Here is a 269,520-nt window from a genome sequence, read left to right on the forward strand (position 1 = left end):
AGAGAGAGAGAGAGAGAGAGAGAGAGAGAGAGAGAGAGAGAGAGAGAGAGAGAGAGAGAGAGAGGTGATACAGTAGGAAAAAAGAGAGAGATACAGACAGCGAGCCAGAGAAGCACAACAACTGGAGGAGCGAAAGTGGAACCAGAAAGTCCTTTAAACCAACCTACCCCAAGCCCCCACCCCTCCCCCCTCACGCTCTGCCTCCTTCCCCCTTCTCCGCTTGATTAAACAGTGTTTCCCCTCTTCTTCTTATCTCTCCTGCATGAACGACCTGCAGCCTTGACACACCGCTGACTGCTGGCTCCGATACCATTCCACTTTACCTAGGTAAATAGAAACTTAACTGAACTGAAACAATTTAAACAGTCTAAAAGCGTGGAGATGAAAACTGGCCAAACAGAGGCTGAGCATACGGACTCATCATTTGAAGAGAGCCTGGTGTGAAATATGTGCATGTACACACCATCGCACACACGCACGCAAACACACACACCCACAAACGGACCAACTCTTGAAGAGACTAGATGCCCCTAGCTATTTTTTGAAACCCACATGCCCTATGATCCACATTTCCACGGTCACCCCTGACACACACACACAACGGGCCTACATTCGAAAATGCACACACACATGTACTCACACAGAAAAAAAGAAACGCACACAAAGGGTGATACAGGGCAGAATGGACCTCCAGTCAGGTTTCCGCTAGACTGCCCATCTCCAGCCAGCTCTGCCCAGAGGCCTTCCCAGACTGGCCACTCGAGTCAGCGAGCCACCCTGACTCTAACGCTCTGTGGCAGGGGGACACACAGACAGATGTTCCCTGCCACTGGCATGGCGCTGGAGAGGAGATATCGCAGCATGTGTGGGAAAGAGCGTGTGTGCGTGCGTGTGTGTGCGTGACTTTGTGCTTGAATGGCCTGGTGGGGGGAGGGAGGATGGGAGGAAAGAGGGGATGGTGCTGGTGGTAAAAGAAGGAGAAATAAATCAAGTCAAAGCAATTTGTAGCGGCTGCTGCAGTGTCATTAGGAGTCCTGTCACGAAGGCCAGCCAGTCAGCACGCTGCTTACGCAGGTTGACAGTGGGCCAAAGAGGAATTTAAATTTCCCCTCTTCCTCCTTCCTCCTCCTCCTCCTCCAACTCTCCTGCTCCTCCTCCTCCTGCCGTCCCTGTAAAGAGCTGCTAGGCTTGATGGATGGGGCTAGAGAGACAGGAGGGAGGTACAGATACATATCCGTATACACAGCACTGAGTTATGGCTGTGTTTAAGACTATACAGTCAACTTGCATCAGAGCTATACAAACACTTCTAACTACACCCACACACACATGAACAGATCCAGAAGAAACCAGAGGATGATTGACTGGGAACAACTCTGGACTAGTGTGTCTGTCCAGCGTTGGTGGGAGAGGAGAGACTGGTAATGACCCTGGTGGAGCAGGCAGAACACTGCTGCATATTTCTCCTCCCAGCTGCCATTTTAACGAGCAGATAAAATGGCCGTCTTTGAATAATTAATACTGCAGCCCATTAACAAGGCATTAGAATGCATTTTACCTACTATCGATTTTCTCCTGGCCTTCTTTTAGGGAAAATAACTTTGACTCTGTCCACAGCGCACTCAGTGTCTGCTGATGCTGGCCAGAGTGAAATATGGCTGCTGCTGTTTAAATGTCAGCTGTGTAATTACATGTGGAGAGCAGTGTGGTGATCCGTTGGCCCTCACACACTGATTTATGATCCTGATGACGACACACACACACACAAGACACACAACACACACACAAGACACACATGTACACACCAGACCCATACACAACACACACACACAAGACACACAACACACACACACACAAGACACACATGTACACACCAGACCCATACACAACACACACACGTACACACACAAACACACACATAATCCAACACGCTCGCATGTACCCATCGACACACACAGTTATCTCCCATGAAACTGTCCAGGCTTTAGCTCAGGGGTTAGAACAGTCTGAGTGTGTTCAATACTGACAGGCCGCACTGGGCCTATCAGTCAGCCTGCACAGAGCTGCAGAGAAAGTCAATCCATAACTGGATGGATGGGGGATGAGGGGCAAGGCCAGATCAATGTACAGATCTTGATACAGGCAGCCGAAAGCAAGGAAACGCCTCGAAGCTACTGCCCCTCAACTCATTCTCCCTCACCGAATTGATAGACTCTCAATAAACTGCTGAGTACAGTGAATAGGTAGTGGAGAGAGAGTGTGTGTGTGTGTGTTTGAGAGTGTGTGTGTGTGTGTTTGAGAGTGTGTTTGAGTGAAAGTAGATGAGTAGATGAGATCAACATTACCAACACAGAGTGGAATATCAGAGGAGAATGTCAATAATGAATTGGCGACCTCCCATCTCTCTGCTCTGTTTGTGCGCGAGACAGCAAGAGAGATTCAGCAGAGCTGCTGTTGACTCCTTTGTCTTGTAGTCGACAGTTACTGGCTCTGGTCATCAGACTACAATGAAGGTGCCATAGTGGACCTCAGCCCAGGTAACGATCTCACCCCACACTTGGGCACTTTAATAAGGGACTCTGCATCTTAGCCAGGCAGCTCCAGGCTGTCCATAATTTGTGTGTCTGTCCTCGTAGGGAGGGAAGGCCCCAGCCAGCCCAGTCCGTTCTGCTCAGGGTGTTTCATAGTGGGATCATTCGTCAGAACGATCGATCGCTTTTCCACAAGTTTTATTAATGATTCTGTCAGCCAGCGTCTTCCAGGTCCAGCCATGTTTCCAGGGTGATAGATCAGTAGCAACTCGGCCGGCTATTTATTCCACCGTGACCTTGTCTCTCACCATTGTGGAAGGGGACGAGTTATGACTGTTGGAACGCTATCATTCAATGTTGATGATTTTTTTTTTCTCTTTTGCTCAAAAAAAGTTTTCTGTTACAGTAGGTTGAGTTGACTGTCATAGATCAAAATTGCTAAAGAGGTAAGAGATTGTAGTGTAGAACACATACGTATGCGCACACACACACACACGTAAAGACAGCAGATGAGCGTGGTCCAGAGTCAGTAGTAGTTTAATGAAAACCAAGCCTTGGGCTCACCCAGAGGTAGACAGTCTCAGAATAAACATGAGCATCATGTCAACAACAATCACACACACACACATGCACACACCACTCTCCAATATAAACACAGGCCACTGAGGCCAGAATGACGTACCCTGTGTGGTGTGTGTGTGTCCATCATACCTCTGGGCTGGATAGCCAGCCTTTCAAACTCCCTTCATGCTTCACTGTGGCATGTCCCTTAACCATGTCATGCTAATCAGCCACCATGCAGCCTGCAGCTCTGGCACTGAACATGTTCGTTTTAACACCACTTTTTGGGATTGTCAAAAGTGTGTTCGTGTGAACGCTTGACTGTATATGTTTGCAGGCTGCCTTCATGTTGCCCCAACCCCTCCTCCAGCACTCTGCTGGCTCTCTGTGCCATACATACGGTTTATAAGCCTTTAATACATTCCATTTCCTGACTTTCAGTCTTTGTTGTTTTCCCTGTATCGCGCAATTACTTCAAACACTGGAAACCTGTTTGGTGTTCAGCGTAGCGTTCAAAGACGATCCAGAGTGAACTGCTCTGCCTGAATCATTTATAATGGACGCCTTTCATGTGCTGACGGACTGACTGACGGACTGAGAACCGACTCAATAAAAGAGAGGAGTTTAAAAGAGAAACACCTTGAGCTCAACTGTGCATGGTGGAAATACAAAACCTCAGACACTCCATTTATGGACTTATCAATAGACAGCAGAAGTCCCTCTTTGAAAACTCATTCTGCTTCAAATATATCAAAGACACCTCGCCCCCCCACCCATGCATACCTTTCTCCCCCATTTCATTTGAATATACTGATAGATTGCAAAGGAATTTAGCTCTCTTTCTCTCTGTTCTCCTTCCATCTTCTCTCTGCTAAGTGTCTGTGACCCTCACTCCCCTCTCCCTGTCTCCTCCCTGCAGGTGAGAGGCGGCTATCAGTCGTTCCACCAGTGTGAGGGGACGAGGCCAGTCAAACAAGGCGGGTGGTGCTCGCCCTTCTCTCTGCCTGACCGCTCCTCCCCCCCCCCCCCCCCCCCCCCGCCCAGGACCCAGGGGGCCAATAAGCAGCCATCTGCAGACAACCTCTTCCACCATGCTTCGACAAACACACAGCCAGGCAGGGTGGGAGGACAGTCAGTGGTGTGCGTATGCTTGTGTGTGTGCTTGCACAGGAGTGTAGAAAGTGGTTCAAGGGCATCGGCACTCCATCATAACACTCCTGGGACTTGACCCCCCCCCCCTCCCCCCCGCACCTCTCTCCCTCTTTCCTCACCTGAGTGGAGCCCACCCTGACCGCCTACCTAACCGAGCCCCAGCCCACAGCCCTGCTGCCCTCCACCCACATCTCCTGCCCTTGTCCCCAGCCCCCAGACCGGGTGAGGTGTGTGGAGGGAGGGAGCCGAGCCTGTCCTCTGGTGCTTCTCTCCAGCCCTGCCTGCTCATCCATCCTGACCTGCCAGGCTGCAGATCGATAAGCCTACTCTCTTAATCAGGTCTCCAGTGGCTGAGAGTGGAGGGAGGAGGGGAAAGAGTGCTCACTCGTATCTGCCTCCTTTTTGAAACCTCTCTTTTTCTTTTCTCTGGCCCCGCTTCATCACATCTTGTCCCTTGTGTGTCTCTCTCTCTTTCTCTCGTGTTGTCAGTTTACTCCTTTCTCGTTTTACCCGTCTCTCTCAGTGCCATCCCTTCCTTATCTTTGCCCTCCCTTTGCCTTTCCACCCTTGTTCTCCTTCATTAGTTCGAACCAGAGAGAGAGACAGAGAGAGAGAAAGAGAGAGAAGAATGGATGCCGATGATGGCACATCCAGCTGTTGTAGAGAATATCTGGAGAGACTCTCTGCCTCCAGGCTCTCATCACACCTGTGTAACCACAGCTGCTTGTGCACGCAAGCTACCTCCGTCTCCCACATATGTACAGTCACATTAAGGCACTCACAGTACAGGTCCTTAAATCAGACTACAACAACTCAAGAATACTTCATCTATATATTACACGTTAAAATAAACGTAAAGCAGTTGACACTCAGACTATTACAGCCTTGTACATCCTCTTCCAGTGTACATAAACTCAATGTGTGTTTTACAGCTTTGATCACACTGTTTCTTAATGTCTATTTGTGTCAGTATTATCATTCATCTCCTGGTGTGCCTACAGCATGTTGATGATTGGCGCTGTCAGTTTATACACGGCAGTGTTGTGAAAATCATCATCACCTTATCACAACAGCACCACTCATCATCCATTTAACCATCCTGTTGTGGGTCACTCTTAGGAGCATACATGAGTGTTTGTTTCTCCGCGAGACAGTTAGAGAGGATGGGCATTGGAAAAAGACAGCTAAAATGACTGGGGTCTGTCCTGGTTTGAGGGGAGGGGATGGCGAAAGGAAGTGCTGTTCTCCACAGGGAGTGATGTCATCCTCCTAGCTGGGGGAGACGGTCCGGAGCAGGTCCTTCTTGTTGACTTTGCCCATCTGGTTCCTTGGCATCTCCTCCACCACAAGGATCCCTGTCGGGATGGTGTAGGGGGCCATGTGCTCCCTGACACACACACACACAAACACACACAGACACACACACACACACATACACAGACAGACTTGTAGCGCATGTAGAGAAAAACAAATGTGCTGCAACAAAACAAAAAGCGAGCCCTTAGGCCAGGAGATAAGGAGACACATCCTTCATCCCTGGTGAAGGGAGAGTCTCCCGGCCCAGAGGCAACGCACGTCACTCTCTCCACAACCAGCAGGAAATACAAATGGAATAAAACATAGAGCAACAGAAGGTTGAGGTAATTAAATGGTTTCCATTTGAGTCCTGGAGCCTGAAGGTGTTTCCTGGTATCATGGTATATGTTTTATAGTGGAGAGATGGCTTTCTGGTTTGTTTGTGTGTGTGTCTGTCTGAATAATACATATGCTTTGTTTCTTTCTGTGCCTTGAAGCTTATGTGTTCAAAAGCCCTTCTCTCTCTCTTTCGTTCTACCCCTATACACATGACATATTAGTGTATTTGTGTCTGTGTGAATGTGTGTGTCTATGTCAGTGTGTACGTGGGTGCGTGCGTTTGTCTTTTCGGACCCATTTTCTCTCTCTAATGGGTCTTGTACATGTCCTAACACACCCATTTCTCCAAGGCTTTGTGTCTGTGTGTGTGCTGAGGAGCTAGTGACACAGATACAGGCTGACAGTTGAAGTCAGGGTACTGAGGAGTGAGCATCCATGCACTTGTTTGTGTCTCCCTCCATCTCTCCTTCCCTCCATCTCTCTTGCAGTCCCACCCTCTATCCCTCGGCCCTCTGTCTCTCTCCATCCCACCCTCAGCTCCCCCCTGTTATCCTCCTCTCCTTCCCCCCAGCACTGCCCATCCTCAGGCCTTACCCCAGTGCTGCTCGGCCACCACCCACAGAGAGAGAGAGAGAGAGAGAGAGAGAGAGAGAGAGAGAGAGAGAGAGAGAGAGAGAGAGAGAGAGAGAGAGAGAGAGAGAGAGAGAGAGAGAGAGAGAGAGAGAGAGAGAGAGAGAGAGAGAGAGAGAGAGAGAGAGAGAGAGAGAGAGAGAGAGAGAGAGAGAGAGAGAGAGAGAGAGAGAGAGAGAGAGAGAGAGGAGAGAGAGAGAGAGAGAGAGAGGGAGAGGGAGAGGGAGAGGGAGAGGGAGAGGGAGAGGGAGAGGGAGAGGGAGAGGGAGAGGGAGAGGAGAGAGAGAGAGAGACAGGCACAGAGAGTGGAGACAGACAGACAGAGGCAGAAAGAGATACAGAGAGATGAACAGGCAGATATATATAGAGAGACATACAGACGAAGAGACAGACAGACAGTGACATTTAGAGAAGGAGCAGGAGAGCAAACAGAGACCACCGCAGCCCCCCCCCCCAGCCTCCCTCTCATCTCTCCACCTCATTAGTCAACATCTGCCCTTGGTAGCTGGAGTGAAACAAATGGACTTCTTCTCTCCCTCTCTAGTCCAGCAGTTAGGTAGCTATTGATTGTGGTCTTAATGAGCAGTTCCTATTAATAGCAGAGTCCTGGGGGGAGGGGGTAGAGTCAGGGTGTCCTCTGTCTTACAGCAGACACTGGCAATTATACTGTACTGTATCAATACTGTTTGTCTAATACAAAGCTACATAATTTAAATGAATAATTCTACAATATACTGGGTAAGGTGTCTGTAGTTGCTGGGTGTGGTGTTTGTACGTGTGTGGCTACCTGGCCCAGGCCTTCAGTTCTGCCAAGGTAAGGCTCCGCCCCCTCTTCAGCTGCACCACGGCGGTGACCTTCTGACCCCAGGTGGGATCCCGAACACCAATAACAGCCACGTCTGCAAGGGATAAAGGTCGTCGATCAAACCAAGGGTACGCAATGACTCATGGCAGTTCACCTAGTTTCCCCTCGACGAACCACACCGCAAATTGTCCATCTGAAGAGTGTGTGAGTTGGGCACTAGTCCTCTGGTGACAGACTGGAGCGGTGACCGGTTACCTAGGATGTCCGGATGAGCCAGTAGGTGGCGCTCCACATCCAGAGCGCTGATCTTGTAGCCTCCGCTCTTGATGATGTCGACAGAGGTGCGGCCCATGATCCAGTAGACCCCGTCCTTGAACACTGCGGTGTCCCCTGCCGGAGGAAGGAGGAAGAGAGGGTGGGAGAGAGAGAGAGGGTGGGAGAGAGAGAGGAGGGTGGGGGAGAGAGAGAGGGTGGGAGAGAGACAGGAGGGTGGGGGAGAGAGGGGGGGGGGAGGGTGGGAGAGAGAGAGAGAGAGAGGGGGGGAGGGTGGGAGAGAGAGGGGAGGGTGGGAGATAGAGAGAGGAGGAGAGGGGGGAGAGAGAGAGAGGAGGAGAGGGGGGGAGGGTGGGAGAGAGAGGGGAGGGTGGGGGAGAGAGGTGGGGAGGGTGGGAGAGAGAGGGAAGGGTGGGAGAGAGGAAGGAGAGTCGTCATGGGGAGTTGTCGCACAGCTCAGCTGTGGAACCCAGGACTCATGTCTGGTCTACTGGCTAGCTGTCTGGGCCCCCTCCCACTCTCCACTCTAACACAGCCTGCACGCAGTGGAGGGCCTCACTACTCCCCCCTCTCATCCCCCTCCACACACAGGCATGTATTTGTCTCCCTCATACACATACTGCACAGGTGTGCCTCTGTAATGCCACACAAGCAGAAGCACACACACACACACACCAAACGCACAAACACACACCTCACATGTGCGCGCACATATACGCAGATACACACACTTGACTAGTGCCCTTCGTCTTTCTGCCATGTAGGCCAGCTGACTCCCCATCATAAAGTAACAACATGCCACCTATCGGGCGCATCCCATTAATGGCCACACGCACACACACAGACACACACACACACACACACACAAAGAGGGGCTGTCATCTCACTGCCACACTGGACTCGACTGAGACTACAGGAAGTGTGATTGTGTGTGTATGTGTGCGGTTGGGGTAATTCACATTCGGACAGATGTGTTGGGGGAGGTCAGGCAGGCAGGCTAGGTGAGGGGCTGGGGGGCTGGCTGGGGGGGCCGAGGCATGAGACAGCCAGGTGTGAGGACTGGGGCTGGGGGTGTGAGGGGCTCAGCTGGGGTGCGATGACGACGGGAAGTGGGTCACTCCAGATGAGTGTAGAGAGAGGGGCAAGAGAGATCTCATCGATCATTACAAAGTGTGCATCCCCAGCTGATGTTTGAGGTGTGTGTGGTGTGTGTGTGTGTGAGTAAGAGAGAGAGAGAGGTTAAGCTGGTGCTGGGGAGTGTATTGGCCTGAAGGTGAAGGGTGGTGACAGGCAGAGGATCTGCAAGGTCACTTTCTCTCGCACGCAAAAACGTGCACATTAAAGAACTCTTATCATTTTTCATTTTTGTTAATTGTGCCTTTTTGTTTTTTTTAATTGTGCCTTTTTGTTACAGTAGTGATTATGTGGTATTGACGGTGCCATGCAAAATAAAATAATTTCTCTCCTGAATTCCACCATCATGCCTTTTTACGACACCATTCTTTTCTCTGACCTGCATCCCCTCATCTCTCAGTCTTTCCTCTCACTTCTTTCGAACTCAACATATTTCCCCTTTTTCTTCCCATCCTCTCCCTCTGGTTCTTCCTCCTGTGACCGGGGTTGCCTCTCCCTCTCTATCCAGCACCTCTCTCCACCTCTCACTCCCTCTCTATCTCTCTCTCCACCTCTCTCTCTCCACCTCTCTCTCTCCACCTCTCTCTCTCTCCACCTCTCTCTCTCTCCACCTCTCTCTCTCCACCTCTGTCTCTCTCTCTCTCTCTCTGAGCCTCCAGAGCATCAATAGTGGGCCCATCTGTTCCCATACATCACGCACTTCATTTCAGTTTATTAGCCGGGATAAATCATAAATATTTCATTATACATCACGCCGGCTGTCGGGCCCACCACACCATCTATCACCGCCACCCCTCCTTTCCTGTCTGCACGCTGCTCGCCGACTCTAAGCTTTCCAGTCTATTAAACAAGATTGATACAGTGTGTAAATTTAGATATTGGGAATTTCTTCACAGACCACTGCTCAGCCCTGATAGGCCTGGGCGATGAGGGAGAAGGGATGGTAGGGGGGGGGGGGGGAGGAAGAGGGGAGACGGGGGAGACGGGGGAGGAGGAAGGTGGGAGAGTGGAGGGGGTTGGGGGTGGTCAAACTGGCAGGGTGTTAACATCAGTACTGGGGTATCTGCAGTTGCCTTCCTCAACCCCTTCTATCCTTTTTGTCAGGGGGGAGGGGGGGTTCAAGAACCGGGCAGGGTTCTTGGGGGACGACTGGGTAGGCCTGTTCTCCATGTAAATAGAGAGTAGAATGAGAGCATGCGCTGACTCCTAATAATAAGACTATTTTGTGTGTTTGTGCCATACCTGAGCAGGGGGAGAGGTAGACCAGTGAGCACTTCTACACACTTTCGAGCCTAACGACAGCTGAGGGTTTGCGAGGTTTGACGATGTTTCACTATTGTCCAAATGAACGACACAACAAATCCGCACAACAAAGCCGGTTCAGATGACTTTGAGTGCTGCGGATGTGACCTTGTGTCTGTAAGGCAGAAGAAAATAAGAGAGGGAGGGAGCATGTTTGGAGCGAGGGAACAGAGGGAATTAGGCTCGTGATTGGAGAACGGACTGATAAAAGAAGAGAGGAAGAGAGGAGGGAGGGGTTGTTGGGAAGTGTGTTACTAGTGTTACACACACACACACTCTTTAGGCATCAGTCTTGGCACTGTTATGGCATTGAAGGCAGATATGGACGAGTGGCTTTCTTAATTAAAACGATAAGAGGCCTAATTGCGCTGGGCTTTCATCTCGTTCTGAGGCATTAAAGAAACGAAGGCTCCGCCGAAATATGAAAAGACAAGTGGCGAGCAGAGACGACGGAGGGCAGACAACGTCACAGATTATTTGTCCATGGACAGACAAGACCAACATCTGAGCTTAATTCACGTTTAATCGCTATACGATCGCTAAACGTCATAGACTTACAATATAGGAGGCAACTGTTGATGGTGGCTTTTTGCTGTCACCGCACAGCTACCACTTCCCACAGCCTGACTAATGTCAGTCCTCATAGACGCACACAGAGACACACCGCATAAGACACCCCACCCCCCCCCCCCCCCCCCCCCCACCAGGGCAGCTGTGGGCTCACACAGTGTGAGGTGTTGGAGGAGGACTGTGGCTCTGGAAAGGGCAGAGTGTGACAGATGACAAAGGCCAAGCTCACATCAAGCACACTCCAGTCAGCTTGCACCACAGCCACCCACACAGTCACCTAGTACCACACATATCCCCGCCTCCCCCTCCCCCCCCCCCGCCCTGGTTAACCACCCAGGCCAACCCAGTCTACAAACAAGGACAGCGCGTCCTCTTTCAGCAATTTACTTCACAGTGGAAGCTAAGCTGTCATTACCAAAACAGACAATACAGTATCCTCTATCATACACAAAATATCCACTCGAACACAAAACATTTTACATCCCTGATCACACACACAACATATCACACACACCCACACACACACACACAACATCCCTATCACCCATGTAAACATGAGGTACCCAGTGAGAGGTTATCTGTGGCAGGGTGAAACAGAGCCCACAGTAAACAGCGTTTGCTGGCCTACATGAATATTAATGACAACATTAAAGCCAGGCTGCCTAGATGGAGTAGCTAATGAGGATGAATTCCAGACAGGCTTTGACGACAATCTCAGCTCACACACTCTTTATCATCCTTAACTTTTGTCATTGCTCCTTTTTTAGTAATTAATATCCTACCAGAAAGACGTTCCACACTCGGATGAGTGATCTAATTTGTTTAATACAATGCAATTAAAGGGGGTAGAATAGCTTTATGGTAATGTTACTGATGGTGCTGCCTGTGGATGCTTCTCCTCGCCAGATAACGAGCGAGCTTCCACGATTGATAACCTCTCCCCGATCGGGCATGCTGAAACACAAGCTACTTGACTACAGTTTGCATGCTGCTGTTCTCCTCATGGTCCCCACCAACCTTACACACGCGGGCGCACACACACACACACTCACACAGTACCTGACTGTCACAACTGGTGTACCCAGGCCATCGTCTAGATGGCTCAATAGCTCTAGGAAGATGTGTGGCTGGATGAGCTACTGTAACTATGACAACTGTAACTATGACCTATTGTAACTATGACCACTGTGACTATGACCCCTTTGACTATGTCCTTTTGTAACTATGCCCACAGTAACTATGCGCTGAGCTGGAGGCTTGGGCAATGGATGAGAGAAGGGAAGACAGAGCAGTGTGGCTCACAGACACGCACATGTACACACAATTGACGACACGCACAGTGGGCAGATCAATAGGAGTAAAAGTGTGGGGAGATGGGTGGAGGGAGGGTGAGCTTATCCAAGCAGAGGATGGAAGCACTGCACAGCCTGTCTGCCACTGTTTAACCAGCAGCAGGCTAGCTGGAGACATACACACCCAAACGCTCACTCAGTGGTTGTTTGACCCCTTAAGTACCTCACGTTTCTCTTTCTTTCCTTCTGTCTTTCTTTCATTCAGGGTTAAATCAGAGAGTAGGAAAGGGGGGGCCGGGACTCGACACGGTGAGAGACAGGAACTCAGGTGATGGTGAAGAAAGAGGGGGAAAGGTGTTAGAACCAGAGAATACAGAGAGAGAGAGAGAGAGAGAGAGAGAGAGAGGGGGGGGGGTGTTAGAAAGAGAGGACGCCCAGAGAGGAGTGAGGGAGAGGGAAGGAGGAGAGGGGTTGTGTGGAGGGGAGCAGGTGCTAGGGTGTGAGGGGGGGAACTCAGAAGTGACAGGGAGGGTAAAGTCAGAGTGGTAGTCTCACTGACTCCAACACCTTGCACCAGCACACCTGTAGGCACGCACACACACACGCACCACACACACCTATATTCACACCAACGGGCACTGCTTCACACACACAACCACAAAAAGCTGTGCTGGACTGGGAACAGTTGTTAAGTGTGTGGTGTGTGTGGACGAGAGTGTGTGTGTGCGTGTTTGTCAAGAAAGGTGACTGGCTGTAGCTGGGGGACTGGTCTGTAGGGAGCTGATTCCGCTGGCTCTCATTATGTGGCCGCTGGCAGTAATGGAGTGTGACAGCAGCGTGGCGCTCTCTGGAACTCTGTCCTGCCAGCCCTTAAAGCCAATTAATCCCCTCTCCACCCTGCTGGGCTCCCACTGCCTCTCCCTGCTTCTCCCCATCCCTCCGTCTCCCTCTCCCCCAACTCTCCCAGATCCCCCACAAGCTCACCCTGCCCGTGCTGTTCATGACTCCCTCTGTCCCCATCTCTACCTCCAAGCTTCCATCGTTCTTCTCCCCTACTGGCTTTCTCGCTCTCCCCCTCTCCGGCGCTCTCCCTTCGAGCCTCTCGTCTTCCCTCGACTCCACCCCTCCACCCTTCCCCTCTCCCTCCCTCTCCCTCTCCCTGTGGTGTCCTGTGGTACAATGAGGCTCCTGGGGGGGGCTACACACTTGGCCCCGGAGAAATCTTCTCTCCTTATGACAGCTCCTCTCCTCTCCCTTCTCTCCCTCTCTGCTCTTCTACTCTCCCTCTCTTCTCCCTCGACCCAGAGGAGTCACAACCACTTAGAAAGGAAAAATGCCTTGCAGCACCAAAAACACACGAGCACCGCATTTATCAAAACCTCTTAGTCTCATCTCTCTCTCCCTCTCTCTCTCTCTCTCTCTCTCTCTCTCTCTCTCTCTCTCTCTCTCTCTCTCTCTCTCTCCCTCTCTCTCTCTCACTCTCTCACTCTCTCTCTCTCACAAACACACACTCTCACACACACACACACACACACACAAACAAACACACACCTTGCACACTCCATTTATCCTATCCCAGGACTGCAGGGAGACTTGTTTCTTAAATGTTTAAACAGCACAGGGCCTTTTTCGTAAGACTCCAAATATACAACAGAGAACATGACAGAATCATTTGTGACATTATATTTAATGTGTGCCCTTTTATGACACCATTCTGTATCTACATTTAGACTAGGAGAACTTGGGTATGTTAGAGCATCCCTAGGAAGCAGCCTATGGGAGAGTTTATGTTAGTGTTCCCTAGGTAAGCAGCTTATGAGGAGAGGGTATGCTACCTGTCTTGAACCAGCCGTCAGTAGTGAAGCTTTCCTTGGTCTCCTGGGGTTTGTTCCAGTACTTCTGAAAGACCGAAGCTCCCCTCACCCTCAACTCCCCCTCCTTCCCCTCCAGACCAGGGCGTACCTGCGCTCACACACACACACATACACACAATATTAGCAAATGGACACAATGACAGCATTCACAATCACTTGCCAGTCCATTGATCTATCAGCCGGGGCTAGCCCTGGTCACCCTGGTTCCTGCGCTGTTGCCCTCAGCGATGGTGGTGCTGGTAGCGTTCGTCATGACAATGCACACCTCCACTCCTGGAAGAGGGACACCGACTGCACCTGTACATGCAAGCACACACACATGCATGTACAGTGTCCCATTCTGTCACAATCTCACAATGTCTCTTACAATGTCCTGAGGAAGTTGTCTTGGTTTGGTGTGTGCATCATGGGCGTGTGCTGTGTGTGTGTGTCCCTTTTGTGTGAGGGCTGCTGGTGTTTTCCCTCTGAGAGGGCGACGCAGAGATGGCAGGGTAATCGTCTCTCTGCCCCCTTCACAACCAACAAGCTGCCAACCGAGGGCAGATCAAAACACTCTCCTCTCCATCACACACTCATCCAAATCCATTTAGACTCGAGCACAGGCAATCTCTCGTTCGCTCTCTCCCTCTCCCTCTCCCCTCACCCTGTCAAGGGCTTCACAGATTTTGGAGGCACAGAACATTCCAGTCACTGTACCTGACAGAGGACTGAGATGGAGAGCTGTTTCACAGGGGACAGACAGCATTGAGACTGGAGATGAATTCTAAAGAGGAGTTGAGGGGGTGTTTGGAATACAGTGGCTTGTGATGCCACTGCCTTCATTGGACAAGGCTGGAGCTTCTACAGTCGAGGACTAAGAGGTTCACGAGACAGAGATGTGTCCTGCTGGGATATGACAGCGTGCGTTTGTACTACGGGACCGTGGTGTAAGTTGAGAGTGCCTGCGTGTGTGCGCGCGCATAGCCTCCTGTTTCTGTGTGTGTGTGTGTCGTGTGTGTGTAGGGGAATGCCAGGGGCCCTGTGGCGACAACCCCGTCAGAAACACAATGGCTCCCCTGACTGCACAGAAGCCCATTAACATGGCTCCATCAGCATGCCCATCTGAACCCCCTCATTATAGCCTGCTGCAGTAACCACACTGGAGGAAGGGGGGCACGGCGGCGTGTGCGTGAGGGGGGGGGGGGGGGGGGGGGCTCTACTGTTCCATGCAGCTCCAGGCCTCCACTCCTTATGCATAATTCATCAGGCATCACGCTGTGCTCTCCACCGATTGGCCCTGGGGAGCTGACACCGCCCCCTGGAGCCAGACGGACGCTTTGACATAGGCTGGGGGGGCTGGGGGGGTGGGGGGGGGGCAGAGTGACAGAGGAAAGGAAAGGATGAAGTGTTATCGCCTGACAGGGTTACAGGAGAAAGAGTGCGTGAGTGAAACAGATAGTGAGAGTGAATGAGAGAGTGAGTGAGAGAGTGAGTGAGAGAGTGAGTGAGAGAGTGAGTGAGTGAGTGAGAGAGTAAAAGAGACAGAGAGAGAGACACAGTGAGAGAGAGAGATCGGGGGGACATGTGTCTCCTGCCAAGACTGAAGTCAGACTGGAAAACCAAAGTGGGAATAAGGATGAAAGGAAAAACCAAACAATGAGATGGAGCATAAAAGATATCTGGGAAAGAAAATAAGATATATATAATGAGAGGAAGACAAGAGACAGATCAAGAGAGAGGAAAAGCCGTGAGGAGCAGAGAGATGGGAAGGAGGGAAAGGAGGAGAGAGATGAGAAGGAGGAACAGTACAGTACTCAGAGCTGTTTGTGTCTGTCGTATTGATTGGTTTTAACCTACTTTCGACGAGACAGCCTCGATCTCACAGCACTGCTGCAGTAATATCAATACCTCCTCAACCACTGTGAGCTGCTCCACATAATCACCTCCGAGGGTTTCACCTACCCCCCCCCAACTCTCTCCTGGCTCCATTTCAAACCCATGCTCTATTTCAGACTCTCCCTGTCTAATATGGAGAGTGGGTTACCACCTACCAGGCTCTTTTGACAGGTGAATTAGCCTCACAGGCTTGTCATGACACTGGTTTGAAGACCCAGGTCTCTAACGACCCAGATGACAAGAAAAGCAAAGAGAGAAGAACAGAGTTCCATGGCAGCACCGTGGCTAAACCCCCACGTCACCTATACATCCTAAAATAACAACAACCGACAACACTGACAGGCTTGTACGACGCTGATATCAAAGCAGGCCCCAGGCAGGCAGGGAGGTAACAAACCAAGGTTGTTGGATCTATGTGTGACAGTACTGAACCCACGCCATCTTGCATGTGTGTGTGTGTGTTTGTTTGTGCGTGTGTTTGTGCGTGTGTTTGTGCGTGCGCATACCTGGGATGCGGGGTCCGTTGAGGGGGTTGGAGAGAGCCATGCCCACCTCGGTCATACCGTAGCGCTCCAGGAGTGTGTGTCCGGTGATCTGCTCCCAGCGCTGTAGGGTGGGCAGGGGGAGGGCAGCCGAGCCCGATACCATCAGCCTGGGAACGGGCCAGAGGAGCTGGTGTTACACTCAGGAGAGGATGGGGCTTCGTCTGGGCATCGTCTCTGAGCATGACAGGACAATTAAGGCAGCAGTAACAGGGTCTTCCTTAAGGGGTTAATCAGCCCTGCCCTCTACAGTCTGGGCCTTGTTTCTCCTCCTCCGTGTCGTGCAATTTGCTCTCCGCTCCGGCTCTCGCTCACTTGCAATTCGAAACACAAACACTGGTCTATCAGTCTGTCTCCCTCTAATCCACGGCTCTCTGATGGGTGACAACCGAGGGGGGACCGAACACGTGAGGAACGCTCGTTCCCCCCGTCCCTGAAATAAGGAACAGCAGAGCGAACCTGATCCTCTCTTTGCAGACCGCCCTGATGAAGTCCTGGACGTGGGGCCTGGTGAAGTTCTGCTCGTAGTGTTGGATGAGCTTGGAGTAGATGGTGGGCACGGCCATGAAGACGTTGACCACGGGAGGCCTACTACTGAGGAGAAGGTCCCATACCTGACCAGGGGCAGGCCAGGGGAAACGGAGGGGAAATGTAGAGGTGGTGAGGTGAGACAGCCTTGAATGGTAGATACTGTACATTTAAGTTGATATATAACACCCAAAATACTACAAAACAACATAATAGCACCTCATTATACTACAACACAACATAATACCACCCCGTTATATTACAAAACAACCTAATACCACCCCATATTACCACGGCTGTATGCTAACAAGATGGATGACTCCATCAGGTCCAGAGAGCTGTTGTTCTATGAAGTGTGTGTGCGCATGCGTGTAAATGTCAGTCTGTTGCCCACAAAGCCCGGTACTGGACCGTCAGAAGGAAGAATTACAGAAAGATGATGATGTTGAGGTCAGTCAAAACTGAGCTGTCCTGGCCCCAATTGACTGAGTTACTGACAGGACCCTTGCTCCTGTCTGTCACTCTATTTCTTTCTTTCTCTCTCTCACACACATACACACAAACCCATAAAGACTTGACACAGAGACAAAAACAAATAAACGAACACAAAAGTCTGAGACATGGTGTATATTCATGGAAGGACAAAGCTACTATAATACAAACAAACCCACGCATACATAAACAGAGAAAACAAAGGTGTCCCCTGTGCACCTATACGCAGTCAGAGAGACACACACCCACACACAGACACATACTGACAACACACACACATATACACTGACAGAGACACACACCCACACACAGACACATACTGACAACACACACACATATACACTGACAGAGACACACACTGACAGACAGACAGACAGACACACAGACAGACACACAAGTAGCTGCATGCCTGGTTGCATTCGTGCACACTGCGGGAGAACAGCGTGAATTAATTGAAGGTGAACGGCAGATTCTCCTTGACTACCTCCCTCCTCCTCCTCCCCTCTCTCCCTCCTTCTCCCGGGAGGCAAATACCTCCCCCTCCCCTTCCTCCTCTCTCATTCTTTCTTTCTGTCTCTCCCTGCCTCCCTCACTCTCTCCATTTCATAATTTCCTGCTTGACTGGGTCTGCTCTTATCAGTCTCCCTCTGTCTCTCTCTTCCTCTCTTTACCTATTTCTCTCCCTTTCCCTTCCCTCTCCCTCCATCCATCACCCCTACACAGTCTCTGTCCTCATCTACCGCCAATTCTTCAACTTCACCTCCTCTCTGTCTCCCCTTTAATCATCCTCCTCTTAGTTCCTTCCTCCTACACTTCTGCTGTTTAACTCTGTCACTGCTGCCTCTTTTCTCCTTTCCTCTCCTTTCTATTCTCCCCTTCTTTCTACCCTCCCCTCTCCTTCCCTCCCTTCCTCTCTCCTCCCCTCCTTTCTCCCATCCTCTCCTTTCTACCCTCCCATCCCTCTTCAACCTCTTCTCCTCTCATCTTTCCCCTCGCCTTTCCTACTCTGTCCCAACTCCCCTCCCCTCTTATCACCGTACCCCAACACCTCCTCTCCCCTGACCATATCTTCATCAGGCTTCAAACATGGGCGTATCTGGAAGGCCTGTATAGATAGGGGGAAACCGATTAGAATACTTTAATTAACTTGAAGGGCTGCGCATACAAATTCACCCTTTCTAGAATAAACAAACTTATGGAACAGACACACGCAAACACACATACACAAACACACACAGTGTAGGGGGTTGAGAGGAGAATATTGTTTAGTGTGTCTCTTCAGACCTCTCAGTGCCGGGGTTTTTCTGTCAAAACTCAGTAGAGCGGCTCCACACAGCCTTCACTGGAGAGGGGTCAAGAGGGAGGGGCAGGGGGCCAGGGGGGGAGGAATGCAATCTATGTCCGTCAAAGAGCTGCCCTCCACCTGGGGAGCAGAGGTGGACACAGGGCCTGCATCCAAAACAGCCACACACACCATACACTGTCTGCCCACACCCATATACACACACACACACACACACACATCATTTGCATTCATGCTAACAGAAATCCTTTGTAACGATCCCCAACTGGGGCTTTCCATTCACTATGACCCTGTTCTCAGTCTCCCAGTCCACCCTCCCTGGAGCGATGGGAGAAGATGAGTGTTCTTGATTTGGTTCTTACTGGACTACCAGAGAACGAGATGACGAGCGCCTCATCCTCGCTGCTGGATGAGAGCAGGTGTGGAGGTCAGCTCTGAAGCCAGTCCGAGAGATAGTGTTTACAGCTTCCCCATTCCTGTCCTCTCCAGCCCCCCAGCTGTCAATCAACACCACGGCTCCCATTAGGATCTCCTAGACCTTAAAACACCCCTGACATCACCCGCCGTATACACACACACACACACACACACACACAAACACACTGCTGCGTGCACACATCCATGCACACTGCCCATAACCCCTGCTGTACAAGCAGTATCATTCTTCAATGTCAGCTCATCGATTGATCTGGTCCTTAAGCCCTTGCCGTGAGTTGGCATTGGTCAGATACAAAGCCACACAGGGCAATCCATCACCCAGCCCCAAACACTTAGGCTGACAGTCTGGGGGTTGGAGGGGTACGGAAAGAGAGAGAGAGAGAGGGGGGTGGGGGTCAACAGTGCGAAAGAGAGGGGAAGGGGGGTGAGAGATGGAAAGAGGGAGGGGATACAGAGAGAAAGAAAGACCGAAAGGGAGGGAGATGGAGATAAAGAGCAAGGGAGAAATAAGTGACACGGACATGGAGAGACTTCTGGAAAGCAAGGAGGAGAGGGCAGGGGGGTGAAGCAAGAGGTGTCAAAGTCAAATTGTCTCTTATAAACCCCCCCACCCGACCACCCTCTCCCTCCCATACCTCCCTCCGTCTTCCTTCAGACTAACGCTGAGTGTGTGTGTGTGTGTGTGTGAGGGTTCAAAATGTGATCAGCCCCCCCCCCCCTCCCCCGAGGTACAGGCAACACCTCTACACTGACACAATTAGCGCTGACAGCTGACAACTAGCCGATAAAGGTTGAACTGAGGCAGGCGCGTGCACATGTACACACAAAAAAACATCCTCTTTTCTTAGCCAGTCAATTTTCAGAGTGAACAGGGCAAGCAGACAGGCTGACCGACACACACAGACTGTCAAACAGGCAGGCAGACTAGTTACACAGGCAGACAGAGTGACAAACAGAGGCTGTAGAGGCTGCAAAGCCTGCAGACACCCAGCATGCGAAGCCATGCGGCCAGCAGAGCTGTAACCCCTGCACCCCACCTTCTGGGGATGGAAGTCAGGCAGCATGACACAGGTGGCGCCCACCCAGAGAGGACACAGCAGCTTGTTGACGATCCCGTGCACGTGGTGCAGGGGCAGGGTGTGCAGGATGACGTCCTCCCTGGACCACGCCCACTCTGACACGAGACCCTTTACCTGGTGGGAGGAGAGGGGGAAGATGGAGAGAGAGAGGGAGAGGGGGAGAGATAGTGATGATGTGAAGATTGTTTCTGAATCCAGGTCAACGTGGTACAGAAAAGGCCTACATGACCGTGGTCAAACCGAGAACACAAATGGACAGTGCAGCACCAATACGGGAGTGAATTTCTCTTCTTTCTTTCCCATCTCCCTGCTTCTCGTCCCCCCCCCCCTCTCTCTCTCTCTAGGCTTGTTACAGACAAATGAAGCTCCTGTTTGATTGAGGGAGCTTTAATTTTCCACTCTACTGGACATGCAGGTCAGTCTGAGGGGAGCTTCACTGAGACTGACCTGAAGAGAAGGTGGCCTTGGTGTGTCATTTGGCTGATTACTCAGACAACTCGAGTGGAACAAAAATAGAGTGACAAGGCAATGTCTATGGCAGGAATGATACAGACCCCCCACTCGAAATAACAACATACGCACATACTAATGTCCACACAGACAGATGAGAGAGAGAGAGACAGAGAGTAAGAGAAAGAGAAAGAGAGGGCTACAGGGCAGGGGTTAGTGTACGACCATCAAGCCACACTAGGCTCGGTGTCTAGACTACATTTCCTGGGATATCAAATTCATCATGCGACTTTCAATACAACTGTTTCCTGTTTCCCTTCAGGAAGATTGGTAGGAAACAGTTCCCAAATACAATGAGCAACATGCACATCCAGTAGGCGTGCTTATTACAAAACCATACTAATCACTCAAAAACTCATAGACTCCATATTTACCATGGCCAAGATGCTGTTGTGTGTGTGAAGCACTCCCTTAGGCCTTCCCGTGGTCCCACTGGTGTAGATAATCATGGCAGGCCGCTGTGCCCAGTCCCTGACGCCCGCGCCAGCCTCAACCAGATCCGCTTCCTCCAGGGTGTCCAGGTTGGAGGAGGGGGGCAGCAGCAGACATGGCAGCCCCATCCCCTGTGCCAGCAGCTTCAGGGTATCCCCATATGGGTCCCCCGCCACCAGCAGGGACGTCTGGGAATCTGAAACAATGTACTCCAGCTCCGATGGCGGATGCTTCCGGTAGAGTGGCACGGCCGTCCCGCCACACATCCATACAGCCCACTGGGCGACTGTGTAGGAAGCATCGTTGGCACACAGGAAGGAGACGCGTTTCCCTTCCAGGTCACCTGACAGGCAGCCCAGGGCAGAGGTGATTTTCCTGGCCAGGCTGGTACTGCTGTCGTACAGCTGTTTGTAGCTGTGACTACCGCTGCTGTCCACTATGGCTAGTTTATCTCCATAGGCAGGGGCACGGGTGAACACTGGCTTACTGCTCCCTCCTGTAGCTACAGCTGTCCTGTAGACACCAGAGGAGCTGTAGGCTCTCTTCTGAGGTAGAACTACATTTCCCCAAATCCACCTGGTCACCACACAGTGTGAGCATCCAACCACAGCAGAGAGCCAGAGGGGGCCAGTCAGGACTTGAGTGGAGGCAGATAGGTGAGCTGCTGTTGCTACTGATGCTGCTCGTCCTGACAGAATCATGGTAACAGACAGGCTCTCTACTCTGCTCTCCCAATACACACTCCGCCCTGGTTCAGATCAGCTGTAGCAACCTTTTTGAATATGAATAAAAAATGATTGATTATTCTAAGCTCACAAAACAAAATATATATTGTTGCATGTTAAAAACTGCTAATTACACAGTCGTGATGTGACATCACGTGGAACCATTTGGTACTCAAGCTCGAATGCAGTGCTCATAGGCAGTTGAAATACTATTTATACAAGTTCTGCCAGTTGTATACCAACTTCAGTACCTTTAAACCAACTCCCTTTACTCATTACAATTTCTACCCCTGGTCCAGTTAGTCTTCTGGTAAGCCATTAATGTATTTTCATTATATACGATAACATCGACTTGAATGGAAATCCACTGTTGTTGGCAATGAGATTCTTTGACATTGGGACTAAGGGCAAAGATCATTTTACTTCTCAGACAATGTAGACAATACATGCAGTCACAATGAGTACTGTAGGCATGGATATGATCAGTGATAAAGCATTTAAATTGTATTCAATATTGTACTGTTAAGCTTAAAACAAAATAAAGAAAACAGTACAAGCTGGATATGTAAATAGCCAGCGAATAATTAGTTGGTAGCTAGTAGCAAGCTAGCTGACATAGCTTAGGAAAGAGGGGAGGGAGGATGACAGAGCATGCAAATAATCCCGCAAATGTATCGTTTTTTTGTGTGTGTGTTTTACTGTTCCTAACGAGTAGTATTTTGTTTTAAAAACCCAACTAAAGCTACACGTCCTGTTGCAAAAATGAATCTTACCCAAACACCGGTCATTTGACTCGACGCACGGCGTGTCGATAGTTTTCTTCCGGAGGGAAACAATCTGTTAATGTATCGTTCCACACTATTGAGAGAGATAACAAAGCACCACAAAATTGCAACCATTTTGGTTAGAAGTTTGGGGGTATAACGGATGTATTTTCACTAACTCACTTATTTTCATTTTTACTGACTCACTTACCACAGACTTCAACATAGCTTAAATGCAAAGTATGTTTCTTATAGTTGAACTCAGAATGAAGACAGAATACATTATCAAGCATAGCAAACATTTTCTAAAGGGTCCAACTTCAGTTCACTAAAAGGTGAACTGTTATGGTAAGGTTCAATATCAGTATGTCCATACAAGGTTAAGGGCATGCTCATCCCCTTCCCGCTCAACCAGGTGGCATCTGTTGTTGGGAGTCACACAAGACCCTTTGTGTAAATGTGTCAGTTAAAGCTGAGATTTCACCCACAAGGCACAGAAGGGAAGACACTAGACTGTGTGGGGTATGCACCCACCACAGAGTTGTTTTGGCATCAGATCCCTCTTGCCAGATCTCCAGCAAGACCGTGCCAACTAACGCTTGGCATCGTCTCACAGAATAAGCAGGCACATTCAGCCAGCAGCTGGCAGTCGCGGGCCTCAGATAAGAACGGTTCAGACGTGGCACTTATTCAAAAAGTTTTCTCTTCCCCAAACCCCTCCATTTCAAACAAGGATGGCATGTTCCTAACGAACTAGAGGCTTTGTCTCAGAAACTCCCCTCCTTTTGCAGGAGTAGTATCGTCAGAGAGAGCGCGTTCCATTCGCAGGGAGTACACCAGTGGAGAAGATGCTATGAGAGCTAGCAGTTACTGCATAGAATCTCCACAGAGGATGCTCCTAACCAGGATACTGGCTCAGAATTCAACAATACAGATGGCTTTGGTGCACTGCGACTTAAATCAGCTAATGTGGATACAAATTGTGCCTGGAATGTGTGGATTTGAGTCTCAAATGTCCCGTTTTAATTGGATTAAGGGGTTTGTTTTTGGGTCACTATGGTGCGGATGCGCATATGGCAGCTGTGCGGTTTCAGTCTTTCAGTGGTACGGAACTGAGCTGGAGAGCGACACATGCAGGGGTGGACAGTAAAGAGTTGAGGACGGCAAGTGGGCATGGCGACCTAGCGGGCACAAGCTTGGCATTCAGCTCCATGTCTGCCTGCCCGCCTTCCAGCCAAACAGACTTATTCAAACTCCTCAGCGGAACTATCAGGAATGAAGTGGGCAGACAGGCAAGATGGCCGCCAGCGGGCGCCAACACCTATCTTGGCTGGCACAGGATCACTACACAAGACAACGGATGGAAGTAGGGACGGAAAGAGGCAACGAGAGAGAGATTGAGAGAAAGGGGTGGGAGAGTAACATTGACGGGTGCACAAGGAAGGGAGGGAGAGAGAGAGAGAGAGAGAGAGAGAGAGAGAGAGAGAGAGAGAGAGAGAGAGAGAGAGAGAGAGAGAGAGAGAGAGAGAGAGAGAGAGAGAGAGAGAGAGAGAGAGAAAGAGGGAGAGCGAGAGAGAGAGAGAAAGAGAGAGAGACAGAGAGAGAGAGAGAGAGAGAGAGAGAGAGAGAGAGAGAGACAGAGAGAGACAGAGAGAGACAGAGAGAGAGAGAGGCAAAGCTTCCCATCATATCTGAGAGGAGTGTGGAGGGCGAGCTGGGAGTTGGGAGCTGAAACCACGGGGAGTGCCAGAACATGTGTCAGGTTGGCACCAGTGTGAGAATGTCTTCTCTCTCCCCCTCCTCCTCCCCCATTCCTCCCCCTTTTCCTCACTCTTGCCCTGCTTGGAACACATGGTACGTCAGCAGCGGCATCTGGCCGCGCTGACTCTCAGCAGCTGCGTTTCATCTTCACCAGTTGGGACGCTTGGCACTGCCACTTCATCAACTACCTGTGGCTCCTTGTGGGCAAGAAGGGGGCTATGAATAATTTCAGAGCTGCAGCTGCAAACTTGACTCCTGTCCAAGAGATGCGGCAGCACTGTAAACATGCGACCGCCTCACTACACAATCTCGCCACCCGTATACTAACTAACACGGCTGGCGGGCCTGCACACAGATGCACAGCGACTGGAAAGGCTGCCTGTGGAGATAGTTTATCCACGGAAGAAATGGTTTATCTAGGTGAGAGACTGGACTAGCGAGAGGACTTTCTAACTGGAATAAAATAGTGGATAAACAGATGGATGGACTCATGGATGGATGGATGGATGGATGGATGGATAGATGAATGGATGGATAGATGGATGGATGGATAGATGAATGGATGGATAGATGGATGGATGGATAGATGAATGGATGGATAGATGGATGGATGCATGGACGGATGGATGGATGGATTGATTCTGAAATGTCTGGAATCCTGAATGAAGATGGAATATAATAAACAAATAAGCCAAAGCACATCTAATGGGGGGTAACGTTAAACTCCTGTCATGCCCATTACAAAAACTCATCTTGTCCTGAAATCTCCCTTTTTATGAAGGTAATCCTGTTGAAATGTTGGTGTGCCCAGCTCAAATCTGAGTGCCCTGATTCACTCTGTGGCTTGACACGTCTGCTCTGTTTACTTTCATGGACCTGCCCTGAACCCCGATGATGCGTAATGCTCCCCATCTGCCCAAAAACATGTTTGGTTATGCTGCTCCGTTAATTAAAATGTCTTCTATGAAAGGCCCCACATGGCACCTTTCTGGGCCAATTTCCCAAGCTGAGACACCATGGATCTCCTTCTCGTCAGCACTTCTCCTGAAGTGATTAAAAATTGTTTCCAGTTGTAAAGTATATACAGCCTCATTTCTGACAAAGACTGGCATATTAACAGAACCATGAAAGCAGACCTCGAGTGTCTCTCATATTGAACAAAACTACTCAGGTTTAAGCACCAGTAGAAGCCTTGTACCAGGGGGCTGACTGACAGAAACTCATCACTTTTTTTTTAATCACCACCGCTTTTCTATGTAAGTGAAGCAGACATCCACTTTTGGAGCCTGGGGTTTGCCCTTAGCAAGCTATGCTACGTGACTTTAATTCAACATTCAAACCTTTTGTTTTGTTTTATTTATTTGGTGTGTGTCTCAGTGTGTGTGTCAGCCTGTACAACAGTACCGGCAATGGTGCAACGAGACTTTGAAGGCAAAACAGATCATTTCTGTCAAGACTGAGCGGATTGTACACATGTGACAGTGTTGACCCAGTGGGACTTTGGCTCCATCTGTGTGGGTCTGACCCAGTTTAGCCCTCAGCCATGTCCAACTGTTCCGCTTCCCAAACATATGTGCTGTGTTGGGGGATAAGCGATCATGGCCACGCGGGACGAAGGAAACACACACACCAGATATGAGACTGTGACACTGGACCCTGCTTCCTGTCTAAGCCTGCCTCACACAGCATATGTCATCATCAAAGCCCACCCATTCTGTTTCACTATCACACTCAAAGGAAATCCTTCTTCTTACCCCCTCCTCCATTTCTCCCCATTCCCCCCTGCTCCTTCACCTCCTTCTCCTGTACTTTCGACTCTGATCCCTTCTGCTCCTTTCTCATCCACTTTACTTCTACATCCCCCTCCTCCAACCCCTCCCTCCCTCCCTCAGTCCTAAAATTCGGTTATCACATGGTCTGAATGAATTTGGTGTGTGCTGGGGCGTAGGTTCATAAGCACCTATGTGTCTTTGTTTGTATGCATTTATCTTTAAATATCTGACAATTTATGTGTGTGTATTTGAAGTCTATTGCAGTCCTATTATATCACTGCCATCATGCCAGTATGACCTGTGACTCCTTAATATCCCCTCAGCATTGCGTTGGCCAATCAACCACCAACCCTGAGAGTTGGCAGGACTGTCGGTGCCACACAGCTGAGCGAAGCACCAGCCTGGGCAGCAGCAGAAGCGGCACTGGGGGCTTCCCGGGTTCCCCATGTTGGCAGACAAGCATGCAGACGAGGCAGTATCGCTGCACAGAGCAAGGTCCCACAGGGGAGAGTGGTGTGTGAGGACATATGGGCCACCAGGCGAGTGATGAGCTGCTTCTGTGAGCCTCTCATGGCCTGGGAGGGAGGGCTGCTTCTGGGGGATTTAGGGGCTCCATGCCCCTGTTTGGGTTGGCACTCAAGCTGCTTAACCATTATAGGGTAGTCGCACCACATATGGTATGTCTGGAAACTTGTAGTGAATTTCAGGGACTGAAGACAAAGTTATACTGGATATATGGGCCACCTGGAATGTTATGTATTTATATTTTATATCTTATATCTATATATCTTTGACCTTTTTTATACAGTACATAGTAATGTAAAATGTAACATAATGGTAACTCCTTCCATTTATTCCCCACTACAATACCTCACAACATCCAAAGATGCATTGACTTGTCATTTATGGTTGTTGCACTGCTATAGCTGCCTTGTGATCAAGCTAGAGGCGTTGATTGGCTTCTTCCACTCATTATAACATACCTAATTCCTATAATGACTTATTGATTTCCCATAGATTCCCTTCCAACTCACCTTCAAAGAGATAGACATTGAGACTATTGTGCCAGACAGGCAGGAGGTTCTTCAGTTGAAACTCAGTAGACAAGCTACAGGGAACAAAAGGCAGAGTCCTTTCTGTACTACTCAACTCTGAGTGACTCTTAGAGCGGACAAGGATTAGCCTAACCGTCATTGAAGATATATGCTTTTGTTCTGTATGGGTCTGGAATTGTTGTGGTCTTCAATTTCTTAAAGCATGTTGCTGATATAACAACCAGATGTCAGCCGGGATTCTTTAATCTAAGCCTTACTTCCACTTACATGACATGTTTCTGATTCAATTTGGATGAAACGTCCAAATTCCTTCCCCTTCAGTTCCAGTGAAGTGATCATGTTTGTTATGTCTGCTAAAGCATAGCATGTGTTTGTAATAAACCATGCCTTGGCAGTTAACATGGAAAGGCAGAGCATCCTGACTACATTTGGTATTGTTTTGATTTTTCAAAAAAGCCTCCATCCCCTTTCTCCCCCCCCCCCCACCCTGTTCACGGCATCAGTATTTTAGTCTCTTCCCCCTCCTTCCCCCACACAACCTCCCTATGTGAGACTGTCATGCAGCCTAGGTGCTGTGTGTGTGTGTGTGTGTGTGTGTGTTGTTCACAGGGAGACAGGACCATATGTTGTCTAGTCTCCCAGGGACCAGAAAATGGAGTCTTTACCAGCACCACTGCAGCTCTGGGCTGCAGGGCAGAGGAAGGTGGAGGGTGGTGAGGGGAGGGGCACTGCCTGTACAAGAGAGGGCACTGCCTGCCTGGGCTTAAAGATGTCCACTCTGTTTATGGTCTTCCCATTACATATTGGAAGTGTTGTGTCTCAACTGGAATTTGTTTCAGGTCAATACAATTGTGATTTGGGAGATAATAAAGCCAAATATATTATGGCTGACAAATATTTCTTCTCAAGCCTGGGCTTAAATTAATATATGGTGTGGTGTGCATGAGTGTTCTTAAAAAAATATCTCCAAACACACACAAATACACGCATACAAGCATTTATCATTGTGAGTTCTCTAAGCTAGGACATCCTCCAACACTCTTTCAGGGGGGGGTCATATAACTCTCATGCCCATGAAGAACATTTTTTCCTCCTGTTGTTGATAAACCCACAACTGACTGGATTGATTCTGGAAGTGGTCGACCTTGGGGCAAGTGCACCAGTCGATGCTCTGCTACACATTGTTGCAGATGAGACTTCTTCAAAAATGTAATACAGACAAGCTTTTGTTCAGAGGGATGACTTCTCAAGCACTAGAGTCTCTACTATTTTGTTTTTCTCCTTGTGTTCTTGGAGTAAAGTGATGGGGAGACCTTTGAGTGGATACTTGGAGTACTCGGTGTGTGTGTGTGTAAGGCAAGAGAGTGAGGACTTGGAGTGGTGTGTTGGTGAGGTGAGCAAGTGTGTATTTCGAGGTTTATGGGTGAGCTTGTGTGTTGAGGCATGAGTGTGTGTGTGTGTGTTGGGGCGATGAACGCGTGTGCAGAATTCATCTTGTCTGTGTAGTCATTAGTTATATGCATTTCAAGCAGAGGGCTCCAGCCCTTCACTAAATCGCAGGAAGGATTGTTAGGCACGCGTGTTATTAATTTTTTCAGAGTCCCCCTGGCGTCTGTATGAATCTTAATGCTGCTGACTGGGCGGCTGTGCTATCGACTTTCTTTAAAATATGAAGAAGCTTTGCTGGAAGCGCCCAGGGTCATTAGCTGAAGAGTGGGCGCAAATCCCTTCCCGAGTCTGCCCGGCCCTACCGTGTTAAATGTGCTCTTAAAATATTCATAATCATACTCCTGCACTGATACACACACACACACACTCCATCACATGCACATGCACATGTACATCAGCACACACACACACACAATTGTGGACACACACACACACACAGAGAATACACAAGGGAGACAAGGGTGCTGTGGAAATCAATATTAAAATGTATTCCTGTTTTGGCGTGTGGTTAATTAGCTGTGGTTCTTAAGCTTGTGAAGTTTGTGGACAGATTAAGAGTATCTATCTTCCTCAACGCTAAAATAACAAACACACACTTCCACACTCACATCAGTACATACACATACACTGTTAAATCACATGGAGATTGTTTGTGTGAAGACTGATGATACAATTTCATGCTATATTATGATGTTGCTTTTCATTTCAAATATTTAACTTGCAATAAATTAATCTGTAGAAATGTTTACAGCCATTTACAGACACAGCCATAGCAGGGTGCAGTACATAATGTACTATTATCTTGTTGTTAACAAAGAATTGACATCCCCTGTATAGCTGTTCGGTCTACTTCATGCCATTTCTATAGCATTTAGTATCGACGCATGACAAGTCCTGCCAGAACCTGTATGTCCTAACTAGCTAGTGTGCTGAATTCTTACTTGCCTCTTTATGGCCTCCTACCCCAATAGGAGGCCGTGTTCAAAATTGTTACATGTTAGTGTGCTATATGGCTGTCATTTCTCTTAACCCTCCTGTTATATTTGTTTAATGTTCATAAATTTTGTGTCCCTGGTCCAAAAGGACTCTCCCATTATAGCTGTTCATGAATTCATAATAATACACACAATCTAATGTTAGGTCTTTTTATCAACTTTAGTTGATAAAGTTTTGAATTTCTATTTACCGTAATTTCGGAAAATAAGGCGCGGCTTGTAATCCGATTTGACAGTTTTCTTGTGCTTGTGCGGTTTATATTTCGAAGCGGCTAATAGTCCAGTTTTAGAACAAAAAAGTGTCTTTGTCGCAAGATCTCTGCATACAGTGCAGCTAATTTAATGCTCAACACTAGAACGGGGGCTTATTACTTGAAAGAGGCATTATTTACTGTGTCGTCTCAGTTACATGATCAGGGCTTGGAAATACAGTGACTTGCAAAAGTAGGCAAATGGCTAGTAGTACATAACATTTCATAATAATTTCAGTTAATCAAACAGCTGCTATACCCAGTGAAATGTTATAGGCTAGCTAGCAAATATGCTACGCTGGCATCGCTAACAACATTACTAATTCAACTTTGGCAGTGTAACCGAGCTCTTTGCAAGTTCGTTTTAGATATAATTGTATATGATCGTGTGGACAATAAGACACGGACGCGGTCTCTTTTCATAACTTGTATTTTACCACTCCTCTTCTTGATATCTCCATTCGAACAGCCCTCACGGATTTGATTTACGTAATGCTAGGGAATAGGTGTGTTCGACTTCATGACAATCAGATTCAATTAACTACTTTTTACTGAGGGAAAACTTGTAAATTGTTCAAATTTGATCGGAACACAACAGGAGGGTTATCTATTTTTAAACTGTGTGTGTAAGTGTGCAGGTGTGTGTGTGCTTCCATGTGCGTGCTTGTGTGTGTGTGAGTGCATGTTTCTCTGTCCTGCTGTGTTTGTGGAGGAGGGACATCCACATGTTTGTGATTTAATCTGATCAAACACAGGCTTTTGACTGGACCCTGTTATACCTTCACAGTCTGTCTGTCCTGTGACAGAGCTTCCCACTTCCTAGTTCACGGTTCCTAGTTCAGCCTCAGATTGACTCAGAGGCTTTCAGACAGCTTCAGCCTCCTGCTGCCATACTTCTGCAACCCTCAAATGGAACTAACATTTTGGAACCACAGATGCATCAGGGTTTAGTCTAACACATAGCTCTGGGCAAAATAAAAAGATTTTGCTATCTTGCTCATGCAATTTATCTGCAAGAAGGTAAACATGTCACTGGAATAATTTAATAATTTAATAATTTGTTTGGTCCCTATATCCAGTCAGGATATAGTTTTTTATGTTTATAAATATTTTGGACATATGGTTTTCTGGTAATAATGTCCATGGGCTTCTACCTACCAATTAACAACATTAAGGTCGGATCTTGCAATTGGTTGGTGGATGGCAGTCTGTGCATGTACTGTGTGTGTGCGTGTGTATTGGTGAAAGCCTGTGTATGTACCATATGCATGCACTGTTATTTATGTTTTAACAGCAGAATCTGAATATGTCCAAGACAATACTGTATACATTATTATTGTGCTCCCTCCCCAATCTGAATTATTTTTCAAACACCCAAATATTCTTTCTATTTCCACTCGGGACATGGACAGTATTGATTGTATGCGTATTGGCTCAGAGAGGTGGGGATTCTATGGCGTGATGAACCAGGTATTTTATGGATAATCACTGTCTCCTATCCAGAACAAAGACTTTGCGGAAATCTAGGCAAACATACCTGAGGTGGTATGAAAAATGCCTTGCGTGTTGGCCATTAAACCGATCAACAAAACAGCTCATCTTTCTCACCTCAAATGAGATCAGTCAGTTCACTTTTATATACTTTTCACACTTATTTATACGTCTGATATGTCAGCTTCCTTTATTATCAAACAACCATTGTGTTTTAAAAATCATGTGAGTCCTCATTTTATTGCCAGTCTAATAAACAGTTTATCTCTCTCCCTGTAGTAATGGGTTCAAGTCTCCCCTGGAACCTGACCTCTGTGGCGCGTGTGCATGTGCTATTATTAGCCCAGGGTAATGTGAGAGGAGGTTAGGTTACGGCTGCATCAAAGGGCCGGGCTGTGTGTGAGACAGGTGCTGCGATGGAGACCAGCCCTAAACAGGCAGGTTGCTACACTGAGCGGCGGGGGCAGTAATTGCGTCGGTTGTGCAGCGTGTTACAGAACAATGGACCCTGGCTGGCGGAGACAGCGGGGGGAGACGGTGGGGCGAGGCATACAACGTTTTAGGAGCGTACCCATAATGACCTGGAACAATACAGGCACTGAGACAGAATGGGGCGGGGGGGGGGGGGGGGGGAGAGAAAGGATATGACAGGCAGATCTGTCCACTCCCTGCTACTTTCCATTGCTCTTCCATCAGTGTGTCCCCCCCCCCCAACACACTCCTCCAGGGTGTGTATTGATCCATATGCAGTGTATTTCAAACAACTGTCTTTTCGGCGGTTAGACCAAGCCAGTAAGAGGCTTCTGACTCTAGGGCAAAACCGAAACTCCCAAATCCATTAGGTGTGAATCGTAGCTGCGGTCATAGGCTACCCCAAATTTAATTATTTTATGCACAATGCGCTGATGGGAGCATGTAAAGAGCCATATATGGATCAATGTCTTCTGCAGGTCATAATCTATTATGTTCATATTTCAATACAGAAAGTGGATCCATGACATTTGACTACAGAAGGCCAATTAGAGGGCCTTCAAGATAATTGTGTGTGTAAAAGTATGTGTGTGGGGTGAGAGAGTTGGCCTGTTTGGCTTGGCCTCTGTCATCAGTTCCAGGGAGCTGTGAAATCAGAAATTAAACGGTCCTCCATTGTGAAGCAACTCAGCCTGAAATGTCCTCCTCTCTTGTAATTGTTTGTTTATTGGAGCCAGTTCAAAAGCAGAACTACAAGGTCTTTGGAGGCTATGTAAGGGCTGGAGGAGGTAGTGGGGAGGCTTGGGATCTGTGATGTTGTTTACTGTAATTTAGGATGAAGGAGGAGTAGAGGAGATTGTGAGAGAAAGAAGAGAAGAGAGAGAGAAGAGAGAGACATCAGAGAGAGAGAGAGCAGGAAGAGAGAAAGACTGAGAGAGAGGAGGAGAAGAGGAATAGAGAGAGAGTGAGAGAGAGAGAGAGAGAGAGAGAGAGAGAGAGAGAGAGAGAGGGGGGGGGGGGACTAAAAGCTGACCATGCCAGAAGGTGGTGGCCACTTACAGGAGGCACATGCTAAGTGACAGTTAAGGTTGTGACCTTATTGACCCCGCGACCTCTCTTTCATTCATGTTTCTGTTACTTGTATAAAAATGATGACTTCTTCCTCTTGTTTGTGTTCTGAGCTTGGCACAATAGGACACAGAAACACATGCAGGGCCATAACAGCACAGGAGGGAGCAAAACCAGTTTGCAGTTTCTAACTTTTACAGCTGAAGAGGGTAGTCATACTTAATGGGGGCTGTTAGGGCAGAGGGCAATGAGGGCTGCAGAGTGTGGTCCTGAGAACATGAAAGAGAGAAAAACAGTGAGTCAGTAAGACTAAATGGGTCTGTTTACACAACAGGGGGCAGTAGTAATAGTCACAGCGTGGCTCCTCCCATTCTCGAGGTAGTGGTCTAGTTAAACCCAGCCGGCCGGCCTGCCATCCATCCATCCAGCCAACCATCCAGTCAGGCAGTCAATCAGCCAGTCAGCTAGCCAGGGGTAGGGTCTATTTAAAACCACCCCTGTCTTCCTCTGCCCTGACCGAGCACACTCCATATGCCATCTGTCAATGCCACCCCCACCACATCCCACCCCATGAAGTCTCTGAAGCCCAGTAATGAGGGATTAACCGATTGTGTGCCAGAGGACGACCAGCGTTGCCATCTAGCTGACTACCTGTACAGTCTAGCTGTCCATCTGTCTCGCTAACTGACTTCTAAGTTGAGCCATGTAGATAGACAGAGACAGGGATGTAGAGACAGGGGTACTGTGTGTCGGTGGGGCAAAGAGCGAGAAAGAGAGAGACGTAGACAGACAATAGACAAACTGAAACAATCAGACAGAGACAGACAGACAGACTGATAGTAATCGTGCACAAATCAAGGCATTGTGGATGATACTGCGCAGAACAAATGCACATGATAATCATCAACAACAGCAGGTTTGGTCTGATGCTACAAAGTGAGAATGAGCTCTTTGCATTGACAAGTAACCATGTGTGCTAACAACAAATCTATTCTCCCAGACAGTTTTAACACTGCAGAGCATCATTTACACACCCTATCTGTTGTCACTTCCATTGTCAGCCATAACACACTGCCAGTCTGTGGTGATTGGAGAGATGCAATGTAGAGTGATGAAGGCAGAGGACTTTCAGAAACCAGAAAGCAATTTTCTATGAATACAGCTTCAAGGCAACAGACTGAAAGAAAGCAATCTCCCTCCAACTATTTTAGGTTACCAATCAATGTTGAAAGTAATTGCCAATAAGTTGTCAAATTCACAGTAATGGGGCTAGAAACTCACTTCCCTCAGTGATTGGGCCTTCATCATTGGAGCGTGTCTCTTGGATAGCTCACTTGAATAAGTAATTAACCAGTCCAGTAGTGAGCCCAGGCCCAGTCTGCACATAGATCAGTGAGAGCCAACACATAGGGAGACAATGCCCCCTGATTGTACCCCATGAAGAAAACAAGAACATTCATTTCCATCCACGTCTATTCACACTGTCTTATCAATGTACAAAGACTGAGCTGTAAATGCATACTGGCCTTGGCTCCATGAAAGAGACCTGGAGAGAGATTGTGTGTGTGTGTCTGTAGGGCTGTCTGTCAGTAGGTCAGGCTGTGGGCAGCAGATGTCAGACCTCTTAACCCCTCCCCCTTCCCTGAGAGCACCTGTTGGGCAGGGGCCATCTGGAGGCTAAGGCCACAGTCAGTGTGCCTGTGTGTGTGTGTTTACTGATACTTACTGCTGATTGCTTCAGAGATGCATGTTTGTCTTATCATGTCTCTCGGCCAGTCAGTTGGTCAGCCTGTCATTATTGTGCTCTCTCTCTCTCTCTCTCTCTCTCTCTCTCTCTCTCTCTCTCTCTCTCTCTCTCTCTCTCTCTCTCTCTCTCTCTCTCTCTCTCTCTCTCTCTCTCTCTCTCTCTCTCTCTCTCTCTCTCTCTCTCTCTCTCTCTCTCTCTCTCTCTCTCTCTCTCTCTCTCTCTCTCTCTCTCTCTCTCTCTCTCTCTCTCTCTCTCTCTCTCTCTCTCTCTCTCTCTCTCTCTCTCTCTCTCTCTTTCTCTCTCACTGCTTCCACGTCCATCTATCCTCGTAGTTTCTCCCTCCACCCTGTCCAGCCAGACACAGTTCTACCATAGGTGTGTGCTGAAAACTGACACCCAGTTGGTGGGGTGGAGAGGGTAATGGAGGGGAGAGGAAAAGGAGTGAGGGAGGGAGGCAAGGCTAGAAATAGCAGCGGCGGAGGTATCAGGTGGAGCTGCAGCTCATCCACACCTTGCACTGTGAGACAGAGTTCCAGATCGCTCTGTATCCCAATGAGTTCTGTCAGGTTACAAATCTTTTGTTTGTGTATGTGACTTTATTTGTGTGTCTGTCTGTAGGAAATAAACACCCGCACATGCACGGAAGCACACACACACTCACAAGCATGAAGCGTATGACAAAGCTGGACCTGGTCGCCAACCGGAAACCAGTCTCCATGACGGGCAACAGCGAGTTTCCCGGTCCCTTCCTACATCTACCAAGTTGAACATGGATTTTGGTGTTTCAAAACCCATTAACACTTCCCTGCTGTATGACTATGTTAAGCCTGTGTTCTGCTCCCCTCTTTCACCAAACGTCTCTGGAGGAGGGGATCCCTCTCTGAATTGCTCCTCCCAAGGTTTCTTCAATTTTTTTTCCTGTAGTGAGTTTTTCTGGGAGTTTTTCCTTGTCTTCCCTGAGGGTTTAGGTTGGTTGAGGGGCAGTTCTATGGGCGTATGTGAAGCCATCTGTGACATGCTTAAGTGTAAAAAGGGCTATACAAATACATTTTGATTTGATACAAAGCGCATGATTTTCTCTCTCCTTCACTCTCATTTTCTGTGCTCCACACACAGCAGGTCTCATGCACACACAAATTGAGTAATAGTGGTTAACTTCCTGGCTGCGACAACAATAATACAGCAAATAATCCCCATTCAGTGTGTGTGTGCGTGTGTGAATGTAGGAGTGAGTGTGTGTGTGTGAGTGTGTTTATGTGTGTGTGTCTACTGTTGGACAACGAGTGTGTGCACCCCTCCATTCGGTAAGGATGTGACCTGAAAGTGTGTCAAAAGCCCTTCCTCTTCTCACTTTTTCCAATCTACCCTTTCACCTCTCTACATCCCTCTTTTCGCTCCATCTCTTTTCCAACCCGCACCCCCTCCTTCTCCTCAGTCCTCGGAATGAGGTCCTCATTAGCATATCTGTTAATTACCACACTCACATTGCCTGCTTCTCTCAGGAAAGAGCCCTTCTGGTCACCAGTGCTAAAATAATAAGGGTAGATCTAACTGAAGCGTCGTTATTAGCTGTCTGCTGGTTCCCCCCCCCCCCCTCTCTCTCCCTCTCTCAGTTTCGAGGTGCAGTGTAGCAGAGTGCATTATCACCATCTGTGGAGGAGAGGAGAAGAACAACAATACCCACCCATATGGTCAAGGCACCAGGGCTCTACTCTTCTCTGCTCGTCTCCTGTCAACATAAACAGACACACACACCTACACACATACACAGACACACACACACACACTAATCACATACCAGTCCAAATTCAGCTGTCATTGTTTCTCCCCCTGCAAGTACAAATACACAAACACACACGTAAAGCAGTAAGACAACCAAATTCAAACTGATGCATATATTGTGTACTTTAGTGGAAATGAACAGCATTCATTAACCCTGTGTGGTATTAGCCTGTGATTGGAGTGTGTATAACCAGATATAAGGTTTTCATTGTGTGTTTAGGGTTTCTATTGAGCCTGTGTCGCATGAAGGGTGCATTTGGGCGTGTGTGTAGATGTTAATGAGAACAGCAATGTCTGTGTCAGATCATCAGTTTTCTTTTCTGCCATCGCAATAATTTGCCACCTCAAATCCCCCCCCATCCCCTCAAATCAATGTTGGGTGTTGGGAGCTGGGGGGCTTTTTAGACAAACCCATCTGCTGTCTCGCACCTTCTAATCCCCCCCCCCCCCCCCACACACACACACACACACACACATTTACACACACATATACACACTCCACACCCTCACCCCCAAAACAACACCCACCCCTCATAACACCCGGGCTACACTGTACCCCCCCCCCCCCCACACACACACACACACACACTCACACACACCCCTCCTACACCATGCTCGTGTTAACTGCATCATTGTACCCATGTACAATGTACACACTGCTGAGTTCTGAGACCATTTTAAACATCTGAATTTGGATCGTGGAACAGTGTACACTGTGTGTGTGTCCAGAAAAGTGCCCTGATCCATGTAATCCTATGGAGTGAGAGGCAGGGGGGTGGAGCTGTTCACCTAGATAAGAGCGATGACGCGAGCCATGACAGTGAGAAGAAGGAGAAGAAAAGAAGAAGAAGAGGAGAGGACAAAAGGAGGGCTAAGATGGAGGGACGTGTGGCATAGGGAGCTAGGATGGATGTTATGTTGGACAGGAACACAAGAAGAGAGAGAGAATTGTGTGGAGGACTGAACCTTCTTCATATTCCCAAACATCTCTAGTGCAGCCTCTCATTCTTTACATTTCACTCCATCTCCGCAACTTATCTTTCTATCGGTGCCATGTAAACCATTGAATCACCCCAGCGAGGACATGGTTTAATTGTCATTCCGAATCTATAATCATCCTGCTGCCTGAATGTGCAGACACCTTTTCAGTAATTGCTTATTGCTTTTGTCTTTCTGCATATTACCCCCTCCCCCTTGTGTAAGAAGAAATTAAAGTGTTGCAATTTCACTCTTCAACCCCCTTCTTCCTCCCCCTCTCTCTCGCTCCACACATTAACATCCGTGCTCAGGCCTAGTGGATCAGCTGCTTATCTACCACACTCCAATCAGGTTTATTGGTGTGGCAGGTTTAAACTTCAGTCTTTCCCATGTCATTCTTCCTTCTCTCACTTCTCTCATGGTCTTCAGGCTTGTTGTTTCTCCTGCAATGTCTGTTTTACCTCCTCCCTTTCCCCCCTTCCTTCATCCCTCTGTCGACCAAAATATACTATCTTGTGTGGAAGAAATACGATTTCCTGTGTACTTATGTTATTCACTAATCAATAGAACTAGTCATTGGATCACCTTACACAAAATAATGATTAATCCAAAATGTTTAGTTTTTAGTAGTAGTAGTAGCTTATTTGTCGTTCAACCATATAAAGTTAATACAATGCACAGCAACGAGACAACGTTCCTCCGGGACCATGGTGCTACCTAAAAGCAACATAGGACAAACACATTCTAACTAAGACTTACACATTCCTACATTTCTATATTAAGTGCAAGTGTATTATACAGAAGACAGGACAATATTGAGGTAGCAGTCGGGTATAGAGTGACCAAGAATTGAGTGCAATTGGTCAAACTCGGACGTTGGAGGGTGCACAGGTCTGTGTGTATCAGATCAGTCCCTGAGTGTTGAGTAGTCTGATGGCTTGGGGGGAGAAACTGTTACACAGTCTGGCCGTGAGGGCCCAACGTCACTTACTACTAAATAGAAACATTTGTGTGGTGACTTACTCATTTTAATCAGCCTGACATTGTCATACTTATAATTCTAGTCAGAATATGAGTCTGATAACTCTCCGTTGGGCTGTGAGTATAAAACAAATGCCTCTTCGCTCAATGGGATATACCTACAACCAATCAGAGCAACGTAATATGTTGTTTGTTGAAAATGAATTTAACCCCAGCACTCTTAGGTGACATGGTTGATTACGTTACTGTTGATCATCTGTCCATCATCGTATAAAGCCCGCCCTGACAATTTCATTGGTCCGAACAGCTCCTGTTCGGACATAGTTTTTCCCCAACCGAGCTTCCCCAAAACCAACTTCCGGCCAACATTTTTGTTGTGGGCGGGGCTAAGTTGAGCTGGCAGCCAGGCTACATTTTAATGGTAAACTAAAACACTGACCTCTAAACACTAATAATGACAATACATAGATTGAGTTAATTTTGAGTATATTATTCAAAATTTAGAATTGGTTTGTAAATTAACAGTACTTATCTTTTGCTCTCAATGTCCTCCACGACCCCCATCTCCCAGCCCCAGCCCCAACCTCCTAGCCCCCCAACTCCCCAGCCCCGCTGCCCCAGCCCCAGCCCCAGCCCCAGTCCCAGTCCCAGTCCCAGTCCCAGCCCCAGCCTCTCGGCCCCCCAGCCCCAGACTTTCTCCCCCTAGCAAGGTGTCTAGTCTTCCAAAACCAGACCCCCCCAGTCATCCAGCCCCCAGGCCTACAGCACAGCAGAGTGTGTTCAAGGCTGACAGACGCCCCTGGGATGATGGGGGATGGAGGTTGGGGTAGGTGGGAGGTGGTCATCTCTTGCTCCCTGCCCCAGCCCAGGCCTGGAGGGACAGCTGGACTGGTTCTCATCTCCTGGTAAAGGCCCAGCCTCCTTGAACACTGCAAACTGGGATAACCTCTAACTACTCAGACCAGGGTCCGGATCTGGTACTACATACCACACCTAGCTTAAATACAGTACATCATTTGTTTACAAGCATTGACACGTTTTATTGGGTGATCTAAAAGCATATCCCATACATGCCTTATATGAAATCATGCTAGAACAAGCTTTAAAGAAAATCACAAACAAAGAAGGTACATCTTTATTTAATTGTAGCCTACCAATGATTAGAGGACATTAGAGAACCAGCAGGCTATACACACTCTGATGAACTCATTGCAAACTTTTTAAGTGTCTGGATGTGAGTGTGATAGGGGCTCATCATGTCTCCCCATCATAATTTTCTTCTTTCTCTCCAGTCCGTCTGAAAGGTGTAATTATTTGGCCCTCCAAAAGTATCCCTTGCGTGTTCCTGCGGGTGTGTGAGGTGCTTGGCACGTATAATTTAATTTGAATTCATTACTCCTCCAGTCAGTTAATATATTCATGGCTTCCAATTCCCTGTGTGCTGTTGTACCACCTGGAGTGTCCTCCCTCATCTGTGTCATAACCCCTCCCTCCCTCCCTCCCTCCCTCCATCTCTCTTGTCCTCCCTATACTCCACTCCCCTTTCCCTCCCCCCATCCATTTCTCCCTCCCTCCCTCCCTCCCTCCCTCCCTCCCTCCCTCCCTCCCTCCCTCCCTCCCTCCCTCCCTCCCTCCCTCCCTCCCTCCCTCCCTCCCTCCCTCCCTCCCTCCCTCCCTCCCTCCTTCCATGTCCTCTCCAGTATGTCATGCCTCCCCCCTCCTCTCCTCTCCCATCCCATCCCTCTCTCCTCCATCCCTGCCCCCACCCTGGTCTCCTGGTCTGGTCCCAGGAGGCCCATGAAGGGGTGTTAGGGCCAGGGTCGGAGGGGCTCTGAGAGCCTGGGACCCCACCCTCATTAGGCTGCGGTGGAATGTGTTAGCAAGACCAGCTGGGACCAGGCTGTCTCCCCCTGGGGGAGCTGGGAGGGGGGCGCCAGCACTGGAGCCTGACGGCCTGACAGGGGTTGGGGAGCGGCCGTGGGGTGGGGCTGGATGTGTGGAGGAACAAGGGAGGAGGGGTGTAGTTGGGGATGAGGAGCAGGGAGAGAGGATGGAGATGCAGTAGGTTTTGGTGGGGACAGTGCTTCTGGCAGGGAGCCCACAGCTTGCTCAGTCCTGATAGTGCACATGTCAGATGGAGACAAAAAGAAAAGACAAGGGATCCAAATGGATCCTCTCCAAGCAGTGAGTGTTACTGGACCCCTATATGAACTAATCGAATAGATTATTAACGTATTATTGTGAACATTCTCAGTCAAACAAAGAGCAAGACGTGAGGCGTGTTCCTCCTCTTCTTTTTTCCTCTCTTTCTCTTTTATCTCCCACCTCTCTGCACCCAAGGCCTGACCGACAGAGAGGAGAAGAAGTCCCCTCTGACTCTTTAATATTTCATAGGAGAAGCAGCCGTGAGTTTGATCGTAGCGGGGTGCCAGTGTAGCAGTTCAAAGAAGACAGAGGGTCCCCTGACAACTAGCTGGAGCAAAGGCGGAGGGGGGAGTGTGTGTGTGGTGGTGTGTGTGGTGGTGTGTGTGGTGGTGTGTGTGTCTGTGGGGGGGGGGGGGGAGTCTGTGCTGTATAGGTTAGAGGAGAAGAAGGTGTGACATATCAGCTATCAAACAGCAGGTGTTCAAGACAGAGGCTGGCCCAAGCGACGTAAACACACCTGAACTAAGGCACCGTGAACTCCTGTTGGAGCTGTTGTTCAAGCCATCTGACTGGCTATTGGAGATCCAGCGATGTCCGTAGACAGTATCTACACCCTCTAACAGGATCAAACATTGGAATTCCGCATTTTGTTGCATTTTGTTGCATTTTCAGCATCTCCTGTACTCTGTACAGTGTGTTTGTGTGTGTTGGTGATGGACAAGATGGGGCTTTATTATCAATCAGAGCCCAGCCCAGTGTGAGTGCTGTTCGCTCTCTAGGACTTAATGACAGAAAATGAGCCATAATTAGGGGTTGTCAGTCCAGCCAGAGGCCCCCCCTCTTCTGCCCCCTGCTCCTCTCCTCTGCCCCCCTGCCAGCCAGACACAGGCATTTAACTTGAACTCGACAATATTCAGCTCTACTTTCATTGGATAGCGGATCTATGGATTCTTTGATGTATTGGAGTAAAGAGAGAAAAACATTTGTCACATAAATAGTGCTGGACATTTCACCTCAGATTTCATCTGTACTCAGCATCTGGATGTTCCTCTGGCTGAAAATTATGATCTATTTTTCCAGTACCTCCATATTTCTCTTTTCTCCTCTCTTCATCTTTCTCCTTTCTCTTTCTCTTTATCCTTCTGTGTACATCCCTCCCACCTCCCTGCTACCCTCCCTTCCTCCATCCCTCCATCCCTCCCAGTGCACTTAAGCTCATCGCTATGCAGCGTGTGGTTTGTCAGTGCTGATGATGAATCTGTTTATGAGTGGAGAGGCTTGATTTCCCCCGAGTGATTTCTCTCTTTCTCCCCCCTCCCCACCCATCTCTCCCCTCTCTGCTTCTCGCTGCCTCAGTCCACTCTCCCGCCTCTCCTTCCTCCTCCTCTCCCTCCTCCCCTTTAGCCTTGGAGCCCAAGAGGGGGGTTCGCCCAATCAAAAGACCATGCCAACATAACCAACAATTACAGCCAATCATGGGTCGGCGAGGTCATCTGCCAACATGCTGTGTCATACACCTCGGGCAGAGAGAGAAAAAGAAGTACACACTTCAACATTGCTACACACTTGCACACAGCTACACACAGGACCACACAGTTACATACTATCCCAGCTCTCTGTTGGGATTCCATTCAGAGATGGGGGAAAACACAACCTAACTAACACATCCAGAGTAGCTACACACACCCCACACAATGTGGCTTTGATTGCCTCTCAATGCCCCACAGCCAGTCACCTGCACACTCTGGCAGTGACCAACTTTCAAAACACACAAAACACATCCACTGCATTATGTGCAGCTTGAGAATAGTTATGTCTTTATCACACCTGCACTCCCTCTCATGATGACTGACAATTTGTTAGACAAGCAATGCCCCATGGGCACATAAATACACAGACACAGATTCAGATAAATACGGACACACGTTTACAAACTCACATGTCCACATGCATACACACACACACGTACTTCCATGTTAAGCTCCTCGGCTGGTACCACTACCAAGATGGGGGAGTAAAAACAAAAAAAAGTGTGAGATACTACAGTAATAACATGTGAGGTCCCTGATCTGTCTATACACTCCCCCCCCCCCCACCTGCTCACTTCCCCCCCTCCCACCCCACACCCCTCTGAGCTGCGAGCTGCGTTCTAGAACTCTGCCAGCACACGCATCCCTGCTGGAGGTGGGGAGGGAGGCAGCTATTATCAATTCATCTCCGTGGTGTTTTTTCCTCTGGTGTAGACTGGTACCATATGGCTCCCTGTCAGCTCCTGCTCTTCATTTACGGACTGTGTCTGCTGTGGAAGCAGACCAACGCTTTATCTAGATAGCTGATTTAATCAGAGGAGTGAGGAGCAGCCCTCTAACAAACACATCGTGCACACACACACACACACACACACACTAGTGAACATGCATGAAGCCCATTACAGCAGAGTGAGAGCAAGCACACATTATGTCCAGTACTAATGCATGGATAAACACACACATTCACACAGGCATGTGAGAAATTCCTGTTTTGGGTTTCACAATGACCCAAATGTGACCTTCACAAGACAATTCAATTGGTGCTGTCAAAGGATCTTTTGGATGAATGACATTTCCCAGAGTATCTTCTGTTGTAGTTTATCTGACAAAATCCACCTACAGTGGCTACAAGACAATGACACAAGGTTACCAGTCGGTAAGGTGTGTGTGTTTTTGTGGGAGTGGGGTAGGTTGTATGTAAGCTACTCATCTACAGCTAGCACAGCCATTAAGGCAGTTCAAATCTACTATTCAAATCTAGGATCTGTGTGAGTGGTGTTTTAGTTGTGTCTCAGTATAATGTAACCAGCCCAGCTGTCTGGGTGGTGGTGAAGGGGCATGGGTTATAGAGGTCATTTACTCTGGGGGGAGTGGGGGGTCAAGGACGGAGTGGAGGGTGTGTGTGAGTGTGTATGCATGTGTGTGTGTGTGGTGTATGTGTGTGTGTGTGTGTGTGTGTGTGTGCATGTGTGTGTAGTGGGTGGGGAGCTGGGAAGATCCCAGGTGGAGAGAATAAAAAGGGGGGTTAGAAAGAAGGGTAGAGTCAGGGGTAACCCTTCCTTTTACAGTCCCTTAAGTACTAGTATTATTTACGAAGAAAATAAAGGGTATGTTTTGTATATTATTGGGTATTACTGATTGGTACGAAGGTGGTAAACACAGAGATAATTCAAAGTATTTACCCATTAACTAAATACTAACGTGCTAGTTATTACTGGGTAATTTTCACTGGAAATAATTAAGTAAAGACAGAAAACAAAACTATTTACCTGGAAACTTTAAAATATTACTATTTAAATACTGCTGGTGGTAAGTTGGTAACTACAGGAGATATGATCAATTACAACGTGATAATGGATAAATACCACTGCTACTAAGTAAATAAAGACGGCCAAGCTCCAGCAGAATTATTAAGAAAAAACTATACCATTACCCTGCAGTTACCTAAGGTTTATGTTGGTAACAGTCCACGTCTAATTAGAATATAAGATAGTACTTTCCAATAAAATACCTTTTCAGATACAATTATTGATGATGGCCATACTCATTTACTTGACTCGTAACAATTTGATTGTCAACGATTTGATAATCGATTAATCTAACGATTATTAGGTTGATTAGTTGACTAATCATATATATTTTTTCATTTAATTGATTAATCAGAAAGCTTTGAACGATAATTCAGCTTTTGCAATTTGTTAAAACATTGAGTTATAGTTATTCTAACTAATAAATAAAACCAAGAAATCACTTCAGCTTTTGAAAAAAATATATGTATTGCACTTTGAGCCAACTGAACAGGCTATTACATTTCTTTTTGTCCAATTGTCTCCAACCTAAATCAAAAATGCTCTCTAAACATTGGTTTAAAGTTGCTTGACAAACAAAGGATGTAATTAGGCTGCATTATTATTTTGTGACTTACCTAGTAATGCAAGACTGCTGCTGGAGTTAACTCATGCATCGTTAGACGGAACCAACCAACTCGAAACCATAATAAAACACTCACTGATGACAGAAACTTTTCAGAATAAAACCCGGAACTTCCATATATTAGTTGGCAGGTGATTGGATGAACCATCGGTCTATTACCTTCCATTAGCTGCCAGCAGAATGATGATTGATCCAGAACATAGTTTGAGGCCAAAGGGATTTACTGTAATCTCACGGTGCGTGATATCTGCGTCCAAAGTTTTGCTCGTGCACACAAAGTTCCTAAGTGCTATTACAACTTAATCTAATTTAACATCTGTTTTAGTAGTATGACATTCTCACAAATATTACTTCGGAAGACGGATCAAGGTGGTAAAAGCTTAATAAGATGGCACCAGAGGGAGAGGCTGCTGGCAAGGAAAAACCTGCTGGGTGTGCAACCACTTCTAAAAAACCAACACGACAACAGCATCCTTGGTTACCACACAGGATACATTCAGATGAATGTGCTTATCGATTATTCTGTATTCTAACATATTACTTCAAATAGGTAGAATCTTAGATATTTGTAGACTATGTTTTATGTTACAGGAACTGTAGAAAGACAAACCACAGGGGCCAAACTCATACTGACGTGTTCTATCATAGGTACGAAGGTATTTGAATTTTGATATTTTATATGTATAGATATAACCTTTGTATTTGTTCATGTTATGCCATGGAAACAGTGATTTAATTTAAAATAATGTTACAAGTGAAGTGTCATGTTTTTCTTAGTAACATTGCAAAAAACATAATCTAAGTTTGTGTTTATTGCATGGAAATGGGCTTCCTTTTACAGTACAGTTTCAGCTTACTTACTGAGTAAAAGCCATGTTTTACCTGGTATCACTGTGGAACTTATATTATAAATTCATAATAAGGGTAACATTGACAAAGTTATATTTGGTTACAAAGGATACGGTAAGAGCCTGGTAACACCATGGAAACAAACACAGCTTCCTTTTACAGTACAATTTCAGCTTACTTACTGAGTAAATTGTCCAAACATGCGCAATAACTTACCCAGTATCCAAGAAGATTTACCATGATAGTAATAATAAGTAATAATAAGACTTTATTTATACAGCACATTTCATACAAGAATTGCAGCTCAATGTGCTTTACATAAATTCAATAAAAACAATTGACAATAATAATAAAAACTGTGCTCGGTCTTAAGAAAAGCCCAAAACAAAACTTTATACAGTATAATTCAAACCAAAATCAAAGTCCCAATAAGATCTCTGTTCAAAAGAGAAAAACCCCAAACAAAACTTAATACAGTTACAATTCAAACCAAAATAAAAGTCCCAGTAAGGGAAGTCTCATGTTTTTCTTAGTAATAATTGCAAAAAAACATAATCCAAGTTTGTGTTTATTGCATGGAAATGGGAATGAACAGTTCAAAAGGATATGGTAAGAGCCTGGTAACACCACAGAAACAAATACAGCTTCCCTTTACAGGACAGTTTTAGCTTACTTACTGAGTAAATTGCCCAAACATGCCCAAGAACTTACTCAGTATCCAAGAAGATTTACCATGACAGTGGAGGAAAACTCTTCCCGCGGAGGTTGTTACGATTCAAGTAAATGAGTATGGCCATCATCGATAAATGCATTTGAAAAGGTTTTTCATATAAAGTACTATTTATATTTTAATTAGACGTGGACTTTTACCAACATAAACCTTAGGTAACTGCAGGGTAATAGTATAGTGTTTTCTTAGTAATTCTGCTGGATCTTGGCCGTCTTTGTTTACTCAGTAACAGTGGTATTTATCCATTAACACATTGTAATTTATCATATCTCCTGTAGTTTTCCAATTTACCACCAGCAGTATTTAAATAGTAATATTTTAAAGTTTCCAGGTAAATAGTTTTGTTTTCTGTCATTACTTAATTATTTCCAGCAAAAATTACCCAGTAATAACCAGCACGTTAGTATTTAGTTAATGGGTAAATACTTTGAATTATATCTGTATTTACCACCTTGGTACCAATAATACACAAAACATTTATTTTCAACGCAAATACCTAGTACTTAAGGGACTGTAAAAGGAAGGATCACCGAGTCATGTGTGTGTGTGTGTGTGTGTGTGTGTGTGTGTGTGTGTGTGTGTGCGTCAGGAGGTGATGGATGGGGTGTACTCATGTGGTCTCTCACCACACATGCTGTGGTCTCACACACAATCCATCAGTGGTGTGTATCAGAGCAGCAGATTCCTACGCTCTAATCAATAGTCTACATGGCACATCTACACTCTACTAATGCACACTTATACATATGCTCTTTCGCAAGTATCTTCCATGGCCTGGGTTGCTGTGGAAAACATTAACCCTGAAAACACAACAGAACTCAAAGAATACAATGTACACTGAACCAGCGGACCAAAATGAGTTCAAAAACACACAAACAGAAAGGAAAATGTATCCCTTCTCAGCACAATACCACACACACACAGAAAATATGCAGGTGAGGTGTTGGTGTAAGATAAGAAGAACCATAGAAACATGCCCAGGTGTGTTCTCCTTATAGCCGCCGCACGGCAATGAATTCATCCCGAGGCCCCAGAAAGCTGACAATATTGTGACAGAGGGGGAGACACCCACACATTACACATCTTATAGCACAGCTGTGCCTGCCGAACATGGCTTTAGACACACACACACTCACCCACTCACACAACAACAACACCCCCATTGGATCCGTTAACCATAAGCAGAACATGCTAATGTATTCAGTGATTGTCAGTCAGCAGGGAAAAGTGTTTGACTTGGAGGGAGGATCTAACATTCGAGAGACCGATAGCAGGGAGCAGTGTGTATAACGTATGTATTACATACCCTGTGTCAGTATGTATGTTGACATGTGTGGTGTATTACTAGTGTGGTGTGTTGGTATTGTAGTGTGTATGAGGTGTAACTTCAGAACAGTCACAACTCTGAAGACATAGTGCTGTTTCTCCATAGCAACGATAGGTGCATGTGTGTGTGTACTGTGTATTTCCTCCAGTGCAGTTACGTTTGTGTGTGTGTGTGTACTGTATGTGTATGTGGGTGCATGTTTAGGATGGTTGGGCAGCAGCTGGATGCTTGAGAGGAGTGGTGCTCAGGTGGTCGGTACTGCAGGCTGATCATTGCACCGTTGGGCTTGCCTAATGAGGGGACCTCCTTCAGCCCATACCCAGGTCAGGCTCTTCTGACCCCCATCCCAGGAGTACTACCACCCCCAGGCTGCAGCAGCCACTAGGCCCTGCTGGTGGAGGAAAAGTTGGACTTTTAGAAGAGAGGGTCTGGTTCATGTCTGTACAACTGTTTATTTGTCTGTCTGCCTGCATTTGTGCAGATCTGTATTTACAAACAAATAAGTAGAGCACTTAATCTTCACATAACTTGTTTCTGGGAGTCCTACTGTTGATTGTAGAGTAGTGTTGTTGTAGTGATGGCTGGCTCTTTTTTGTTCTTTGTTCTACTGAGATTCATTAAATACAGAAAAATGTGTAGTTCCCGTCTGACATGAAAAACCAGGTCTGACCAAATTTATGCTACCAATTATAGGCCTACTTTAGATACAAATTATTATCATATTTACGTCCAGTAAATAAGCAGCATTTTGTTGATCTTTATCAGCTTCCTTGAATTACCAAGTACAGCACTCAACCCTTTTTCATATTTTAAGAATATTTCACTTATTTCAACAAGTAATTGACCAATGATATACCTCCCTCAGAGGTGGGAATCATTTCAGTTCTCTGTCAGGGCACCGGTTTCAAAGCAAGCATGTTCACAACACAGCTGTTTAACCAATCCCAAGACCATGGAGTTTAACTGTAGTCTGCACAATACAAAACGTATACAAAACCGACCACAAAAAGTTAAAGTAGAGCTACATGCCTGGAGGGTGAAAAGCGTTATTTTGAAATTATGACTGTGTAGTGACCCTTTTGAAAATATGACTGAAATAGTATACATTTACTGTAATGTACATATAATAAAATAACCAAATTAACAAAAAGCCAGTCAATACAAAACATGTCTTCAATGTAGCAAATTAGTAAGGAAGTTGTGGTGAAGCAAAACTACAGGCACATGGTGCAGTTTCAAGAGTAAGTTGGTAACTCTGCATGCCCAGTACAATTTTCAACTTACAGCAGCCCTGTCTTGTTCACAGAAGCCACATATCTTACTAAATTGGGGATACTACAATGACAGAATAAAAAAGATCTTCCACAAGGAGGAAGTCAGAAACCATACAAATTCTGATCAGATTATTAACTTCTTTAACTCAGCTCTGATAGATGATCAAATGAGATGATGTTACATGCTACAGCATACAGCATAATATTAAAAGAAGGCAGAAGAAACTGAATGATACCAAACATGGTGTCAAAAACAGTTTGCTTTCATTGTAATTATATAGTCATCAGAGAGTGCAGGTCAGACAATGTGATGAGGACTGAAGGGTTCAATTGTTCCAACAGGGAAGTATTCCCTCTTGTCAGGTCATGGAAGCGGATATAAAGTCTGGTTAATTGTAGGTAAACCTGATTCAGCCCTACTAGAGAAAATCATTAGAAAGATGAAAGATAAAACAACAGTTCAAACAAATGTGAAAACGGCTGACAGAACAAACCCACAAACACTATTACCACAACACATCGTTTGATTTATTGAGATGCAGTGCTCTGGCTCCCACATACTCCAGCCATAGAACGTCTCCATACACAGCAGACAAGACCAGGGACTGACAGGAAAATGTCTTCATTTCAAACAATCCAATATCTGCAGCTCTCCAATATCTGTGAAGTGCCAATTCATCATTTTATTTGTGCACTGGAAGTCATTTTTCTTCAGGTTTTTTAACTATTCTTCTGTTCAAGTTGGGGCAGCAGAGTGTTTTGATAGGGTGGAGATGTGGAGGGAGGGATGTGTTCCTGTCGGTACTTGGTCGGGGGGTTTTGTCTTCTGCAGAGCAGCTCAGTGGTGTTACGCATCTAACTAACACAACCTCCTATTGATCAGCGCTAATGGTGATCAATAAGCTCCGAGGCTTCCTCTGTGGTCTCTCTTACTCTTGGTCTCTGGCTGCCTCGGCCCAGGCCTGGACTGATACATCACCACACTTGGATCCCTGGTCAAACATACTTTAGCAGATAGTCTTTTCTCTATCTCTATCTCTCTCTCTCTCTTTTACTGTCTTTTCTCTCTCACTCAGCCTCTCTTTCTTCACCAAGACTTATACTGCACAATGTAAACGACCTATGTGACCTATGTGACATGTCAAGGAAATGTGTTCAGGTTCAGTGAATCATAACTGTAAATGAATATGAGAGTATGTGCTTGCAGACTTTCAGAGGTCAGAGGCAGAGGAGCACACAAACCCAGTCCAATGCTGCCCTGCTATTCTCTGGTCCCTGTATTATGATGACTGATGACTGCTCCATTTTCACACATCTCTGCTTTTGTCTCTCTCGTTCTCTTCTTTCTCTCATATTCTCATTCTATCCTATTCCGCCTGTTCTGTAGGGACAGCCTTCCTCACACCTGAGTCAGGGCTATTGAGCAGGCTGATCACAACTGTCCACGGTCGAGGCAGAGAAGGCGGACAAAGAACTATTCAACCCTGTACTCCCAGAAACACACCCACCCACGCATGCACACACGCACGGACACACACACACACACATGCATACACACGCATGTGCACGCACACACGCACATGCATACTCACGTGTGCATAATTTCACTGACACGCATAAGCACACACACACGCACACAAATACACACGTACATTCATTAAGACCTTTCAATGTGGTCCACAGAAAGAAACTCAATTTCAACACACCAGCACAAAGCTCAGGTCTCCATATGCTTAGGCGTCAATTTATCAGCATGCAAAGATTCAACAAACACACACACACATACATACACACATACAATTACAATATGTCTCTATTTAATATAGAAGTAAAGCCCTGTTCCTGGGAACTATCAACATTGACTGCATACATTGTAGAGTTGATATAAAGCAGCCCTGCCAGCTTTCGTTAGGTTGTATCAGCTTGTGGGGCTACTGGTGTTAAAATCAAATTAGCAAAACAAATCAGCCATATGATGCTCAGGCCTTACAGCTTTTTTCTTCTTTATTGGCAGTTTTTTCCTCCCTCCTACTGCCTCCTCTCCTCCTCTCTTCCTCCTCTCCCAAAGTTGCAGCTTTCTCGCCACAAGGGTCCCTGTGGACCGTGCCAGCTGTTCCAGACCCCCCTCCTCCTCCACCCCCTCTCCTCACAGCCTACTGGAATATTCATGGACAACCAGGCACCAAGGAGGCGAGTGCCGTTCTTTATTTATTTCATCATCCTGCACAACAACAGGCCGTGCACAAAGCGACTTCTCCTCCCTTTCTTTCCCTGACTGTGCCCTCCCTCTTGCTGTCTACCCATCTCCCGCTCTCTGTCTCCCTCTCTCCCTCCACCTCCATCTCTCTCTGCCCCCTGCTATTGTTTTAGCGATCCTCTCAGAATTGTTATTTCATATCTGGAGCCATTTGTCCCTCTGAACCTCTACCACCCCCCCCCCCCACCCCCCAACCCCCTCCACCAAACATTTCCCCTGTCCTCTCTCCAACTCTCGCAGTGTTTTATGAAGCAGCTGGGTAGGGAGGAGGAGGGTTTGGAGGATAGACTAACTGATGTTTGTCTCTCTAGAGACTAATGGTGCTGCTTAAATACACTGGCATCATTTACAACCTCCCCTAATGCATCCCAACACTTAAAACTCTTTGTTTGGTCAGGATAATAGTGTTGTAATGCCATTCTCCTAAATGTCCTGTTTGTCTGCTGGGATTGATAGATCTGCTGCCTGTTGAAACCCTTCTACATCCAAACAAACTCTCATCACAGGGCAGGGTGTATATGAGGAGAGCAGAGGAGAGAAGGAAGGAAGTAGGGAAGAGAGGAGAGGAGGAAAGAAGATGGGAGGAGAGGAGAGGAGGAATGGAGATGGAGGAGAGGAAAGGGGAAAAGAGGGGAGAAGGCAAGAGGGGTAGGGGGAGCAAGTGAACAGAGCTGGAGGAGAGGGTTAGAAAAGAGAGAAGAAGAAAGAAAGGCCAAGGAGAGTTTACACCGGAGAGAGCAGAAACAAACAGAGAGAGAGAGAGAGAGAGAGACAGAGGGAGAGGGAGCCAAGGAGGCTGAGAGCCAGGCTGCTCTCCTGCTCTACTTGAATGCTGTCCAAGTCGACAGCTGACTGGAGCCCAAGCTCACATCAGGGACGAGCAGATGTGGAGGCAGCTTTCCAAGTGCAACACCACTTCATCTCTCCCCTCCACACTCTCCTCCCCTTCCTCTCTTTTCCTCTCCTCTATCTGAACCCTCGATCCAGATTTCTCTGTTTCAATGTCTGCATCCCAACCACACACAAACAGACACACATGCACAAGCAAACACATACTCCCAGTGTGCACCTGTGCTTCAACCAATCCAGCTGATAATGATTCAGTTCATCTCCCAGTCTAATCTTTACTAATCACGGTCAGTTCAGAATTCCTGTTAATTACTAACTAATAACCAATTACTCCTTCAACCAAGAGGGAATATACGGGGAAATACGAGGCACTGGTATGACTCTTGGATGTGGAAACTGTGTATATCTAAAACCTTACATGGGCATTGTCTATGTCAAAGAGTCTGTCAATTTACTGGGCTACAGAGAGACAGGTAAACTGACAGGTAAGCAGGCAGACAGACAGACAGACAGACAGACAGACAGACAGGCAGGCAGGCAGGCAGGCAGGCAGGCAGGCAGGCAGGCAGGCAGGCAGGCAGGCAGGCAGGCAGGCAGGCAGGCAGGATACTCAGTGAGATGTGTTTATCGAGTGTGTGGGTCAACTGGACCAGTTAATAAGGCTGTTATCATCGAGAGATAGAGGGTAGGGGGTGAGGTGGGGTGTGGGAGATGAAAAATGGTGGGGCGTGGGTTGTAGGGGGAGACAGAGGGGGATGTGTGAAAAGTCAGCCGTGCCAGAGAGGAAACCTGCAGGGGAGAGCCAGGTGGCACTGGTGGATTGTGTGGGTGTCTGTGTGCATGTGTGTGTGTGTGTGTGTGTGTGTGTGTGTGTGTGCATGTGTGTGTGTGTGCATGTGTGTCCCTGTGTTTGTGTGTGAGAGATCTGCAGATCAGCCTGGAGTAGACTGTGCCTGTCAAGGTCTAACATCTGCAATATTCCATACAGCCACAAGTCATAATAGCAAAACAACCAGACACTGTGCATATGTTCACTTTTTTCTTCCCCTTCACATCTCCCTCCTCTACACTTATATCCAGTATTGTTTTGTTCCAAATATAGTTTGTTTCCAGTAACATTTTAAATGAATATAAATTGCTGTTATTTGTGATTTGATACTGTCTGCAATACAGCAGAAATGCAGCTGTTTACAATCCAACTAATTTTGATAATCCAGTTTGGATGGTTGAAACTAAGCTCTAATTAACTGTCATATATATTACTAATAATTCAATTGATAGGAATAAATACATGTCTATCTTTTATAGTCCTAACCTAGTGTAAAGTAGAGGGAAATAGATACACTCATGTCCTTTTCTTTTCCTCCTGGTTCTCCTTCCATTCTCACGTTTAGACAAACCCCCCCATCATCAGATATGCGTGTAGTGTTGAGGAGAAGACATGCTCCGCAGAACAAATGGTGTTAATTTGCTGCGCGTCTCTGAAGCTGAACATTAGAGGAGCCTTCAGGGAAGGAGGAATGGAAGGAGGGTGGGAGGGATGGATGAATGGAGGTGGGGGGAGGAGGGAGGGAAGGGTGGTGGGGAGAGAGTGGAGGCAGCAGCTGTGCTGGAATTAATGTCTGCATGCCAAATTAGAAACACCATGCATCTCCGTCAAAACCTCACAGGGAAAAGAAGGAGAGAGGGGAGAGGAGAAGAGAGGAAGGGGGTAAGAGATATGCTGCAGACAGAGACAGAAAGATGCATTGATGGGTAGATAGACAGACAGACAGACAGACAGACAGGCGGGCATGCAGGCAGGCAGGCAGGCGGGCAGGCAGAGACAGATAGATAGATAGATAGATAGATAGATGGATAGATAGATAGCATATAGATAGATCATATGGATGATTGAAGTGAATGCATGATTGCAGAGCCACACATGCACTTCCCCACACACACACGCACAGAGGTAGCAGGCAGGGGATCAATAATGAGAGTACAGGTCCTCTCTAATGATAGCTGCAGGCCAGGGGCCAGAGGCCTGAGGGCACAGAGCTGGGACGACAGCACTCATGAATACAGCATAAGATGGTGTGTGTGTGTGTGTGTGTGTTAGTATGTTTATGAAAACATTTGCATTTGTATCTATGTGTGTTGTGCGTGTTTGGGGGGGGGGGGGTGTGTGCATGCGTGTGTCCGTGTGTCTCGTTGTGTGTGGCGTAGGACAGAGTGGCTGTGTATGAGGATGTCAGATGAAGGACACACAGAGCAGATGGCTGTTTGGGGTCGTGTGTGTGTGTGTGTGTGTGTGTGTACCTCTGTGTGTCGGTGAGTGAGTGTGTGTGTATGTATGTATGTGTGTGTGACCTGTCTTCTGGCAATCTGTCTCTGTAAAATGGTATCTGGCTGCATCAAACTCCCTGGACTCTAAAATACCAGCATCAACTCCATCACCAGAACCTACTGATACCAGCTGTGTAGGAACCCAGATGTAGGAACACAGAACCACAGAAACGCTGCACACAAGAGAACTGGAATACTTTAATTTGCTGATTGAGTGAATCAGCAAACTCCCTCCTCACACACACACACACACACGCACAACTACACGACTTGCATACACACATACATAAAGTACACAAACACACTCATGCATATAGTACACCATCACACACATACATACAGTACACAGCCACACACTTATTTCCAGGGTATTGCAGGTCACTGAGCAGAGGAGGCATTTCAAACTATAACAACAACAACGTTCTGCTCATTAATTCAAGTTTGCCTCTCCCTCTCTCTCTCCCCCTCTGCAGAGCTCAATTAACGGTACCTTGCTTTGTGTCCTCTGTCGAGACAAAGCCTTGTCACCCCCCCCCCCCCACTCGTGTACAACTCCCTTCTCCTGTCCTCTATCCTCCTCCCCCTCTCACTTCTTCTTCATCCCTCTATCCCCAATCCTGTCATTGTGAAGTGTGCATCTCTTGTCCGAAAACACCCCCACCTCACCCCCTCCCTCCTCCAAAAACACCCTCCACTTTTGGCTGCTGCCCCCCTCCCCCCGCCACCCCTCCCCTGCTCCCCTCCTCCCTCGCATCAGCCCCCAGGAGGTGACATCTGCCGGGACACGCTCCACTGGTTCCAGATGCAGGGCTGACTCTCCTCCTCCTCCTCTTCCTCCTCTTCTTCCTCCTCCTCTCTCCTTTCCTCTAGTCTCCTCTAACCTCCCATCCTCGTGTCCTCATCGCCCTGCCCCCTTCCTCTCCCCACCACCTTCCTCCTCTTCCTCTCCACGCCATCGCCTGCCCCCCCACTCCCCATCATTTCTCCCCCTCCACCCATCCACCCGGGCGCTCATTTCAATTCCATCACCCTCTCCCAATCATCTCCCCTCTCCCCAGTGCAACATTAACGAGCCTTTTTCATTTGAATACATAATTAGCCGCCCGAGCACTCCGCTTCACTAATTTTGAGACAAAGGGATCGAAGAGAAGTGGGGGGTTTAGAGGGAGGAGGAAAAGGGGGAGAGGAGTAACGGGGGGAGTTAGGCAAATAAAAAAAAACAGCATTTGCATTCTAATTTGGAGGAGAGGGGATGGGGTGTTTTCCGAGAAAGGTTTATAAATCACTATTCTTTGTCTATTCTCTTTGTCTTCTGTTCATTCCAAGCCCTTGTGTCTGCATCTTCATGTCTTTCTTCTTTCCTTTCTGTCTGTTTCTCTCTGGATTGTGCTTTTTCTTTAAAAATGTTTAACTGTGCCACAGAGTAGATGCTAGGTTGTGATTCTACCAGTTCAGGTCAACCTCTGTTTGTTTGTGTGCGTGTGCGTGTGGTTGTGTGTGTTTATTGCATCCCCAGCCTTGAGGGCATCAGTGCTCCCTAGCCAAAATAAACCCCACTTACTCCAGAACAATAAATCACTCTTCTCAATGAGCTGCAGCCAGCTGAGACTCTGCACTCTATCCTCTCTCTTTCGCCCCCCTCCCCTCCCCTGCTCTCTTTCCTTCTTCCTGTCCATCTTCCTCTTTCTCACTTTACACACACATGCTCAGACAAAAACATGTACACATGGTCAGCTGACAATAGAGTACGACTACAACACTGCAGTGCTGTGTCTCTCTGTCATATCTCTATTTACAGTTGGCTGATGATGCAGTCTCAACCACCACAACACAGGCCCAGCCAAGCTAAGAGCTACTACAAGCACTGACAAACCCCAACCTATCTAGCAAAGGCAAAGACTAGTTTAAAAACATAATACTATGAAAGGTTAGGTTGGTTGATGTGCACCACAAGATTTTGAAAATCTTCTAATTGTTTGCATTATCTGGGGGTGTTGCAGATGAATGTTTATATTTCAGATTAACATTGGCCATAATACTAGCAGACTGTTTAGTAAATTGCATCTTGTAAAAATAATATGTCATAATAATTCTAAATGCTTGTGACTAACAGGTTGACTATATCTCGGACTCCTGGGCAGTTGGAAACGACAGCACACATTCATTTGTGCACATTGTGCATTGAACATCATACTTCCTTGTCACTTCCAAATATACGTTTATTTATCAAATGCATCGTAGCCTACTGAATACCGGATGAATACTTTCCAATCATCCTGTACTATGAATTTGATCAATAATCTTTGATTTAGAAGAAACCAGGAATGACAAAATCCATGTTCCTGTTCCCGTGTTTTGAAGTAAGAATTTAACAGTGTGTCCAGATGATCGTGAAGCTACTGCGATGCTACCAAAGAAGAGCAGCTAGCAACCCTCCAGAGGAGTCATGGCCAAAGACAAGTTTAGCTATCTGTGTCACTCAAGCCTCCACTCCCAGATCCTCAGCTTGAAACAAAGGCCCCGATGGATCTTGATGGTATTGCATTTCCGTTTTCGTACCCGGACGATTTTATTCTATTACATTACGACAATAGGGATTTGATTTTCATTGCGTTGTTAGGCATCATCTAATGAGGACTTACTTACTGGACAAGACTTCAATTGGCAATTCACAAATACGTTTTTTGGGTATACTTTCACCCAGCATATTTTCGTATCATTTTTACAATGCCTGCATGGCCAGGTGAGCAGTGCTGATTGCAGACCTACTGGAATCATAATATATATAGTATCTATAATTCCAGGAATCTCTGTATGTGCCTGTGAGCCACTGAATCAACTAATCAACATCTTTATCATCGGCTGCATCATGGTCCCTACACTAGTAGCCTAGATAAAACATTTGCAACTATGTTAAAAAACACATTTGATAGGTCTATGTTATTTGAATTAGAGAGAGGGCCATGTGCATTGTTTAGCTAACTAGTAAATCTATCCATGTTTCCACTATAGGCATAGGCCTAAGTTAAGTGGGTAAAAAACACACACTTAAAATACTATTACAAAACAATTTAAAGAAAAATGAATAAACAAACTGTCATAAACCATTACCAACAGTAAAAATGATGCCATCTATATTTTTTATTATTTTAACATTTATTCATTTAACACAAATATTTATGCAGCTGGACTAGGACTGGACTGTAACACGTCAACATTTTCTTACAAAATCATTAGCTCGCTTGAAATAGCTACTTTGTGTAGGTGTAGGCTCCACGTTACCACATCTGCTTTGGATCCTACATTTATCTGTATGTTTCCAGTTGTGGAACACATAACATATGCCAATCTTTGTGGTTCAAAGTTTGTTACAATCCAGTATGATAGAAAACAACTGTTAATGTAATCAGCGCTGACGGTTATCAGAACTCCTGTAAAACAAACTGATACATAGTTATAAATCCCAGTGCTTTTGAAATCTATGGGTGTGTGTCCATACATCTTTCATCTGGCAGAAAAGAGCTGGCGGGGCGATGGTGTGCTTCATTCACACCAGCTTAAACAATATTTTGGATATCCTCTGCTTATTCAAACTATTAGGTAATCATTAACTGACTTTTTCAGCTCTCTGATTGTTGATTGGCAATGTTCCGGCTAGCTGGAAAGGAATGACAAAGTGATTTTCTAAAAAGTCCAGAGATTTTCAACTAATCTAATTTGCAATTAAATTGAAAATAATTGGTAAGAACGCTATATGGACCCGCCCTAATCAGCACTCATGGAATGCCTCTTGTGACTTCTTGTGGATCTGTCCAGGCTAACAAGATACAATACAGTCTTATTTTTAGATGTTCAGGATATTTGTGTGCTTGTGTAAGTAATGTGAGCGTGTCTCTCGTCCTTCCTGGTATCCTGCCAGGTCTGCACCTCTGTCAGTCCACCCTCAGCCAAACAGCTCCTTTGATCCTATTAGGAAAACCGCCAAACACACACTTTGCTCATTAAAGAGCAGCATGAGCCCGCTAAACACACATACAGCGACACACCCTACACCAACACAAACCCTGGCCCAACACACACTGACCCAACACACACCCATGCCCACACACACCCTGACCCAACACACACCCTGGCCCAACACACACTGACCCAACACACACCCATACACACCCAGACCCAACACACCCATGCCCACACATACCCAGACCCAACACACATCCTGACCCAACACACCCTGGCCCACACACCCCGACCACAAACAGATGTCTGCGCTCCAGGTGACTGTGAAAGTATTGACATATTATTGGTTATTGATTTGACATGGAGGCAGGATCAGCAAGTCAAGGGAGGTCAGAGGTCAGTTCCAGCCTGTTGTGTACCTTACCATGGGGATCAGTCACCACGGAGACCAAGAAGATAAAACTCAGCAACATCTTATTTACTGCAGTAAAGACGAGCCCTGACCTTTGACCCTTACCTTGGGAAAATAGATATGTTCTGCTCACCACACACAAACTACTGAACTGTGGACACTGGGCTTTAGGTGCTATTGGCTACGTGTTCTGCAGCAGGTCAACACTTGCATCAACACACACCTGACCTCCACCCACGAACACACACCTGACCTCCACCCACACACACACATATCCCTGTATTGGTTCTCCTCTCCGGGAAGCAGGATGATAGAACTGGAGCTAGTGTCAGACCTATCCATGTCTATAATAATACAAATGTGTTAATATACAATAATAGTTATTATATTTGAGGTTCCACAAAACAGACTTTGTTCATTTGAAAAGAAACAGTTTATTAAAAAGGGTATATTTTATTCTTTTTTTTTATACAAAAATATGTAAATGTTCTGAATGTCAAGAATTCATCCTCCACACAAAGCAAACAGACTGCATTGTAGAAGAACAGACGAATCCTCAGGCACACTCCAGAAAATGTGTTTGATAGCCTTGCTGTGTTTCAAAGATGACAGGTTGGGAAGAGAGGAGGTTTCTCTCATGAGGCAGACTTGCTATGATGAAGTCACAGAGGAGAAAATGAGCTCAGTGCTTCTTGTGTGACACACGCTTACACAGACACACACACACACCCAATCTGAAACACAAAAACAGCTACTTACTGATTTTTTGTTTGTTTTGTATAAATGTCTTCTAGACAGACGGGAAGATTAATGGACAGATGGATGGAGGAATGGATGAATGGACGGATTGACAGACGTGGTTATTTACAAAGTCTGTGTCCCTCGTCTGGTAGGGAAAGGGTTAAGTCTGATTGCACAGTGTTGTCTCCGCATCGATGTACATTATGTACTCCTCATTTGCATACTGCAGCGCGAGCTCAATTAAAATGAACTTTTAATTTCTTACAAGTAAATTAGTTTTGCATGTGATGCGTGCAAATGTCGGGATAATGGGGGCTTTTTAATGAGCTCCGAAGCTGAGCGCATCCGATAAACTCCTGGGGAGACAGGGGAAGGAGGTGGTGAGACCAGGGACACAGCACCCACCCACACACACACACACCTACACACACACATATCCAAAAACACACAAAGAGACACAGCCTGTCTCACCTACTCTCCAGCTCTCCAAGCCCTTAGTCACAAACCCAAACATCTACTTCTCAATGTTAACCCCCGCCCCCACACACACCACCAACACCACCCCCACCCCCCCCCAGGGCAGAGGTGGTCTTTGTGCAGTGTGTGCCACTGATGACAGGGACAGAGAACAGGTGTGTGGACAGACAGAGCCCTGTTGTTGTCAGACAGCGGCTGGGTAAACAACACCGGTGGTCCCTGCCTCCCTGTCACCCCACAGAAAAACGCAGCTTCCAACACACACAAACTCTCTTACACACACACACACACACACACATCTCTGTTGTCTGAGAAATGCCAGGGCAGAACACAGAGAGAGAGAGAGGGAGAGGTGGTAGTAGGGCGCATGGCAAGCTGGGCATCTATGATGACAGACACAAACACACATGCACTCACACACACACACCATTGGAGCAGAAATCCCACAGTGTGGAGCTGGCTGTGCTGCAGGTGTTCCCAGCATGAATTGCAATGGGCCAGGGAGCCAGTGAAGGATTATCTGAGTGAGAGCTATTGCCCATGCCACACACACCCACACACTTCAATTATGTTGCCCACTGTACGTGCCTTTGTTTTATTCAACATGATTTTGTATCTATCTATTCTAGACGTCATTATATTCATGAAGTACCATATGCTAGGGTGCATACTATAAATGTGTTTGTGCATCTGCTATGCGTGTGTGAGTGTGTCTGATGTGGTTGAATTGTTACTGACTTTTACAGCTGTGTAATTTTTTTTTGCCCCACCTACAGTTTTTTTTTTTGTATTATTTGTCTTTTCATACCCATGTCCTTCTTTTAATATGTATTTCTCTCTCTCTCACTCTAACTCTTACACACTCTACATATACTATAATCATATTTATACATATATAACTTTCTATCCCCCTGTTCCTCTCACTCGCCTTTTTTTCTTTCTCTCCATCCCTCCCACTTTCTCTCCCCCTTGTGCTCTGTCTCTTTCTATCCCTTTCTCCCACACACATCTCCCTCTCTCCCTCCTTCTCTCTGTGTCTCTCTTTCAGCCCAGCTGTGTATGGGCAGATTAGTACAGAGCTACCTGGGAGGCGGAGGCGAGGCAGGCTGCATGCTAAAACCCAATCAGCTAATGCTGATAAAGGAGGCGGGCTGTGGACATCTGTTCACACAAAACACCAAACTCATTTGAATCACAAGATGAAATGACTCACATCTGGTGAATTGGAAAGTATCTTTTTGCCCTCCTCATTTTAATTTGGCTTGAGGCGGGAAGACTCCAGATGCTTGTGTGTGCGTTGAGTGGCAGGCCTTGGAGTCACTGTGTGTGTGTGTGTGTGTGTACAGTATATGTGCATGTGCAAGAGAGAAAGAGAAAAAGAAAAGGTTGACAACTAATAGGAGAGGAAGAGAAATGGGCAGAGAGAGGACGAGAGGTCAAACGCTTGTTCTCACATTTTGTCAAAACTCTTTTCTCACACACATGAAAATACACAGCAAAGGGAGGAAGAAGGTGGGGAAAACGAATGTGTGTGTGTCCAGGTTGTGCACATGACCTACCTATGACCTGCATGTGTGAGATTACAATAGCATGTTTGCTGAACCAGAGTTGGTGGTGGTAGGAGTGAACAGGGACAGGTGTGTGTTAGGGTGGTGGTGAACAGGTGTATGTTAGGACTATTCTTAGGGTGTTCCATGGCACTGCCTGAATCTTTACATCCTGTGTGTGTGTGTGTATCTGTGGGAGTCAGGTGACTGAGCAGTTAGGGAATCGGGCTAGTAATCTGAAGGTCGCCAGTTCGATTCCCGGCCACACAAAATTATGTTGTGTCCTTGGGCAAGGCACTTCACCCTACTTGCCTTGGGGAAATGTCCCTGTACTTACTGTAAGTCGCTCTGGATAAGAGCGTCTGCTAAATGACTAAATGTAAATGTAATGTAATGTGTGTGTGTGTGTGCGCGCTGCACACATATGTACGTATGAATTATGAATGGACCAGGCAACTGTTTTAAGTGTAGACCAGCCCCCTTCTGCTCAGACTGTCCATTCAGAGTAATTGTACCCAGGACAGCTGGTGTGTGTGTGTGTCAGAGAGAGAGAGAAAGAGAAAGAGAGGTAGAGAGATAGAGGAAGAGAGAGAGACAGAGAGTGTCCATCTGTGACAATTGGAGGTGTGTGTGCTGTGTGGGCTGTAAAAGACACATACACACATGCAAGAAAATAATGCAGGCATGCATATTCAAATACATTGTATAATTGAGAAATAAATTATACAATGTATTTAAATTTGCATTGGATCCATATTTAGTCCTCAGGGTTAGGTAAGATTGTCCTGTCGCTGGACACGGTTTAACATTATAGATTTGGTTTTACGGTAGTGCAATATATATATCTAGACCATGCTGTGGTCTTCTGACCAATTATATAGTATATACTGCAGCTGACAAAGCCAATGAACAAAGTCACTAGACCAAAAATACATCCTTGTGGTCTGATGAAAAACTGGGGTTACAAGCCTTAGAAGGACTACAGAAAGGGGTTCCTACGCCCGTCATAAGAGAAATATATTTTTGTTGTATTGACACCAAAACTTACTGTAGGTGTTTACATGTGTGTCTGTGTATGTGCATGTATGTATGTCTGTGTGCACGTGTGTGTGTCTGTGTGTGGGTATGTCTGTGTGTGCGCATGTGTGTGTGTTTCTGTGTGTGGGTGTGTATGTGTCTTTGTGTGGCTGCTTAGGGCGTGCATATTTTCTTTGTACATGAATGGTGATTAGCACGGCTCTGCCAGTCACTGAAATTTACATTAAACCTGAAATTAATTTCATACTTTTTTCTCTCTTTAATTATACCAACATCTGTTGCAAAGCCGAGCTGCACACATGAATTTTAATAACCTTTTTTTCAGAATCCCTCTGAACTTAGGAGAGAGAGAGCAAGAGAGGGAGAGAGAGGGGGGAGAGAGACAGAGAAAAAGAGGGAGTAAAGACAAAGAGGAGAAAGAGAGAGAGAAAAAGAGAGAGAGAGAGAGAGAGAGAGAGAGAGAGAGAGCAGGATTTTGACAATGTTTGGTTCTCAACCACAAACACAATAGAAAATGCAGTTTATTATGACTCTTTTGGCTTCATTCTGACAAAGACACTCCATGCTTGTCAGAATAAACTACTGATGATCAAACATGATTTAAAATATATCACTTCCTTTCCCTGGCCTCGTAAAGTCCAACAATTTATTTGGACCCTATTTTATACAAAATAACCTACCAAAATATCGATGATAACATAATCTAGTATAAAAACAGGTTGTAATCAATGGCTGTGTCTTTTAATCCTACAGAAAGACAGGCGGCAGTCTGTCACGTTCTTCTCCTTAATATCCATGTCAGTCATTAACCAGTGTAAGAAAGGAGCCACCTGCCAGTCCTCTGGTTTAACCAGCCCTGGCCCTCCATGGGTCCTCCACCCCTCTGGGCCCTCAGACCAGCCCGTCAGAGTGGAAGGCTGGGGTTAGAGAGGAGGGCTGCGGGGGGGCAATGGGGGTTGGGGGAAAGAGAAGGAGATTTGAGGGAGATGGAGGAGGGGGCAGGTAATCACACAGCTATTCAGACGGTGGAGCCAGAGCAGAGGGTCCACACCTGCCTCTCCATCACCCAGCCACTTCAGGAAGCCAGGCAGCTCCAGCCCTGCCCTGTCTCCCATCCCCTCAGTCCTCCAGCCCGACCCAGCCCCTCGCTGTCCTCAACCTGCATCCCAGCCAGCCTCCAGCCTCAAGGCCACGTCTACACAAGTTTCTGTGTGCTCAGATGGCCTGGAGACGACGAGAGGTAGCAGCCATTTGGACGTGTGAGAGTAGGAAAGGGGGGCTGTGTGTTTTGTGTGTGTGTGTGTGTGGGGGGGGGGGGGCAGCATTGGGCGTGGGTGGGGGGGGGTAGGGCTGTCAGTGGGGTGTCTGTAAATAAGTTTCAGTTCACGGTAGGAGGTCTCCGGATACACCGCAACCCCCACTGCACACACACACTCACTCCCCCTCCCACCCCACTTCCACCCTGCTGCCCACCACTATAATTAATCCCTCAGAAAACAGAGGAGAGAACAGGGTGCAGTGAAAGAATAGCAGCCCTATAGCTGGCACACTGAGACACAATCTGGCCTGGCCTCAACGCTCACACACACACATGTACACGCGCGCACACAATGCAACCATATAAATACACCTTGTGGTCATCAGTTTGTATGTATTGGTGTGTAGTTTTGTATGTGTGTGTGTGTGTGGGGGGGGGGGGGCAGCAGGTTGCAGTGGGTGCCATGGGAGTCGGATGCTGAATTCGGGAGGTTTCCATGGCGACCTGCAGCGAGTGACAACTCAATCCCATCCACTCACCGGATGTGTGTCTGCCTGAGCTGTTGGAACCCCCTCATGTGTGACCACACCCAGGTGACCTGTAGTCTATTCACACTTGACCAGACCAGTCGACCCACCCCACCCCCCTGTCTTTACACACACACAAACATACAAAAGACACAGCAAATCACATATACACAGACACCAATTTCTTTAAACATTTTAAGTATTTCCAGTGGAAATCATTGGCTGCTGTCTGGCATTTTCACATTCACCTGTCTTTATCATGGTGCCTCCTTCCTTCCATCCATCCATCCATTCCTCCATCTCCCCCTCCTTAACTGTGCCTGTCTCTCCCTCTTCCCCTCGCCCCCTCACCCCCTCACCCCCCTCACCCCCCTCACCCCCCTCACCCCCCTCACCCCCCTAGCAGGTGCTCAGCAGGCCACCTGATCCTAAAGGTGTCAGCATTCCGCCACAGACAATTAAACCCATCTCAACCCTCCACATGGCGCCCTTGACACACACACGCACGCACACACGCACATCAAGTACACACACACACACCAGAGAAGACAGGGGTCAGACGTCAGGCCAGTCGGTAACCACAGGAGGGAGGTTCAAATAGCACTCAACCTCACAAAGGAGACAAACGACCTTTACTGGCACAGCACGGTCTTGCCTGTCCTTCTCTCCCCTCCCTACATCCTTCTCTCTGTCACTCCAATTCATCCCCACCCCCCCATTATCCGCTCCCACCCCTCCCCTCTTCAGGCATCTTCCCATGGCTCCCCTCATCCCTCCCTCCAAACTTGTTCCAGTCAGTCAAATGTGTTCACACACGTTTGAAAACACACCACACCATGATCTTGGTCTGAAGACAAGCTTTGTCTGCTCTCATGAGTGGAGCCTTGCATCCCTCCCTGCCCTCTCTTCTTCCCTCCCTCCCTCCCTCCCTCCACTCCCCTTATTCTTCCCATCCATCCATTAATAGCTCCCTCCTTCCATCCCTCTCTCTCTGTCCATCCCTGCCTCCTTGCCCTATCTCACTCTCTCCCTCCCCCCTCCCCACTCCTCACATCCCAGCTAGCAGGTGATGATTTATTCATAAAGATGACACAATGGAATCTGTTTCCCCGAGCCCCGCCACGCAGGCCTTTGAGCAGCGGTGAGCTGAAGTCGAGCGGGTGTTGCTCAGTGTGAGCCCCATTCAGACAATGGCCCTGCCCTGCTGATGCTCCCCACCCCCACCCCCCACACACACACACACCATTTATCAGCTGGAGGAGGGCAGGGTCTGAGGAGAGGAGAGGAGGAGGGCAAGGGGTGGGGGGTGAGGGTGCAGGCGGTGGGGGGTGGGGGGTGGGGGGCAGGAGCGGGGGGGGAGAATGGAGGAGGCAGATCAAGTGAAGCTGCAGGTGAGGAGAGGGGACAGGGGCCAGGTAAGAGCACTGAGGCAGGGAGATACTTTCACATGAACTCTACCAGCAAGAAGGAGGAGATAGGAAAAAAAGAGGGGAAAGAAGTGTGGAGAAAGAAAGAGAGAGAGAGAGAAAGAGAGAGAGAGAGAGAGAGAGAGAGAGAGAGTAAAGAGAGGATAATAAACCAGAGAGTAGTCGCACTGCCTTCTGTTCCTGACAGGAGCAGTGTCTGTGCCCTGTGTGTGTGTGTATGTGTGTGATGAATAATGCATGAGTGTTCATTAAGCAGAGAGAGAGTGTGTGCGTGTATGTGTGTGTGTACCCCTCCCTGCGCTGTGCTGCGTCGCCTGCCTTGTGGCTGCCATCTGGATTCACGCCATCGGCTGGCAGCCTTCAGAGTCCCAGCTTCCATAAACATGGGAGTAAAGGGGGAGGAGGGAAGAAAGGGGGAGGAGGGAAGAGAGGGAGGAGAGGTAGAGGTGCGAGACGGGAAGTAAGAAGGGGAGGAAGAGGTAGGAAGAGAAGGTAGAGGAAGGAAGGAGGAAAGGGAGAGGAGGAGGAGAGGGGGAGCTAGGAGAAGGGGGGAGGAGGTAGTAGAGGAGGAGGAAGAAGATGTGGAGCTTGGTGGAAGTACTAGGAGGAGGGAAAGAAGGAGGAAGGGAGGAGGGAGGGAGGAGAAGGGGAGGAAGGTCGAGAAGGGGAGGTGGGAGGTGGCAGGAGGGGAGAAGTGGGGACATCAATGATGAGGGGGCAAAATCAGAATCAAGGTTTTGTCAATACCTGCAATATACAGTAGAACTTACAAAATATATATCCTTTGCATGTCATTCCATGGTTCAAGTAAATGTGGGACAAATTTGGTGCAAACACATGCACCAAAATTCCCAGGGAAGATTATGTGTTTATACTGTGTGTGTGTGTGTGTGTGTGTGTATTCATGTCTACTTAAAGACATTCATTTGGTTTAGTGACTGTTATAAAGGCCTTCAATGCTGTAAATAGATGACCACCTCAAACAGAGCTAAATAAAAGTGCACATGGAATGACTGTTGGATGTTTATGGAGTTCTTTAATGTGTGTTTCTCAAACTCTTGTGTTCCATAGTGTCATAAATTCCATAGATTCAGCCGATGCCCTTAACTCCACTGCTAATACAGAACTATGTATGACCTCTGTCTTTCTTACTAGTAGCTGCAGTTGGAACAGTGACACATCACCAACACACACACTCACAAAGTCACACAATATCACACAATTATACATCACACACAAACAAATGGACACACACTCGACAAGGCTGGAGTCGTCTATGATCTGCGACACAGGCGCACATCAGCAGGAGTGTCGCCAAAGTCAGTGACGAAACCTTCGAACCTTTAGAGAGCAAACACTTGAGAGGAGAAAGACATTCAAACCACCTCTGCTACCCTGGCTCTGAGATGCACTCTGTCGTACTCACAGTCCTCAGACTGGCGACCGCGCAAGACCGCAGCCTGTCAGGAGACACTCCGTCACCCCGCTCGTACGGGCCTAACGACGCTGGGACAGGAAGAGGAGGGTGTAAATATATAGACCGTGCAGGACTGTGGGGAGCCAGTGGAGCCATAGCAGTGTCTACCCTCTCCTGGCTCGTGTTGTCATTGTGGCGGGGGGGAGGGGGGGGAGCGTTCACCCACAGTCACTCTGCTGGTCCCTTTGTCAGCACTAAGAGCTTACTGAGCTCAGCAGGAAGAGAGACAAGCAGAGGGAGAGAGGGAGAGGAGACCATGTAAGGGTGCTACCCTATGGATGCCATGTGTGTGTGGGGAGTCTGCAGACAGCTGGACTAGCTATGCTGGATGTGTAGTCATGTCCTGTCCCATCGGCAGGACTATGGCCGGCACCCTAGACACACGTCCGCTCTTTGCTTCTCCTCAAACACACACACACACACACAAACCCATGAATGTGTACATGTTCACAGAAAACATAAACACACCGTATATACACAATTTAGAATGTGTCCAATATAACTTATCCAGATCTTCTTTAAAATAGATCGCTGTATCTGTAATGTGTGCGTGCGTGTGCGTGCGTGTGTGTGTGTGTGTGCATGTGCCCATCTGGCTGGGTCCTGGAGGTCATAGTAATCTGTGGCCTGCTCCAGCTATAATCATCTCAGTGGATAGCAGGTGGGCGGGCTGGTCCAGAGGCAACACAGGCCATGCAGACAGACTCTCTAGTAAGACACAACTGCTCTCCATACATCTGCTCTTCTATCTATACTATACAGAACACTTACTTTCCCCAAAGGCACTCTCAGTGCACATGCTGTATAAATGAATGCATGGTGTTCAAGCTCACTCCAGCCACCTGCGCCAGATGAAGACTTATTTGACATCACACCACTGAGTACCTCTCCTCTCCTCTCCTCACCTTCCCTTCCTCACCTCACCTCTCTTCTCTCTTTTCTCCTCCTCTACAGGGAAGTAGTAGAGTCAGCGCTCTACAACATGGTTATTTTACGTAAGATATCTAACTCTCTATTATCTTTCAACCCAGGAATAATTAACTTATATATGTGTGTGTGTGGGTGAGCGTGAGTGTGTGTGTGTGTGTGTGTGTGTACGTGTGTGTGTGAGCGTGTGTGTGTGGTTCCATAGTGATGAAGTACACTTGGTTATCTCTACCAAGCACCCTTATCACATCAGCACATGTGACTGTGTTGAATGCCCCCACCCCCCTTTCCTTCTCCTCTTCATCGTCATATTGTGAGAGGGAGAGAAAGAGGAGCGGGCAGCAAAGAGAGACAGAATTAAATAGTTGTAGAGTGAAGAGAGAAAGAGAGTGAGGTGGACAAAGGAAAAGAGACCCAGAGATAGAGAGGGTGCATTGGGCAGTAGAGAGGCAGGCAGAGTGGTGAGGGAGACAGATAGACAGACAGGCAGGGTCTGAATTATGAGGGAGGTCAGACAGGCAGAATGGAAAGACAGGCAGACAGGCGGGTTGCTATGTCAAAAGGAAAGGACAGGCAGGTTGGCAGGGCACGCAAACAGGCAGACCAGCAGGGTGGTGAGGCAAGCAGGCAAACAGGCAGACCAGGAGGGTAGTGAGGCAAGCAGGCAAACAGGCAGACCCGCAGGGTGGTGGGGCAAGCAGGCAAACAGGCAGACCAGCAGGGTGGTGGGGCAAGCAGGCAAACAGGCAGACCAGCAGGGTAGTGAGGCAAGCAGGCAAACAGGCAGACCAGTAGGGTGGTGAGGCAAGCAGGCAAACAGGCAGACCAGCAGGGTAGTGAGGCAAGCAGGCAAACAGGCAGACCAGCAGGGTAGTGAGGCAAGCAGGCAAACAGGCAGACCAGCAGGGTGGTGAGGCAAGCAGGCAAACAGGCAGGCTGTGTGTCCTGGCCCAGAGCCATGGGGGATAGTAGGTGTCCCTGTGCCAGCTGGCAGCCTGTCTCTCCCATCTGTGGAGGAGAGGAGACTGTGCAGTAATCTCCAGGAGAGGGGGCTCAGCCACAGCCAGATTTAAACAGATACGGCCAGCTGGCTGGACAGGTCTGGGCCAGGGGGAGAGAGAGAAGGAGAGAGAGAGAGAGAGAGAGAGAGAGAGACAGAGAGAGAGACAGAGAGAGAGACAGAGAGAGAGAGAGAGACAGAGAGAGAGAGAGAGAGAGAGAGAGAGAGAGAGAGAGAGAGAGAGAGAGAGAGAGAGAGAGAGAGAGAGAGAGATGTATAGGATGGATCGTCTTGTACTGTAGGAGAGTGGATGGTAGAAGGAAAGAGAAGGATGTGGATGAGGAAAGGATGCCAGGGTATAAAAGGATTGTAGAGGGTGTGATAGGATAGAAAGGGAGAAGGTTCTGGAAAGAGCAGGGATAATAAGGCAGTGAGGGGAGGGATGAAGGTGTTCCACTAGGTCAAAACTACGTATTCCATGGAAGTTCATGAATTCTTATTCCAGCTGGTGTCGGCTGTCCACTGTGGTCCAGTCTGTTAGCCATCTGTTTTGGCAGGCTTGGACCTGAACCTAGACCTGGAACTAAATTAGACCTGGATATTGACCAAAACCTGGACAAGACATGACGCCAGACCTAGACCTGATCTTACTGTAACCAAGACCTGGACCTGAAGCAGACAGGTGGCCTGCTCAATCTGGAAGGCCCTGGAAGCTCAGTGAGAGAACCAAGAAAAAGACAGAGAGAGAGAGAGACAGAGAGAGGGAGAGAGAGAGAGAGAGAGAGAGAGAGAGAGAGAGAGAGAGAGAGAGAGAGACAGAGAGAGAGAGAGAGAGAGAGAGTGAGAGAGAGAAAGACAGAGAGAGAGAGAGAGAGAGAGAGAGAGAGAGAGAGACAGAGAGAAAGACAGAGAGAGAAAGACAGAGAGAGAGAGAGAGAGAGAGACAGAGAGACAGAGAGACAGAGAGAGAGAGAGAGAGAGAGAGAGAGAGAGAGAGAGAGAGAGAGAGAGAGAGAGAGAGAGAGAGAGAGAGACAGAGAGAGAGAGAGAGAGAGAGAGAGAGACAGAGAGACAGAGAGACAGAGAGACAGAGAGAGAGAGGGACAGGGCTCAGGTGAACATCTGTGGTCTGCCTTTGGCACATTCACACTCAGGGAGTCTGGCCAGCTGACAAATCCACACAAGCTTACAGTACATCATGCATCATACATATACAGTACAGATGCCCATGTACACACACAAAGGCACACACTAAGACACACAGCCACACACTTCTTGCACAATGCATCAGGAGACTCAGATGTTGGGATGTGAAAGACAAAAGTGTGTGTGTGGGAGTGGGGGTGGGGATTGGGGAGGCTGGCTGAGGGTGTCTGCAGGAGTAGGAGTCTTGGTGATGGGATGACAGGGGGGTGCAGGTCGGCTGGGGCACGGTGGAGGAGGAGGGGGGGTGTTTACGTATGTTTAAAAGGCAGCGTGGAGGTGCTGAGGAGATGAATAAATAGGAGGTAATAGCAGAGGGGGACTTTCTCTATATTTATATTTTATCTTAAACGCTGCTTGTTTGTCAAGGCGGATGAATATTGACTGTGAAATTGGGATCAGGGGCGACACATGCCAGCGCTGCTCTTATCAGCGGGCTGCAGGCGGGCGGAGCGGCGTTATCAGCCCTCCACAGGCGCGAGCCGACACTCCAGAGCTCTCACAGCCGCCACATTCTCTTTGTAGCCGGCTGGAGGAGCCTGTTTACCTCGCGCTGCCTTGATATTCCCATTAGAGATGACGCTAGTTGCTTGTTTCCTCCACTCTGCCCCGTGCCGTCTCTCATCTCTACCTCTTTCTCTCTCTCTCTCTCCCTCCATCCTTTGCTCTCTGCCACTGTTAGTCTCCCTTCATTCTTTCTCCTCTCACTCCCTCTCTCCGTTTCTGTGACTCTTATTTTCCTGACCTTCGTCTCATAACGATGTGGTTTATGTGTTTTTTAATCTCTCGGGGGACTTTCTCTCTCTCTCTCTCTCTCTCTCTCTCTCTCTCTCTCTCTCTCTCTCTATCTCTATCTATCTCTCTCTCTCTCTCTCTCTCTCTCTCTCTCTCTGTCTTTCTTTCTCTCCACTTCTCTCTCCACTTCTCTCTCTCTTTCACTCTTTGATGAATGACAGATAAAACACAAGTTGTGACTTTTATAACTCCTTGTACTCTCCTCTACCTTTATCTCCTCTCCTCTCCCACCCAATATCAAAGATTTAAGCCAATTAGTTTCGTAGTAAACAGCACCATCCACTCAGTGCCCTGTGTTGTCAGCTCTATGTCACCTTTGTTTGACCCATGGACCGGCCCAGCCCATTGCAGGCAGGAATGACACTCTGGAGAGAGGGTAAATGATGCCTGCTCTTCTGTTCACCACTGATGTGCAGATTCACAGCCTTATCAAAGGCTCTCATCTCCACAGAGAGACCAATGCCTGTAACCAGTGGCCTCTGTAGAAAAGGAGAGGGAGAAAGAGAGGAGTGACTCTTTCATGGCTCGACCCCCATGCCTCTTCTCGCCTCCAGGGAGAGACCACAGAGCAAGGACCAACACAACAGGAGGTCTTTGAGCCTTCCACTCTCACCTCTCCTGAGCTCCTGCCTCTCCCCGTGCTCTCTCTCCCATTTTCTCTCTGCTCCCTCTCTCTGCCTCGCTAACCTCTGTTCTCACCTGCTCTATCACAGCATTCCTCTGCCCTTTGAAGCAGAGCAGAACGGGACGGAACGGGCCGAGGAAGGGGGAGAGGGATAGAAACAGAGATGGGGGACTACAGAGGAAAAGCATCCCCCACCCCCCTCCCCCACAATCAATCCTGTCCCCTCAGGGAAGGACACTCAGAATCCTGTGGCGAGCCTCTCTTCTCCCACCTTCTCTCCTCCCCTCATCCTCTTCTCTCTTCTCCTCCAGAGGCCGGCCCTGTTGTTTTTATCTGCCTCCTTCACACGGGGCTCTGCCCGGGGCTTGGGGCGCACGCCGCGCCAGGATAAGAGAAAACAAACACGCAGGCGCTTAGCAACCCAGATCCGCACGGCTGGCCGCGTCCTGATAAGCAGACTGGCAGGATGGAGGACGCCATGAGGGTTGACTCCTGGCACGACCTGGAGTTGACACTGGAGGTCTGTCTGACACAGAGGGGCATGACTGATCCTGCATCCCAAATTAGACTGTGGTCTTGGACCCTAAACCCTAGAACCTAGCTGGAAGCAGGCCTGGCTCCCTACTCCCTGGGCTTGAAGAACAAATCAGAGATGACCACTGGACCCCAGTCTCCAGCTGAAACAACCCCACCCCTCCTGGTCCCTCCCTCTGTAGACCAGACCCTGAACAGTCTCCCCAGCTGAGAGGGCAGTAGGTTATTAGGGCCTGCCTGCCTGCCTGCCTGCATGCCTGCCTAGGATGGACTTCCAGTTCATATTACAACTCCTGGTCAGAAAGATGAAGAGCATTTCTCTCTTTCCTGGTAATCAATACAATAAGATGGCCTTTAGCTTCATTTTTCATTTCCACATCGATTGCTCTCATGCCTCCGTGTGCACGGTCAGGCCAATTAAGCAGAGCTAATTGATTTCTTCTCACACTGGGATAGGTGGGATCGGTTTATGCAAAGCAGATCAAATAAAAGTACTCCCCAGTCTCTCTTCTATGTCTAAAACACTGTGATAATGAGATGGGTTGTGTGTGTGTATATGTGTGTGTATATGTTTTGGGGTCAGCATAGAGGAGAAAAGCTGCTTAATACTGGCTGTGGTCCATGACACTTGGGTCAAATTCAAAGACAAAATTGACTGTTGTTTATTCGAATATATGAATGGTAATTAAATGTGTAGGTATATAAATATTACTATTTTTGCATTATGTGAAAACGAGTGACTGTGGAGAGCTATATCATTGGCTAATCAGCATCCATTTCCCCCAGGGCCCTATGACAAAGAGATAGGGCGTCTTTTTGAAACGGTTTATGACAGAGAAATGTATTGATTGAGTCAATGATTGATGTTGCCTTAGATGATTCTTACTAAGTGCAGTTGATTTATGCCGATTTTACAAAGTTTTGGCCTATCTCTGTGTTAAATTTTCACTTGGGTCATGTCAGTTCCTGTCGAGCCTTTCTGCATGTTTTTGCATGTTTTCCATTTGCTCAAATTCCTGGGGCAAAAATAAACCCAATATAAAAACATGCAAAACCGATTGTTCTCCTGCCCAGGTGCCTGGTCAGAACACGGGTGAGCACTTTGCCCCCGAGCGCTGCTGATATGGCTTGGACAGCATGAAGGGATGGAGGCAGAGCTGATATTCTGGAGTGTGTGTGCCACCGCCTTGTGCACGTGTGTGTTCATATTTGCGGGATTCATAAAGGTCTCTTCTTAAAATGTCCCATGAGCATGAAGGAGTTCAAATCTGCAGGAGAGGATAGTTCATGTGTTGGTGTCTGCAGAATAAAGACAGGTGTCTCACTGTGTGGAAATTCTACAATGACCTTTTATAGGCAGACTCCTCTTATGAAACATTCATAGGCCCAGTACACAAGATGTCAGCCAGGGGAGATGACTATTTGTTTGCAGTTAAATTCTGGGGGCGTCTTTATCGCCTCTTCTCCCACCCATTCTCTCTTTATCTTTCATTCATTCTCTCTCTCTCTCTCTCTCTCTCTCTCTCTCTCTCTCTCTCTCTCTCTCTTTCTCTCTATCTCTCTCTCTCTATCTCTCTCTTCCAGTCCCTGGTCTCATTGTCAATCACCCCGCTGGAAGCTGTGGCTCTGAAAGCCATGGCAGTGAGGACTAGAGTGGGTTTATACCCTTTAGACATATACACTTTTTCTCTCTCCCTAACTCTTTATCTCTCACCCTCTGTATTTTGCTCTCAATCACCAGGAAAGGTCAAAATCTTGAAAGAAGTGTTTTATTTAATACTCAGGTCTCCTCCATGATAAGCACTGTCTGCTCTCCCAAATGCCTGAGCATTTGAAATAGACCATGTTTCTTTGGATGTGTGCATGCGTATTCATCCACACCTTAATGAATGTTTGGTGTGTTGCTATGGTGGTGTTGTGGAACAGTAATACATTCCATACACCAAGCCACCACTCAGGGATTCCTGTAGAGCGTATAGAGGTTGCAGTGTCTGTGTGTGTATACCACTGTGTGTGTGTATGTGTGTATGCATGTGTATGCATGTGTGTGCGCACAACTGTGTGTGAGTGTAATGGCACTCCAAGCGGCCTGTGTCTTAGTGTGTGTGTGTGTGTGTGTGTGTGGGCACCTTGCTGAGCTGTCATCGCTCCCTGGCACAGGGAACACAGCCCAGCTGCAGGGGAACCACTCAGCAGGGAACCTTCGTTTCCATCTGTCTCCTATTCAGAGTGGCACCTATTTAGAACAGCTCAGCGGCTGTGCATGCCACGAGCCATATGAGGTGGGAGGAGGGGGGGGTGGGGGGTAAGAAAGGGACAGAAGAACAGGAAAGACAGGAAGAGGAATGTTATGATTATTTGAGAGTATATCAGAGGCTACAGCAGCAGCAACTCTAGAGGCCAAGGTTGTGGAAGTGAAAGGAAGATGATACTTATAGCTCAGTTGACTATAATTAAAAATAACACTATTCTAGATTGGAAATTGACAAAGATATAGCTATGTTAGCTGACTGTAACTGTTCCCTAATGTATTTGATAGCTAGCTGTGCAAAATGCCGACATTGGAACTAGCTAGCTATCAAATACATTAGGGAACAGTTACAGTCAGCTAACATAGCTATATCTTTGTCAATTTCCAATCTAGAATAGTTAAATGTGTTCCTTTTCCCTGATGCTATACACCTTTGGTGCCCACTATTGCTCTGCCCTCACCTACTGGAGTTAAAGATATGTCAGGATCCATAGAAGCAGTCATGTGCCTCCAACAATAGTCATCATGGGTCACCAACTACTCAATAACACAAAAACTGCACTGCACTGTAAAACTTCTTCAGATAACACTTTACAGTTTTTCCACAATTGCTAAAACACATTCTTGAAACAGTCACATATTTTCTCAAAACTGTAAACACAAAACCTCATCTTCAAGCACTATTTACAAAACCACGAATTCTCTTGCAAAATGAAACTTTCGCCTCAAAACAGTTTTACCTGTCCTCAAAATCAAACTTTCACCTCAAAACAGTTTTACCTGTCCTCAAAATCAAACTTTCACCTCAGAACAGATTTACCTGTGCTCAAAATCAAACACTGCTCTCAAATCATAAACAAAGTGATCAAAATGATATACACTATCAAGCAGTCAGTAAACAATACACCAAAACATTTAAAACACATTGTTCAAAACATATAGTTCTCAAGGAGAAGTACATTTTTACGTAATCTCAAAACGAATTTCATATGTATCCGTCATTGTTTTTTGATGAATGAAAACATGTTCTATCATAGTAGCTCAACATTTAACAGAAATTACTACTCTGCTTTGCTCTTTGCAATTGTTCTTGTTCTTTCTCCTCCTTGTACCCCTATACAGTACTATACTGGCCTTGCATAGTTTGTCACCAAAGGGCACTCTACAACGTCCCTGCTGGCAACACGAGTGGGGCAGAATGTTAGGGAAATCTGTTTGTTTTGTTATTTGTTTCTGGATTTTTTATTTCATTACAGTAATTTTCTATATCGGCCGATATATCAGAGTACTACATGTATACCCTGCATCTCACTACCCACAACTCACTCTTGTTCTTTGTTGATATAAACCTGCAACCAGTCTAAATCTATTGAGCATTCAGTACTGTTACTGTAACAAATGGAAAGTGCAATGTTCAGGGCCATACCATTTGTTACGTACGTAATTGTACAGTATAGAGCTTACAATGCACTGTACTACAGTATACAATATTATACAGTAAAAGGGACAAAAATCTAAGGAGTGAACATGTGATCAATGTGCTTCTTCTTGTCTTTGGGCTGGGTCAGGGTCATTGACATCACAAGGAATATTTTCCCACCTTCAACAACCTGTTTGCTCTCTGAACTGGCTTATATTGGTTGTGTCACATCATTTAAAAACAAGTGAAATCAATTTTGAGTGGTTGTGTTTAGTCAATGACATGTTTTTTGGCTTATACTGTAATACAGTATAACTACTCACTGAAACACAGATTTGTTTTAATAATGCAAATCATGCTTCATAAAAGTGAATTATAAAGCATAAAGATACTAACTGTTAGTTACGGTAAGTCTTTTGAGTGATCTGGTCTATTGTGAGAATTATCTATGCCTTATACTGTAATACATCATAAATTATCTGTGTCTGCCTACAAGCTGGCTACACCCCAAAGAACATCTTCAAAGAAAACAGACATAACAGTTATACAAACCTTCTGAAGTTGTTTATGAACAACTTTAGAACTATTATATACCTGCACTCCAGTAGTCGTGGTTTGCAATGACAATGCAAAGGGGATTTTTAACACTTTCTTTTAGAAACAGGCTTCACACAATAGGACACTAAACTCATTCAGAGTTCTCAATAAACACATGGTCACCCCTACTGTACATGCCGTAAGTACAATGAAGTTAGAAAATGTCAGTGTTGTTGTTGTTACGTAATGTTCTGACTCAAGACACAATGGCCAATCATTTAACTAATTTCAATGGGTTAGCATTTCATATTGACTGGTCAGCTGCAGCAAAAGTAGTTTGTTATGCTCTGTAAACAGACACATCTGTTTAGCTAGCTACAGTATTCATTTCACTGTAAACGTATAGATCGGTTTACGTCGCACAAGCCTGTTCGTGTGTGCCTGCATATGTGTTGGTGGCGGGGGGGTTGGAGGCAGCTTCAACCCTGTTGTCTTTTTGCACATATATTTGTGTGTGAGAATGCGCTTAATTTAGCAGGTGTGCTTTGACAGTTCTTGACTGTGAGCCAAGTCTGCTGTGAACAAACGGGAGAGCTCCCCATGCATCTGTGTGGAGTTTTCTGGTGACAGATGGGGACGGTTTAACTTATAGAGTTCGGTTAAGATGTGGAGGTTTGGAGGGACTGCCTGTGCCAAACAGGTGCACATAAACACACTACAGAGGACGAAACACAGTCAGCTGCCATGTTTGGGGTGTGTGTGTTTGTGTTTGCGTATGTGTGTTTGTATGTGTGTGCTTTGGGGAATTGTGTTCCTAATATGCCTGTGTGGCTTTAAACCATACTGCTGTCTCCCTGTGTTTGTCTTCTAAAAAACTGGTTTTATGTTTCCTGGTAAAACCAGACCAGACCAGTCCGGAGCAGACCCAAACCAGACCAGACCAAACCACACAAATCCAGACCTTGGACCAGACCAAACCAAAGACCAGACCGTGGCTCAGAGTGTAGGGATCCGGCAGCAGAGGCCAGACTGCTGGCCCACTGTGCGTTAAAGGCTTGGTGTGTTCCAGAAGTGAAGTTCATTCAGCTAGCAGCAGCCAGGCGTTTGAGAGGAGGCAGGAGACAGAAGGTAGGACAGTCCACCATATGGCTCCATCCTTGACTGCCCAGGTCTCCAATCCCTAGCTTGACTGATTACTGTACTGTACCAGCCCTGCCTCAGCACTGCCCTGCCCCTGCCTCTGCCTCTGCCCTGCCTCAGCCCTGCCCTAGCCTTGTCCTAGACCTGCCCCAGCTGTCCCCAGCACTGTAGCCCTCAACCTGGCAGGCTCTCTAATCCTTCACTATAAGTGGAATATTTGGCTCCTGTCTCTTCAATTTCTCATTGATGGTACTAAAAGAAAGAAATACAGTGCAAAACCACATTTCAAAATCTGGGTTTTGCTTTGTCTATAAAAACTATGTTCAATAGAATTGGCTTTATGAGAAGGGACGAGCTTTCTTCTCTGAATAAAAGAAAAAGAAAATAAATCCCACAAATATCAGGAGATCAGTAATCAGAAGGGCAGTGTTTCTCTCCGCTGCATGTTGACTCATGGTGGGGGCGATGATTGCCGTCCTGGTTTTATTGGGTGAGGGGAGTCTGCCGGCTGGGTGTCGCTGATAGAGGGATTGCTCTGACATGGCTTGGTCTCAAGTCTGCTGCAGCTAGGAGCTGGGACGAGCAGCCGCGGGGAGCTAGCTGCTTGCCTAACGCTCAACACCCCCCCCCCCACCCCCCCCCCACCCCCTTCTCTCCATCTCTCTCTCTATCTCTACCCCTTTCTCCCTCCATTTCTCTTTCCTTCCCTTCCTCTGTTTTCTTTACACCCTACCTCTCCTGATGTCCTCTATCCTGCTCTTTTCAGACATCCATACTTTCCCCTATATGTTTCCCAACCCCCACCCATCCTCTCAGAAAGTGCCCCCTCTCTGACCTCTCTGACCCGCTGTCACTGTGGTCCAGTCATTGTCTCACTGCCCCCCAAAAGATAATTTTATATAAACGAATATCTGAGAGACAAAAGGGGCAGAGGGCAGGGGGCTGGCTGGGTTTGTTGTGTGTGTGAAACAGCAAACAGCAGGAGCACACACACACACACTGGAGAATGTGCACAAAAAGATGGTAAAAGAGATTGCCAAATGGATACATGTAAGTACACAAACAAGCACACACAATAATCCTCATTATAATCATAATAATGAGATCCTAGTGGGCTGTTCTACATTCTGATTTGAGAACAAGTTACTGCTCTGTGATCCTCTGTGATCCACATGCATAACCTTCTGTCCCAGACCCACGCAACCCTACTGATGTCTGACATGATGAACGCAAAGAAGGAACATGCTAGAAAGTAATTCTGTGCTGCAGTCATCACCATAGGAAATGTACACCGAAGACATTGACCCCAGAGACTCAAGAACATGCTCCTAACCCAGATTCACTCCACAGTACAAACCTACAGATTGACTACAGATTAAGCTGATTCAGGTCTGAGTGGTTCAGTGATGATGTAGATGAGAAATTGTAAAAAAAAAAAAAAAACATATCCCACATAATCTGGAGCTCAGAAATGGTTCTGTATTTTTACCAATGACAAACTTTCCATAAAAGTTAAGATATACATTTTTCTCAACAATGTCATTGATGCCCTACAAATAACCTGATTAAATCATTTTCAGGACTGGACAGTCAAACTGGATGGTTGTTAAATTCATTTGAAAGGTTCTGATGTTGAGGATGTCGTTTCTGAAAAACAGAATTCCCCTTGTCTTAGACAAGTCTCAATTCACTGTCATCACATTGTCTCTGGGTCACGAGAGTTGGCCCCTCCACACACACACACACGCACGCACATACACACTCTCGCACACACACAAACACACAGACGTTACTCTCACATCCACTCTGCTTGTCACCATCTGTGTGTTGGTTTCGGTCTGACTGCCTCACAGCTGTATTCTCACATCCTCTCTCACTTGTATTATGAGGAGAACACATGCAACAAACTATATGTGTTTGAGCGCAAGGATGTTGCCATAGTAATGTGGTCCAGTCAGTCAGGGTCAGAAGGGGTCAGATGGGTGGCAGCTGTATGGTTGGGTGTTTCACATGTAACTCCACTGGCTGCCGCTTTGCCCCCCCACCCCATGACCCCCCCCCCCCCCCCTCCTTCCCTGTTCAATTTCAAAAAAGATGTTTGTTTACATTAAAGGAATCCATGATTTCACCGATTCTCTTTTTCTTTTTTTACCCCAAAACCGCCTTTGGGGTTTAGGCTATACAGCCATCCTTCAGTGGCCAAGTTAGAAAGGGTTGAAAGAGTGTGTATGTGCATGTGTCCCTGTGCGTGTGTGCGCGTCTTTGTCTGTGTGTGTGTGTGTGTGTGTGTGAGTGTGTGTGTGTGTGTAAGTGTGTGTGTGTGAGTGTCGGAGGAAGCAGAGGGAACAGGCGCAGCCCTGTTGTGTGTGTGGAGGGAAGGAGAAGCCAGGCCTGGCCAGCCACAGATACAGCGGCTGGTTCCTGACAGAGGAAGCACAGACACAGTCCCAGACCTGCTGTCTGCTGCTATCACCACCCTGCAGTCCTGTTCACCTTCCCCCGGGAGAACACAGGGACAGGACACACACACACCAAACAAATTCTCTCAAAATCCGAAATTACAGCACGCACAAATGACACATAAACAGTAATAGACCCTTATTAACACAGTTGAAACACACCCACAGTTGCACATACTCTGAGACTCGCTGGGAGGCGCTTGAATGTCTGCCACTGTGACAGGAGAGGAGTTCAAACCAGAGCACTGTCCCTCTACAGGAGCCATTAGGCTGAGTGACCTCCCCCTGCTACACACACACCCGCCGTTGCCTCACACACTCCTCTGAGAGAGCAAAGGAGCAAGGCTGTTTATGAGTAGACTGGGGCGAAAGTACTAGAGAGGAGAAGAGGGAGAGCGAGAGGGAAAAGAGAGAAAGAAAGAGACAGAGAGACAGAGGTAGTGAGATAGAGAGAGGGGAGCGGGAAGGAGAGAAAAGGGAACTGGCAGAAGGAGGTCACCGCTAATTACATGTGTCAATCCAGAGTCACAGAGTCATGGACGACAAGAGAGAGCGATATAGTGTGGAGACTGGTGTGAAGATTCTTGAAGGACTACAACTGTGTTGAAGTGACCCCTTCACGGAACATCTGAGAGGAAATTAAAATAGGGAAAAGAAGAAGAAGAAAAGAAGAAGAAGAATTAGCGGGGGCGCCTATTTTCCGTTTCTCTGAATATCAGCAGCCATGTGCTCCTGCTGTAGCCGCGGGCTAAAGCTGCTGCTAACTCTCTTATCGTGAGAGCCGTGTGTCTGTGGCTCACACACTGATCTGTCAATCCCAGCTTGCCAAGAGCGAGAACGAGAGCGAGAGAGAGAGAGAGAGAGAGAGAGAGAGAGAGAGAGAGAGAGAGAGAGAGAGAGAGAGAGAGAGAGAGAGAGAGAGAGAGAGAGAGAGAGAGGGGGAAAGAGAGAGGAGAGAGCAGAGACCGAGGGAGAGGATTCCAGCTGTCAAAGAGGAGCAGGTCACCTGACCATCTGGGAAATCCTTTAAACAGACACTGGTGCTGTCAGGGCTGGTGGACTGGAGGTACACACAGCAGAGAGGATTGGACTGGACTGCTGTTTGCTCGGTCACAGTAAGAACACTGTCTGTACAGGTTTTCTTCGGACAATACCATCAGCTCGCAGGACTCGTAGTCTAACAGTAGTCACGGGGGAGCAGTAGACTGTGTCCAGGCTGTAACCGTGAAGGTGCTGGTGGAGGGACTGGAAGAGGGACCATGTCCACCAGAGTTCACCTGGAGCACCTGAGGAGGGACAACCCTGGAAAGGTCAGGACCCCCACCCCACGACTTCCTGCCCGAGTCCCAACTGTTACTCTGACCAATCACAGGCTGCTGATGGACAAAAGGAACCTTCACAGTCACCGACCAGGCGACACAGAGGCCAACCTGGCAACCCACAGTCATCGAAGAGGCCGTGAAGGTAGGAGGTTCTTCCTTTCCAGCTAGACCGATTGCAAATGAACCACTATGAGCAACGAGAACAATTTCAATATTGTATTTCTATTCCAATCCATTTATATTAGCACTCTAGTAGTTTATGTATCTTCCTTACCCCGACTGCTTTACAAGTTCATACATCTTGTTCCCACTGTGGAGTGGTGGCAGGACACCCACCTCTGCAGAGAGGCTCCTGTAGGTTGTGTGCAACCGTGATGAGTGACAGCCACCCCTCCTGCTGTCAGGCCTCCTCATTAAGTCTGAGTGATTGACAGGTAATCAGATTGTGTTGAGTTAGCGCCGCATGCTACAGAACAAGGGCATGGAAGTTAGCTACACAGTGAGCGTTGGCACAGCAACTCAGGTGAAAGTTCCTGTGTTTTTGAGTGGAGTTTTCAAGGACAGAGTCATTGACACAACCACTTGTTCGTTCGATGAAAGTGAAGGAGTGAAACCGTGATATGTGACAGACTGCTTCAGCTTGAGCAGAGATGTGTTTGTACATGTGTGGCACACAATCTCACACATGTCTTGATTTAGGAGGAGAAATTTGGTTTGTTTTTCAGAGTGGGGAGACCGGGGACTTCCATAGGGTTTCCCCTGCCAGCTGGAGGCTGAAGGAAAGGTCCTCCCTCTGGGGTTGAGGGTTCCTTTGTGGGGGCCTGGTCCTGGGTCTCTCGGGAGCCTCAGTACACACACACACAAATATACAGAAAGTGACTCAGGACGATCAATTATACCAATAACACCTAAAGCATGGCATACCCCTAGTTGGAGACATGGAGCATTGGCATTAATCTAATCTAAGTACATTAGATCTCCTAATTTCTTGCTTTCTTCTTTGTTATTATGGCTCACTTTCTCCATCCATCTCTCCATCCAACCTTCTCTTTCTTCATTTGTCTCTTTCTTCATTTGCCTATTTTTTCTGTCCCCCGAGTGCACAGGATTGCAAGTCTGTTCTCAAGGACTTCAACTTAAAGAGAATCTGTAATTGATTCTTTGAATCACATAAATACTGGTGCCTTCAGGTTACAACAAAAATCACAAATCAGTGAGGAGGCCAGTTAAGCAGACAGTTATGCATTAAAAGCCACCAGACATTCCAGCTGCGTCACAGACAGTGTGGATATGTAAAGAGTGTGAGCCTTACAGAGAGAGCAGCTAATACCCAACACAGAGCATTACCTGCGGCAGCTCCCGTTTCTTGGCAGTAATGAGCTTTGTGAACATTTCAACGATAAGGGCTCTATAATTAGGCTTAGTCAGAAGCGCACCCCTGTAATTCTGTGATAAAAACCCAGCAGAACTCAGGAGTAAACGCTCATTCAGTCCCTCAGCCCAAGCCTGTCTCAACCCAAGTCGCCCAGGCTGTTCCTCCTTCCCATCCCCAGCCTCCAGCCTCCATCTCTGTCTGAGCCTCTCTACCAGTCCCCCAGCTTCCATCTCCATCCCAGCCTCTGTATCAGTGTACCAGACTCCATCTCTGCCTGAGCCTCTGAACCAGTCCCCCAGCCTCCATCCCAGCCTCTGAACCAGTCCTCCAGCCTCCATCTCCGTCCCAGCCTCAGTCCAGGCCATACACTCTTTGTCTCAGGCAGGGTTAGGGTTAGGGTTAGGGTTAGGGTTAGGGTTAACCCCCCCCTCCACATTCAGAAATGTGGAGGGGGGGGGGGGGATGTCTAAAGCTGGCAGTTTAGTAGTCATCCCTAAGTGTGGACTTGATATTTTAGATGTAGTGTGTGTGTTTGTACGTGAGATGTTTGTACGCAAGAAAGAGAGAGTAGGAGGAGTATATGAGTGTGTTTATGAATGAATATTTATGTGTTTGTTGGGGGGGGGTTTTAGTAGACTAAAATCTGCTGGTTTAGTAGTCATCACAGCAATCGTTCTGATATTTTATATGTAGATGAAATGTGTGTGTGCGGGGTGTGTGTATGTGTACCTGTGTGTGTGCTTGTGTGTGTGTGTGTGTACGTGTGTGTGATGCATTGCGCAGGCTTCCTGTGAGGGAGCAGATGTCGCGGGGCTCAGGCACAGCTGCGGCAGGCGATAACCACGGTGGCAGGGAGATGTCGGCACGCTGGCTTCTCTCCCTGGGTCTTATCACAGCACACACACACGCGCGCACACACACACACATTTCGCACAGCTATACAATGAGGAACTGCCACCCTCCAACACCAGTACACTCTCACAGCACGCCAAGAATAAGGAGGAGGGAGGGAGCAGTGAGAAAGGGGATGGGGGGAAGAGTGAGAAAGGGAGAGGGGAACAGAAAGAAGGAGGGGCTGGGGTGAATCTCAACTTTGAAGGAAGAGGTAGAAAGCAATCATGCCAAATTCCTGCAGTATTATTGACTTCATAAAAGCTGCTGTCCTGATCCAATTTAACTGTAGGGAAACTGAATTTCTGCCTGTTATCTCTGGTGTTCCCAGTTGAAGGTCGGCTCCAGAAGTTGGGGATGTGTGTAGTGCGGGGGGGGGGGGTTCCTGTGGTGCCTCTGCTCAGTCGTGGCATGTTAACGCCACCAGCATCACAGCTGCCCCCCGCCAGCAACCAGGAGGATGAGAAGCAGATGAGTCCGTTCTGGATGGAGACACGAGAAGGGGACAGGGCAGGATAAAGATGGAGGCTGAAAGAAGGACCCTTTGAGAGTGAGGGGGGCTCAAAGGAGAGAGAAAGAGTGGCAGACAGAAAGAGAGATAAAAAGGGAACAGAGGAAAATAGAGAATGAGTAAGAGGAAGGAAGGATGGGAGGATATAGAGAGGTGGGGCAACAGCGAGAGAGCTAGTGGAGAGGATAGACTGAGAAGGAGGGGAGGGAGAGGATATATACAGCAGTTATCCTCTCTATTTCCTTAGCGCCAGCTTTGCGGTTTCTGTGAGGAACAGATGTTCACAACTTGATACAGTACCTCATCCCCCTCTCCTCGCTATCTTCAGCCCCAGTACCACCAACTGTCTGCACATGCACATACACACACAGATACACCCACACCCACACACACATACACTTACACACACATATAGTACATACTCAAACATGTTTTCTCTTGTCAACATGCACACAATAATGTCTTCTTATAAATATACGCATAGAAGTCTACACCTTATATAGAGCATCAGGACTAGTGTGCTAAGATATGATGTAAATACAAAAAATATGTTAAATGTACCTGATCCGCTACAGTAAAGATGATAAGCGTTAAATGCAACAAACTCAACAGGTACAAGGGCAAATCGAGAGATTAAAATCAATTCAATTTTTATTTGGAGGATATCAACAACCCTGTCTGACCGTTACTCAACCATGTCTGACCGTTATTCCACCATAACCTCTCCAACTACAAAACTGTGTCATTCAGGAGAAAGAATCCTAAAAATGTCTGCTATATAATATAATATAGATGACATCTGGATTGAATACAGCAGTACATATATTTTTATTTAGGTCATGAATACCAAATGGTTCAGAGGTTCAAAACAGTTTGAATGTAGATCACAATTTAATAAATTAAAATAAGATTTAAACACAGCTATTGCACAAAAGGTTTAATTAAAAGAGGTTACTTTCAACACCACACCACAAACAAAGAGGCTGCCTCAGATGAAACACCTCCATGTCTGTCTTCTTTCTCTGTGTCTTTCACTGCTCATCCCTACATAGCTTGAATGTACATGGCAAGCTGCAATGGTAAGTGAATGGCAATGTGGGCTTGTGAATGTGGATCTGAAAGAGAGGAGAGCACAATGGAGTCACCAGCAGCTCCAGAGGAGCTCTCAGGCGGCTCAGGCCTTATCTGTTCCCGGCACGCCACCCTGAGACCCACACTATAGGGCAGGATTTATGTGTGAGAGTAGGAAACCAAGCAGACCTTCACTGAATTCACATGCACATACACACACACACTTAAAAAATATATCACATTCACACACAGAGTGGATCTTGTACACACACTCAAACATACATGCACACGCACACACACATACTCAGCCTCTCACTCCACAGCCTCAGACCGATGTTCCTTGCTCTGACACACACACCATAATTTCCATAACAACACAATGACCAAGAGCCTAATCAATCCAACTGATCTCAGCACAGTCCTCAAGCTTCATCAGATACAGTCAATATACAGCCAGGAGAGAGGAGGGGAGAGCATGTGGAGTGGGGGGGGGGGCGTGAGGAGGAGACAATAGTGAACAATAGGCTGTTTGCTTCATTAATGTCATGAAAGGGAGAGTTCATGGTCTGAGGACACAAGCTAGAAACGGGGGAGTCCAAATCGGGGAGAGAGATACAGTCCACCTTGTGTCTCTGTTGTATGGAAAGGTTTATCAGACATACCACATGGAGGGCCTTGGCACACCAGCCTGATCACTCAACAAAAGGCCAAATTAAGAAACGGGAGAGAAGCTCGTTCACTTTTAGAGCGAATGACAAGCCGTCTACTGGTATTCCCAAGGAGAATAGTTCTCCGTCAATCATTGAGTTGTCACGGTGACAGGAATCCGTTTTTTTGGCCGCACCCCCTGTCCCTCTCCCTGTCACTCATGCCTGAACTCCCCACCTACACACACACCTACGGTACCTACACCTCTCACCTATGTCAAATAAATAGGGCCTTGGTCTTTCACACACATCCAACACACCCACACACACACATACAGGTTAACACGCAGTGTTAGTGTGGAGACTGAGAGTGGTTGTGAACAGTCCATCACTTCTTCAGACTCTCTATCCATCTCCCTGACAGCTACATTCCCAGCACACAGTCCCCTATGGAACCTCCAACAGGCCTGATCGGTTCGACACAAACTAGCGTGTGCTTGAGTGCATACGCATGGAAGTAGAACTTGTGAGTGCCTGCATGTGAGTGTGTATATGTCGGTTAAACTCTCCCTTGTACCCCTATGTCAAATCAGAGGCCAAAGGTAGGCAGCACACCACTTTATCCTTCTGGATCTTTCTCCAGCGTTTACTGAATAACCCAGGTGTGCGTTTCCCTGGTTGCTTTAACGTCAACATTATCATCGCTGGCTGCTCTGTCCTGAACGCACCCCTGCTCGCCCAGCCAGGCTGGTGAGACAGGAGCTGGTGGAGAGCAGCTGTCTCTGTGTACTTTACTACCTGGTTATGTTTGTTCTGGGGAGGTCAAAGGAGCGTTAGCTTTGTCTCGGTTCTCCCTCCATCTCAGCCTGGAGAGGAGGACACAGGTGTGGGCAGGTGTAGAGTTCTCAGCCAGTGAAGAGTCAGGCACACCTGCTCTTCCCAATGACAAATGAATAGCGTACTTCACTAGCCTATCCAGTGATAATTGGAAATTGCCTATTCCTGGCCAATTATACTGGGTTTCAAACCATTTGAAATATTGTTTATCGAGGAGCAATTGAGGGTGAAGTGCGACGTGTGTTAATCATCTGTTTGTAGAGTCTGAAAGGTTGGTAGCTTTGTTTTCGTGTTATACAGTGTAATGTAGCAGGGCACTGCTTCGTGGTTAGATTGCCTAGCGACGGGTCATGTGTGGTTAACTGTAGCCTGCTTCTATTGTTTGCCGATACGAGGAAACAGCGCCCCTCACGGGTAGACATCGGTACATAAGTGGCAGAACGGCTCATTCTAGCCAAAAGCCCTCTGGTCAAGACTAGCCGTTTGGGCTGTATTTGACCCAAGGACAATGGTGTGGCATTTACCTTTTGCCCAACTGGGCTGGACTGTAGAAGTACAATGGTCTGGTTAGAATGTTGCATTGTCAATCATCAAATCAATCATTTTTCCCAGTCAATTATCAAAAAAATATAGAAAACCGAAAGGTGTTTAAATGTGTGAAATGTTTGAGCTCGCAATACTGTTTATATGTTCATGCATATTAACAATGGACTGTACCTTTATATTGATTGAAAATGGAACAAGTACAATTTTACGCGCGAAGTCAATGCTATTGCATGAACCGTGCAGCAAGGGAGACAGAGAGGGAGACAGAGAGACAGAGAGAGAGGGAGAGAGAGAGAGAGAGAGAGAGAGAGAGAGAGAGAGAGAGAGAGGGAGAGAGAGAAAGAGAGAGAGAGACCCGTACGCATCCTACTCCAGATGGTGTTTTAAACGCACACAGAAGGCTACGGAGAGGATAGATGAGAGAGAGAACACCCAGAGACTGCGCACAAGACCCGCGTCGGCTCAGAATTATCGAAAACAAAAGAGACTGACCAATAGGGCCTATACGAAATGAACAAAAACAACGCAATGCAAGGGGACTCGAGAAATGATTAATGCTTTGGAGTGACAGGAGTTGACTACACCACCTCAAGCCTATTTGTTGGCGGGGAATGAGCGGTCCTTGGTACGGGAACAGTTGGCAAATCTGCTGTCAGTGATGGTCAAAGAAGCGTGGTATCTGCCGAGCAAGATATATATATGGCATTTTTCGCTATTAAAGTAAACAATGCGAATTTAACGGATGTACTAAAAACTTGTTAGTGGAAAATTATTCAGACTGCTGTGTGCCAAACAAAGGTTTGAAAGTTGTTGATACGGGAGTAGCGCTCGGAACAAGAGGATCCATGCCAAAATTAATTTCATATTTTTACATGGGAGATATCGCTCGTACTGTCCAAGGATTTGTGAACTCGATTCTCTGATAATTTCAAGATAATTCAACGATAGTTTTTTTTATATTGTTGGGGAAGGTGAGCACAGATGTTATTACAATAGCTGAAAACGACACAAGTGGGTTTTTTCACATTTTTTGATCATAAAATGAGATATAAACTAAAAGCTTGTATTTAGATATTTGGTATGTTGTGATCTTTCTTCAAGATAAGCTGTTGGTTTTTGTATCATCGGAACGGACAGTAGGCTAAACCAAAGACTTCATTTACTTTAGGCAACCAGAGCTCCGGCTACGCGAAATAGGCTGTTTTCGCTTTATAACTGAGAATTGAATTACCTCATAATTTATTGAACCGAAAAGTTGACACTGCTTCGAATCCAAAGGAACACATTTTTTTGTCTGACTACATGTGTCGCCCTGATATATTTCTCTCTGTTTCAATAACAAAGAAAAGGAGTAACAACACCGTTTATAGTATCCAACAATAGCCCACTGCGGTTTTATTTTCTTCTTTTTCTTCCAAATATTGAGGATTGGGGCGTTATAACCGTCTTTCGTTAATTTGCTGTGGATTATCTTCGCTGCAATTACTTCAGTTTGACCTCGACCTTCAGAAAGTAAGTAAAATGATCACTGATTAGAATAGAAACGACTTTGACTTGATTTTATGTGAATGGGCTTTGACAAATTAGTTTTTGTTTACGTGTTTGTAAGTATTATGGGATGTAGTAACCATGAATTGCATTTAGGCATGGTGCCACAGACTTGAAGTTGGTCGACTTTATTGTGGGTATCCATTCGACTTTATAGGCCTATACCCTGCTAATATAAAGTGTGGGTAGAACATCATGAAGCAGTCCACGTTCCATGACACATATCCCTGATACAGGCCACAAGCTTACCAATTCTAACCTCCGCATTTTGCAGCTAAACTAGTAGTTTTTAATCGATAGGCTACAAGTCCTCCCTTCTGTATACTGCAAAGTATCCAGAATTGTCAGTGTTTTCTGTAACATTCAGTATAGACACTCAAGTAGTTCATTATTTAGAGAGGGACTGGCAAGCACAAGGTTCCTTATCACATTTGTAATTCCCTATATCTATTTATGATATTGTGTGTCAGCGTATACGGTAAACTGACACATGTATGTTTTTGAAGTCACAATATTTTCTATAATCGAAAGCCACAGTGTAAATAACCCTACACAACCATTATGTAATATATAGGGGCTGCTTTAATTGAATTGAAATTAATGGAATTTCTCTTCAAATCTCTTTTAGTCTTTTAGGGGGGCAAACTCTTTATCATGGCCTTTAAAGGACACATGTATTTAAACACTACAGTGTTTTGTTCTACACAAAGTTTTGGAAATCTGAAAATGACTGTTAAAAGTTAGGGCTGCAGGGAAGGTTATTGCTCCACATGTTCACCAATGTTTCATGACGGCTTTTGAGTCATTCAATTTTTCATTAACGTTATAAAATAGGGAGAATACTTTATTGTGTGTTTTCCGTGTTGTGGCCTATTGTACGTTACACTAAGTGTTAATGCTACCCTTAGGAAAAAGCAACCACATTAGCACCTCTGGGTGGACCATACGTCAGTAAGCCCCTCAATGTTCCAGAAGCGATGTCCCTCAACCGACTCCTACTTTCGCAGTCCACAGGTGAGAGACAGCTGCCTGAAAGCCCTCTCAGCCGCCCCACCCCGTCTCTTCCCCCTAGCTGTGGTGATCAGGATTGCAGCCACTCTCAAAACAGCGCTTCTCCATTTCAAGGCCAAAAATGTAAACATGGAGCTCTTATTGTCCCAGCCCGGTCATTGATGCAGCAGTTGCAGGGCAGCGTTGTAGGAAAGAGTAACTTCAATTTAAAGAAGTCTAATACTGCTCCATAATTTTCTCCATGGCTCCATCAGAGGCCATTTTCCGTTCGGGACAAGAAGTTAGTATTTAATTGGCCCTGGTAAAACACAGGATAAATAATTAAACAGCTGATAATAGTCTCTCCACAATGGATGGGAGGTCCATAGGTGAAACCACACAACCGCTTCCAGCATTAAACACACACACACCTACCATTCTGCCTGCCCACCACAGACCTTATGAAGGCAGATGTTCCCACTTCATCACTAAGTAGCCTCTCTTAAAGCCCAGCCATTCATTACCCCTCTGCAGTGTTTATCTATTCTGCACTAGCCCACAGCCGTATGGACCACATCTCTTAATGTGCACATGGAAAAATACCACAGGAGTGGTATTAAGATGAAGACATTCCTATAAAGAGATAGGTTGAAGCTGTGGTGCCAAAGCCACAGGTCAATATTGAGATGTTACATTAGAGCTTCACAAAAGTCCCAAGGCTTTTACACTGCAGGCTCTGTCTCTTTGAATTGAAGGAACAGACGGATACAGAAATGGAGAGACAGGCCATACAGCAGAAATGATCAGTTTCAAGGCTTGAGAAGAACATCCCTCTCTTAGACCTTGCTGTAGATGATTGCATGACACTGGGTCAGTGAAAGTTGTGTTGTGGTTTCGGTGTACAGCAGCAAGTGATAGCTACTGTAGCTGTGGACCTTGCTGTACCAGATGACAGTGTCAGAGACATGGGACTGCAGGGTGTGTGTTTGTGTGTATGTTGTGTGCGTGTCGTGTGTGTGTGTGTGTGTGTGTGTGTGAGAGGTAATTATTGTAATCGGAGTGCGGGCGATGCAGGTGAAGCTGGCCTTCTCCTAATTAATGAGAGAAGCAGATGGCCATGGGTGGGCGGGAGCTGGGAGCATGCAGGCGGACGTCAGAGACAGACTGAGTTGAATGTGTGTGTGTGTGTTTTGTATGTGTGTATGTGATGTGTGTGTGTAAGAGGGAGGGATAGAGTGTGAGTGTGTGTTTTTGTATGCATGTGTGTGTGCTGTGTGTCAGAAGAAGGGATAAAGAGTGTGTGTGTGTGTGTGTGTGTGTGTGTGAAAGGCATGTGCATGCACCTGTGTGTGTGGTCAGAAGAGGTCAAAGAGGGAAGTGAGGGTCAGCTGGTCAGCAGAACACACACAGGAGACACCTGGGCAGGCAGGCAGGCCAAATGGCTGACGAGGGTCACACACACTGCCTGGATGTGTGTGTGTGTGTGTGCTTCAACATACTTACAACCAGCAGCCCACTGTCCTAGAGACTTCACCTGTAAGCAGCAGTCAGCTTACCCACTCAACCTAATTCCTAATGCACTAATACCACTGAACAATTACACAAACAGGACACACACACAGAGAAGCACAGCCCAGCACACACCGTGCATGTGCCTGTGTATCTCCGTGGGTGGACCAGAGACTTCCCAATCATTGAATGTATTTATTTGTCTCCCTGCGACAGGGGCCCTTTCTCTCAGATTAGCTCAACATTAGCAGCCAGAGAGCCTATTGGAGCAACAGCCTTGTTCTCAGAGAGGGGCCACTCATCTCACACTGAGATGCCTGCTCCAGAGCTGCTAAATAAGAAGTCTTTTTTCATCTTATTCTCTGGCAGCCTGAAAAGTACCAGAAAATAAATGAAAAGTGCAGCAGCAGAAAAATCCATATCTTAGGTAACAGGAGTGTTCTTAATGTGTGTATGTGCGTTTGTGTGTGTGTGTGCACACGTGTACGCGAGCGTATAAAGGAGAAATAAATGGATACAGAGACAGCCAGGCTAGGATGGTGTTTTAACTGGAAACCTTGTTAGTCCAGTACTATGGGTTTGAGCTGAGTATGTTATGGTAAAAACATTCAGCCACTATGTTCTTATTGCAGATTGAGAAGTCTTGGACCAGTTGTACCAACTGCATAACTGTGGCAGAACTGTGGTTCCGGTAGTGTGGGCTGTGGACAGATGCAGCCCTGTCATGGGCCTTAAGTGGGGACAGCTTGGCAGGCTTGGCTGCAGTCTTGCCAGCTCAGCTAGCCCACAGTGGCTGACCAGGGTTCAGTCACCAGCTGCTGGTCCATTGCTATGGTTTCATAGCTGTTTATTCATCTAAACAGCGGGTGACGCTGTGGGGGTGACGGTAGGGTTAGGGCTCTCTATGGCTAGTCCTAGGGCTAACTCTGAGGTTGATGCTTGAGCTAGCTGGAGGTGGGAGGAAGCTGGAGTGGGTACCAGCGTCCAGGCTCTGTGAGAGAGCTGTGAGAGCTGGATGCTGAAGTCTGCTCCACATGTGTTTGACATTACTGTGACATGGCGGCAGGGGCTCTCTGGGGAGAAGGAGAATGTCAGAGAGCGCAGAGAAGACATCCAGCTCCCAAACATCTGGCCTAATGAGAAACACATCATCTGACTGGCTGGCTGACTGGCTGGCCGGCTATCTCGCTGGATGGCTGTCTGACTGGCTGTTTGTCTGTATGACTGGCTGGCTGACTGGCTATCTCACTGGTTGTCTGGCTGGCTGTCTGGCTGGTTAGTTGACTGGCTGACAGAAGGAGCTGGACAGGGGAGCTGAAGGAGCTGGGACAGGGAACATGCAGACCAAACTAAGCCACATGAACATACACACATACAGCTGACAGTGATAAATGGGTACACACACAGGCACAATCACACACTACACACAGAGGAAGACCAAATACCCCCCATCTTCCCCTAATTTGGCGCTGTAGGATGTGTGTGTGGACCAGAGACAGACACAGGACACAGCTGCTCTAATCTGCTCTGCACCGACCACTTTCTAATCACGCTACAGACGTACGGGCAGGCTAGGGAAGTTTATATCACAGTTCCTCTCTCTCTCTCATTCAATGAGTCCTTCCTTCCCCTTCCCACCTCGCCCTTTGCTTGCCCCATTTTCGCCAGCACAGAGAGAGGACTCAAGGCTTGAGATGGAGTTAAAGTCATTAAACGGTACACAAACTGTCATCCAAAAACACCCTTGGTTCTGTGTGTGCCTGAATGTATGTTACATGGTTTACACACCCAGGATGACTGTGGCAGATTGAGAGTATCAGAGTCTCCTCGACTAATGTTAGAGAATGGTGGCGTAAGATACAGATACAGTCACTGGCTGGCTGGCTGTAATTTAAATGAATGTGTGAGTGGTGACAGTCCCTAGTTATTTACAGCAAACGTTTAAGACTGAATTAGATCCAGGCAGCCAGATAAATGACGGATTTCTTGTTTTTTTTCTATCAGAAATGCAAGTGACATGTCAGTATCACTCAATCTTGTCTACACAGTTCAAGAGAGATACAGAAAAACAGTTGTTTTCATATGTTGTATTCATCATAAACTGTGGACTGCATAGATACACAGTCAAACAGACACACATACAATTGTCACATAGGCCTATATGGTAGCTGGTGGGCCTGGTTTGGTCAGGATATTGGTGTGGGTAATGTGTGTGCAGGGGGCTCCTTTGTACTCCATAAATCAGCAGCAGCAATGACGCAAGACACTGAGAGCAAACACATCAGCTCTGGACTCCAGCTGGCTAGAGAGAGTGAGGGAAAAAGAGAACGAGAGAGCGAGAGAAGAGCAGCTGTCAGGCCCCTATCGTACACCTGTCAAGCAGGAAGTCAGCTCCCGCCACTGTTTCCTGGATACGCCTCCTAAGCCCAATTCTCCACTGCCTCCTGAGATAGATAGGACAGAGAGAGAGAGAGAGAGAGGGTTGGAAATAGAGAGAGAAAAAGACAGAGAGAGGATCAGTGAAATATGAGAAATGGGAACTAATGGGGTGAGTCAAAGAGAGAAAGAGGAAGGTGAAGAAGGCTCACATCGCTTTATTATATGGCAGCCAAACAAAGTAAATAAGGCTCAGGGAAAATAAATAGAGATTTTCTCATGCAGTCCTTTCTCATATCCACCACCATGTATATAAACAGTGTGTGTGTGTGTGTGTGTGTGTGTGTGTGTGTGTGTGTGTGTGTGTGTAAAAGATATGAGGATGTTTGTGTCAGTGCTCTGTGAAAGGCAGGTCACTGTGTGTGTCTGTCTGTGTGTGCGTGTGCATGCATGTGCGCGTGCGTCTGTGTCGACTGCAACTCTCCCACAGAGACAATAGTCTAGCATGTCCACAAGAGAGGAATATTCCCACGCTCACCCCTCCTCATCCACACCCGCATGACCAATCTGAATTTAGCCAGATGTACTGTAGAACACACACCAGTACTGTTACTCTCACCACATGAATCTATTTTCTCTATGTCTGTTTGCTATCTGTCTTTCTCTCTTGGCTACGGAAGACAGGAAATGCTACATTCCTCCACAGGAAGTGATCTCAGACAGAGCTCATTGTCCTCATCAGATCTCTGTCAACCTATGTTCACCCCACCTCATAACCACTGCCATGGTGATCCTACTTGTTGTTGGCAAACCTCTTCTTTGTTTGTCATTATCGTCAAGACAGGTCCTCAAGGGGGGGTCCTCATCCTATTCCCAGGCTGCCCTTCACGCTGCCTGTATGCAATTAACAGAGTAATTAAAAGGTTGATGAGGTAATTGGCATTGTGTGAGACTGCAGGTGTTTTGATCCAGTGCTTGTTTGTGTAAGTGCACAGCGTGTAAACAAAGCCCCCGTACGGCGTGGATTTTTGGCACTGTTCCCCTTTTTATTGAGCTAATGATAATAGAAGAGTTTAGAGGAAAACAGAGACTGTAGTGGCTGTTGAAGGATGCCGAAAATGGTCAACAGCCATAATTAGCCAATCTCTAGTTTGGGTGACTTTCCAATAAGAAATGAATATGCTTTAAATTGCAAGTAAGAGTGAGTGTGAAACAGTGGAGACTCTGGGCTGGGGTGTGGTTTAATGTTCCAGCAGGATGTTGTTGCAGCATGAGGGTGAGGAGGAGGAGGAAGAAGAGGGGAGGAGGAGGAGGGGGAGAGGAGGACAGGTATCCTGGTGATCTTCTTTTTCTTGCATTTGTGTTTGTCTGCCTCTCTACAGTCTTAAGAGAGGATGAAACCATGCTTCTTTCTCTCTTTCTCTTCCCTTCCCTCCTCTGTTACACTTCTTTCCCTCTTCTCTTTGTTTGTCTCTCTCTCCAGCCTCCATTTTTTTGTCCCTCTGTTCTCTGCTACATTATGCATCCGCCTTCTCCCTCTCTTCTTCTCTTCTCTTTCCCTCCCCTGTCTCCAACTCTCTATGCTGTCGTTGACAGATGTACTGGTAATAATACTGAGTTCTGTGTACTGGCTGACTAGCTGGCAGGAAGGGTGGATATACTGGCTGGCAGAGATGTTCGATGTGCTGGTTGCCTGGCTGTCTGGGAGGGTAAATGTGCTGGTTGCCTGGCTGGCTGGGTGGGTAGATGTGCTGGCTGACTGGCTGTTGGTCCCCAGGTGTCTGAGATGACAGTTATTGATGTTCTGGTGTTCCGCTTCGTTCTAGGAACCCACATTCTTGTGCATGCAAACTTTGGCTGACTGACTGACTGGCTGGCTGGCTGGCTAGCGGGTGGGCGAGCGGTTTGGCTGGCTGGTTGGCTGGCTGGCAAGCCTGTGGGCAGGTTGGTAGGCTGGCTGGCCAACTGGATTTTGCAGCTGTACAGTCAAGGACTAGGAAAGGAGACTGTGTACCAGAGTGTGGGAGAGGACAGTTTAGAGGAAGTATTTTCCTGTGTAAATTGTGATATTGACAAATGTACACAACAAGCCAGAGGTATTCTATTTGTGTGCGTGTGAGTTTGTGTGTTTCTCCTTAGAGTGACCACATACTCGTCTCAGTGTCTGCGTTAGCCGGTATGGATATGAGTACCCAGTACCGTCCTAACAGGGTCCAGATGGGACCAGCTGCTGTGTTGATTTTGGCACAGCCCGGCCCAGCTGAATGTCACAAATACTTTCCTTTATTTAGGAATGGCTCAGCGTTAGCGGCAAGGGAGGGAGGATGGTAGGGAGGAGAGGAAGATAGGGAAAAATAAAGGGGGGTGGAGAAAAGGAAGACAGGATGAGGAAGGGATGGAGGAAGTAAGAAGAGAAGAGAGCCAGTAAGGCGAAGCTGCAACAACCTTAGTCAGACATCTGGATTTTATTAGCAGCCATTGGGAAAATGTAAAAAAGGACGTTTTTTTGCTGTCTGGGAGCAGTGATATGCTCCACGTAACTGCTAAGACTTCCCTCCCTGAAGACAACAGATGGCTGTTAGGCTTCAATACTATTACATCAATAACAGCCATCACAACCACCAGTCTCACATGACAGCCCTAGAGAGGAAAGGAGAGGATATGAGAGGAGAGGAAAGAAGAGGAGGAGACAGAGTATGACTCCCAGTCCAATCTACAGGGTGTTCTCATCACCTTGTTCACTGTTTTCTGGTCCTTATGTCTGATACATAACTGGAGATCTCCTCTCCTGTTTGTGTGTCTGCTTGTGTGTTTGTGTGTGTACAGTCTGTTTCTATGAGTGTGTGTTCACAGCAGGCTTGTTTCCCAGCCTGTCATTAGTGAACATTTAAACCCTCTAAACTCTAAATCAGCTCAAGATGATCTGGAGTCTGCTTTCCTGATTCACTGATCCAGTCTGTTGTCCAGGTCAGGGAGGGAGGGAAAGACGGAGAGAAGGAGGAATAAAATGTTGACATGGTCAGCTCAGACTGATCTTATCAGCTCCTCCTCTATTCCATTCTACTCTGTTCTTTACCATTTCTGTTCTTCAGCTACCCCTGTTCAAAACCAAGTATAATCTGCATAGACACTCCACCCACTCCCACGCTAACAGGACAACACAGGCTGACTGTGTGTGTGCATGTATGTGTATGTGTGTGTGAGTGTGTGTGTGTGTGTTTCTCAGAAGGAGACTAAGAGTCCCTGAGACAGGGTCCTGAGGTCTGGGTAGCAGGACTATAATCCTATGTTGGTGCTGTTAGGTCTTTGTGTGTGTGTGTGTGTGTGTGTGTGTATGAGCATGGCGGCCTGATGGAGAGCAGATGTGGGGAGGCAGGCGGGCGGGCACACAGCCAGAGCAGCTGGGAGAAATTAAAAACAACAGCATTCCTGGAGACTGGGGGAATTACAGAGAGAAAGAGAGAGAGAGAGAGAGAGAGAGAGAGAGAGAGAGAGAGAGAGAGAGAGAGAGAGAGAGAGAGAGAGAGAGAGAGAGAGAGAGAGAGAGATAGAGAGAGAGAGGAAGGGGGAAGGGAGGGAGATGGTGGGAAAGTGAAAAGAGAGAGGAGGAAAGAGAGGAGGAGGGGGAATGGAAAGAGAGAGAGAATGTGTAAAGTATCAGTGAGAAAGAAAGAGGGTAAGAGACAGAAGTAGAGATGAAGGGGTTGGTGGTCACATATGGAGCATGAGAGAGAGAGCGCAGGGGGCTCGACTTTTCCCAAATCTTCTTTTTGCCAGAGGAACTTTCTAAATCTGTGTTCTCTGGGGCACACATAACATGAACATACATGATAACACACACATAACCTACGTGGTCACGTATACATTTGCATTCATGGTCACACACATTCTCACACATCCATTTGAGATACAAACCCAAACATACAACATTGGTGTGCGACCAGGCTTTTGTGGCTTGTCATTATGGGATGGTTTCATGTGTATTGGGGGGTTCAGTGAAAACACAGGCCTTAAATCTGTAAAGGGAACAGGAATAGCTCGAGAATGACAAAGTGGAGAGTGAGGCCATTTGCTTGCGGTGGATTTTTTTTCATCTTGATCCGTATCTCACAGAAGAAGTAGCTGTTTTTAGAGCTCAGATTGCAGCTTGCAGGCTGGTTCTGTGAGGTTCTGTGCAAGGCTGTTTGGGGGGGCTCTTTATGTGAGAGGTACAGCTGTAGAAAGCCACTGGAGCACTGGAAGAAATGAATGAATGAATGAACATTAAGCTCTGAGGTTAACACCTTACCCTGTCCTCTTTCTCGGTCTCTCACTCCTGCCTTGGTGCATCATCCTGTCCTTCATCACAATTGGAGCACAGATGGCCTCACACGGGGCATCAGACGGAGAACACTTTCTAATGTATTAAAGTGAAATCCAGTGAGTTAGTGTGTGGTGGTGTGGTTAATGTGTGTGTGCGTGTGTGTGTGAGAGAGAGAGTCCTTTAGCTGGTCAGATTAAACAGCTGTCTGTAATCCCACAGTGGGTGCTGACAGACTGTCAGGGCACAACTCCACCCCCGCCCCCCTTGCAAACTCGTCCTATCTCCTCCCCTCCCTTCCACCAGTCTTTCCTTCCTTTCTTCCTTCCTCCTGCCTCTCCCTCCGTCCCTCACCAGTGCCCCCCCCCTCTGTCAAGCTGTGTCCAGTCCCAAGGGAGTGTCCACAGCAGTTGCCATGTGGAGGGTCTCTTCCCTAACAGCCAATGAGGAGGCTCGATCAAGGCGTGCTCCTTGATGACCCACTGTGTCACTCAAACAGAACACACATTGACAACAAAGGGATGGAGAGAGATACAAAGACAACCTAATAGATTAGATTAGACCACTAGCTCTTGTGTGTTCTTGGTTTGACTCATGAAGGGATGATTCAATTATCTGCAGATGCAGCCTGTGATTGGATCGTCAGATTCACTTGAGCTACCAATTTATTATTTCACACGCACTGCAAACATTCACAAACAAATGTGAGTGTTACACTGCCTTTCATGCAACTATAAAAGATGGACTGGATCTACAGTCATTCTCCCCCGTTCCATTTGAGTCTGACAGTGTTGGATAAAGAAAGAGACAAAAAGAGAGATGGAGAGATACAGAGAGAGGGAGAGAGAGAGAGGGAGCGAGCGAGAGAGAGAGAGAGAGAGAGAGGCTGGACAGGCAGCTTGGGTAGCCCAAGCAGTCTCCTGTGTACATGAATTCTGTAGGGTGACAGATGGACAAGCTGTGCTCTGCCTCCTCATCTCTGCAGTCACACATGGACAAGACAAGGGCGTGCGTGTGTGTGAATTCACATGTGCATGTATGATTGCGTGTGTGTGTTTTTGTATATTGGACCATGGTGACTGTTGAGGGCAATACCCTCAGAAACAACACAGCTCTGAGTTAAACAGGGGGAGTTGAGATAGGGCTACAGGGGTACTGCTATTTTTACCCCCAGCAGGAGTGGACCTTCCTTCCACCTCTGACTTGTTTGTGCTTGTGTGTCTAGAGATGAGTTGAAAGTGCAAGGAGTCAAGGAGCATCTCAAGCACTTTCAAACACGCTCTCACATTCACATACAGTTACACACACTCAAACACACAGATGGCTACAGTTTGGCAGGAGTGCTGTGGAGAGAGGAGAGCCACTTGTACAGTTCTGTTTGGGGTTCTTGGCTGGAGAGGCACAAGAGCGTGGAAGTGTGGGGGGTGGATGGGTGGGTGTGATGTTGTACCTCTGGTGCTTGGGCATTCCTGTGGTGGACGACATGATTAGCTCGGGCATGTCCATCCTCTGGATGAGCTCATACAGCTTCCCTCCTCTACAGCTCTCCATCCCTCCATCCCTCCATCCCTCCATCCCTGTAACCCTCCATCCCTCCATCCCTCCATCCCTCCATCCCTGTAACCCTCCATCCCTCCATCCCTCCATCCCTCCATCCCTCCAGCCCCATCCCTCCATCCCTCCATCCCTCCATCCCTCCATCCCTCCATCCCTCCATCCCTCCATCCCTCCAGCCCCATCCCTCCATCCCTCCATCCCTCCATCCCTCCAGCCCCATCCCTCCATCCCTCCATCCCTCCATCCCTCCATCCCTCCAGCCCCATCCCTCCAGCCCCATCCCTCCATCCCTCCATCCCTCCATCCCTCCAGCCCCATCCCTCCAGCCCCATCCCTCCATCCCTCCAGCCCCATCCCTCCATCCCTCCATCCCCCCATCCCTCTAACCCTCTATCCCTGCTGCTCTGACCACCTTGGATATGTTTGACACTGGACAGTGGAGACGGCTGCAGGCCTGCACGATGGAGGGTGGACAGGAGGAGGAGGTTCCAAACATGGCCAAGGAGAGTGTGGTACATGCCACTGTGGCTGGAGGCCAGCAGCAGGTGTGTCTTTCTGTGTTGGTGTGTGTCCTGGTTCCCAGTGTCCTCCAGCACCCTTGTCCCGTCCCAGCTGACAGGGGCCTGAGTGGAGGGACAGCTGATGGGATGGCTGAGTGACAGCACCTACAGCGGACGCCTGGCTTAAAGCCTCCTTCACAGAGCACGTCTGTGGCCTGACCTGTTGGAGATTATAGGGGCTCTCTCTCTTTCTGTGGCAAACGAACCCACAATGGCACATTTTGGATCCATACATAAACATACAAACTGTTGGCTGGTCATAAGGCTGGTTGTAAAACACGCACACACAAGGAATACTGCTAATGTATCTTCTTCATACTTCATAGTCCGTAGCTCATGTGTTTGTAGCAGAAGGCCCCATTTTCCAGCCACAAGTCCCCGACAGGCCCACACAGCTCCCCTTTTACTCCTTGACTGGCTGGATGCAACTAGGAGATCCTAGCAGTGAGGACATCCCAGGTCTAGCTACTGAACCTCTCTGGCCCGGGTTGGCCTGCAGGCTGGGTCTAGAGGCCAGGGCCAGGGCCTGGGCCTGGGCCTTGGGACTGGAATGTGGAAGCTGGACACTGGAGGTCTGGGGCCGGGGCTGGTTGTGGTGCCCCTGCAGTCCCTGCCTTGCCTTGTTTGGTGCTGGTGGGATGTGTAGAGGAGCGGGGCAGGGCAGGGTGGCAGGCGGAGGAGGCCCAGTGTGATGGACAGGGGCAGATCCAGCTGCACTTGTCACTGACTGTCAAACGGCTGTCTGGAGAGGGGACAGGAAGGGACAGGCGGGGTGGGGGTCGCTGATGGGGATGTCAGGGCTGCAGGGTTGGGGGGTGGACGGGGGTGGTGGTGGGGGGTGTCCCGTCACTAGCAGCTGAGCAGAAGAGCAGGTGGTGTTGCACTTCTCCCAGAACTTGAATGTGGTTCTTTGGCATCCACTTCCAGACCTCATCGTGTCCCACTCTGCTTCTCTATGTGTGTGTCTCTGGTGCTGTATGACAGCTCTCCCAGCTCCGAAGTGAGACTCATACTTCCTCTAGGGTGACATTGCGGGGGCCTTTGATCACTTTGATCACATTTTACTGTTTCTGGTTTAGCAGAGTTGTTACTGAGAGTCAAACTGTGTGAGCGCATTCACTTTGGGTAAATAATTGTGGATCTGTACCTGCGTTTGTTTGTGCATAATTGTGTGTGGGTATGTGTGTATATGTGTGTATGTGTTGTGTGTGTCTGAGTCTAACCAGCTGCCTCTTGCCTTCTGTAGGTGGCTCAGACCAGACGGTTGGAACGATGCCAGATTCACCTGCTGATGTCAAAACCCAGCCTAGGACGACTCCGCCCACAATGCCACCTCCACCCCCGGCCGTCAGCCAGGCAGCCAATCGAAACGCTTCATTCACGCCCACCAACAGTAAGTCAAGTAAGGACCCAGCATTTTTTTCTTTCATAGCTCTTTCAGAACTTTGGATGTTTTACTGCAACATCAGTATCACTCAGCACAATGCACACAACATTAGGCTTTAACAAAATACAACAACCGTACAGATTTCAACACAATCCTATTGGATCCCATGCTGGTTGTTAGTCAGGTGTATTTCTCTTTCCATTGCTTCAGGTGGGGGTTAGTTGTCCTGTGTGTTCGGTCCCTTCACTGTATGTCTGAGACAAGGTAGAACTGCATCGTGAGCTACCTGGCTGGCTCCTATCTCATCTCGTCTTTCTGCAGCTCTGTGATGGAGCACTTAGACTCCAGCCAGAAGGGTTATCAACACCAAGGAGGTTGTAGCTATGCTAACACAATAGAGCAGTGTGTTGTCTGTCAGGCTCCCATCTTGCAGAGGAATGGGTTGTATGAGATGAGACATGGGTTTTTGGATCTCATGAGCTCATTTGGTTCAAAGTTCTCAGCTTTGTGTGTGTATGTGTGTGTGTGTGTGTGAGGTTGTGGAACTATAGGTGTTTTAGTCACTTGTATGTCTGGGTCTGTAGCATGCCCTTGCTGCTGGGACAAGTGTCTCTGAGCATGTTTGAGGGTGGCTGTGGCATTGTGTGTGTGTGTGTGTGTGTGTGTGTGTCTGTGTGTGCCTGCATGAGTGTATGTGCCTGCACGTGTGTGTTGTTTACCAGCTGTAGTGCTACAGCAGTGGAGGGGACATGGGTTTGGCGGTATCCAGACCACTTTCTTCCCTATATAGCAATGACAGGCTGTGTTGTTTCACCTGTTGTGGCGGTCGCCACTGTAGCTCGCGCCCCTCGCTAAAACCAGATCACAAGTGTTTGCCTGACCGTCGGGTCACATGACCAGTCCATATGCATCCACACTCCTAGCAGGAGATTAGAGTGCAGGGAAACAACAAGATGGAACTCCAGCATCAGACAAAACACACCTACACACACACTCGCTCACACGTACACACACTCGCTCACATGCACACACACATTTCAGATAGGTATTTACATTTAGACTAGCTGAGAAAGACATGAGAGCTGCAGGTTGATATAGGGTCTGAACATTTCCAGGCACACATTGACAGAAATACGTACTCAATAAACATGCATACAAACATATACAGACACTCAAGAGTAATCATGTACACATATACAGATCCATAGGCATGTTGAACATATAAACAATGTCTGAATACAAACGCACAAAGACACACACTATAACTCTACACGAGACAACAGTTGTACATCAGACTTGTTTTACTGCCCATGGGGGTCCACCATCTGCACAGGCATGATGTTCGAATTACATAGATCTATAAATATATTATATGATTATACAATGACACCGCATCTTGAGGCTAGTGATGGGATTACAAATATATCAGGTAAAGAATTGTAGTCGTCAGTGTAGAAGATATTGGGTGAAAGAGGGCAAAGGTAATGAAGAGGGAGGGTTGGAGTTCGAGTGTTGTGTGTGAGGAATGAGGAGATGTGTGTGTGTGAGTGCGTGTGTGTGTGTGTACGCTACAATGATCCTTAAAGCTGCAAATCTACTTTCAGCTGGTGGACATGTGCAAGGCCAGATTTAGCAGCACACCTGCTATTGGAATAAAAGTAACACAGACCACCAGCCTATTTTAGGCCCCTCTTTAACATGTCCCTCATATAGCTGTGTCCTAGAGAAGGGACGGGAGGGGGAGCAATCGACTGGCGTGTGTGTGTGTGTGGGGGGGAGGGGGCAAATGAGACAGCTGAGGTTGTACGACATACTTCAACACACACAAACACACACACACATAGTCCTTGACACACTCTGCCTTGAGTCAAAGCGATCAGAGCGGCAGCAGGGTAGGGTGCAGCGGACGGACGGTCTTTCTAAGCAGCAGCCTGTAGCCTGGACCCTGGATCTCTCCGCACACGGCGCCTCCACTAGGATGCATGTGCCCTCTCCGCCCCCCTCCGCCCCTCCCCGCCACACTTTGGAGGACTGGACGGACACGGGCCGAGGGCAGAGAGGGAGTGAAGATAACGACCGACGGTCCAGCAAAGTCATGCCTCTATCCCTCTCCCTCCCTCTCCCCTCCTCCGCAGTGCTGAACGGCAGCAGCCACTCCCCCACCTCGCTCAACGGCGCCCCGTCGACACCCAACGGCTTCAGCAACGGGCCCGCCATGTCATCGACGGCCTCACTGTCCAATCAGCAGCTGCCGCCGGCCTGCGGCGCCCGGCAGCTCTGCAAGCTGAAGCGTTTTCTCACCACGCTGCAGCAGTTTGGAAACGACATCTCGCCGGAGATCGGAGAGAGGGTCCGCAGCCTGGTGCTAGGGCTGGTGGTGAGTCTACAGGAACATGACACTCACTGAACTCCAGTGATAGATTCTTTACTTTCTGAAGGTACATAGTACACAGCTGTTTGCTGGGTAAGGGGACGTCACATAAAAACCACAATAAATCCGTTATTCATGTGATGTATAATAAAATAGTGGTGTTAGTGAGTGGTGATGTGCTGTGTGTCACTTATGCTTTCTCTCTTTTCCTCCTCTTCTGTTTATCTGTCTCTCTGTCTTTATCTCTCTCCCTTGCTCTCTCGGTGTTGACAGAACTCCACTCTGACCATCGAGGAGTTCCACTCTAAACTCCAGGAGGCCACCAACTTTCCTCTACGTCCCTTTGTCATTCCATTCCTCAAGGTAAGGGACTCCCACCCCATCACCCTATCAATTTGTGTGTCTACCGTGTGTGTGTGCACACGTCTGTTTCTATTTCTGAGTCAGCCTCTGAGAGTCCCCCAGCTCAGATTGACCATATGGTGATGATGAGAGAGTTAGCAGTCCAGGCTGACACACTAACTAACAAAGACATGGCCGCCAGAACACAGTCTGACCTGAATACTCTGTCTGAGCAGTGTGGTTCCTTGAAGTGTGTGTGTGTGTGTGTGTGTGTGTGTGTGTGTGTGTGTGTGTGTGTGTGTGTGTGTGTGTGTGTGTGTGTGTGACTGAAGCCACCCAGACCCTGATGTCCATCCACCCCAGTCTGCTACTGCTGATCTCCAGCACCATATGGCCAGCGTTTGTGATTCATTAAATCTGGAGCACCAGTGTCTACCCTGGGCTGCAGTGTGTGTGTGTATGTGTGTGTGTGTATGTGTGTAGAGCCCCTGACAGATGTTGGTGGGGGATGCTGATGTGTTGATGCCTTGTGATCTGGTCCTCTGCCTACTCAGGGGTCTGTTAGGTTGTCCATCCCACCCTCTCTCTTCATACTGCTGTCGTGACAACACAACACTGACTACAGCTGTAATTCTACAAATCTAAAGACACAACGCCACAGAAGTGTGTGCATGTGTGTCTCGCAGTACTGAGTGCTGGGTTTGCTGCCTAGCAGTGACCAGGCCACACATTCCTGTCCCACGCACTCTGTCCCCTGATTGTTTCCAGCAGAGACCGGCGGGGGGTGGGGGAGGGGGGGTTAGGGTTGGGGGGTGGGGGGGTCAAGCTTGCAGGGTCGGAGCCTGGCCTTTCTCTGAGGCTCCAGACATGTTGTTGTGTGCTGTTGTGGATGGAATGTATGCAACACACAGACACACATCTATTCACTCACACAAACACGCTATGTCACAGACTGTACTGTGTTGCTTTCTGTGCCTATTAACTGTAACACACTTTGCACTTTGCACTTTGGATAGAGTTTTAGATCATTTTTTATGGTATTTGCCCCGTGTTTTTGTGTGTGAGTGTGTGATTTTCAGGCCAGTGCCAAATGAGATCCAGGACTGTCTTGTTGGAGGAGGTGATAATGAGTGTGTGTGTGTGTGTGTGTGTGTGTTTATGTGTGTGGCCATGTTGTCAGATAGCTCTCCTACACTGTCACATTGACAGAGAGCAGCTCTGCCATGTCCCAGATGTATGGTCTCACCACACACCAGGCAGACTGACACACACACACACACACACACACACACTCACCCTGGAGGAGATATACACTGGGGAGGAATGTGTTGAGGGATCTGTCTTATCTCATTCTGTCTCTGTCTCTCTCTCTCTGTCTCTCTCTCTCTCTCTCTCTCTCTCTCTCTCTCTCTCTCTCTCTCTCTCTCTCTCTCTCTGTCTCTCTCTCTCTCTCTCTCTCTCTCTCTCTCTCTCTCTCTCTCTCTCTCTCTCTCTCTCTCTCTCTCTCTCTCTCTCTCTCTCTCTCTCTCTCTCTCTCTCTCTCTCTCTCTCTCTGTCTCTCTCTGTCTCTCTCTCTCTCTCCTCCTGCTCTCTGTCTCTTTCCTCGTGCCTTCTCAATCTTGCTACTATTTCATCCTCATCCCTCCTTCCTTCCTTCCCTCCTTCCCTCCTTCCCTCCCTCCATCCTCCACCACTCCTCTCTCTGCCCCCTTGTCGCCTCTCATACACAGGCTAGCGAATCGTCATCCTCTTCACAAGGTCATTGATGTGTGCAGAATACTGTATGATGTGTCACATCTGAGGGACAGCAAATAGAGATCACCCTCTCCTTTCCAGTTCCTCCTTCAGGAGCCTCAAACACTGTACAGATCAATGCCTTCACCGAGTCAACTTATCTGTCTTGTTTGTGTGTGTGTCTCCCAGGCTAACTTGCCCCTGCTTCAGAGAGAGCTGCTCCACTGTGCCCGGATGGCCAAGCAGACCCCGGCCCAGTACCTAGCCCAGCACGAGCAACTGCTGCTGGACGCCAATGCCAGCTCCCCCTGGACTCCTCTGAGATCATGCTAGAGGTCAATGAGCACGGGAAGAGGAGGACACCAGACAGGTACGTCACTGAACTGACCAGCATGCACACATGGACTCACATCCACAAACACACACACACAAAATACACTTACACAGACTCTCACAAATCCAGACACAATGCATACCTAGCCGTAAAACAACTCAGGGAGAGAAGGAGGGAGAGCAGCCCTCTCCCTTCTGTCACCTTTCCAGGGAGGGAGGGACAGTGGGGTGAAGGCAGAAAGGCATGGATAGAGAGGAGAGAGAACGAGAGAGAGAGAGAGAGAGAGAGAGAGAGAGAGACAGAGAGAGAGAGAGAGAGAGAGAGAGAGAGAGAGAGAGAGAGAGAGAGAGAGAGAGAAAGAGGAGTAAGAAAGAGAGATAGAAAGAGAGATACCATGAAATAGCAGCAGAGGCACAGTAAAAGTAACAGTAAGAGTGTACTCTACAGCTCTATGCTAGTGTGAGGGGATCCCTTCACGGTGCCTGGTCTGTCCCTCCCTATCTAGTCTGCTCAGGCATAGACAGAGGCCTTTTGCAGCCTTCCACAACCCTTTTGCTCAGAAACATTGGACTGGAAAGGGGAATAGAGAGGGGAAGTTGAGAGGCAGAGGAAGAGAGGAGGAGTATTATTTCTTTCCTCTTCTCCCCTTCTCCCCTTCTCCCCTTCTCCCATTCTCTCCTCCCTCCCTCCCCCCCTCCCCTCTCCTCTCCTCTCCTCCCATCTCCTCCCTTCCCCTCTCCTCCCCTCCCCTCTCCTCCCTTCCCCTCTTCTCCCTTCCCCTCTCCTCTCCTCTCCATATGTCAGGGCTGTGTCCAGATGGTGATCTGCACAACCCCTGCTTCAGCTCATCCTGCGGGGGAAGGAAGGGGGGCAATTCTGCTGTAATTTGCACACTTCTACACTGCCCCTCCCTCCCTCTATCCCTCCTGCCCTCTCCCAGTCCCTGGTTTACAGTGTCAGATCATGCCGGACTGCTGGACGGACACAGGGCCACAGCCAGCTGTTGTTGTGGATTGTGGTGAAAGATGTACATACACACACAATCACACGCATGCACGTTTTTTCTTGTATAGTCATCCGAGATTGGGGTCTAAAATGTAAGCGAATGCCCTAGTCTTTCACACACACACACACACACACACACACACACACACACACACACACACACACACACACACACACAGAGGTCTACATAAAAATACACACATCAGATGAACTAATCAACATAAACACACACACATTCATTTGACCACATGACTCCCTGATCTCAGGAATGATGGAGGGGTTTACCTCTGGATGCCCAACTGTCCCACCCTGATAAACAGATTAATATCAACACTCGCCGCCGCGTGGGCCAGATGGTGGACAAAAACACACATGAACATCTGCCAAACACACACACACACGTGCTTGGTGTGTCTGTGTGTGATGGGGTTGGGGCGCTATGTTAATCTGAGGGATGTTGAGGCAGATTGAGATTAAGAGGTTGAGTTGTGCCCTGAGACACTGCCTGCAGTGGGAGGCTGTGGTGTTGCATTTGGAGCACATCTGTGTTCAGCCAGATCTCCTCTCTCTGCAGGGATGGTGGGGGGCTGGGGGCTGGGGGCCAAAGTGGATATGAGGAATGCAGACACACAACTCCACACATCCCACAATCACAAACCACAAACACGTGCACACCCTAACCGGTAAAGCCATAGTCATGAATTGTTGTCATTTATACGTAACCATGCCTACCTTCTTTCCCTCCTCTGCCCCATATCCTTCCCCCTACCTTCCTCTCTCCCCTCCCCCAGGACCAAAGACAGTTCAGAGAGAGAGGGCCTGCACCCTGAACACCTAGCCAAGAGACCTTGCACCATCAGCCCCAGCCAGCGATTCAGCCCCAGCACAGGCCTGCCCGCCCATCCGCCCCCCAACGGCCTTCCCCACCCCCCCAACGGCCTCCCCCACCCCCCCAATCCCCCGGCCCCACAGCACTACCGGCTGGAGGATATGGCGTTGGCCCACCACTACCGGGACGCCTACCGGCACAACGAACACCGCGACGGCCGGGAACGACACCGGCCCACCGGTAGGGTTGTGGGAAGGAGGGGGAGGGAGAGAGGAGGAAGGAGTGAGGGGGGTGGGGGGAAGTAAAGACAGACTGGGAGAACGAGAGGAAAATGTGATTCTTTATTCTCTACATTCTGTATAGTTCATCGTGACCCTTTGTTATTTGTTTAGTTTTGACCCACTGATTTGATAAAGTCTCGGATGGTGGCTCTGGTCATGTAAGATGAGAGGAGAGAGCTATGCCCTCCCATGTACAATATGTATCTACAGAACAAAGGCAGGTTGTGAGTTGATTCTGATAATCCCTATGGCAGTGGATCTATTAAAAGCCCACCAGCTAGCGACACATGCTTGGAAATGTCCTCCCAGGCAGCCATATATGTCTTCTCTCTGCCAGAGCCAGAATGGCAACCATAAGCAAGCTACAGAACCGTAATCTGGAGCCAAAATGGCTGCCATGGCTATATGTGACAATGTACACATAGCATCATCATCCTTACCCTGAAGACTAACTGCTGCACTGGGCCTCTTTGTGTTGCAGCCGTTCACGGGGCGCGCCAGGAGGAAGTAATCGATCACCGACTGACAGATCGAGAATGGGCCGAGGAGTGGAAGCATCTAGATAATGTACGTATCGCTGGGGTAGGGACTCCTGTTTCCTTTATACACACACACTTTACACACACTTTCACCACTCATGCAACATACTGTCCCTCAGTGGCAGTGGAGGTGGGGTACGTAGAGAGACCAAGGGGGTGTTGTTGACAGATTTAAGTCTTAAATCTGTCTGAGCTGCATTGTGATGGCCAGCTAAACCTAAAGAGGTTGTCTCAGTTCTACTAGCTGAAAGGACAAAACAGAAACTCCTACACACACACACACACACACCAGGGAACTCACCTTCACCCAGACTGAGACACCACTCTCCCCCTCCCCAAACATGCTGCATTCGCTCACACACATACACATGCACACAGACTCAGACAGGGTGAGCAGGGCCTCAGATGGAGCGAGGGAGCCAGCAGAGAGCATCCCCAGCTGGGCAGAGCAGCTGAGACAAGGGCTGCAGTCATGGAGGAACCGGCCAGGCCTGGACCCCTGCCAAACCAGAACCACTCCTCAGATAGAGCTAACACAGAGGGAGGGAGGGAGGGAGGGAGGGAGGGAGGGAGGGAGGGAGGGAGGGAGGGAGGGAGGGAGGGAGGGAGGGAGGGAGGGAGGGAGGGAGGGAGGGAGGGAGGGAGGGAGGGAGGGAGGGAGGGAGGGAGGGAGGGAGGGAGGGAGGGAGGGAGGGAGGGAGGGAGGGAGGGAGGGAGGGAGGGAGGGAGGGAGGGAGGGAACGAGACCGAATGAATGGAGGGGATGTCAAATCCATTTTGCAGACTGGGGGTGGAGGCTCAGGGGCAAAACAGGGTGAGGGTTGAAAGAGAGACAAAAAGAGAGAGACAAAGAGAAAGAAATAAGGAAATGTTTTAGCAGACATCTGAGCAGAAGGGTGGAATGAATTGGTTCAGCCTTTTTCTATCAGTAGCACAGCTGTTACAGTGCCATGGCTGCTGTACTGTTCTGTATAACCACTCAACCTGACACACACACACACGCACACACACGCACACACGCACACACACACTCACCACTGTTGGGTCTCGCTAAAAGGGGCACAGACGCACTCCAAAAAACAGGCTTTGAAAAATCTGACTACTAAATGGATTCCAGAGACTCCAGAGTTGCTCCAAAATGACGCAAACCCTTGATATCGTTCTACCCCCATGAGTAGAATGCACTTCAGATGAATTGATGATTGTGTTTTCCTCTGCCTTACCGCACAATTCTGGAAACAGTGTGAATGAACAGCTATTTAACCTCATGTGAAGCTGGTCTGTTAGGGGCTGCTCTGATCCTCCTGCTCTGGTGAAGAGCTGCTACGACTGTGTCTGTTGGGAGAAGCCTTCTAGCCATCTCTCCATATTCCTCCCATCTAAACCACACTTCTCTCCCCCCCAGCTGTTGAACTGCATCATGGACATGGTGGAGAAGACGCGCCGGTCGCTGACGGTGCTGCGCCGTTGCCAGGAGGCCGACCGCGAGGAGATGAACCACTGGATCCGTCGCTACAGCGATGTGGAGGATATGAAAAAAGGTGGGAGCAACGGACAGCACCGCCCTCCTCCTCCTCCTCCTCACCACCACAACTCCTCCAACACAGCTAACAGCAGCGAGTCTCAGCCCATAGGTACTTCCAATGCGACCGGGCACATTCACAGAGCCCAAGTGTTCAGGAGTGTTCAGAATGAGAAGTGTTGCAAAGGGCAACCGTTTTTGTGTTGAATGGAATAGTCAGATGTGTCAGGCCGGCACATTTAGTAATGTGTCGGCAATGGTCTTGAACATGTCATCCGGTTGGACTTACCTCAGTGCCACTAGCACGCTCCCAGGAGTCAGAGGTCAGATGTTTGGGATTAAGGGTCATTCTCACATAAACACTTGCAATATAGACCCATATTGTCGGCTTTAGTGTAAATCATGCTTAGAGCAATGCATTGGGAGACAAAGAGAGCAAGGATTATTAGGGTTGCGCCTGTGTGTGTTTGTGTGTGTGTGTGTGTGTGTGTGTGTGTGTGTGTGTGTGTGTGTGTGGAGTGGATACTGAAGGTGCGTGTGTGTGTCTTTTTCAGAGATCCATAGAGACTTCCTCCACAGGCCTGCATCTGGATACCTTCCAGAGGAGATCTGGAGGAAAGCTGGTAAGAAACACACTCTCGCCTTCACACACAAACCCCCAAAGACACACACACACACGTATTCTATGAAACAAAACACTTACAGGAAAAACACATAAACAGCTGAAATACACAAACGGAAGACACACACACGGAGCAGTGGTCCTCGTTCTATATTCAGCAGTAGGCCTGGTAGGCTCTTACGTAAGATGGAGAGCCTTGTCTGACTGTCATCAAGGCAAGAAGGAGTGCTCTCTTTCTGTCACCACTATGAAAGGTGACTGCAGTTCAACCTGCAGTTAAAATTCAGTCAGCTTGCCGGACCAAAGAAGGCCAGACCCAGGCCAAAGCAGTGCAGCACAGATGAGACCACAGCCTACCTGGGTCCTACCACAAAAGCAGCCTCATAGTTCTCAATAGGACCATTCTGAACATAAACCTTTCAGAGTAATATGGCTTTGTACTGGCTGGGACATAATACTGAAGATCGCTGCTATGTTTCTATCATTTACAGGGCGGTGTGTTTGTGGCTGTATGTGCAGTACAGCCCTTCCCAGGAGTAAGCTGTGCTACAGCCTCTGCTCCTCTCCAGTCCCAGAACAATTAAACTGTAGTCAAATTCTAGTACAATCGTATTCTAGTACAGCCATAATCAGTCATATTTTAGTACAGAACTGTCAAGGGACTAGATGCTGCTGCTGTCTGCGAACTACTGTGCTGCGTTTTCACCAGCAAAGAGAAGTCAGTTGTAAATGCAGTTGTTCTTCGTACAGGTACCCCAGGTATCCAGCTTTCCCCAGCTCTAAAGCAGCTCCAAAACAAGCAGGGTGAGTAACAACCGCCCATCTCATCCTCATGTGTGTGTGCCTGTGCGTGCGTGTTGGCTTCCCAACACGATTCTACCTCGTTCCTAGAAGCCAGGCTAACTTCAGTCCTTCTTTAATTAAAGGCAGACACATCCTCCATGGAGTAGTTCAGGTTGAGAGACTACAGTGCCTTTGAAAAACAAGATCTGAAATGTAAAAAAGAAATAAGAAAAAAAATACGATATCCCAGAAACCTGCCAAATCCCCCTGGAATTAAAACGTTAATATTGCTGCTCCCGTGTTTTCCATTAAGTGCTAATTGCTCTAGCATCTGCTCTGCAGTCTCCTTGATAAGAAATAATTAAATTTGCAAACTAATCTTAGTGGTGCATGCATTAGGCTTGATTATTGAGCGACAGAGGATAGTGCAGATAGTGAGAGGAAGAAGCACGCACCGATGGAGAGAAAAAAAGGGTGGAGAAATGAAATGAAGGATGAAGGTAGAGAGGGATGAAGAAAGCAGTGAGACGTGTGTGGGAGGTGTGGAGGATACTGACGGAATACTAACTACTTCTCCAGTTAGAGAGTAGGGGAGTCAGGCTCATCAGGGATACACACATGCTTGCACACACGCACACACACCCACATCATTACAGCACCTTCACCGTGTGGAGTGAGCAGGCCCCCCATCTCCACCTGTCTACCTGCATAGCCTCCTGAGACAGCTGGAGAGAAGCAGGGGGAATAGGACAGTTACATATGAGGCTTCTCCATTACACAAACTGACTTGGGAGAGTGTGTGTGTGTGTGTGTGCGCGTGCGTGCGTGCATGTGTACATGTGTACTTATGTGTGTGTGTGCGCGTGTGGGTATGTTTACATGTGTGCGTGTGCACGCATGGTAGGTGAGGGAATGACCAAAGGCTTATATTTGGCTTCTTTGCTCTACCAGATGGGATTTTTAATGTTATAAGATTTGTAACATTGATGTTTCAATTTGCTTATGAACATGGTGATGAATTATATTATTGTAAAATAGGCTACCATCTTCTCCAGAGAGAGAGAGAGAAAGAGAGAGAGAGAGAGAGAGAGAGAGAGAGAGAGAGAGAGATGGGGGGGGTTAAAGAAAAAAAGCTAGAAATACAGCAGAAAGAAAAAAATTGCCTTCAGCTTGGCTATTTCTGTCCAGTTTAGGTCCACCCTGTACCACGGCAGATAAATAAAGGGACAGAAATGGTGATTCCTACCTTTAATGAGCTGCAGCAGAATCTTTTCTGGAAGCTTCTATTTTGATCCTGCATCTGTAGAAGGAGTGCACACCTGATTGTTCTAAAAACACAGCCTATATTCACTCATAATGTTGACAGTTACAGCACAGAGGACCCTTGTCAGTACAGCCATGTATCACTAGGGAGGTAGACCCTGTCTGGACGGATACCTGACAAATACATCATGCCCTGGGGTTATCTCTGATCTAACCTAACTGGATGGGTGACAGCAGGTAATCCTCACAGCTGTTTGTGGTCCAGTCATGTCAGAAAAGTGATTTCTCCCAGGAAAAAAACTGAAAGTACACAGTGAATAGACACCATCATACAACTGCAGCCCACAAAGTACTGGGTTAGTATTCCAGTTGATGATCAAAGTTCGGTGACATCTGCCGTTCTCACTTCAAACTGATTGTTACCAGACGCGCTGAGATGAATTATTTAAAGGGAGCTTTTTTTTGTGCGAACGTGTTAAATCTTGAATGATGTACATCTGTTTGCTGAAATAAAACAAGCACAGAGCTTAAAGAGCCTCAATAAAGGATGACAGAGAAGAGCAAACTGGGAGAAGAGGAATGGGCATGGGAACTGATGCCTTTATCTATCTTTGTCTCTCTCTCGCTCTTCTGTCACTCCCTCATGTCTATGTCAGAGGAGGCAGTGAACGAGGTGAAGAGACAGGCCATGTCGGAGCTCCAGAAGGCTGTGTCGGATGCAGAGAGGAAAGCCCATGAGATGATCTCTGCCGAGCGCTCTAAGATGGAGAGAGCCCTGGCCGAGGCCAAGCGACAGGCCTCGGAGGACGCACTGACTGTCATCAACCAGCAGGAGGACTCCAGCGAAGTGAGCATCACAGACTCCTTGTCTTAAACCCTCATGGCCATACATTCACATCCTGTTCACAGCCTCTCACTCTGTCTCTCTGTCACTGCGGTTCCTCACACGACACACTGTCACACATGGAACTGGCCTCCTGTGCAAACACTCAGATGCACTTCACGGCATCCTTAAAATAGGACACACTATCCCACACCTCAACTGTAACTCATACTGTCCTCTCTCAGACAAACTTAACTAGCTTGTATTCATCTATCCCTTACCTTTTTGGTTCCTCATTCTCTCACTCACTTTCTCCCTGCATCTTCCTGAGCCACAAGACAAGTCATATAAAGTGCTCACCTATTCCCCCTAGTGTTGCCATAGTGTCATAGTGATGCCAATGTATATCTCTATTACTGAGGCCTACAATCAGTCTCTAGACATACTCAAATGTATAGAGAAGAAGAATCTCCACAATACATTTTAACTGGATGTTTCTGACATTACAATTAACTAAGTAAGTTCCAGATATTTCAATTTTACAAGTTCAACGATCCAAATTTGTATATGGGACTCCGGTGTGACCCAGCTGTCTGAGTAGACCCTGGCTCATCCATGCTGGCAGGAGGTTAGTGGGGCCTGGGGCCGTAGTCCAGAGGCCTGCCAGGGCAACAGCAGCCCCAGATGGCTGGAGCAGTGAGCCAGGGCCAGGGCCACCACATGCCGCACCAACAACAACTGCTGGAACTCATTAGGCTCATTTGTGATGGCTATGAGATTTTTTTGTCTGTCATGTGTCATTCCAGCTATGCAACGTAATCATTAATGCTCAGTAATTTGAGTATTTAACAGGACTTTTGTTCCCAGGAAAAGTTGACATAGACATTTTACTGAACTCCCTTGGAGTTAATGGTGTAATTCTTTCTTTTTCGGTGATCAATAGAGCTTAAACAAGGACCCACAGAACACAGAATAATAACACTGAATAACGGTTTTAAATAAAGAGGCATACGGATGGTTTAATGCCCAGAGATTTATTTTATCAACCTTCTTTCTTCTCCCCCACTGCCTCTCCAGAGCTGCTGGAACTGTGGACGGAAGGCCAGCGAGACCTGCAGTGGCTGCAACACAGCGCGCTACTGTGGCTCCTTTTGCCAGCACAAGGATTGGGAGAAGCACCATCACGTCTGTGGCCAGGGGCTTCAGGGCCTGCCCGGGAACAGCTCTGTCCCCCTGGGCACCCCTTCTTCCGCCTCAGCCTCCTCCACTGCACCACCTACCCACTCGGAGAACGGGCCCCCAGGCCCGCTGTCTCTGACTGGACAGAGCACTGTGGGCGGAGGGGCTGGGAGCATGTCCTCGAGTCCCAAAGAGGCTAGTTCCAGCTCCAGCAGTGCCTCTCGGTCAACCACCCCTGCCACTCCCGCTCTGCTGGACGCCACCTCCCGCTGACCATGCATCTGTCACCCCCCCCGCCACATCCACTGAAGCTACAGCACCCTGCACTCAAACCAAACTGAGGAATCTCTGTCCATCTGCACTCCGTTCAATCACTCCTTCTGAACTACAGCTGTAGAAAAAAGCTACACGGCGTCCCCCTCTTACTGACTACTTTTAGCTACCTGACGTTGACCTCATTCTTTCAACTCCCCAGCCTCGAAAAATGATATTTTTTCGTCTGCAGGATACATAGGATTTCTCTAGTTCAAATGCGCAGGCTTAAAAGAAGTTGCTCGGGGTCCACTGTATTTGTTTAGCATGGCTAGAATGGGGCCCTCCTTCACTGAAGCTCTAAGACAGACACCAAAACAGAGAGAAAATCTCCTCTCTCCTTGCCCCGCTATAGGAATGCATAGAGTTGATAGGTGAGCTCTGATCATGTTGAGTAATATAAGCTTTGAGATCCATGTTAGACCAACCCATAGCCTCAGAGATATAAACTCAGCGAGATGATGTATGTGTCATGGACATGCATGGACCCTATAACAAGACTGATGAAGGTAAAGCAGAAGTAATTAGGAGATACCTAGATTGATAAGCACTTGGAGCGGATTATGCTTTAATCAAGCTTCAGCAATGCTCCAACCCCAGCATGTGCACTACCAGTCTGGACTAATCAGAGATGTGGCCACTCATTCTGTCAATTTGGACAGTTCCTGTATGGTATCACCATGGTATGGAGACAGACAAGGGTCTTAATACATTGGTTAAACCGGAGAAGAAAAGGATAAATACTTGGTGCAATTTGATTCCTCAGAAACTCTTCCTTTCACAACACGGCTAATTATTTATCTAATGTTAATTTTTTGGCTTTAAGGGAAAAAAAGTCCAAATATTCTGAATGATTAATAATAATGATGCTAATAATAATAATAATGTCAGAAATAAAATTAAAAACCTGTTAACTACCTTGCTAGCGAGCCAAGAAAATCTACACCGGACTCACCTCTCTGTACCGATGTAAACCCAAATGAATTCAAAGAAGAAGAAAAAACACAATCCAAACCTTTTTATTACACTGCCAAAGTTATTGGGAGACAAGGAGAAGCACTCATCTTGTAACCAAACGCAAGCAACATCACCTCCTCAGTAGCAGATTGAGCCCTGAAGGACACTGGCTGTAGCAGAGCAGCAGGACTACCAGACTGGATACAGTCTGCCAGACAAGCAGGCCCACAGACCAACTAGGATTCTGTTTTTTGAGGAAGTATGTAGCTGGTCTGTGGCTGACCTGTCCTGTCCTACATTGACTCTTCCTCAGTGGCAGCTCAGACTAGAGAACACCCTAACGGAATGTTGTACTCAAGTACACCTGCCACAAAGACTTTAGAGAGGGAAGGACAAGAGACTGAGCAAGATAGTACTCTAAATGGCAAAGACAAGAGAAGGAAATGGTATAGAAAAAAAGACAAAACAGATACTTGCCCTCTCATGGAATACGAATGGCATAGGAACTGTCAAAAACCTCAAAAGAACTGAAAAAACCCTGTCCAAGCAAGCATTGTACAGTACGGCTACGACCTTCCTTCCTATTCGTTTTTTCTAAGATCTCTATGAAGAGGAAACATTTGAATGAATTGTTGTACCTTTTCACCCTCCTCCATTCTTTTCCAAAGCATGAGAAACAGACTAAAGAGCCTCATTGAGGGGTGTAGATTTGTTTGTTTTTTCTCTTCTATCTCTCTACCTCCCCCCAAAATCTCTCCTGTATGTTCCTCACCCCTCCAGCTTCTCTCAATCCCCAGTCACACCTGACCTTCCCCCTAACCCGACACCACTTCGGACAGAACCTTAGAACAGTTCTGTGGGATAGGGATGATCCTGCTTGTAGATAGACTAATTTATGTTTCTCAATAACGTCTCTGTCTCTGATGCTGTCTACCTGAGCTATCCTTTGTATGTACCCAGAAACACAAATATTGTTTTTGTCTTTTATTCTCTCTCGTTCATTTGGGCTGAACATTGAAGTCAGAGCAAATACACTCTGTGGGAGAGAGAAAGCCCCATATTGTACTTATTGTTGAATTTTGAATTGAAGAAACTCCTGTTGTAGAATATTTTATATTGCTCGCATTGTAAGACAGTGAGAGGACAGAGGTGCAATATGAAGAGAATTCAGCTACTGAAAGGGACCTCAGCAACTGCCCCTTAGGGTGTCATATAATAGAGATACATATAAATATATTTAAAGCAACATCAGTAACTTAATGTGAATGTACATAGTATTTAAAGAGGTCCAAAAATGTGTTTGCCAAATAACAGAAACCTTTAAAGTATAATGTCCACAATATGATTTCTTTTTCTTTCCAATTATTTTGTTGTTTTTCAATCATAATTAATAACTTCATTTCTAGCAGACTAACAAAGTCAGTCAAAAGTGGTTGTGCAAACTGGACACAATCATCTCCTTAAAGCCCTCCAGTAGGGTTTGCGGTTGATTGACATGTCAGACTATACAACTAACTCCCAACTGGAGGGGAACCATCTGAAACTGTGAGAAACATTGCCATCCTTTGGTCTGACATGCCACTGCAGTGGTCCAGCCTCCATCCACAGCAACCCACAACCCCATGAAGCAGCCTAGAGTAAGGAGGTAATTGAATCCCTGAATGAAAATTCCCAACTAACCTGATTTTGATCTTGTCACTGACAACTGTGTTCCCATCCTGTCCATGCAGATGCAGCGTGTACACATACAATATGTTCTGGAACAGAGTGTAGACCTGTCACTTTTTAGAAAGGTACGTTTTTACATATAGGTAGAGTTGTCACAGTCGTCACAGTTCCAGACTTACAAGCTCTCAGACAACTTATTCCCATGAGACACAGAGATGCTCTTGAATTAAGATTTGAGGGGGAATTACAAACCCAAAAGGCCCAGCTTATTATTATAACTAAATTATTTTGGTACATAGGACTTGATTTGGCTGTGTAACCTCTGAAATGGACCAAACTTTGCAAATATTTCTGTTACGCCTTTTGTTTGGAATGTTCCAGTGATAGCAGGGGTCTCTAACATCTTTAAAGTGGCATTAAGGAATCAAACGTTTAGATTGAACCATTTGCTATATTTACCACATTATGTACATGGTCTAGTTTACTACATGCCCTTATCAAACATAAAATATAAACCTCTCAAATGTGATGAACTGTGAGGTACCCTTACATCTGTATTTAGCCTTTGTGTGTGTCCTGTACAGTATGTTACCAATAATGCATCGACTTCAGCCCATTTGTGTTGGTGAACCTCTTCAGCACGATCTTAACCTGCGCCTCAAACCATACCCCCCCCCCCCCCCCCCCCCCCACCTCTCCCCCAATGCCCCCACCTCAATACCTACCTCCTGGAACCGTACAGCTAAGGACTGGGCCACGATCCCGGGTTTTCAAAGCAGGGTGGTTGGCGGGCGAACAAACACACTGAGATGTTCTGAAATGGTAAGGGTTGTCAGAGGATTTGTCATCATCAATTACTCCACATGTTTTTGAAGGCATGTCCAGCCTCACTCAATCAGCCTGTAGTCAACCATCTCTTTACTACACTGGACACACACCATGTCCACTGTGTCCAACATACACTCTACTGTTCTCTCATTACCAAATGAAACTCAAACTTGTTACATGCCATTTCTTGTCCTAAACCAATAAGAAGCACAGACCAAAGTTATCCTATGTGGCTGTAGGTTTTGACATGGAGTGTAGAGTAGGACATGACCAGAGGAAGATGGAGCTCCACTGTATCAATTAACCAAAGTGTCTGAAATATACACATGCCCTGAGCACATAGGAAAAAAAACAACACAAAAACAAATGCAACGCCAAGGGAGGAGATTGGGTAAATTATTGATACAAGACAAGCAATCAAAGCGCTTGTTTCTGTAAAACATATCTAATGCCTTGGTTTGGAGGAAAGGATAGATTACATTTAGATTTCATGTTAGATGCTTTGAGTGTTCTTACAAAGCCTTGCTTGTGGATAGAATAAATGCATGTCTGTATGTATGTATGTATGTATGTATGTATGTATGTATGTATGTATGTATGTATGTATGTATGTATGTATGTATGTATGTATGTATGTATGTATGTGTTTACATGGGTGTGTGTGTGTGTGGGGGGGGGGAGGTGTGTGTGTGTGTGTGTGGGTTTGCTTTTTATCCTTACTTCTTAATTTCTCTGTACAAACATACTTGAAACTTTCTGAGCTTTAATGAAACACATTGGGCAGATGAATGGCAGAGAAAAAGATGTAACGGCATTGGTAGCATTCTTTCTCCCTTTACATTTAATGGACACACCATGTCTACTACATAGGGCTGTGATGATGACAATTCCACTGCAAATACCCATTATGCTCCACTCAGTGTGTTTGCATTCTTTTTTGGTCTGCCAACCAACCCTGAAACACAAATATAACACAAAGAACTGTCACAACAGTGACTCCATTACTGATGAAAATTCAACCAAAAATTATATTTCCATATCTTTTTTACTTCCCCTCTAGCCTCCGAGCCATCCTGTTGGGCTAGAGCAGTGTCTGTTGAGGTGTACAGAGGAAGCAGATTAGTCTACCTGTCACTGTCATCAAAACTTCAGTGTTGGCTATTGTTATTCTGCTTGAAATCCACAGTCCTTGGGTGTACTGAATAGATACCCTTCCATTCCTTTTGATCTACATACAATTCTTTCTCACAGATTCAGTTATCTGTTATGGCGATCATCATCATATATGAAGAAGACTAATTACAAATACTAACAGCTTGGCACCTGATCCTTCCCTAACCAGTTTACACCTATATATACCAATGGAGTTTTGTAGTTTGTCTGATGGTTAGCCCTGTAAGGTCCACACTAAACCAAGTTGAGTTGGTGAAGGTGTACTTGGTTTGCCAAAATGCCATGGTGGGGATAGTGGTGTTTTCTATTATAGCTTGGAGACAACAAAAGCTTGTTTTTTTATGTGTAGGCATTATTATACTGTATTGTGCAATACATTATTACAGAAAATACTATGTTTCTGTAGGAGAGGTTCGCGCTTTGAAGAAAAAAAAAATTGATTTTATTTTCTTCCTCTTCAAGAGTCCTCCTGTTACCATTCTTTAGATGAAGTGAACTGTGCCAGAAGAATTAAATTCAGACGTTTATTTATTTCTTGCATGCTTTACTCCCTGTTGCTCTTTCTCCTCTTTATCTGTGCGCTCTGTTGGATGTGTGAAGCTGTACATGATTCTAATTCAGGTTATTGTCTGTGTTGAACTATGTAACTGTGTCATTAAAAATGAAATTAAACATTAAACTTAGGTCTCCTGATTTTCTTCAATGTATTCCATAAGTGTTATATTTTCTTGGAATAACTTTATTCAGTCCAAAAATGACTATTTGGTGAGATATACATAGCCAATCTACCAATCTAACATGCCTTGATCTTCCATATTATATCAGGTACCTTTAACATTTGGAATGGTTTACACATAGCCTACTGTAAGAGTAATTACATCTTAACATGAAGGGTTGAAAGATATACTTCACGGAATGGCAGTTAATTAAGAGGAAACGGACGAGTCAAAAACACAGGTGACATTAATCAGCGTCATTTTGACAGACTGGTGTCAGACTTTCCCGTTGCGACGGACGAATGGTTTGGTTATTGCCAAGTCTGGTATTAATGGTCGTATTCTTTTGGAAACTCGAGGGGGTGGACAACAATCTGTTGTTTGACTGAATTGGTAAAGAGGTAAGATATAACCTGTGTTGCACTTAGACTGGGCTTGCTGAGTCGTGTGGCACGTCGAGGGAAGAGCGGTATCCCACTTAGTCGAGCATGTTTGGAGTCTAAAAACAGAATATGGCGGAGCAAACACAGGACATGGACTATCCGGTAGGCGAGCCCATCGGCAACGGGGATCATTATGCTGAGGACCCGGTGCGTAGAAGACCTTTTGTGTTTGCATTGTGTTTTCTGCTAGGGCGGGTTAACATGAGCTGTCCCGATTTTTCGCTTGTAGGCTACGGATAATCATCAATTGAATCAGGACTAACCGAAGGTTCTCAACCATCATGGGTTTTATTTGTCAATTCCTTATTGCCATGCCCATCATTACCAATAACACATGTACATGTAATCTTAAATCCTCAATCATCATTTCTTTACTGGCACGGGCACTGCATGGGTGCAGTAGGCGCGCCTGCGCCATAAAAGTCTATATTGCGCAACAATCATGAGTAGTCCACAGCATTACAAGTGTCATCAAAACCCTGAACAACTAGTTAACTCTGAGGACGTGCCATGCAGGCATAATAACAATATATCCGAATCCAAATATAGTGCTATGTTGTTCATGGCATTGTTCAAACATGTCCTGTTTGTATGTGTGATCTGCTCACCCCCCACTCAAAGCAGAAGGGGTATAATCTATATCTTCAGTGACATAGCTAGTGTAGTTAAAACATAACCTTCCGTCCTGTTATTTAGAGGAATCAGTCATGTAATGGCAAGAGGGTGAAAGAAAGTTGCATTTCTAGGCTTTAAGTGGAACAATGCATTTTATTGGGTATTCAAACAGGGCTGTAATCTGACCTTACCTTCCAGGAGTTGGCAGCCATCAAGGCACGTGTGATGGAAATGGAGGAGGAGGCTGAGAGGCTGAGGGAGCAGCAGCACTGTGAGGCTGCAGAGAGACAGCTTCTCTGTAACAACACCACCCAGGCAGGTAAGACCCAAACAGCCAGCCAGCCAGTCCACCAGGCAGGTGAGATGCTAGGCAGCAAGTCAGTCAGCTGTTGTCCAGCAATAAGCCCCCTCCCCCCAAAATAAATAAATAAACCCAAACACACACCACTCACACACAGCCAGCTGGCGCACACCTGCGCCCAGAGTCCTTCTGCCTGGTTACACTATTTCCACGGCAACACTCATGTGCCTCATCAGTGGCCATTGACAAGGGCAGTGAACCGTCGAGTTCCAGAAGGGTCACGCTCTCTGCCCAGGAAAGAAGTCAACCAACCATCTTGTCTCCTATACTGGATAAGTGTATCAAGATCTAACCATATCATATGTTTACTTTTAACTCAAACTGGATGGTTTTCTGTTGTAGCAGGCAAGGCGTCCCTGGGGCCTGTTCCATAAAGCGAGTTTACCAAATGAGCCACGCTTATGTCAGTTACTTTCCCAGACATAAGCCTGTCTTTATCTGTAAACTTGCTGTATGGAACAGGCACCTGGTGTGTGCTTAATGCAGACTATCCTGTTGTTTCACCCTGCAGGCCTGTTCTACACCATGACCCATGAGGAGAGGATGGATGCGGACAATCGCTCAGTCTATGTGGGCAATGTAAGCCATTCACTCATCCTCCCATTCATTCATGAATTCACGTGTAACCCATCTTTGATTTAGTAATGGTCAGTTAAGAAAAACCTGTCTGACCATGGTCTATGGTTTATTTTACTACTTCAAGTTTGGAAAAGCAAGTTTGGGCAGTCAGGCTGGTCTGTTGTAATTCTAGGTGGACTATGGAGCTACTGCAGATGAGTTGGAGATCCACTTCAATGGCTGTGGTCCAGTCAACAGGGTGACTATCCTTTGTGACAGGTTTTCTGGTCATCCTAAGGGGTGAGTTGAACCTTATGCAGCGTCCAGTTTCACTAGTGTAATGATATATTTACAGTGTGCAGTACCTCGTTTCCGATCAACTTGCAATTGCCTGAAGTGGTCTCACTATCTCTCCCAGGTTTGCCTACATTGAATTCTCAGATAGAGACTCAGTACAGACTGCCATTGGCTTGGATGAGACCATGTTTAGAGGCAGAGTGATCAAGGTAAGATTTGGGATGAAGAACTGGACTGCTCTTCCTGTATTCTTCCCATAGGCGGAAATCCTGGGGAGACCCCCCCCCCATCCTGGGAAAACTAAGATTGGTCACCCCCAATAAATCACTGTAAACATAAATAAATGTTAATAATATATACATTTAACATATTACAATATAGGCTATGTGTTACAGCAGTAATGTTGGTGTTCCCCTCAGGAATTGCTCTTGAGAAAAAGTCATATAATTATCCCCCCCAAATTGAGATTTTCGCCACTAATTCTTACCAGTGTCTGACTGTGACTTTTGACCTTGCAGGTGCTTCCTAAGAGGACCAACATGCCAGGCATCAGCTCTACAGACAGAGGGGGTCAGCGAGGCAACCGACCCAGGGGCAGAGGATTCCGACCCCCCAGGTACAACGGAGGCTTCCAAGGCCGGTTCAGGTACCCGCCAACCAGACCGGTGATTCCCCACCCTTACTATGGCCCCCCAGGAGCAAAGAGACACTGGGGACCCCCTGAATACCGGGAACAGGCCCCCAAACGCCACCCGTGCCTTCTTCTAATCACCCCACCCACGGAAGCTCCAGGGCCCAGTGGACACCTTTATCCACAGCAGCGCTGACAAACACCCAGCTTTCTTTGCCACAAAGAGACTGTCTTGAGGGACAATATCCAGAGATCCCCTCTGTTCAGTGTTTTCTATGCATGTTAAAAGGGAGAGGAAAGCACAGCACCAGTGTTTCAGCTTTCTCACTCATGGATTCTAAGAAGGTGGTTGTTTACTAGGCATAAAGGTAAATTGTGGTGGTTACCCTCCCCTGTACTGGGAGTATGATGCCTCCAGTTCAGTTCTTCTTGTCATACTTTGTGCCTATGGTGTGCTTTTCATTTCAAGCTTTGAGCATGTACATTGTCCTAATTTCTTTTGCTTTATTTCCTAGTTATTTTATATCTAGATAAACCTGCTTTAACTGAAGTGAACATTGCGTGATTGTGTGATCTGAGTGACAGTCCACGGATTGAGTAGTAATGTTGATATTACTGTGTATAATTTCTTGTCTTTGCTTTCAAAATAAAATATTTCCCTCTGTATTAAGTATCTATAGTAGAAGCAACATCAAGAGACAGTGATTTGTTTTTTTTCACTGATATTTATTTCACTGATATTAGACAAGGCTAAATTTAGACAAACAAGGGAATATGTTATGTAAGATGTTTCAGGGTGGTATGTACAGTTTGGATGAACACTGGGGAACATTAACAAGCTGGCACCATCATTGCAGATACCATACCATCAAAAGCCCTGTGAAATTTAAACAAATGAAAAAGGTCAGGGCAAGAATAAATGATTTGTCAGTGTTCATTCTGAAGAATATTTAGAAAAGCACGAAAAATAATGTTGAAAAGTAACTCACTTGGACTGAATAGGGTCCCCAGGATTATAGAATGGATTGCACATCACATCAGTGAAGGAGTTGTGTAATTTTCTAAACATCTGAAACAATTTCCAAACAATTTCCTGAAATGAAAACATCACTAAAACAAAATTATTTATTAATAATTTTGTATCGTGATTAAAGTGGACTTACACTTCTTATCTCATTGTCCCGTAATGATGTGTTAGATGAGTCCACCACAATTACAAACTTCACCTTGGAGTTGGTAACATACCCATATCTGATGTGTCAGTCAAGGTGCATCAAAAGTGCCACAATGTAAAAACAGTGGTGGAAACAGAACAGTACACACGTATACTTCAGTGGGCATAAGTTATAGACTTAGTACACACATTCATTACATCATCTCTACTACATCATTGGAAACAGATACACTACTGACAATCCTATGGGCCACTGAGCTGGTACAGAACGAACACTCTCTCCGGGTATTTTTTTTTCCATTAGGGATACACTTTATAGTCCTCTGTGGGGTAGAGCAGGCCAAGGTAAAGCTCCCTTTGGTCTGCCATTGCTTTCCCAACAGCGGATATCTTCTCCTCGACCACGTCCAATGATGTGTGCACCGTGTAGTGGAACTTCAACTCATTTTGAGTAGGAACACTCTTGATGTACAAGGGGTAATTCTGTGTATGAAAAGAAATACTTCTAATGTGGTTTATATACAGACCAGAAGTTTGTCTAATTGTTACACAACATATCTAAAACATGTACTTCACTTCAAACAATACGAAGACCTCCGAAAACGTTGCCGACTAATTGTCTCTTGTGGATGCGGAACGACAATAGACGGGTTTAGCCTGAGACATTATTGTCTCAGACAATAATATAATCAGTCTGAAAGGGATTCAGTGCAGCATAATTTCTTTTCGAAGGGCACAATCTGAAATACTGCTAACCATCCACATTACGTCAAAATAGCCTCCATTGAATTAAATATCTTATTAGCCTAACAACAACAACACAGCAGAGCTAACGCTAGCTACTAAGAACTAACTAGCGCTAACACACTGTCTTGGTATCGGTCAGTAGCTATTTTATGTTCAAATAATATAGATATATGGATTAATAGTTGCTATCGGAAAAATATTTCATTTGAATTGTACATGTATTTGAAAATATGGGCTCGCTGTATAGCATTTATAACAAAATATTGTTACCTCTTTGGCGATGACAGCAATACACACCGCCATGTTGGATTCTAGTCACGTGATCACATGTCCAACATGTTTTTAAACGTTATTGTTTTTTAATTATCACTTTGAAGTAATACTTTTAATTGAATGTTAGCCTATCAAATTCATTTACATGTCCACTTAGTCTAGTATTCTATCTTGTTGGCAACCTCAATCTGCGCAAACTTTTGCACTCAAGACACTAATGAAAGCATACTAAAGACCGACGAATCGTTATGTACTTCCTTATTCACTATCACATGACTCATACTTCAGCTCGAGTGCAGTGGTGCTTTTTGCAATGATTTCTTGCTTTGTTCAAATCAGCATTGTCTTTTGTTGTTTAATATGTCCTTGTCCGGCAAATAATCGACTATATGGAACTCCAAACATTATCATCATGCTTATGGATGACGTAAGAATTTTTGTTTGTTGTCTCTTTCGGTTGAGTTAACTTATTTGCACAATGAGTGTACTGAACTTTATGTTCACTTCCTCAAAAGTGTCACTCAGCCTTCTACACTACATCACAATCTTTTACACCACAGAGTTGCATAGATGAGACCATCACTAGGTGATCCCACATATGGTTGTTCCTTCTCATCCTCAGATGGGATGGGGGGACCTGGGGGTGTTTGGCCAGCCCTCCAAAGAGACCCCTAATCTGGATGCCATGGCTGCCCAGGGCATAGTGCTCACGGACTTCTATACGGCCAACCCCCTCTGCTCCCCTTGTGAGTGTTGCAACCCTAGAAACAGTGGGGTCTTGTCTTTCATATATGCCAGTAGACACAAATATTAGATTTTATGTAGCTATTAAACAGACATAGTAGAGAGCACCTGGAGGAAAATTGGTAGTTGTGCTACACTTATCTAACTGGGATGGAGAAGGAGATTTGAGAGGGGCAGAAATGCTTTTGGATTCAATGTGATGCCTAAATCAGAACAGTCAGTGTGTGCCAGCACTGCCAGGGCGATAGACGAAGACAAGTTATTATGCTAATAGGGATAATACACTATGATAATTATACCTAATTTAGGAATTTGAATAAACTTGTTATGCAAAAGTGAACTACCATTTTATGTTCTTCTAATTAATATTTAAGCATATAAGACTTAACCAATTACTTATCTTCTGAGTGTGTGATGTGGGAGCCTGGAGGAAGCCTGGTGTGGCATACCTGGCTCTTTTGCCTTTTGTATTTAAAACACAGAGAGGGTATTAGGGAATCCAGCCTCTGCATATTAATTATAAATTAAATTCAAATCCTAAGGTGGTAAACCTTAATAACCACCTAACTGAAATAGCTCTCACATTTAATTGATTCATTGTGGTCTTTTCAGGTTCTGGGTTGCAAGATAAGACTTGAATGGAGGGCACAAAATGCATCCACATTCAAAAAACAACATTATAATGTCTTGTCTAAGATGTTTGAGTTTATTTCATGTAGGTTCTCATGTCTATATGCTAATATATTTCCCTTTAGCCAGAGCTGCACTTCTGACTGGGAGACTGCCAATTAGGAATGGATTCTACACTACCAATGCCCATGCCAGAAATGGTACTCTCTCTCTCTGCCTGGTCTTCTTTTGTTTGATAGAGCAAATCAATCTCACCTGGTTTTGCCTGGCAGAGATTTGCATCAAATCCTGTCATGTCTGTATCACCTGACTATTTCAGCCTACACTCCCCAAGAGATAGTGGGAGGGATCTCTAAGGAGGAGATTCTGTTGCCTCGAATGCTGAAGAAGAAGGGCTATGTCAGCAAGATAGTTGGCAAGTGGTGAGTAGGGTTTCATCTTCTTGATTTAGACATCGAAAAGGTGGCCCACTGTGATTTATGATGTCAGCATGAAGCTCCTTCACAGATTAAACCCTTGGACACACCCTTTGAATGAAAAGGGATGACTTTCTATACTTTTGAGATAAGGCCTCACTTTGTGTGCCCATTTCCTGCTCACTCCTTTACCCCAGGCATCTTGGGCACCGACCTCAGTACCTCCCGCTGGAACACGGTTTTGACGAGTGGTTTGGGGCCCCAAACTGCCACTTTGGTCCCTACAACAGCAGCTCCAGGCCCAACATACCAGTCTACAACAACTCTGAGATGGTGGGAAGGTACGTTAACCACATATTCACGCACAGTTAACTCCTTTCTCTACCTGTCTTGCTATTCTATTTGACTGGCTGCTTCTCCGGATGTGAGGAGTGAGCATTTGTGTTTTCCTATCTCTGTACCAGCTGCGCTTGTGTATTCCATTTTCCGCCCATTTGTTTTTCCCATAGCAGCCATATGTGTAGTCAGGGTCATTGGCGCTAGCAGGCGGACGCTTTTGCGCTTAGCCGTGGGTTTAATCAGTGCAGTATACCTGAGCCTGGACACACACGCACACACAGAGGTACACACACATATACACATGCCCCCAGGAGACGGCACGTTGTATTGGCGGCGTGTGAGGACACCTGGAACAGGTGGAGCGGGAGAGAGACGCCCATCACTGCTTTCTCTCTGTGCCACGCTTCAGCAGCACCTCATAACACACCCTCCCCACACACACACACACACACTGTGGTAAATACGCACCCCCCTCTTTTTCTAGTTCTACAGCGACATCTAAACTTATCTCAGTCTGGGAGGTGAAATGTCCTTTACTGCTGGGTTTCTGGGGGTCTGTGAAGGGATGTATACTGTTGTGAAGTCACTGATATATAATTATTATAAATATGAATTATGAATTATCACTAGAACAATATAATCATTAATCACTACACTCTACTGTAAGACTAATGTGATAATATGAACAATGGGTCAAATATACCAGGATAACTAGACCATCATCTACTGTACTATAAATGTATTTCATTGGAGCAATACGGTATATTGGGGCATCAATAAAAGTAAATGTGCTAATATGAGCTCAAGACACAGCTATGAGATAGCAACTACAGCACTTAGTGCATATTTCTAAATGCAATCATACATTCATATAAACAGAAATGCCAAGCTACGGTTTAAAACTAAGGAAGATAGGCAGATGTAATGAATGTTGGTTCATGTTGAGGAAAGACCAGGTCTTGGTCACCAGGAGTTCTGTTGAGGCCATGAGGTGAGGCCAGCAGATCTCATTCAGGATCTTAGTCAGATAATACCGTCACAAATAATCGCGTTGTAAGACAATCATCATTTCAAGACCAAGAATGGCGTAAATATAGGCTAATTAACCTACCTTATTATTAGAGAGAATCTTGATTAATTACATAAATATAGACATTCTACAAACAACATGCAAATACTTAAATATTAAAACTAGGATTATCACACAATATGTCTTTACATTGTATCTGTGACCGTTTCAACCATTGCTGAATGTTTATTTTTGGGGGATTAAGTACTTAGGTCATCCTTTTCTATGTGAGATGCGTTCTGCCATCTGCGCAGCTGGATCACTTGGATTTTTCCAGAATTTTAAGCGTTAACCTGGCCACTCTAGTTTAGAAGCAGAACAAAGCAATAAAGAACCTTATCAATTTGCGTAGATCTTTCATTTACAAAATCTGTCTGTCACATTAGTGATTGCAAAGGCCTTTTTGTACTATCCAGACCAGGGCTGGCCCAAGCCTTTATGGGGCCTTAAGCTGAATTTATTTGGGGAGCCCTCAGCGTCGCCAACTACTACCTAAGCTACTGTACAGCCTGTAAACTAGTTTAGCTTGGTAACGCAAGAGCAGCTGCTTCTCCAGTTCTTTCAATAAATAATATAGACAAGCATTAGCAATAGGCTAGACTGCTATTCGTTTTCTGGCTATTTTCCGTAAGCTTACCTTTTAATGCAGCCTAATAGCTAGCCTCTAGCCAGCTAGAGTAATTTGCTAAGTAAGGTATGTTGATGTGATATTAAAAACGTATTTAGCCAACAGTGCAAGAAAAGAGAATGTTCATTAATGACATGCTGCTACTAAGCTAGGTATTTCAGGACATGCTACTCCTACTGTATTTTTGGGGCGGCGTTTATTAAACAATGTTTATTTTTGGTGCGGCGTTTAATTGAGAGCATCGTTTAATTGCTGAAACACGGTATATTAAACTTAATTTCATGTATATTGGGGGCCCTCTAGCAGCTACGGGGGCCCTAAGCAGCCGCTTAGTTTGCTTATGCCTCTCGGGCCGGCCCTGATCCAGACCCTGTCCTGTTGATGTCTTGCTGTGACATTTAGATGTGTTAATTCCTAGTCATGTAGCATCCTTCCTGCGGTGGTGTTGTCCCATTTCTTTACTCTGGTCTGGCACATCAGGTATCAAAGAGCGTGATGATTCTTGCTGTTTGATACGTTACAACACCATCTGAAAATCTGGTTGATAGATTCATTGACTGGTCAGTGATTATTTGTTTGATTAGTTGATTGATTTTTCAGGTACTATGAGGAGTTTGTGATCAATAAGAAGACTGGAGAATCCAACCTCACTCAGCTTTATCTAAAGGTGAGGGGCAGAGATACAAGGGCACATCTTTACTAAGTGACCTTTACTAGCCTATACTGTAAATACACAATTACAACAACTCTCTTGGTTTGCCATGCAACTGACTCATCTTTACCAAGTGGGACTTGGAAATGCAGTTGAAGTAATCTAATAATCATGATCTAGGAGGGTCTGGACTTTATCCACCGCCAAGCCCTGGCCCAACAACCGTTTCTCCTCTACTGGGCACCAGACGCCACGCACTCCCCTGTCTACGCCTCTAAGCGTTTCCTGGGGAAGAGCCAGAGAGGACGGTAGGAGTGACAGAGGAAGAGACGGATAGATGGGACTGACGGATGGATGAATGGATGAATGGCTAGGTCAACGGGTGGGTGGATGATCATTAGTTGCACAAACACAGCATGGTTCCAGTGAGAGAGTGCGATGTGCAAGGATGACTTAGCATGTCCTCCTCAGTTAAGTTTCTACCCTCGGCTAGCAGCATGTTGACAGAGACATGAGGGAGACCTGGACAGAATGAGCCAGTTGCAGCCGGGGATGAGAACACACACACACCCTACCTGTAGGCTTTAACAAGAGCCTATTCCCATGTAGCTAAATAGCTGATTAAGGGCTGTATTAGTGTTGCCACCGTGACAACCGTCTGTCGGACTGTATATGTGTGTGTCAGTGATCAGTAGGGTTAATATGTGGTGTTCACCGCAGGTATGGTGATGCGGTGATGGAGCTAGATGATGCCGTTGGTCAGATCCTGGCCTGGCTTCGTACTCTGGGCCTCGACAACAACACCTTTGTGTTCTTCACTTCTGACAATGGGGCTGCTGTGATGTCAGGTCCAGAGGAGAGTAAGTCAACCACACACACATACACACATCTTTCTCAACTCCACCATCCTGGATGGATTAAGCATTCATCAAACTGAAGGAAACCTGGAGGCAAGGCTATGGTGTGACTCATTCCACTCATAACCAACGACTTGTGCCATTCTTTGTTTCTTTCATCATACTTTTACTGCAAACATGCAAGAATGGATGTCATGTACTTCCTCAAGCTGTCTGTTGTTCAAGGGTTTTCTTTGTTTTGCTGTATCAAAGGCCCACCCAGCATCTCAAAAGCGACAGTTATAGTAAATGGTTTATAACGGTGCTCAGTGTGTGTGTGTGTGTGTATGTGTGTTCTAAGGTGGCAGCAATGGACCTTTTCTGTGTGGGAAGGAGACCACGTTTGAGGGGGGCATGAGGGAGCCTGCCATAGCCTGGTGGCCTGGACACATCCCAGCAGGATCAGTGAGTACCACACGTTCTTAGAACATGATTGCTCTCTTTTTTTCCTTTTGTTCTCTATTTCTATACAACCCCCCCTCCATTACCCACACTCTCTCTGTTATTTTTCTGGTGTTTAATCAGAGCACGCCCTGAAGTAAGGCACTTTTGAAGCGCAGAAACGGTACAATCAGTGAATCACAGGCTAATTACAGTAAGAGCGTGACCATGCAGCCGCTCTCGTGTAAAGTAGCTGTCAAACGCTATGGGCATATGTTACTTTCATGGCACCTTCGGTGGGTTTGCATATATTCAGCAAAGTTTCAGCCACGGAGTAGGCATCATGAGTGATGGTGTGTCTGGCGGTTTCGGGGGAAAGAGCAGAGCATCATAGCAGTCCTCCTCTGTCCAAGTACCCTCTGTGTCATCAATTTGTTACACAGCATGATTCATGTCTAAAATCACCATTAGAATAGAGGCCATCAATCAGTCAATCAAGCACGGTACTTTTTATTACAAAATTCGTAACTTTGTAACTTCCTAACTTCCAGTACAAAGATCGGGACGTGTCACTGATAGGAGACAGTGAATATCCATTAAAGACCTGGTTCGTCACACCATACAGTATAGTCCCCACCTATCTGACACAATATGCATTCAAATAAAAGTTCAAAATCTTAAAGGTCCCATGACATGAAAATGTCACTTTAGGAGGTTATTTAACATTAATCTGAGTTCCCCTAGGCTGCTTTTGGCTTGAAATATTGATAGGTGTAAACCAAGCCCTGGGTATTCTTCTCCGCCTTTGAAAAAATAAAAGCTCAAACGCTCCGATTTGAAAATGTTCCTCTTATGTCGTCATAAGAGGAAAGGTTACCTCCCCTTACTCTGCTTGCCCGCCCAGAGAATTTGGCCCGCCAATGAGAAAATTAGCTACGACCTGCGAACGTGATATTGTTTTTTCCTCAGAGACAACATTGCTTGCAAACTACCAAAGCATGGCAGTTAGCCCCGCCTTTCTCCTCCTCATAGCATTTAAAGCTACAGACACAGAAATGGAACGTCCTAAGGAAAGCTCATTGTGGGACTGCTCGTGTGGCTGTAATTCTGCACCAAGGCTGAATTTCGGGAAAGAGACTTCAGATACAGTATTAGGGGACCACTAAGGCCTATATAAAAGCATGCTGAGATGCTAAGAGGGTGAGAGGGTGACCCTGATTACATTTAAGGGGTACAAATGTTTAAATAGACATAACTTCAAATATTTCCAATGTACGATAAATCATTTGAAAACTTACAGTCTGCACTTCATAATCAGTAAAAAAACATTTGAAATACCATGACGTACATGCAAACTAAAATACCAGCATCTTCGCACATCGATAGGAGTGTGAACCATCAGTATCAGCAGTGTTATTGTAAACATCTGTATCAGCCAAGAATTTCACACTTGGTGCATCACTAGTAGAGAGATAATAGTTCCTACATGAAACTGCTGTCTGTGACAACAAAGTCAACAAGCAACAAAGTCTGTAAATTATCTTGAGTAACCAGATTTTTCTAATGTATTTTTGGGGTGCTTTGAGCACCACAACCCGAGTGCCATCTAGCTCTATTATATATAGAACATCTTTATATGACATCTCTAAACTGTCAAATATATGTATATATATATATATATTATATATATATTCAGTTTTTCCCCACTAATATTTGACACATTTTACCCAAATTTCAAAATGACAAGGAAATCATATTAAAATTATAAAAATAAACTGTTTATTTAAATGTCATGCAATTTAACAAAAAAGATTTTGCATAACTTAACCACTACTTTACATAAATAAACACAGGTATTAACCATTCCCCTCCCTTCCCACAATGCACCAGGAAAACGATTTGCTCAAATCGCTACACAGTTGTGGACGCACAACTATTATAGTGTCTGAGGGCATACTGAATCATGGGATTGTTCCTTCAATCTCCAAGAGGAGGAATTAAATTCCTAATAAAAAATGTTAGCCCTCCCCTTATACAATTTTATTGATTTGGGGCCCTATTACATGGTCCAGTGTCAGTGTGTGACTCTATTCTAACAATAAAAATATGTTAAAAGTAAAAGAAGTCATGGAATGATAGGAAGATTTCTGGTCAAAAAATACAGTAATATAAATTAATTATTGGAAAGTGAATGAGTTTTTTAAAATTGTATCTATGTTTTTAATCTGACAATCTTTCTTTAGCACCTGTTTTTTTAACAGTGTATGACCAAAAACTGGCAACTCACACAACTCAAAGCAATTTAAATGGATAAATAGCACTACAGATAGGAAAAACATGCCAACATGCGTTGGTATTGACTAACAAGCGTTAGACAATACCATCAGACTACACCAGTGAATTGATGGTACCCCAGAGCAGACCCTACCCCACCAAGTTCTTGCCTTCAGTGTATTCCCGTGTCTGATTCTCTCCTGTATCACTGTCCATAACATATCCAGGGATTATCCGTCTTGAGAGACAGAGAGAAGAGACAGAAAGAAATATACAAAAAGCACAGAAGTTTCTCAACTCAAAGGCCAAAGACACCTAAAAAAGGCTGTGTTTGCATGCATGCATGCCTGCACTCCTCCTGCCAAACACTTACAATATGGCTCCCTCCCAACCTCACACACACCATCCCAACACCTCCCTCCTGTAACACCCCATCCCCAACACTGTCCCCCTCCCCCAACCCTGATCCTCTAAGCCTGCGCGTTCTGCAAATGACTTTTAATTGTATTAGGGGCAGCTGTGACACGGGGCTGTGGTGCTGGGGGATTTTTGGAGGAGCAAGCGGAGGCAGCAGGCTGCGGGCTGCAGTAAGCCCTGCCCCCGGCTCATCTGGCAGGGGTGTGCTGGGCCCTGATAGCGAGGCAGAGTGGCGAGCGAGAGGAGGTTGGGGAGCGTCTTAGAGAGCTAATCTGTTTGTGTGTTTGCTGAGGTTGGATTGAGCTGTAATGAGGACTTCTGTATCTGAATATGCCAGGCGTTCAGGATAAAGGACGGAGGGGGGGGCTGGTTGTGCCAGGGAGGATTTATGTGTGGGTCTTCGATGTGCTGGTATGGTTGTGTGTGTGTGTGTGCACACAGAGAAAGAACCACCTGCTGTTTTGCTCTCCAGGAAGAGAACGTTAGAATGTCATGTGAAACACCTGCACTGTCTGGAAGCAGCACACACACACACACACTGAGGAACCTCTGCTATGTGTGTGGTGATTTGGCCTGGAAGTGGGCAGGTTGACATAAAGAGAAACCCCTAAGTAAGTCTGTGATCAAGCTCCTTTGTTGTGTTGTGTGTGTGTGTTTATCTGTGAACAGGCAGGGAGAAGGACCAGGAACCTGATCCAACCCTTTGTTGCTCAGTGCACAGTTGAAATCTTTCTCTTGATCTCTTTCCACATACAGCACTTTCTATATGCTTAAGCTCTGAGCACAAACACTACCCTAGAGGAATACCAACCCACAGAATAGAGTTGCAGTGTTTAGATGTGTGCAGTGTCACAGGCTCAGACACAAACATGGTTTGTTCTTCTAACACCGCCTTTGACTTCAACAAAATCTTGCTCTGATTGCTGACATATTTACCCAACTTGAGTATTTTTTTCTCTAGTGGTACAGACTAAGGGCTTGGTTTTGATTGGTGAGGTGATGAATATCCAGACCTCAGTTAGGTTGGTAAATGTACATATCTTCAGAGAACCTGTAGATCTGAAGTGGACAGAATAGAATGTTGCACCCCCCAGGGTTGTGATGATGTGTCATCACTGGGTTGGGGGAGAGAGAGAGGATGGAAAGAGGGACAGAGAGAGAGGAGAAAGGCAAGAGACCAGCATTGCTTCAGCATTCCCCTGGTGATTGACTGGGTGAGAGAGAGGGAGGGACGGAGAGGGGCATAAAGGGAGGGAGGAATGGGGAGATGCTCTGGCCCCCAACACTGCCGTCACAATCCCTTTTGTTGTGTTTATCAGTGGAGAGACAGAGAGGCTGAGAGGCTGGGACAGGGATAGCAGGTCTGCTCTCTCTGATAACCAGCTGCACAGCCGAGCCAGGACACACAGACAAAAGCGGACGGGGAGAAAGAAATGAAGAGAGAGACAGAGAATACAAGTGGAAATGAGAGTAAATGAGAGATAACAAAATAGTCTCGGCTTCCCTAAGGCAGTTTTAATGGGGTGTGTATGTGTGTTTGGTGGAGGGATATGAGGCTTGTCTGTGTGGGTAGTTAACTGTTAATTGGGTGCTTTAATTTGTGTTTTTGTTTTGTTGTGTGTTTGTGGGACTACCTGTTTACCCGTGTTTCTCTATCAAGTATGTTCTGTCTGTCTCTCGATCTCTGTCTTTTTATTTGTCTATCTGTGTGTGTGTGTGTGTGTGTGTGAGAGAGAGAGAGAGCTTGTTTCTCTCTGCCTCTATGTGTGTATAGGCCTGAGCATACAGATAATGGAATGTGTTGCGGGGTCTTTTCTGGCGGCTGCTGTGGCTGCGGGAGAAAAAAAAGAATTAATTTGTACGCCGTGGAGCCGGTGTGTGTGTGCAGAGTGGTGATAGCGCCGCGTTGGCACATGGCATCCCAGCTGCTCTGGGCTGATAGCGCTATCTGATGGCGAGCGTGCCGTCTCGCTCAAAGACCCTGCTCAGGAGAGAAAGGAATGGAAGATCAAGGATGACAGTGAAAAAATGGCATTTTATCTGAAAATAGTTCAAAGTTTATAAATAAAATAAAGCTTTTCATAGCGACTGGGGAACAGAGATAAAACAGCTACTGCCGGGCCCTCATCTTCTCTCCCTCTCTTTCTCTCTCTCTCTCTCTCTCTCTGTCTGTAGCTCTTGCTCTCTCCTTCCTCACTCCTCCTCTTTTTTCCTAATTTGGAGGGTTTATAATAAACCTGTGAGCGCAGATTAGAGTGAAGAAATGCATCATCAGGATTTTAAAACACACACACTCGCGTCTTAAAAGGAGTTCTTTCATAACGTTGTGTGTGTGTGCTCTGGGCCATTGTGCTGTCTTGTTGGGTTTCATGCATGGAGATAGATGTGTGTGTGTGTGTGTGTGAGAGAGAGAGACAGAGAGAGACAGAGAGAGAGAGACAGAGAGAGAGACAGAGAGAGAGTCACCAGGCTTTCTGCTGTTTTCTCTCGTCCTCTGATCAGTGCTCTTCCCAAGGTTGAAGCAGGGGAATTTGAGATCAGACAAGCCTTGTCTTAGTAATTGATCAAGGCTAGTTCCAGCTCTGCCCTGCACTGTGAAACCACACTGTATACCCTTCAATTCAGGATTAAATCTGAAATCCCAAGACCGTGATTACAGTAAAATCTCCTCTCCTGTCCCAAACCCCCCCCCCCCATTGCCACTATCCCAGGTGAGCCACCAGCTGGCCAGTGTGGTGGATGTGTTCACCACTAGTCTGCGACTGGCTGGCCTCAGCCCCCCCGACGACAGGACCCTCGACAGCTTGGACCTCACATCTGTCTTGCTCAACAACAGCCTCATCAACAGGTTAGACCTCACAGGAAGACACTGTTTTTGGGGGCAAGATGTATGTGAGAGGGTGAGAGCTGAGAGGGTGAGGGTGAGCTGGGGAAAGCCTGTAGTCCCAGAGGGGGGTGGATAGGGCCTTACAGATGAATGCTTTCTCAATATTAGTTGGGCTCCTCACAAGAGAGAGTGTGTGCGTGTGCGTGCGCGCGTGCGAGAGAGACTGAAGGGCTCCTGCAGGGTGTCCCAAGAGAGAGGAGCCCGGAGGAGAGTGTGACTCAATCAGGCTGTGATCACCGCCAGATCCCTCCATCTCCTACTGTGCAATGGCAATAGGAAAATAGTGAGCTGGGGAAAACAGCACGGGAGGTGTGTGTGTGTGAGAGAGAGAGCACAGAGAGGGCTGCAAAGTGGCATCCTTAGTCCTGCCAGTGGGGGATCCTGAAGCAAAGGCTATGTTATCACAGTCCTCCAGTTGTCACCCACCAATCCCATTTAACACCCTACAGGCCCATCTTCTATTACCGTGGCAACGAGATGATGGCCGTCCGGGTGGGGCCCTACAAAGCACACTACTGGACGTGGAGTAACTCCTGGGAGGAGTTTAACAAAGTGAGTATCTGACATCTAGTAGACTTTCTGTCTGTCTGTCTGTTTGTGTATCTGTTTATGTATCTGTCTGTCTGTCACTCACTTACTCTGTTAATTCTCTCTCTGAATTTCTCTTTCTCACCACATACATGTCAACTTGACAAAACATCCACATAGCTGGACAAATCAATTTCCTCATTACTGTAACAACATCCATTGTGTATGTTTCAAATGTCATGAATATGAATGAGCACTTCTCTTCACCATGCTAACTCAGTTTTATCGGAGTCACCTTTTTTTTCCTCCCTCTCGCTGAGTATACAGGAGGAAAGAGACAAGGGAGGGAGAGAGAAAGACTGTTCACTTTCATCGTCCTTACCTTCAGAAACACATCGTTCCCCTGTCCATCCGGCTTTGGTGCTCTGGTACCAACGTGGCCGTTTGTTTTATGCCTCATCGGTCGCTTAAATTGCTCTCTCGGAGAGGGGTAGTGAATCAATAGCCAGCTCCTCTATCAGCTCATGTGAACTGGAGTGGAACTTCACAAATAATGCTGTCTGATTGCCTGTAAGCTGCCTATTGATTGCTGCACAAGTGTGTTTGTGTGCATATGTTGTGTGTGTGTATGTGTGTGTGTGCAAAGGACAGTATGAAGAGCAGGCTCAAGGGCTCCCAATCTGGCTGTAAGATTTAAAATGTCAGGAAACCTCATTCATTAACCTCACCATGTCCACTGACCCCTCCCATCTTACCACAGAACCAATCACCATCTCATATAGAAACTATGCTGTGTTTCTATTGGTTACTTCTTCACTTGCTTCACTTGTTTAGAACAACAGAATATCTGTTTGTGGTAAAATAATAGTATATATTAGATAAACAAGAAGTGAAGCAAGACATTATTCGACAATATCGGTAGACACATCTGTCGTTCCTTGGTTTTCTGTAGTGTGAAATACCATACCGTACATTTTGGGTCATCTCAAGGTATTGTAAGAATGCATTTAAATTCTTCTTTTCTTCTAAAGGTTTTTATTCATTCATTCTGCTTTTCATTTCATCAGTGTTTCAGTAATCATTTTTATCCACTTCACAGGGGATTGGCCTATGAGCTTCGCCAGTACCCTATTAGCCAGCATTACTCGTTTCCACCTCTCACGACAAGGACATTAGGGTTGGACTTTGAGAGGCTTTTCATTTGTTTTTCTTTAATTTGTGTCCTTTAATGGTAACTCCTGCACTCCATCCATCAGTCAGGATTTATGTAGCCATCTTTGCTCTATTATTAATGCCTGGGGAGATATGTGGTTCTCTGTGGTGCATCTCTTCCTCAGATCCAGACACCGGGTCTCTCCAGAAGCCTTCTGGGAGTATGAGTCTTTTACATTTCCAAGACCATGGTGTAGAGAAGACTGCTTCAAAGAAGAGGTTGGGCAAGTCTGGATCATACGGGACATAGCAGTACACTGAAGTGGGTGTGCATGTGTGTGCACACGCATACAGCTATTTGTGCCCGTGCTCTATAGAGCGTGAGCAGCCTGTAGTCCCAGAGGGGGGTGGATAGGGCCTTACAGATGAATGCTTTCTCAATATTAGTTGGGCTCCTCACAAGAGAGAGTGTGTGCGTGTGCGTGCGCGCGTGCGAGAGAGACTGAAGGGCTCCTGCAGGGTGTCCCAAGAGAGAGGAGCCCGGAGGAGAGTGTGACTCAATCAGGCTGTGATCACCGCCAGATCCCTCCATCTCCTACTGTGCAATGGCAATAGGAAAAGGCGGGGAGCAGCCTCTACAGTGAACATCTTCTGATGTACAACCATAAAGGCTCCACCAGCAGTGAAAATAGGCCCTTGGTAGAAGCACTTCTAACATAAATTAGAAATTCAAGTTGTCGAGTTTGTATGGGAGTCCAGTGATCTATATTGTGCCCTGATCCAACACTCAGCCTAGATGGGGTAGGGTGAGGAGGGTTTCCATGTGTATCTGAGCACATCAGCTGCAGCCTTGAACATCCCAGCAGCCATCTCATCTGTTAATTGAATTCTCTTTTCATGGGCTCTTTCTGAGGGACAGTCCCACTGTGTTATCTTTGGCACAGTTTCCAGCATCCTCTGCTCTGTGGAGTAGTGTCTGTTAGAAGCTAAAGATCTGTGTGTGTTTGTGTGTGTGTGTGTTTCAGGGGATTAACTTCTGTCCCGGCCAAGAGGTGGCAGGTGTAACCACCCACATCCAGAAAGAACACTCCATGCAACCAATCATCTTCCACCTAGGGCGGGACCCTGGGGAGAAATACCCAATAAGGTGAGTCTAGTCAAATCAATAAAACAATAGAGATGGTCCAATGTTTTCCTATGTTTCTATGTCCCTTATCTCAATGCAGACCACAAAGAGGCCCCTGTTCTTCACAGTCTGATGACAGTGGGATTGGATATCATGCTGGTTTGTGTTCAATTGGGGAAATGTGTTTGATCTGGTGCTTAATGCCTATCCAGCAGTGTTGTAGTACCTCGAAACCGGTGTTGGTCTAGAGACCAGTCTAGAAACCACCTTTTGAAGGTCTCGTCTTGGAATCAACCGCATTTTTACTTGGTCTTGTCTTGGTCTCAATACACTCTGGTCTTGGTCATGACTTGGTCTCGGTTTAGGTTGCTTGATTCCAACACTGCTATCCAGATCTCTGGGCTCTGGTGTGCTAGAATGGGGGGGGGGGGGGGGGCTTGTCTGTGGTACTCTGACCTCTGGTTAAATAAGAGAAGACAGGAGAGGGGGGAGAGGGTAGTGGTGTGGGGCAGCAAGGGGGTGGATGTATGGGATCGATACTGATCCAGAGCTGGTTGGCTGGCTGGAGATTGATTTGGCCAGGCACAGAGAAGCTGATTAAAATCTCCTCTTTGTGATTGCAAACAGCTCTCCTCCGATCATTGTCTGGCCTACAGCTATCACAGTTGGAAGTTAAAATTGTAAGACAAATACTCCTGGTCTAAATTGAGACTCTGCAAGTGCTGTTTAATGGACCTGTGTGCGCTTCTGAAAAGGTGTGCCTGAGGAGAGAGGTGGGGCTGGCTGGGACACTAGTGTAATGATACCAGGTATTATTCTAAGCCCAGGTCTGAAATGGGCACATATTAAACTGAGATTAGCACAAAGAAGACCCTTCATTTGAGAACATCTGTTGGCATCCTTTCCATCCCCAAATTCCTTGGGGGTAGACTGAATTGTTGTCTGTGCATCTTCTTTTGCTGTAACATGGAAAACAGCTTCACTTCACTGTTCTGTTGTGATTTGATGAGGGAACTGAGTTTTGTATTATATGGCTTAGTCTCTGATCCCTCATCATTCTTTTAATGTTGTCTTCAGGCAGATTAGCTCCTAGGCTACTACTACACACACATACACACACACACACCCTCAGGCTAGCTCTAGCTCTCTCTCTCTCTTTTATTTTGCCTCTCTCCTTTCCCTTCCTTGACTTCCTCATTCTGCTCTTGAAGTGAGATAGAATAATTAAACATTAATGTGGTTTTGATCTGCCTGTACTCTTAGCCTCTCTTGTATGCAGCTCTCAGAGTTAAAAAGGCCAGATCAATATTCAGTGCTGTGTTGTGTTGAATACTGGAGAGAGTGTTTCACCAGAGCCCCAAACTGATGGAGTAGAGACACACACACACATACACACACTCTCCTGTTCTCACCAACTCTCTCTGCTCTCTTTCTTTGTCACATATCTTGCTTTACTCCTCTCCTCCCCTGTGTGTGTGTGTGTGTGTGTGTGTGTGTGTGTGTGTGTGTGTGTGTGTGTGTGTGTGTGTGTGTGTGTGTGTGCGTGCGTGCGCGCGTGCGTGTGTGTGCGTGTGTAGGGCTACAGCCAGTCGTGTGTGTTCCTTGGGCCCCCAGCTGGACCTGCTGTCTGCCTTCTTGTCATTAATCTCTGTCTGCACCTAAAGAGCCACTTAAGATGATATAGGGTCTGTCTGCACACATACCTTCACTACTGTGGCAGACTGGTATAGCCAGCAGCACATACTACTCAGTCCAGTACAGTCCAACTTAGCTAGCCCTGAGATTGTACTTGAACCCACATCCCAGCCTTGCATGTCTGCCTGTCTTGTCCAGATTACCAAACTATGAGCCTGACTGTTGGTTACCTGCTTGCTTGCCTACTTGCCTGTCTGCTGGCCAGACAAGCACTTCGACTGCCCCCAATCAATAGTCTTGACTGAACTGCTCAATTTCCTCTGGGGTTGGGGAGGAGGGGCAGAGTTATATGATTGTCTCTTCAATTCCCCAGTGTTTCGCTCCTGCTGCCGCTGTTGTGTGTGCGCATTTCCCCCCCCCCCTCCACTAGTGGGGTTATGAATCCGTAATCAGAGTGGTGACACACCTGAGCAATGCCCCCTCCCCCCAGGGTGTCATGCATTATAAATCAAAGAGCCTCATTTGCATCCACTCTTGTTATTATTCTAAAAATCTGTGTTTGCTCCAGCGAGCGAAGGGTTAGGTTGAGGATAATGAGCTCTGCTGACTCCAGCTTTCTCATTGTTGGTTGGGGGGCGGGTGTAAATAAATATGGTATTGTTTGTTTTGATTTAGGGTTATCCACAGATTATTATGCATGCTGTGTATAAAGCGCTTGCTCTGCTCTTTGCTTCCCTCAAAATTTGAACACTTGCATGTTTGTGATGCATCGCAAAGAGATAATGCCGTTGAAGCAGGTATCTACAAATGAAGCCCGGTGATCAATATCTCCAGCTCTGATAGGATGGTACCAAATGCTTCGTCATTATGATCTGATGCGGTCTCGCTATCTCTGGCTGAAGCTGTGCTACCCAGTAACTGGTGCTGTTCAGTCGGAAATGTAACACTGACATCCCAGAGAGCTTCACTAATTTCAGATAGGAACACAACCTTAGGGAAGCTGAGATAGGGGTATGCAGTTTGGCATCAGACACGCAGTATGATAAATCTCTACAGATGTACAGTTTAGCCATGGCTCTTTGAAGGCCTTAAAGTTGGATTAGAGGGATAGGCAAGTGATTCTGTTGGAGCAGGGATGTGACTGTGTACAGTATAACACACACAACGATGTGTATAGCCCTGTGAGAGAAACAGACAGACAGATACAGAAACAGTGAGAGAGCGGGAAGGGGATGTTCACACTGGCTACAGAATAGGGGGACAGGGTAAAGGAATAAGGTGTATAATTAACTAGGGTAGAAAGTAAGGATGGGACTAACATAGGTTTGACAGAAAGTGAGATACTGGCCAGTGGACAAATGATGAGTCTGGAACAGAGGTGTGAATATTGCAGTAGTCTGTGCCCCAGAAAGAGAGTGACAGATAGTGGGGGAGGGGGTGGGGGGGCAGGTGCAGTCGTGAAGCAGAAGCCCCACAGCCCTGTGGGAGATTGGGGAAGGGAGGCTGGAGGAGGTGTGATTTGGACAGGGCCTGGGGTTATTACTCTAATTGACACTTCACCCCACACACGCTCACATGCTCCCCGGGGGCCAATCAGATAGCTGGGATCAGAGAAGAGGCGGGGAAGGGGAGTGGGCTGGCACAGGTGTTGCTACTGAGTGTTTCACGGGTGTAATTGTACTGGCGATATTTGTCTATATGCGTGTCATGCCACCAACCACAGGTACACACACACACACACACTCACTCACAAACAGCCCATTAACCCTACAGGTCGTACAGAGAGCAGCGTTCCTCTGAAAGCCTTCGGGGCCTCTGTGTTTTACACACTGAATATAATGATGCTCAGAGGTGCTTGCCTGGTGTCCAACTAGAGTAATTGAGAAACGAGGGGGGGGGGGGGGGGGCAGATTTGATCTACTGAGGGGGGGTTCCCCGAAAACCTCTGTGTGTTCCTATTATTTCTGTCTGTGTATGGTGGGGAGGTGTGTGTGTGTATATCCGATTGATTGTTGAAAGCTTTGTCATTAGATATAGGCCTATATGATGACTTGAGTTTGTTTAGTGCAGCTGTATCTTGATGATATCTGTGGATTTACACAGACTCACAAACAGAGCACTGGCCTGTTCACCATCTATATACTGTGAATGACATCTGTTAAATTGTATAACCTGGTTCATAGTGGGTATGGATGTGTGCGTGCGTGCGTGGGAGGAAGCGAAAAGTGAATTATCCTTGACATGTCATTGTGTGTTTCTTTTGTGTGTGTGTGTAGTGTTGTTACAAAAGAGTACAGGGATGCACAAAGCAGGATCTCTCCAGTGGTGGAGCTCCATAAGAACACTCTGGTCCCAGGTCTCCCCCAGCTCAACATGTGTGACATGGCCGTCATGGTAGGAGCCTTTCAGACATATTATATTTGTAAAGTTATTTCATGCCATGTGTATACATGCAGATTAAATGGTAATAACATAAGCCTGGAATATAGAGTTGACTGCATACATACAGTACATTTCATGTGATAAAGGGGGTGGTAGAATGTCTTTTCAAACCTTATACACTACTTTGGAATCTACATACAGGATGGATGTATTCCAAATAGGACTCTTACTATTGAATATGAAAAAATACACATTGTGCCTTTCTCGTGACTGATAAAATCATGTTTTATATCAGTCATACAATCATCGAGTCTTATTCGGAAGCTTTTGTTTCCAGTGTTCACATCACTGACTAAGGTATGCTCATTGTCTCTCAGACAGAATGAAAAGGAGAAAAAAATGATTAAGAGCTCCTTGTTTAGAGGTCTCTCTCATTTCTTCTCCCATCGTTTCAAAATGTACGCTTCTTCTCTGAGCTTGTATTGTTCCTGTAAGGCAATTTTTTTCCTTTCTATTCTAGATTTGTTTACTAGTTATTTGTCTCACTCTTTGTCAGTCGAGTATTTTATTGTGTTGGAGATGTTTAAATCATACCTTTTGTGCTGACTGTTGGGCTTGTAGTTCTCAAAGTTCTTTTGTATTATTTTACCACTTTGGGGGGGATTAAGAGAGTATAGTTAGCTTTACCAAACAATTACATTGTGTCAGGTCTTGGAATCCTCCAAATGTCTGCAAATGCTTGACTAATTAATGTAACAACAGCGCCCCTATGTGGCTGCACCATGGCAAATCCCGCTCAAGGGGACAGTCATCATCGTCAAATAACAGCAATTGCAACAGTAAACTCACCTTTCTCAGTAAACTTGGTAAAGGTGAAACACATCAGTGTTTTATCACTGTCTTTCTCTAATCCCCAGAACTGGGCTCCCGCAGGATGTGAGAAGTTAGGAAAGTGCTTCAAAGCTCCGAAGTCACAACCATGGAAATGTGACTGGCCACACTAACTGTCCGGGTGTCTGTCTGTCTCTGACGTCTTGGCTGGTTAGAAGACCCCATTGAGAGAAGTACCATCACCATGGGATAGAGTATTAAATGGCTAATTTTTGCATTGGATAACATGAAACATTGGACACTGCTGTACAATTTTTTTTTGTAATTTAGCAGACGCCCTTATCCAGAGCGACTTACAATAAGTACAGGGACATTCCCCCAAGGGAAGTAAGGTGAAGTGCCTTGCCCAAGAACACACAATGTAATTTTGCGTGTTACCAGCAACCTTCTGATTAAAAGCCTGATTCCCTAACCACTCAGCGGTCTGATCTTACATGATAGTACTATGTGGCTTTGTGTATAAAACTGTTTTCAAAAAGGTAATCAACCATCTAAGGTAGTTTATCTGATTCGTGATTTTACTTTAAATAAATTATTTATGTTTTTTTTATACTGCTGACAGAAAAGTGTTGTTGAAAAAAGATTCAATTGAAATGCAAATCAAACTATAGGGACACGATTTTGTTTATTCTAATTAATTTCTGTACAAATAATATTTTAAACTGAATAAATGTATTTTTCTTTTTCCCACGATGGCACTATATTTTAATTTGATCGTGATATTGAATTTGACACATTGAGTCTTTGAGAGGGTTTTAGGCGACTGAAAGAGGGATAGTTGAAAAATACCTGGCAACCTTCTGGCTACCTTATGAGAGCCTGTTTAAGGAGAGCCTGCCCTTTCACCGACGTCACATTAGGCGCGTTCGATTCATACAACGCCGGCGGCGCCGACGGTCGGCTGCAGTCGGCTGCCTTGAATCTGAGAACGTCATTGGCTGCTTGAAGTCAGCCGGGCTGCAGGCGGCTGCAGGCGACGCCGGCGCTGCATGAAGTCGAACGCACCGATTGTGGGCAGTAACCCGGATGCGCGGCCATTGTGGAGGCACTCGGTGTAAATAACTGAACGGAGTACAATGGAGTATTATTCGCTTTGGATAATGTAAGTGAATGAAGTCATGTCCAAACAACCGAAAAGCTCATAAAAACACGGCCAAGATGCAAAGGCATATAGGGAAGGACTTGGACCACAAGAAAATGCGGGATATTTCAAGAAATTAGATTTATTGGCGGTGTAGATCTCTACGAGTTAGCTCCCTCTTGGATCCGTGACGACCCCGATGATTCTTCCTTCAGTTGCATATCCCAATATAGTCAACTACCTGGTTTTCTTTGAGCCCATACACAGCGCAAGACCTTAAATCCTACAAAGGTTTGGAGGACTATAACCAGATGGTGTGTGGATGGGTGAGGGAGACGCAGTACCAAGTTATCAACGACCGTTGTGTTGTGAAGGCCAAAGTAAGTAATATAATAGTCTTTAACAAACCTAACCTTAACTGTATGATATCATTGCGATACTCAAGGTGTAGCCAAGTGACTCTCAATCCAGTTTTTTCCCTGGTAGATCTTGGTTGAGCATTGCCAACCACAAGCGCCTCCTTTGCATTGATAATCTCTGACATTCCTCTCCCTGGTTTTTAATAACTTTTGGAAGTCGATAATATTGCAAATGTTTTTCTCGATATGTCCTATTGGTACAACCTGAAACACGGCAATAATTAACTATTTTCCTTGACGACGTTCGTATATAGGCTACTTCAGTGCCTGTGCTTTGTTTTGATGCGGGCCTCCTATATGGCGACTTCCGGTCTGATGACGCTCGGTGAAAACCCCATTGAACCGATTTTTGTTGCAGTTCCACAAGAGTTCCACTCGGAGTGATCGCGGTCGAGTGCAAAATGAATGGGAATCTATGGAGCTAAACGGCTAAATTTGCCTCTTTCGCCTGATTGTCGTGGATAAATCTCAGATTTGATTGTATGTTCAACATAGATTGCAGGTCAAAAGTTGAATGAACGAGTACTTATGTCCTTTCAATTTCTTACAGGGTAAGTCGTTGTTGCCCATAACACTCTAGCATTCTGCTAAATGCTGATTGGTTAGTAAAGGACTGACTACGACCAGACTTGATGGCATCCGAAGCAGAACCATAATGTCAGAGCATTAGCAACAGTAGCAACAACAGTAGCAAGCCAAAACTCTTTCTTGCATGTGTATTGACAGGGAGAGCCTAACTTGTCAGCTGTGTTGTCCATGCCTCGAGAGAAAAGTGGAAGTAACCAGAGCTTGCCGTCATGTTGTAGCTCTGGTCGTACTATGTGTATGATGTCAATGACATGTTCAAAGGCTTTTTAGAAGGAAAGGCGACTTTAAAAAAATCTAACACTCAGCGGTGTGTATTTTTTTTTGCCTCCCCTTTCAAATTCAGAATTCAAATTACTAGACAAAACATTATATCCTGAGAAAAGTGGATTTTGAGCGGTATAGTTCCATACACTTCCATTAATTCTGCACTCGACCGTTAGCGCCCTCATATGGAACTTGAGTGGAACTGCAACCAGTTCAGAACCCGGAAGTTTCCCGAGAGAGAGTTCTCCCTTTATTAGACATTCTCTGACCTCACTCTCGAGGACTCGTCACATGGAAACAACATGGCAGAGAGTACGACAAAATCAAAACTGGAGTTGGTGAACAAGAACATCAGGCCATTTCCTGATTTTCCAAGTGAAGGAATACTTTTCAGGTAGTCGAGTTTACGCTTCTTGGACTACATTATTTCACAAATGGCTAGCTAGTAGTAGCGTCGTGAACTTCCCTTCCTCGGGACGCTAAGCATGGGAAGATGTTGTGCACCAGAGGAGTTCAAGTTCAGTGAATACACAGAATATGTCGTTTTTCCTGTATTTAAACAACAGCATTTGACATACTACCATATCCTGTATACTATACACTATACTACAGCTACAAAATGCGTCCAAAGATGAGATCGCTGTCAATTTAAGAGATGGAACTTGATACTAGTAGGGTAGCCAAATCTACCATTTCAATTTCTGTGGAAGGGTTTCACTCTTATTAGTCCTTCTAGCTCCACTCATTTTGTACAACCTTGCGCTGGTATTAACAGTGGTGTGCAGTCCATGTGCAAAGACGGGCTAAATAGCTATGACGTATTTTCACGTGTTCCTCTTTTACAGAGACATTAGTCCTATCCTGAAGAACCCGAGTGCTCTGACAGCAGTGATCGATCTCTTTGAGGACCATGTGAGAATGACATACCCGCAGGTTGAGCTAATGGTGGGTGAGTGATCAGTCAAAAAAGTAGTCACAGCTAGTGATCAGATTACTACCCACGATACTGTCCGGTAGCCTACCGAGGTGAGTTAGTTTCATATTCAACATTCGTCTCACATTCGGGAAACGCTTGTAGCGTGGGGTTAGGGACCGGGTTTAAACTACTCCTACAATTATGAGTCTTATAATATTTATATGAATATAAAACCTCAAATGGACACCAGATTATTCTAATAATACCTAGCATACACCCATGGAGTTAAATTAGTTTCATAATTCACAAACAAACGTAACCCGATTCACAAATGTATTTCATGATTTACACAGGGATGCAAACACATGTATGGTCAAAAAAGAGATTCAACAATCACCCATCTGAATCAAGTAGTAGGTCGCCTCCTGACCTATTAGTAGTTTAGAAAGTTGGAATTACTCGATTTGTCTAATGATATGCTAAGCCATGTGTGGTATGAGCCACACAAGCAGAGGGGCAGTAGTTTACAATCGCCCCTTTCATATAGTGATCCCAGAGCCATATAAAAACCTGTTCTCATTCCCAACTCGTCAAATTATGATTTATTTATTAAATAGGATTTCCTTGTATTTATTTAGATTTACTTTTTAATATCTTCACTCTAGAGCCTTTATTGTACAAACTCTACAAAGGCATTGTCTCCTCTCTCTTAAGCCTCAAAAAGGTCACTGACAACAGCATCTGAAGCTAGTTTTCATGATGTTATGTGACTTTCTCCCTCCAAGGTCTGGTCAAATGGGTTGATCATACATTTGATTGTAAATGTACATCATGTCAACATTTACATTTATTCATTTAGCAGACTCTTTTATCCAAAGCGACTTCCGAGAGAGAGCTTTACAAAAGTAGGTCATTGATCATAACAATGAGATAGCTCCAAACATTTCGGGTTGCCAAAACATGAAGCATACATTGTGAAAAAACTGAATAAGTGCCAAAGGGAAGAACCATAAGAGCATGTAGTTATACAAGTTACAATTTACAAGTTACAATTAAACAACATGGACCTCAAAGTGCAAGAGTGTACCTGTAAAAAAAGCAATCAACGGTAAATTAATTCCCAGCGAGTACAATAATTTTTAATCAGTTACAACTAACCAACAAGTCTCTCAATTAGAGTCATTGTGATTCTGGAGGAAACTTGCATCAGGTCCAGCAAATCATTCCTAAGTACAGTTGTACTCCCGGAACAACGTCTTAAGCCTTTTCTTGAAGGTGGAGAGACAGTGTCTCTGATGGAGGTGGGGAGTTGATTCCACCATTGGGGGGGCAGACAGGAAAAGTGCTTGTGTTGGGACCGGGCGCTCTTGAGCAGTGGAACCAACAGACTGTTGTCAGAAGAAGACCGTAGGTGGCGAGTGGGGGTGTAAGGCTGGAGGAAAGACTTGATGTAGTCGGGTGCAGTCCCGTTCACTGCTTGGAAGATCAGTACCAGGGTCTTGAATCTGATACAGGCTGTGATGGGCAGCCAGTGAAGGAAGATGAGGAGCGGGGTAACATTGGAGTGTCTGGGTAGGTTGACGACCAGGCGGGCTGCTGCGTTTTGAATCCTCTGGAGAGGGCGGGTTGTGCATGCTGGGAGACAGGCGAGCAGCGAGTTGCAGTAGTCCAACTTGGAGAGGACAAGTGCTTGGACTAGTAGCTGGTTGGAATGCTCAGACAGGTATCTCCTGATCTTCCGGATGTTGTAGAGGGTGAATCTACACGACCGCATATGGATACTGCAGCCATGTGGGCTGTGTGGGAGAGCTCGTAAACTAGAGGTTCCTGGCAGAGCATGAAGGGGTCACCGTCGCAGATCCCAGGGTGATTGAGAGATCGTGGGAGATGGAGGGCTTGGCCGGGATGGTGAGAAGTTCTGTTTTGGCGAGGTGCAGCTGGAGGTGGTGCTTGGTCATGCTTGGTGGTGCTTGGTCATCAGGATGTTTTTAATATCCTTTTTATCTTGTCATGATTCATGCAGTTCACTGTGTTGGAGTGATGTGGTGCATCTATGCAATGCATCTTTGTTTAGGGAGAATCCAGTCAGTCCAACTTTAGTTTTGGAGTCTCTGTTGGTTGTTTGCTGTATACTTGATCACAGGCAGTGTTTGCAAAACCATACTCCTGTTGTCTCTGAGCAACAACATCCCCAGATTGTACCTGTATTTAAATGCAAAATGTGTGTCCTCCAGACTGTTCATATCCAGCCAGTAAGAAGAAAGGCATCTTGCATAGTTTACCTTATTTTATGAAAAACATGGGAGCAGACACTCGGACGACTAGAGGGGCATGGTATTCCACATCAGATTATAGGTCTTCTGTTAGAGCTATAAACAAGATGTGTATTATTTTTGGAATAATATTATTTTGTATTACCTTGTTATTATAATAAGTATCTCTGTAGACTCTTATTTTGACACTTGGTTTTGACCATGTGAAGAGAGCATGTTTAGTTGGAAGGAACAGAGAGGCACAGAGGTTCACAGTTTTCGGACTTTTCTAGCTTACAGTTTTGTTCAAATGCTTATACACAAATTCTTACTTACTTACTTTTCACACAATTTCTGAAACCTGACACTCAAACACCAGAACCACGCCTCAAATCTGCAAAACCATATGCACATTTTGGGCCTTTGACTCAGTTTTCAATTTCATAAAACACTTTTTTCAAAACACAACACACAATTATCCACATAAGACACACAATTCTAACAGGAAGCATCTTGATTTCCTTTTTCAAACACAGCCACATAAAAATCAGTGCCTCACACTAACTCCTCACACGTACAAACACTCATTGCTTTACTCAACACCAACCAATCATGTCTTTAGAATAGGCCTATAAACAGCCTAATTTGAGTCGATTTACAGTGATGGGTATAATTTGAACCTTTACTGTAGAAATGGTAACAGGTATGTGAGAATCTACTGTAATGTACACTTGTTCTAATGTACACATAATAGCTGTTTCAGCACAAGACACGGTATACTATACACAAACATATTTTATCACCCATGCATCCATTAACTGCAGTGCACTGCATGATTGGTCACAGTGTGGTGGATTACTGTATCATACTGTGCAACAGTACAGTGACTGTAAGAAGACATTCTGACAATATTGTAGAAAATTGTATATATTACAGTACTGTATGCTACAGTTTCAATTTTTTTCTGTATAAAATAAGTGGTTTCAATCTTGTTTTCGTGTTTATCATGAATTGTTCAGCATCTCTTACTTTCAATCTTGTACAGAAATGTACATAGGAGCTCATGAAAGAAGAACTTTAGGTTTTGAATAACTGTGTGTATATGATATACCCAAAAATGCAATACTGTACATTTATTTGAAGAATGTTCTGCACATTTCATTATCACTTAACTGTTAACTTGCTCTGATGACTAATAGCAGCGCAATAATATAACTAGGGATGGGTATCAAGAACCGGTTCTGTAAGGACCCGGTTTTCTCAAAACCCGAATATCAATAAGGTCCAAGCTTATCGATACCGCTATCGAGACCAAGTAATATAATGTAACGTTGATTTATGTCTCGAGAAACAATTAATGTTATTTCAATCAAATCACTGGTGCACAAACATACAATGTTTGACTAATAAAATGACTAATTCAATTGAAATGCCTGCCAACCGCCTTTAAACTAAACAAATAAGAATTTAATTGCCTCACGCGCTACTTAACTTCATTTATCATTTTGTTGCTAGCTACGATGGCAGAACGCACGAAACGGTCAAAGGCTTGGCTACATTTTATTAAAGCCAAAGGTAAAGACAAAGCAATATATGTTCTAAAGTAATTTCTTGTAAAGGGGGGAAAACAACTGCGATGAAAAAGCACCTGCATCAAATAAAGATAAAATGCAGTACTTTGACTGTGTCCGAGTCCCAACGGTGCAAACTCCAGCTGCCTTTGCAGGACAATCCTCTGGTGAGCGCACCCCAACTTCGTAACGAGTCTCCGTTGTTGACAATAATAAGCCAATTCAGGGCTCAACAGTGCAACTATTTGACTCGCATATGCCCCTAAAATTTGATGTGTGCGCGAACTGCAAATATTATTTACGAGCACAGTGTGTGAGTAAAGACAAGCGCCCCCCCCCCCCCCCCCCCCCCCCTCACTGCTGATCATTCAAAACAGTCACCACGAGCATGGCTCTGTGGGATGCTTAAGCATAGTGTTAAACGAAAACATAGACAGAAAAAAATAGTGATAAGATAAGTAAGGTTTGGGTTTGGTTAGCTGGTCATTTAGCTATATCAGGTGCCTTTTGTTGAAACGTGTACAACTTTTCAGAAAGTCAATGAGCTTGACAATGTCACTTTTTGTCAACCAACCAATCACAGTCTAGTTACTCATCCAAGTTGTGGATAGTACATCTGTAGTGGACAGATTTAGATTTAGCCAGTCAGGATCCATTGTGCTTATATATGCTCCTTTGAGCCAACCTCCTCCTGAGAGCAACACCTTCCCCTTGTTCTATCTGTTTTACTTAAGATATAAAAAAGTATCGATAAAGACTCGAATCGTTAAGCTGTCTCAAAAATGGTATCGATATCGATAAAAATTAACGATACCCATCCCTAAATATAACAAATATGCTAGTTTAAAATGGAATGTTGCAATGTTTCTTTAGAGAATACCTGAATTACCAATTTGTTTTACTTTTTTCCATACATTTGAAGCCCAGACACCCACTGACAATAAACTGACAACCGGCTCACCAAAATGCACGTGAATGTTTACTTCCTACTTTACTCGACTTGAATATCAGGGTAAATGATTGGTGGATTTTATGAAGGTGTCATTTATATGAACTCTTATTGGATGCGGACCATAGTTGCCCGTTTCGATAAAGAAACAAATAGTTTGTTCCTTGAAAAATTTAGTTTTTTTTTGTTAGGGTTATAGAAAAGTTTTAAAGTGATACAGAAAAATCCAGCTCCTCCATCGCCAGGGATCGTTCAAATGCACGATTTTGAGCTTCAGCCCACCACCTAAAACAATCCAGGGACTTTAACATTTTCATATCAATGAATACATCCCCTGCCTCAGTTTGAACAAAAACAAAATCACCAATATACATATAGACAACCCCAAAACGAAATAATGATAATAATTACTTTCAAATTATAACAACATAACAACAACAAAACGAAATAATATTACATGTAAACATATACACAACATAGGGCCATCTCAGATTTAATTTAAGATATTATCCTTGTTAGATAGCTTTAAGAGCTTTCTTGTCTTTAATCAGATTTAGGGATTTACTCGAAGATTTTAACTCATTCTTCCAATGATTCAAGCTGGGTTTAGTTTTTAAGTATCTATTTGTGTAAAAATAACTTTCCCAATAAGAACACAATATTGAGAGCAAAATCCAAGTTCTTGTCCTCCACAAAAACACCAAACTTGATCTTCTTTACTGTTAAGGATGGCAACATAATATCTTTGGATTGGAGCCAGCTCCACATATTATTCCAGATTAATGTGAGACGAATGTTTAATGTCAAATATGAAACCAACTTCACCTAGCTACGTAGCCCACACTTTTTTAATCATTTATGCGGTATGTATTGCTGTAGTTGCTCCTTTCAAGATCAATGTCGGTACCCTGTCATATTCCTGTGCTCATGCCACTTCCACTCGTTGTGGCGATTACATTGCATCATTTTCATGCTCTCTGTCATCCATCTTGAAAGGTGACACAAGGTCACATGGGAGGGATTCATTTTATAAATGAACCGCAGCCCTGCCCTACACTGGAACTATTAATGTAATTACAGGACATTCTCGTAGCACAAATAAGGTCACCTGTTTCACAACACGGCTCAACTTTCTCTGGGATTGTTTTTGGATATGGAATGGTAAATTATTACAAATAATGGGCTAGTTATGTTAGACTTGTTGTGATTCCATGGTGTGCAGGTCTGGATGCACGGGGGTTCCTGTTTGGGCCCCTGTTGGCCCAAAGGTTAGGAGTAGGCTTTGCCCTCGTAAGGAAGAAGGGCAAGCTGCCTGGACCAACCGTTTCTGTGTCCTACACCCTTGAATACGGCAAGGTAAGAACATTTATTCAAGAAACTCAAACTTTCAGTGGCAATGGTGATCTCCTATTCATGTAATCTAATCTTCATAAGGCACTTGGAGATGCTCTGAGAAATGCAGATGATGGTTAAGACTGCTTTGCCTGTCAGATCTTTGAAGTGCAATGAAATGTGACAGCAGTCATTCTGGTGACTGTAGCTCAAATGTCTCCAACCCTGTTCCTGGAGAGCTACCTGCTTGTTGGTTTTTGCTCCAACCATACTTTTGATCTGATTCAATACTTGTTACCCAATCAACCAGCTAATTTAAAGAATCAGGTGTGCTATATTAGTGTTGGAGTGAAAACCTACAGCAGGTAGCTCTCGGAAACAAAGTTGGAGGCCCCTACTGTTGCTGTAGAGTAGCAGTCAATTGCATGTTGTGTTCCTTTAGGCAGAGGCTGAGATCCAGGAAGATGCTGTGTCTGCAGGGCAGAAGGTCCTCCTTATTGACGACCTGCTAGCAACTGGAGGTAAGGGTCTCACTGAAATATCTTGATAGCTTTCAACTAAAACATTTGTGGCTTTACAACTGCATGTGTTGCAGATTAGCCCTACCCGCAACCTAAATGGCCTCGATGAGCCTCAATCTTCAATTTGTCTACCTGTCTGTTCTTCTCATCTGCCAGGGACGCTGTACGCTGCTTGTGAGCTGATGAAAAAGCAGAAAGCTGATGTACTTGGCTGCTTGGTGGTCATCGAGCTCAAAGACCTCAATGGGGTGGAAAAGCTGAAACCTTTCCCTCTTTTCTCACTGGTGCAATACTGAGGGACTGTTTTCCCTGTATGGTGAAATGGGCCCAAACATGACACCCATAAAAAACGAATGTCTCTCAAATACTTTTCATATTATTCATTGTCTTTGTCACTATGTGGAAGAACTTCCTACAAATGCCCCACAATATACTCACCTAAAGAAAGGTTTATGAAAGTTGATTGGTTCAACATGGTACACCACTATTGAGATATCCATTGTTGTCTCCATTCAAGTGACGCACATTCATCTTGGACATTCATTTAAGTCTTACTGTTCACACATTGGTTTATTTTGCAGGACATGTCTAACAATTCATGCAATATACCTTTGAAAGTTTGGCCTTTTGCATTCCATTAATTTGTATGCAATAAGTATCAGTATGCTGGTGCCTTTTTGGTTATTAGTGCATGTTTCAATTGTGTTGGAACATTTCTAAATAAAGGTTCATATTAAACTAAGCGGCTCACAGTGTACAAATTGTAAATATTAGTTTACCCATTTGAATGTCTAAACACTAATTGATTAGGGTTTCACCATTCATTTTAATGTCTTTAAATTAATAATGCTGAAACAGGACTTCAACACGGATGACCACCTAAAGGCAGCCCATAGCCGCAAGTTAAACAAGAAAAAAGAAAAAAAAAGGGTAAAACCACAAAAAAAACATGGCTGTATATCTTAATGTACACCACCCATCATTTATAAGGTTCACCTTAACCTACAATAAGTAAATGTTAGTGGCAATTGCGCAAATCTTTATGAATTACAAAATAATCCACTGAGGCTTCAGATGTACTAGTTTTTACTTGTTTTAGAATGCACATTGAACAAAGCCTGCAATTAAAACTTAAGATAGTCAGGTATATATATTTACACTAATCAAATTCTCCATTTCACCACTATAAAATTGCACTTTTAGTCCATATCCCAGTTCTAAAACCATCAATCAGTCCATATGGCATCATGGGTGATTGGACAAGTAAAAGCAATGTGGTGGCAATGAGAACCATTTAGAGATACTGTTTAGAGAAATCAAACCCCACATTTTGATATGGATGTTGGGGGAGAAATTGTGGCAATGTTCTCAAATTTCAAACCAGTTCCTCCTCTTTCATCTTGTGGTTGAGTTTCTGCAGAACCATGCTGAGGTCCATGGTCTTGTTCAGCTTCAAATAAAAATCCTTTCTGATTTTGTGAACGACCAGCCACTCAGGGGTCAGCTCTGCCAGCAGTCTGAGGTGTTTCTCCATCTCCCCTGGAAATAATAAATAAAACGGAAATGTGCATTTAAAAAAACATGGGATTGGTAGCATTGTCCAGTCCTGTGCATGCTCTGCCGAGATAGTACATGTACCTGTGCTGAGAGCGGAGCGGTAGCTGGAAACCATGCGGTTGCACGTCAGCTCCATGATGAGGGCAGGCTTCTTCTCGGCCACAAACACATTCCTCAGGATCCTTGCCAGCTCGCAGAGTCGTGACATCATCAGCAGGCGTTCCTCCTGCAGGGGGTTCCGGGTCATGGCAACTTGCAGCTTCTGAGCCTCCTTAGTACGTATCTGAGATCACAGTAAGACAGTATCATTATGTATAAATTCATCCATAAATGTGGAGTTTGCATTGATGTTGAAGGTGCCAGATGTATGAGTGGGAAAACCTGAAGACCACCATGGGACTACAGGATTATGACCTACCCTCTCTAGCAGGGACTGGGACACTCCTTTGAGGGCACTGGGGGTTTCAACAGGGTTAGGCACTGGGGCAGACTTAGGAGATGCGTCTGGGTGTGGAGGGACACTCGCCAACTCTTTGGCACGGCCAGTCTCCGCTGTCTTCAGGGCCATGTTGGCCAGAGCCTTCTCCATCTACAAACACAGATCACACTGTCAGCAGCACAGAAGCATAACTGACTAAAAACTGCAGACCAAAGGCTGGTATGGCTGTACCTTGGGGGTCATGATGGAACGGGCCTTATCCAGAACCTCCTGAGCTGTGGTCAGCTTCTCTGTCTGAGGGGGCTGTGGCAGGAAGCTGGGTTGGGGCTGGGGCACCAGGTCTACATTAAAGCGGGGGTGCCAGCGGGTCAGCTTGTCATCAGGGACTGTAACCGGAGGGTTCAGCGAGGACAGGAACACCTACGGTACACACAGCAGAAGGTTAGTCTGATAAAGTTAAATTTGTTTTCACTGACAAGTAATTAAATGGTCCGTTTGACACAAATGGCACAGACTAGTAACAGCACTCTTCTGTTTATTGAAAGAAAGGCGATAGCTTTTGTGATCAATATAAATTTCAGATGAGTTGCATGGGTACAGATAATACTAGCAGAGATAAAAGGCCAAAGCTGCTGTTAACATAAGTGTGTGTGATTCCTAACCTTGTGGTGCTCCTTCACCATGTTGACCAGGCTCTTGTGGAAGATACGCCTCCGCTCCAGTTGGCGGGAGGCCGACAACGTTGGTCGCGTCCCTTGCTTCCCGGTGCCCTCGGAATCTTCTAGAACAGGCTCCAAGGTGAGCTGGTAGCTCGACTTTTTGAGGGTAGAGCTGAAGGTCGGGATGTTCCTCTCCTGGCGGAAGGTGTAGGCTGATGGATAGACTGTCTTGATCTGGCCAACATGAGTCTCCTCAAAACGCCTGGTTAGAAATATCAAGTCAGCATCTTTCAGAACGTGATAATTGAAATGAAAGAAAAAAAAACACATACAATTTCAGTGTGTACAAACACAGACATTTGAGTCTTGTTACCTGCGTGTCATGTCCTCGACTCCCTGTTTGAGTTTAGCAAAGGTGACGGTTTCTGAGCGGTTGAAGAGCATGCCTGTAATGGTGTCCATGCTGCGGAACGCATCAGCCAGCAGCTTGTAGTGGTAGGGCAAACTGAGCCCTGGAGGAATGTCCTGTGCTAGGGTGTGGTACCGCTGATAGCTTGGTTGCTTCTCCCTGTAGGACAAGTGGACAGGAGAGTTGTAATCAAGTCACGCGAGAGCAGCAGCAACTAACAGCAGCATTGATAAAACTTGACTTCTCTTCTATGAGCGTCAAAGCAGTAATTACATTCAATAGCAACAAAGCAGTTTCACTTTGCATTCTAGACAGGATTGTTTTAACCACCTTTGCACTCAAGAAACTAGTACAGTGTATAAAATTGTCAGTTTGAATTTACAGAAAAAAATTATGAAATACAAATATTCCAAAAGATTGCCATCTTACTCTTCCTCTGCTTGTGGCTGGGCTTGGTCTTCAGTAGCCCTGACCTTCCTCTGCTCGGCCCGGGCAGCAAGCTGTCTGGCACGGGCTAGCTTGGCCTGAAGACCTGGAGCAGTAGCCACAGCTTCAGGGGCTGGGGACGGAGAAGAGGAGAGCTTCTCTGCCTGGGCCTTGATCTTCTGAAGCCGAGCCTTAAGGGTGGTAACAGCATCTTTGGAGAGAGCCTGGTGGCAAAAGCAACATGTATTAAGTCATAAGTCATCTTCCGCATTACAGTGATGATTTCACCCTTGTTTTGCATAATTGCTTTGTAGTTACTGTGATTGAGTACACAACTTTCTCAGGTTGAAAATGCAAACAGTGTACATAAAAACAAGCCAACCGTGGTTCCTGTGTTGAGCTCCTTACCTCGTTTCCAGTTGGTGACTTATTGGCTGTGCTCTGGTTACGGTGTTTGGTGGTGGGAGAGTTGGTACCGTGAATCAAGATAGTCTTTGAGTCATTATCAACTGACTGTGGTGAATTTTGTGGCAAATGCAGGACACCTTGCTCCACATCTTGCTATTCACAGAGAGGAGAACAAATAGTAGTCAGGGTGGATATCGATATCTTATCTACTAAACTACCCGTCAAATTAAATTGTCAACATGTTCGTAAGTTTCTTCGAGCTAGAGTACTTCACCTGTTCAGTGTCTTTGGAGAGGATTAGTTTTTTTCTTGCAGTCTTTACTGATGTTTTGTTGACGACTTTCACTGTAACGCTTGATTCAATTTGCAGACGTTTTTTCTTCGCTGTGCTGTGATCGGCAGTGGTAGAGAACACGGTTGAACCTAAATCGAACTCCGCGTCCGCACACGTTCTTTTCGGGGTTTTGGGGCTCTCATGCAAAGTGAGCGTTTCAGAGTCAGACCTAATCAGCGACGCTGGTTCAGACCCCACTTTAACAGATGTTGCCTCGTCAATAACTCTCAAAAACTCCTCTTCAATTGCTTTGTCCGAACGCGTGGATTTCGACGTGTTTTTCAGCGCAATGATGTTCTTCGACCGATTTTGTCTGGTTTTCGGCCTGACTTCTAATGTCCCAGTGTCCACAGCGAGTGCCCCATTGTCCTCGTTGTGTGTTTTCTGTCCTTTAGCACGCGAAGCCCTGGATACATCACTTTTCTTTCTCTGCACAAAGAAATCGGTAACTCGTGGCTGAGACATTGTCCGCTCTCAACGTAGCACGAATCTGTTCACGACGGAACGAGCGACAAATGAATAGTTGCCACTTCGTCTGATCAAATACACTTCTGTGTCGCGGCTCACCGGAACTTGCTTCAACATGAACATGGAACTAAGTTACGCGCCAAATGTGAGCAAACCACGCCTCTTTCCTCCATACTCCCGTATTCATTGGGAGGTTGATGCCGTATGCTAAACAACCCATTTTTTGTGATTATGATTGGCTAAGAGGCTGAATAGCATGTTTTTTTTTTTATGTTTTTCAGGCCATAACGGTAATTATTTAGCATACTATTTGCTGAAAATAATTTTGTATTGTATTATTTAGTATTTGGTGCATATTTGATTGTTTAACATGGCATGTTAAAACATGTATATTATAATGTTCGGTTTCAACTGAGTAACTTGTACTTCAGCACAGAAATACAGTCGTAAAACCACTGGAGGACGCCATTAACATTCGGATAGTGCTGGCCTCAGTGAAACACCTTTCAGTAGATAAGATGCACTTGTATGTCGCTAGAATATCAATTATACATGCCACACAATTCAACATGCCAAACACATATTTGTGATAAAGAAAAGCAAAGTCCAGTCAGGTATTTTAGCCAACAGTTTTTTATTGACTTGCTGCAAAAAAAACCTGCATTAATAGCCTACTAGTTGACGAATAATACTGTCATCTCACATTTTAAATAATAAGCGTTAAAGAATTTAGCTCATTACCAAAGGGGTACTAATTTTTTAAAAATGTAGTACGTCCCCGTGGTAGTGTTATTTTAGAAGATCTAACCTATCTGAGAAGCAAGGTTGTGAAGAGTAGAAAATTGAGGAGGAGGCGCCAGACCATAAGCATGAAAGCTCCGGACTCCGACTGAGAGAACAGTTCAACTGTTGCTGTGCTGGTGAATCACTTTTTCCATGAAGATATGGGTTTACATGGAATATTCAATAAAGGGGCAGCTGTGGATTATGAGCAAGGCTTTTAAAAACGTTTCAGTTTTCTATACCTTAAGAGGGCATATTAACAATACGTTCAAGAGATTCTAAATAGTAGGCTATAGGCAATGCCTGATGAACATAACATCCATGTTTTATAGTTTGGATAACAGTGGATACTTAAAAATTAAATTAACTTTGGAAACCAATTTAATGCCTCGTAATGAATGAAAGCTAGGGCTTGCATGGATTTCCGTCTTTCTGAAAATCATGTATTCTTGCCGCGGACTGGATTTACTGAACGTTATTGATCTGCTGGAATTGTCCGTTCCGTGGAGGAATGTCAGCGGGACCGTACTGTAGACTGGAGTTCAGCCGTACTTTGGGGACGCTCTCATGGAACTTCAGGTGGTGTGTGGATTGTTATACTGCTTTCTGCTGCCGACGGTCTTGTTAGCAGGTAAAGTATAGGCTAAATATGTGCGTCAGAAAGCAATATGTCCGACCGAAGTCACAACATTTTATTGAGCAAAAAGTTTAAGTGGAATCTGAGTTACTGCCTGTCAGACCAATTCAAATGAATACGAAGAATGCAAAAAATGAAATGTTCTTTTTATGGAGCACTTTATTTTGAAGTTGAAGGCTAACGAAAACAATCCATACTTTACCAGGTTAGGTGACATCTCTGTTCTAAGCTTTTAAAATAATCAGGTGTTTATTCTAGACACACCCTCAGGTCTGCTTCCTCTCTGACTAGCCCTTGTGCTGCCTTCGGGTCACAGGACCAAAAGGTTCATAACGAACCATCGTTGTGTTTGCCCAATTTTACCCAATACAAAAGCAAATAAAAATAATTTTCTTTTAACCTTCGCAATGTGGGGGTTCTGAGACAGCCCAACGGTTAAAAGAAAATGCTTCTCTTTGTTTTTGTATGCGGTAAAGTTGTTGCAAACGACGGTGGGTCACAATGACTGATGGGTCAGAATGACCCGAAGATAACACGAGGGCTAGAGCCTCTCTGTAGCCCTAACTGTTACCCCCCCCCCCCCACACACACACACACACACACACACACACACAGACACACACACAACCTAATTGTCATTTTTGAAATCATACAGTCTATTTACTAGACCCAACTAGTTGTGTTGTGTCCTAACACAAACTAAATACAATAAGTGAACACAAAGTCAGGCGTGCGTGACATTATGTGTGTCACTGTTCTCTCAAATGTGACTAATTGCAACTATCTCAACCAGCTCTCCCCTAAATCTATCAATCATTGTGATGACTTCTCTTTATTATCTTAATGGAAAACCCAATAGTTCACTGTCAGTTGTGAAGGTGTGAAGCTCAGTCAGGTCATCAGCAGCTCACTGTGTATTGTGAAGTTCAGTCATCTGCTCTGAGGCAACCAATCACAGCCGTACAGATATTTTTTTAGAACCTAAGTTCTCTAAAATCTGAAGTTATTGTGATTGTCCTAAGGCTGGGGAGTAGCTTTCACTGGGCGAAATCCTGTCAGGGCCTGTAACCTCTGTGAATACAATGGGGTTCTGAAGATTGCTTCACCCACAGAGGTGTTAACCAGTCCACTCAGTCCTAATTAGTCACTCAACAGAAGGATACGTGTAAGGTCTTAACTTAATGATCTACTCAGCACTCCCCTGTACGACTGTATTTTAATATCAATGCAGTAGCAGCCTTTCAATTACGCTCCAATGGCTGCCTGTCAATGCACTTAGTGGTGCACATAGTCCTGAAAGGACTATGCTGATACCTTCTCTATCAGCCAGCAGCTGGCATCATAGGGTCTGACTCTGTACCGTTCAGCCCAACTGGTTGACACATTCTTCTCAAGTGGGGCAAACTGGATAGACTGCTGATTTAATGTTCAAATAAGAATAGAGAAGCAGTTGATCACAAGGGATACGCTAATCACATGCCTGCAGGGCAGTCTGCTATGATGATACTACAGTTAGTACAATGTGTTGTGGATTTGATGGCTTGAACAGCCCCTGTAGGCCTAGGTGTATTGGTATGTATAACTGTTGCAGTGATGAACCACAGGATTAATCCTCCAGCTGTTGTGCGTCACACTTGTGGACTGCGAGGAGGTGCCCTACCAAGGCCATTAGTAAACTCGCAACAACATACCCACTGTAAAACACTCAGACTGTAGAACATTCACTCAGAGAGAGACGGAGCACCCTTGGTACTCATCTGTGTGGGTAACACAACACAAGGACAATCTCTCTCCATCTATTCTCTCTTCATCTATTCTAAGAGAGAATAGATGGAGAGAGATTGTCCTTGTGTTGTGTTACCCACACAGATGAGTAGTTAATGGTCTTTTTCGGAAGGTCAACACGAGCTATAAGATTTAACGTCAGTCTGGACACACCTTCTGCTTCCTTCTGTCCTTTAGCCCATGCCAAATATGTACTTGTTTGCTCCACTAAGTGCAGTTGTAGAGGAAGAGTACAAATGTAACTGGACTGGGCCAATCTGGACAGAGTATAGGGAGAAGGACTTGACTGAGAGAACGGAAAAGGAGAAAGACTTAACATGTTGCCCCAGCTTTCAAGTACTGGCACGCTCGATGCCAGCTGGTGTTCAAAGTCATAAACAGCATGGTTGGCCTGCTCTGTAAGGCCTGTGGCAACATTACCGTTACCCCACCTAAGCCCATGTTGTTTATAGAGAGCCTACAGAGAACGTTATACTGAAAGATAGACTAGGGATGAGATTTTTAGGAAACACATTGTGTGTGCTGTGTTTGAGTTTTATAAGACATTCTCAATGGTTTTGCAAGACAAGAAAGGGTGTGTTTAGGGCTATACCTGCTGTATGTGTTGGTGTTTGTGTGCATGATATGTGAGTCAGCAGCAGCCCTTGGCCCATGCTAGCTCATGGCCAGGCTAGCATTCACAGCTCGGTCTGAAATGCCCCCTGTATGTGAGAGTACCGTAACCACAGCCCTTGTGACCAGGGCTGGACTAGCCTCCATCCTTGCGTCGGCACTAGTCTTGCATTATCAACTACCCACTAGAGGCCATCTGTTTACAGGAGCAAATGGGCTAGAAAGCTACCAAAAATTAACTTTACCACAACACATTGAGTTTGCAATCCATAGCAGGGCGTTTGTTTTAGTATGCCCTGGACACAGCCCAGTCATGTAAAGACCAGCGGCTGTGTCCTCTAGCACCATTTACTTTCCACAAAAACAGGAAATAGGTCCAGCGGGGTGAGCTCAGCAGTTTTCCCATTCGTTCCACCAACAATGGAAAGAAACTCAATTCTCTGTAAGACATGAGGTGTCTTTTACAGCCATTGCGATTCTAGGTACTCAACTGACAGCCATGTGATGTGTATTTTTCTTCTGTTGCTTAGCAATGTCCTTAAGGGAGAATTGACCACACCTTGGTGGTCTCAATCAGGAGTTTGGTACAGATAAGTGTATCTTCGTAGTGTGTGGGTCCATAGTGTGTAGAGTTGTAGGAACAACCTGCTTATTATGTCATGGACTTTCACACTTTTCTGAGATACAGATTGTGACATTGGAACAGATGATTGTTTATAATAGGCTTCTGCCGTTACTGCTGCCTGCCCGGGTTAGACACAGTAGGCCTACTGATTAGTCTGTATACTTGTCAGACCAGATGCACATGCCTGGGATGAGCATAAAACTTCAGTGTTCCTGTCTCCCTTATGCTGTCAACTCAAAAAGACACACACATATGCACAGAACGCCTGTCTCTGTGTCTGAGGGGCGTGATGAGAGCAGCAGATGCGCCTGACTTTGACTCATACTTGGGACTGTTATCAGCGTCTTACAGAGCTGTAGTCACAACAAAGACCAACGGGGGAAACCCATGTGAGGTCATGTGATGTGAGTGAAACCGTGTTTCAGTGAGGAGCTTTTGTGATACAAAGTTTTGCTAAGAGCCTGTGATAGGCTCAACTTACTAGGTTGTGCCAGGAGCCAGAGCTATGGGGGAGTAGATGGACTGACAGACTGACTGACTCTCATTGCGCATGGCCTCCCTGGGTTCACATGTGTACAATACCTTAGTTGGACCTCATCCATCATCTCATCACTTTCTCTGGCTCTTATCCCCTCTTCTCCTTCTCATATCTATTTTGTCTTGGTAAACACACACACATTATAGTATTCATATAACATTGTTCTATTCAGTACTGTAAACTCAGGATTCCCTTTTTTAGGGCAAAGCCCTCTCTGTCAGTGTGTCTATAGGAAGTTAAAGTCATGGCCTGACCCAGACTCCAGTGTCAACTATAATCATGGTTGTGTGGTGGTGTTTGTAGGGCTAAGCCTGACTCTTAGAGCACTCCCACTCAGCTGCCTTCTGGGAAGTCAAGTTGGCCTGGCTGCTGCTGGTCTTTGTAAAAATTAAATATAGGCAGAGGAAATGCTGCTCTGAAGTGCATACCACAGGGAGAGAAAAGGAGGGACCTTTCCAGTCACACATTTACATTTAATATATCACATGATGAAAACCTAAACCACTCATGAACTGCCCTTAATCATCTCCAGGTTCTGTTGAGATCTCTGACTGTGACTGTAGGTCGTTCACACCTATGAACAAAGTCATCTGAGCACTCCCAGTGATAATGACTTTGGCTGTGTTTAACATAGATCATTCAAGTCTACTGACCTTAATCTATACTAATTTCCAATGGTCAAAGTTGATCTTCTGGGATTAATTTAGTTATAGAGAACTGGATGGGCTCTGATGGGCACAGTGAAAAGTGTGTCGATGACTGCTAGTTGATGATCAATGTTTTAGCAGTTGATCAATAGGCTTACTTTGTGTTTGAGTGTGGGTTTATAGGCCAGTGACTGACAGTGTTTATCAAGAGTAAATAATGATAGGGCCAAACACAAGTTGTGTCATGTTAACATCATCCCTCCATCCATACAGTCATACAGGGACAGGTGTTTGTGAGGCTCTTATGTGTCTCAGGGTACCAAACAACCTAATCCAGATGTAGGCTCAGGTCATTAAACAGACATTTGTCCTCATTCTACGCTTGCGGGCCTACCAGTAACCAGATAGCAGGTCTCCAGAGCTGGCTCACCAGCACATACACAAACACTTAACAACATTTTAACAAGGAGCGTTGTGGGACGCCACACCTGTTGCGTTCCCACCAAGGCGCTTTTAGAGGTGCTGATCCAGGGGCTGGAGCTGAGACTGAGGCTGGCTTGATCACAGCCAGGGAATAGCCCTCATCTTACTGCGTTCTCAGCAGAACTCATCAGTGCTCTCTGCTTCAAGGGGAGGGTAGGTATGTTTTCTCAGTTGTTTCTCAGGGAGAAACATTGCGTATAGATTAAATCTAAGAGGTGAGATGGTCTGCTAGTCCAGTGGTCTACAGGCACCAAACAGAGGCTCACCTCCACCTGTCTTCTTCTTGTGTTTCTCAACACACTAGGCACAATCCCTCTCAGCCAGTCAAATACCACGAGGCTATTTATAGAGGTGGCGGAGACCTTGGTTTCTCAGTTGAAAATACCTCGACCCCCAAATTGCGTTTCAATCAGAAAATGATTGACCCAAATGATGACCTTGACGTTCAGGTCAAAAATCCAACAGCGACTTCAATGCCATGTGCCTCACTAGTCATATTTCCATAAGGAGGTTTCTGTATCTCTGTATGTAAGAAGAAAGATATTTGTTGCAAAGTTTAGTTAACATTTTTCACTTCAAAGGTACCATCCCATCTCAACTGTGTCTAGGTCATTATGGCAGCCTTTCCTGGAATTTTTGGCCTAGTGAGAGTTGGCAATCAGACCTGCGAGGCTGTGTGTTACATTCTCCCTTTTGCCGTAAGCATTCCTCTGTCTCACTTGCCCTGACAAGCCTCATAGTCTGTATTTCTAGTTTGTTCTGGTAACAAGATTACACTGTCCCTTTCGGTATGCAATGAACTTCATGCCTCACTCTACTTCTGTCAAATCTGTCTATCTCTAATTTTACCTCTCACCTCCCTCCCTCTCGCTCTCTCTCTCGCTTTCTCAACCTCAGGCAGCTGCCCAGAACGTGGCAGCTTCCCACTCCTGTTTCCATGGTAAATGGCCAAACAAAAAATAAATGATGATGATGAAACACAGCCCGCCCCAATCTTGGCTAAGCGTGGAGAAAGAGTGGATTATCATTGAAACAACCAAAACTCCTCCCCTCAGCTCTCTCTCTCTCTCTCTCTCTCTCTCTCTCTCTCTCTCTCTCTCTCTCTCTCTCTCTCTCTCTCTCTCTCTCTCTCTCTCTCTCTCTCTCTCTCTCTCTCTCTCTCTCTCTCTCTCTCTCTCTCTCTCTCTCTCTCTCTCTCTCTCTCTCTCTCTCTCTCTCTCTCTCTCTCTCTCTCTCTCTCTCTCTCTCTCTCTGTCTCTCTGCTGCAGTATTATGTGAGGACAGTAATTTTCTGAAATACAAAATGTTGCACTCACAAAAGCCATATCATATTTTGAATCAGCATTATTGGCCAAGTATGTATGTACAACAGATGTTGACATTTTACTGCAGCCTCCCTATTTTGCGCGTCACGCTTAATGCTATGGACTTTGTTGTGGACTGTGACTAAGAAGAGATGCAGTAAGTCTTGCGCAGTGGTTGTTGTTGGAGGTGGAGAGAGTAGATCTGCAGTGAGAACATGGTTCTGTTATCACCAGCATGCACATGTCTGTGGCCTGTTTTCTCTCTGAAGGGTGGCAGAGAAGTGTGGGTGGAGCGTACTCGACCCTACAACTATGGTCGAGGAAATACTAAAGGGTACTCACAGTTACAGCATAGTGAAAGTGCATATATATGTCGGAATGACTCAATAATCTTTTATTCATAATTATAATAATTATTTTATTCTATGTAATCTTTTTGTCTGTATCTGCACAGTGAACAAAGAGTGTGATTCACCATCTTCTTCCTCCCTCAGTATTATATCAGTCCTCCTAGTTTCAAAAGAACCCTAAAGAGGAAGTGAGAATTTAAATAATGTGAATAGAAAACGACTTGACAACAGAAAATCTCATTCCATGCCAGCTCATTTGTTAGAAACACTGCTTCTGAAGATGAAGTGCTTGTTGGTTTAAGGAAGTGAGGTGACTGTGTACTTTCCCTAACCAGGAGGGCTTGAGTTACAGCTTGTCTTATTTACACACACACGTTCTCAACGGCACTTGCGTCTGTTGTCATTCCTGTGGTAGGATGTCTTTCACAGAGACAGGGCACCGCACAGCCTTGCGCTGTGTTGTGGCAGGGTGGTTTTGTCTGGCTGTGTGTGTTTAGGCCTCCCATTGTCCAAGGGATCATACATGAATGACATGCTTTTGGAACCACATCTCCTAAGCACTTGTTATAATAACTCTACGTCTAGTGTGTGCGTGTGTGTGTGTGTGTGGGGGGGGGGGGGGGTCTGGGTTAGTTGAAGAAAAAGCTTATCATCCCCTAACTGCAAGCACACAGTGAGATGCCTCGTTTCAGGTCTCCCATCTCAGAACTGTGGGAAGGTGTGTAGGGGTGTGTGTATGGGGGGGGATGTATAATGGTGTTGACCCAAAAGCTGTGGATGTGGCCATGGTAGTGGCTGATTCAAACGGTCTCAAAGGCTTGTGTCCATACTGACTGATTGTCCATTAGCTTTACTAGTCTCATAAAGTCGGGAAGTTATCTGATTACGGCATGTGTCAAAGTAGAGGCCCTGTCCTGTTTAAACGCACAGTTAAACTCATAATCACTTCAAGCAGCCATGGTTCCTCTCTCTCTCTCTCTCTGTCTCTCTCTCTCTCTTTCTCTCTCCAGGTCCAGCCAATAGTGGTGTTTGCAAGGAGAGTAGACACCAGCATAGGCCCCTGGGGCTTAATCTGGCTCTCTCTGCCAGGCTGACTTTTTAGATGGTAGGTTTGGGTCTCTAATATAGCTTGAATGTGGTTAATGAATATTAAATGACACACTGTCTCTAGGTATGTAATAAGGTGCTGATATGCTGTCGGTGTGAATGCCATTTGTGATAGTCTCAGTGTATGTGTGTACATGGTGAATAAAAGAGAGCTGTAGTCATGTCAGTTTTAATCCAGTTTTAGTGCAGTATTACTTGCAAACTCTTGGTTTCCCTGATCCCTGATGGAGTACTGACTGACTAATTGTCTCACAGACCCCTATACAACTCCCAAATCTTTCTCCTCCTTTTTCCTCTCTGCCCTGTCTCTCCACCCTTTCTCCCACCTGGTTGATGACTGATCCCACAGCACTCCCCCCCTCTTTCTTACTATTCTCGTGTCCCCTCCCACTTCCTTCTTTTTCTCCCTACTCTTTCTTATGCCTTCCACCTTTTTTTCATTCTCTCCCTCCCCTTTCCTTCCTCCCTCTGTCATCCTCTGTCTCTGACCCATACATACAGCTTACATACTTGTAGAGTGAGGTCAGTATGCGGACCAATGCTGGGCCTCTGGAGGCTCTGAGGAGGGAGGTTTGAAGACTTTTCCTGATTGTCACCAGGACTAAATGGTTAAACAAAGGGGGAGATAGAGGGAGCAAGTGTGTGTACAATTTCCAGTGGGCAGGAAGCTTTCGTTCACCTAGACCTGACCTGATGACTGTTCTCCCCATTTCTCATGTTTTCCGTCTCCCTTCCAATCCCTCCATTCCCCCTTTTCTCCAGCTAGAGGTTATTTGTCGTTTCCCATCTGCTTTAATGCCGCTGCTCTAAGCTGGCTGGCCTATGTTCCCTCTCTCTACGGTCGCTGCTTGTCCTTAGCCAATAGAAGCCTAAGCCATAGCATGCATCTGAAACTAGAACATGAGTCGTGGCTAGTAAACACCAGCAATCACAGGGTCTCTTGGTTGATTTTCTGTTACAGCGTTTGGTGGTCTGACTTCTTCTAAGCATTCTTCTCTATCTCTAAGACTGATAGTCTTTTTCGAGGACTTTCTGTTGACTGAAGTGTAACTCTGAACTTTCAAAATACGTTATGTTGTCTTGTGGTGATTCTGCTCACTTTTCAAGGAGTTTCCATATCCCGCTGGAGGCATGCGAAGTTCCTCAAGTGTTTCATCAAGTTGTGCAATAGCTGCTGTCTTACCCCTCAACTGGTGGAGTTGAGAAGTGCTGAGTGGCGCTAATGTGGGGTAAGCAGGGTGAGGTGCCTGGGGTTTGGCTCTCTGCCCATCTGATACACAGACTCTTGGCTCTACATGCTGAGCTGACACGCCTCTGCACAGCAGGGTGGACAGATCCCATCTAAGTCTGCCACTGGCTTTTATTATGTCAGTGGGTCATGTTGTCTGAGAGAGAAAGGAGAGAAAGGAAGCCTGAAGCCACAAGTGTAATCTTAACAGCAGTTAAAATGATTGTCAGATAAGATGAAGGAGCAGGTTGGGGAAAGTGTAACCAGTCTTACAGACATGAAAATCCCTCACCTTTCGGCGAAATTCGCCTTTTTGAAACCAAAATAGGTGACCTACGTGAATCGTGTAGATTCCACGAGAAATTGTTGGGGGGGGGGGGGGGGGGGGGTGGTATTCATATTCAGTGAACTGCGGGCAGGTACGCGTACAGCACTCCTGGCCTCGGTAAATGATGGTTTCAATTTTTTATATTTTCTGGTAAGTTACCCAGGAGCTCTGTTTACATAGATTTAGCTACAGCTTAATGAATTGAGTCACTGAACACAGCAGGAGAGAACGCAACGTTAGTCAGCTAGCTAAAGCTCCGGTGGACAATTCCAAATGAACGTATGCAGCCCTAGTGCCGCTTATACACAACAGTGACACTGACAGATCGAAAGCTAATTTGAGACAATATAAAGATGGAAAACCAGGCTAAGAAACGTAAACGTTATTACCTTCACTAGACAACGTTTTACCAATTGGACAATTTTTTGCTCAAATCAGCCCAACATCAGCCCTGTGTCTCGAAAAAACATTTGTTGACAGAAGTTCCCTGCTTCTTATAGGCCTGTAACTGGTTGTAACTAGCTACATATAAGGGAAACTGGTCTCCGCCCTCAGTCAACACCGGCTTTGTAAAACACAGGGAGGCATGATGGGAAACACATCATGTCTCTGTTCAGTGGAGGAGGAGAAAACCAAGGATGAGGAGGAGGTTTGCTGAGAAATGTTCACGGTGCAAGGACGTGTCCACTCAATGTCAGTTAATGTTTGTTTCCAGAAAAGGATTCCAGAAAAGGATCAGAAGATGTACAGTAGGGTGTTGGGTGAACATTTTGAGTACATTCCTTCAGGACAAATTAGAGGTTGAAACTGAATTCAGTTGGATGTGAAGTATGAATGCCACCTCTACATAGACCATTCGGACACACACAAACACACACACACAGAGTGTGTTCCGTAGAGGTGCGTCACAGCCCCAGCTCTGCGGCATGCTGTTGGTTTTTCCAAATCTGAATTACCATAATTTCCTGAATCCATCTGATGCATGGTGTGAGAGGCTGTAGCAAAAGAGACAGGGTGATAGGCTGTGTCTACTGCCGCACACTTTACGAAGTACACTGTAATACAGTGCACTGCAATACAGTGCACATATATCTGTAGTGCACTCCGTCGCTGAGTAGTGCTGTCTCAAATTGAACACTTGGCGGGAAGTGACGGACGCAAATCTGCTCGCGACAGCCGCGAAACCTGTCAAAATGAACGCGCTTCTCCACCCCACGTGGAAAAAGCTGGCGAAAGTGCTCCTCCTCTTCCGCAATGTAGCCAAGATGGCGTCTGTTTAGGGCGAGTAGTGTCCATTGTTGTACACTGTTTTTTTGGACCATTTGCTGTTCGCCATCCGGGTACTTTCAGTGCACTGAATTCTGCTGGTTTTGTGAGTGTAAGCGCCCTAAGCACTGAAAGCCAGTGCTCGAAGTGCACAAGTGTGCGGTAGTAGACACAGCCATAGAGACTGAAATCATTTGTAGAGACAGCTTTTCTCTTCAATTCAAAAACCCATTTCTTTCTGTCTTGTTACTGGTGTTTTATGGGTATGTTTGATGTACAGAGACACACCCACACATACACACCCCCTCATAGAAACATTTAGAAAACCAGAGCCTGTTCATTTGAAAGGGGGTCTTACAAGTTGCAATAGTGGAATGTTTTGATCACAACAGTGAGGAGCCATAAAGCAGCAGCAGTGATAAGCACAGCAGGGGCTTGATTTGTTCAACCAGGGTCCACTGCTGTTTACTGTTAGTCCCTCCCTGCTGCCTGGGGGGGATAGGTTGACCTCAGATAGTTCAAAGGTCATAGCTTAGACAGTGAGATAGTGCAGGACATGTCGGTGTACGAGGGTATATGTGAGAGTAATAAGTAATAACCTGTGTCATCAAGATAAGCGGTTGGTAATCGTTCTACCTAATTTTACAAACAGCTGGTTGCATCTGTCTGGGTGTGTTTGCACCACAATAGTGGTTTTGTAATAATCCGTCATTTTAAACCAGTGAACACAATGGGAAGAGAGAATGAAAGTCTGCTTCTTCTGCAGCCCGTTAGTGTTTCACACATGCTCATGTCACGTCTATTACTTCATTATTTCAGGCGTTACCACGGCAATGAGTTTACTGAGTCATAACAGTGGCTCCCCTGTCTCCCCAGGCTGTCAGCCAATCAGCAGCCAGGATCAGGCCAAACAAATCCCTCTAAGGGATCCCCAGATGAGATCATAGAACCCAGTCATTAGTAGATCTAGTGAGCTCTCTACTGACACAGACACAGCGAAAGAGGGGCCCTGGCAGTGGCGATTTTAGACCCTTTTTAAGGGTGCTCAAGGTCATGGCCGTGGCCAACACAGCATTTTACCCATGCTTCCCAACCTTACAACCGGCTCTGGAATCAATTGTCACTCCTAATGTCTAAACCTCAAAGCCAATCAGAGGCAGAGTGGGGAGAGGTTTACAGGCCCATCTTACATCATCTAGTAGAAATCATTTTAATACAATATAAAAAATTATGTCTATTGGATGTGTGTTAGCTTTACAGTAAGTGATGCTTTTGACTTTTGCTTTTTAAGTAGTTCAACACAGGTAATCCCGTTTGTTAAGTGTTTTTATGATGTATGCTATACAAAACATTTCTTTATGGTTAAAAGAACATGACATTGTTTACAAGAGCACATATTCTACATAGATCTAGCCTCTTAATTTTTCTCGTAAAGTGCACCAGATTAATGTGTTTAACTTAAGTTTAATACAGACCCTAGAGGGTCGGGGGTTCACCGTATCCTTCTCACCTTTTTTACCCCTGACCTGTTTGCATGCCTATTATTAGCAAGGGGGTTTAGTACTTTTGCAAGGCAATGTATTCATGTCACATTCTAATTGGTTGCTGAGCACACCTAAAGGTCTAATCCTAGAATCGCACTTGGGCACTGGTCATAGTCCTCCCATGGCTAGTGTTTTAGGATCTTGGATTTTTCCGTCAATGTCCACGAAAAAGAGAAAGGGAACTGTTTGATGTATCACAGTGGGATACTCCTTTCCCGCCCACAATTAACCCAGGGGTAATGCAAATGCTTTCCAGACAACCCCTCACACTACCTAGCTAGATTACTCTCACTCACGGGACAAAGCGTGTCTTTGTTCCTCCATTCAGGCTCTGGTAATTATAGATCTGTAGCAGACATGCCAGTGGGGCGGGCCGAGAGGGAGCGACACCCTGTGGGCCTAGCTCCAGTCATGGGGTACTGTTACTGTACTACACATTGTATCTTCTTTGACTGGGTTCCCCTGGGCTGTACTGGACCCAGTCACTCTCCCCTGACCACATATTGTATCTGGTATATCTTTACTAGGATCTGTTGAAGTCTGGTATAATAGTGAATATGGTGTTTGACTGAAACAGTGTTCTCTCTCTGCCACTAACTGTGGTTGCCACTAACTGTGGTCTCTGTTTGTTTCCCCAGCCTGCCTGTTTCGCTACAATGCCCTGTCCCTGGTCTACCTGCTCTACCTCTTATTACTGCCCTGGTTCCTCTGGCCCAACAAACACACACTCAGAGGTAAGATCAACTACACAATCTTGTTTGTCTGGGTTGTCTGGCTCTCTGAAGTTGCTGGCTAACTGGTTTACTAGCTAGCTAGATGGTAGTTTGGCTGTCTGTCTCTACACCTATCTGTTGTGTTGGTTGGTAAGCAAACAATGTAAGTGTTTTGTGTACATTCTCTGGACAGAGGAATAAAATGTACTTAAAACAATGACCCAAGCAGACATGAGGATTGCAGTCCCTTTTGGGAAGAAGCTACTAAGCTTTCCCTTGTCCCTGTTAAGCAACATCGTACCACCCATCCTGAACAACATACCTGACCTGTGTTCTGACTGCCAGAGAGAGAATTGTCCAAGCAAGCCCACCCACAATGAGGCAGTTCAATCTATTTATATGTATTACTTTATGTATGATCTCAAATGAGCAAAGTAGGTAGGACATAAGCATATAACTAATTTAAGGATGGGTGGATAGTGGTAGTTATGTGTTTTAGCTTTGTTCTGATAGTCATGTGGAAAGTGTTATGTTTAATGGTCAGTATCGGGTTATGGCAGTGAGACAGGGATTTCATCAGGATTATACAGAGATCGTTGCCATGGAACTAGCCTCCAAGCCAGGAGTCATTACTGTATCACTCCCCTGTTGAGAAGCCATATCTTAAGGGACTTATTTCTCAACATGTTCTGCTGTTTTCCAACTCCCATCACTGGCCAGTGGTCATGCTTTATTGACCTGCCAGAATCCCTTTAGTGTCATAAAATTCATATCAAGGTGTTCTCCAACAGACCTGTCAGAGTGGTTGCAGAAATACAAACCATAAGTTTAATTTGAAGATCAACACTTTACACACAACTGGAAAAATGGACGTTTGAATGGGAAAACTACACTGAGACTATGTATGTTTTTTGTTTTAGCTTGAATAGTCTCTAAAACACGTGCTGATGTAGGGATCAGTTAACATTATATCAAAATAGTATTATTGTGTGTTTTTTTACTATAAATAAATACAAATGTATTCATTTAGCACACTCTTTTATCCAAAGTGTCTTCCAAACAGTGCTTAGAATCTAAAGGGGATGTGGGATTCAAACCCAGAAATCCACTGTGCAGCCTTGCCGTAAGGACATGCTTCCCTGGCCTAAGCGGGATCATGTAATAATCTCCTCCTCTTGATTTACACTATTCAAATATTCCTTTTATTTAGACAGGCTTTTAACTTGCTTCTTTAATCCTGTCTAACGTCCGTGTTGCATTGTCTATGGCGGCGGAATGAACACCAAACAATATTAACCTTCTGGAACCACACGATGACACAAGTAGGGGGCATAAATGGAGACAACCAAAAACATACACGCTGGTACACACATTCACACACGCCACTGCCCAAACGTACCCCCTTGAGGGTTATTTGTTCAATTTATCAACGTATTCACGCTCCAGAGCTCCAATGAGCTCTATCCACTTCCTGTATGGTTGGAGAGGGATGTGATAAGGCCTGTAGCCAATCAGAGACTTTTCCTGCCTCTGAAAACTAAACACAGTACAGGAACCACGCTCATTAAAGATAATAAAAAATTGGAATTCTCGAACTTCTCTTTCTTTGTTCGGTTTTCCGCCCTGATGAAAGGTTTTTCAATTCTAACAATAAACTGAGGCCAGCTGTTTCTCTCTCTCTGTTTGTCTCTCTCTGAGACAGTGATAAGCTACGAGTGATGTATGTTAAAGTGTGTCAATGGTGAGATGTTTGTATTAGAAGGGGGAGATCTAATATCTCGGGTGGAAATTAATAAATTGTATTATTAGTTATTTTGATGAACAGGTTTAATAGGAACCAGCTTGTTTGTTCCCTACCTCAAATAATCAGCACTTTTCTTGGCCTGGGAGGCAGAGAAAATGCATGTATGAGACAGATGGGATGGGGGTCTGAACCGAAAGAAGGTGGATTGGAGAGAAGGATGAAGGGAGAGGTCTAGGAGATGTAGGAGAAACATCTTCTCCCTTTCCATGGAAATCTAGTGTCACCAGCTGTTTGTCGTCAAACAGGATCAACCATCTGGGTAATTTGGGGTTCTACTAGTCACAGTTTCCTCTGTGGATTAGAACCTGTGTGTGTTCTATAAGATCAGGGAAACCATGAGTGCATCCTCAAAGACTGAACTAAATGGAAGGTTAGACCATCCTTCCACTAGACTGTAAGGCTGCGTGTCACACTGTAGAATAGAAACCCCCGTGGTCTCACCCTGAGCCTCTCACCAGTCACTCACTCTATCAGCCTGGGTTTTACACTAACACCCATGCCCTTGAACACAAACCTACCCTTCCTTCTCTAGGAAATCAGCCCCTAATGTTATCATTTAAGGATATAAGTCCATACATAACAGACAGGACCTAACAGACTTTCGAGCCCTGGTTAGAAGATTTGTGTCATCACGGCCACAGACAACCCTGACAAAGAAAACACTGATAATCCTCAGATACTGTGTCACCCTATCAGCTCTCCTTCAGCGTTCCATGCACACACACATCACCTGATCCACCGTGTTTGATATAGCCTTTTCAAAAAACAGTTTTTCCATTGAAAACTGAATGGGTCACTCGCCACCATTTAAATCTGGCTGCAGTTTACCTGAGCTGATAAGTAAAAGTGCAAATATTGAGCAGAGGTCTATCTGGAGGGCGGCAGCTGTGTTGGGGAGTGTGTGTCACCTGTGTCTTCCAAACGCTGTGTGTGAGATTGGGAAGGTTTATTCAGGGGGTGTTCACTGAGCTCTATTGGTGCTGTATTATCTGTTCCTGTTTGTTCACGGTTGCTATCTCCTCGACCATATCCCTTCCTGAGGCACTGCTGCTGTGGTACAGGGAGGATCACATTCTCGCAGGCTTTCTTTGTCTTTTTGTCGAATTACAGCCAGGTAATTTGGTGTCCCTTTTCAAAGAAACCAAATCCCAACTGTCACTTTGTTTGTAAGTACAGTTGACAGTTTACAACTGGATAAAGGTATGTTCCAGTGCGGGATACCTATGTGTTTGAAGCAAAAGTGAGACTGCTCAGTCTATTTCAGTTTGTTTTTTTCAGATGCATTTGAGGAATGTGAGACAGGGAGCTAGTGCTTTGTGGTTGTGTTCCAGACCAGATCGCTTCTCCCAGAGGTGTGTCTGCAATGTGCCCTCTGCTCTGGAACAGGAACAGGGATTCCACATGGCCATGTTATGCCAGACCGCTCCTCTGACATACCGGACAGCTTGCTCTCCCACTTGCACTGCAGATGACAGAATGTTTCCCCCGACCCAGCTGGACGATGCTTGTAAGCACCAAGCAGGACTCAGAACCACCCGAACAAGAAACTCAAATTGAACATAATGCAAAATGGGGGTTTAGTACCGTTTTACATAATCACCCGACCTAAGAATTTCTGCCCTTGGAGTACAAGAATTTCAAGATTGTGCAATCGTCTTCTTTGAAACAGCACATGAAGACTGGTGTGAATCAGAGATGCAACAGTAGGAATATGTGGCTCCATATTTCTGTTGGGTGTTGTTAGGCCTGGACACACTGGCCTTTTCAACCCAGCCACACCCTCTGCTCCCTGGGCTGTTGTGGCCAGTCATATGGCTGTCTGCCCTCACTAAAACAGGCAGTGTTTACCTTTGCTATGCTTAACCAGACGTTTACAAGGTGCTGGAAAAATAAGCATGTTTAGTCCTGGGTTCTCTTTTCAGACAAGTCTCTTTTGCAAACCAGTGCAATTGACTTAAAGGTATAGAATTAGATTTTATGTTATATCAAGATAGGCTACCCTTGCAGAAGTGTTTTCGGTGTCTGGAACCTTTGGTTCTCAAGTCATCTCTTTAGAAAACAAACCAAATTAAAATCTGTCTCCAAGTTGTAAAAATTGTATCTGTAATTTAATCTCACTTCAGTCTAAATAACTTCAGAAAATATATATTCTCCCCTTACTGCACCATGACCTGATTGGACAAACTGTGAAAATCCTGTAGCTGCTCAGTATAAAACCTAATACCCTACTCTTTAACTCAATGTTTTTCTTTCCATGGAGGCTCGGGCAGTGTTCAGAAAGCTCATCCTGGCTCCTTGCCTCAGAGCTCAAATGGGACCTGGTCGGGTGCTGTAGCACTCACATGCAGACTTGTTAAAAAAATGTTTATAGTGAAAAATCTTATAGTGGAAAGTCTTACGGTAGTGGCAATCTCCTCTCCGCTCAGGCTTTCATAGGCAAGGGCCGGTGTGCATGGAGAGAGGGGGAGTGTGTGATACCTCAAGTAGGGAGGTCAGATGGCTGAGTGGTTAGGGAATCAGGCTATTAATCAGAAGGTCGCTGGTGCAATTCCTGGCCGTGCCAAATGACGTTGTGTCCTTGGGTAAGGCCCCTACTTGCCTCGGGGGAATGTCCCTGAACTTAAGTTGCTCTGGATAAGAGTGTCTGCTAAATGTAAGTAGGCCAGCTTCAGTTATTTATTTTTTTGTGGTCACCACAGACTCTAAAGCCTACGGGGGCAGATTTCTGCCTCTGTTGACAAGGACTGGTTGGAAAGATAACCATGTGCTTAGATAGGCCTCAGAGGTATGTTGACTAGGATATCTGACAGATAAAGCAGACCAGACCAGGGGCCTCATGTATAAATGTTGTGTACACACAAAAGCTTGCGTACGCTGGTTTTCACGCACACGGTGTGATGTATAAAAATTGACTTGACGTGAGAATGTGCGGGCCGTCACAGAAACTTTTGAGCAAACGTGAAAATGTGCGGACCGTCCGCAAAGTCTTGTCTGGCTCTGTAACATGGCGAATTCTAACTGAAAAGTGCCGAAACTCACCAAACATTACAAAATAAAGTTTCCGATATAGTTACTGTCATATGTCTATGACGTTGACTATTCAAAAAACATACAAATACAAGTTTGATAATTCATGTGGATGATCACATCAAACAGCCAAAACCCAAACCGAAAATGCTATAGGATACTGTTTAACCCTCCACCAATAACTTCTGTTAAACTTGTGTGTCGAAATAACTGTGGGAGTCTTTACTTTAAATATAAGCCGGTTTTATTTGTTTTATAAAACCTCCAGAAAACCACATTGAACTTGGCGGGAGAGGTGTACACCGAACCTGAAACCCAAAACACGCATGTGCACTTTTTCAGAGTACGGTGTCTCATAGCGTGCATACAGAGTGCAAACCTAATCATTCACCAGAAGGATCTACATCCCCTTTCTTTAGTTTGTGCCTTCTATAGAGAACAGATGGAAGGTTAGGCAAAATGAAAATGTGTAACAGTTTCAAAAACCCATCTTTAAATATACTTGAATGGTAATTAAGCAACTTATACTCTCATTGCAAAACATTACAACATTTCAAGGTGCATCGCTGAACTCATTACAACATTTCAAGGTGCATCAGTGAACTCAGTGCCCGAAGTGGTGGCTGTAAATTTACTTAACAACAATGGTTATATGCTAAGCACTTCAACTAAACATACATTTTCTATTTATTTTTTTATTTTATTTTTTCGCTCATAACTCAATGTTCATTGTTCGTACTTTGGATTTGGCCTGCAAATGCGACCTGAGCGTGTCGCATACAGCGAGGTACCTTGTGGGGCCCCTATAAGAGAGTGAGCTGCAGGCCTCTGCTGCTCGCTAAAGGACCGTTGAGGTGTAACCGGGGTCGGCCCTGCAGTCGTCCAACTGGTGGCCCAGCGACAGGAAGGATATGACGGCGATTTCTCCTGAAGGTCCCTCCATCGGACTCGATGATGTAGGAGCGTGGTTCCTTGCTCCTTCCTTTCACAGTCCCCAGACGGTCGTGTCCTTTGATGGTCTGCATCCTGACAACTTTGCTCCCTCTGCGAGTGGCTGTAGTGGGCGGATTGACGCATCGTAGTACCGCTTTTGGGTGAGTCTTTTATTCTGGAGATGGGCAGTGACCTGGTTTGTGTTTTTCGGGGCTGGCTCTAACAGTCTGGTGCTGACAAGAAGAGCTGAGCGCGTCTGTCATGACATCAGACGTTCTGCGGGTGAGCTCAATGCTTGGTCACGGGGAGTATTCCTGATGTTCAGCAGATTGAGGAAGACGTCAGTCCCATCTCTGTGAGATTTCTCCATCAGTTGTTTGGCACTCCGGACCGCCCTTTCTGCCAATCCGTTCGACTGTGGATACTGATGGTAACATGGATAAAGTCCCACTGCTTGGCAAAGTCTGTGAAACGTTGGTATGTGTATTGCCTTGCATTGTCTGTGATGAAGGTGTGAGGCGTACCGTGAACAGAAAAGTGTCTTTTCAGCTTTGTGATCACAGCTGCTGACGGTCCATTTCAAACCATCCTGAGTACGAGTCTACCAGCACCTGGTATTGTTGTCCGTGCCACTCAAACATATCAGTAGCCACTGTGGACCATGGCAAGACTGGAACTGTATGTGGTTGTAGAGGTTCCTTCTGCTGGTGTGGTCTGGTGCTATTGCAGACGGAGCACGACACAACTCCTCTGCAATGTCATTGTTTATTGTCAGCCAAAAGACTGTACTCCTGGCTCTGCGATTGGTTGACTCCAGCCCTGGGTGACCTCAGTGTAAGATGTTGATGTATTCTCGGTGTAGAGAATGGGGAATGACTGTTCTGTGGCCCTTATCAACTATCCCATCATCCACTACCAACTTGTCTCTGTGAGGGAAGAACGGACGAATGGAAGGGTGGACACTGCGTTTTTTGCCAGGCCATCCGCGGTGGATGACGGTGCTGAGAGTCTGTTGCACTTGATCCTGTGCTGTGTGGGTCCAGAGCTCCTCTAGTCTGTTAGTTGAGATGTAGCTAACGGACATCACTTCAAACGTGTCATCTGTAGCTGGACTTTGTGACATTGTCCCATTTGGAGCTCGTGAGAGGGTATCAGCTAGGTACATGTGCTTACCCTTCTTGTATACCAGTGTGATGTCATAGGCTTGTAACTGTAGTAACATCCTTTGCAGTCGGGCAGGAGCAGTGTGGATGGGCTTTTTCAGGATTGTAACGAGAGGTTGGTCGTCAGTTTCAACGACCGTGGACTTCAAGGACACGTAATGCTTGAATTTGACGCACGCAAACACCACGCCAACAGCTCCTTTTCGATTTAAGCATATCTTGTTTCTGTGTCTGTGAGCGTGCGAGACGCATAGGCAACGGGTCTCCCTTCCTGTAGACATGCAGCACCAAGTCTGAAACATGACGCCTCACAGGTCAGTGTGACTGGTTTTCTTACGTCGTAGTAGGATAGAACCGGCGAGCTGGATAAGCATGACTTGAGACGGTCGAACGCCTGTTGATGCTGTGGAAACCAACACCACACAGCGTCTTTGTGTGTGAGGTGCTGCGATATCGCTGAGGTTTGGGATAAACTTCCCGAGGTAATTCACCATGCCAAGAAATTGCTGCATGGCTAGGACATCCTGAGGGACTGGCATGTTTGTGATCGCCACTTTTTTGGCGGGGTCTGCCTTGAGGCCATCCTTTGTGAATATGTGACCCATAACAGACCTGGTCCAGGCAGAACTTGCACCTGAGAGGGTTTAGCCTGAGGTTTATCTTGCTTCCTATGATGATGTCATCAACTATGATAGCACACGGATACCCTACAAATAGCTGTTCCATTGAGCGCTGGAACACTTCGCTGCGACCACAATGAACATTGATTTATTTGGTATAATGCCAGTTGTTAGCATCGGTGCTGCGCCTCATCTGGAACGGCTCACCTTGAATTCTTTAAACAAATCCGGATGACGATCTTTCAGTTGCTTAGTTAAATTTGAAGTAGTACCTTCCTTGATCTGAAGAACAGGGTAGCATCTTCTGTATAGTGGCTTCTGCAGATTAATTATAACGCCACGGTCATCTGCCTCGAACGCAGAGTAGGCTATTTCCAACCACAACTTTTTGTGCTTATGTTGTAAACAAGTCGAGATGGGGTGATCGCTGCAGCTGCAGTTGCTATTTTGGTTTTCTGAACGTAAACGTTGCCTGGAACACTCCTGAATACTGCCCCCAACAGTTCCAGAAGAGGCGCAGCATCGATGCTAATATCTGGCATCGGCGCTCACGGTGCTTACGGTGCTTCAAAAAAATGGGCATGGTCGGTGTTTTGTTATTTTAGCATCGAAAGGTATCGTAAGTATCGGTTCTCGTGACATCCCTAGTATCTATAATCCGACCTAAAAGTCTTGGAAAGTTTTGGCTATTTTTCGCTAGGTTCCATGTCTTAATCTGCCAGACAAGTGGGTTCCCCTTCGTTATTTTGGTGAGCCGTTTCACTAGCCCTTCTTACCCGGCGTCATGGAGCCTAGCAGCTAAATACTTATTTAGCACTAGCGTTGCTACTGTATCCCTGGCTGTGTTTGAGCTGTTGCGCTGTTATACTCAGGAAGTATCGTGTTGTGGTGTCGGAGGACTGATCGAAAAGTGCATCATACATTTAAGTCATTTAACCAAGACTTGCATGTACAGTACGTAATGTCACATTAAATAATGTATTAAACTCAAGCTTATGGTGCGTCGCTGTAGATCAGTTGTAAAAATGATGGATCCATCTGCAACCGACTCAGGCACACCCCACAATTCCAACTCCCCAGAAATGATACCAGGGGCGATTCTAGGATCAGACCTTTAGGGGTACTCAGCCCCCAATGAGAATGTGACATGAATACAGTGCCTTGCAAAAGCGCTAAACGTAAACCCCATTGCTAATATAAATCCTTAATTTCACTGGATAACAATTAATACATTTATGAATTATTATGCAAAATATTGAATGAATTAAAAAACTATGGATGTCCCGTTCATCATGAACTACCAGCATCAGTTTATAATAAACAATATAAAAATATATATTATTATTTTTAGAGATTAAATTTAGGGGTGCTTGAGCACTCCTAAAAAGGATCTAAAATTGCCACTGATTTGTACCCTCTCTCGTTACATTAATTAATGCATTGCAGGTCAATATAAGGTGTGCTCCTACATTTTTAGCTTGCACTCCTAAAATTATACTAAAACAAACTATGGTACGCGTACCACTGGTGGTACGTGTGCCCCATTCTAGTGGTACGCGGAGGAATCTTATAAATATTTAAATACCTTAACCACAATATAATTGAAATGTAATTTTAAAAAGTTTTGCTTTCCCTATAATATTTTTCAAAAATAAATGTTGTCCCGCGCAACTACCTGATAGTTCTCGGGTAGTGGCTCATGCAAACATCCACGATTACTGCGCGAACTGTGTAGCTCAATAGGGCAGGGCTTTAGACTGCGACCAAATGGTTGCATTTTGCGACCAGTTTTGAGACAGCGCAAGCATTGTTTACAAGCACTTACGCAGGTGCGACCTACAAATTTTGAATTTATTGGGTGTGCACAACATCAGCACACGTTAGCAACGACACATAGATAAGACGTCCTAGTACAGCGATATCAGTGAGCCCTCAGCATTAGTACCATAGCTAAAAGTCTTGGAAAGTTGAGGCTATTTTTCGCTAGGTACCTATAAGTCTTGAAAGTTTAGGCAATTTTTCACTAGGTTCCTATGAACATGTCTTAATCTGGCAAACCAGTGGGTTTCCCTTCATTCTTTTGGTGAGCAGTCTCACGAGCCCTTCTCATGGAGCCGAGCAGCTAAATACTTATTTAGCATTAGCTTTGTTAGCTACTGTATCCCTGCCTGTATTTGCTGTTATAATCAGCAAGTATCGTGTCGTGGTATAGGAGAACTGTTTGAAAAGCGATGCATCATACATTTAAGTCATTTAACTTAGACTTGCATGTACAGTACGTCATGTCACATTAAATAATGTATTTAAACTCAAGTTTGTGTGGTGCGTCGCTGTATATCAGTTGTAAAAATTTTAGTAAAAAAAAAAACGGACCCATCTGCAACCGACGCAAGCACACCCCACAATTTCCCCAGAAATTGTACTCTCTCTACATTAATAATTACATTGCAGGTCAATATAAGGTGTACCCCAAATTATCTGCTTGCACTCCAAAAAATTTCAGTCAGGGGCTACTGTGCTCCTGCTAAAAAAAGTTTGTCTGGAGCCCAATAGGATATACGCTACTGTATATTAACGTTGGTCAGAATGGTGGTACTTGGAGAGTCAAATATTTTCTGAGGTGGTACGGGGTGTGAAAAGTTTGAGAACCACTGAACTAGGCTAAATCATCACACATTCTACCTATGCTCTTGCGTTAGCAAGCTAAACTAGTTTACATGCCTACAGTCTAGGTGTTTTCACCATAGACATGTACACATAGACGCCCCATTGGTCCTTGGCTCGCGTTTGTTACAATGTGTCTGGATGGGTGTTTCGGGAAAAGGTACATGGCAATAAGTTGGTATTTCATGGTTCTACAGTGTTTCAGTTATGGTTCGTGCACTTCTTGATGTGTATATATGTCTATGGCAGACATCCCAAGGCTCCCGGAAGTTCTGGGAGTCTTCCGCATTTCAATAGCAGCTCCCGGACACCCGCAAATGCTATACAATCTCCCGGAATTCAGGGATTTTGTATTTAGAGGGAGCGTGAGACGTGTAATGGCCATTTATGGTGGAAACAAGTGCGTATCGCGCGTCCTGATTGCGTTTAGAAACGTATTTAGCATTCTACCAGACACAGGAGTCGTTAACATTGCTAATAGGCTAACTGTTAGCCACAAAATCATACTTACAGCTTTGTTTATGAGTATACAGTTGGAACAGCACCTCTTTTCAGCAACAGCAGCTTAGCAAATCCTTCTTTAAATTGTCCAAGGTTTTCATTCAAAACTGTCCTCTGTGAAATGGTTCGAGCAAATGTGTAATTGAGGGTCAAACTGCACAGGGATTTTCTCATAGACAAACATCACTCAAGAAGAAGTGTCTGCATTCCCTGTACAGCCTGGAAAACTGCATTTACCACCGCAGTCCATTTTCAATACCGTATTTCTTCGATTAAACGCCGCGGCGTTTATTACACAATGATAATTTTTGGTGCGGCGTGTATTTGAGGGCGGCGTTTATTCGAGGGCAGCATTTAATTTGTAAGACAGATTTAGAGAATTGCAGCTGCAGTACGGCCATAGACAAACAAAGAATAGACAAGGAGGTCAAACACAAAGCCTAGTATAAAATTGAAGCCGCGCGTTGTGTAGAAATCTTAAGCAGCATGCCGAAACATTCTTACACTTCCAGCTTTCAAACAGAAAGCTGTGCAGAAAGCACGCAGCAGCAACAGATCTGTAGCAAGCAAACTTGGGGTCGATGAAAGGCGAATTTGCCAGTGGTGAAGTCAGCTACCTCGCAATATTGTAGGCTACATGTAATTGTCGCAATTACATAATGTATCATTTGTTTTCAACAAATGTCCTAATTTAGAATACTTGCATTCAATATTATTAAGTGACTTTATTTGGTAAAAGTACAGTGCCTTTATTTTGAAGGCCTTTTTGGAACGCTTGTGAGTGAGAGTCCTCAGCAAGCGAAGCACTGACAATTTAATGCTCCGATAAAAGTTTAAGGTTGTTGATCGGATGTTAGCTAAGGATCTAAGGAAACCTCTATTCCCTTGTGTACAGCATGCAGCCAACGGGGTATGTTGTTTTGTGTCTGTATTTTACTTTGGTGAAGGTTATTTACATGCTGCGCATTTAAATTTACGTTCATAGAAGCTAATGTGGTCTTATTTTCTCGTTATAGCCTACTGTGGGTTTAGTTTTCACGGTGGATTTGGAGAAGAAGCTTCAAACCTGTAGCAAGAAAGCCAGTGCCGAGGGAATTATAATACTCGTGTTATTTACTTAATGTAATAACTTGTAATAATTACCGTGATTTAATTTAACCAATTAAATAACCGTTTTCAGATTTTTGGGGGCGGCGTTTATTCAAAGGCGGCGTTTATTCGAGGGTGGCATTTAATCAAAGAAATACGGTATGCTAGAAAAACGTTCTTGTTTGTATTTCTGTGGAAGAACACTGAGCAGCGCGCAGCAAATTTTGGGGCGTGACAAAGGTACAGACCAGAGCCAAAAACGGTGGAGTCACATCGGGGGTTTTTTCATAACGACTGTTTTATACCTACATTTTTTAATTGTGAGATTTACATAGGAAAGAGGTGTCAATGGACTTTGAGGTTCACTGTATGTCCATTTTACACACTGAACTGTCGTTATTCAACTGTGACAAGGTAAATTCGGTTCTGCAATCAATGACCCTTTAACATTACGGATGGGCCATCAGAACTGGAGACCAATAACATGACTGGTGGCAATTATAGCATGAATAGAGGTGTGTACTGTTAGTGTGTGGGTGTAACTGTGTGTGGGTGTAAGTGTAATATGCCTGCACAGGAATGGTATTTTTAGATGTTTTTTCCCATGTAGCACGATGCACACACATACAGTACTGTAGCTGTAGCACACGGTTAAGCAGTTCAAATGCAGACAGATATCTGCACTCTGGGGTTCCTCCTACAGCTTATTTACATATTTATTTAGCAGATGCTCTTATCCAGAGTAACTTACAGTAAGTACAGGCACATTCCCCGTGGCAAGTAGGGTGAAGTGCCTTGCCCAAGGACACAACGTCATTTGAACGGGCAACTTTCTGATTAATAGCCCGATTCCCTAACCGCTTAGCCATCTGACCCCCAAACGTAGATCATCGCTCTGACACCTGCACTTATCTCTAGGTTCTGTCCGGCCTTCACTTCATCTCCAATTGCCATCAGTGGAGACGTGTGACCCACCATTGTAACGTGAGCAGTGTATATCTCTTCTCCCCATGGTCTCCCGGTTAAGTGTGATGGGTTCTACAGACGCCCCACACGTTATCCATAGCTTAAATCTGAACCTCTCAGATATGCTGTAGCACTGATGTGGACACAATACAGCACAGTTAGAGCTAGCGGAGTTGATGATGGAAAATTGATTGATTGATTTTCCTTCAGGACGGGGGTAATGTAGAGAGTAGGGGAGAGGGGGAGGGCAAGAGTGATGTTGAAGTGAAGTTCTCTAGGTACAGTACTCTGTGTTAGAAATGTTTAATTTTGTATACACACAACTCAAGCTCCCTCTAAGCAGGTACTTTCCAGACCTGCTCACGTACAGGTTAGGGTTGCAGTTATGTGGGCACTGTAAATCAGGATGACATATGGCTCCTAGTGGGTGTGCTGGTAGTTGACCTGTCCCATTTAATATGTCCTGCCTTTCTCTATATTTCACCTAGTGGTTATGTAAACATCTTGAGCCCAGAGAGAGCTTGTGACAGGTCTGGTCTGACACAGCTGGAGAAAGAACATGTCTTCCTAGGGGTGTAACAATATATCGTGGAACAATATATTGCAACGTATTGTAGAGTTAAGGCAATATTTTTACAAAATGACGTCCGTTTGATCCTATTGTTTGAGCTACCAGCACGCGACCTACTCGGCACCTGCGTCATGCGTGCATACATTTCATTCACATAAATCGCGTAACTGAGTTAACTCAATTGTATGTACAACAAAGAAAATTTTTGAAAATGTTTAATGTTTTGTAAATAAATCTGTTAATTGAATTTGTTTAATAAAAAAATGTGTTCAAAATATCATGATACGTATTGTATTGTACACCCAGTATTGTGATACGTATTGTATCGTGAGCTTTGTTTATTGTTACACCCCTATTTCCTACGTTAATATCCAGAACAGATTTGCATAGTGGAGGATCCGGGCTCACAGCCCTATGAGCCACACTTTTATAGCTGAGATCAGCCTCTTTGAAGACCCACCCATTCCTCTTTGGGCTGGTATTAGTCATCAGACTGAGTTTTAGAGGAATGAAGCTGAATCATGATCTGGTCTGTGAAAGTGCCTCCTCCTGTCTGGAAATAATTGAGAGGCTGACTAAAACTGCAATGAGCCGACTAACCCTCAAACGGCTGCAGAGAAAAACACTTCCATAAAACATGGGCAATGTGCAGACTCCAACCCTGCCTGCTCAGAGCTGCCCCTGTCCTCCAGTCAGTCCTCCAATAAGCATAGCTGTTTTCTGAAATGCATTTTAGGTTGGCAACAGAGCCTGTGTCAAATACTATCTGCCAGCACTGCATACAAATATTAGGGATGTGTTAGATTTAGCAAGTGGTCATTGTTGCAGGTCAACTTAAAGGGGCAATTGACTGTTTTTTGGGGGTATTTCACACTGTTCCTTAAGGTCTCCAAATAGGGTATGTAACATTGGTTGGGTTGAAAATGGCCCGGGTGCTGTTCTATGCCCACTGACAGATCCTCTGAAATGTTCCCGGGAAAAAACACTAGCTTTTCTCCTTTTATGGTATGCTCATTAATATTTAGATGAGCTGCGCGCTGATTGGTTGGTTTTCAACGAGTGAAGCTGGGGAGCAAAAACGCAACACGGCCAACAGCAGCACTCGCTGAAACACCGAAGTTGGAGACTTGAAATAAAAACGCGCAAATAAATCTATTGTGTCTACACCACACTGTTTTCAACAGATTGACTATATATCATTTGAAATCATAACATTACTTGTTTCCACTTCTGTTGTTGAAGCAAACTGGATTGACTTGGGTGGGTAGAACGTTAGGCTACAGCTTAGCAACCAAACCATATCCTTATTCTACTCGGCTTCAGTTAGCTAGCTAGCTCTAAATAACTTGCTGAAAAATAATATGACCAAGATCTGGACAAACATGCATCGTGAATTGTAGATTTAAATTACACAGGTTATTTATTTGAATGAAACACAGTCAGGAACATGAATCAACGTTAACCCCATTGCCAATAAACTAGGCTAAATTATCACACATTCTACCTATGCTCTTGCGTTAGCAAGCTAAACTTGTTTACATGCCTACAGTCTAGGTGTTACTAGTAACAGTTACTAGCAATGCTACCATATCCTGTATCAAGCACCTGCCTTTCTCCAGTTCTTTCAAATAGATTATCTAGACAGGCGTTAGCAATAAGCCAGACTGCTGTTCGTTTTCTGGCTATTTTTCGGAAGCTTCCCTTCTAATGCAGACTACAGCTAGTTTAGCTAGAGTCATTTGATGTGTGTAGAAACGTATTTAGCATTCTACCTGGTATGCTATATTATACAGGAAACGTTAGCATTGCTAATAACTGTTAGCACAACATCATACTGTCCTTATAGGCGGTTGCAATGAGCATACGGTCGGAACAGCACCTCTTTCCAGGTTCAGCTTCCTAGCAAATCCTGCTTGCAATTGTCCAAGGTTGTCAAAACTGTCTTGGGTGAAATGTTCAGAGCAAATGAATGATTGAGTGTTAGCCTTCCATGTACAGCCTGGAACACAGCATTTACGACCGTGGTCCATTTTCAATATCCTTGTTATAATTCAAAACGTTCTTCTTTGTAATTCCTTATAAGTAGCTTACACAGAGCAGCGCGCAGCTAAACTAGTATCGGAGATAGACGGGCTGGTCTGGATGTAAATTCGGGGGCGTGACAAAGATTCAGACCAGAGCCAATAAGAGGGCGATCACCGGTCCTACGTAGGACCGGTAGCTTTGTTGAAAAGCTAGCGTTTTTCAGTCACATTTTTTCTTTTTGAGATTTGAATAGGAAAGAGGTGTCAATGGACTTTGATATTCACGGTATGTTCATTTTACCCCCTCCGAACTGTCGTTATTCAACTATGACAAGGTAAAATCGGTTTTGCAGTCAATTTCCCCTTTAACACCTACACTGGGTCTAGAAGGAACTACTGTGATTGATGTGTGAGTGGTAACCCTGTATGTGTTTTGATCTGTGGGGGAAATAGCTTGAATGCCAAACATGGTTTGAGCTTGGTGGTATAGCAGAGAAGGACGTGATAAGAGGTGAGTCAGAATAGGTCCCAGGCTCAAAGCTCACACTCTGGTGTGACTCTGTGTAATGTGCTGATGATACAGAGTAGTGGCTTTCACATTGGATTCTGAATGTTGACGTCTCTGTCTCTCTGTCTCTATCCCTCCATCCTCTCCAGGGCATACGGGTCGTTTCATCAAGGCTCTTTTCAGCACCAGTCTCCTGTTCCTACTGGCTCATGTGTCTTTCCAAATATGTCTCTACACCTTGCCTGCTCTGGATCTGGCCCTTGGACACAACTGTGAGACCACACACATATTCACACAACTGCACACTTATACTTGCACCCCATTAATGAATGTAACAGAGGTGTTGTATGTTTTTTTTGTCTTTTTTCTTCTTTTTTCGAAATCACTTCCGATGTTTTGTTTTAACCGTAAAGAATGTCCACAGTATACTGTGTACATATGTAATACTTCTAGTTTCATAGTCATGTTCTGAACAATAATGTAAACATGGTCATACAGAGAGCCTCCTTTAGACCTCATCGAGACACCAGCCAATCCCTGGTTGACTGATGGCTTTGGGCATGTTAAGTTCAGAATCGCACCCTGTCATTAGCTAGCCTGGAATGCTTGCAGGACACATGAACCCCCAGAATGGAGATGCTGTGGTCAGCCCTTATTTTAGCCTTTTAAAGCCTCTAGAATACGTCCTTAAGGAATGATAAACGCTGCAGGTCCTATTTGCTTCTTCGCCTCCTTCTACTTGCTGACTCTCTTTGCAGTGTCTGTTCATAAAATATCTCCCCATAGAACATGCCTCTGATGCCAACATGATTGCCTCCTCCTAAAACCGGAGGTTTTCAGAGGCCTCAGCGATTGACTGTTCTCAGTCATGTGTTGGCAATCAAATCCCTACATGCACATTCAGATACACACACACAAACACACCCTAGATGAAATTAACTATGTTTAGAGTGTATAGTTGACCTCTCTTTCTAACAAACTGTTTGTTTACAGGCAGCTCTTGGGAAACTTTCTCCAGACATGTGGGTGTATCCAGGTATGTCAACCAGTCCTGGGGACACTGGGTCTGGGTGCATGGTTACTGAACTCAACCTTCACAAGTCACCTAGAAAACATTATGAATTCAAATATTGAGACCTATTATACTATTACAGATAGGACATTAAAACAATTGTACCAATTCCAACACAAATAACACAAATCGAATGACTTCTTCCACTGATTTCATGACTTCATTTACTTAGCTTGCTTCACTCAACCCTAATTTGACTCACTAGATAGAAGCCTCATCTTATCAAGTTCGCACAAACACTGACAAACACCACCCAAGCCACTGCACCACTTTTATTGGCTTCCTTCCCTCCCTACTCTTGTGGTGACCTCCAGGCTGCCGCTGGATGACATTTGGAGTATGCTGCGGCTGTTGACCCCTGACCTGGCTGTGTTCTTGGTCTCCCTGGTGACCATGGTGGTGTGCGGACAGCTGGTGAAGAGAAAGGAGGTGCTTGTTGTCACACCCCCAGCTTCAGCCTCGCTACTGGAAGTGAGTGGAGAATATTTCCTCTGTGGCCTGATTGGAGAGTAAAAAAGTGCTTACTACCATTGAAACGAATAGCAGAGCTGGGACCATGTTTACTGGTGACTATAGGGAGCAGATATGTGTTTCAGTATGATTACGTGGATATATAATCCAGCTGGCGCTTAGGGAACCAAGACATTCTTTAAACCATTCTCGCTCATTTGTTCGTTCACACACACACACACACACACACACACACACACACAGACACATCCTGTCACATATAAATGAGTAGAAAACCCTCTTGTTCCCATGTGTTAGTGAGTCAGATAAGCCAAGTCAACATACCTCTGAGGCTGAGTCAGTGCTACAGGGCCTTCAACTCAGAGAGATAGTGGAGCACGCCTGTGTCAAGGCTGTTCTAGTAGAGAGGAGACTGGACTAGGTGGAATGTCTGAGCAGGCAAAATAGGCCTCACCTTGAACACTATATCTAGTCATACACTACTCCATATTGTTGCTATAACATTAACCATATCTAAAATCTGAAATAAATATATATAATATTATGAAGATGAATCGGTGGATTTGACTGTTAGTTGAAGTGTGTGACGTCTATTCTGAGTGCTGTTGTAGGATTAGGTGTACTGTCACAATAAGTCCATGAGACTCCCAAACCAACCCACATGATTCCATGAAAGGCAGGCTTTGTTATGGTGCCACTATAACAGCTGTTATGTGTGTTGTGCAATCACAATTGGATTGAATGTGATCATATCTGAGCAAAACTAGCGATTCATGTTAAGTTGTAACTTGCTTAACTCCATGCTCTTATGGTTCTTTCCTTTGGCACTTATTTTTTGGTTGTTCACAATGTGTGCTTCTTGTTTTGGCTACCCGCAATGCTTTGGGGCTATCGTGTTGTTATTGTCAGTGACCTATGCACTTTGTAAAGCTCTCTTGGAAGTCACTTTGGAAAGAAGCATCTGCTAAATGAATAAATGTAAATGTAAAACTGCTGGTATGGAAGAGGAGGTCCGGTACATAGGTTAGATTTGTCATTTACCATTTACTTTTTGTCATTTGTCAAGAGTGTTTTACAAAACTGCATAGGTCACTGATCATAACAACGAGATTGTCATGATTATAAGAGATAAATACAAGCTGAGGCACTGAGTTGATTTCATTCAGAGTTTGTGTCAATTTGTGGCCAGTTTGGAGTATTCTGTATTTGAGGCGTGAGGTTATACTATGTCATTGTGTGTCAAGGAATACTGGTGTTCCAGTTAAGTGTTACTGCATTGCTATGTGACTAGTTGTACTGTGCACAAATGTGTGTGTTTGTATGAATTTGTGTGTGTCCGTGTGTGTGTGTGTGTGTGATGCGTTTGTTGTGGTGTTGGGTACTGGGGTGGGCGGAGAGAGTGAGGTCATCATGCGGGTTTCTTTATGGTTGTGTGGTGACAGAAAGCACTATTGTTTCTCTTGCTTAGCTCAAGCCCCCACCCCTCAACCCCATCCTCTCTCTCTGTCTCTCTCTCTCTGTCTCTAACTCCCTTCTCTGTATCTCTCTCTTTCTCAAACTTCCTATCCATTACCTCATTTCTCTTTTCATTATTCTTTGTCCAACTTCCTTCAACTCCATCCATCTCAACCCCCAAGGCCTCTTTCTGCAGTTTCACCAGTCATCACAGTCTAGTGAAAATTATTTTCCTTTCCTCCCTTTCAGCTGACAGTCTCAATTTCTGCTCTTTCTTCACATCCTCTCTCTCTCTCTCTCTCTCTCTCTCTCTCTCTCTCTCTCTCTCTCTCTCTCTCTCTCTTTCTCTCTCTTTCTCTCTCTCTCTCTCTCTCTCGCTCTCTCAACCTCAGGCAGCTGCCCAGAGGCAGCTTCCCACTCCTGTTTCCATGGTAATTGGCCAAACAAAAAATAAACGATGATGATGAAACAGTCTACCCCCCATCTGGGTTAAGAGTGGAGAAAGACTGGATTATCATTGAAACAACCCAAACATAACCTTGATGTAGGGTTTCCCGCAGAAAATGTGTTAGTTAAGGTGGGGTTTGCCGTCAGACGGAAGGACGGGAGGGCTCGTTTGTGCGATAGACTAATTCGTTCTGCAGAGAAGGGAGACTGGCGTTGGTCACAGTTTGGAATGGAAGGGAGAAACGGCGGGACAACGGCAGATATCACTATTTTTAAAAAAGTTGTACGACGTAGTTAAGGCGGCAGGCGTGTGTTGCTTAAGTGGCCGCCTTAACTGAAAAGTGTTGCGGGAAACCACTGACAAGATGAAGTTGTTTTGTTAACTACTCTGGATTTAACCAGCTTTGTGGATTTTAGCAGTTAGAAGGCCTAGCTAATTGTTTGAGTCATTGTAGTTCGTTGACTGTCTGCAAGGGATCGTCCCTCCAATCAGATGATGTGAGAACCAGGGTCAGGCTGCACTATTGGGTGCCATCTGTGTTCTCTCCTGTCCTCAGCCCTAGGCTAGCCTTCTTCCAGACTGCTCCCATGATTGCATTTTTCAAACCTGCTTAACAGGTCAAACCCCCTAACAACCTCCCTGCAATATTGCCATAAGGCTGTGACTGCACAGTTTTGTGGTTGTGTGTGTATACACTTTCATCCATGCATGTGTGTGTGTGTGAGTGTAGAGGATACCCTGGTTTGAGATTCAAGCCTTTGATGTGGTCAGTGGGGGATAATGGAACCCAGCTGTGCAAACGACAAGATCCTTTCCTTGTGTCGAGTGTGTTGAATACACACTCAAGCGATACCAAACCCCAAGTATTTATCAGTTGACAGACAGCTACCAAGCTGTACTTATGAGCAGTGTGAGCCTCAGGTTGAGCTTTCAGCTGGGCAGCTAGAAGACTTTTCTCTTATACAGTGTGACCTCAGACTTCCTTAACCAGAGGTTGACTGTTACACTCACATTAATGGATGTATATTCACTATGTGTCACAGTATCAGGGTTGCTTGTTGCATCATTGCAACAAGTGATGTAGATGCATATCAGACTGTACAATCACACACACACACAGAGTTGGCCGTAGCCGGGTGCAGAACAGTAATACAAACAGTTTGCAGGCAGAACCTGATAGCAGGTGTCAGCATGAGGGAGTAATGTGTCATGTTATTTCATTACCCTGTCGTGTTGATGTTCTGTGTGTAGACATTCTAAAGATAGCATGAGGAAAATGAATCAGGCCTTAAAGATACAGTAACTCTATAGGAACTAGAGCTGGTTTGTTCTTTATAGTACCACATAGTTCTTGGCACTCAGTATCTGGAAGATGGTTGTAAATATGTGTATGATCTGGTGTTGGGTGGTGTGTTTGGCCAAACCTCTGACCAAGTCCTATTTCCATTCAGCTAGAGCATGGCAGTGAGGAGAAGGAGCATGATGAGGAGGAGGAAGAGGAGGGGGATGAAGAGGGAAACGAGGAAGGCCGGTCGTCTCCCAGCAACCCAGAGGAGGAGGTCTCCACGGCTGTGCGAGCCAAGCAGCTGGCAGAGCGCCTACAAGCCACGGCCCGGAAAGTTTTCCGCGACCTGGGGCGGATCTTGGCCATCATTCTGCTGGCCCTAGCTGGTACGAGCTGTGCGTGTCTGTTGTCTTGTCTTTTTGTTTGAACGACCCCGTCCTCTGATCGTGACCCTCGCTCCCCCAGGCATCACCCTGCCCTCGGCCTTCTCAGCCATCTACTTCCTGCTCTTCATCAGCGTGTGCACCTGGTGGGCGTGCCACCTTCCCATCAGCCACCTGGGCTTCAACGCGCTGTGTGTGATGGTGGGCTTCTTCACGGGGGGGCACCTGGTGTGTCTGTTCCTCTACCAGAGTCTCTTCACCCAGGGGCTCTTCCCCCCACACAGCCTCTGGGCCAGGTCAGTAATGTGAAGGGAAGGGTACAACTGCGGTCAAGTGGTTAGAGCACTTGACCGCAGATCAAGTGCTCTAGATCAAGATTGCTGGTTAAAAATTCCCCATTGCTTTGGTTAAAAGAAAGTGTCAGCTAAAGGAAACTAATACGTTATGACAGTGTGGACAAACTTATTACCCATCCTATCATACACACACTAGGTGTAGGATAAAAGGGGTGAGTGTGTGTGTGTGTGTGGGGGGGGGGTGTAGTATAGGATGAAGATAAATGTGTGGATGGAAGGTGAATCGTGAATGTGAGTTGTAATGTAGGTACCGTATTTCTTCAAATAAACACTGCAGCGTATATTACACAATTATCATTTTTGGTGTGGCGTTCATTTGAGGGCGGCGTTTATTTGAGGGCGGCGTTGAATTAGTAAGAGAGATTTGAGTTTGATGAAAGGCGAATTCGCCAGTGGTGAAGTCTGCTACCTCGCTATATTGTAGGCTACATGTAATTGTTGCAATTACATTATTATAATGTATAATTTGTTAATAATTTGTAACCAATGTCATAATTTAGAATTATATAATTTAGTGGTGTTTAGGGCCGTTATTTAAAAAAAATATCGCCGTTAATCTATTCTTGAAGTTGGGTTGGGAGCTGGGTCTATACTACACAAGCTGTGATGACTTTCACCTTGATATTTTAGCACGGATGTATACCTAGCCAAATTGCACTGTAGGGGGCGAGAATGAGTCTTTAAACCTGTGTGTATGCTTTGTCTAGTGAAACCTAAACTAAATTAACCCTAACCCTGGGGAAGGGGAAGAATCGTCGTCAAACTACTATATTTCAGTGCAACCGAGGCAAGCCCGTCAGCACAGCTCTATCAGCGAAGCTAACTAATCGAATAAACAGTTAATAACGACAAATACATCTTATTGAACATTATTTATTTTCATCACCAATTATCATAGTAGAACAGCTTTCTCAAGCAGTTTGTAATGCATTTTGGAAATGGACAATGAGGATGGTCTAATGTATGGAACGCCGAGTTAGTCAAAATTAAATCAATAAATAAATAGGTAAATAAATAGATAAATACATACATAAATAAATATGGCTATGGAATAAATTCTGAAATTTAAAAAAGATGGCAATAAATATATAAATATAGCATTATATAATTACATAGCTGAATCCATTTACCGACATCAATAAATAAATAAATGTATTTATTTCAAAATGACGTTTTTGTAAAGACAACATTTATTTATTTCATGGGACTTTTACACGCCACATTTATTTCCACATGTACTTCCACGCCACATTTATTTCCACACTACATTTATTTCTGTGCTGTATTTATTTCAAATCTCACATGCAAAGGAGAGGGGCGTGGTTATCGTCAGACCAACGCAGCAGATAGCTATGATACCTGTATGGGGGTGACAGTGGAATCGCACTGCCGAACGGCATGGCTTGTCAGGATATATTATTTTGGCATAGATAGTAGATTTTGTAGAGGTACTTGGGCGGATAAGTGCTCTACAGAACATAGATATTGAAGTCTTAAATAGTTTGAGACTTATCGAGCACTGTTCGTGGGCAAGATGTACAGGTAGTGGGGGGTGATAAGTGCCAGGTAATGTTAGCTAACACAGCTAGCAACAAAGAAGACAATCACTGCCACCACCGCTACATCGCTCTGCTATTATGTGGATAACTAGGTCGATAAGGCACCTGATTATAACGATCTAGCCTCACCATTATGCCATGCATTACCATTTAGTGAGACGAGACCTGAAGTGAAGCCAGACCATTCCAGACATTACCCATACCTTTGGATTTACAGGCTACTGCTTCAAATTGAAGTCAAGTTTCTTAACGCTTTGTTATTATTGGCAATTTAAAGTTGCAACTAACCAAGACGTGTCAAGATCAAGACCCATTCAACACGGTACACAATAACCAAACCCAGATATTAGGTACAAGTTTATGTAATTATTCAATATTAAATCAAACCACTACCACTGGACTCGTTTTAATGACCATTCAGTGACAAAACGGGTTTGGCTGTTCATATGTGCCAATACAGCACAACACTACTAGCTCTACAGTAGCTAGCTCTAGCTGAAATGGCCACACTGATGTCGTCCTTTTATTATTTTGTCAGCTAGCTAGCCGGATAGCCAGCCACTTGGCCTACAGTTGCCGACTTCGAGACCGGTGATAGCCAACATACCACCTAGGATTGGAAGACATAGGCCGAATCCCAATACTCCCCCTTACCCCTTCCCCTTCGTTTTGCGCGTTCCCGTGAGAGCTGGTGTCCCAATACTCTTTTTGAGCTAGGGGAAGGGCTAAGACTAAGGGGTATACACCCCTTAAAACCAAGTGAGGTCGGGAGCTTACTTGAAACCGAGGGCTATGTGAAAACTGCGCGACCGGTGTTACGTCCCAACTGGTTCCCAATTTAACTGGTTCCCCAGCTGTGCGTGCACCTATCAGTCTGCCTCTGTCACCAGATTCGTCACAAATTCACAAACATATTACTGGCGATTTTCAAGTCGGATCTCATATTTGCTGCGGCAAATATGAAAGTAGGCCTATAGGCTACGTGCGCACTACATTAGGCTACCATTCGCGACAAAATAAATGGAGACAAAATAAAACATTTGCAGACTCTCATGAAGTGGGATTCGATCGCACTAGAGTAAAAACATAAACGCACCAAAGTCCGTTGACTCACACCATGAGCTATATCAGCTCACAAAATGTGAGAGAATCGTTAGGTATTTCTTACCTACATTGGCCTTCAGGTAACATTTTGAATTGGCGTCTTCTGATTCAACTGGTTCCCATAGACACTACCCGAATGTAGGCTTACTATGCACGTATTTGGGGTTGTTTCGAGGCAATAGCCGTATTTTCCACGACATCACAGCTCCCTCTGACACCACATATTACAAATTCATACTAAGAACGTCGCTGCTAACCCAGACGATACGATAAAAATACGCGTAACACAACATGGAAACATTCGTTTCCTATGCGATTTCGTGTAGCCTATTGCTGAGTGTTTCTTCGCTATATCTTTTGAAATCAATTCATTTCATAATTGTATATTCTGAACAAATGTACTGAGCACTACATTACAGCCATTCACGCCATAATAAATGGAAACTAAGAAAATAAAAGATTCGAGTGGTCTTCGATCCCACGAGCAAAAACACATACAAAGTGACAATCCTGTGCATTACACCGTAAGCTACTGGAGCACGTGAGTAATTCAGGAACTCAGTCACAACTTGATTAACTACGTTGGCCTTCAGGCAACAAGTTGTTTAGGTTCTTCTGAATCAACTAGTTACCGTAGACACTACCAGAATGTAGGCTACTCATCACGTATTTGGAGTTGTCTCAAGGCAATAGCCATATTAACCACAACCACCATTTGTTCAGAATATACAATTATGAAATGAATTGATTTCAAAAGATATAGCGAAGAAACACTCAGCAATAGGCTACACGAAATCGCATAGGAAACGAATGTTTCCATGTTGTGTTACGCGTATTTTTATCGTATTGTCTGGGTTAGCAGCGACGTTCTTAGTATGAATTTGTAATATGTGGTGTCAGAGGGAGCTGTGATGTCGTGGAAAATACGGCTATTGCCTCGAAACAACCCCAAATACGTGCATAGTAAGCCTACATTCGGGTAGTGTCTATGGGAACCAGTTGAATCAGAAGACGCCAATTCAAAATGTTACCTGAAGGCCAATGTAGGTAAGAAATACCTAACGATTCTCTCACATTTTGTGAGCTGATATAGCTCATGGTGTTAGTCAACGGACTTTGGTGCGTTTATGTTTTTACTCTAGTGCGATCGAATCCCACTTCATGCGAGTCTGCAAATGTTTTATTTTGTCTCCATTTATTTTGTCGCGAATGGTAGCCTAATGTAGTGCGCACGTAGCCTATAGGCCTACTTTCATATTTGCCGCAGCAAATATGAGATCCGACTTGAAAATCGCCAGTAATATGTTTGTGAATTTGTGACGAATCTGGTGACAGAGGCAGACTGATAGGTGCACGCACAGCTGGGGAACCAGTTAAATTGGGAACCGGTTGGGACGTAACACCGGCAACAATGGCGGCCAGATCATCCAGAGAGTCCGCTAAATATAATATTTTCGGCTTAATTAATTGATAAAAAAATTATGACAGTCTTGTTTTGTGTTATATGCAGTCATGAACATATATATTTGCAACCATTTTCCTAATTGAAACGTTTCTAAAAATCGCTAGTTTGGTACGCTAATATTACAGTGCTGAATTGCACAACAGTCCCGCATTTCTTTGACTAGCATGTCTACATTAAAGTAAACTCCATTAGCAGCGAATTTCGTTTAAATCAGTGCATAACACTACTTGCTTTGGAGATATCGATACGTGCTAGATGAAGTCCCTGTAACCAAGTGGTGTCCCATTTACTAGGGCTATGTAGCCCTTACCCCTTACTTTCGAGGGCCAAGGGGAAGGGGTAAGTTAAGGGGAAGGGGTAAGGGGGAGTATTGGGATTCGGCCATAGTGTTGGCAGTGATTGTTAGCTTTGCAGACGAGTTCCACGACACACGAGGGAAAGCCATGTTTATAAAGGTAACTTCAGCGCAACCTCCTAGCTATCAAAGATCAAGTGCCCACACGTAGGCTACTAAGTCACCGCCATCACTCCCATACAAAAGCAGAGACGACACAGACATTATGGGCAAAGCTTGTCTACATTGTATGCTTTTCGGCAGTGCGATGCCACTGTCACCCCCATACAGGTAGCACAGCTATCTGCTGCGTTGGTCTGACGATAACCACGCCCCTCTCGTTTGCATGTGAGATGTGAAATAAATACAGCACTGAAATAAATGTGGAGTGGAAATAAATGTGGAGTGGAAATACATGTGGAAAACAATGTGGTGCGTAAAAGTCTCAAAAAATAAATAAATGTGGTATTAGGAAATAAAAGTCCCATGAATTAAATACATGTTGTCTTTACAAAAACGTCATTTTAAAATAAATAAATTTATTTATTTATTGATGTCGGTAAATGGATTCAGCTATATAATTATATAATGTTATATTTATATATTTATTACCATCTTTTTTTTATTTCAGAGTTTATTTCATAGCCGTATTTATTTATGTATGTATTTATCTATTCATTTACCTATTTATTTATTGATTTAATTTCGATTAACTCGGCGTTCCATACTAATGCTCCACCTGGCTTAAGAAACCCGTTCTCAAAGACTTACTTTTAGTAATTATTTGGGTAGCACACATATTCTGAATGCCTTTGGCGGAATTCAAATGAGCTATTTTAATCAAGATTAATCTAGATTAATGCCAAGATTACAGTGAGATTAATCTAGATTTAAAAAAAAATCTATGCCCACCACTAAAATAATTGCATTCGGTATTATTAAGTGACTGGTAAGAGTACAGTCCCTTTATTTTGAAGGCCTTTTGGAACACTCGTGAGTGAGAGTCGACAAGCTAACAGCAAGCTAAGCACGAACAATTTAATGGTCCAATAAAAGTTTAAGGTTGTTGATCGGATGTTAGCGATCTAAGAAAACCTCGATTCCCTTGTGTACAGCATGCAGCAGACAAGGTATGTTGTTTTGTGTCTGTATTTTACTTTGGTAAACGTTATTTACATGTTATGCTTTGGAGGATCTTCGGGCGTGCTTGGACTGACTGGGATATGTTTATGACTGCCTCCAATATTATTATTATTTTATTTTTTATGTGTTTATTTTAATTATTGCAATACAACATACAATATAATAAACAGACAAGTGCTCATCACATTAACCATAATACAGCAGCACCAGACAATATCAGCAAAATAATATATAATACAAAATAAGTAAAATTACAGAGGACATATATCTTACATTAGTTGGAAGCAAAAATTCAGTAGAAAAAAAAAAAGGATGATGCTAGTCTATGTTGAAGAGCTCTTTGTAAATTGTAATCGTTCTATTACTTTTTGTTGTTTACCAAGTCCAATGTGTCAGTATACAGTGCAAATTCACGCGAACATTTTGTAAAATTAGGGGTCTCCTTTGAATATTTACTTCTGTGTATATGGAATTTGCCAAGTAAAATAATCAAATTGATAATTAATTCTAAATTGATATCCTTATGAACAAAACAAGTGATCACACTTTTGCAGTCAATTTTAACAATGTTCTTAGTTCTATACAATACAAATTGTTCAATCTGAATCCAAAAAGTAAATGAACATGAGCAGTGGTAAAACAGACGAGTTAAGGATTCAGAATCCATTTCAATATCTAGAAATTTAGATAAATACAAGTTTGTTACATATATATTGTGCAACATTTTTATGTGCACTTGTTTAATTTTATTAGCGATACAAAATTTGTATGGCAAAAGCCATGTTCTTTGCCAGTCAATGTCATTAAAGATGTTATTCCAGAAAGCTTTCCCTCTGGGACTAATCCACCTTTTTTCAAATAATGTGTTACGTATGTGTTTATTGTTGCATTTAATATCCATAATGTCTATACCATTTACAAACAAGAGGGGTTCTAACCTTAGTACTTTTTGAAATTGAAGGTGATTCTTCATCAGGAGAGATAGGCCATTAGGGATGGCTTTTATCACAGAGTTAAATTCTTTACTCGTTACAGGAAAGGACTTGATGAGAAGGAATCGATCATAGCTAAGCAATACCCCATTGGTGTCAAATAGATCATTTACATATAATATACCTTTATCAAACCACTTGAAAATGGACTTGTATTGTACTGTTTTGTGTGGGGAAAAGTTGTGTGTGTAACATCATTTCCATGTTAGGAGGGCCTGTTGAATAAATTTAGATAATTTTATGGGCAATTTGGTAGTCTTATAGTTACAGGTGAGTAGAAAATGAAGACCACCTAATTTTTTAAATATATTGTTTGGAATAAAGTACCAGATAGAATCTGATGCTCTAAGACATTCTTTGATCCATTTGATCTTGAATGTATTATTTAAATTAAAAAAAAATAACATATCAAAACCCGCTTTTTTCCTGGGCCCAGAAAGTATATCCTTTTTTAAGTAATGGTGTCGGTTTTTCCACGCAAAGTTGTTAAGTATGTTGTTAATTTCTTTAGATGTTGAGTTTTGGACATATAATGATAGGGCGGGATAAATAAGTCTTGAAATGCCTTCAGCCTTGGTTAAGAGAATTCTTCCAAAAATAGAAAGGTCACGTTGAAGCCACATATTCATAATGGTTTTAGTTTTTTTTTGTTTAGGGATAAAGTTAAGCCGTTGTCTGGTTGGCATATCTTTGGTTACATCAATTCCCAAATATTTGACAGATTTTTTCAATGGAATGTTGCATATATACTCATCATCAGTATCAAATAGACTCAAGATTTCACATTTCCCTATATTAAGATGTAGTCCTGAAGCTCTTGAGAATTCATCAGTTAATTGTATAGTTGGTCCAATTTGGTCTTTATCTCTCATGAACAAAGCTGTATCATCTGCCAGTTGAGTAATTCGGATTTCTTTTTGAAAAATAGACAGACCATGTATATTGGGACTATTCAGAACCTTGAGCGAGAGTAACTCCACAACAATTAAGAATAAAAAGGGAGAAATTGGGCAGCCTTGACGCACAGACCTGTTAACAGGAAATCTTTTAGAGGTATTGGGATAGATTAATACATTACTATTAATATCTTTGTATAGCATTTTAACTACAGATATAAAGGATTCCCCGAAACCAAATAAATCCAAAGTTTTATATATAAAAGGGTGTTCGACTGTATCAAACGCTTTATAAAAGTCAAGAAATACAATGCATGTGACTCCACATACTCTGAGTAATCTAATAGATCTAACACCAACCTTATATTGTTGCTTATATGGCGATTAGCCATGAAGCCAGTTTGGGTTCATTTATAATTTCTGACAGATTTATTTTTAACCGCCTAGCAAAAACGAGTGCAAACTATTTGTAATCCACATTCAGAAGGGTGATTGGCCTCCAATTTTCTATTGATAGAGGATCTTTGTTTGGTTTTGGTATTAAGCTAATGATTCCTTGCTTCATTGTTGTAGACATCTCCTCCCTATCAACACAATCTCTATACATTTTCAGAAGAGGTTTTTCAATAATACTCCAAAAACATAAGTAAAATTCAGTAGTCAAACCATCAATCCCAGGAGCCTTCCCAGTTTTCATTAGTTTCAAGGCCTCTACAAATTCGCAGTCCGAAATAGGTTTTGCACAGTTAGTTCTAAATTCTTCTGAAATGGTGGGGACACATGTTTTAATGCTATTCAAATATTCCACACACGATAATGGCTCAAATTTGGTTAGGTATACATTTTGGTAAAAAGATCCAATATGTTCTGCAATTTCTTTGGGATTAGTGCTAATATTGTCTTTAATTTTCAGTGTGGAAATATTGTTCCTTTTACAATTTCGTTTTTCCAATGCAAAAAAATAGCTTGTGTTTTTTTCACCATTTTCTAACCATCTAGCTCTGGATCGTATAAAGGCTCCTTCAGCAGCATCTGTGTACAGTTTGTCAATGTCATTCTGCAATTCCATTAACTTTAGCTTCTCGATTTCTGAAAGATCTCTATTATTCAAAAAAAAGTTTTCCATAATTTCTTTTTCTTTCGCATTACTAACCTTTTTAATTTCTTTGCTGCGTTTAATAGCAATTTCTCTAATTTTGAATTTGAAATATTCCCATTTCTGAATATTACTAATTTCATTTTCATTGAAAATACTTGAGCCACTAAATTAACAGAAGATTGAAAGGTTTTGTCTTTAAGTAATCGATTATTTAACTTTCAATACCCACGCATTTTATTATTACTATCTTTTGAGCCAAGTAAGTGTATAGAGATCATTTTGTGATCCGTCAAAGGAGCATAACGATGTGAAACGTCAGATATGTATTGCAGGTTGTATGTATACGTATATGTATTGAGGTTAACCATAAATCTATCCTAGATTGTTGTGTACATCTTGAATTACACCAGGTAAATTCTTTGCAACTTGGCTTAAATAAACGCCATGCATCTGTTACTGATAATTTCTCACATAGATAAAGTGTGGCTTTAAACTGTGAATATTGAGAAACTCTTTCTGGAATTCTGTCTACCGAATCATCAGGAGCATCATTGAAATCCCCACCTAAAATCAAGTATGCATTTTCATATTTTTTTTGTAAATCTTTTAACTTGGAGTAAATCTGATTAAACATATATTTTGCTTGGGCCCTGTCATTGTATCCATATACATTACAGATCAAGAAAATAGAGTTGTCTAATTTTACCACTATAATGATCCACCTTCCATCCTCAGAGTTGAAATGTTCTAAAGTATCACCTGTAAACTTGTTAAACAAAAGACCGACCCCTGAAGAGCGATAAGAGGCATGAGAAAGGTATGCTTGATCCCCCCCACTGACTTTTCCAAAACTTACTGACTGCCTCACTGGAATGAGTTTCTTGTAAAATGATTATGTTAGCATCAGTTTTCCTAATAAAAAGAAACAAAGCTTTCCTTTTAGTATTGTCCCTAAGTCCCCTAACATTAAGAGAAACTATTTTCAACGAGCTGAACTTAAATTCAGTCATATTTTATCAAAATTGAGAAGAGAACAAGAAATAAGAAGAAAAAAAAAGAGCACAATGTCTTAAGAACTTTAACAAATATAAGCCTTGGATAAGTGGGCTTATTATTTAGGTTTCTCAAGGAATAAGTGTAAGACTCTGTTAAGATCTTGAGTACCAAAACAAAAATGTAACCATATTAACTACACATGGATTGTTCATTCAACATAAATTCAACCTCTCATCAACATTTCTAACATTTGTCTAATCTAGTGTAATTAGATAATTTTTAAATAGAGGTAAATCGAAGCTGAGATCAGAGCCAAATGTTGTTACCAAATCTAAAGATTCTGGATTCTGCTGTGACTCTTTTCCCTTCAATGATTACGTCCGGACCGCGCCATGAAGTCTTCTTCCCGTCTTTGCGTGCTTTGTCAACGAGAGGCCAAAGTTTATTTCGACATTGTCTCTCCCAGTATGTTAAATCCTCAGCGAGTCGCAGATTCTTCTCCTTCATCACGGTGGCATTCACTGAATCCCTCCAGATCCTTTGCTTGAAGGTGCGCATGGTGAACTGTGTTATCACTGGACGTGGCCTCCTGTCTTCTCTAGGGCGTCCGATCCGGTGTACAGTATCGATGAGGAATCCCAACCTGCTTTTCTCCTCTGAGACTATTTTGCCAAAGATGTCAAAGACGTGCTTCCTTACATCTTCTACAGTCTCACTGGCAGTCTCTGGGAGATTGAGTAGCTTGAGGTTCCATCTTCGACTGTAACGTTCAGCTTCTTCAATTTTCGTTTCTTGTTCGGTGATCCGCCGATTTACAGCTTGCACTTTGTCAGCAGTCAACTTCATCTGGAGATCCATCCCTTCAACGTTTTCTTTGATGGCCACGATGTCTGCTGAGTTTTTTTTTATATTTCTTTAGAGTGAGGAAAATCTGCTAGATAAATCTTTGATGGCATTTAATATATCTGCGTTGGATACCGTCTCCTCTTGACTGTCTGAACAGACTTTTTTGGAAATAAGACTTGCAAAAGGGGATTCAGATAAAGATGAGTGAATAGAAGACGTAGTTTCATTCTCGAAATCCATCTGAAGGGTTCCCCTCACCTCCTTGTCTCGCTTTTGCTTTGGCATGGTTGACGGGTGGTAAGGAGTTAGCTTGAATCAGGCGGACTAGCGTTAGCTAAAATTGGTTGAGGTTGTCAAAGTCTAAGTTTCTCCCGTTAATAAATCTTGGAATCTTGGACTAATTCATTAGTCCCAACTGTCTTACAGAATATTCCATTATATTGTAGTCATATAGTGTTCATTGTAGCAGATGGTACTCAAAACTTTTCAGAGCCTAACAGAAAACATGCGTACTGGCCGCCATCTTGCCGACCAACTGCCTCCAATAGTCTGGATGAGCTCACGGAGGCTATGACATCATACATCAGCTTCTGTGAGGACTGCTGTATACCAACCCGCACCAGTGTGAGCTACAACAATGACAAACCCTGGTTTACAGCTAAACTCAGAAGGCTGAGGCTAGACAAAGAGGCCGCGTTTAGGAGTGGGGACAAGGACAGATTCAAGGAGTCGAAGAACAGGTTTAGCAAGGCGGTGAGAGAGGCTAAACGACTGTACTCAGAGAGGCTGAAGCGCCAGTTCTCTGCGAAACTCTGCTTCTGTCTGGAGAGGGCTCAGGCAGATTACCAACTTCAAGCCCAGAGCCCCCCACTCCACTAACGACTCTCGTCTGGCCAACGACCTGAAGGAGTTCTACTGTCGTTTTGAACGACATTTGGACTGCCCTGAACTGTCCCTTCCCTCCCCCTGCTCCCCACCAACTCAGTGACGACACTCTCCATTCAGGAGAGTGAAGTTAACAGATTTTTCAAGAGGCAGCACCCACGCAAAGCAGCTGGGCCAGACGCTGTCTCCCCTGCCACCATCAAGAACTGTGCTGACCAGCTGTCTCCGGTGTTCACCTACATCTTTAACACCTCCCTGGAGACATGCCATGTGCCAGCCTGTCTCAAGTCCTCCACCATCATCCCTGTGCCCAAAAAGCCCAGGCCCACTGGACATAATGACTACAGGCCCTGACTTCTGTGATAATTAAGTATTTTGAGCGCCTGGTACTGGCACACCTTAAATCCATCACAGACCCTCTACTGGACCCCTTGCAGTTTGCCTACAGACCCAACAGGTCTTTGGACGACCCAGTTAACATGGCCCTCCACTTCACTCTACAGCACCTGAACTCCCCAGCATCCTACGCCAGGATCCTGTTTGTGGACTTCAGCTCTGCCTTCAATACCATTATCCCAGCCCTGCTTCAGGACAAGCTCTCCCAGCTGAACGTGTCTGATTCCACTTGCAGGTGGATCACAGACTTCCTGTCTGACAGGAAGCAGTGCGTCAAGCTGGGAACACAAGTCTCTGACTCCCGGTCCATCAGCACCGGATTACCTCAGGGCTGCGTCCTTTCTCCTCTGCTCTTCTCCCTGTACACCAACAGCTGCACCTCCAGTCATCTGTCCGTCAAACTCCTGAAGTTTGCGGACGACACCACCCTTATTGGGCTCATCTCTGGTGGAGACAAGTCTGATTATAGGTGGGAAGCGGTCAACCTGGTGACCTGGTGCAGCCAGAACAACCTAGAGCTCAATGCTCTTAAGACAATGGAGATGGTTGTGGACTTCAGGAAGAACACAGCCCCACTCACCCCCATCACCCTGAGTGACTCCCCAGTCAACACTGTGGAGTCCTTCCGCTTCTTGGGCACTATCCTCTCCCAGGACCTCAAGTGGGAACTGAACATCGGCTCCCTCATCAAGAAAGCACAACAGAGGATGTACTTCCTTCGGCAGCTGTAGAAATTCAACTTTCCAAAGACAATGATGGTGCACTTCTACTCAGCCATCATTGAGTCTATCCTCACCTCCTCGATCACCGTCTGGTACGCTGCTGCCACTGCCAAGGACAAGAGCAGGCTGCAGCGTATCATCCGCACTGCTGAGAAGGGGATTGGCTGCAATCTGCCTTCCCTCGAGGACCTGCACACCTCGAGGACCCTGAGGCGAGTGAGGAAGATTGTGGCCGACTCCTCCCACCCTGGACACTCCCTGTTTCAGTCACTCCCCTCCGGCAGAAGGCTGCGGTCCATCAGGACCAATACTTCACGCCACAAAAACTGTTTTTTCCCTTCCGCTGTTGGCCTCTTCAACAAGGCCAAGGGTCCACACTGACTCTAAATGACTTCCTGCTTAAAACACATTGCATTTACACAATTCCATCTTGTACATTTGTAATATTTGTATTTTCATATTGTAATTGGCAACATATATTTTATTTCATGGCAACGTATATTTTATTTGATTGTACATTTTATTTAATTCTAATTCCAAGTAAATTCTTTCTCTGTGCAAACTTTCATGGCGAATAAATTCCTTTCTGATTCTGATTCTGACATGCGGCGCATGTCATTGTATGTTCATATTGAGCTAATGTGGTGTTTATTTTCTCGTTATACTGTGGGTAAAGTTTTCAGGGTGGATTTGGAGAAGCTTCAAACCTGTAGCAAGAAAGCCACCTGTGGCTGCAAGTGCTTCGAGGGAATTATAATACACTTGTGATTTACTTGTGTATTAAGTACAGTGTTTGAATTTAATCAATTAAATAACCATTTTCTGATTTTTTTGGTGTCGCGTTTAATCAAGGGCAGCTTTTATTACATAATGTTCGTTTTTGGTGCAGCGTTTATTTTAGGGCGGCGTTTAATCGATGAAATACGGTAAATGTAATTATGTGATATGGGAGGGCGGATACCAGAGAAAAGTTGAGTAAGATCATAGGGTGTCTGTGAGAGTGGAGAGATATACGAGAGTAGAGGAATGAAGTAATAGGGTTGCAAAAAAATTTAAGGTGTGTTATGTAATGCAAGGGAGAAGGGGGGGCAGGGTGAGAGAGGAAGGAGCTATGTGTGGAATTATTGGTGAGAAGTGTTGGTTTCACTGGATTGTGAAAAGGTCAAATACCTCCAGCAACACATACTGTTAAGGTGTTGTGAGGATAGACACAGAAAGAAATCAAAGCTGAATATCAGAGCTGTAGATATGAGAGTAATCTCTCTCCCTCTCACTCATTTATGTTCAAACACGTACAGATACAAACATACATCCAGGCACATACACACACTAACAGGCAAGAACACAAAAGGCTCTGTCTGGATCTCCCATTTTCTGGATCCAAAACAGCGTCCTGTTCCTTTACATCCTGTATCACTTCTCTAGGCTCTGACATATGGGTTTCAGAATAGGCAAGCCCAGCTTTCTGGTGGATGAAAGGCTGTAAATCACTCACTAATGCTCCTCATGTAGACTCTTAAACTCACCAACAAACTTCTGTAGACTGGGAGTAATAGTCAAGGAATCTGTATCATCTTCCTTCCCACTCTTTTCCCTTGACCCCACATTCTAAATTTTTTCTTTCTCACTTCAAACACTCTTCTCTTCCCTTTCTCCTCCTCCTCTCTCTACCTAATAGGCTCTTTGGCCTAAAGGATATAATCAAACCAGGGAACTGCTCCTCTTCCCCCCATGAGTTCATTCTCAACACAGAACATGACTGGCCGGTGTATGTGAACCCCGGTATCTTGCTCCTCCTCTACATCACAGTGGCAATAGTTCTGAAGATGGGAGGTCATGCCTCACCTGAGAAGGTACCATACAATAACCCAGCACATATATTGTATTTACTACCTTCAAACACCTCAGACATCCACCCCATACGTATGACATTCTTAGTCTGTACATTCTCCTCTGTCTACCCTCTCTCTTCCCCATGGGATGACCAGGGGGGGGGAGGGAAGGTGTTGGTGAAGGGGGTGGAGTCTGGGGTAGGAGAGGAGGTGGAGCTACGGCCCTGGTCCGCACAGAGACAGAACAGCAAGGACGACACCCAGGTTGGGCACCTTTCACAACTCAGACACACACATGGCTTGCACACACACACACAAGTTAAATCACAAAAAGTATTGTGCTATGCGATGCACTACTTCCTGAATATGGCTTGAGAGTGTGTGTGTGTTTGTTCCAGCACATGCTTCTACCTGTGGGAGAATCTGACACCTCTAGAGCTGAAGTGACCAATGAGTCCAGTCATCCAGATTTAGGTAAGGTGTGATCTGACCGCTGTGTTGCTGTATTGAGGTTGTTGTTGACGTGGCGCTGATCTGGCTGTTTTTTATTATCCAGCCTCAGAGCTCACTGGTGCCTCTAATGGCCAACAGGGGGACAATCCCTTCTACTTGCTGGGCAGAGTTGTCATGCAGCAGAGCTATGTGTGTGCCCTCATTGCCATGATGGTAAGTTTACCCAATCAACACCATCCCTCAAATCCTTCACTCTGTAACATAACCTTTGATTCCCCCATATGACGTCTGACTCTAAGTGTGACATCTGACGACCTGCGTCCCTAGGTGTGGAGCATCACCTACCACAGCTGGCTGACCTTCGTGCTGCTGCTGTGGGCTTGTCTCATCTGGATGTTACGCGCCCGACGCCACTTCGCCACTCTGTGTTCCCCGTTCATCCTCCTGTATGGCCTGGCTCTGTGCTGCCTGCAGTATGTGTGGGCCATAGACCTGGAGCCAGAGCTGCCCATTAGCCTGGGCCACATGAGCCTCCGCCAGCTGGGGCTGGACCGGGCCCAGTACCCCTGTCTCCGCCTGGGGGCACTGGTGAGGAGAGGGGGTCAACTCGAGGGTCCTAATAAATTTTATTAATATATAGGTGTTGTCAGAATGTGTTAAATATATGTGCAGATGTCCCATGGGTCAATTTACTACCTAGTGAAATATGTACACTAGGGGTAGAACAGTACATGTATTCGTATTGAACCGAAACGGTGTGTTAACACTCCGGTTTTCCCCGGAATTCTCCCGTATGTCACACCCATCTCCCGCCCCCCTCCCGTTTTCTTATTTCTCCCGTGAAACTCCCGTAATTTGTATGGCCAATCCTCGTTATATAAATATTCACATCAATTTATTATTTCAATGTTGTCCAGTTGTCAGATCTTGTAGGCTATGAAACGTATCCCACTCACATAATAGCTACATATCATAAAATGTTCAACCCATTTGTGACCGCAACCAGAGCCCGTCTATATTAGACATGAATGTCTCAAACAGAGAATATTCTCTGCCGCAACCTACAACAGTTGCGCTGTTGATATCTCCGCAGGGAGGCGGGAGAATTTATACACGGTTGAATTTTGATACAGAATCACTTGTAGAAATGGCAAAAGTCTCAGGTGGTGCTACGGCAAAAAAAAAGAAATATAGCTGCAAATTAACAGTACACAGTAGCGGACTGGCCATAGGGAGCACTGGGAGAATTCCCGATGGACCGAAGCACTTATGGGCCGGAGGGCCGCTTGCCTTCTTACTACAAATTTCGGCGGAAGATTGAGCAACACGGTTGGCCACCAACACGGTAGGCCGGCCCCCTTTTCCACCAGGACCGTTGGTCTACTCCAAATTAACGTCTATGCAGCCCACAACAGTGACACTGACAGATCGAAAGCTAATGGAGACAATATAAAGATCGAAAACCAGGCCAAGAAACGTAAACGTAATTACCTTCACTAGACAATGTTTTACCAATTGAAAAAGCGGCTGTTTGTTTTACATAAAGCTCCAAAAACGATTTTTCGCTCAAATCAGACCAAAAAATTCGCTCGTGCGCTATGCGCACGGGCATTAAGCGTGGAAGCCCCTTACTAGCATCACATCGGGCACAGAAGTTGCATGGCGGAGGAGTTAGATGTCTTATCATCAAGCCGCATCGACAATTCCAACGCCTGCTGCAAAGTGTGTCACGCCGATTTTAGTATCGCACACGGTGGGAAAATTATGTTAGGCAGCACATGAAATCATAACGGCACAGTCGGGCTGCGGAGGCCCACAAGGGCACACAGGCGATTTCGAGCTTTGTAACTATGGGACGGACGGAGGCAGACACCGCGTTACAGAGTGAACAGAAAATGGCAATGTTACAATAAAAAAAACAAAAAAAAACATGAATAAGTCCCATTATAAATACCATACAATTTTTTACGTGTTTTTAGCCTGCCTTTGGCATCCTCTGCCTTTGACCCCCCCCCCATACTCACAGTCCAAAGGAGAGTTATCAGACTCATATTCTGACTAGAATTATGAGTATGACAACGTCAGGCTACAGTCTGCCAGGTCTGTGTGACAAAACCAGCCCAATGGACAATCAAAACCAGCCCAAAACCAGCCCAATGGCCAATCAAAACCAGCCCAATGGCCAATCAAAACCAGCCCAATGGCCAATAAAACCAGCCAAATATCAGAACTAAAAATATGCCCCTGCCAAACCATATACACTGTTTTTAAAGTCCAACAGCATTGCTATCATTGCCAAATGTATTTTTATATCTACAAAGTAACACCAAATGTTTAGTATGCCTGCAGTTTTCAGGAGGTTTTCTCTGGAGACTGAGAGCATTAGGCATGTGTGCACACGCACAGTGCATGTGTGTATGTGGGCATGTTCCATGTCCATGTGTGTAGTGCTGATCTGGAGTCAGTTTGGTTGGATTTGGGTATAAATAAATAATTTCATTAAAAATATGGATTTTTTTATTTAAAGATATTCATGTAATTTGCATGCAAAATAGGTCTACCCAAACCAGCGGACAAAAAATTCAACCCGCGGCAACACTTCAAAAGTAGCCCAATTCCGCGGAAAACCACAGACCTGGCAACACTGGCCTCAATAAACTATAAAAGTTTGCGAAAGCGCAACGGCACAGAGACTCGTTAACAGAATTGTTAAGGAATTATGCTAACAATTCCATGGAATCGATTCACTGGGAACTGGTTCTAAACAAGAACCTGTTCTTGATACCCATTCTTATAGACAATAGTAGGTGGTTACTTATAAGAGCACCAATAAATGACTACATCTTTAGTCCAGACATTTCCTAAATATGTGTGTAACTGCACCTTTTTAAATTGTATTTGAATACCCCTGCTGTACTGCATGAAGGGCTTATTTATCCTGTCGTCTTTCTTTTTCACATCTCTGGTTTACTCAACCCTACTCTTTCTCTCCCTCTCCCATTCTCCATCTCAGCTGCTGTTCACTCTGACCTTCTGGCTTCTTCTGCGCCAGTCAGTGAAAGACAGCTTTAGCAAGACCAATACTGCCCCCCTACAGGAGGTCACCACAGGAGGTGGGTATCACACACACACACTCACACACTGTCTCTTCCTCTTTAAAGTAAAATAAACTTTATATTCCAATTAAAAATCCTGGTTTGAGATGCTGAGGGAACCAGAGATCTCCTCCTTCAATAAGCATTTTACACACAATACATGTCTAGCTCCAAACACATTGAAGATCAGATCAGAACTTGAAGTAAGTGTGTTTTGAATAACTCCAGTGTGTGATGGTTTGGCCCAGCTCCATTCCCAGACTAGCTACAGCTTGACTGAAGCATTACATTTACATTTAGTCATTTGGCAGACGCTCTTATCCAGAGCGACTTACAGTAAGTAGGCTACAGGTACATTCCCCCCGAGGCAAGTAGGGTGAAGTGCCTTTGTCACAATTCCCAGTGATGGGACCCAAATGCAGACTGGGACTGGTAGGTGGTGAAAGAAAAAGGTATTTATTGGTGACAGGTGGGTACAGGTGATGGTGGTAACAAAGTGCAGGTCGGTGGTGAGGGTGGTTAGGCGGGAGTGAACGGGTTTCAGGGTGCAGAGGCTGAAACAGAGGAGCAGGAGTCCGGTCAGGAAAATAAGGAAACAATTTGCAAAGCAAACAGGATGACTAAAGATATACTTCAAATCCAGGCACTAAAGCGCAACGTACTGGTACGTCTAACGATCCGGCAGGGACTGGATGTCAGGCCACAGGTTAAGTAGAGTGATAACGATGATCAGGAGCAGGTGTGTAAGGGAAACAAGTTCAGGGGGGTGGGGCCGTGACAGCCTTGCCCAAGGACACAACAGCCTTTGGCATAGCCGGGTATCGAATCGGCAACCTTCTAATTAATAGCCCGATTCCCTAATCGCTCAGCCATTTGACGCCCCGGAAGCACTGGGGTAATGACTTAGTAACAGTGCAATTGTGCCCAGGTGGAATTAAGTTCACTGTTGAAAAATGTATGGATAAATTAATGGATTTGTGAATGGCTGTATGGATGGACGCGTGAAAGAAAACAAAAGTGGAGATAATTTGTTTAGTGGATCTGATCTGTGTGACTGATTGATGTACTGTTTTTATTCACTTGTGGATTAATTTATTTAATGATCAACGTCTCTCTCCTACAAGTAGAGCAGAGTGGAAGGAACGAGTCTGTTCTGAATGTCCTTGGCGCCATGGTGATGAGCTGCTACGCCAAGTACTGGATCTACGTGTGCGGAGGCATGTTCATCATGGTTAGCTTCGCTGGCAAGTTGGTGGGATACAAGATCATCTACATGCTGCTCTTCCTGCTCTGCCTATGTCTCTACCAGGTGCCTTCTCTACCCTAATGCACACCGAAACAACATGATTTAACTGCAGACGTAGCCCACCATCGTAGTACATTGTTCTTAAGCCAAATATGGTTAAAATAATTGCTCTTGATTTTCCTTCCGATTACCAATGCCAGTTTTCTCCCAGACCTTTCCCACCTGTACTGTTTGTCACCTGTGACTTTAAGTCTCCTCATCCTCCAGGTGTATTACTCTCTCTGGCGCCGTCTGCTGAAGGTGTTCTGGTGGCTAGTGGTGGCTTACACCATGCTGGTCCTCATCACCATCTACACCTTCCAGTTCGAAGACTTCCCCGATTACTGGAAGAACTTCACTGGCTTCACCGAGGAGCAGTACGTATGGATGGATGGTTGGATGGACACAATTAGATAGACAAAGAATGGTTGGTAACTCTGGTGGTCACTCCACACAGGCTGGCTGACATCGGTCTGGAGACATTTAAGCTGTCTGAACTGTTCACCAGCATTGTGATCCCTGGCTTCTTCCTACTGGCCTGCATCCTACAGCTTCACTATTTTCACAAACCCTTCATGAAGCTCACTGACCTGGAGCACGTCACCCCCATACATAGGCAAGGACACACATTTGCATGCAGACACACACACAAAGACAAGACACATGCACGCGTAGACGAGATGTCTATCCATCAATGTGTGATTGATGTCTCTTGGACTTCCAGAAAGAAGAGTGGCCACAAGTCTGAGGTCCGGGTGGGCTTTGAGGAGGAAGACCTGGGGACGGACTTGGGAGATGATGAATCTGAGGATGAAGGTGAGAACTGAGTTTCCTTTACAGTATTTTCGCATTTATTCATTGTATTACTGTGCTGGTAATCTTGGTAAACATTTGTGTTTGTGTCTGCGTGTCTTCTCTTTTGCTCCAGACATAATGCCCAGTAAATGGGGTCTGGTGATGGATCGCCTGTTGGTCTTGTCCAGAAATTTCTCAGAGATCCTGTCCCAAGTCCAAGTGTTCATTTGGAGGGTCCTGGAACTACACATCCTCAAGATGGTGGCTTTCTTCACCATCTGGGTGGCACTGGGAGAGGTACATAAACTTACACTTACGTTCTATGCACAGTCCTAACACTGCTTAAAACATTCATTTTGACTATCTCTCTGTCTCTCTTTTTTCTATCTCCTCCAGACGTCAGTAATGAACTTGGTACTTGTAGTTTTCTGGGCCTTTGCCATGCCCTATGACCGTTTCCGCCACATGGCTTCCTGTCTGTCCACTGTCTGGGTCTGCATCATCATCGTCTGCAAGATGCTCTACCAGCTCAGCATCGTCAACCCCATTGAGTACTCCAACAATTGTACAGTGGTGAGGTTACACACATACAAGAAGTCTCAAGAACACACACATATACATACTCAGACAAAGCCACACATTTGCTCACTCTCACATGCATAAATAAACTTGATGAAAGTTTAATGTGTGAAAAATAATTTAGTGTCTCATAAACCACAATCTCGCTGAGTCTCTCCACTGCCGTCTCCACCAGGCCCTGGTCTTCCCGGGGGGATTGCTATACCTGGGTGCTAATTGAACACACTTCCATGTGTTCATTTTGCCGATGTGTTTACTGTGTCTGGCTTCACGCTTGTTTAGAGGAAAAAGGCTCTTTGTTAAATGTTTCCATGATGTGGAGCCATTCTGGCTGCAGCAGACCTATCTTTATACGAGTTGTGTTTACCTCCAAGGTCTGTATGAGCTAATTTTCCTCTTCTTCCCTTCCATTAGACTAGTCAACTAACAAGACGGCAGCACTTTCCCTTAGCGTCCACTCCCGAACTCTCTGTAATCTCGGTTCTATCCAGCTGGCTTTATTAGCATGAAAAACGCAGGTTGTGCATCAGCCACTGATCAAAATAATGATGGGGATATTTAGAAAGTTTTGCTGTTGTTTGCTTATTCCTCCACACAATATCTTATTTCTCCTTCCCTCATCATCCCTCCCTCCCCCTCTCTCTACCAGCCCCTGGCCAATGAGACCAACCTGAATGATGAGGAGATGGTGAACTCAACTTTGTATAGGGAGCCAGTGGACCCAGCTAATTGGTTTGGCTTCAAGAAGGATGCAACAGTGCTGGGATACAGTAAGGTGAGTTTTACCTTCAGCTCTGTATGATTGTACTTCAACCTGTGGATCCTGTCTATGGAGCACTTACAGGTCCTGTTCAGATTTGAAGATTGCAATTTATTGTATTACAGGCAAGTACAATTCAGAAAATACATATTTAAGAATCTGTCACTGTCTAACATTCTTCTTCTTCTACCCTTCCTGTCACTCAGAATCACTTGTTAGTGCTGATGTTGTTGGTGTTTGAGGCCATGGTCTACCGTCACCAGGCCCACCACTACCGCCAGCTACAGCGCTCGCCGCCCCAGATTCTGACCATCTTCCCCCAGGCCACCAGAGACACCCTGGACCAGGGCCTGCTGCCCTGCCTCAAGTACCTGCTCAACTACAGCTTCTACAAGTTTGGACTTGAGGTATGTTAAGATCCCAAGGCTGCGGCTGCAGAGTTAAGTTAGTGAATGAATGAAGTTTCCTTCATTTGGTTGAATTTATTGGTTCACAAGCTGGATTTAAGTCATTCACTCGTTCTTTTCTTATTTCATATCTATATGTGATTGTCAGATCTGCTTCCTGATGACGGTGAATGTGATTGGGCAGCGAATGAACTTCCTTGTGATTATCCACGGTTGCTGGCTGGTTGCGATCATGGTGCGACGGCGGCGGGCAGCAATAGCTCAAATCTGGCCCAAGTACTGCCTCTTTCTGTCCATCTTCATGATCTACCAATATGTTCTGTGTGTGGGCATCCCGCCTGCACTCTGCATAGGTATGTGACGTCAAATCAAGTTCACCTGAAGTATTTGAAAGTAGGAAAAAGTGTGATGATGTGTCTGTCATGCAGACTACCCATGGCGTTGGAACAGCCAAGTCATGGTCAACTCAGCCCTCATCAAGTGGATTTTCCTCCCAGACTTCTCCACCATCCCCAACTCCAAAAACCTCATAGGTCAGTCAGCTTCTCTTGGTAACATAATTTAAGTGTTTATAAAATCCCTGCTACGAAAAAAATCTAAGTCCTGTGTATTGTTGTGTGTGTTGTCCCATGTAGCGGACTTTGCCCTGTTGATGTGTGCATCGCAGCAGTGGAAAGTTTTTGAGAATGAGAAGAAAGAGGAATGGATGGTCCTGGCTGGTGAGAACACAGACAACCCCAATCCCATGGATGGACGACCTTTCAACCCTGCACCTAACTTCATCAACTGCAGGTACAGACAGAGCAGTACATTTAGAGAAATTAATTTTTACCTCTCTAAAACCAATTAACTTTTTCATTTAGGGGTCTTATAAGAATATGTATTAAAAGAATATGTAAGCATCCATAATTGAATTTAAATAACCACCACACTGTGTTACACCCCCCCCCCCCTTTCCCCCCACTCCCCCATCCAAAGGTGCTACCTGGACATGGCCAAGGTCCTGGTGTTCCGCCATCTCTTCTGGTTTGTGCTGTCTGTGGTGTTTGTTACAGGGGCCACCAGGATCAGTGTGTTTGGCCTGGGCTACCTGATGGCTTGCTTCTTCTTCCTGCTCTTTGGCACCAAGCTTCTCATCAAACCATCCCACACGCGCCTGGTCCTCTGGGACTGCCTCATCATCTACAACGTGGCTGTCATCGTCTCCAAGAACATGTTGTCTGTGAGTGATACTCACAAGGACACGCCAGCTCCTACCACCAAGCATTCTGCACTGGAAGAGTTGGCAGTAAAGACTTGAGTACAGTTTTCTAATTGTCGTTCTGTTTGTTGTCAGATCTTGGCATGTGTTTTTGTGGTGGAAATGCAAAAGGGCTTCTGCTGGGTGATCCAGCTCTTTAGCCTGGTCTGCACTGTCAAGGGATACTACGATCGTGAGTACTAGATATTCCTTTGAATTCCCCAAAGGAAAATGTTTCTTTTCAGCTAAAATAACCTAAATATATATAGAGAAGTAGATGGGATGTATTTATTATTTGTGTGTGTTTGTCACATTTGTGTTACCAACAGCTAAGTCGGTCAGCGACAAGACATGTACTCTGCCTGTGGAGGAGGCGGGCATCATTTGGGACAGCATCTGTTTCCTGTTCTTGCTTCTCCAGAGAAGGGTCTTCCTCAGTTTTAACTTCCTCCATGTGACTGCCGACTTGCAGGCCTCAGCCCAGCAAGCCTCCCGGTGAGCCACAGTGCCTCCTGAAGGACACTTACAGAATATTCCTTACTAGAAGACAGAGCTTTCCCGGAGCCCCATACTGTACTGGACAGTAAAGGCCGATTTATACTTCTGCGTCTCCGTTAACGGACAGACGCACGCACAGAGTCGGACGGATTGGTTGAATTTATACTACTCCGACGGCTCTACGTGCTGAAAGCAATTCACCGCTAGAACAGTAGATGGCGCTGCACAGCAATTCTCGCTAGGTTATCGAAAAGTCGGAGCAAATTTACAAATTGGTCGCTTCATCAATAAAATAAACACATTCTTAGCAACTACACTGCCCATTTCTCGTCACATTTTAATTCAGATGCTGATTTACATGTACTGTTTAGCTGAAATATGAATTGTAAAAACTTACAACAATGGCGGTCAAAAGATTCTGTTCTCTTGTTGGTCACGGCAACCCCGCCCCAGCCCCTGACACAAGCGGTTCTTAATACGGACCAATCACAGCCAAGGGGTATCCGTAAAATGACGGACGGACAGACGGAGTGTCAGGAAAATCAGGAGGTACACGCAGAGCTCTGCGAGAGGCTCGGAGAGGACACGGAGAGGGCGTTTCTTGACGGAGAGGGCGTTCCCCGTGTGCGTAAAAACGCAAAAGTATAAATCAGCCTTTAGAGAACTGCCCCCACCGACCCCTGAAATTAGCTTAGCAACACTGTTTTCCTAATCACTGTCAAATGTCCTATTTTTAGGGGGTTTGAATTGTTTAGAGCTAGCATGATCAAGAACATGAAGTTCCACCAACAGATTGAGAAAAAGTCCCTTTCACAGCTCAAGAGATCGTAAGTATATGACCCAGCCTTTCAAATTTGTAGCTTCTGACATGTTATTTATGACTGATGGGTCAGACCGGAAATCTAATGTGATAGATTGATCTACTGACAAATGAAGCAAGGGCTTGTTTACTGGCCAAGCCTAAACCAGAATGTGATCCTATCTTCTTAGAATGGAACGGATTCGCTCCAAACAGCAAAAGTACAAAGATGGCCGCCGAGTGTCAACCATCCAGGAGGAACAGTCAGGCGAGCCTCAGAAGGAGAAGAAGAGATCGAAACAGACAAAGAAATGGCACCGGCCCTGGCTGGACCACGCTACAGGTTTGAGAGTTCTGGCATACCTCGTGAACGTGTTCTCCCTCCCTCTCTTTTTCCTTTTTCACTTCCTAAACATGCTGATGATGTGTAACCATTTCCTTTGTAGTGTTGCATTCTGGGGAGTACTACCTGTTTGAGTCGGACAGCGAGGAGGAAGAGGAGCTCCAGTCAGAGGACCAGAAGCCTCAGAAACAGACGGCCTGTCAGGTTGGGACTCGTCATATGAATGTGTGTTGCTTGGCCTAGCACCACAAACCTGCCTTTCATCCAATCTCCAATCTTTTTGTCATACACACACACAGCTGGCCTACCAAGCGTGGGTGACCAGTGTGAAGTCGGCACTGAAGGACCGACAGCAGAGACAGAGGGAACTGAAGAGGAGAGAGAGAGAAGGGAGACTGGCCGCGCAGCAGGCTGGAATACCTTTAGGTCAGTGACACACTCAGCGACACGCAAAAGTGTACTTGCACACGTATGGTTACAAACACACACACAAACACAGAGATACACTCACAGGTATCACACTGTTACTCACACCCACAACAGAGATTCATTTGCAGTTGTATGTCTGTTGCAGGTGGAGGGGACAATGAGGTGTTTGAGGAAGGTGTTTTACATGAAGACCTAGAAGTCAACGAGGAGCAGGAACCTGAGGAATCTGGTAGGTATCACTGCAGACCCTGTCCTACCTTCACCATTAGACTCCATTTGTATTATTGGCATAAATGGTTTGACAGTGTAGAATGTTGAACCTCAATGTCTACAGGCGTTATAGAGGTCTGGATGAGGTACTGTATGATGCCTGATTGTCACTCTCAGTTGTTGAGCTTGGAAGGTGTGATGGTGTAATGCTGTTCTACTGTGAGCAGGCAGGGGGGACATGGTACAGCGACTGCTGGATGTTCTGAGGTTTCTGCTGGCGGTGGTTCTGGCCATGGTAGATGGGATGACCCAGTGGCTCAACTTGCTGACCAAGCAGTACGTAGATACCTCCACCGTGCTTTGCAACGAACGATACCTGCTCATACACAAGATCAGCCAGGTAAGGGCAGTAAGGGAACACACACACACCAGCCCTGACACACACACATACACTCACACACACTGGGGCCAGACATAATGTGTGACTGTAGCGCACCATCATGTTCTAGTGTCCTGTGAGAGAGCCTGTGGATGATCAGCTGTCCCAGGGCAGCGAGAGCCCCACCCTGGATACCTGTCTGGATGACGGAGACACTGACAACATTATCTGCACCAGCACAACCTGGTCAGTCAGGGTGGGGTGATGATTATGATGATGACTATGATGTGGAGGGAGGATATTGGTGTTATTACGTGTTTTTTTTTATTTACCAAATTAGCATGTAAGAAGAAAAAAAAGTAATCTTTTTCAAAGGGTAACTAAATACAAAAACATTTTTAGTTTAACCACTATGGTTAAACTATGGTGACGGCTGCTGGTCTTCAAAAGAGGGGAAGCTCATTTTACATCTTATAACGTTCCATTTATTTGGCTAGTTCACTGGCAAGTTCACCCCTACGACACTAGCCTAACCTACTGAATTAATTAATGAATGAATTAATTAATGAACAAACGATCTAACAAAACAATATTAATCTCGAAGGAGAAAATGTGGAAATTAGGTTAAACTGAAACAAGGAACAGTGGTGTATAATTGTAGGAAATGTATGATGAAAATTGGTTAGCAATTTCGCCAGGCAAATACCAATAAATAGGTTGCTGCAATTTGTCTCTCAACTACAGTTGCAAAATCCACGATGGGACTGAGCTTGAATAGCTTTGATGACTTTTTACAATACAAAATTACTGTCAATCAAAAGGAGATGCAGTCTTTCGACAGACCCTCCAATCATCACGTGGAAGCCCAGCGTCCAGGCCAGCCCACTCCTCCAATCACCCCAGAGACAATGAGCGTCCAGGGCAGGACATAATCGCAGCATTTATCCAATGACTGTATAGTTTCGAAGCAGCCCCATTGAAGTCCAGGGAAGCTGAGCTTCAACAGGGAAATGCACTGTGGCACTACGGGAATGTATGAGAAGGAAATAAGTCAGTCGACCTGCTAATATTGTAGCTGATTCTGAACGAACTTGTGTGAATGCATTTAAAATGTTAACACAATAGTAAATATTTGACCATGATTTTTTTGAAATGTTAGGGGAAGCTGAGCTTCCCTTGCAGTCTTAAAGAAAATCGCCACTGATACCCACATGACTTCCAAACAAAAAAAGTATTTATTTGTATTATTTGGTCCATGTTTTTCTTTCCACCAGTGGCTAAAAACCTTTGAAGAAATTCAAGATGTGTTAGTGCTTTTTTGAGGTACCTTGTTAAAACACAGGGAAGGGTTATGTACGATTTTTCATGTATCACTTTCAGGATTTTTGGGACACCAAAATTATTATTGAGGGATGGGCTAAGGCTAAGGCTAACTCTTTAAGGCAGAATCATGATGAAACTATAATCTAAACACATTTATCATGCTCTCACACCTGCTTGTGTTATGCCTGCCTGTCAGTGGGTATGAACTGGAGTTGCCTGGCGAGCCTGGCGAACTGGGCCGAACCACTCCTTACAGCGTTTCTGAACCCACCACCATGGAGCTAGACCAGGACCCTCAGAACCGCAGTCGCTACCGACACTCCAGAACTGCCTCAGAGCTACTCTCTGACAGGTACTGATACTGACTGTTTGGTTGGCAGATTGAATGGCTAGATTCCCTGGTTGGTATTTACTGGTATTTAGACTGACTGATACACAGGTATTCGGTAGTGGCAGCATACCATAGATCTCAGACTTTTCTCTGGAGAACAAATGCTATATATCTTCAAATGCTACAGTCAAACACAACAGATCTATACTCCTCTCCTCGTACAGGGCCTTCTTCATTGAAGAGCTGGAACAGAGCAGGGATTTCTACTCTTCTCAGAACCGCCTCCTCAAACTGCTCTTTGCTCTCTACAACCTGCTGGCCGGAAACTCTGAGCTGGTCTGTTACTTCATCATTGTCCTTAACAATGTGGTGACGGCTTCAGTTATCTCCCTGGTGCTGCCCATCCTGGTGTTCCTCTGGGCCATGCTGGCTGTTCCCCGGCCCAGCAAGAAGTTCTGGATGACAGCCATTGTGTATACTGAGGTAGGCTGTGGTTGTGCTCTGTTGTGACAGAGATGCGAGTCATATGTAGCTCTGTTTTAATTGACTACAAGGAGGAAACTTACTTGGTTTGGCTTCACTCAACTTCTGTAAAAAACAGCATTTGCTGTGTTCGCTGCCCAGACATAAACAAATTATGCATTAGCATGTTTGCTTTGATCTGATGTGTTCTGGTATGGTCCTCATCTGTAACCCAGGTGATGGTGGTGGTGAAGTACTTGTTCCAGTTCGGCTTCTTCCCCTGGAACAGTGTGTATGAGATGACCCTGAACGAGGACAAGCCCTTTTTCCCTCCCCGCATCCTGGGCCTGGAGAAGACGGACAACTACATCAGATATGACCTTCTGCAGCTGCTGGCTCTCTTCTTCCACAGGTCACTGCTGCAGGTAAGACTGACCACAGCAGTGACAGTGTAGGCCACACCTCCCGCACACAATCACACAATAAAGGTGGATCATGTACATTTGTTGGACACAATTTGTGTGTGTGTGTTTCTGTTTCTCAGCGCTATGGCCTATGGGACCATGAAGGTCCCTTGGAGGACAAGAGCAATAATGAGGGAGAACAGGCGAAGAGCAGTAGGACGGAGGGAGAGAGAGAGGAGGTCTGTCCCATCTCTGGACCTAGCCTCACTGACATTGAGGCAAAACAACTTGACCAGACCCAGAGAAATGACTCAGACCCAGACCCAGGACCCGAGCCCGAGCCCGGCACCAGCTCTGTCCCCACCCAGGAGCCACCTGCCCCTCCCAGCCCCAGCCAGTCTGAGCAGGGCCCTCGGAAGAGGAGCAGTTTCATGCGCTTCCAGAAGAAAAGACAACCAAGCAAAGGTCAGCAAACCATGGAAGGATGGATGGACAGATGGACGGTCACGTGATGTGCTGTTTTTGAATGCTTTTATATAGGCCTTAGTGGTCCCCTAATACTGTATCTGAAGTCTCTTTCCCGAAATTCAGCCTTGGTGCATAATTACAGCCACTACGAGCAGTCCCTCAATGAGCTTTCCTCAAGACGCGCTGTTTCTGTGTCTGTTGCTTTAAATGCTAATGAGGTGGAGAGAGGTGGCACCATGCGTTAATGTTTACAATGGATGTATCGCAATGGCTCGTAGCCCCGTTGCTGTAAGATGCCTTGAATTTAGCCATTCTCATCTGATCACCCTGGTTTGCAGAGGTGCACACTCATAGTATGAGGGGAAAGGCGGATATTGTGCGCACCATAACACCAACAGCAGAACGGTTATCCAAATAACAAAGAAGTGTACAACACTCACATTACAGCATGTGTATTCACACACATACTTGATGCTATCTACCTTTACATTAACAACAGTAACTCAGCTGTTAGCTGCAGAGCTAATGTTACAGCCACATTCTAAGGGTAGCAAGCTTGGTAACCATATACAGTAAAGCAAAAAAATTATATAGCATTGGTTAACTTACTTGTCTGAGGTTTGTAGCTGGACCATGGAGAGTTTGAACTGATCCAGAATTGTATTTCAGCAAGGTCAAGGTTTGTAGCTCAAGTTGAGGAAACAGTCATGGCTGAAATGTTTGGCGCAGACATACAACACCTTGGAAAGTTTTGGGAAGGCTCGGATGAAAGAACTGTAAACTTTTGTTTTCCTTTGTACATCCAAACTGAGCAAATGTAATGCTTCGTTCGTTTGCAAGCCATGATGTCTCTTGAGGCTAAAAACACTTGCACGGTCGTAGCTCATTTGCTTATGGGCGGACCAGATTCTCTGGTTGGGCAAAGCAGAGAGAGGGGAGGTAACCTTCCCTATTGTTACGTAACAATTGGGGATTTTCAAAACGGCGGAGAAGAATACCCAGGGCTTTGTTTACACCTATGTCCTAAATTTCTAGCCACTGGGGGACCAAATGCAAGCTAGGGGAACTCATATTAATGTTAAATAACTTAAAGTGAAGTTTTCATGTCATGTGACCTTTAATACACTCTGGTGTTCTATTGTTATGACAGATTCCACAGAGAGTAAGGATTCAAAGAAAAAGCAGAAGTCTAAACGCAAAGAGGCAGCCAGTAAAAGACTGAAGGTGATAGGAGAAAAGATCAGACACTTCCTCATTACTGGGTATGTTCACTGTTCATCATTGTTCTCTTGTACAGTATTAGTGATGCTTCACTTGAAATGTCTAATGGAATACAATTTGGAATGTGATTTTGACTCATATGAGCTGAGTATGATTTAGTAATGTATCCCCTGCAGAGCTCGCAGTGTGTATAAGCCAGTCCAGGGCTTCTTCTCTGACATCCTGCATGCAGAGTACCAAGCTGCTACCGACGTCTACGCTCTCATGTTCCTCACCGATGTCATTGACTTCATCATCATCGTCTTCGGCTTCTGGGCCTTCGGGGTGAGAGACATTTTATACAGCTCAGGGACCTCAGGTGGACAGCCACACCATGTGCACTAACATCTCTGGTATTCACTCCTAGGGCTGCCACAAAACTTCAGCCATCTTGTGTTTTGTGAGTCTTCTATTAACCGTCCATCTGTGTCTCTGTCTTCATCCCTGTATTGGAAATCCCCAATGCTTCACTGTGTGTGCAGTGGAAAATACAGTGCTTGTTGTTGAAACAGAGTGTACTGTGTGTGCCTTATTGTTGAGCAGTCCTTAATCGAGCATGCACAGGAGAGGGAGACAACCATGGCTCTGTGTGTTCCTATCTTGTCCATGGTCCCTGACTGGAGGGGGACCTTCATGACCATGTATATGGACACAGCACTAATTAGTCTATGAGACACAGGCAGAGCATTGAAAAGACAACAAAGAGAAAGGCTCAATGCACATTGGTTTAGAAGCATTTTTGCTGATGATTGAATGGACCTAGCTTGCAAGCTAATACAACTCAAGAAAGACAACTCTAAATTATCTGCCTATTTCATAGACAAATGTCCACCAAAATCCCTTTTCAGAAACACTCGGCAGCAGCAGACATCGCTTCCACCCTGTCTGAGGACCAGGTTCCTGAAGCCTTCCTGGTAATGCTGCTGATCCAGTTCAGCACCATGATCATTGATCGAGCTCTCTATCTGAGGAAGACCGTCTTGGGGAAGCTGATCTTCCAGATCCTCCTGGTGTTGGGCATCCACCTCTGGATGTTCTTCATCCTCCCTGCAGTCACTGAGAGGTAGGAAAGGGCGAAGGTCAGCCATTGGACTGTGACTGGGTAGTACTGGGGAAAAATACTACAATACAATCCAAAAATACACAAACAACCAGATACATGATTGAATATAGATTTGTGTTGATGACCAATTCCAAAAATATAAGATTGGATAGAAGATTGGACCTTCCCATCTTTGTCCTGATAAACTGTGTAATCTGCTGATTTTTCACAGATGTTTGGGAAGTTTATCTTCATTCACTAATACATATCTCCTGTTTTGAATTCAGTTGGTGTTTTTTTTGTCCTTGAAGAACAGTGAGCTGATCTCAGCTCCATTAAAAAATATTTTCTCTATGTCATCCAGCTGTCTCCACTATAAACTTCCAGGTTATTGTTTTCTCTGTGAAGAAACAAGGTGGTTTGTATGTAAGGTATTTTGCTTTGACTCCTCAATGATTTAAGCTCAAATTCTGCTTTTTTAATGTCTTAGCAGTGTCAGAGTATATAATGTGACACATTCCTCACCACATAATGTCAGTATGCCAACAGAAAGTTTGACGTTGTTAAACGGACGTGTTTATGTCAGTCACTTAATCCATGTGAATGGCACATGTAAACAAAGTTAAGTAGTTTGCTCACAGAAAAGAGGCCCTGCGAAATCTACAATGGTCCAGGCAGTGGTGCTGAAATCTGTTGCCATTATTTTGCATTATCCAGAACTTCTCTCCCACCGTATTAAGTGCCTTGGAGACCGGAATGCATTACGTCTTTGTGCAGTGGCGGTTCGAGACAATTTTTACTGGGGGGGCCAAGGGGGGGGCCAGTGTTTAATCAGAGGGGCACATTAAAAAACGGAAACAAATTATATTTAAACATTAAATACTTTAATTATGCTTTAAATTAAAATCATACAAACGGCTCTGAATCTCCCTCTTCCAGCTCCTCAGCTCTCTCAATACGTTGATATGTTTCTCCAACTTTTTTATTCACTGGGGCAAAAAGGCTGCAATGTCCCTTCCTCGTTTCATGATGACTACTAGAAGAAGAAAAACGTGTTTAAAAAAAAGGGGGGGGGGGCAGGCACATTTTTACAGGCCCACTGGTCCCTGTAGGCCCCCGTGTAGAAACGCCCCTATCTTTGTGACTTTTCTTTACCTATAATTCCAAAAGTTTTGTTTAGCAGAGAGCATGCAAGGATGTTTTTGCTCAAAGCTCTAGAATGCCGTTTGGATTCTGCCGCCTATTCCCAAAGGAAAAAGCAGTTTACATTTTTTAACTTTAGCTCATCTTTAGCATAGGAGTGGTGGGGGTAGGGTGTCTTCCAGCCAACACAGCAAGAAATAAACACTAACAGGAGCATCATCAACTGAGCAAATGCATCTGGCAGAACAAGACTGAATAAAAGTTACCCAGAGTCAAAACTTGACACACCAAACCAAGCAAATCATAAAGGGAGAAGAAGTAAAAAATCAGAACTTGGTCGATTTCATTACAGTTCCTCGATATCCATTTGTCTACTGCCTGACAATACTCCATTGAAACCAAACTGTGTATGTGAATTTAACATTTGTCATGTAGCTGTCTGATTGCCCTGACGTCAGTAGTATGGATACAGTTTAGCTAATTGTTCTTGTGTACTTTTGTAGCCCACTGTAACTAAATCCTAATGGCTAAATCACTTCTGTAGTAACTTGATAGCATACTTGTTTTGTCTTAACGTTAAACCAGCTACTGCATTAGCAGCTGCCTCTGCTAAATAATAGCTGAACTTGCTTGTCTTACTGTCCCCAAAAGGTTTTCCATACATTACAATCACAAATGTTTTTCTATGACCAGTTCTGGCGACTTTACTGTAAGTCTATGTTGATGGAGTATAGCATCCTAATGAGCCTGTTTCAGCGCTCTTTTAACTTTGGTTCTCCATGCATTGACCAGATATGTATGATAAATTGCCCTTGACACATTATCCTGTAGCTGGTCCAGCTTTATAGAAAAGTGATCAGATTGTAACATATGTTCCAGGTATGAGTTTCTTCTCTCTCTCTTGCAGGATGTTTAGTCAAAACTCGGTGGCCCAACTCTGGTACTTTGTCAAGTGTATTTACTTTGGCCTCTCAGCCTATCAGATCCGCTGTGGGTACCCCACCTGTATCTTAGGCAACTTCCTTACCAAGAAGTACAATCACCTCAACCTCTTCCTCTTCCAAGGGTGAGTCTGTCCCCATGTCTATCCAGCTCTCTCCATGTAGTCTGACTGGTGGGTAACCATAGAAACAAATGTATGACTGTGATGTACATATATATAATTATATATACATATTTTTGTTCTAAGATTCCGGTTGGTTCCATTTTTGGTGGAGTTGCGTGCTGTGATGGATTGGGTCTGGACTGATACCACTCTGTCCCTCTCCAACTGGATGTGTGTGGAGGACATCTATGCTAACATCTTCATCATTAAATGCAGTCGAGAGACAGAGAAGGTGACATACATTGGCACTTTTTATCAGTGCTGTCGGAACCAGTTTTGCTACTTGATGATACATGATAATACCTCAGTGGTTTGAATAGCTGCTTCCCCTGTCCCCTCAGAAATACCCGCAGCCTAAAGGCCAGAAGAAGAAGAAGATTGTCAAGTATGGGATGGGCGGGCTCATCATTTTCTTCCTCATTTGCATCATCTGGTTTCCGCTCCTCTTCATCTCATTAGTCAGATCAGTTGTGGGCGTGGTTAACCATCCTGTGGACGTCACAGTCACTGTCAAACTGGGAGGGTATGAGGTAAGGTCATACCATCCCCCTTGGATGGCATTCTCACAAGATCCAATCTTAGTAACAACTGCCCCAATGACAAATTCTGGTTCTGAATATTGAATGTCTCTTGTCCCTGTGTAGCCTTTGTTCACCATGAGTGTCCAGCAGCAGTCCATCCAGCCCTTCACAGAGAAGGATTACGACAACCTCACCACTGTTTTTGGAGACAACGCTGTATGTAAACCTTTTAACCCAAACCTTCCTTTAGAATTTGCTTATAGTGTTGTGTGCTGGAACCAACCTGTCAATAGCTGTTATTCTGGTTGTCCTAGCTAGCACAGTATTACTTGTTGCCTTGATAGTCTCTCTGCTAGCTCCACAGGTTACTTTAGCTTTGTGACTAGCTCCTTGGTTCAGGCAGGAGGACTCAGTAGTGTAGTTTACTTGATACTTTATATGGTTGTGCTCGCAGCGGCTCCCTGCCGCACCCAAGTGAGACACTGTCTCCTGAGACACCATCTCGACATCCTGGCAGAGAGCAGTGAATGCATTCCGCCTGAGAAAGAAGAAAAGAAGACCAGATAAAGGGAGGAGGCCGGGGAGGCGGAGGCCGCAGGAGACCGAGAACGTCTGTGTCTCACTAGCAATGCAAGTGCCGGGATCCCTGCTATATACCCTGCCCTATTAGGAAGGTGTGCCCTGATGTGGGATGACGAGTTGCTAATGACGCGCTAGGTCTCGCGTCCCCTGCAGGAACCAGCTCCTCTTGTTTCAGGCAGGAGGACTCAGTAGTGTTGTTTACTTGATACTTTATTCCACACGATACAATATATTATTGTAACATTTGATTTGGCATATGGTTGCGCTCGCAGCGGCTCCCTGCAGCACCCAACTAAGACACCGTCTCGACATCCGGGCAGAGAGCAGCGAGCGCAATCCCCAACAAAAATCCACATGAGACAAATGTACGAGACTGCCGCTCGTATGTGGAGCCCATGAAGGTGCTAGGAAATGTGACTAATATGAGTGTTGTGTTCGCCATATTTACCCTCACAGGTGTGCTCAGCAGACGCGTCCCGAGCTGTATCTGTGTGTGTGACGCGAGTGAGTGACAGTTGTTATGCTAACTGAAGTAAATGTGTCAGGCCCCCCCCAGCTCTCTCCTGGTGTCCCACAGGGCTCTGTCCTTGGACCCCTCCTCTTCTCCCTGTACACCACCTCGCTTGGATCAATCAACACCTCCCACGGCTGCTCCTACCACTGCTACGCTGACGACACGCAGCTGTATCTGTCGTTCCCCCTGACTGATCCGGGGATCTCAGCTAGGATTGAGGCCTGCCTCACAGACATCTCCGCCTGGATGACCAAGCACCACCTCCAGCTGAAACTCGCCAAAACAGAAATCCTCATCCCGGCCAAACCCTCCATCTCCCACAATCTCTCAATCACCCTGGGATCTGCGATGGTGACCCCTTCATCCTCTGCCAGGAACCTTGGGGTGACCATGGATGATGAGCTCTCCCTCACAGCCCACATTGCTGCTGTCTCCAGGTTGTGTATTCACCTTCTACAACATCCGGAAGATCAGGAGATACCTGTCTGAGCTTTCCACCCAGCTGCTAGTCCAAGCACTTGTCCTCTCTAAGTTGGACTACTGCAACTCACTGCTCGCCGGTCTCCCAGCATGTGCAATCCGCCCTCTCCAGAGGATTCAGAATGCGGCAGCCCGCCTGGTCTTCAATCTACCCAGACGCTCCCATGTTACCCCGCTCCTCATTTCCCTCCACTGGCTTCCCATCACGGCCCGTATCAGATTCAAGACCCTGGTACTGACCTTCCAAGCAGTGAACGGGACTGCACCCGACTACATCAAGTCTATGCTCCAGTCTTACACCCCCACTCGCCACTCGTCTTCTTCTGACAACCGTCTGGAGGTCCCACGGTTCAAGAGTGCCCGGTCCCAACACAAGCTCTTCTCCTGTCTGGCCCCCCAATGGTGGAATCAACTCCCCACCTCCATCAGATATCAGAATCAGAAAGGGATTTATTCTCCATGAAAGTTTGCACAGACAAGGAATTTGCTTGGAAGGTGCATACAATAAACATATGAGGCACTGCCTTGACATCCCAACTGAGGCACTTCCTGTACTTCACTGAGGCACTGCCCTACTTCACTGAGGCTCTCGATTCCCCACTGAGGCCCTTGATTCCCAACTGAGGCACTGCCTCTACTTCACTGAGGCACTGCCTCTACTTCACTGAGGCACTGCCTCTACTTCACTGAGGCACTGCCTCTACTTCACTGAGGCACTGCCTCTACTTCACTGAGGCACTGCCTCTACTTCACTGAGGCACTGCCTCTACTTCACTGAGGCACTGCCTCTACTTCACTGAGGCACTGCCTCTACTTCACTGAGGCACTGCCTCTACTTCACTGAGGCCCTTGATTCCCAACTGAGGCACTGCCTCGACATTCAACTGAGGCACAGCCTCAACTCACCCTCCTCGAATATCGATGTCCCAATATTGACAGAGACATTGACGCTTGTTGTTCACGTGCGCAGCACAATACGCCTGTCAGTCTCCTGACTAAACATTTCTTAGTTAACATGTAACATTTCTACATGGTACTGTTTGACTGCCTGATCATACAATGCTAGTGCTGTCAGTTTAACGCGTAATTAACGGCATTAACGCAAACCCAAATTAAAGGCGTCACTTTTTTTATTGTGCGATTAACGCTCTTTGGCCTAGCAAACTTTGTCGTTTTTGTCACATGCTGTTGCAACAACTACCGACGTTAGAAAAATTACAACACCACACCGGATCTAGCTAGACTGGAAACAAAACAACAGGCACGCCACACACACTTGTTTGGCTTGCGAGCCGGCTAAAGAGTGGTGGCAGAGCCTGTTTACGGATATCAGACATTCTCTGGTAGTAACGTTACGTTTTGAGTGGATGGCGAGCGCGAGACGCCGAAATGGATGCCAATAAGATTCTGAATGGAAAGTTTACTTTTAAAAAGTTGCCAAATGGTTCTATTGACAAGACTAAAGTGATCTGTGTGTTTTGTCGTTGTAAACTGAGCTATCATCGCAGCACGTCCAGTCTGAAATACCGCTTGATGGCCAAGCACACAGCTGATGCGAATTCTCTGCCCCCTCGTCAAAGCCAGGCGATTGCAATGTTGTTTTCAATTTAAAAAATATTTGCACGAAGCACTCCGAACCACTTTTCCATGTTGATAAGAGCATTAAAATTGGAAAAAATAATGGGACAAAAAGAAATCAAGGGACATTTAGAATAGATAAAATGTGTGATTAATTGTGATTAATCGTGAGTTAACTATGACATTTATGCGATTAATTGCGATTATAATATAATACATATACAATATTTTTATCTCTTGACAGCAGTATACAATACATAACATAAAGGCTTAAAGTTATTAGGTTTTAGGGGAGCGAGGAAGCCATCCTCCTCTGGCCTTCCAGAACGTCACTGGCATTCATAGACATGGCTATAGCTGCCTTGATTGTAGACGGCTGAAGCTTCCGGGCGGTGAAACAGTGAACGATGTATGCACATATGACGGGCACGCTCACTGGATGATGGGGCGTACTGAGTGCGTAGCAGAAGGAACAGAAATACACCCAAGCACAATCGAAGGATTTGAATGTACCCCTGCCCATGCCTGCTCGCATGTAACGAGCGGCTACCTTCATGTAGCCCTCCAGCGTCCCAGGCAATCTAACTGGGCCTACCGGAACGCTCCGTGCACAAAGCTCGGAACTCCTGAAATTTCAAGCGGGACAAAGCATCAGCCACTTTGTTGAGCAACCCGGGAATGAAGTTGCCCGTGATGCACGTCCAGGTCAGATGTCTCATCAACTTGTTGATCACCGCCACAGATGACCTACCCTTATTAATGATGTTTACTGTGGCCTGATTGTCACAGAACACAATAATCCTCTTCCTGCACCAGTGTTAACCTCACAATAGACAGGCAATAACAATGGGATACAGTTCAAACAGTGCTGTGGATTTGCAATCACAGCCAGCCACTCGATTTCGACGGACCAAGCCTCACTGAACCATTCGTTTGCGTAAAAAAAACAAAACAACAACAGCTCGAGGTCTCCAACTCGTCGTTGTAGAAAAACGACAACCCGTTCCAGTGCTCGCAAAGCACGGCCCAAAAAAACAAATTGGAACAACAACCGTCCTCCAAACGCACAACATCGGGCAGCGCCGGAACCCATTTAGCCACGGACAGCAGACGGGAAACGAGCGAAAGACCGTGCAGAACAGGCCAGTTGTCGAGCAGAACAGGCTGCCTCACTGCCAGTCGAGAATTCCTCCGAGGTTTAGATCCTCCAGCAGTAGGGACGTCTGCGCCCTCATTCCCCAAGCAGTCAGCCAAAGATTCCATCCCTTCCACCTTGGAATCAGTAAGATCGGATATTGTATCTAGTCAGACAACCCGCAGGAGACCGGAGAGGCGGAGGCTGCAAGAGACCGAGAACATCTGTGTCACACTAGCAATACAAGTGCCAGGATCCCTGCTATATACCCTGCCCTATTAGGAAGGTGTGCCCTGAAGCTTGATGACGAGTTGCTAGGTCTTGCATCCCCTGCATTAACCAGTTCCGCTTGTTTTTCTTGGTTGCTGTCCAACCAAACAGTTACTGGATGTACATGGTTATGTTGTTGCTAATTCTCCTACTGTTTGTGTGGGCCCTGCAGGTGGCTATGCAGTTCATCACCCTATACAGCTATGAGGACATAGTAACAGCCAAGATTGAGGGCAGCTCAGGTTCAGTGTGGAGGATCAGCCCGCCCAGCAGACAGGAGGTCATCAAGGAGCTGCTGGCCAGCCCTGTAGACATGACCTTGAGGCTGGCCTGGACCTTCCAGAGGTGTGTGTGTGTGTGTGTGTATGTGTGAAGGCAGAGGTGAGCAAACTTGTACTTTTAACATTTTATCCTTAAACATCTGTGTTTGTGTGTGTCTTAGGGACTTGGGAAAAGGTGGCACAGTGGAGCACACTTTTGACAAACACTCCATTGACCTTACGCCTGGCAACCCAGTCAGAGCAGACCTGGCCTCTCTGCTTTTAGGGAACCGCACAGACCCAGTGTAGGTTTGACTTTTAATATTTGGTATGTGTCTGTATATACCTGTGGCGTGTGGTCTCTTAAGGCAAGACAGAATTTTTAAAAGCGATACAAGAATTAAGGAAAGAAATTCTATTTTCAATATCAAATGTTCAATACTGTACATTTATAAAAAGCATGCACAGAATAATTTGAAAAGTGACAGAAGCATAGGGAGAGTGAAGAGAAAGATGTAAAAATGGATGAGATATGTTCATAAAAATAGTTATAGAATGATTGCAAGAATTATTTTCATAAAGGAGTGACAAGCGATGTATGGATGGAGAGAATATATTTCGAAAAATTGAAGAGAAGAAAAACTAAAAAGAATGGTTTTGTAATAAAATAAAAAACTAAAACCTCCACAAGCTCCACAAGCTATATGTGGCTTTTTGGGGGCGTATAATCCTGATATACTGTATTTTGTATTATCCTAGACGTGTGCCTCACATGTTCCCCAACTACATCCGAGCCCCCAACGGAGCTGAAGCCAAGCCTGTTAGCCAGCTGTATGAGGGTAAGGACGATGGGAGGGAGGGTGGAGGAGAAGGACATGCATCTATTACTGATGTGATTAGAGTTCTGAGTTGGAAATGTAATAGTCAGAAATATACTTTTTTATTAATGTATAGAAATCACACATTTTTGTTTGTTTACAATGTCCACCAGCTGACGAGGAGAGCTTCCAGGACGTGACGCTGTCTCTGAAGAGCGACCGGTCCCTGAACGGCAGTGGGAATCAGGAGTGGTGGGACATCAGCATTGCTGACTGCCTCCCCACCTCAGATAACTGTGGTGTCCTGCCTATGATCATCTTCAATGACAAAGTCAGCCCACCTAGTCTGGGCTTCCTTGCAGGATATGGGTAAGGATTCTATTTTTAAGAATATCCAAGCTGTTAAATGGAACATATAGGGTAAAGAGGTTAGTTCTGATACTTTTCAAGCTGAGAATATGCTGTAGTTCACTCCTGAATCTCCTGCTTGCAGAATCATGGGTCTGTACGTATCAGTGGTGCTGGTGATTGGGAAGTTTGTGCGTGGGTTCTTCAGCGAAATCTCACACTCCATCATGTTTGAGGAGCTGCCCTGTGTGGACCGCATCCTGAAGCTCTGCACAGACATCTTCCTGGTCCGGGAGACTGGAGAGCTGGAGCTGGAGGAGGAGCTCTACTCTAAACTCATCTTCCTCTACCGCTCACCAGAGACCATGATTAAATGGACAAGAGACAACCAAAGGGACAGGGACCGACACTAGCCCTCTGTTTGGCTGCTAGGAAGCTGAGGCAATGCACCTCTATCTGGGGCTCGGTCTTCCAAGCAGTGGACCTTTCCCTAGAACCGACGGTTGGGCAAACTGACAGCTGTCTTTTCTGGCTCTGGTAACCCCACTGTGAGCTAACTCCTCTTGGATGTCAAGTGCAAAGGTCGGGGTGTTAAGGTCATAGTTATACAGTTTTGATACTGTTTAACTGTCTATGTTGGGCCTCCATACAGTCTGTTATGGCAGACATGTAGACAGTTGACTTGCAATGCAATGGCTATGTTGTCTTAACCATGCCGTCTGAAAATGAAATTAGTTTGAAACATTACCTTAAGCTATTAAGCTGGATTCTGTCCACCAGCATTGAGTCAAACACTATGCCCTCTGAAGAAATCCTACTGCTCACACTCCATGATGAACCAAGATCCCGATGTGTTGGATATCAACAAGTCTGACTAAAGATGACAGATACTTAAAATAGACTAAAAGCACCAAGCAGTGTTTAACACTATATTATAGTACCTATTCAGCAATAGCTTTACATTTTACTGAAAATTGTTTACAAATTGAATTGCCAATGAGGAGGGCTGAAGACTGACATGACTTGAAAACACTTTTGTGGAGTTAGTTGAATTTACATTTCTGTTATCCTAAGGACAGGAACTGTTCGGCTAAGAGCTGGATTCATACTGAATGTCTTACAATTATGACAATCCCTACAACACCTATATACTGGAATACCTTCATGTAATATCTTCAAGTATAGGTTGAATATATGAAATGAAGTGACCATCATAGATTCAACCTAGATTTATATCAGGAAAACACTGCTAGAATGTATTGTACAATTGTGACACTATACTATTCTTAAAGACTTGTCATTGTGCCTTAATTTTTTTGTCCAGCTGTTTGTTGCCACCAAATGCACACGTTTCTATGCACAAACGTACGTGAAAAAAAGACTACAGTAGAGTCAAATACATTGTTAAAGGTTCAGTTGTGTTCTACATATGGGCTATGGCATGTTCCTGTGACCATATAGACTCACTTTCGCGTCACTTTGTCACGCATCATGTCAAAATTACCTACATTTGTTTCCAACACAATGTGATTCTACTACTAAACCAATGAAAAGATTGTTTATTTGTACAAATAAATGACTGTTCTTATTCCTGCAATACTGGCGAACGATGCACTGGATCATACCAGATGATTATTGAACACTCACTCATTTATTTAAAGCAGCTTTATTATTTTGAAGGCAGTTAAAATCCTGATATCGCCATTTCAGCCCCATGGAGCAAAACCTTCAAATGAGACACAATGAACACAAGACCTAAAAACAATAAAGGTTGCATGAAAGTAAGTAGGCAGGAGGTTATCAGTACAGATCTTCATTTTTTTCCAGCAGAAACTCGCTAATTTCCTCCTTCATCTTAGACCTATACAGAAATCAAACACAGGTGGGGTTTAATGGGAAAACAAAGTTATGGGTAATGTCGTTAAATTACATCGCGTCCCAGTCGAATGACTGGGACATGGACAACAATTATGTAGTCCAACAGTATAAGAACTTAGGTTGTCAATTACTGGTTTTAGCAAGGGTTTATGTATCAATTGAACAATAATGTTACAAAAAGCAAACCATAGTGATCTATATGAGCAGTCCATCTGTTATAACAGGACCTTACCTTCTCTCCCTCCTCTCAGCCTCTGACAGGATGTATTGCGGCAGAGTTTCTACAGACATCTAGAGACCAAGAAACTGACCACTGTCAATTTTTCTCAAAACAAATCTTTTGACAGCAACAGGCTGACAGACGACGGTAATGAATCTGCTTCCACGTACCATGTCTTTGACGGTTAGCCGACAGCTGTAACACAACAGGCTCTTCACGTCCACATCTGGCAACCTGAAAAAGCCATCTGATTAGCAGACTGGAGGGGTCAAAGAGATGTCAGAGTAGTCAGCTCTGTGAGCCATACTGACCTGGAGGAGGAGCAGCAGACTTCCCCAGAGCCACAGCCCTCTCTCAGGGAGCCTGCCGAGGAGCAGCACTGGCCTGGTGATGCAGAAGACGACCCTGAGACAGGGGCTGGAGGTGACAAAGTCAGACCTGGGTCCTTCCTCTGAGAAAGCTGCTCTGAGATCAGAGTGGCCTGGAAGGCTGAGGCCTGTTCTACAGAGAGGGAAGAGTCCATGCCAAGACAGTGAGCCATTTTTTACACTGTATTAGCCTGCCACGACAATGTCCATTCAGAGTGGCCAAGTAAGCAGGTTCTCTTGGAGAATGTGGAAAATGTGACTCACCCACAGTAGTGTCCAAGGCACACATACACAGCAGACATTTGGCAGTGTGGTCCACACAGGATGTCTGAGGGGGGCAGGCTGTGTGGAGCTTCTCACCAGTCCTGTTAACATACAGGCATGTATCAGTATCAATTTAAGATCATCCATAATTCTCATCATGATGATGATGGAAGTCTAGCGACTAAGGAGTACTGCCAAAACTAACCGGTAGATGGTGCTGACAGTGGCAGGGAAGTCAGCCTGAAGTTTGGTGACGAAGCTCTCCGTTAGTCGCTGGATGCTGGCCTTGTCTGGTACCTGCACAAGTACAAATAATACATTCCACATGTTAGACAGATTCATGATGGAGACATTCTCAACCTTATCCCACAGAAGGCTTGTGGAGATTACCAGTGTTTTATTACCCAGAAGAGGCAACATCTGCTTTTGACTCTCTGTGCCTCTCTCCCATTTCTCTAGCAATTTCTGTACCCCCTCTCCGTCTCACCTTGGTGTCAAGAGCAGGGATGAAAACAGTAGGGACACCAAACATGCGGTTGTAGAAGGCAATCTCTTTAGAAGAGTAGTCTCTCATGGGCCTGACAAGGACCACATCTCCATAGCGGGTGTCTGAATATCCCTGAATATGCGTGCGCACACACACATACACACACACACACACACACACAGAGAAACAGTATGACACAAGAACAATATATTTGCAGTATGTCTCTGTAAAGGCCGATTTGATTTGGAAACACAGAGCCAAGTGATGTTAAAGTTCTACGTGCTAGACTAAGAGCTACCCTCTCCTCACCGTATCCATGGCGAGGGCAGAACCTCGTCCCAGAGAGATGCTGCTGAGCAGCCTGACAGCCAGACGGGTGCAGCTGTCCCCCAGCATTACCTTAGAGTAGCCTTCTGACCTGGCTACATACAAGATCAGGTGCTGCCTGGGCACAGACAAACAGCATGTTATTTACACTAAACAGCACTTCCAGCAGTCATGTGTATGTTATATGCACAGGCTTGATATATTTCCAAAGCAATACAACAAACATACATTACATGGGGAGTATAGGCAAACAAAATCATTCTAAACGCAAGAGATCCTTGAAAAATGTTTACTACATTGTGCATGTGCAATGTGTTGGCATGAGCTACTCATACCAGTATTTCCCACAGATTAGAAAGCAATTTTTTGGGGTCAGAAATGCAGCTGAACGAATTTGCTGCGTGTTTTAAATAGCATATATATAACAAAACGCAATATGTAGCGGATGTTGTTGATTCTGTGGCGCACCGCCACAAATTTGTCTATGTGTGGGAAACACTGCATACAACATCCTGCTAGTTATATTTGATACTGTAACCTGAGGGTCTGCAGCATATCTTCTCTGGCTGTCAGAGTCTTAATGGACGCAAACAGCCTCTGCAGTGCCTGGCTCTGGGCGGAGTCAGGTGTGGCTAGGGCAGGGTCCTTGCTCTTGCCGTCTTTAAAATTTAGATGTGATAGGTGAACCTGGGGATGGGCAGGGCCTGGGCTCTGGTGCTGCTTTTGGATATACTGGTCCACTCCAGCTTTGTAGCTCCCCCCAGCCCTGTCTGGGGCCGGTGTCCCAACCTCTAGGACTGACATGGGCAAACTGAGAACCTAGAGCAATGGAAGCCACCATTTTTTAAACATTCCTTCTCCTTCCTTGATGGATTTGTTGATAGTCATCACAGCTTCAAACATATTACTGCTGAATGCAGTTATATGGCCTTTTTGAATGTCAGTGTTGATTAAAAGCTCACCTGCTCTAATGGGACTATGTGGTAGGGGTAGCCAGTAGCTTTGAAGACAGCCTCCAGCTGGGGTACAAAACTTGCCCTTTCTTCCAGACTCTGGCCAGTGGCTCCTCCCTCTGGTAAAATCAGTATTACACAAACCACACCAAAATTACATAAAGATCACACACAGGCATGTCACTTACCAGGGGATCCTTTTAAACACCGCAATTTCAGCCTTTACTACATTACAATTCATAGGATAGATGCAATTCTCTGTGACACGTTAACATGCCCAAATGTGTTAATAGGTGGTTCAAAATAGAAACAATGGAGAGCAATCATCTTAAATTGATTTATCAATACATTTTCTAAATGTACTCTTTGAAAAGACTTGGCAGAATCAAAGCCAGGACCAGTTTAACCCCCCCCCCCCCCCCCCCCCCCAAAAAAAGGTTTTAGTGTTTAGTTTCAGGAAAAAAGGCAATGTTGGATGCATTAAGTAATGAACATGCTGCACCCATTGGTGGTGTAAGTACTTAACTGTTATTCATACATTTAAATTAATTATTATGTTGACGGTGCACTATTGATTACCATCAATGTAGACAATCCCTGGGAAGAATCTCAACTTCTTAGATGCTTCTCGACTCAAGCCCTAACAGACAAATACAATTTCATAGACATAAAAACTAGAGAATTCAAACACTGTAGCAATAACAACCAAGATTGAGATGTATATCTACATTAGGTCTACATGTTCCCAGAGATTTACTGACTTACCTCCTGAACTTGTGCCAACATGGAAAAAGATGATGGCCCTCCAGATATAGCAAGGAGCACCTACAACAAACAGTCACAACTCATGCATTCTGGTTACCACTACAATTGTGGGAAGCACACCAAATAAAAATCATTCTACCTTCTCCCCAGGAAATATTGTACGATTTTTCCCCAGCATGGCCCGAAATTTGTGTACAAAGTACTCCTTGAAACAGTCCCTGGTAAAAATAAATTAAAAAAATAAAAAGAATTACCAATACGAAACATATTCAATAAACCCCTTGGATGAGTCTAGAAGTGAAAATAAACTGGTTGCGGTACCTGCAAAATGCATCTCCAGCTCTGATAAGAAGTACTGCTGTGAAGTGTTTGCATTTCATACACTTTTTAGAGAGACTGAGAGAAAAAACATACACGTGTTGGATACATGAAAAAAAAGGTTAATCATACATAGCCTGCTAGCAAATGCTAATGGTCGGCTTACCAAGGGGCTTCTCTATGTTGCAGTTGTCCATTGAATTCTTTATCGTCAACCTGGCACATGGTCAATTTGCTTGCTGATTTGAATGCTACTTGGTAAAACTATCATTAGAACTTGGATTAAGTACTTGTTTTTACAGAACTTGTAAAATAGCTAGTCTACGTGCGCCAGTAATTAGCTAGCTAGCAAGCTTTGTTAGCCAGTATTTTTGTTAATCAGTATTTTAACATCTCTGCCCTTTTACAGATACCACCTGAAGCGTATACGCATAATGTTATGCAGCTATGTTTTGTGATACGCTGGAATATCAGATATTTCCCTAGACAACAATTGTGCATTGCCAGTCTGCTGCAAGATGTTGACAGCAATGCGCATGATGATGACGTAATTCGGTTCGAGCTCCTATTCTCCTGTAAAACCATATACTTTTAATATTATGAAAGAAAGTTGTTGTAATAAATATATTCGGAATTTAGTGTGTGCATCATCCCTTCCGAATTCAAGATTTTATTGGGCTTCTGTATTTGAAGATGTAGACTGGACGAAAGTTTGGAAGATTTCTAACAAATTTTGCATTACCAACAAAGTTAAAGAAGTGTCCTTTAAAATTGTACACAAGATATATCCAGTGACACACCTTTTGAATAAGATATTTAAACTGAATATTGATCCTAAATGTGTTTTTTGTGCTACTGAGGATGAAACTATCATTCATTTGTTTTGCAATTGTATTTATACTAAATCCTTTTGGTCTACTTTGGTTTGTCATATTCATAACATAACAGGTCATATTATAACAATTAATAGCTTTGATGTTATTTTTTATTTTATCAATCCAGATGTTGATTCGGATTGTATTTATTTTATCCAACTACTGATTTTGATGGGTAAATTTCATATTCATAAATGTAAGAGGTCATTGTCCAAGCCAAATTTCACACACTTTATTAATGACTTTAACATGTACACTATGTCTTTATGCAACATTTTAAATACAAAAGCAGGGAAAACATGTGCTGTCCTAAAGAAATATAACTTACTTTGACTTAATTATGCATTATCTGGCATTTTTTGTATTTATTAGTGCTGTCAGTTTAACGCGTTATTAACGGCGTTAACGCAAACCCAAATTAAAGGCGTTAATTTTTTAAAGCAAACTTTGTAGTTTTTTTTCACATGCTGTTGCAACAACTGCCGACATTAAAAAAAACTACAACACCGGATCTAGCTAGACCGGAAACAAAGCAACAGGCACGCCACACACTTGTTTGGCTTGCGAGCCGGCTAAAGAGTTAGCCTGGCTGTGCCCTCCTACGTACTTCCGCTCAATTTGGATTTTGCTTCTGTACTAGGTCTGGGAGCTTGACTTTGAAGTCGGTTTCCAGAAACACATTTTTTGTAGGTCCAATCAGCGAACAGAGGGAGTGGCTGAGAATGATGACGTTAATGTCGTGCACTAGTTTGAGCAGTTCAGTAATGGCGGCGGAGAAAGATGCGAGCAAAGCTATTCTGCGGTTGTGGCAACGCTGCCGAATATCCATAGGTTAAATCCGGAGCAAGAATATTACTTTCTTTAGTTTGGCCATGATGTTGTGGCCCTCCTCCCCACGGGGTTCGGGAAAAGTTTGATTTACCAGCTACGGCAGCTAGCTCCGTTACAGTAGTGGTGAAGGAGTTGGCTAAGGCGAACGCTTGCGATTGGATATGGCAAATCAGAGTGTCCCTGGGCAGATCCAATAGTTTTAAACTTCAACAGAGGACCCGCCTTCAAGGAAGTTAACGTTTGTCAATGGACAGATCCCAGACCCTCTGTACAAATGAAATGTACGAGGGTCTGGTTAGGACCAGGCTACTAAAGAGTAGTAGCAGAGCCCGTTTACGGCTATTCTCTGGTAGTAGGCTAATGTTACATTTTGAGTGGATGGCGAGCGCAAGATCCTTGAAATGGATGCCAATAAGATTCTGAATCGAAAGTTTACTTTTAAAGAGTTGCCAAATGGTTCTATTGACAAGACCAGTGATCTGTGTGTTTTGTCGTTGTAAACTGAGCTATCATTGCAACATGTCCAGTCTGAAATACCACTTGATGGCCAAGCACACAGCTGATGCGAATTCTCCGCCCCCTCTTCAAAGCCAGGCGATTGCAATGTTGTTTTTAATAAAAAAATATTTGCACGAAGCACTCCGAACCACTTTTCCATGTTGATAAGAGCATTAAAATTTGAAAAAATAATGGGACAAAAAGAAATCAAGGGACATTTAGAATAGATAAAATGTGTGATTAATTGTGATTAATCGCGAGTTAACTATGACATTAATGCGATTAATTGCGATTAAATATTTTAATCGTTTGACAGCACTAGATTTATGTATCTTCTTTGCAATGTAAGTGGATACTTATTTGTTGTATTTTTTCTTGCATAATAAAAAATTATACAATTACAAAAACATAGACTAATCAGAGCCTGTTAAGCAAATTGTGACCAAAATTAAAATGCATTTGCAGAAATGTTTTTTTTTTTTAAGAATGTGGCTGCATTATTTGACTCATGAATGAAATTAGTAATCAATCATCCTATTTGCATTTAACTTTTCTTCTTCAAGAGTGCTCAATCTTTCACTTATTTAAAATGAAAAAGAAATAGACATTTGAGATTTAATTTTCAAAATATGCCCCAGCAAATAAATACCTAAATTCAATTTGAAATGTACAATTTGAAAATTAAAATGCATTTGCAGAAATGCTTTTTCATTTTAAAGATCCTATAAAGTGGAATTAAAAACGAGTTTCAAGTTCACCACACCACAGAATAATGTGCTATTAGGTGCGTTCAACATGACTCGACTTCATGCGGCGCTGCAGCCGGCTGCAGGCGGCTGACTTGAAACAATAGGTGCGTTCGACATGGACTGCGGCTGCATGAAACGATCGGCGAGAGTAGCCGCTTGCAGTCGGGGAGGAATTGAAAACGGCTCTGTGAAGTCGGACATTCCAGCTTCTCGATGTTTGCTGCGTTGATGTCAGTCATGGCCGTTCAAGCGATGTTTATGTACTTTACTTTATTTATAATTAAACTTGGTCTTTCCGTTAGTGAAGAGGCTGACTAAAAACCTTTCTTCAACACATTTTTAATTCAATTAAACTTTTTTGATCGTTGGCGAAACTGAAGGTGTCCGAATATTACAAAACACGCATCAAAGTTGTCGTGTGTGAGTCTGGCCAATCATGAAATAGCTGTGTCGTCACTTGAACCCGTGCAGTTGCTCTTGAGAAAATGCGCTCGGCTCATAGTTAATAGGTGCGTTCGACATGACCCGACTTCATGCGGCGCTGCAGCCTGCAGGCGGCTGACTTAAAACAGTGAATTCTGGTTAGACTTTTTGTCCGACTTGAGACGGCGCCGAGGACACGTCACTGTGACGTCGCCATCAAAGTACCGTGAGATCGATTCGAGAACTGCCGGCTCTGTAGCAGAGCGCATTTTCTCTAGAGCAACTGCTTGACGACACAGCTATTTCATGATGTATGCACATGAAATAAGCAGTGGCGACTGGTCATTAGGGGCAGGTGGGGCAGTGCCCCACCTATTATCAACAGAAATAACTGCAATTTTTTTATTTTCTTTACTTCAAATAATTTAATCTATGAATATAGCGTCTTCTTAAAGGGCCAATTGACTGGGTTTTTGGGGTATTTCACACTGTTCCTTAAGGTCTCCAAATAGGGTATGTAACATCGTTTGGGTTGAAAATGGCCCGGGTGCTGATCTATGCCCTCTGACAGATCCTCTGAAATGTTCCCGGGAAAAAACACTAGCTTTTCTCCTTTTATGGTATGCTCATTAATATTTAGATAAGCTGCACGCTGATTGGTTGGTTATCAACGAGTGAAGCTGGGAGCAAAAATGCAACACGGCCAACAGCAGCACTCGCTGAAACACCGAAGTTGGAGACTTGAAATAAAAACGCGCAAATAAATCTATTGTGTCTTCACAACACTGTTTTCAACAGATTGACTATATATCATTTGAAATGATAACATTACTTGTTTCCACTTCTGTTGTTGAAGCAAACTGGATTGACTTGGGTGGGTAGAACGTTAGGCTACAGCTTAGCAACCAAACCATATCCTGATTCTACTCGGCTTCAGTTAGCTAGCTAGGCTAGCTCTAGATATCTTGCTGTAAAATAACATGACAAAGATCTGGACAAACATGCATCGTGAATTGTAGATTTTCATTACACAGGTTATTTATTTGAATGAAACACAGTCAGGAACATGAATCAACGTTAGCCTTATTGCCAATAAACTAGGCTAAATTATCACACATTCTACCTATGCTCTTGCGTTAACTAGCAAGCCAAACTTGTTTACATGCCTACAGTCTAGGTGTTACTAGTAACAGTTACTAGCAATGCTAACGTATCCTGTATCTAGAACCTGCCTTTCTCCAGTTCTTTCAAATAGATTATCAAGACAGGCGTTAGCAACAAGCCAGACTGCTGTTCGTTTTCTGGCTATTTTTCGAAAGCTTCCCTTCTAATGCCGACTACAGCTAGTCTAGCTAGACATTCATTTGATGTGTGTAGAAACATATTTAGCATTCTACCTGGTATGCTATATACAGGAAACGTTAGCATTGCTAATAACTGTTAGCACAACATCATACTGTCCTTATAGCTTGCGGTTGCAATGAGCATACGGTCGGAACAGCACCTCTTTCCAGGTTCAGCTTCCTAGCAAATCCTGCTTGAAATTGTCCAAGGTTGTCAAAACTGTCTTGGGTGAAATGTTCAGAGCCAATGAATGATTGAGCGAACTTCGCCGGGATCAGCAGCCATGCCTGTTGAATGTTTGGCTCCTTGGGAAGACTGTGAGTGTTAGCCTTCCCTGTACAGGCTGGAACACAGCATTTACGACCGTGGTCCATTTTCAATATCCTTGTTATAATTCAAAACGTTCTTCTTTGTAATTCCTTATAAGTAGCCTACACAGAGCAGCGCGCAGCTAAACTAGTATCGGAGATAGACGCTACCTCGGGCTGGTCTGGATGTAAATTCTAGGGCGTGACAAAGATACAGACCAGAGCCAATAAGAGGGCGATCACCGGTCCGATTTGAATAGGAAAGAGGTGTCAATGGACTTTGATATTCACGGTATGTTCAGTTTACCCACCGAACTGTCGTTATTCAATTATGACAAGGTAAAATCGGTTTTGCAGTCAATTGCCCTTTTAAATTGTCTCGTTTCATTCGTTTGTGTTAAGATTTTATTTCATGTTCATTGGTCCCTGCCTTGTTGCTTCAGACTGCGTTCTGCCGATTCGAGTTAGCATAGGCTAATTGTGAAGGTGGGGCTCTGGTGGGGCTAGCCCCTCTCTCACAATGCAATGTACATTGGACGTGGGAATGTATTAATACGCATGCTCAGAATATAATGTAATGTAAAGTAGATCACACAAATTTGATGCTAGTGGGGCGGAGAGCCAGTTGCCCCACCACAGCGTCATTTCGTATTTCAGATGTGATTGGCTATCTGTCTTTCTGGCGCCAACATTAGTCGGCAAAAAGGAGAGCGCGGTGGGGCTAGGGGGCTAGCCCCTCTCTCACAATGCTATGTACATTGGAGGTGGAAAAGTATTAATACGCATGCTCAGAATGTAATGTAATGTCAGAGCCTGTTTAAGGAGAGCCTTGCCACTCCCTATTAAGCCCCATTGTACCGAATTTGATTGCAGTTCCACCAGAGTTCCACTGGGAGTGATCGCGAGCGAGTGCATGTTGAATGGCAGTCTATGGAGCTAAACGGCTAAATTTGTCTCTTTTGCCTGATTGTCGTTGAGAAATCTCCGACTTGATTGTAGTTTTTGCATGTTCAACATGGATTATAGGTCGAAAGTTGAATGAACGAGTACTTATGTCCTTTTGATTTCTTACAGGGTGAGTTGTTGTTGCCTATAACACGCTAGCATTCTGCTAATGAATGCTGATTGGTTAGTGAAGGACTGATACGACCAGAGCTCCCGCTTGATGGCATCCGAAGCGGAATCAGAATGTCAGAGCATAAGCAACATTAGCAACAACATTAGCAAGCCAAAACTCTTTCTAGCATGTGTATTGACAGGAAGAGCCTAAGCTGTCAGCTGTGTTGTCGATGCCCTGAGAGAAAAAAGTAAGTGACCAGAGCTTGCCATAAAGCATTAGCTCTGGTCATACGATGTGTATGACGTCAATTACATTTTCAAAAGCTTTTTAGAACCAAAAGGCAACTTTAAAAAAATCTAACAGCCAGCAGTGTGTATTTTTTTTGCCTCCCCTATGAATTCAGAATTCAAGTTACTAGACAAAAAATTATATCCTGAGAAAAGTGGATTTTGAGGGGTATAGCTCCATAGATCTCCATCTAATCTGCACTCACTCGTTAGCGCCCTCACATGGAACTTCAACCAGTTCAGAACCCGGAAGTTTCCCGAGAGTGGCAGTTCTCTCTATATTAGACATTCTCTGGTATCCGCAAGCACATTTGCAGGCAACTTTTATTGACGTAAGCAAATAAATGGGGTGCTAGTTTACCTATTTCGGATTGGTCTTAAACTTAGAACTTAACTTAACCTTAACTTAGTATGAGCCAGGTTAGAGAATTGAACAAAAATTATTGGGCGAGATAGTTTGTAAATGTTGACTGGAGTACATCCACCTACATCCACCGGGGCCGTTGCTTCAAGCCGAGGGGCGGGGGCTTGCATTGAATTGATATTGATTTTCCATCTCAATCATCAGAATGGTTGAGATTGAAATCTCAATGCTAAATAAACGTTGAATCACTATTGCAATATCGATGAAACAAAGGGTACATTGGAACAACATTGATTTATAGTTGTCCTGATTATTGATTAAACATCGATTTGTAGTTGACCGAGTAAACAGCAACATTGTTAAAAAGTCACTGAATTATAGTTGACTGATAAATGAAAACATGATTATAGAGCTAGTTGACCAGGAACAATGACTGAAAAGTCATTGAATTATAGTTGACCGGGAAATATGATCGAAAGGTCATTGAGTTATAGTTGACCGGGAAATATGATCTAAAAGTCATTGAGTTATAGTTGACCGGGAAATATGATCGAAAGGTCATTGAGTTATAGTCGACCGGGAGACCATCGTTTGGTAGCCTAAATCAACGTCAGATGAACTTGTTCTTCTCATATGGATCCACATCAGGTAAGCAGAATATTGATCTAATGTGAAATTGTACCAAATGTAATATTTGTAGACGTTTATTGTTTATTTACATTGTCTATATAAAATTCAGTCATAGTCAAGTTTCCATCAATATTGTATTGTTGAATGTGTATAGACAATTTACCAACTCTGTACTGGTACCGTAGCTAGCTAGTGCTAATGGCTAGAGCTATTTCTAGTCCCTCGTCAAAAATGTGGATATAAAAAACCCCCGTTATGACAAAACATTGTACTTTAATAGGTAGATAGCCTACATACCAAGCTCAAAACATTCCGTCTTAAAAATCCAATGGTTATGTCGGGAATCGTCATTTTCTCATTTTGGTAAAGCTAGACTGTGCTACTGTAATGTAGAGCTAGGCTAATCTACTGGCATGATCGACAGCCCACTTTCAATAGAGAAATGTCAAGTTTGACGATGCACAATACATTTAGGATAAGCTACACGTTGTTAGTATGAGATAGTGTTTAGATATATCAATGTAGGAGGCTACTTTTCTTAGTTGCTGTGGCAAATCTTTAACAAATAAACGTAAGAAACGGTCGTAACTGTAATGGGGTGGAACGTTTTAAAGTTTGACTGCACACTTGATTACACAGAGAACATAGCCTGGCTGCCAGCCCAACTTCTCCCGGCCACAAAAAAATGTGTTCGGGAAGTTGGGTCTGGAGGGTCTCGTATTGAGGACAACTACAGAAAACCCAGAATCGGGACGGACCAATGAAATTGCCAGGGCGGGCTTTATACGATGATGGACAGATGATCAACAGTAACGTAATCAACAACGTCACGAAAGAGCCCTTGGGTGGAATTCGTTTTCAACAAACAACATAATACGGTGTTCTGATTGGTTGTAGGTCTATCCAATTGAGCGTCGAGGCATTTGTTTTACGAGTTCGGTTGAAACACGCTCCGTACCAGAGCCTGTTTAAGGAGAGCCTTGCCACTCCCTATTAAGCCCCATTGTACCGAATTTGGCTGCAGTTCCACCAGAGTTCCACTGGGGGTGATCGCGAGCGAGTGCATGTTGAATGGGAGTCTATGGAGCTAAACGGCTAAATTTGTCTCTTTCGCCTGATTGTCGTTGAAAAATCTTCGATTTGATTGTAGTTTGTGCATGTTCAACATGGATTATAGGTCGAAAGTTGAATGAACGAGTACTCATGTCCTTTTTATTTCTTACATGGTGAGTAGTTGTTGCCCATAACACGCTAGCATTCTGCTAATGAATGCTGATTGGTTAGTGAAGGACTGATACGACCAGAGCTCCCGCTTGATGGCATCCGAAGCGGAATCAGAATGTCAGAGCATAAGCAACATTAGCAACAACATTAGCAAGCCAAAACTCTTTCTAGCATGTGTATTGACAGGGAGAGCCTAACCTGTCAGCTGCGTTGTCGATGCCCTGAGACAAAAAAGTAAGTGACCAGAGCTTGCCGTCAAGCAGTAGCTCTGGTCGTACGATGTGTATGAAGTCAATGACATTTTCAAAAGCTTTTTAGAACAGAAAGGCGACTTTCAAAAAATCTAAAACCCGGCAGTGTGTATTTTTTTGGCCTCCCCTTTCGAATTCAGAATTCAAATTACTGGACAAAAAATTATATCCTGAGAAAAGTGGATTTTGAGGGGTACCGCTCCATAGACCTCCATTAATTCTGCACTCGCTCGTTAGCGCCCTCACATGGAATTTCAACCAGTTCAGAACCCGGAAGTTTCCCGAGAGTGGCAGTTCTCTCTATATTAGACATTCTCTGTCCGTACTCAAAGCCCAACAGAGAGTTTTCAGACTCATATTCTGACTAGAATTATGAGTATGACAACGTCAGGCTACAGAGAACACTGATCAGCATAAAAATTCACAACTGAAAGTTATAACTTTGTGTTTGTTTGTATGTTTTCTGTTTTAGATGCCGTAACTCAGCAAATGGGGAAAGGAATCTCAGAATTTGCATTTGCCCAGGCCACACAAATGACTTCGCTATGCTCCAGACTGTGGGGCTGAACAGCAGGAGTGAAAGTTTTTTTTTTTTTTACAAATAAATATTTTACAAATAAAAATTGTCTTTTTTCATTTATATAGGCCTATCACATAAACCTAATGTGTAGGATAGCCTTCATAACATTTATCCTAGCTGTAAGCAGGACATTTTCACCCATTAGAGGCTACGTTTTGTGGTTTCATATCGATTGAAATACCATGGAAGTCATGTTGATCTTTAGTTAGGTTATGATTACAACGTTGTTTCAATAATAATATTGGTGGAAATACCGTTAGGTTAATATCGCGTTTATTTTGGGTTGTGATTTCAACGTTGTTTCAATATTAAATAAGTGTGCAAAACGATGTTGAATCAACAAAGTTGATCAGAAAATCCCTTACCTTTCAGCGAAATTCGCCGTTTTGAAACCAAAATAATTGACCTACGTGAATCGTGTAGATTCGATGAGAAATTGTTGGGGGGGGGGGGGGGGGGGGGGGGGGGGGTATTCATATTCAGTGAACTGCGGGCAGGTGCGCGTGTCAGAAGGTGCGCGTGTCAGAATGCGCGAGTGCATGGACATATTGCGCGCAGGGCCTTGCATCACCAGTGCAAACCACCAGTGCAAACCACCATCACAAGCTGGAAGCACTCCTGGCCTCGGTGAATGATGGTTTCAATCATTTTTATATTTTCTGGTAAGTTAAGTTACCCAGGAACTCTGTTGACATAGATTTAGCTAACGTTAGCTACAGCTTGATGAATTGAGTCATTAAACACAGCAGGAGAGAACGCAACGTTAGCCAGCTAGCTAAAGCTCCGGTGGACAATTCCAAATGAACGTATGCAGCCCTAGTGCATAGAGTTAATATAACTAGAGACAGCTACTTCTGTCTTCCAAGATGGCGTCCCCATTCATTTCTATGAAAAGTGCTCAGTGGCGCAGTGAGGCAAGCGAGAGCTCCTAACGGACCGCGCCATCTTTCCAGACCGACTCGTCCGGTCTTGCGCAGAAGCTTGTTCCTAGCTCCGAAACTCATGCATGCTTGCAACTAGCTGTATACGTCATACTTTGCGACAACCAGTCGCGAGCTTGTGAGCTGGAGCTAAGGCATTGCAGAAAACTGTCAGAATGTGGTACAAGTCCGATCAAGAAGCAGATAGCCTACATGTGAACTTTACGAAAATCAATACTATTAGTACTGTAGTATTATACGTGCAGGGCCTATACGTTGTTCTTTTTGCTTTGTGTTTATAGTTTAACTGCTTATGTATTGTGTCGGATAAATAAACTTTAAACCTGAATGTGGCTCCGTTGTTGTTCTAGCTTTGCAAAGCAAATTATGCCTATACCTTTACTATTATAATGTAAATGAGTGTTGTTTACAATTACTAGCTTATTGTTAATGCCATCGTTGTGGTGTTAACTGACTTAAAGTTCTAACAATATAACGACCATAACAATATTGACGTTATCAGACATGATTTATTCATCTTTGTCTTTGCCTCAGAATAACATGTCAACAATATATAATGAAGCCTAGCATGCCACGATATTATAACTAATTAGATTAGGCTATAATTACGTTTGTCATGCCATGTGCATAATAGCGTTCATTACTAAATGGTTAAATCTGCTTTAAAATAACTTAAATTAACTCTACAAACAACCGTCATGTATGTGCAACCATTTGTAAAACTACAATAAAGGCAGGCAGCTGTAGATTATCAAATCATTTCTCTTTGTTCTCATTCAGCTCAGGTAAATCAGCGATTTGCTGATGTTCCCTTTTGTGCTCGTTCATTGTTCGTATCCGCGAGCACGTTTCCAGGCAACTTTTCTTGACTTAAGCAAATAAATGGGGTGCTAGTTTACCCATTTCGGATTGGTTTCAATCTTTGCAAAAATCAGGAAATATTCTTCTATGAAAAAGCTAGTAGTATGAGCCAGGTTCGAGAATCTAACAAAAATTATTGGGGGAGATAGTTTTCGATATGTTGACTGGAGTTAATAGAATAAAAACGACCGGACGAGTCGGGTAGAAAATCGGAAATGCAATACCAACTACATCCACCGAGGCTGTTGCCTCAAGCCGAGGGGTGGGGGCTTGCCCTAGTGCCGCCTACACACAACAGTGACACTGGCAGATCGAAAGCTAATTTGAGACAATATAAAGATGGAAAACCAGGCTAAGAAACGTAAACGTAATTACCTTCACTAGACAACGTTTTACCAATTGGACAAACGGCTATATTTGTTTGTTTCAAGCTCCAAAAACGTTTTTTTGCTTTTCACATTTCAGCTAAACAGTAGCCTACTTGTAAATCAGCATCTGATTAAAATGTGACGAGAAATAGGCAGTGTAGTCGCTGAAAATGTCCTTATTTTATTGATGAAACGGCTCATTTGTAAATTTGCTCCAACTTTTCGATAACCTATAGTTAACATTAGGTACTGTAAGTTAGCAAGGGCTACAGAAAACGTAAATTTACAGGTAGAGGGACCATTTTTTAGCTTTGTTACCTAGTTTTAGTAGTTCGTCAGTGTTATTTTAATGCTGCGAGTCCCTAACCATCTCAATTCATTCTCCGTCCTTGCGTCCTTGTGTAACGGGTTTGCAAAGGACGTCTTGCTCCGCCAGGGCCGTCGTTCGCTGCCATCGAGAGTCGAACCTGCCACCTCTGGACTGCAAAGCACAACGTCTACCAGCTACACCAAAGAAAAGTTAGCTATTCCTTGACGTTGGTGGCCTATTACATACCTGAGGAGTGAGTTTCACCGATTCTCATCGGTTACATTTGCAAGACCATTATCGCACAGACGCTTGCAAGAATGTTCTTCAAAAGAATGTACTTGCGTTCTCAGCGTTATTCGGATTGATAAACAGCCCATATTTCCCGCCCTGGCAAGAAGCAGAGCTATGTGACGTAGAACAATGGCGTTTTCAAAGAGAGCTTGGAAGCCTCTCGGTGCCACAAAACTCAAAGCGGTGGAACGTTTAAAAAATGACCTAAAATCACGACTAAAAACTGGATTTGTGGGAACTAATAGAGGTAACTGAAATCTGACTTCGGCTTAGTTTAAATTGCGTTAGGTTACATACGGAATTAAAAGAAAAACGGGAACAAAAATGATAGGACATTTTTGGTCTGTCCCCCCTAGCATATAAGCGCGGGCTCGAGCTCTGAAGTGGAAGATGTCAGACTCGGCTGAAGCAAGTAGTCTAGCTCTAGCTGTTTTACTGCATATTTTACCAAATGGAAATATTCCAAGTACTTCACCTTTTTGTCACAGGTTGAGGTTGACAAGAACATTAATGTAAAGTGCAAGCTATGTCCTGGGGAGAAAAAACGATATGCGGCTGCGGCTAGCACACTGAAGCACCTCACAAGGCAGCATCGGTTAACACTTTTGAGTGATCCCTGTTCATCAGAATCAGAAAGGGTTTTAATCGCCATGAAAGTTTGCACAGATAAGGAATTTACTTTGGCATCAACAGATAACACCTCAGCAACACCTGTTAAAGGTGACATGACATGAAAACTTCATTTTATGAGGTTATTTAACATTAATATGAGTTCCCCTAGCCTGCCTTTGGTCCCCCAGTGGCTAGAATTTTCGATAGGTCTAAACAAAGCCCTGGGTATTCTTCTCCGCCTTTGACAAAATAAAGGCTCAAACGCTGTGTTTGAAAATCTCCAAGTGACGTAGATACAAGAAAGGTTACCTCACCTCTCTCTGCTTTGCCCGCCCAGATCATCTGGCCCGCCCATGAGAAACTGAGTTACCACCGTGCAATGGCAAGTGCAATAACGCTTTTCCTGGAGAGACATTATGGCGAGCAAACAAACGAAGCACAACAGTTGCTCAGTGCTTGGATGTACAAATGCAAGCACAAGTCTTTATTTAATTCCTCATCCGAGCCTCTGCACAACCAATATCTCAATTTTTGCTGGAAAAGCGCAGACTCAACTTCCCAAAGTTTTGCATGTCTGCGCCAAACATTTCAGCCACTACTGTTTCCTCAACTTGAGCCAACACAAATCTGGCCTTGCTGAAATTAAATTCTGGATCATTACTAAATCTCCTTGGTCAAGCTACAAACCTTAGACAAGTAAGTTAACAAAAGCTATATCATTTTGTTGCTTTACTGTATATGGTTACCTAGCTTGCGTAAAGATAAATGCAAACGGCATCAAGTGTGTGTGGGAATACAAACACTGTAACGCCAGTGTTGTACACTTCTTTGTTATTTGGATAACCGTTATGCTGTTGGTGTTATGGGCGTGCGCGATATCCGCCTTTCCCCTCATTGAAATTATTATGAGTGTACACTTCTGCAAACCAGGGTGATCAGATGAGAATGGGCAAATTCGAAGCATCTTACAGCAACGGGGCTATGAGCCAGCTGAGTTACTGTCGCTAATGTAAAGGTAGATGGCATTAAGTGTGGGTGTGAATTCAAACACTGTAACGCGAGTGTTGTACACTTCTTTGTTATTTGGATAACCGTTCTGCTGTTGGTGTTATGGCGTGTGCGATATCCGCCTTTCTCCACATTGAAATGAGTGTGCACCTCTAAAAACCAGGGTGATCAGATGAGAATGGCTAAATTCGAGGCATCTTACAGCAACGGGGGCTACGAGCCATAGCGATACATCCGTTGTAAACATTAGCGCATGTTGCCGCCCCTCTCCTGCTCATTAGCATTTAAAGCTACAGACACAGAAACAGCGCGTTCTGAGGAAAGCTGATTGTGGGACTACTTGTAGTGGCTATAATTCTGCACCATGGTTGAATTTCGGGAAAGAGACTTCAGATACATTATTAGCGGACCACTAAGGCCTATATAAAAGCATTCAAAAACAGCATGTCATGTCACCTTTAAGCAGGCAAAACTTGATTTTACATCGCCAGTGCAGAAAGTGGCTGAAGGTGAGCTTTAAAAAAATAGTGTAAGCTAGATTGCAGGAAGAGATGCTACCGCTGCGTACGGTAGAATCCTGTGATGTCATGTTAAACTTAAAGTTAAGCTTTTGTGTTATGCACATATTGTTTGGTAACTAAGCGTAAAGGTAAGTATTGGTAGGCTATGTTTTAAAAAGCTAAGATGTTTTAAAAAGCTAAAAGGCTAATCTATTCCAAGTTTGACTTGTATTTAATTATTGAAAGAGTTTCATTTCTGTTGTCTATCCAGTCAAGGTTTATAGGGATTGTAAGAAGTAATGCATTGCATTACTTATTGAGTATTTCAATTACTTTTCAGACAGTAATTACAAAAATATTTTAAATACAATATTGATGAAGTAATTACTAATTAATTACTTTTTTGAAGTAACTTACTCAACACTGAGCGGGAGGAGCCATTCAGTGATCTGACGAAGATGCAGCTTTTTGGCTCCGCCCATTAAAACCTGATCTGAAAACGGAAGAAAAACTGTTCTTCGGTGTAACTCCACATTTCAGTGCGAAAAGGTTTTAGCACTTTGCACATGCTTTCAGGAACTAATTTCACACGTATATAATGTACTTGGAAGTAAAACATGGAATTTACTTTCAGGATCTTTAAGAATGTGGCTGCATTATTGGACTCATAAATACAATTAGTAATCAATCATTCTATTTGCATTTGCATTTCCTTCTTCAAGACTGCACATTTTATGCCATAATCAAAAAGACAACAGAGCGGACAATAGGTGCGTTCGACATTGACTGTGGCTGCATGAAACGACCGGCGAAGTAGCCGCTTGCAGTCGGGGAGGAGTTGAAAACGGCTCTGTGAAGTCAGACATTCCAGCTTCTCGTGGTTTGCTGCGTTGATGTATGTCATGGCCGATCAAGCGCTGTTTGCTTACTTGACTTCAGTTATAATTAAACTTAGTCTTTCGGTTAGTGAAGAGGCGGACTCAACATATTTTTTATTTAATTAAACAGTTTGGTCCGGATTTGAGCATTGCCAAAATTAAGGTGTCAGAATAATGACAAAACACGCGTCAAAGTTGTTGTGTGTGAGTCTGGCCAATCATGAAATACCTGTGTCGTCATTAGAACCCATGCAGTTGCTCTTGAGAAAATGCGCTCAGCTACACAGCCGGCAGTTCTCGAATCAATCTCACAATACTTTGATGGTTACGTCACAGTGACCTAACCTCGGTGCCGTCTCGAGTCGGACAAAAAGTATAACCAGAATTCAGTGTTTCAAGTCAGCCGCCTGCAGCCGCTGCCTGCAGCGCTGCATGAAGTCAGTCCATGTCAAACGCACCTATTGCTTTTTCATTTTTGTGGTCTGCCAACAAAGTACTGCCCATAATTTGTAAACAAAAAAGCAGTCTGAGCGGCGCAGCAGTCAGTAGCCGCTCTTCTTCAGCTCCGTGCTGACCGAGCTACCCATCTTGTTCGGTAGGGGGCGGTGTGCACATCTGCATTGCATAACATTGCAATTGAAATTGATTGAATTGCTGGGTTTTTAGAGGACGCCTCACAGATCATGGCGCTCCCTCAAATTGTGCAAACACTGTTAGAATTAACTGAGCAGGTAGAATCTAATAATATATCTGAGTCTCATGCCCGTGACCGAGTACAACAAGTCAAAAAGAGCTTGGCTGCATACTTTGCCGTCACAGATTTAACCCTTGTGCTGCCTTCGGGTCACATGACCAAAAGGTTCATAACGAACCATCGTTGTATTTACCCAATTTTACCCAATACAAAAGCAAATACAAATAATTTTCTTTTAACCTTCGCAATGTGGGGGGTCTGAGACAGCCCAACGGTTAAAAGGAAATGCTTCATTTTGTTTTTGTATGAGGTAAAGTTGTTGCAAACAACGGTGGGTCATCATGACTGATGGGTCAGAATGACCCGAAGACAACACAAGGGTTAAACATTAATGAGGTTGCCATAGTAAACCACTGTTCAGTCCTGTGTTCAGTCCTGGAACGGCTGAATGCTGTGGAGTCTCAAATGGGATGAGGACGACCAACCATCAACATCCCGTTTGCAGCAGCTGCCTCCCTCAGTAGCTCTGCCAAAGTTTTAGTCTTTTTTGTGTTTTTGTTTAGTGCTGGGAAAATTGAAGATGTAACTGTTATCCTGTAATAAGAATGATTCTGTGTTCAGCATTCCTTGCCAGCAGAGAACCCTCTCCCCACATGACTTATAGATGACACTATGCTTACGTAGACAAACTGATCGAGGTTGACCATTAGTATGCTAGAGGTGCAATAAATGTGTTAACCTTATCTGTGCTGAGTGAATCATATGGTCAAGCCTAGGGTCAGAGAACTCTGTAAGTTTCCACGTGCACGCGCACTCTGTCTCTGGGATCGATCATATTGACAGCTGATATGCAGGGGAGGAGACTTCTCACCAATAAATAGTCTTACTTGAAGACTTGTGAACCAGACAAACTTGTAGCACAATGGCGTGTGATGTTTTGTATCCTTGTGGGCCGGCCACAAGTGATAAAGATTTCTTAAACTTGTTCACCGACTGACTGTGCAATGCTTGATAGATTAATATTTCTGACATTTAGTCTTTTTTTTTTTTTTTTTTTGCACACTCTGTGATGCGTCCTCTAAAGACCCGGCAGTTCAATCAATTTCCCGGCACATTTGCAATGCAATACTGATGTGGTCAGTACTTTGCGGGCAGACCACAAAAACAAAAAAGCAATGTCCGCTCTGTTTTCTTTTTGATTATGGCATAAAATGTGCAGTCTTGAAGAAGAAAATGCAAATAGAATGATTAATAAATAAAATTAGTCATGAGTCCAATAATGCAGCCACATTCTTAAAATGAAAAAGCATTTCTGCAAATGCATTTTAATTTTCAAATTTTACATTTCAAATTGAATTTTGGTATCTATTTGCTAGGGCATACTTTGACAATGAAATCTCAAATGTCTATTTCTTTTTCATTTTAATTAAGTGAAAGACTGAGCATTCTTGAAGAAGAAAATTAAAATGCAAATAGGATGATTGATTACTAATTTCATTTATGAGTCAAATAATGCAGCCACATTCTTAAAATGAAAAAGCATTTCTGCAAATGCATTTTAATTTTGATCATGATTTGCTTTCTTAGTTTAAACGGGTCATTGATTGCAGAACCGAATTTACCTTGTCACAGTTAAATAATGACAGTTCAGTGGGTAAAATGGACATACAGAAAACCTCAAAGTCCATTGACACCAGGATTGGACTGGGACCGAAAAACAGCCCGGGACTATGAAACACAGACCTGATTTATTTGCACAAAGCGCACTGGGGCAGGCGGGCTCGTTGGTCGTTTAAGACAGAATAAATTATGGATCAGGGTGTGACACAAAATTAGATCTAATACAACCATCATCATAAAGCTCTCCAGGTGATTTTGGGACATGGTGCTTCTCAGTCTGCTCTTGATAAATTTCAAGGTTGAGACACTTCTTTCACATGCCACTTGTGTGATAGAAAGAGTGAGGAGGAATTTAAATGCCAAGCCAATCAGGCATCTGTCAAAGGGTTGTACTTTGTCAGGATTGCATAACAACAGAAAGTACAGTTTTTGCAGGATTTGCAGCTTCTGCTGACCAGACTCATCTCTTCCTCAGTGTGTTCGCCACTGTCAACCTCCTTCACCACATTCAGATATTTGAGTGGAGATTGCACTGTATTCATCTAGAGATGACATCTTCAGTCTTTCCCACTGTGTTGTTAAGGACTTTAATTCAGACTGAAGTCGTTAAGCTGTGGCTCTTTCATCAAATCTGACGAGGCATTTACTGACCTTTCCCAGTGCTGTTGTTGGTAGCTCTTTTTGCTTTATTTCAAGGAAAACAATTTGGATCCATAGAGGCAAAATCTTTCCAAAGGGTTTCATTAGCCACAAAACGGCTGTGGATGCTCTCTGCTACTGTGTCCATTATGACATTGTGTACTTTGATTTTGTAATCAGTGGCAGGATCTGGTGAAGTCTCATCCATTGAGATCTCACCCTGCTTGTTTTTATTCTTCCTGATGTGTTTTTCAGGGAGAGAATCATTGACCTCAGCCTCAGTCAGCCCGTTTTTGAAGCTCTTTATTGGCCCTCCACAAAGCTGTCAGCCGCTTGCTTTACACCCTCAAAGTCCCTATCATACTCCTTCAGGCTGTCTTGGGTACCTACAACCAGCCGATGGGCAGTTAGGATGTCCATGCCATTGGTTTGCAGGTACTTAGAGAGGGGTGTTGTTAGCTGAAATATTCTCAGAAAAACCTGGGGTCTCATTTATAAAGCTTGCGTACGCACAAAACGGGGCTGAAAATGTGCGTACGCCACTTTCCACGCAAAGGTTGTGATTTATAAAAAACGAGAAAAGGTGTGAAAAGTGGGTATCTTCAATAGCGTTGCAAGAGAGGTCACTCCATTCCTCACTGCCTACCAAACAGACAAACACATGCTTCCCTTCCTCAGTGAGGACATGTTCAAACTCATGAAAGGTAAGCACAAACATATTTTGAAGGCATACATTTTTGCTTTAAGCATTGCAATAGGACAACACTCTATTTTGGCTTTTAAATGTCTTGTAACATTTTGACAATTTCAATTAGTCTTGGAGTAATATGTTGGATAAAAACATATTATAAATATATTTCTTTGTAGAACATTTGAACAACTTAAAACTACTATTATAAAACTACTATTCACTTGTTTGGCGTGTCTGATCAGACAGTGTATCATACTCACACTATTAACACTTATTATTTTGTGAATTTGCCAATTAAGAGTGATCAAAATAAAAATGTTATATATTTGAAATTAATCATTATTTTCATGTCAATATTTTTTAAGGGCTCATGGGACAATTTCTGAAGGAAAACACCCTGAGGGAGGCCACCTCCACACTGAAGCTCCTCCATGTTGCTTTTCAGGACAGCAGTGTGCACAAAGACTCTTCCAACATTGGCCGCATTTCCCAGATTCAATCGTTCTTAAGGATTTAAGAAGGCTCTTAAGAAGGGTTGGGCTAAGAAGGAGTGCTAAGATAGGGGTGTTTCCCAGACACGTTCTTAACTGCCTTCTTAAGATCCCGCCAAAGAAGCCTCTTAAGAAGCTCTTAGTGGGAGCTGTCCACCGCCGTGGTGTTGAAACTAAATCAATCGAGGCCAGGAAAATCGATTACCCACCACTTTATCAGGGCACGAATCACACACAACACTGTGTAAGGCCGTAATCATAATACATATTGGGGGGACACACCCCCCCCACTATTCAAATCTGGTCAAAATGTCCCCCCCAATATATTGATATAAAAATATAAATGTGCTTCGCTACGACAGGCAACCACGCACGCTGTCCGAAATTATCATAACAAATTTAATTCGTACCCCCCAATGTTGATTCCATGGCTACGGCCTTGAGCCCTATACATGATAGTTGATGTGTGATGGTAGTGGTAGTGGGTTTATTGTTAGGAGTAGTGGATTGGGATCAGTGTGCCATCCACGACGCCGACTACCCGGGGGATCCCAGCCATGGCATGAAATCCACTGTGGACCTGACGGACCTCGTCCCGTATGGTGGGCATTTGGATGTCTCCGGGCATGGCGCAGGATGTCACGGCTGCCACACCCCGTGACACCGATGCTTTGCTGAGGATGGTGCCGTCCCCCACCACATCCAGGAAGCTCCCCACTGCGTCAAAACGCAACAAGGCCAGGAGCTGCACCTCCGGGTTGAGGGCAAAATTGCAGCGGGTTGCCCTCCGGACTCTAACGTGACGAGGCGTTGGATCTCCATACGGGGAAGCCGGTACTTGGACTGGACAGCCCGGTCCGACAGCACATTCAGTGGGGAGAAGTGCTGACGCACATAGGCTTTTATAAACTATCTGGCTTCGCACACGGCGACGCTGTTGATTAGCAGCGAGAATATGCTGTATTGCAGCAATGGTGTCTCACTCGCGTGGACTTCAGCAACGCCTTTATATATAGACTGAGGTGGAGCCTCGATCTCTTGATGAGGTTCCAGCCGAGTTCAATTACACCTGTCAGTTTCCCTGATTTCTGTGAAATACCACAGGGTTGTTGATGTTTTTATATCTAATGTCAACTCATGCAGATGCCGAATGTTTGTGAAAACGTAATGAGTGATAGTAATGATGATTCATTTTATTTATGTAGCTACAGGAACAATTATTTATTTATATATCATTATTTTTCTTATTATGCTATTATTTTTCTTGCGTCAGTGTTCTGCAGCTGTGGGCGCACATTTATCATCACACATGGTTTTAGTATTCCTTTGAGTGTCAGATATAACTTTCCCTGACGCGGCTGCAGTGAGCGTTTGGTCGCTAAGAAGGCTGTTAAGAGTGGGTCAGGCTGATCTTACATTTCCTTCTTAGTGAAAGATCTTCTTAAGCTAAGAACGACTCTGGGAAACACGTCCTTCTTTCACAGCGCTCTTAAGAGCGCTCCTAAGAAGGTTTCAGCGCTTAAGAGCTTCTTAAGGAATCTGGGAAAAGCGGCCATTGACATTGGATTTGCAGCAGAAACCACCCTAAACCAACTCAAGTCTTCCAAGAAGATTTCAGAGAGGCAGGTGCTAGAGATCAAGATAGACTGTAAGAAACTCTTGATCACTCTGACTGAGAAGCTGCTAAAAAAGGGTCCAGTATATCACCAACTGGTGAGAAGCATGCATTGCCTTGACCCAAGACTCATGGCCGTGTCCAAGGATCTGTGCGTGCCCCAAATGAGAAAAATGTTGCACACACTTGTTGAGGCCAAACATGTAGACGAGTCAGTGTGCGATGACATCCTCTGAGAGTTCAGTGAGTTTTGTGACTCAACTGCTCTCCAGGCCAACTTCAGGGAGTTTGACCCCAAGACAAACCGAGTGTGGGATGTGGTGAAGGTACTGCTTGTCCTGTCTCATGGACAGGCCAGTGTTGATCGTGGATTCTCAATCAACAAGGAAATGATCGTAAAGAAGAAGGAAATGTCCCTGGTGGCTCAGAGGCGCATTGTCGACCATGTCAGGTCTGTTGGGGGCGTAAACAAGGTAGAGATCACCAAAGAACTGTTGCTTTCAGCTGCAAGAGCCAGGCAGAAGTACCATGGGTACCTGGATGAAAAGAGAAACAAGGAGAGGCAAGGAATTGACCTGAAGAGAAAGGCCCTCACAGATGAGCTGGATGACTTGAAAAAGAAGAGGGCAAGAATGGAGACTGATATTAGCGCACTTCAGAAATCAGCAGATAAATATGCTGAGAAAGCAGAAGCTACAAGCCAACTGTCCTTCATCACCAAATCTCCAAAGAAAAGCTTTAAATTTATAGAGGCTCAGAGAGAGCGCATTTGCGCCGCATCTTCCGTGTTCTTAATTTGCCATCACAATTCCATAATTCATACTCATTCAATAGAAATGAAAGTATATACAGTCCATAACAAAAAGACAAATGTTGTTTTATTCTTTAAGATAACGTAATTTTTTCTCATCTGTTTGTATATATGTTTTATATGATTTTGTTATCTTCTTTCCCATCGTTTGAAGCAAATCTTTTAGCTACGGGCATTGATCTTCCATGATTTATCACTTCCAGTTTTGATTTAAAGTCCAGTTTTGAGAAATCTTAAGCTTAAGGGCAAAAAAAAAAAAAAAAAACGATATGGTGCACTTTTTCTATCTATCTCAAATTGAGCAAAAAAAATTGCAGCTCAGCCCAGTTTGTGTGGGATTGCGCAATCTGAGAGGAGGCACAGCTAGTCGCTGTCTCCTGCTTCTTTCCCCGTATTTGAACATGAAAATACACAAATTCAGCGATATTGGCTATAAAAATCATTGGATTCATCCAATAATGATATTTATATCCCAGATCAGTGGACAAATATTATTATTTTATATTATTTGTTTTTTACATTTCATGATGACACCTTACCGCGGTGGAGGGGTTTGCATGTCCTAGTGATCCTGGAAGCTATGTTGTCGGGGGCTTTATGCCCCTGGTAGGGTCACCCAAGGCAAACAGGTTCCAGGTGAAAGACCAGACAAAGCGTGGCTCAAAAAACCAACCATGAAGAAAAACATAAATGGTTCTCAGTTGCCCCTGCCCGGAAGCGGGTCACCGGGGCCCCCCCCTGGAGCCAGGCTCGGGGGTGGGGCTCTATGGCGAGCGCCTGGTGGCCGGGCCTTTTCCCATGGGGCCCGGTCGGGCACAGCCCGAAGAGACAACGTGGGACCCTCTTCCAGTGGGCTCACCATCCACAGGAGGGGTCATGGGGGTCGGGTGCAGTGTGAGACGGGCGGCGGCCGAAGGCGGGGGCCTTGGCGGTCCGATCCTCGGCTTTAGGGACGTGGAATGTCACCTCGCTGGCGGGAAAGGAGCCTGAGCTGGTGCGCGAGGTAGAGAGTTTCCGGCTAGATATAGTCGGCCTCGCCTCAACGCACAGCATAGGCTCCGGAACCAGTCTCCTTGAGAGGGGCTGGACTCTCTTCCACTCTGGAGTTGCCCTTGGTGAGAGGCGTCGGGCTGGGGTGGGAATACTTGTTTCCCCTCGGTTCGGCGCCTGTACATTGGGGTTCACCCCGGTGGACGAGAGGGTAGCCTCCCTCCGCTTCAGGTGGGGGGACGGGTTCTCACTGTCGTTTGTGCTTATGCACCAAACGGCAGCTCAGAGTACCCAACCTTTTTGGAGTCTCTGGGGGGGGTGCTGGAAAGCGCTCCTCCCGGGGATTCCCTCGTCCTCCTGGGGGACTTCAATGCTCATGTGGGCAATGACAGTGAGACCTGGAGGGGCGTGATTGGGAGGAACGGCCCCCCCGATCTTAACCCGAGTGGTGTCTTGTTGTTGGACTTCTGTGCTAGACACGGTTTGTCCATAACGAACACCACATTCAAGCATAAGGGTGTTTATATATGAACCTGGCACCAGGACACCCGAGGTCTCAGTTCGATGATCAACTTTGTAGTCAGACTTGGGGCCGCATGTCTTGGACCCTTAGGGTGAAGAGAGGGGCGGAGCTGTCAACTGATCACCACCTGGTGGTCAGTTGGCTTCGATGGTGGGGGAAGACGCCTGGCAGGCCCAAACGTAATGTTAGGGTCTGCTGGGAACGGCTGGCGGAACCCTCTGTCAGAAGGAGCTTCAACTCCCACCTCCGGGAGAGCTTCGATCATGTCTCGGGGGGAGCCGGGGACATTGAGTCCGAATGGGCCATGTTCGGGGCCTCCATTGTTGAAGCGGCTGACCGGAGCTGCGGCCGCAAGGCGGTCGGTGCATGTCGCGGCGGTAACCCTCGGACCCGGTGGTGGACTCCGGAGGTGAGGGATGCCGTCAAGCTGAAGAAGGAGGCCTATCGGACTTTATTGGCTGGTAGGACTCCTGAGGCAGCTGATATGTACCGGCAGGCCAAGCGGTATGCGGCTTTGGCGGTCGCGGAGGCTAAAACCCGGGCATGGGAGGAGTTCGGCGAGGCCATGGAGAATGACTTCCGAACGGCTTCAAAAAGGTTCTGGACCACCATCCGGCGGCTCAGGAGGGGGAAGCAGTGCTCTGTCAACACTGTATATGGTGCGGATGGTGCGCTGCTGACCTCGACAGGGGACGTCCTGGATCGGTGAAAGGAATACTTCGAAGACCTCCTTAATTCCACCAACACGCTTTCCGACGTGGAGGCAGAGTCTGGGGACATCGGGGGGGGCCCTTCTATCTCTGGGGCTGAGGTCGCCGAGGTGGTTAAAAAGCTCCGTGGTGGCAGGGCCCCTGGGGTGGATGAGGTCCGCCCGGAGTTCCTTAAGGCTCTGGATGTTGTAGGGCTGTCTTGGCTGACACGACTCTGCAACATCGCGTGGACATTGGGGACAGTGCCTCTTGACTGGCAGACCGGGGTGGTGGTTCCCCTCTTTAAAAAGGGGGACCGGAGGGTGTGCTCCAACTTTAGGGGGATCACACTCCTCAGCCTCTCAGGGAAAGTCTATTCAGGGGTCCTGGAGAGGAGGGTCCGTCGGATTGTCGAACCTCGGATTCAGGAGGAGCAATGTGGTTTTCGTCCTGGCCGTGGAACAGTGGACCAGCTCTATACCCTCCGCGGAGTCCTGGAGGGTACATGGGAGTTCGCCCAACCAGTCTACACATGTTTTGTGGATTTGGAAAAGGCGTTTGACCGTGTCCCTCGGGGGCTCATGTGGGGGGTGCTCCGAGAGTATGGGGTACCGGATTCCCTGATCGGGGCTGTCCGGTCCCTGTGCGACCAGTGCCAGAGTTGGTCTGCATTGCCGGTAGTAAGTCGAACTTGTTTCCGGTGAGGGTTGGACTCCGCCAGGGCTGCCCTATGTCACCGATTCTGTTCATTACCTATATGGACAGAATTTCTAGGCGTAGCCAGGGTGTTGAGGGGGTCCAGTTTGGTGACCTCAGGATCGGGTCGCTGCTTTTTGCAGATGATGTGGTCCTGTTGGCTTCATCGGGCCGTGACCTTCACCTCTCACTGGAGCGGTTCGCAACCGAATGTGAAGCGGCTGGGATGCGAATCAGCACCTCCAAATCTGAGGCCATGGTAATCGACCGGAAAAGGGTGGAGTGCCATCTCCGGGTCGGGGAGGAGATCCTGAACCAAGCGGAGGAGTTCAAGTATCTCGGGGTCTTGTTCACGAGTGAGGGAAGAATGGAGCGCGAGGTCGACAGGCGGATCGGTGCGGCGTCCGCAGTGATGCGGGCTCTGCATCGGTCCATCGTGGTGAAGAAGGAGCTGAGTCGAAAGGCGAAGCTTTCAATTTACCAGTCAATCTACGTTCCTACCCTCACCTATGGTCACGAACTATGGGTAGTGACCGAAAGAACGAGATCGCGAATACAAGCGGCCGAAATGAGCTTTATCCGCAGGGTGTCCGGGCTCTCCCTTAGAGATAGGATGAGAAGCTCGGTCATCCGGGAGGGGCTCAGAGTAGAACCGCTGCTCCTCCGCGTCGAGAGGAGCCAGCTGAAGTGGCTCGGGCATCTGATTAGGATGCCTCCTGGACGCCTCCCTGGTGAGGTGTTCTGGGCACGTCCCACTGGGAAGAGGCCCCGGGGAAGACCCAGGACACGCTGGAGGGACTATGTCTCTCGGCTGGCCTGGGAACGCCTCGGGGTCCCCCAGGAAGAGCTGGTGGAAGTGGCCGGGGAGAGGGAAGTCTGGGCCTCCCTGCTTAGGTCGCTGCCCCCGCGACCCGATCCCCGGACAAGCGGTAGATGATGGATGGATGGATGGATAATCGGACCAGCTGGCTAAAAGCAGAATTCCCATATCTCTTGAAAGCTGCTATGCTCGACTTTTTCTGGTGTAGAATTTACTTTACAACTGTAAAATTATGTGACATGACATGAAGACATGGCGGCCGCCTAGATTTCAAGACTTTCATGACCGAAATTAAAATTCTGATGTGGTAAATCAATGGGGAATCCTCAACCTTTTTGGTCTTTTTAAATCAAACTTTTTGTACAACTTTTCGCATGGCCGTGGGAACTAGGGATGCTGGTGCTGCAGCACTCCCTGACAGAACGAAAATGAAAGAAATCATGATCCACCACCACGGCACAGAAAATCCACTTGAAAATCCACCACCACGGCACAGCCGCAGTAGCGTACTGGCAATCGAGGGATGGAAAACCAGGCTAAGAAACATAGGGTGGGGCTGAAAGATTAAGAAACAAAATACATTACCTTCACAAGACAAGTTTTACCACTTGAAAAACGGCCGTTTATTGTACATCAAGCTCAAAAAACTTTTGCGCTCAAATAAAGGCCCAAAAACTTTGGTCGCACGCTGTGCACGCTCGCATTAAATGTGGAACTACCTTTACTGTAATACCTAAATTCAGTTCAGTATTGATTGATACTCACGTTATGAGATCGATACTTACATTTCAAATGTTCTTCTCTACATTCAGTACACAACTCCATTTACAGCATATTGGTTGTGCACCGCTCCTCTCACTTCGCTTAAGCTCACTTTGCCCCTCCCCCACCTCCCTGCTTTGCTGTGAGTTGTTGCCAGTGTGCACGTGCAACACGACTTAGCAGCACACTATACCAACAGTATTTTTGACAAAACTCTTTGTCCTGTGTTTTGTTATGATCATGATCAATTAATTCAAGGAAAAATCACCATCATCATTCAATGATCGTGAACATTGTAATTTTCAATTTTCATTCAAATGTGCATATTGATGATGCATTCGCTTCATAAAGTGAGGCATTGCTTTCCCCCCCCCGAGACGAGCTTTCGCGTGTTTGCATCTATTGTGCTTACATAACAAACGTACGGTCTCCAAAAAACTACACTCATTGACCGTGACACACGCATTTCAGCCCCTTCACAGAGGCTTGAGAACCCTGTTTATTTATTTATTATTACGTTTCATTAGGCCTATTTAGATGGAAACAAACGTGAATTGAATCCAACTCTGTACTTGAGGCCTTTTGCAGGCATCTGTGGGAGTGGGAGCACTCAATGGTCTCTTCAAAAATCGATATCTGATATTTACATCATTTAGCAGACGCTCTTATCCAGAGCGACTTACAGAAAGTACCGGGACATTCCCCCCTCTAACCGCTCAGCCACCTGACACCTGATATCTTCTGATATCCATGGCTAATTAATCCATTCCGAACAGGTAGACTGATCCACAACGTGTATGTGTGTACATACTTCGTGGATCCTGATTGGTGTCGCCGCCGCAGCCGCAACGCATTGATTGGAGGGTCACAGACCATACAGCGCAGATGAAATGATTAAGACTACAGTGTTTAAATGTTAAACAATGTGAAATTTAGTCTTTGGCGTTTTAAAATTACACCAAATTTATTTCTGGTTATTCCATCGGCAGAATACGAGGCGCAGGGAATTTAGATGTTCTTAAACGCGCATAAACGCTATTTAGAGGTGGATAAACGCTATTTCCGAATTTTGGGAGGTGTGTAAACGTTTTGACGTGCGTGTAGCCCCCACTACATCCCTGGCTAAATAAATAAAGTTTTATTGATAAAATTCTGTAAATCCATTTGTAAAAGAATGTGTATGAAGAAAACAAACGTTCAAATATATTTGTCATAGTAAAGGTTAGGTATTTCTTTGTAAAGGGATGATGAAGACAGTTGATTACATATGATTACAGTAAGGTGGGTGTCTGAGTAGGGCTGGAAAATGCATATTTATGGGCTAAAACTCTAGAATGGGATTTTTCAAGTTTTGCGATGGAACTCTTTCAGCCATGTTAAGCTGGCACTATACACAGTGGCCCTTCCTAATGGGCAGCTCCCGACCCCCAAATTCTGTGAGGCAGGGCTAAAGAACATGACAGGTCTAATAATAATTTTAAAAAGTATCGGGTCAGGTCAGGAGGGCAACCGGGGACAGGGCTGAGGATCGAGGCAGATTAGGAGGTTTACCCGGAGACAGGGGGGAACCGTGCGGGTTCACAAGTAGGTTAGGTTCACAGAGTAAATTACCATGAACACTGACCAAAGGTTTTCGTTTCCTCTCTTTCTGGAATGGAAAACCCAGATTTTGCCTCATTTTTGGGTTACCCAACTCAGGGGTTTCACTAAACCCGCTTTCTGAAATAGATTTTCTTCAATATTGTGTTTTATTAAAAAGCTTAAAATATCTTTACAGGCCATAAATGTTGTTCAATCTTCCCCAAAATTGGCACAGATGATTTTCACACCAAGCTTCACAGAATTTTCACAAAGATTTTAGATTTTTGAAACCGTTTGTCAATTACAGCCAATCAAAATAATCTGCAAAACCACCAATTATTTTCTGGATTGACACTAGATTTACTATATGGTTTCAGAACCCAGTTCTGACTGTCTATCTGCTTGGCCTCTTCATTACTGCTTGCAACTATATATAACTCTGGTTTAGCTAAATGATTTATCAAATGTTTTTACCTGTACGCTGCCATTGATGGTTGAAGTTGGCAGCTATAATTATTTCACAGTGCAGAACCGACGGTCCTGAAAAGTGTCAATAAATTAAATTAAATGGTAATTAAATGAGGCAATAAAGAAATGTGACAGTAAATATTTAAATACTGAAATAAATACTGATATTAATAAATACATGTTTAAATAATTATATTTTAAAACTAATAAATATTGACACAAACAATCATATGTTTTCAGTTGATTTCTGGTAACGTTTCACTTGTTATTTATATAATTATTTAATATAGACTCAAATCTTCCTCCATAAAATTGCTGGTAGGCACTATATTTTCTACTTAACTCAGGACAGATCAAGAATATGGTTGGAAAAAAAAGACAAATAAGATTTAGTTTCTCTGAAGTTGGCTTTGCTTTATTTTATTACAGGCAGGGCAGTGGGGGATAGGGTTCAAATACATTCTCATTCTGGGACAAGACGGGAAGAGTAGCAAACCAAGTAAACAAGGACAAGACATAGTTGAATTATTTCCTCTTCAACATGACCAATCTCTAAATCAGCTTTTAAAGGATTGTATAAAATTCTGCCAATAGACTGAATCTTTTGTATACTGTAGATTTTGTGTTCTTACTAAATAGATTATTTTTTCATACATCTTTTTCTATATATGTCAATATCGATTTAGATTTATGATATACTCGTTTTCATAATACAGTAATTTTCTACATTATTATCCTATTGAAATGTAATATATCTTTTCTTAAAAAGACAAGTAACAAGACATGGCTTATAAATAATTACACAAAGAAGACAGTGCTGTACATGCCATAGTGAAAAAGTACCCTCTGCTCCCTGTGACTGTGCTCATCCCTTCTGTCCAAATCAGATTGTTAGCATAGACTGGAAAGTCATCAAACCGTAAACTGGACACCAAGGAAGAGCCTGTTAAGAGGCACAATAGCAAGTCCCTTAGTCACAATACGGTACAGAGCGTTACTAATGGTCCCAGCGACGCTGTGTGTCTGTGTTGTACCACACGTTACTGTAATGACCCCATTCATTATTATAGAGTCCATTGCCTAGAAGATCCCAAAACCAGTCTCTCAAACAGCTCTCACTGCCACCATGTACCCCATTCAGTACATGGTACCTGGACATTTCCCCACATATACATATATTCCCTTATTTAGGCAAGTCTGCTAAAACTCACCATACTCAACCTTAAAAAGCAAATGTTACAAGAGTAATAAAATGCATAATAATAGCATCAACAATAGCAATAATCAGGATATCAACTGTAATGGTAATAAATAATGTAGTGTTTCTGCTAATGCAACATAGCCCCAACTGATATGAAGTATGTATATGCCCCATATTCTTGTAAAATGCAGTGATACTTGGCTCTGTAATGAGCCTATTGCTCCAGTCCAAACCCACATAGGCTTGAGATTAACCAGTTTCAAAAATTGAAAGGAGCAAAGCGATTACCTCCCCCAAAAGTGGACAATTGTCAACTCGTTTTTTAAGGGTCCCTTTGTGGTGGTTTGTAATTTAATATTAACAAGATTTCAACTACATTATACACCAACAACCTTGACAGTTTTGGATGG

The 269,520-nt window shown here is 45.1% G+C and overlaps 9 protein-coding genes across 10 annotated transcripts; 5 read left to right on the top strand and 4 right to left on the bottom strand.

The window, feature by feature from the left end:
- Positions 1 to 5,062: 5,062 nt before the first annotated feature.
- acsf3 (acyl-CoA synthetase family member 3) lies at positions 5,063 to 22,594 on the bottom strand. The gene is made up of 10 exons (XM_084682805.1): positions 22,457 to 22,594; positions 20,901 to 21,730; positions 19,975 to 20,130; positions 16,636 to 16,790; positions 16,141 to 16,286; positions 13,959 to 14,056; positions 13,721 to 13,847; positions 7,570 to 7,704; positions 7,297 to 7,408; positions 5,063 to 5,631 (listed from the first exon to the last, which is right to left on the bottom strand). Exons 2-10 carry the CDS (start codon positions 21,657 to 21,659, stop codon positions 5,514 to 5,516), a joined length of 1,806 nt encoding a protein of 601 aa, XP_084538931.1. The 5' UTR covers positions 21,660 to 21,730; positions 22,457 to 22,594; the 3' UTR covers positions 5,063 to 5,513.
- A 57,376-nt stretch (positions 22,595 to 79,970) lies between these two features.
- Positions 79,971 to 120,395, top strand: cbfa2t3 (CBFA2/RUNX1 partner transcriptional co-repressor 3). Its single transcript, XM_084682299.1, is given in 13 exon segments — positions 79,971 to 81,188; positions 101,011 to 101,157; positions 103,287 to 103,528; positions 103,796 to 103,885; positions 105,788 to 105,905; positions 105,908 to 105,968; positions 107,729 to 108,006; positions 108,529 to 108,614; positions 109,992 to 110,220; positions 110,663 to 110,731; positions 111,481 to 111,534; positions 113,433 to 113,623; positions 114,677 to 120,395. Coding segments are annotated over 13 exon segments (2,145 nt in total). The 5' UTR covers positions 79,971 to 80,983; the 3' UTR covers positions 115,052 to 120,395.
- Positions 120,396 to 120,683: 288 nt separating this feature from the next.
- On the top strand, positions 120,684 to 124,003 carry pabpn1l (PABPN1 like, cytoplasmic). Of its 2 annotated transcripts, none has more exons than XM_084682368.1 (6): positions 120,684 to 121,022; positions 121,689 to 121,809; positions 122,363 to 122,430; positions 122,603 to 122,709; positions 122,828 to 122,915; positions 123,225 to 124,003. In XM_084682368.1, the coding sequence occupies exons 1-6, from the start codon at positions 120,945 to 120,947 to the stop codon at positions 123,531 to 123,533; spliced, it is 771 nt and encodes a 256-aa protein (XP_084538494.1). In that variant the 5' UTR covers positions 120,684 to 120,944; the 3' UTR covers positions 123,534 to 124,003. The 2 variants fall into 2 exon arrangements, with proteins under 2 accessions (XP_084538494.1, XP_084538495.1); XM_084682369.1 differs by having other exon boundaries at positions 120,686 to 120,833.
- A 39-nt stretch (positions 124,004 to 124,042) lies between these two features.
- trappc2l (trafficking protein particle complex subunit 2L) lies at positions 124,043 to 125,688 on the bottom strand. The gene is made up of 5 exons (XM_084682371.1): positions 125,529 to 125,688; positions 124,822 to 124,994; positions 124,501 to 124,588; positions 124,327 to 124,406; positions 124,043 to 124,214 (listed from the first exon to the last, which is right to left on the bottom strand). The coding sequence occupies exons 1-5, from the start codon at positions 125,559 to 125,561 to the stop codon at positions 124,169 to 124,171; spliced, it is 420 nt and encodes a 139-aa protein (XP_084538497.1). The 5' UTR covers positions 125,562 to 125,688; the 3' UTR covers positions 124,043 to 124,168.
- A 127-nt stretch (positions 125,689 to 125,815) lies between these two features.
- On the top strand, positions 125,816 to 145,268 carry galns (galactosamine (N-acetyl)-6-sulfatase). Its single transcript, XM_084682372.1, has 14 exons — positions 125,816 to 125,958; positions 126,154 to 126,277; positions 127,031 to 127,105; positions 127,225 to 127,327; positions 127,519 to 127,662; positions 129,958 to 130,024; positions 130,190 to 130,317; positions 130,730 to 130,869; positions 131,207 to 131,310; positions 136,689 to 136,825; positions 137,314 to 137,416; positions 139,570 to 139,691; positions 143,582 to 143,699; positions 144,605 to 145,268. The coding sequence occupies exons 1-14, from the start codon at positions 125,845 to 125,847 to the stop codon at positions 144,689 to 144,691; spliced, it is 1,566 nt and encodes a 521-aa protein (XP_084538498.1). The 5' UTR covers positions 125,816 to 125,844; the 3' UTR covers positions 144,692 to 145,268.
- Positions 145,269 to 147,132: 1,864 nt separating this feature from the next.
- aprt (adenine phosphoribosyltransferase) lies at positions 147,133 to 155,213 on the top strand. Its single transcript, XM_084682221.1, has 5 exons — positions 147,133 to 147,324; positions 147,776 to 147,879; positions 153,841 to 153,974; positions 154,393 to 154,471; positions 154,628 to 155,213. Exons 1-5 carry the CDS (start codon positions 147,233 to 147,235, stop codon positions 154,765 to 154,767), a joined length of 549 nt encoding a protein of 182 aa, XP_084538347.1. The 5' UTR covers positions 147,133 to 147,232; the 3' UTR covers positions 154,768 to 155,213.
- Positions 155,214 to 155,540: 327 nt separating this feature from the next.
- Positions 155,541 to 159,890, bottom strand: cdt1 (chromatin licensing and DNA replication factor 1). The gene is made up of 9 exons (XM_084682219.1): positions 158,644 to 159,890; positions 158,370 to 158,522; positions 157,965 to 158,185; positions 157,500 to 157,694; positions 157,130 to 157,388; positions 156,699 to 156,887; positions 156,447 to 156,617; positions 156,110 to 156,311; positions 155,541 to 156,010 (listed from the first exon to the last, which is right to left on the bottom strand). The coding sequence occupies exons 1-9, from the start codon at positions 159,166 to 159,168 to the stop codon at positions 155,847 to 155,849; spliced, it is 2,079 nt and encodes a 692-aa protein (XP_084538345.1). The 5' UTR covers positions 159,169 to 159,890; the 3' UTR covers positions 155,541 to 155,846.
- A 155-nt stretch (positions 159,891 to 160,045) lies between these two features.
- Positions 160,046 to 235,643, top strand: piezo1 (piezo type mechanosensitive ion channel component 1 (Er blood group)). The gene is made up of 50 exons (XM_084682222.1): positions 160,046 to 160,585; positions 173,047 to 173,142; positions 189,141 to 189,263; positions 189,985 to 190,027; positions 190,378 to 190,534; positions 193,889 to 194,108; positions 194,188 to 194,401; positions 208,577 to 208,751; positions 208,887 to 208,994; positions 209,129 to 209,204; positions 209,287 to 209,396; positions 209,511 to 209,771; positions 212,197 to 212,296; positions 213,403 to 213,587; positions 213,792 to 213,940; positions 214,021 to 214,179; positions 214,288 to 214,379; positions 214,492 to 214,655; positions 214,755 to 214,931; positions 215,587 to 215,712; positions 215,904 to 216,104; positions 216,253 to 216,457; positions 216,533 to 216,637; positions 216,740 to 216,896; positions 217,083 to 217,326; positions 217,441 to 217,537; positions 217,674 to 217,839; positions 218,580 to 218,669; positions 218,833 to 218,984; positions 219,088 to 219,188; positions 219,284 to 219,410; positions 219,559 to 219,642; positions 219,851 to 220,023; positions 220,133 to 220,248; positions 221,522 to 221,677; positions 221,881 to 222,139; positions 222,355 to 222,543; positions 222,663 to 222,987; positions 224,141 to 224,252; positions 224,388 to 224,535; positions 225,099 to 225,313; positions 227,343 to 227,501; positions 227,625 to 227,772; positions 227,882 to 228,070; positions 228,185 to 228,277; positions 232,793 to 232,965; positions 233,063 to 233,185; positions 233,640 to 233,719; positions 233,872 to 234,067; positions 234,192 to 235,643. Exons 1-50 carry the CDS (start codon positions 160,522 to 160,524, stop codon positions 234,457 to 234,459), a joined length of 7,650 nt encoding a protein of 2,549 aa, XP_084538348.1. The 5' UTR covers positions 160,046 to 160,521; the 3' UTR covers positions 234,460 to 235,643.
- A 53-nt stretch (positions 235,644 to 235,696) lies between these two features.
- On the bottom strand, positions 235,697 to 240,168 carry ctu2 (cytosolic thiouridylase subunit 2 homolog (S. pombe)). Its single transcript, XM_084682220.1, has 15 exons — positions 239,793 to 240,168; positions 239,630 to 239,704; positions 239,448 to 239,526; positions 239,309 to 239,368; positions 239,123 to 239,183; positions 238,553 to 238,662; positions 238,129 to 238,409; positions 237,573 to 237,708; positions 237,264 to 237,395; positions 236,982 to 237,073; positions 236,777 to 236,877; positions 236,456 to 236,645; positions 236,315 to 236,378; positions 236,157 to 236,215; positions 235,697 to 235,907 (listed from the first exon to the last, which is right to left on the bottom strand). The coding sequence occupies exons 1-15, from the start codon at positions 239,849 to 239,851 to the stop codon at positions 235,847 to 235,849; spliced, it is 1,560 nt and encodes a 519-aa protein (XP_084538346.1). The 5' UTR covers positions 239,852 to 240,168; the 3' UTR covers positions 235,697 to 235,846.
- Positions 240,169 to 269,520: the final 29,352 nt, after the last annotated feature.

This window comes from Hypomesus nipponensis, chromosome 19 (assembly GCF_054491055.1).
Source record: "Hypomesus nipponensis isolate SF chromosome 19, ASM5449105v1, whole genome shotgun sequence".
Classification (NCBI taxonomy): Eukaryota; Metazoa; Chordata; class Actinopteri; order Osmeriformes; family Osmeridae; genus Hypomesus; species Hypomesus nipponensis.

What these genes read in the sequence shown, in the direction of transcription:
- acsf3 (XM_084682805.1), bottom strand. Translation starts at nt 21,659, where the DNA reads ATGATTCTGTCAGGACGAGCAGCATCAGTAGCAACAGCAGCTCACCTA. An exon ending in GCAACAGCGCAGGAACCAGG is followed by an intron (nt 13,848 to 13,958) that starts GTGACCAGGGCT and finishes GTGTGAGCGCAG; the next exon opens with GTACGCCCTGGTCTGGAGGG. An exon ending in GAACTGAAGGCCTGGGCCAG is followed by an intron (nt 5,632 to 7,296) that starts GTAGCCACACAC and finishes TGTGTGTGTCAG; the next exon opens with GGAGCACATGGCCCCCTACA.
- pabpn1l (XM_084682368.1), top strand. Translation starts at nt 120,945, where the DNA reads ATGGCGGAGCAAACACAGGACATGGACTATCCGGTAGGCGAGCCCATC. An exon ending in ATCATTATGCTGAGGACCCG is followed by an intron (nt 121,023 to 121,688) that starts GTGCGTAGAAGA and finishes CTTACCTTCCAG; the next exon opens with GAGTTGGCAGCCATCAAGGC. An exon ending in TTAGAGGCAGAGTGATCAAG is followed by an intron (nt 122,916 to 123,224) that starts GTAAGATTTGGG and finishes TTGACCTTGCAG; the next exon opens with GTGCTTCCTAAGAGGACCAA.
- trappc2l (XM_084682371.1), bottom strand. Translation starts at nt 125,561, where the DNA reads ATGGCGGTGTGTATTGCTGTCATCGCCAAAGAG. An exon ending in TTGCTGTCATCGCCAAAGAG is followed by an intron (nt 124,995 to 125,528) that starts GTAACAATATTT and finishes TTTCATACACAG; the next exon opens with AATTACCCCTTGTACATCAA. An exon ending in GGGACAATGAGATAAGAAGT is followed by an intron (nt 124,407 to 124,500) that starts GTAAGTCCACTT and finishes AAATTGTTTCAG; the next exon opens with ATGTTTAGAAAATTACACAA.
- galns (XM_084682372.1), top strand. Translation starts at nt 125,845, where the DNA reads ATGATTTCTTGCTTTGTTCAAATCAGCATTGTCTTTTGTTGTTTAATA. An exon ending in TCACTCAGCTTTATCTAAAG is followed by an intron (nt 130,025 to 130,189) that starts GTGAGGGGCAGA and finishes ATCATGATCTAG; the next exon opens with GAGGGTCTGGACTTTATCCA. An exon ending in GATGTCAGGTCCAGAGGAGA is followed by an intron (nt 130,870 to 131,206) that starts GTAAGTCAACCA and finishes GTGTGTTCTAAG; the next exon opens with GTGGCAGCAATGGACCTTTT.
- aprt (XM_084682221.1), top strand. Translation starts at nt 147,233, where the DNA reads ATGGCAGAGAGTACGACAAAATCAAAACTGGAGTTGGTGAACAAGAAC. An exon ending in GCAGGTTGAGCTAATGGTGG is followed by an intron (nt 147,880 to 153,840) that starts GTGAGTGATCAG and finishes CATGGTGTGCAG; the next exon opens with GTCTGGATGCACGGGGGTTC. An exon ending in CGACCTGCTAGCAACTGGAG is followed by an intron (nt 154,472 to 154,627) that starts GTAAGGGTCTCA and finishes CTCATCTGCCAG; the next exon opens with GGACGCTGTACGCTGCTTGT.
- cdt1 (XM_084682219.1), bottom strand. Translation starts at nt 159,168, where the DNA reads ATGTCTCAGCCACGAGTTACCGATTTCTTTGTGCAGAGAAAGAAAAGT. An exon ending in CCCAGTCCCTGCTAGAGAGG is followed by an intron (nt 156,312 to 156,446) that starts GTAGGTCATAAT and finishes CTGTGATCTCAG; the next exon opens with ATACGTACTAAGGAGGCTCA. An exon ending in CCGCTCCGCTCTCAGCACAG is followed by an intron (nt 156,011 to 156,109) that starts GTACATGTACTA and finishes TATTATTTCCAG; the next exon opens with GGGAGATGGAGAAACACCTC.
- piezo1 (XM_084682222.1), top strand. Translation starts at nt 160,522, where the DNA reads ATGGAACTTCAGGTGGTGTGTGGATTGTTATACTGCTTTCTGCTGCCG. An exon ending in ACTGGCTTCACCGAGGAGCA is followed by an intron (nt 213,941 to 214,020) that starts GTACGTATGGAT and finishes CACTCCACACAG; the next exon opens with GCTGGCTGACATCGGTCTGG. An exon ending in GCAGGAACCTGAGGAATCTG is followed by an intron (nt 219,643 to 219,850) that starts GTAGGTATCACT and finishes TACTGTGAGCAG; the next exon opens with GCAGGGGGGACATGGTACAG.
- ctu2 (XM_084682220.1), bottom strand. Translation starts at nt 239,851, where the DNA reads ATGTGCCAGGTTGACGATAAAGAATTCAATGGACAACTGCAACATAGA. An exon ending in GCTGGAGATGCATTTTGCAG is followed by an intron (nt 239,527 to 239,629) that starts GTACCGCAACCA and finishes TATTTTTACCAG; the next exon opens with GGACTGTTTCAAGGAGTACT. An exon ending in GATATGCTGCAGACCCTCAG is followed by an intron (nt 237,709 to 238,128) that starts GTTACAGTATCA and finishes GTCTGTGCCCAG; the next exon opens with GCAGCACCTGATCTTGTATG.